Here is a 284,050-nt window from a genome sequence, read left to right as displayed (position 1 = left end):
TGTAAACATGCAGAGGTGTCCATGAATGTGGTGCAGAATGCGCAGCCTGACATTTTGCATTCTGGGGAGGCTGGTTTTGAATTGCTGACAACTGCTTTAGGACCATTCTGCTTTCCCAACATATCTTTGAACACAGAGCAATGCACTGTTGACTCTGAAATCAGTGGAGGCCTAATGCAGAATAAATGCACAAAGCACACAGAAGCCATTTAAAGAATATTAATGCATTTATACCCTTCTCTTGCAGGTAATAATTTGGTGGGGGGGGGCAGGGAGAAGGCACACACAGTTGGTACCCTGGTGCCCGGCAGGCATTTTGGACTACAGCTTCCGTCAGCCCCAGCAAGCATGGCCAATGGGAGGGGATTATGGGAGTTGTAGACCAAAACATCTGGAAGGCACCAGGAAAAGACCCTGCTCAAACTGAGCTGTCTCCCCTCCACCCTAATTTACGCCAACCACATTTTGGAAACGATCCTGAATTCTTATATGTTCATATTGTTTATTGTGTTTGGGGGATGTATATGTTTTGGGGATGTATTTTGATTTTACTTTTAAGCTGCCTTGGAAGGATTTGCATCTTTTATGGAGGTATAGAAATCATTATAACAAAGCCAAAGAATGTCCCAAGTATGACCCTCTTTTCGTCTGTCAAATGTCAGATGGTATGAAGCTATATTAGAAGAACCCGACCATGCCCTGCCACCTTTCAAAAACATATCTCAGCCCAGAACTACGCTGAATGGGAATAGTGGAAGTTAGCGTTCATCTAACACATCTCCAGGGCCCCATCTACATGAGCCATTTACTCTGGAGCTGCTGCGATTCGAGGTCCTTTGGGACATATGACAAAGTTGCCACTTTGCAGTCTAACCGGGGTTTTCACCCGGAAAATGCGGATTTCCAAAGAAGTGTTTTGCTGCGATGTTTTTGGTTTGCTGCGGGTTTCCCACACTTGCGAGCTGCCTGCCCCTTCCCCGAACCAACTTTGCATTTTGTGGTGGGCGTGTGGCTGGCGTGCCTAGCGCGTGTGTCACTCTGTGATGCCCCTTCACTCCTCCCTGTTCCTTCGCGGCTGCACGGTTACAGAGGCACGGGGAAGCATGCTCATTTCTTCAACCACATCTTTGCAAACCTTCACAGCTTCGTATCTTCGCAACGGCTGCTTTGGAGTCAGTGGCCAAGGGCCAGGGCCAGGGGGGCAGATCAGGGGAGCAGAAGGTCCAGGACCAACTTTGCTCCAGCCACCATTTTGGAATGACAGGTAGGCACGTACCTCTCATGGGACATGCCTTGGTGTGTGCGAACCATTGCGAGAGTCTCAAGCTGGAGAACTGCCAAACAGTTGGCATGGTAACAAAGGAGCAGACCACCCACATTTACCTAGCGAGGAACGGACAGACACAAAAGAACCCCTAAAATACAAAACAGCCACCAAACCCCCCACCCTCACGTGTCTACGCAGCTGTGCATTTAAATATAATGGTAAAAAAAAGAGCAGCGTGACTGCTGCAGTTTACTTTGCTTCAACAGCTATGTGTCAGGGCACAGCGGATTTTCCTGTTGGAGAAGTCTGCAGTAAATCGCGCGTGTACCGCAGCAGAAGCTAATTCAAAGCTGCAATGCTGCGCAGTTATGACCGTGTGAAGGTTGAAAGTGGTGCTGTGTAGATGGCCCCCAGGGCACCAAGATGGGGAAAGCTGTCATAGGTTTTTCCCTCTGTGGCTAATAGAAACAGGGTGGCAGGGGCTATTTGGATCAGGACTATAGTGTGCAGATAAAAAGTGATTACCTCCTCCCTCTGTGCAATGGCCCCAATCCCTACCAACCGTGGCTGCTTTTTGCAAGAGGAAAAGATGCCAAGACTTCCAACCACATCATGTACGGTTTGAGACTTAGTGTTCATGCACACGCATTTGGATGCATGCACTCTTGAGGCAACCGTTGAAATTATGTCTCAGCAGCTGCAGTGCATGAAATGGCTGCTCTGTGCACTGCTCTGTACACACTTCCTTGGGAGTAAGTCCTGTTGAACGCCATTGGATTTACTTCTGAGAAGACGTGCCTGGGGTTGCACTGTTAGTGTTGGTACGATGCATCCCTCGCTCATTCCCCACTATCTAGCTTTACCTTCTTCTTGCTGAACGTAAATGAAGTCTATCTTTTCTGCCTCGTCAGATGTTGGTGATTAGCTACATGATGCAACGCCTAACTTGGACACAACTGGGCAAATCACTTCGGTTGCTCCACTGAAGGGAAGCTATGCTTCGGAGAACACCCATCCTGGAGGCAATTGGACTCCATATGGCTTGCAAGTTGGATAAATGAAGCCGGGCCCCTCTGATTATGAAACCCCAAGCTTCTTTTTATCCAAGGAGTGCTGTTTCTCCTCTCCCTGCTCTGGAGGGCAGGAGGAGAGAACCCAGCAGCAAAAGGAACGTTGTGTTTAGCAACACAGCGGCCAAGTTATCGCCCAAGAAAAAATGGTGGCCTATTTAGCTGACATGATCTGCCTAAACTAGGGGAATTAGCCCCCCTGCTCCCCCCAGAGCTGATCAGTTTTAATAAATCCTCCCCCCTCTCCCAAAAGCAGCGGGGCTCTGGGCTTGCTTGTCATGCGGCCTTTTGCGCATGAACACTGACCTTTCCCGGTAATACCAAGCCAGAGCTAAAGTGCTTAGCCGATTACAGTTAGAGAAGAAAATCACGCAGGGATAAAAGAGATGCCCGGGGGTTGCTTGAGCAGTTCAGAGGGCTCGGGGAGCCCAATTAGCTCATTTCTCAAACGGGGCCCTGGTTTTAGCTATAATTCCTACAGATTTCCACAACAACAAGGGAATAAAGGCCGTTCTTAGCCAGAAAAGAAACACACGTTTCTCCAGCGCCCCCCACCCTCTGTCCCCGATGATTGTTCTTAGCCCTTGAACCTTGTCACTGTCCCTGTTTGCCAGGACGGCCTGTTTGGTTTTGCATGTAAATCATTATCCTGGTCTTGACCTGGCTTGGCAGTTTGGGAAGGGTCTGGGAATTCATTTTTTAAATGCTGCAAATGAGCTAGAAGTCTTTTGCATCCCCCCCCCCCGTCTTTAAAAGTTGCATCTTAGGGGGTGGGTGCAAGGTGCAAAACACCACTGAATCCGTGTGAAGTGGGATAACATACAATAATAAAAACAAAATAGATGTTCTTCTGATCCGGCCCGCTGCATATCCAGAATGTGTTTGAACTGCAGTTGTTCAGTAATAAGTACAACCAGATCCATTGTGAGAGGAAACATTCTAATGTTTAAAATAAAATCACTGAGATCCATATACTAAAACACTTTGCTCCAGATGGTGCAGGACAGGCTAGTGCAGGATAAGCGAATGCAACGTCCAACAGCGGGAGAACCTGGGAGCCTTTACGAGTGTGTAATGGGAGGAGAGGGGGGTGTCCAGCTGTGACCTTAGAGTGTGAATAGGGATGGTTCAAAGTACACCAGGACATCTCCTTTTTCATCTGCGAAATGTCAAGGGGTATGCATGGGGAAGTACAAAAACGTCAAGTGAGTTTCCTTTTATCTGTTGTCAGCCTTGCTGCTCCCCTTCAGGAGAGCGCTGCTGGATCAGGCCAGAGGTCTATGCTGTCCAGCACAGTGGCCAGTGGAAAGCCCCACAAGTAGGACTTATTTATTTATAACATTTCTAAGCTGCCTTTCAGGGCAGGAGCCCTCCCAAGGTGGCATGCGACAAGAAAATAGACTGATACAGTCATAAAACAGCGCAAGAACTCTCTCTCTCTTTCTCTCTCACTGTGACTCGTATTCAGAGGCATGTTGCCTCTGATTCTGGAGGTAGCATTATGACCAGCAGCATCTGAGAGCCTTCTCCTCCATGCATTTGCCCAATCCCCCTTTAAAGTCATCTGAGTTGGGGGCGGTCAGGGTTCTTCTTATGACCTGGACCCCCTGAGCAGCTCCTTAAGGATCTCTTGCCTCCCTAAGAATCATAGAATAGAATCATAGAATAGTAGGGTTGGAAGGGGCCTACAAGGCCGTCGAGTCCAACCCCCTGCTCAGTGCAGGAATCCAAGGAATCCTACCTTCCTTCTTTTGAACTTCCCCTTCCCAATAATGTGAGGTTTAGGCTATAGACATGGGGCGACTGGCACTTCAGATACCTTGGTGTTAACCACAGCAGTTTACTGGTAAATTAAAGCAAGAAAATCACAACTAAAGATATTTACAGAATAGAGCTGAGTGATACAAAAGGCTTTAAGAGAAAATAAAGGTTGCAAAAACGCAAGTTCCTCTACTGTAGCTGCATTTAGACTTCTCCAGGCTGCTTCTTCGTGCTCTCCCTTCCTGCTCTGGTCTCTCTGACTCTGGTCTTACTGACCTGGTCTCTCTGACTATTTCTTTTTATACCTTCCTTCTTCAAAACTGAAAGTACTGTTTCAAACCTGAAAAAATGAAACTGAACTGGGGAAATGAAACTGAAACTTAACTGGGGAAATTAAACTACTTCTCTCAGGGATACCCGCCCCCTACAAAAAAAAACCCCAGGCCTCTAGGCCTGACCTTTCCCCTGCCTTGCCTCTGTAGACCTCAAACCTTCGCAGGGGCCATCACGCCAAACTCCAATTCTTTTAATTATGCCTTTCTCTGCTGCCATTACTTGCCGTTACTTGCCGTGACTTGCCCTTCATCCAACCTGGTGTTCAAGCTAAACAGCAAAGAATATAGAACATCCAGTCCAGTGTATCTGGGGGCTTTGAATGCAGGTCCTCTTTCTACAATGGACACTTGACCTGCTCTCTAGCAAATCTCTCCATTTCTATTTTAAATGAAAAAGAGTGTCCTGCCCAGAGAGCTATTAAAAGGATGAATGGCGGGGAGGTTTTAAAGCATGTTGTAAATGAAAAAGGATACGCATGCGTGGCTTCTGTTTGCACGACACTGGTAGGGTGGCCACTTAACGGCTTGCTGAAAAGGAGGAAATACATCACCCCAAAAAGAGGCCAGTGATTTAGGTAACATTTGCATATGCTGATTGCTACGTATAGATGCCGATTTAGACATGGTTATTATCATTTAAATAGAAATATAGAAATAGATATACCCGTGGGTTTAATCAACAGATTTGTCCAGTTCAAGGCAGCGGCGACAGTCATCTCAATGAGAGGCCTGTCAAAGCTGTGCTAAAATTAGCAAAACTGGGGGGGGGGGAGACTGTTCAGTTCATGCTCTTCAAGTCATAATAGCAATGCTACTAGACTGGTGGCATGAGGGATCCAGATTCCGTTTTTTTAAAGAAGCAGAGCTCTAAAGGCAGGATTCACACCCAGGTCTTGCAGTCCCAAGCCAGCTGCAAAATCAATCATGCTGAGCTTTGCTCTTTGCATCCCTGAGGAGCATCGCAGGCACAGGGAGGTGGATCAGCCCACAAATCCCTAACAGAAACATGAGCTGACCTGGTTGGGACTTGCAGAGCTCCAGACTTTTGTTCTTAGCCTTTGGATCTATTTGTATACTTCTGTTTATGATCAAAGTCCATACTTGGTTAATGTTCCCGGTCCAGAGACATCATCCTGTTGAACTGTGGTATGCTTGGCAACTGGCATGTGACTCGCCAGAACTGACCTTTCTACAGAGGATCCATAAAACAAGTTGGAAAAGAAAAGAAAAAAGCAAACAAAAATGATGCTGAGGCAAGGAAAGGGGTTTCACCTATTTGGTCCCCCTAATTAGGACACATAACAAATGCATTTATAATTTGAGCAGTGTGGTTCGAATCTTCTGTCCAGGTTTCATCTGATTCTGCGTGGTTGCAGCACAACGTGGCTGTGCTCAGCTCTGATTGGCTGCTACCTGCGATGTCAACAAGCCAGCTTCACTCACTCGGTCCGGTGCTGTTTTTCAACTGTTTTAAAACACTGATAACCTTCTGGTGCCCTGGTAACCCTCCGGATGGATTATGCCAAATGTTACACATGGAGATGCCTTTGACAATACTCCAGAAAGGGTCTGGAAACTTCAGTGGGTACAGAATACAGCTGTAAGATTGCTAGCTAGGACTGGGCGTTAGAGCATATTATGCTAGTGGGTTGGATCCAGACTTAGTCATGCTTAGAGTAGATCCACTGAAATCAATGGGACTTACATTAGTTACAACTAACTTGTTGTATGGGTTTTAATGGGTTTACTCCAAGCATGACTAAGTTAAGTTCCAACCCAGGGCCATTTCTAGGGGGAGGCAAAATGGGTGGTTGCCTAGGGTGCCCAGATTAAGGGCGCCAAACAACCCCCGGGCAGCAGCAATAGTGGCTGGGCAAGGGAAGGGAAGGGAAGGGAAGGGAAGGGAAGGGATGCACCGGCCAGTCCAGCTGGCATAGAATCATAGAATCGTAGGGTTGGAAGGGGCCTACAAGGCCATCGAGTCCAACCCCCTGCTCAATGCAGGAACCCGAGTCAGAGCATCCCTGACAGGTGGCTGTCCACCTCCTCTTGAATGCCTCCAGCGTGGGAGAGCCCACCGCCTCCATCTGCGTGCCATTTTAAATCACAACATTTTCCCTAGCGTGAGAGGCAGCAAGCTGAACCAATCAGCTCGTGAACTTTGGGGGAAGCACATCCAAGGAGGGATCCTCTTGCTGCTCCAGGGCCCTGATTGGCTGTGTGCCCCCCAAAGCTGTGTCTGATTGGTTCAGCTCTCTGCCACTCTCGCACTTGGGAAAATCCTGCGCTTTGAAATGATGCATGGTTGCAGCCTGGCCTGGCCGACGCAACGCTTTCCTGCACTGTGTGCCAAGCCTGGCCTGGCCGTTATTGCTGCCTGCCCTGGGGTCATTTGTGGGGCCCCATCACTGCAGCCACCATCAGCTGCTTGCGCTGCTGGTGAGGGGGCAGAAAATTGGGGGTGGGGGAAGGAACACATGGTTCCCTTCTTCTAACTTTTCCCCACCATCCCTCCTTCCCAAAAAGGAAGTGTTAGGTTGTTGGGTGTGTTAGGCCTTTGCTCTGACAACCTCTGTCAATTTTTTTTAAAGAATGGGACCCATTTGTTCTCTTCCTCCTGCTGGGGGTTGGGGTGGGGGGAGCGAGCAACTGACATTATATTCTAAAATGTATTTTAATATTTTCCTAATGGGTTTTGTGTGGGTTTGTATTAAATTTCTGTTTGTTGCTTGGGCAATTACTCCGGAGTCATCCAGTCCTTCTTACTTGTGAGGAGAGATGCATAAGCTGGATTGTTTTACTGGGCGTCTTCTTGCTGTTACTTCTGAAGAGTTTTGGAGAGGGGTGGCTGTGGGGATACTCAAGGAAATCCCATCTAGTCCAGCATTCTGTTCACACAGTGGCCAACCAGCTGCCCACGGGAAACCCACAAGCAGGACGTGCGTGCAACAGCACCCTCCCGCCCATGTTCCCCAGCAACTAGAGTACATAGCCTCACTGCCTCTGGTACTGGAGGGAGCACAGAGGCATCAGGACTAGTAGCCATTGATAGCCTTCTCCTCCACAAATCTGTCTAACCCCCTTTTAAAGCCATCCAAATTGGTGGCCATCACTACACCTTGTGGTACTGAATTCCATAGTTTAGCTATGTGCTGTGTGAAGAAGCCCTTCCTTTCATCTGTCCTGAATCTCCCACCAATCAGCTTCATGGGATGACCCCGGGTTCAAGTATTATGAGAGAAGGAGAAAAATGTCTCCCTCTCCAGTTTCTCCACACCAGGTATAATTTTGTACACCTCTGTCATGTCTCCCCTGATTCGCCATTTCTCCAGGCTAAACAATCCCACTTGTTGTAACCTTACCTCAGGCGGGAGTTGCTTCAGATTCTGGACGGATACGAAGAAGGATTTCTTCTCACAGGGCATATTAAATTGTGGCGCTCGCTACCAAAGGATGTAGAGATCACTGCCAAAATTGGCTGGCTTTAGAAGGAGATTAGAAAAATACTTGGAAGAGAAGGCTATCAGTGGCTAGCCTACTGCACACTGATATCTTCGTCAGAGGCCCTGTTGCATGTCCCACTAACACGAGAGGTTACATTGGTGGGTATACAAAACGTGTGTTGGCAAGCCCTGGGCACAGAGCAGGCACAACCAGCCCCCATGGTATTTGGCAACCTTTGGTGAGTTCCCTTTAAGAGGCTCAGCCTGAAAACAGAGCAGGTCCTGGGCTTGGAGTCATGACAGGACAACCGACCGAGCGACTTTGCCAGAAGCAAAGCAATACTGAGTCATGTACGTGAGACTAAATTTAGCAAAACCGCTCAAACCAAACAGCACTTAATGATGGAGCACAGAGTGACTTTTCTCCAGGTGTGACTCAATCTTCTATAGGAAATTCCCCAGTCTTTGGGGCATCGCTGTGCCAAAGACTGATTAGATTCTGCCCTCCGCAAGCTAGGATCTTCAGACCTGTCATGGCTTGAGTGGCAAGCCATCCCAATCTTTCATTGAGTCTGAAACCACAATTGGCTCAGCCTGAGATTCTTCTCCTGTTCCTTTGACATTGTCGTGCTCGGACTCAAGACCCTTTTGTCCCTTTCAAGCCTTTGTTCACTGAGGGGCTGTTCAGACAACATGCTCACCCAAACTCCGTAGTTGAATGTGGGTTGTTGAACCGGGGGTAGTTTGTTGAACTGCGGGATACCGTGTTGCCTGAAGTAGGGATGGCGGAGAAATCCACTGCAGGCCCCAAAAAGGCTGGATTCTCAAGAATCTGACCTGTGAATTCCACAGTGGACTGGCTCCCTTCACCTCCAGGTCCGCTGGATTTCCTGCGGGACAGCTCTTCATTCTAAACGGTGCAATAGGCGAATGGTGGCCGCCATTAGCCTATTGTAGGAAAATTATGTCCGTAAAGTGCGTAGTTTATGGCATTTGCAGCCATAAAGAACGTCCTTCTATGTAAATTGTGGTGTAAACGGCTGCAATTTATGTAGAAGGGCTTTGCAGCTGCAAATGCTGTAAACGATGCAATTTACAGCCGTAATTTCACAACGATAGGTTAATGGCAGCTACCATTAGCTTATCGCGCCGTTTAGAATGGAGGAGAGCCACCCTGCGAAATCCGACAGATGCAGTAAAGCTCCAGGGAGATCTGCGGGACCCCAAGCGGCCCAGATTTCCCCACCCCGGACCAGACATCAGGGGGTTCGTACATCCCTAGTCTGAACTCAGGGCATTTTCCACCGGATGGCTTGTTAACCATGCAGTGTGACTTCTTAACCACCCCGAAAAACCCAGCAACAAACCATGGCTTCTCAAGGTGGCTTGTTCGAGAAAAATAAGCCACACTTTCTCTCTCTCTCTCTCTCTCTCTCTCTCTCCCCCCCCCCCATAGTGTTTGGGCCCCAATTTGCTTAGCCCCAACTGCCACAATGCCCAGCCCACTTCAACCTGGATGATCCATGCATGTTCACAGCCTAGTTGTCCTTGCACTGCTGCTCTCGGTTTAGCCACCAAGCAGATTCTTAAGTTAATTCCCCCACCTTTTGAACCCAGTTCTCCTGAAGAAATACTGAGAAGTTTTCTAAGCTGTCCTCGTCTCCTCCTCTCCCTCTACTTAGAAACAGCCGAGGGCTGGATTTTCCTCGATGCAGTGACTGCTCCTTGCCACCCCAAACACATCCGTGTAGACATCCTAGAGCCCCTTCCCCTGTTGGAACCTTCCGCTCTGCTTGTTCCCATTATGCAGCTGGACTTTCAGAAAGGCATTCCAGAAAAGGGAATGAAAGCTGGCATCGAAACCCCCCCGGAATGCCTCCTTTAATCAGGTTGTGGCTCAAACTAGTTGCCAAAAAATGTTAATGCCCGGGATGGGAGGGGGAAAAACAGAATAAAAACAATCCTGTCGGAATTGCAGCTAATTAGAAAAACCTGTTCCAGCCTGGGCACAGAACCCCTCCAGGTCTCTCCTGAGAACAGGCCCTGCGCTCCCAAACAGAGATGATGCCATTCCCCATCTAGGCGTCCTCTGAGAGAAGAGGTTAAGTTGGCCATCGCTTGGAGACAGCGGAGGCTGGTGGCTCCGATGTCAGTGGGGTGGGGATCCGCTCCGGGTTTCAGTCATCAGAACTCTAAAGGAGCTCTCCAAGGTGCTTGGAGATTCCCTGCACTTAAGGAGACATCTCATCAGCATTCTATAAACAGGGGCTGGGTTGCAGTCAGGATCCTAGTGGATAGGCTCCTTATGAGACTGGGTCATCCAGATTTAGGCCCCGATTGTTCCCAGTAGTGCAGTTAAGAAACTTTAGGACATAACACCTTTCTGACACTGCCTCATACTGTCGACACTGACTGGCAGCAACGGCTCTCCAGAGTTTGAGATGCCTTTTTCAGCCTCGCCTGGAGATGCTGGGGATCAAACCTGGGACCTTCGGCATGGGCTCTGCCACTGAGGCGCAGCCCCTCCCCATGGCGCCTGCGGGCACCTCCAAGGGTGCCCACGAAGATCTCCACTCCCTGCCCCTCAAAAAAAAGTGTAATAAAAACCTCGGAAAATGTTAAGGCAGTCTTCTTTCTCTCCTTTTCTAGCTTGACGGTTTCTCCCCCTCCCTTTAGTTCACTGTTTCCCCCACTTAGCCTCTTTTTGTTGTTTATTCGGTCAGTCGCTTCCGACTTTTCATGACTTCATGGACCAGCCCACGCCAGAGCTTCCTGTCGGCCGTTGCCACCCCCAGCTCCCCCAAGGTCGAGTCCATCACCTCCAGAATATCATCCATCCATCTTGCCTTGGTCGGCCCTCTTCCTTTGGCCTTCCACGTTCCCTAGCATCAGCATCTTCTCCAGGGTGTCCTGTCTTCTCATGATGTGGCCAAAGTACTTCAGTTTTGCCTTTAATATCCTCCCTCAAGCCAGCAGTCTGGCTTTATTTCCTGGAGTATGGACTGGTTTGATCTTCTTGCAGTCCAAGGCACTCTCAGAATTTTCCTCCAGCACCACAGTTCAAAAGCATCGATCTTCCTTCGCTCGGCCTTCCTTATGGTCCAGCTCTCGCAGCCATAGGTTACTACGGGGAATACCATTGCTTGGACTATGCGGACCTTTGTTGTCAGTGTGACGTCTCTGCTCTTCACTATTTTATCAAGATTTGTCATTGCTGCTCCCAAGAAGTAAACGTCTTCTGATTTCCGGGCTGCAGTCAGCGTCTGCAGTAATCTTTGCGCCTAGAAAGACAAAGTCTGTCACTGCCTCTACATTTTCTCCCTCTATTTGCCAGATAGCCTCTAGCGTTAGCCTCTAGCCTTGGCCTTTCTCTCCCCTCTGCCCCCTTGCCTTGCTATTTTCTCCTCCCTCCCAGCCTCTAGCCTCACTGTTTCTCCCTCCACAACCTCTTTCGTTCACCTTTGAAAAGCCAGGCCCGCATCACAGCCATTATGTGACTAGCCACATCCTCCGTGGGAGCCATTTTGTGGTGGTGCCCACAGCAGTTCCTCAAATTCCAAATGTGCTGCTGGGTCCAAGAAGGTGGGGATTCTTGCTCTAGAGCAGTCTCTCCCACCCTGGTGCCCTCCAGATGTGTTGGACTACAACTCCCATAATTTCTAGCCAACTATAGAACAACTCCCATCTGGAGGGCACCAGGCTGGGGAAAGCCGCTGAGAAAAAGCCCTGTCTAAATTTTGGCAATAGTGTATCTTGGCAGAAGTGACCCAGTGATACACACCTACAGGTTTCTTCAAAAATGGGGGATGTTATGAAGCACACATGAATCACAATGTACACGTGGATTACTTCGAGGAAATTTGCTGGATGGCAAAAGCTACTCATGCAAACTCTAAGACAGATTCATCCCGCTCCGTTCATAGATTACAAATAAAAACATACACAGCAAATGCACAAAATCACAAAGTGGACCGTCCATTTCCCCGATTCAGGAGGTGTTTGTTTGCACTGGAGCTTGATGCTGTCAGAGAGATGTAGCCTCAGCAACAATGCAGTTCAAACTGAGGGGCTCATGTAAGAGGCCAAGGGGAGACATGATAGAGGTGCACATAATTATGCGCGGTGTGGAGAATGTGGAGAGGGAGACATTTTTCTCCCTCTCTCCTAATACTACAACCCAATGGGGTCATCCCATGAAGCTGATTGGTGGGAGATTCAGGACAGATAAAAGGAAGCCCTTTGTCCCACAGCGTGTAGTCAAACTATGGAATTTGCTGCCACGAGGCTTGGCGATAGCCACCGATCTGGATGCTGGGAGTTGTAGTCCAATACATCTGAAAGGCACCCAGCCGGGGAAGGCTTTATTAGTCCATACCAGGGGTGGTCCATACCCGCCAGGGGGAGGAGAAATGCTCGACAGTTTGTCACAGGTAAAGCTCAGCATAGGTAGGGGTTGTAGCACAGCTTCTTTCTTTTTTCGTGAGGGATGGCGGGGGGGGGGTTGAACTGGCACCGCGAGTGGCAACAGCATCTGTTGTGTTGGTGGGCTGGCCCCCATTTTGCATCCTCCACATTGCAGGTGTGAGGGGGGTAGTGTGGTGTCCAGCATCAGGGAACAGGTGGGGTTCGTGGTGTGCTGAAATCTGTCCTCCAATTTCCTGAAAGTTTTCTTCCTCCATGAAAGCAGCTTCCATTGTTCTGCCTCAGTCTCAGGGTGTTATATAATCTATTTTTGTGATGTCTTTGAGCTTACCTGATCACTGTGAGGTGGCTGAGGGAGCAGTGCAGGTTTTTTTCTTTCTAGTATACACCTCACCATTGCCCTGCAGCCTCCCAGTCTGCCTTGTGCTTCCTGATCTGAAAAAGCCCTTTGGGAAGAATTGCCTCATGATGGGCTTTAACTGAAGTGTGGGAAGCCAAGGAGGCTGCAGGCTGCCAGAAAGATGAGCTTAAAATGAAAAACAAGACACTCACACACACTCCTTGACCACCTCCTAAGCTTATTTATTTGCTTGTTTATTTGTTTATTTAAAACCTTTGTATCCTACCCTATATCATTAAGATCTCCGTAAGGTAAGCGCAAGAAAATCCAACCCATGAGAATTTCTCCAAAATATGTTCCTAGGCTCAGACATCAGGAGGGCCACAAATTGCCCGTGCCTGCATTAGACATTACTAGTTCAGACCGCAGGACAGAGGTCTTGTCTACATATGCTGCAGAGTGAAGTGGTAGAGTCCCGAGATGGCAGCATGGACTGTACCACTTGGGACAGCAGATCAGAGGCTTATACGTGCAGCAGGAGGTGGGAGAGTCCTGGCGTGCTACTCTGGACTGTACCATTTCAGATATTAGGCTGGGAGTATTTTCTTCTTCCTCTTCTTAATGTTCCCCTACATTTGAGAGCCCTTGTTTCAGATGCATATTATGTCTCTCCCCCATCCCCTGCAAGCAAACAGGTTTGGGCAGTCAAGCTGCTACTCAAACGTCAGAGAATTATACCGTCAAGCGGCATATCAAGTTTCATTGCAGTATCATGATGCTCAAGGTAAATTTGCATTACAGTATGTGTGTGTCCAGATATTTCCTAGCTCTCTTGAAAGCCAGGGAAAGAATGGTTCAAGCTTGCTTTTGAACATGAAATGTAGAAGAATGCCCGGAATTTGACTGATTGATTGATTGATTTAGATTGAGCCAAAGAGCCCAAGGCAGCATACATGATCCTCCTCCTCTCTTCATTTTATCCCCACAACAACCTTGCAAGGTAGCTTAGGCTGAGAGTCAGTGACTGGCCCACAGTCACCCAGTCTCACAACATGAGAAAAAACGTAATACGACAACTTTAACGTATAAAAATGTGAATCAGTTTGAAACCGTTAAAAGCAATTAACAATAAAACATAGGGTCTGAGAAGATCAATATTGACTGGTTGATTTCATTTGAAACCTTGAAAGGCAGCTGAGAAATATCTTAAATTATTTATTTATTTGTTACAGTTATCCCACCTTTTCCGCCAAGGAGCCTAAGGTGGTATACGTGGTCCTCCTCGTCTGCATTTTATCCTCACAACAACCCTGTAAGGCAGGTTAAACTGAGAGTCAGGGACTAGCCCAAAGCCACCCAGTGAGCTTCATGGCCAAGTGGGGGCTAGAACCCTGGTCTGCTGGGTCCCAGTCCAACACTCTGAACACTGCACCACACTGGCTTCCATGCCACCATCCACTTTCATTCCAGCGGCCTCGTTCACATGTCACAATAACCCAGAATTTTGGAAACTTCTGGGTTATTGTGAACATGGTAGCAGGCTGGTGCACACTGCCTCAATGGTTCCGCTACAAACAGGAGTATCTAAAGCAGGGGTCCCCAACCCCGTGCCATTAAGCTCGCCACTCGCTGCCCCTTCGAAGAAAAGTGGAATAAAAACCTTGGAAAATGTTAGGCAGTCTTCTTTCTCTCCCTTTCTAGCCTCACTGTATCTATCCTCCCACCCACTTCTTTAGCTCACTGTTTCTCCCCCTCCTAACCTCTAGTTTAGCTCTTTCTCTACCCCCCCGCCTTCCTGTTTCACCCTCTCTCCCAGCCTTTAGCTTTGCTATTACTACACACACACACACACCTCTCTTTAGCCCACTTCTGCCTAGCCAGGCCCCCACCGCAGCCATTATGTGACTGGCCACATCCTCCGTGGGAGCCATTTTGTGGTGGCTCCCAGATTCCCAAATGTGCCCACAGGTCCAAAAAGGTTGAGGGCCCCTGGGCTAAAGAATCCAGAGTCACTCCTCGTTTGGCTCAGTCTTCTCCCAAAAGAGGGTCTATGACCCCCTGGCAAAGGCGAGGTACAGGCTGAAGGGGCAGGATTGCAGCTTGAGATCAACAGGCATATGGTCAAGGAACACCTAATGACTCTAAATGAGTTCAGATCTCCAGGGCCAGATGAACTGCACCCTAGAGTAATAAAGGAACTGGCAGAAGAACTCTCAGAACCGCTGTCTATTCTCTTTGAGAAATCATGGAGGACGGGGGAAGTGCCAGATGACTGGAGGAGGGCTAACGTTGTCCCTATCTTCAAAAAGGGTAAAAAGGAGGAACCTGGGAACTACAGACCAGTCAGTCTGACATCAATCCTGGGGAAAATTCTGGAGCAGATGATCAAGCAATCCATCTGGAAGCACCTTGACAACAATGCCGTGATTACTTGAAGCCAACATGGATTTGTCAAGAACAAATCCTGCCAGACGAATCTGATCTCATTTTTTGATCAAGTAACCTCCCTTGTGGACTGTGGGAATGCTGTGGACATCATACACCTCGACTTCAGCAAAGCTTTCGACAATGTGCCCCATGATATCCTGATGAGCAAACTAGCTCAAAGTGGGCTAGATGAAACAACGATCTGGTGGATCCACAGTTGGCTACAGGATCGTATTCCAAGAGTGCCAATCAATGGGATCTTCTCAAACTGGGGAGAGGTAACGATCGGGGTACCGCAGGGCTCAGTCCTGGGCCCAGTGCTCTTCAACATTTTTATGAGTGACTTGGAGGAGGAGGTGCAGGGAATGCTGATCAAATTTGTGGATGACACAAAATTGGACAGGATAGCTAATAACTTGGAAGACAGAAACAAAATTCAAAGTGATCTAATAGACTGGAGCGCTGGGCAGAAAACAACAGAATGATATTTAATAGAGATTAATGCCAAGTTCTGCACCTAGGAAAAAGAAACCAAAGGCACAGTTACAAGATGGGGGATAGGTGGCTTAACAACACTACAAGTGAGAAGGATCTTGGAATTGTTGTAGATCACAAGCTGAATATGAGCCAACAATGTGATGCGGCTGCAAAAAAGGCCAGTGCTCTTTTGGGGTGCATTAATAGAAGCATAGCTTCCAAATCCGGGGAAGTACTAGTTCCCCTCTACTCAGCACTGGTTAGGCCTCATCTGGAGTGCTGTGTCCAGTTCTGGGCACCGCACTTGAAGAAGGATGCAGACAAACAGGAGAGGGTTCAGAGGAGGGCAACGAAGATGATCAGGGGACTGGAAACAAAGCCCTGTGAGGAGAGACGGAAAGAACTGGGCATGTTTGGCCTTGAGAAGAGAAGACTGGGGGGAGATAGGATAGCGCTCTTCAAGTACTTGGAAGGTTGTCACAGGGAGGAAGGCCAAGATCTCTTCTCGATCATCCCCGAGTGCAGGACATGGAATAATGGGCTCAAGTGACAGGAAGCCAGATTCCGGCTGAACATCAGGAGAAACTTCCTGACTATTAAAGCAATACAATAATGGAACCAGTGACCTAGGGAGGTGATGGGCTCTCCACACTGGAGGCGTTCAAGAGGAGGCTGGACAGCCACCTGTCAGGGATGCTCTGACTTGGATCCTGCATTGAGCAGGAGGGTGGACTCGATGGTCTTATAGCCCCCTTCCAACCCTACTATTCTATGATTCTATGACTAGTAGTCATAGATGGTAGGAGGCTACTTCAAATAAATACTCCCTCTACCCCATGGATGAGCAAACCTTGATCATCAAGCTCAGTTGGATTCCACCACAGTAGCTTTGCCTGCAATTCTACGATTTTATGGAACTCTGACTTCTTTCTGTCCTGACAAGGTGGAGCTGGTGTGCTAGATTTCTACTTGCGGGGTTTACAAAAAAACACAACCCACCACTAACGACAGCAACAACAACATGGGGCAACTTCCAAAATGGTATCCCCTGCTTGCAGCCTAAGGTGCTGCTTGTAGGGCTGTCACACATCCCTGCTTCTTCCGCCAGCTGTATGAAGCCTTGGATCATTGCACAAGGCTGCTTTCTCCAAAATGCTGCATTGCAGCCTGGGCTGGGCCGGACCCCTCTTCTGCGACGAGACCCACGCCATCTTCTCGCCCGTTGCCATCTTTCTATGACAAACTGCTGTCCCTCCTCACTGCGCTACCATGGAGCTTTTCTCCGCACGCAGGCAAGATCTGCCAAGGTCACTGTCCTGCAGTTCTGCCCAAAAGAAAACAAAGAGAGGAAATTGGAATTAGTAGTGAGGCTCATCTGGTGCAATTAAGCACTGGCCTTAATGAGCAATTGGTGAGATACAAAGTGTATAAAGGAGGAAGGCTCTTGCCCAGTACAGCGAACATAAATGAAAGTGAGGTCATGGGGAAGGAATATACAGGGCCAGGTTGGTCATTGGACAAATAGGACATTTGTCCCAGGCACCAGCCCTGGAGCTGGTGCTTAGATGCCAAAATCCATGACTCCCTTTGTTCGGAGTGGTGCAACTGCCTGGCTGGGAGGGCCACCGTTGGGTTTTTTTCCTGACCGAGGTTCTGGGCCTTTAACATGTGCTCTGTGATGGGCCGAGATTCAACAGGGGCTGTTTTGATGCTGTGATGGGGGAAACTTCACCAGTTGGATTTGTTCCTGTTGTGAGCCAAGCTGTTCCAGACACACGAGCCGGGCCCCCTGGAAATGTCTCCATGGTGGAACAAAGGAGGCGATGCAATTTGCCTCTGGTTCCTCTGCTACTTTATGGCTCAGTGATCACCTTCAGTATCGCTGAAATGGGTTCACTGCGATCATAGATACACTAGGGGTGCAATCCCATCTGGACGCCCATCAGCCTCGTAAGCTAGCCACCCCAGTCTCCTCCCCTCCCCTCCCCGCCCCCCTTCCCCTCCTCTCCAAGCTCGTGTTTGCGAGCTTGTAGAGGCAGCTGGCATGGTTCTCTGGGATAATGTGGAATAAAAAGCAGGAAATAACACCGCAAAAGTGGTCGATTGAATGCGTAACGTGCCCCAACAGTTATCAGCGCACTTCAATATGGCTACAAAGCAGTAGTGTAGATCTCGCCTGCGGGAGCAGGAAAGGCGGCAGTGAAGACCTAAACTGAACATCAGAACACAAGAAGAACCCTGCTGGATCAGACCAAGGGCGCATCTAGTCCAGCATTCTGTTCACACAGTGGCTGACCAGCTGTCGACCGGGTACCCACAAGCAGGGCATGAGCGCAACAGCACCCTCCTGCCCATGTTCCCCAGCAACTGGTGTACAGAGGCTCGCTGCCTCTGGGTCTGGAGGGAGCACACAGCCATCAGGACTAGTAGCCATTGATAGCCTTCTCCTCCAGGAATTTGTCTACCCACCGTTTAAAGCCATCCAAATTGGTGGCCATCACTACCATGCTGTGTTAGCAAGTTCCAGAGTTTAACTCTGTGCTGTGTGAAGAAACCCTTCCTTTGATCTGTCCTGAATCTCCCGCCCATCAGCTTCATGGGATGACCCCATTGGGTTCTAGTATTATGAGAGAGGGAGAAAAATGTCTCCCTCTCCACTTTCTCCACACCAGGTATAATTTTGTAGGCCTCTGTCATGTCTCTCCTCACTCTCCTTTTTTGCAAGCTAAACAATCCCAGCTGTTGTAACCTTCCCTTACAGGGGAGATGCTCTAGCCCCTTGGTCATTCTAGTTGCCCAACTCTGCACTTTCCCCAGCTCTACAATATCCTTTTTTAGGTGCGGTGACCAGAACTGTACCCAGTATTCAAGTGTGGCTGCACCATAGATTTGTACAAGGACGGTATGATATTGGCAGTTTTATTCTCAGTTCCTTTTCTAATTATGCCTAACATGGAGTTTGCCTTTTTTTACAGCAGCCTCACGCTGGGTTGATGTCTTCATTGAGCTGCCCACCACAAACTGGGGCACATTCAGAGGGGTTTCCCCTCAGGGACCGGACTCCTAAAAACATGTCTGTCCCAGTGGATATGGGACTACTGGAGGGTATGGAGATGGTGAAAACTGAGGCAAGAGCTTCCAAAGACTGCCGCTTTTCCCGGTGTTTATTTTTCTTCCAGACCGCAGATCCCCATCAGTGGCTTTCCTCCAAATGCTTTCCATTCCTGACTTGCAATTTCCACAACCAAATAAAGCAGACTTCCCCAACCTGGGGCCCTCCTGATGTGTTGGACTGCGAGCCCCATCCTTCCCAGCCAGCATGCTGGGAGTTGCAGTCCAACACATCCAGAGAGCCCCAGGTTAAGGAAGGGTGATATAGAGAATCCCAGCATGTGTTTTTTAATTAACTCACAGAGGACTTGTACACTGCGAGGACCCAGTCTCTCTCTGTCTCTGTCTCTCTCTCATTCATGGCATCTCCTTGTGCCATCTCTGTCAAGAAGGTCTGGTGCAAGAAACGGGCAGGTGGGTTGCCAACTGACCAGAAAAACACTCACCTGGTTTGTTCCTCTGCCTTTAACAGAAGCTTGATTTGCAGAAATCAAGAAGCGACACTTTTCATGGCAGGTTGCTAAATAGGGTCACCTACTGCCTCAAACGGCTCTTAAAGAACAGCACTGGTGCCGCTCCAAAAGTTGGCAACGTTAGTCAAAGTTTAGGTTTTGGGCTTTCCTGCAGCAGTGTCCCCAAATCCAGAGTGGCACGTTTTCTCCCTATCACAGCGAATGGCAAGAAATCACGTAGGTGGGAGAAGTTAAATCAGTGTGCACAGGGAGAGATGGGGGCTAACCCTGATCCCTGCCCTGAGTGACCCCCAGCCATTGAAAACCAGGCCTGCTTTGATAGGCATAGCCAGAGTTCTGTCTCTCGGTCATGGGAAGGACGGGAAGTTGGAAAGTGACTTTTGTATAAAAATTTACACAACAAAAGTGCATAGAATAAATGGGGGGGGAGCAGGATTGCGCTTGCTGGCCCCTCTCCTGTCCTCCACAGTTGGAATCTGGAGGTCTGAACACAGCCAACATGCATGCTCTGTTCAGACTTTCAGATGAGCACATGGTGTCCGGGGACGGGCAGCAAGCATGAACCTGCTCTCTCCTTCCACATCATGTTCATCCATCACATAACTGTTGTCGTTCTTTCCAGGTGAATTTCAGCATTCATTGAGCACATGGGGTGGGGCAGGGGGGCAGAGCAGCAGCTCCACGCTTCAGGGGTCCTGGGCAAAGTCTCCTTGGTGCCCCCTTCTATTGGTGGGCCCCTGTGGGCATGCACCAGGCAGCAGCGGTGGGCAGAAGCGTTCAAGGGGTAAGCAGGGAACCTGGAGTCAGGATCAAAAAGAGCAATCCGGATTGGAGGAAAGGCCAGGAGGCAGAATCATAGGACAAGCCAGGAATAGGGATGTATGAGAGATTTGTTTCAGTTCGTATTTGATCTGGATTTACCTAGTTTACACCTTCCGGCCCAAACATGGACTCAGACACAATCTGTGATCTAAGTCCAAACTTTTGGACTTTGCAATGTGATTTGTGGACCCCCCCCCAAATGTATTCAACAGCATGCGTACATTTGAAAAATGTGTGTGAAAAATATGCATACTTCTGAACGATGCACACAAATGTGCTTTAATCAATGGGAGAAGAATGCGTATGTACACAGTGGATGTGTTCATTCAGAAAAATGTGCACAAAAATATGCACAGATTTTCCTGCAAAAAGAGGGGGGGAAACTTGCAATCTTATACAGAGTTGGAACAAGCTTTGAGAGGGAATTCGGAGAACTTCAGTGAGCTCGAATTTTGTTGATTCACACAGCCCTAGCTAGGAGGCAGGATCGAAGAGCAATCAGGATGGGAACACGGAGCAATCAAGGAGCAATTAAGATCAACAGGCAAACCAGGAGGCAGAACTGAAGAGGAAGCCAGGACTCAAGGAAATACAAGAGGCACTCCAGAACTCAAGTCGGCTTTGATGCCCAAACAAAGGGCCATTGAGACCGGAAGCTCTCTTATACTCCTTCCTCTCTAGGAGGAGCCAATCACCAGCCTCGGTGGGCAGAGCCATCCCAGAGCCAGAAGGTTCTCCACTGAGAGGGTGCAGTTCTGCAGACTTCAGCTCCGAAGCCCAGTCCTAGCTGCACCATTGATGAATGCACAGTTTGGGGGCAGGACTCGTCGGTGTGATCCAGCTCCCCTCCCTCCACACATTCACTGAACGCCGAGTGCCATCCAGTAGGGGCTTCTGTGATCAAGGCTCAGGAGAGGAGAACGCTGTCGGAGAACAGAGCGGCCCAGATTGATGTGATTTCATGGTATTGTGCTGTAAACCACTTCGATGTTCTTAGGCATATTGGAAGCTGCCTTATACTGCGTCAGTCCCTTGGTCCGTCTACTTCAGAACTGCACCAGGGATGCAGAAACGTCTGCATGCATGCAAATCATGTGCTCTACCACTGGCTTAGGACCCTTCCCGTATGGGTTTAGCAAGGAAATAAACACATACATCGTAGACCAATTGCTGTTACGAGATAGGCAGGCATTGGCCTAAAACGGAGGCAAGCAAAACGGTGATGGCTGAAGGCAAAGAAGTAAAGTCCACAGCCTCTCTCTGTTTAAGTCAGAGAACAGATTGCTGTTGTCAAATATGGGAATGAGGCAATCGGCAGAAGTTGGGTGGTCAGCTCCACAATCTTGTTTTGGGCCTGCCCATGAAGGACCGGCTCTGTGCCCGTATCAGCGTTGTGGTGGAGAGCATAAGCCGTGGGCCCGGAATCCGCATCTCTCCCATGCTGTCAACTGCATATGATGTCTTCAGGAAGCTGCTCTCTTAGACCGTCACGCGAAGGATTACAGAGGAAGAGTATGTGACATTCCCGAAGCACCTAAGCAAAGAGGCATGCAGATACTCAGCAGTTGTAACTCCTAAGTTGTAACTTAGTTGTCCCTATGTTGTCCCTAAGTTGTAACTTAGGGAGGTGGTGGGCTCTCCCACACTGGAGGCGTTCAAGACGAGGCTGGACAGCCACCTGTCAGGGATGCTCTGACTTGGATTCATGCACTGAGCAGGGGGTTGGACTAGATGGCCTTGTAGACCCCTTCCAACCCTACTATTCTATGATTCTATGTAACCGTGCAGAGTCCTTGGGGCAGAGATCTGCTTTTGTTGCTGCCACTTAACTCAGCTTAACCCAGCCTGGTGACCTCTGGATGTGTCTGACTACAACTCCCATCATTCCCAGCCATCATGGCCAATGCTAGTTGGAGTGATGGGAATTGCAGTCCAACCTATTGGGAGTGCACCAGGATGGGGAAAGACATTATAGCTTATTTCCCTGTAAAGTCCCCTATCAAGTGATGGTTTTATGTTAACAATGGCCTAACAGAGCCAGACCGAGCACTGGGCAGGATCCGGAGCCACATTAGGGCCCTGCTTGGACTGTGGCCCCAGATTGGATCCTCTCCAGGTGAGGAGGCTCCATGAAATCCGTCCAGGTCATGGTCCAGATCTGAGGGGGCAAAACAGATTCTCGTGGGCTCCCTCCTAGCAGTAGACCCCGGCAAACGCCGGGTAGGGTGGCGAACAACTAGCCACCCTTTGAATTTCCCACAAGGGAAACCCCCAATGATGCTGGTTCAGAGGCCTTGTGGGAAATTAAGGCTGCCTAGCGCCAGCAGCCTGGAACGGCTTGGAGTGCTGAGCCAGGAAAAAACAGTTAATGGGGGGTGGGCCAAGCCGAGCATCAGCAGTGGGCTCTGTCGGGGCCCTGGCAACTGCTCAAAGATGCCCTGGGCTGCTTGAAGTGCAGGGAGGAGCCCGACGCACCGCTCTGTGGACCAGGCCAAGGAGGAAGGCAAGCGTCCTGGGGGTTGCACCAGCTCCGGCCAACCCAGGGGCTGCATACTCCCTGCCTATTGCAGGGGCCGATGTTGCGCTCCCTGTCGCATAGGCTGAGCTGGCACTGTCCCCCCCCCGCCCCGCCACGCTGCCCAACTGTCGGTCTCCTGCAGTACGCCGGAATGCGCCAGTTGGCCGCCTCCCTCTCCCCGAACACTGGCTCACGGCTTGCCCAGGCTGCCGGGCCCGTGGCAGCGAGCGTGGTCAGGACTGGCCACCCTCCACAGCCTGCCCGGGCAGGCGGCCCTGTCCCGGCAATTTCAGACGAAGCCGAGCGCAGTCCCAGCGGAGGAGCTGGAGGAAGCCTCCCGGCTCTTGGCAAGCAGAGTGCATGCCTGTCAGAGGGGCCAGCGTTCGGGCATGCCACACGAGGCAGCCTACCGCTCTGGGGAAGACGCGCTGTCATCTGGGCTGGCATCAGCAATGGCGGCATCATGGCTGCTCAGCTCAGCAGCGAAGAAGCGTCTTCCATCGAGACACAAGGGGGGCTGGGGGGGGAGAGAGAGGTTGGAAACAGGTTGGAAAGAACGTTTGCAGCCTCTCGAGAAAAGAGCTGTTCTCTGTCCTGACTCACCACGCAGTCACTGGCCTACGTGACGGCTGGGATGATGCTTTGAGCTGCAGTCAGCAGGGATAAGAGGAGGCACCTCTTGGCAAGGCCATGAAAGAGAAAGGCATCCCCTGCCATATATGGCTTTCTCCTAGTTTTATGGCACAGTCCCATGCATGTCTACTCAAGGTCCACGCTCTCTTTTTAAGATTTTCCACCGCTCTCAGTTTCGGCTATTGGTGCTATTTTAATGTTTCGAAAATGGTTTAAAATCGTTCCTTTAAATAATCGAACTGTTTTAAAGTTTTTTTAATTCAAAAAAGGTTTAAAATGGTTGCACGTTTTAAGTGTAAGTCGCCTTGGGGGCTCTATTTGGACCAAAAGACGACTCATACATTTACAAACGAATAAATAAAAACGTATCACAGGTGAAAAGGGAGACCCTCATGGAATACCCCTTTCATTCTCACTGCCCGAGTCACATTATCCACGTTATGCATTGCTGTAGGAACTGTTCCATTGATTTAATGGCATATTTATTTATTCTGCAATAGCCTGTCCAGGGGCCTGGAGCCAGCATGCAGCATCTTTGAGCCTGTGGTGGGGTCCCGGGGTCCCAGAAGGATTCGCTACTACTGCAACCAGTCCTGGCCTGTGCCATTATCATCATCATCCCCCTGGCACCAGCAGTAGCACTGAGTCAGGTGGCTGGTAGGGTGGTCATGTGTCCTCTTTTACAGAGGACTGTTCTGTCTTTGAAGGTGTCCTTTATTCGAAGGATGTTCCTGTGCAATTCTGGTTTAAAGATAAAGAACAGTAAGAACCACAGCCCAATCGCCAGTGAGCGCCTGGAGAGCAGACTGAACTGGCAGGCACATGGGTCACCTGGTCACCATCTTTCACACTATGGTGAGATGTCCCTCTACTCAGCACTGGTTAGGCCTCATCTGGAGTACTGTGACCAGTTCTGGACACCACCCTTCAAGAAGGATGCAGACAAGCTGGAGAGGGTTCAGAGGAGGGCAACAGGGATGATCAGGGGACTAGAAACAAAGCCCTGTGAGGAGAGACTGAAAGAACTGGGCCTGTTTAGCCTTGAGAAGAGAAGACTGAGGGGAGATAGGATAGTGCTCTTCAAGTAAAGGTTGTCCCAGAGAGGAAGGCCAGGATCTCTTCTCCATCATCCCAGAGTGCAGGACAAGGAAGAATGGGCTCAAGTGACAGAAAGCCAGATTCCGGCTGAACATCCGGAAAAACTTCCTGACTGTTAGAGCAATACGACAATGGAACCAATTGCCTGGGGAGGTGGTGGGCTCTCCCACATTGGAGGCATTCAAGAGGAGGCTGGACAGCCACCTGTCAGGGATGCTCTGACTTGGACTCCTGCACTGAGCAGGGGGTTGGACGTGATGGTCTTGTAGGCCCCTTCCAACCCTACTATTCTATGATTCTATGAAGCTGGACAGCCACCTGTCAGGGATGCTCTGACTTGGACTCCTGCACTGAGCAGGGGGTTGGACTCGATGGCCTTGTAGGCCCCTTCCAACCCTACTATTCCATGATGCTATGATCCTGCATTTCAATTTCAGTAATAATAATGTTTTTTTCAGCGTGCATCTACGCACATCAGTTAGCATGTGCAAACGCTATGGAGATCACTGAGCCCTTTTTGGGTGCTGCGTTTCCTCTTTATCGGCGATTCATATGTAGCCACCTTGTGACGTGCTTGCACAGCCGTTTTAAGTCCCCCAAATGCAGTCACGATGGAGGCACTTTCCAGCCACCTGGTCTAGCGCTTCTGTCACCTGACAGGTGCATCACTGCTGGGTTGTTTGTTAACGCTGCTGCCGCCAGGGTGATGAATGAGCTGGCTACTCAGTAGCGGCACTGGTAGCCAGAGCTTGGAGTTCTTTGTCAGTACGGCCAGCTAGGTCGTCCTCTGTTGTTGCCACCTGGCGCAGAAGAAGACCATGGCTCTGGGGCAACCACATCACCCAGGCTGGGGACACATTTGCACAGGCCCTGCCTTTACTGAGTTAGGGTGCAATCCTATTAAAGTTTAGACAGAACAAATTCCTGTCGGTGTGGTGTAGTGGCTAGACTGTTGGACTGGGAGTTGGGAGATCCAGGTTCTAGTCTCCACTCAGCCATGAAGCTCACTGGGTGACTTTGGGCCAGTCACAGACTCTCAGCCCAACCTACCTCACAGGGTTGTTGTTGTGAGGCTAAAATGGAGAGGAGGAGGATTACGTTCCTTAAGGAGAAAAAAAAGGCGGGATATAAATGTAATAAATAAATAGTCCTACAACGGCTGAGGCATGCTGGGAGTTGTAGGACTTCTTTTCTGTCTAAGCACACATAGGGTTGCGCCCTTAAAGACTAGGAGAGGGTTTATTACAGTCAGGTGGCCGCTGATGCATTGCCAAAACAGAGGACACGCATCCCCCCAAAAAGGGGATGAAAGAGAACACTGATGTGCATAGAATCTGCATATGCTAATGTATACCTATCGATGCAAACTGAGAAAGAATTATTCCAATTCATATAGAAATACAATACAGCTCGCCATAGTGTGGAAGGCTGTGACTAGGAGCCCTGGGTCGCTTCCTGTCCAGGTGCTCGCTCGTGATGGCCAACACTGAGTCTGGTTCTTTTACCTTTAAAACAGAACTGGACCGGATTGTCTTTCAAATAGGGGATGCCTTCAAACAAAGGACCGTCCTCTGTAAAACAGGGCAGCCTAATAAACAGCTGTCCGGATGTGTCGGACTGCAAGTCCCATCACCCCCCCAGCCAGCATGGCTAACATCACCCCCCCAGCCACCCCACGTTCTCCAAGTTCTCCTATTACAAGAGAGGGAGACAAATTCTCTCTCTCCCTTTCTGCAGGCTCATGTTTTGGATCCAGTCCTACAGTAGAAGCACTCCATGCCGGTGCTTCTCTTTCCCCCATTGACCAGCTGCCTGGGTGGCACGTCCCCCCCCCCAGTCTAGGGATGGCATATTTTCGGGATGGATGGCTACGAACGAAAGACACTTTTCTGCACGTAGGAGTACCGTCCCCATCCGTGCAGTGTGTGTGTACGTGTGTGTTGGTGGAATGGTCCAGCTCCAGTTTGGAGGGGGCCCTTGACAAAGAGCCCCTCCTACACTGGGGGCCTCCCGGCTGCAGGCTCATCTGCCGGTGGTGGTGGGCCTCTGCGAGCCACCATTTGACCTTCGCCACTGAGCCCTGGAACACCTGACCTCGTAGTGCCACTCTGGGGCATTGTAGGGGATTTAAATGGTGCCTCGTAGACCCATCCAGCCAGTGCAGGCGGCCCAGGGGGAGGCATTGGCTTTGGTGGGCTTTGTAAGGTGGTAGGGCCTTCTTGGGTGCTTCCAGATGAGGCTTTTATGGTGCCCATCGGCCTGCCTCATTCATGGAATTCTGGGGCTGGGGGGGGGCGGTCTGGACACTGACATCTTCAACTCGTAACCTTCCCATGTTTTCCCACTGCTTCTTCGGTCTTTTTTCTTGCCGCCAAGAAACAAAAAAGACGGGAGGGTGCTGTCGCGCTCCTGTCCTGCTGGTGGGTTTCCCGCGGGCAGCTGGTTGGCCACTGTGTGAACAGAATGATGGACCAGATGGATGCTTGGCCCGATCCAGCAGGGCTCTTCTTATGAATAGCTGCACGAGGCCTTTTAACTAGTAGTGCTAGGAGCCCTCCTTATGGAAGCATCTGTGGTGAGAACATGGTCCGTTGGCATGGAAACCGCATCGTTTAGGATGCGCTCCCCTTCTTGGACAGAATGTAGTAGTAGTTTAGGTCTACAGCAGCCTCCCTCAACCTGGTGCCCTTCAGAAGTTTTGGACATCAACTCCCATCTGGCCAATGGTCAGGAATGCTGGGAATTATAGTCCAAAACATCTGGAGGGCACCAGCTTGGCGAAGACTGGATGAAGGCATTAGTAAACAAAAGACGGTTAAAGGCGTGTTTAGACAGAAAAAGTCCTACAATGGCTGGCGAATGCTGGGAATCGTAGGGTTTTTTTTGTTTAAACATGCATAGGATTGTACCCTAAGGGAGGGGAGACATAATAAGGTCTATACAATTTTGCATGGTGTGGAGAACGTGGTCAAAGATATGTCTGCCTCCCACTCTCATAAAACTAAAAATTGGGGGAGGGCACCCAGTGACATTGACTGGCAGTAGATTCAGCACAAGTAAGGGAAAGTCCTTCTTCACACAATGCATATGTAATTTGCAGAATTTGCTACTACAAGGAGTGGTGATGGAACCCTGGTTTAGGAGGCTTTAAGAGGGGACTAGATGTGTACATGGAGGAAATGTCTATCAATGGTGGCTAAATGGAGCCTCCTGTCTCAGGGGAAGTGTACCTCTGAATAGCAGTTGCTGGGGGTCAGATAGCAAGTGGGGCTAATACCTTCACCCCCTACTTGTGGGTTTCCCAGAACTATCTGTCCAACCACTATGGGAAACCAGATGCTGGACTAAATCGTTCCTTTGGTCTGATCCAGCAGAGCTCTTCTTATGTCATATCCAGGCTATACTACTGTGAAGTGCTCTCCATGGGGCTGCCTTTGTAGATGACTCAGAACTTCGACTGACACAGAATGTGGCTGCTCAGAGGTTTGTTGGAGTCAGATCTTATTACATCAATACTGTACCAGTTGCACCAGTTACCAGTGCATTTCTGAGCCAATTCAGAGTGCTGGTCTTCTTGGGCAAGTTATTTGATGGACTGCTACACCGTATGAATATGCCTGTGCCTCAAGATCAGCGCTGAAAGACCTCCTCACTGGTCCACCATTAAGATCAGCCAGTCTGGCAGGCAGTAGTGCCGGGGACTTTTTGGTGGTGGCCTCACACGTGTGGAATTCCCTCCCAAGGGATGTACAGTTGGTCCAGATCGATGTCTGTCTTTAAAAGGAGTTTGAAGACTTGCTTGTTTCAACTGGCATTAACTGCGTGATTTTGCTGATCTGCCTTTTATCTTGGTGCTGGTTTCAACCATGCTTTTAAAAGTGGTTTTATAGGCAATGCTGCTGGCGTGGGTTTTGAAATGTTTGCTATTTTTAGACTGTGTTTTAAACTGCGTTATACTGTAGAACTTGTGCTTTATCACTTGTGCTTTCATTGTTTGAAAGCCACCTTGAGAGGACCTTTCTTGAAAGTTGCCTGAGAAATATCATAAATCAATAAAGGTTTCTACGAAAATCATATTGCTCGACCAAACCAATGTTTCCAATTCATTTCACCCTTGCTCCAATTTGTATGAATGTATGTATTCTTTTCTTATAAACATTTATATACTGCCTTATCTGCTAAAAAACCATCAAGGCAGTATACAACAATGTAAAATAATAAAAGCTGAAAACAATGAAAACAAGAACATTAAAAATAGTAAAAACGTTAAAACAATAAAATAGTGAAAACATTAAAACAATAAAACTACATATTTTTTATGTAGGATACAGGATACTAGCACATTAGTGTTCAACTGTCGCTCTCATGTATTGTATAAAAACGTCACTTTATATCCTGGGAAATTGCCCCTATATTTGGGCTCCACCTGTCCACATGTCTTCAAGAGTCTCTTAATCAAATGCAGACTGAATACTTTACCGCTGATGGAAGAAAAATGGTGCCATGATAGTCTACCAAATACAAACAGAGAATGCCCTATGGTTGTAAGAAGAGAGAAGACCGACTCCATTTTTTCCTAGAATGCTCTCTGTACTCAGAATTAAGAACCCAATATTTGGACCCCCTTATTGATAATATTAGAGATGATACCCCTATAAAAATTGTATTCTTACTAGGAGGAACAGATTATTATGTATCATATCGAACTGCTAAGTACGCCAAGCTGGCCTTGGCAAAGAGAGAAATTTTTAATCTGCCGGGTGCTACAACACGTTCTTAGAAGTACTTAAAATAACAACTCTCAGGTTCATAGCACGATCTTATGTTGATATTATTGATCTGCTCCATTTCATTTGAATTACTGTGTTGTTATGTGTCTGATTTGTTTTTATGATTGTGCGCTACAGCCTGAGTGGCTAGAGCATAATAAAATTAGATTTGATATTTTAAAAGTCTAAATTGACAAAGATGCGTCTTCAAACACTTTTTAAAGGACATGGTGTCACCTTGGTATTCCTCTAAGGACGTATAGGTAACAGACTTTATTGCCTCCGATTTCATCTTCACAACAAGAACCCTGCAAGGTAGGTTAGGCTGAGGATTTGAACGCAGGTCCTCTCCTGGACCTAGTCCACCCATACATCTATCCACACACCACATTGGCTCTTCCAGCTCTTTGGAACATTGCAGAGACAAGTGCCAGCTTGTTGTTTCAAATGTATTGCCTCTGTCAGTGTGCAGCCAGAATAAAAACAGGACAAAACCCAAAGCCATATGCTTCTGTGAAAAGCCATTCCAAGGATGAGAGGCACGCTGTGTTCTTGAATCCACACTGAAACTAACGTGTGTCGCAAAGAATTGTGTCAGATATTGGAAAAGTGCACCCGGGCAGAAAAATTGTTGCCGTTTGCAACAACTCTCCGGGGAACTGCAGAAATAGGTCAGGCGTGTCCGTCCTGACTCAGGAGATTCTCTGGCTGCCAGGCGACAGAACCAAACTCCCGATTCCTCTTAAGTGAGATCTACACGCAGGCAAAGCTGCTGTGATGGAATCCAACTGAGCGTGATGGTCAAGGTTTGCTCATCCATGGGGTGGAGGGAGTATTTATTTGAAGTAGCCTCCTACCATCTATGACTACTAGTCATAGAATCATAGAATAGTAGGGTTGGAAGGGGCCTATAAGACCATCAAGTCCACCCCCCTGCTCAATGCAGGAGTCCAGGGCAGAGCATCCCTGACAGATGGCGGTCCAGCCTCATCTTGAATGCCTCCAGCTTGGGAGAGCCCACCACCTCCCTAGGTCATTGGTTCCATTGTCACATTGCCCTAACGGTCAGGAAGTGTTTCCTGATGTTCAGCTGGAATCTGGCTTCCTGTCACTTGAGCCCAGTATTCTGTGTCCTGCATCTGGGATGGTTGAGAAGAGATCCCGGCCTTCCTCTCTGGGACAGCCTTTCAGGTACTTGAAGAGCGCGATCCTATCTCCCCTCAGTCTTCTCTTCTCAAGGCCAAACATGCCCAGTTCTTTCAGTCTGTCTTCACAGGGCTTTGTTTCCAGTCCCCTGATCATCTTCGTTGCCCTCCTCTGAACCCTCTCCAGCTTGTCTGCATCCTTCTTAAAGGGTGGTGCCCAGAACTGGACATAGTCCATCTAGTTCAGTATGGTTTGCACTGACCGGCCGGGGCTTTCCAGGTGTTTCATGCAGGCGTTTTTCCAGCCCTACCTGGAGATGCCGGGATTGAACCTGGGACCTTTTGCATGCAACGTACATGCTCTACAATACATCGTGTAAAGTTTAATTTGGCAACAAGCCACTCTGAAGGGGGTACATGGTATAAAAGATATTTGCATTTTGACCCTTTAGTTTTTCACGGTTTTATATTGTATTTTATTCTCCTAGTTTTGTAATCCGCCCAGAGAATAACCGTTATTGGGTGGATTAAAAGTAGAATAAATAAATAATTGAGTGTAACTTTGTTTCTAGAAAATGAGCAAACCATTATTAGCTTTAAAATGACAGGAAGAGGGTGCAACAATATTTTAAGTGTCATTCTGCAACCGGGATTTCAAGGACAGGTGTTTTGTTTACAACAAAACACAAGTGTAGCCATTTGTATCTGCCAGCCACCTTTGCCAGGTAGAGGCAGACCTTATGGCAAGTGAATAGAAGGGCTCAGTTGGGGAAGGGAGGGAAGGGGAGGGGAGGAAAGGCAATTTTGGGGGTTGATGCCTGAGGTCTCTGCATGGGGACCTGGAACCTGCAGAATGATGTGAGCATTATTCCACAGGGATGGGAACCCCCATGAGCTCCTTAACTCCAATTACTTATGAATTGCATTTCGATTTTGAGCTGTGCATTTGGCCAGGAGGAGAGCTATCGCACAGGCTTGAGGGGTGCACTTTTTAAGGCATGAGGCCTGCTTACTTGTGAGTAGACATGCAGAGGCTTGGTATTTGGGGTGCTATTTGAAAGTGTTGCTGAATGATGCAGTCCTGCTGCTTACCTGTGAGGAGACATGCTGTTCATGCTTACTTGTGCGTAGACATGCAGAGGTTTCTCCTTCTTACTTGTGAGAAGACATGCAGAGGCTATGCTATTTGAAAGTGCTGCTGAGCGATTCAGTCCTGCTTACCTCTACGGAGGCTTAAAATCATAATGATCGCATTTGGCCCCACCAACAGATGGAACATGGCCTTTTCCCATTTTTCACTTTCGCTTTTGGCTTGAAAAAGATTCCCCACCCCGATTTACAAAGATGTGGCAGGGTCCGTCTTAGAAGAGGCATCCCCACCCGTGTGTGGAAAAGTGGGAATGCCTCTTCCGAGATGGTGTCGGCACGGTTTTTTAGGCGCAGATATTTTCTATTATTAATAACTATTGATTTATTTAGCATCATCTATGTGCATGGTGCTTTCCAAAGTCAAAGGGGTCAGGCCCTGAAGACCTGACAATCTGAAATCTCACACAAGGAAGACAACAGAGGAAAGAGTGAACAAAGGACGAATGTGTGTTAATTTTGGTTACACTGACTTAGTTCTCATAGGGGATAGGGACCAAGGCAAGGAAGTCTTCCTAGATCAGGTGCCCTCCAGATGTGCTTATATGCAGCTTTTTTCTCCGTTCTAGAGAAAAACTGGCAGGAAGAGCTGTGGGATGTGCCCTCAGTGATAATATGCCCCCGAAGTTGGGGGCTGACAAGCAGCCTGTGCAGGGCAGGAGGTGCGGCGGAGGCCATCTTTGCTGCCCTCCTGCCCTGCATTTTTCACTAGACAGGCTTTTTTGCCCATCTAGCGAAAGGCGTTTCGAAGGGGGAGGGAAGGAGGCTGGCAGAGGCTCAGGATAGCGCATATCCTGGCCTCTCTGGTCTCCTCTCCACCCACTGAATCACCCCCTTTTCCTCCTCTCCGAGGTCAAGTTCCCGACCATGGGAGCCAGCCGGCGTGGACGGAGGGAGAGGGTGGTCGGAGCTCCGATTCGCCACTCCGAGGTTGGAGTGCTGTCTCCGACCTCGGTGCAGGGAATGTGAACTATCCTATGGCCCCTCCAATGCTGTCCCTTCAGCTATGCTAACATATTGTAGCTCCCTTTCCTCCCTCAGGCGAGTATATTTGGTTTTTTGGCCACACCCCTTTTGCCTTCAGCCCTGCCCACCAGTGGAAGGTGGCCCCCGAGAGTTTCTCCATATTGGAATTTGGGCCCCAGGCCGAAAGAGATTGTGCATCCCTGCTTTAGGGAAAAGCTGGGTTTTGAGGAAGGAAGGAAGGAAGGAAGGGAGGGAGGTGGCATTACGCATGTGTTCTGCGAGGCAGTTCCAGGCCTAAGGGGCACCAAGGGGGAGAGAGCAGAGTTCTTTTGAGGCAGCAGAAGACTTTCAATGGCTAGGGCAGTGGAGCTGGAAGAGTGATAGTCACGGGCAAAGAGATATCAGGACATGAGAGCAGATAAAGATAAAAAAACCTCCAGCCACAATTAATAACGGGTGTTTTAGTCAAACAGCTTTTAACTGGTGAACAGAACATTGCAGGCTTAAATATTTGTCCCAGAAGACAAATAATAGATGGTCCGCAGGTATGTCTAAGACCACGATTTATCCGAGGAGGATTGGACACTGATCTGGAGAGCTGAAATTGGCAATCCCAGATGGGCAGCCGATTTACAAAGCATGTCTGGGGAAAATGGCTTTTTATTATGTCTGTTTTGAAAAGCTCTCTGTGGTTGGAGTTCTGTACCCCAAGCGAGCGCTCCGTCTGGCTTGGCGTCAAACGTCCCATCGCCAGGCATTCATTTAGTGACGGCGATGCTGACATTGAAGAACAGGGGGTTTGCCGGCCAAATGTTCAGAAGCTTTGGGATGGAAGGATGCCATGGCTAGACTAGAGAACGGGGCACCAGAGTTGGCCAAGAGTGAAGACCAGATGCCGTCGCCATCTTTGCTCTCCTTTCTCCCAAAACAAAAGCCACCCAGAGAATAATGATGTGTGCAAACTGAGAAGCAAAATGACCTCAAGTGAAAATTTGTACTGACACATTCGTCCTTTGCTTTAGAAAGGGAGCCAGCATGGAGTAGTGGCTAGAGTGTTGGACTGGGAGCTGGGAGATCCGGGTTCTAGTCCCCACTCGGCCGTGGAAGCTCACTGGGTGACTTTGGGCCAGTCATGGGCTCTCAGCCCAACCCACCTCACAGGGTTGTTGTTGTGAGGATAAAATGGAGAGGAGGAGGATAATGTAAGTCACCTTGGGTTCCTTGCAAGAAGGAAAAAGGCGGGATATAAATGCAATAAATAAAATAAATACATTAATGGCAAATTGGCGGCATCCAAATAAAGAACACTGATCAGTATTTGGCAAGGTGGCAAGGTTTTCTCTGGAGCAAGCAGCTTATGAGCAGATGTCCTAGGTGTGTTTGTTGTTTATTCGGTCAATCGCTTCCGACTCTTCGTGACTTCATGGACCAGCCCACGCCAGAGCTCCCTGTCGGCCGTCACCACCCCCAGCTCCCCCAAGGTCGAGTCCGTCACCTCCAGAATATCATCCATCCACCTTGCCCTTGGTCGGCCCCTCTTCCTTTGGCCTTCCACAAACTTCCTACACTTCCTAGGCATTCCTACACTTCCTAGGTGTAGTAGAAACTAAACAGGGAAGACCCGAGTTCAAATCCCATCTCTGCTGTCAATTCACTGCAATCCTATGCATGTTTAGACAGAAAAAAGTCCTACAACTCCCAGCATTTGCCAGCCAGCTATGCTCCGGACCTTGGAAAGCTCCTTTAGAGTTCTGACTGGTTCTGACTAAAACCCAGAGTGGATTCGCTGCCCCACTGATATCGAAGCCACCAGCCTCCAGTGTCTGGAGGTTCCTCGTCCCCCTGTTATATGGGAAGCCTGCAAGGCTTTTCCTGCCCTGTTTCTGTAGGATTTACAACTGTACCGATGACGTACAGAGATGACGAGCAATTTATGAGAGAAGAAGCAGAGACGCCCCAGCCTGGTCATAACTGTGGGTTGCAAGAGCTGAAATGAAAAAATAATGGATCGATGACCAATGCAGTTGGCAGTTAGAGCTCTTCTTGCAATTTGCATCTGCGTAGCGCATGGCCCTTAAAAGGTGTGTGTCTGGGCATTCTTATCACAATATGCTCTGCCCCACCCACCACCACCTCTGAGAGTCAGGGAGGAACTGTCTCCCTTCCTGGAGGAAGGTGGTTTGAGGCAGACCTAATGGGGCTTCCTCCCTCGTGCTGGTGCACCTCCAGCAGAGCTGGCCCGACCATTAGGCAGAGTGAAGCAGTTGCCTCAGGCGGCGGATGCTTGGAGGCGGCAGTAAGGTGTGCTGTGTGGTCTGCTCTGTGCTGCCTATGGTAGCCTGCTGTCCCCAGGTGCAGTGGTGGATACTGTCCCATCCTCAGTGTTGAAGGCAGATTCACAACACTCCTGCGAGGTAGATTAGGCTGAGAGTTAGCAACGGGCCTGGGGTCACCCAATACGCTTTGGAGCCAAGTGGGGATTTGACTCCAGGTCTCCCTGGCCAAAGGCGAACACTCTAACCACGACAGCACCCTGTGAAATGACACGACGGCTGTAAACTGGCTAGGAGCAGCACGTCTCGCTCAAATACATTCAACTCGTGTTTACGACATTGAAGCCGTTATGCTTCATGAAATCACTTGATTGAATTGATTGACACAGTTCTGCACTGGATGGCCAAACTGTCATGACCTCGACAGTCACCAGCCATGATTATTGTTGCTGTTATTCATAATATTTTACGATTTGCTACTTTTTAAATGTGAGACCATCCAAATATATAGAATCAGACATCTGCAGAAAACAGAGACGTTGAAGGCTCTGGGGCCAAATCCAGTCCTGAGGCTCAGTTACTAGCGGGAAGAGCTTTAAGCTACAATATGCTGGTATTTTTTGTTTTTTGACCCCGCCCCTTTCGACTTCAGCCCTGCCCACCAGTGGAATGCGGCCCCTGAGAGCTTCTCCAATATGGCATCCGGCCCTCGGGCTGAAAGAGCTTCAACACCACAGACCCGCAGGTGCCACAGCCAAACACCTCCCATCCCCAGCTGTTGCAAATTCTATTAAATCCTCCATGCATCCATATACTGGATCATGTAGGATAATCACACTCAACTGATTGAAGATTAATTCCAGAGGCATCTGCAGTATTTATACATTGAGTTGGACTCTCAACTGAGAGCAAAATCTTATCCAGACCATCCAGCTTTTATGTATGTATGTATGTATGTATGTGTTTACAAAATCTATATACCACTCCACATCTAAACAGATTTCGGAGCAGTGAACAATAAAACATAAAAAGATAAGATAAAAGAATAAAACTCCATGTTAATGTTTTTTTTTTAACAGAATTCCAATAAAAGCCGTGTCTGGTCAAGCGAGGAAGGCTTCTTGACATAAAGATGTCTTTTAGCAGGAGCCAAAAAACAACACCATGTTGGTGCCTGCCCAAAGGCACTCTCCAACTCTCTCCAGAGGCAGAGAGTTCCATGGGAGGGGGCCACCACACTGAAGGCTCTTCTCTGGGTGGACTCCAGTCGGGTCATAGGTCCATGCGGAACCACCAGGAGCATGCCCTCTGATGTCCTCAGTGACTGGGCAGGTCGGTAAGGGAGAAGGCGCTCTCTCGGGTATCCTGGTCCCAACATCAGAACATAAGAAGAGCCCTGCTGGATCAGACGAAGGGTCCATCTAGTCCAGCATTCTGTTCACACAGTGGCCAACCAGCTGTTGACCAGGAACCCACAAGCAGGGCATGAGCGCAACAGCACCCTCCCAAGTTGTTTAGGGCTTTGTACACGAGTAGAAAAGGAAAGGAAAGGTTCCTCCTGTGCAAGCACCAAGTCATTGCTGACTCCTAGAGGGACGCTGCTTGCGCTGGCGTTTTCATGGCAGACTGTAGCGGGGTGGTTTGCCATTGCCTTCCCCAGTGGTGACTACCTTTCTGCCAGCAAGCTGGGTACTCATTTCACCAACCTCGGAAGGACGGAGGGCTGAGTCGACCTGAGCCGGCTACCCGAGACCCGGCTTCCACTGGGATCGAACTCAGGTCATGTGGAGAGTTTCGGGTGCAACACTGCCACCTACCACGCTGCACCACACGAGGCTTGGTACATGAGTACCAAAACCTTAAATCTGGCCCGGTAGCGAATAGGCAGCCAGTGCAGGTCCCTCAGCGAAGGAGTTGCATGCTGAAAAGGGGCTCTCCCAACAATAGCCCAGCTGCTGCGCTCCAGCTTCTGGAGCAGCCTCAAGGGCTGCCCCACATGGAACGCAGTGCAGTAGACCAGTCTTGAGGTTACTAGCGCCTGTACCGCCGTGGCCAAGCTTTTAGGACAGTTTTCCCCAATGCGGTGCTCTCCAGACATGTTGGACTACAATTCCGTGCCGACTGTGAATGGTGAGAGATGCAGTCTAACCCGTCTGGACGGCACCACGTTGGGGAAGTCCGCACCACACCACACGGGGCTCCAGGCGTGTGTGTAGCGGACCATCAGTGGCAAAGACATTGGCCCAGGAACCTGGGCGGGGGAGCCTGGGATGGGAAACACACCGGCCAGCAATTCTGCGACACCCTTGTGAAATATCTGCTGAGCCGCTTCTGCAGCCATGGAATGAGGCTGACTTTCCAGTACGGTGGCAGGTGAAGTCCCCGAGTGCCTGGCCTTCTTTGGGCAAGAGCGCACAGCTGGTGTGTGTCTCGCAATCTCAGTCACCCGCCTCCTCCCCCTGCACCTTGCTTTGCCTGCCGTTCTCCACCTCGTTCACATGACAATGAGTTTGGTCAGCGGTAGCTGAGTCACTCCTTCTGAATGTACAGTCCTTGCATCAGACGGGACCGTTTACGTTGCGCAGGAGATAATGCTCAACAGCTAAGAGCAGGTCTGCGGCAGCACGGACCAACTCTGGCCTATTTTCTCTGGAAATCAGCCGCTCGAACCTCCTCCTGGGTGTGTAATGTGTAATGTCGGGGTAATGTTGATTTGTAACGTCGGCTTGCTCTGTGTGCACGCGCTGTGAGCTCACAGCAGTATGGAAAAGCACAGAGCGTGGGTGTAGCTTTGACCTTCTGAAAGATCTCAGCTTACATCTTTTTGTTTTTCTCTTTTTTTAAAGCGAGTTCTTCTATGGTGCAAAGACATGTTTGACAGTCTGTGGGCAGCAAGGCCTGCCGAAATCTCAGAATCAACCTGGCAAGCTGCATTTGTCGTCAGAGGACTTTCTCCAGGCGCCCCTATTCCAGTAATTAGGTGGCAAAGGGGGAACGTGGTATTTTCAGTTGTTGCCTCCCCGATCTGAAACATCCCCCTCCCACAGAGTGTCTCAATTGGTGTCAGCTTTGATGGGTTTTAGACCCCTTCTGTATTTGTCCATGTCTTATAAAACAAAACAGAACAGGTGATGCAAATTAGGAAGGCTTACTGAATAAATTTTGCACATGAAAGGCATTTGCATCATTTACGCAGCTTGCAGAAGCTATAATTTCTTGGCACGGGATTTGGGTGCAGAATGTTAATTTATTTTGTGCAGCCTTGCAGAAAATTAATCGGGGAATACTCACTCCATTTTTTGATCCAAGGCTCAGCCGAAAAGGGAAAGAACAAGAGCAAATGCAGCAAGCCTTGTTATCGAGCGCCGTCCTCTACAGGACTAGAACCATCATCATCCTTTGGCTTTGGAGGAAACTAGAGCTCAGCAAATCTGTACAGAGTTGAATGTTTCGGAATTGATAGGAACTCCCAGGTTTTAACTGGCTCTTGGCGTAGTCTTTGGATCAGCTAGAAGCACTAGGCAAATCCTTCAGAGCCACGTGATTGTGGGTAGCGGCCTCTGCTACAATCCTGACGGATCATCCGTCCCAGTCCACCCCACCACTTCAGGATTCTACCACATCATTGTGCCACATATGTAGACCAGGCATCTACCCTGGAACTGAGAAAGGCAGTGTGGTATAGTGATTAGAGTTCTGGATTCTACATGAGAGACCTGGGTCCAAATTCTTGCACAGCCAGAAGGTGTACTAGGTGGCCTTGGGCTGGTCAGCCAGCCATTCTCTCTCTCTCTCTCTCTCTCTCTCTCTCTGTGTCTCACCTACCACACAGGGTTGTTGTGGGAATAAAGGGGAGCGGAACTATGCAGGGGCCTCCAACCTTTTTTGGCCAGTGGGCACATGTGGAATCTTGAGAAAATGTGGTGGGCACGGTCACGAAATGGCTGCCATGTGGCCATAGGAGGTACAAAGTGGCTACCACATATAAATGGTCAGAAAGAGACAGGACCACAAATTGGTGCAGGCATAGAAATGTTTGATAAAAGAAAACAATGAAAACATGGGTATTAATAGCAAAGGAGGAAGGGTGGGATACTCAGTAAACAAACAGTGAGGGGGAAACCGCTCATCTCCACACACGTGAAGGGTATGAAAGGTACTCTGTGCTGCAAAAAGTACTCAAGTGCACCTTGAAAAATTTGGGTCATCGTGGCTGAAACATCCACTTCTTCTTGCCTGTTGGACTAGGGAAAGAGCAGCATTGAACCTCCACTTTCTTGCCAATATATAGGCAGTGACATCAACCTGAGGGGGGGAGCAAAGATGCCAGGAGATTCACTGATACAGGTGTGGGGGAATCCCAGAAGAGGGAGGGGGAGAAATTCATTTGGTTTGCATTTTAGTGTGAACTTACCTAAGTTGTTTCCCACTATTTACTAAGATGTTCCCTCTATGACCATCCTAGGCGTACATTTCTTACGATTCCCTGTCAAACAGACCCCTCTTAGGTATCTGCTTTTCCACCCCTAGCAGAAATAAGTAAAATGTACTTATAAACCAGTATAAAATGATATAAAATCACTCATAGAGTGTGGTGTAGTGGCAAGAATGTTGGACTGGAAGCTGGGAGATCCGGGTTCTAGTCCCCACTCGGCCATGGAAGCTCACTGGGTGACTTTGGGCCAGTCACAGACTCTCAGCCCAGTCCACCTCACAGTGTTGTTGTTGTGAGGATAAAATGGAGAGGAGGAGGATAATGTAAGCCGCCTTGGGTTCCTTGCAAGAGGAAAAAAGGCGGGGTATAAATGCAATAAATAAACAAACAAACAAACTTCTGAATCTCCCTGATACGGCGCAGCACTGTCCTTTAAGATTTCCTCCCTCTCACCAATTGCCGTGGATGGAAAATGTGCCGTCTTTGCAATTAGATATTGCCCACAAAGCAGATAGACTGCAGTCAGGCCTCCCCAAATCTCACTCTAAAATCTGACCCAAATATTGCTCACTTAAAACATAATAATAAGTACAACATCTTCCACCTGTTTGAGTGTACCTGTCCTTGTGGTTTAAAACTGGCCTATTCCTGTATCTTCCTTCTAACACAGCTGAAGGCATCAGATTAAACCAGGTTTTAGTAATGGCCATCCTGTCTCTAGGGCCCCATCTATATGGCACCACTTTGACCCCCCCCACCGCAACTGCACAGCAATGCAGCTTTGAGTCAGCATGCCTTGAGATGCACACGTGATGTACTGCGCACTTCCCTAACTGACGTGCCGTGCCTTCTCTTTTTTGTCATTATACTGAAATGCGCAGCTGTGCAGTCCCCTGAGTGTGGGGGCGTGACACTTCCGTGGCTGTTTTGTATTTGAGGGGCTCTGTGTCTTTCTTTTCAGGTAAAAAGTGGGTGTTTTGTGCTCCTTCATTTCCGCACCATCAGTCTGTCAGTTCCCCAGCCTGAGACTCTCGCGATGGTTCACGCTCACAAGTGTGAGTGCTACGTGCCTAGCCATCGCTCCGAAATGGTGGCCGGAGCGATGTTGCTCCTCCCCCCAGACCGCCCCCCCAGCCCTTGGGTACTGAGTCCACAACTGTTGCGAAGATACGAAGCTGCAAATATGTGCGAAAGTGTGATGAAAACACGTCTGTGTGCCTCTGCTACTGCGCAGCTGTGAAGGGATGGAGGAGTAAAGGGGCGTCACAGAGTGACGCAGGCACGACGCACGCCTACAACACGACCACTGCAAAATGAGAAGTCGGTCTGGGGAAGGGACAGATGGCTCACAAGCGCGGGGAAACTCGTAGCAAGCGAAAAACATCGCAGCAAAACGACTCCTCAGAGTTTTCCGGGCGAAAACCACGGATGGCTGCGAAGTTGCGACTGCGTCATCTATCGCGAGGAACCTCAACTCGCACCCGACCCGAAGTAAAAGCTGGGTGTAGATGGGCCCTAGGCCTGTGCAAATCTTTTAAATAACAAGGTGGAATGAACGGAGCATAAGGGCAATTCTTATACCATGACGCTGTTTTAGAGAGTTGCTCTAAAGGAGTCATGAGTCAGTCCCTGCCTCAGAAATGTATTGACTCGCTCCATCGCCCATTCTTTATAGATACTTCAGAAATGCCTAATTTTACGACCAAGGATGAAACAAGCTCCTTTCCAAGAATGAGTCTTCATCTCCCCAAAAGGGTAGGCACCATTGAGACCTTTCTTTGGTAGCACGCCCACAGACTTGCTGGGGCTGGAATCCGTGCGGGGTGACACGTCTGCCCCGGGCGACGGCCCCCACTTGCCCCCGTCTCTGCTTCCCTGGCGTTGCTGACGCAGCACCCTCCTTGCTTTGAGGCTTGTTCGATCTTGCTGTTCTTGAAAATGGGTATTTCAAGGCCATGATTGCTGCCTCTGCAAAATACCCCCCTTTCCCATGAAGCCTTCCCCTTAACACAGCGGTGGGGAACCTCAGCCAGATTCGGCCCACCGGGGGTTCCAATCCACCCCTCTGTGGCTTCCCAGATGGCTCCACCCCCTTTCCCTCAACCACTGTTTTGTGGTTTCCCGGCGTTTGTGCAGCCCCCCCCTTCTAAAAAGCTGAAATGCCTCTCCTGAGGCTTCAGTATTGGCAGCAACAGCTTTAAGCTACAATATACTGGTGTGTGTTTGTTTTTTGGCCTCACCCAGTTTGCCTTCAGCTCCCCCCACCACTGGAATGCCTCCCCCCCCCCCAGACCTTCTCAGAATTTGAATTTGGCACACAGGCTAAAAGAGGATCTCCCCCCCCTCCCCCCAGCCTTAACCCCTCAGGGCCAGAGATGACATAGGGAGATGTCATGTCTGTAACAACTCCAAAAACAAATAACCTCTAACAGCAGTGTGGTGTAGTGGTTAGAGCACACCCCCCCCAACCTGGTGCCTTCCAGATATGTTGGGCTACAACTCCCATCAACCCCACCCCCTGGGATGATGAGTGTTTTAGTCCAAACGCATTTGGAGGGTACTAGTTTGCGGGAAGGCTGGGTTAGTGTGTCAGTCTAGGACCGGGACAGGGGAGAGGGGCCAGAAAATTGGGATTGTCCCTGGGAAAGTGAGAGAGCGGGGGCTGCGTGGTCTCCACCCTAAGCCAGTTTTCCCCTAAAAGGTGCCCTTCAGATGTGTTGGACTACAAGTCCCAGTGTCCCCATGCATGGCCAACAGCTTTGTATGGAGGCCTGTACTTTTTTTCTATGCTTCAGATGTGGGCATTCCTTTTATCTGCCTCATCCACCATTGGCTAAATGTGGCTTGGCACACGGCGCGTGGAATGACTATTGGAACATACAGTCAGGGCCAGAAATACTGGAACAAGGATAACTGTTTTGGCAGTTGGCCTCTGCACACCACCACATTGAAGTTGAAAGGAAACACACCCAGATGGGAGCGAAGTCAGGACTTTCAGCTGTCATTCAAGGGGTTTGACAAAAGTGGGGCATTAACCATTCGGGAAGTACAGCCAGTGGCACACACACACACCCCCATCGTTGGTGGCTCATAAGTAATGGAATAAACCAACATCATTTCAAACTGAAGGATCGCCTTTAATACCTGGATGAAAACCCTTTGCAGTCAATGACTGCCTGAAGTCTGGAACCCATGGACATGGCCAAATGCTGAGTTTCCTCCCTCGAGATGCTTTGCCAGGCCTTCACTGCAGCTGCCTTCAGCTGCTGCTTGTTTGTGGGTCTTTCTGCCTTCAGTCTTGTCTTCAGTAAGTGAAAAGCATGCTCTATTCGGTGGAGATCAGGTGACTGACTTGGCCATTGAAGAACATCCCACTTCTTTGCCTTCAGAAACTCTTGGGCAGCTTTTGCTGTACGTTTTGGGTCATTATCCATCTGCAATATGAAGCGGCATCCTATCAGTTTGGCAGCATTCGGCTGAATCTGAGCAGAAAGTATAGCCCTATACACTTCAGAATTCATCCTGCTGCTTTTATCAGCAGTCAGGTCATCGATAAACACCAGTGACCCGGTTCCATTGGCAGCCATACATGCCCATGCCATAACACTGCCTCCACCATGATTGACAGATGATGCGGTATGCTTTGGATCATGAGCTGTTCCTTTCCTTCTCCATACTTTTCTCTTCCCATCATTCTGGCAGAAGTTAATCTTGGTTTCATCAGTCCAAAGAATCTTATTCCAAAACCGGCCAGGCTTTTTTAGGAGTTTGCTGGCAAAGGCTAATCTGACCTTTCTGTTCTTGAGCATTACCAGTGGTTTGCACCTTGTTGTGAAGCCTCTGTATTTATATTCATAAAGCTGTCTCTTGACTGTAGATGTCGACAATGACCTCCGCAAGAGCGTTCTTGACCTGGCTAGATGTTGTGAAAGGGTTCCTCCTCACCATGAGCAGAATTCTCTGGTCATCCACTTTAGTTGTCTTCCGTGGTCTTCCAGGCGTTTTGCTGTTGCTGAACTTGCCAGTTAATTCCTTCTTTTTCAGGATGTTCCAAACTGTTGTGTTGGCCACTCCCACTGTTTTTGCGATCTCTCTGATGGGTTTATTTTGTTTCCTCAGCCTAATGATGGCCTCCTTCACTTGCAACTCCTCTTTGGACCTCATGTTGGGAGTTCCAGTGAACAGCTACCAAATGCAAACGTAACACTCAGAACCACCTCCAGGCCTTTTATCTGCTTGATTGGTCATGGGGCACCCAGGAAACAGGCCACCCGTGGCCATGCAGCTGCCTGTCAGCCATTCGTTCCATTACTTATGAGCCACCAACGATGGGTGTGTGTGTATGCCACTGGCTGTCCTTCCTGAATGGCTAGTGCCCCACTTTTGTCAACCCCTTGAATTACAGCTGGAAGTCCTGACTTCGCTCCCATCTGGGTGTGTTTCCTTTCAACTTCAGTGTGGTGGTGTACAGAGGCCAACTGCCAAAACAGGTGTGCTTGTTCCAATATTTCTGGCCCTGACTATATAACTGTCTGTGATTCATTTCCTTCCATTTTCTGATGAATTTCAGAGCAACCACTGAGACTGCCAGGTGCAGTACAGGAGAATTCAAGGCAGAACTAGAAGTTATGCATATTTGTGCAGAACTTTGCTCTCCTGGTCCCTCCCTGCATCACTTCCGTTGTGCTTTCCTTAGTACGAGTGTTATTCATCTCTTGGTGTTTCGGCTGCAGGAAATCAAACCTACTACACTTTTGTTTCCAGGTAAGCACAAGGATGCACACACAATAATGGCTTGTAAAAAATACATGCTTCGACTTATTAAAGAATTTTAGGGCGCGATCCTATTCATGTTTAGGCAGAAAAAAGTCCTACAACTCCCAGCCTGTCCCAGCCAGCTGACTGGGGCATGCTAAAAGTTGTAGGACTTTTTCCTGTCTAAGCATGCATAGGATTGAGCCCGTAATCAATTCATCATTTCCAGTTTAACAGATTACATGTAACCAGTTCCTATGATTGCAAAACGCACTTGGATAATTAGATATCGGGGTCCAAACATCTCTAATCTAGTCAAAGATGTTTAGAAAAGATCATAGACTCATAGGGTTGGAAGGGGCCTACAAGCCCATTGAGTCCAACCCCCTGCTCAGTTCAGGAAGCCTGATTCCCAGGCGGTCTCCCATCCAAGTGCTAACCAGGGCTGACCCTGCTTCGCTTCCGAGATCAGATGAGATCATGTTGAGACCGTGTTTGTGTTTAAAAACAGATTGATTGAACAATGACTTCAATTTAACATTAAAAAAAAAGGAATTGCATCCAGCATGAGATTAATTGTTAATTAATTGTTAAAGTAAATGTAGATCATTGTTAAATGAGAGTTTTCACCATGTTGGGGTCATTTAGACCCCCTAACGCCTAACCCCCTAACGCATGCCATATGCCAGCAAATTTGGAAAACATCAGAATGGCCACCAGATTGGAAAAAAACAACTTATATCCCCATACCAAAAAAGGGAAACACTAAAGAATGTTCAAACTATCCAACAGTGGCACATATTTCACATGCCAGTAAGGTAATGCTCAAGATCTTGCAAGGTGGGCTCCAGCAATTCATGGAACGAGAACTGCCAGATGTACAAGCTGGGTTTAGAAAAGGTAGAGGAACTAGAGACCAAATTGCCAATATCTGCTGGATAATGGAGAAAGCCAGGGAGTTTCAGAAAAACATCTATCTCTGTTTTATTGACTATTCTAAAGCCTTTGACTGTGTGGATCATAACAAATTGTGGCAAGTTCTTGGTGGGATAGGGATACCAAGTCATCTTGTCTGCCTCCTGAGGAATCTGTATAACGACCAAGTAGCAACGGTAAGAACTGACCACAGAACAACGGACTGGTTTAAGATTGGGAAAGGAGTACAGCAGGGCTGTATACTCTCACCCTACCTATTCAACCTGTACACAGAACACATCATGCGACGTGCTGGGCTGGATGAAGCCAAGGCTGGAGTTAAAATCGCTGGAAGAAACATTAGCAATCTCAGATATGCAGATGATACCACTTTGATGGCTGAAAGCGAGGAGGAGCTGAGGAAACTCATGACGAAGGTGAAAGGAGAAAGTGCAAAAGCTGGGTTGCAGTTAAACCTCACAAAACCAAGATTATGGCAACCAGCTTGATTGATAACTGGCAAATAGAGGGAGAAAACGTGGAGGCAGTGACAGACTTTGTCTTTCTAGGTGCAAAGATTACTGCAGACGCTGACTGCAGCCCAGAAATCAGAAGACGTTTACTTCTTGGGAGGACAGCAATGACAAAACTGGATTAAATAGTGAAGAGCAGAGACATCACACTGACAACAAAGGTCCGCATAGTGAAAGCAATGGTATCCCCCGTAGTAACCAATGGCTGCGAGAGCTGGACCATAAGGAAGGCCGAGCGAAGGAAGATCGATGCTTTTGAACTGTGGTGCTGGAGGAAAATTCTGAGAGTGCCTTGGACTGCAAGAAGATCAAACCAGTCCATACTCCAGGAAATAAAGCCAGACTGCTGGCTTGAGGGAGGATATTAAAGGCAAAACTGAAGTACTTTGGCCACATCATGAGAAGACAGGACACCCTGGAGAAGATGCTGATGCTGGGGAAAGTGGAAGGCCAAAGGAAGAGGGGCCGACCAAGGCAAGATGGATGGATGACATTCTGGAGGTGACGGACTCGACCTTGGGGGAGCTGGGGGTGGCGACAGGAAGCTCTGGCGTGGGCTGGTCCATGAAGTCACATAGAGTTGGAAGCGACTGAACGAATAAACAACAACAACAACAACGCCTCGGACGTGCAACCTTGGACATCCCTTTTCCCCTTCACTTTAATGGGGACCTAAGGCCTTGCTTCAAAGGGTTGAGCCAAAGTCTCTCCCCACCCCCCATTTCACCACCCCATTCACAGTCTTTGAAGGGGTCACTGTGGTGCTTTGAAGGGGGGTACAAGCTGATGGGGAACAGGGATGAACAAATCTGTCCATTTCAGTTTCTCTCATTTTCTTAATCTTAAATTTGGTTCCTTCTGAACTTGGACAGATTTGTCTGAAGTGTGCATGAAATGCATACCCATTTTGCAGTGCGTTTCTCCTCATGCAAGTGTTTTTGTGCGCCATTTTGCCTGATAGACACCCTTTTTGCGAGTCGTTTCCCTAACACACTGCCTTTTTGAATGTTATTTTCACCAGTCTGTGCATTTTTGTGTGCAGTTTCCCCTAATAGGAACAGTTTTGTATGTTCTATATGCTGTGGTCCCCAGCTGCTCTCACTCCCCCTTCTCTTTCTCAGAAGTGCTTCTACTTGCTTCCGGGACAGGCAGAGAGCCAGGGGGCAAGGAGGCCCTGGCATCTCCTCCTCCTCCTCTTTACCACTGGGCCAGAGCGAGAGGCGGGGGAACAAGTGGGTTGCAAAGGTGAAGGGAGGAGCAAGTCCTGGGGGCTCTTGTCAGGGGGCCCCTGCTGGGGTGTGGGCCCCTGGCACATGCCCGACCAGGCCTGCCTTTTATGGCGGCCCTGCTGCCATTGGAAGGGAAGTCTTCACTGGCGCCAGTTGGAGGCTTTCCTCCTGATGCAAATAGCAAATGGGGGTGAGATTTTCTTTGTCCCCGTAGCAGGGGGGAAACAGTGAAACTCTCCATCCCCCTCTGTTGGAGTAAGTGATGTTGTTCAGGCTCCCCTCCAGCTATTTGCCTTTATTTTAAAGCGCACATTTTAATTGCGTTCCTGCAATTAACATTACATGTAGTTTGGCTCTCGGGGCCGAATCCAGTTTGCTGTAAAGAGCTGCAAAGCGGGGATAGCAGGATTTGCTATGGAAAAGAGGCTGGTAGCAGGGGGTGCTTAACCCTCTCCCACCCACCACTGTCCCCCTGCAAACCCCTTCCCCATACCACTCATTCCTGCAAAATACAGATGGAATTGCAGCCAGGGGAAAAGTGTGTGCGTATGTGGAGAGGAGGTTGCAGAAGAAATGTGGCGGGTGACAGGAGGGTAAAGCACCCCCTAACACCCACCACTTCGCTACTGCCTTTGCTCAGGGGTGTACTACTGCGGCTTCATGGCAACATAGGCCCCTAAACCCAAATCTGCCATCAGACATCCAGGTCACCCCTTATATGGAGAGCCTTGAAGCTCACTGGGTGACTTTGGGCCAGTCCCTGACTCCAGCTTAACCTACCTTGCAGGGTTGTTGTGAGGATAAAATGGAGACGAGGAGGGCCACGTACACCGCCTTGGGCTCCTTGGAGGAAAAGGCAGGCTATAAATGTTACAAATAAATGAATAATTTAAGATATTTCTCAGCTGCCTTTCAAGATTTCAGATGAAATCAATCAATATTTATCTGCTCGGAACCGAAGTCTGATTGTTGTTTTTAACTGTTCTACATTTTTATACATTAAAGGTGTCATATTGCGTTTTCTCATGCTGTGAACCATCCAGAGGGCTTCAGCTATTGAGTGCTATGGAAAGGTAATAAAGGAATGAGTACTGCATCTTCCTGGCAGACAAACAGCAATATTTTTCCCCATTGTAAAAAGTTCCACTGAGCTGTGTGGCATGAACCCCCGAGTGTTACACAGGAGGCACGTTTGACTCTTACATGCTGAAAGGTTTATTTTTAGAGAGCATGAGAGTAAAGACGACTCATCTTCAAAGGAGCATTTTGACCACTTTAAGGGGCAATCCTCTGCGTGTTTAGACAGAAAAAAGTCCTACGACTCCCAGCATTCCCCAGCCAGCATGGATGACCTGGGAATGATGGGAGTTGCAGGACTTTTTTCTGTCTAAACATGCATAGGCTTATGCCCTTAGTTCTGTTTGGAAAGAGAGACACCCAGAACACGGATCCATGCAGAGATGCAACAGGTAGGCTCCTCTATGGGCGAGTGCTGTGGTTTTGTAAATTCCTGTATAATTTCCAGCCCCGTTTCTATCTGTAGCTCCATAAGAAAAACTGCTGGATCAGGCCAAAAGGCCATCTTTCTGTGTTTATATAGGGTTGGATGCGCTCGATCTCATCCGATCTCGGAAGCTAAGCAGGGTCAGCCCAGGTTAGCACTTGGATGGGAGACCGCCTGGGAAGCAGGCTTCCTGCGCTGAGCAGGGGGTTGGACTTGATGGGCTTGTAGGCCCCTTCCCTCCCTATGAGTCTATGATACTATGATACTTTCCTCCCCAGTATCCTGTTTCCAACAATACTTGCCCAGTTGTCTCTGGGAAGGTCCCTCATCTGCCTTCAGCAATTCATTCAGAGGTAGATTGCTTCTGAACACTGAGATTCCATTGCTCACGGTTAACGGGCCTACTGTCGGGTCGGCACTACTGGGCAGTTGCCAACAACCCGAGCCCTTAGGAGGGCCCATCACTGAGCCTAATGTCAAACGGAAATGCGGGTTACAATCACCCGGGCCCAACAGCACTCTCAATGCCAAGTGGCCACGTGTTTTCCTTTACCCAGCACTAGAGCCTTGGTGGCCCAGCTGGCCTTAGGGGTAGCAAGCTGGCCAGTTGCCCAAGGTGCTGAGCTGAGGGGTCGCCAAGCTGGGCTGAAGGATGCGCCCAGCTGAGCTCAGTGGCTGTGCTTTTTTTAATGTACTGTCTGCAGTGAGTTCGGGTGGCAAAAAGCGAGCGTTTGTAACCTTTTCCCCCAAGGTTCTACAGGTTGTTTGGGTGCTAACTACAAGAACGATCTTCAATTTGCTTTAAAGTTTCTTTTTCAGTTTCCACTTTGCTGTCATTTGCCATACACAAAGTTGGTAACAATGCAAAGATGCAGAGCTCCCCAGAGGTCTGTGCATGTGTGCGCGTGTGCATGAAGCACATGTGTGTGTGTGTGTGTGTGAGTGTGTGTGTGTGTGAAGCCCCCCTGCCCCCTGCCTCAGTTCCTGTGTGTACCATTGGCTCCTTCCTGGTCTCACCACATTGCTCACCAGATTTCTTGGTATTTTGCTGCGAGTTTTAAAAAAAAGAAATGGCACATCAGAGTGTAAGTTGAAGCTGAATCTCAAGATGTAGTTGTGACTTCAGGGGCCCTACCCTATTCATGATGAAGTAAATAGTTTACATAGTTGTTTATAAAACAGATTAGATGCTAATTGAGGCTTAAACTGGCTGGAAAATGTATCCTTGTGAGGCAGGGAGGGAGGGGCCCACTTATCATAAGGGAGTCTAAACCCATCAGGGTAAGGTAAAATCTTGCTTTATGGGCATCTCTACACCAGCCTAAAATCCTGTATTTAAAACGGGGGTTTCTGCTTCCATTTTAAATGCAGGATCACCACTGACTCCCTTTACATGCACTCCCCGCCCCCCCCCCAGCTTCTCCCTGTATCTGAGTCTTCCTTTCTCTTCCACTGATCTCGCTCCTCTTCTTGCCACGTTTCCTCTTTTCACGCGGGAACTCAAGCAGAACACAACGGGGTAATTTGAGAGCTCATGATTTGCAATCTATTTAAAAACGGAAGAAAGGGCATTTAGTGCGGGGGGGGGGGGGCACGGCAGGGCCGCAGCGTCTTCTAAAGAGCCCGCAAACGTCCGTGAAGGAGCCATCTCAATCGCAGGATAAAAGCTCAGTTTGATGAAGCCCAAAAACGGAAGAAAGGGCATTTAGTGCAGGAGACGCCCTGGAGGGTCACGGTGTCATGCGAAGAGCCTGCAAACGTCCACGAAGGAGTCGTCTCGATCGCGGGAGCCCTATGTCTGGGCATCAACAGAGATAAGATTGGTCGGGCAGGCCAAGCAGCCCCGGTTGCACAGTTTGTTGCAAGGAGAGAAGGAACAGGGGAGGGGTTCTGTGGCAGAGCAGGAGTCCTGTTAAGAACATAAGAGCAGCCCTGCTGGATCAAACCAAGGGTCCATCCAATCCAGCATTCTATTCCCACGGTGGCCAGCCAGCTGCTGGCCAGGAACCCACAAGCAGGGCATGAGCACAACAGCACCCTCCTGCCCATGCTCCCCAGCAACTGGTGTACAGAGGCTCACTGACAGTGGTCCTGGAGGTAGCACAGAGCCATCAGGACTAGTAGCCGTCGATGGCCTTCTCCTCCAGGAATTTGTCCAGCCCCCGTTTAAAGCCTGTTCTGGTCACAGGAAGAGCTCCAGGTTCACCAGGGAAAGAGCTCAAGGAGGCAACGGGCGCCAGGGACGTCTTCCAGGCAAGGTGCCTCTGGAGAGTACTTTTCTGAGGCTGCTACTGCGGGGAAAGGATGGTGTGAGGCCAGGGCTGGAGGGAGGAATCCTTCCTGAGTGAGTGGAGAAGGCCAGCGGCAGGACGCAACCGGAAGACCTGGGAGACTGAGCCCCAGGAAGCAGAAAGGTCTGCCAGAAGGGGTTTGGAATTCGGAGGAGATAACGCAGAAGCACAACCCTATTCCCTTGTCCCCATGCAAGAAAAAATGGAGCACGTCTATCATTCTGCTTGATCCCAGGGCAAGGAGGAGCTGCAGACGAGAATTCTCAGATGCAGCCCGTGCATGCAAAAATTCTTGCATGCAGCCCCCAGCTTTGCACAGATATGCATGGGTCCTTGCAGGGGGCAGCAGCAGGGCCCCCAGCTTCACACCTGCACCAGGCCCCATAAACCCTCGGGGTGGACCTGCAAAGCTGACCATGGCGGGGGGGGGGGCAGGCGGACCAAAGGCACTCCTGGCCCAGAGCGCTATTTCTCCTTGGTGGCTGTGGCGACTGCCTGCCATTGTAATCCCCGCACAGTGCCTCTGGCTCCGGGACCTCCATGCAGCATCAGTGATGTGAATTTGGGGGCCCAGAGGCACTGTGGGGGAATTAAAATGGTGGGGGCCTGTATCAGCACTTGCCGGCTAGGCTGGCCTTTCAGAAGGAGAGGGTCCCACCTAGGGGGATAGTCAAGGAAGGCCCTGCCAATCTTTTCTGCCTGCTCAGAGAGCCATCCCGCTTGTTAAGAAATCCCAGAAGATGCAGGTCCCAGAACCCAATCCCAGCTGGATGTGAGAGACGTCCTCCTGGCTTTCGAGACTGGCCAGACCTTGCACCAACTGGCTTCTTCTTTTTTTGCAGAAAGAGGAGAGGGAGTTTTCTAGCCAATCCTGACAGCGTGCCTGAATTTATTCTGTGACTCAGCCAACAGTTGAAAGCATGGGAACTCGGCCAGGGGAAATAATAAAATAAAAAGAATTCCAGAGCTACCTGTCAGGGTGGAAACTGAGCCGATGGAACCCCAGAGCAGTTCTGATTCAAAGGAGGATCAGCAATCCGTGGGAGAGGAGCCAGCTCATCCCTCACAGGCACAGCAGCTGGCAGAGATTCCTCCTGCCGGCACTCCTGAGATAGTGACCCAGGCAGTGAGAAAGTGCGGGAGGGGGGCTTGCTAGATGCTCGACGCAGACGCAGGGAGCGATGAGCGATGGAGGGCGCAGAAAGGAGGCGTAGTGCCCGTTTGGCGCGCAAGCAACAGCCGTCTCCCATGGACCCAAGGGAAAGAGGGAGGATCTCTCCCTAGCCCATAAGTTCAGGGTCTTCAAGTGATTCTCCTTCAAACGGGGACCAACTGCCTACCCAGAGAATAGGCCACTCTGCTGTTCATTGCTTAGTCGCTGGTGATTAGCATCTGAAAGAGTCATTTGAGTTGTAAGGATTAAAGCCTTGAAAAGAATCCTTTCATCTGTGTCTTGAGTTGGCTATTGGAGTCTACTGAAAGAGGCCGCTAGGGCGCTCCTGACAGCACCGTCTGATGCTATTGTACACTTTCTTGGGAGCAAGTCCCATTAAACTCACTGGGGCTACTTCTGAATAAACACGTGTAGAGTGGTGCCCTGGACGTCTAACACAGTGTTACCTTCAGCTGCCTGGGCCGTTTAGGGAGGGGTGGCTGTTTCAGACTTCATGTGATTATTCATCAGGATAATTTGTATCTCCAGCTATTATTAGGCACACCTAAAGTAAACACAGCCAAATGCTGTGGGGCAGAACCTTAGATCACTGCATCTGCTTTGCATGCAAAAGGTCCCGGGTTCAATCCTTGACACCCCCAGGCAGGGCTGGGAGACAGCCCTGTCTCAACCCTGGAGATTTGCCATTCAGTGGTGATCTGGGGTCCCCAACTTGGTGCCCACAGAAACCTTCCTGCCCCTCGTGATGCTTTTAAAATGTTTATTACAGGGAGGCTGTGGCACGCTGCAAAGCAACACGCTGGCCTCAAGCACCACCTCTATTTCCATAAACGCCTCTGGGGCCCACATGAGTGTAGGAAGCGGCCTTCTACCGAGTCAGATCCTGGGTCCATCCAGCCGAATACTACCAACACTGACTGGCAGCAACAGCTCTCCAGGGTTTCAAACAGGGATTTTCCCAGCCCTGCCTGCAGACACTGCCTGGGATTGAATCTGGGACCTTCTGTGTGTGAAGCAGGGACTCAGCCCGGAGGCATCCTTAGAAAATAGAGATGGTGGGCGGCTAGAGCCCAGCGCTTCCTTTTGGAGTGTGCCCGGCTGACCAGAAAAAAGAAAAAGGTAACGGGAAGCACCTTGGATGGCTAGAGGTGTGGCTGCATCTTGGGGGACGAGAGGGGGTGGCAGGGAGTAGGTTTTGCTTTTGGCGGTGGGGGTCAGCTATTTTATTAGCTTGCTGTGGTGTGGTGTGTGTTTTCCCTGGCTTGCGTGCGCACGTGTACTCTGAGCATCCTGATGGCTTTAGGCTACCTCCAGTATCAGAGGCAGTATGCCTATGTACACCAGTTGCTGGGGAACATGGGCAGGAGGATGCTGTTGCACTTGTGTCCTGCTTATGGGTTTCCCGTGGACAGCTGGTTGGCCATTGTGTGGACAGAAAACCTGGACTGGTTGGACCCTTGGTCTGATCTAGCGGGGCTCTTTTGATGTTTTTATTAATCACAAAATTCATAGAATCATAGAATCACAGAATAATAGGGTTGGAAGGAGCCTATAAGACCATCGAGTCCAACCTCCTGCTCAGTGCAGGAATCCAAGTCATAGCATCCCTGACAGATGTCTGTCCAGCCTCCTCTTGAATGCCTCCAGTGTGGGAGAGCCCATCACCTCCCTAGGTCATGGGTTCCCTTGTCGTATTGCTCTAACAGTCAGGAAGTTTTTCCGGATGTTCAGCCGGAATCTGGCTTCCTGTCACTTGAGCGCATTATTCCAGGTCCTGCATTCTGGGATGATGGAGAAGAGATCCTGTCCTTCCTCTCTGTGACACCCTTTCAAGTACATGTCAACCTTTCAATCATACTGCTAGTGTGTCACCATTAGTATAGCTCAAAAGGCCTCCCCCCTACCAACTTCACCGCACAACTTTAGCACAAGCCTGATCAAAAAAGCTGGTGTTAGCATGAGATGACATGGGTGAGGGTAGGCGGTAAGAAGAGGAACCCAGAAAGGTACAAGGGCAAGATGTTGGCTGACTCAGTCGAAAAAAAGATACAAAAGGGACGAACTGGCGGATTTGTGGGGCACTTCTACACCAGCCTTAAATCCTGCTTTTAAAACAGGGCTGTCCGCTTCTGTTTTAAATGCGGGATCACCACTGACTCCCTTTACATGCGCTTCCTTCCCCCCACCTTCCCCCCATATCTGAGTCTTCCATTCTCTTCCATTGATCTCGCTCCTCTTCTTGCCACGTTTCCTCTTTTCACGAGGGAACTCAAGCGGAACACAACGGGGTAATTTGAGAGCTCAGGATTTGCGATCTATTTAAAAACGGAACGAAGGGCATTTAGTGCGGGAGGGGGCCACAGCGTCATGTAAAGAGCCCACAAACTTCCATGAAGGAGCCATCTCCGTGTGATGAAGCCTGTGGTCTAGGTAATTATCATCAAAACTTTGGAACCCCCAAATGATGTAGGTGGGAGCCATGGGGGGGGGGAGTCAGAGGCACATGAGCCAATCAGATTTTAGGGTACACCTTTATCAAAGTCTGATACCTTGAATGGGGTATTTCAGGGAACATAAGATTTCAAAAGGATTCCTCCTACAATTCCTGACTTATTTGTTATTAAATATACATCCTGCCGTTTTTCCTCTTGCGATGAGCCAAGGTAGCTTGCACGGTCCTCCTTCTCTCAATTTTATCCTCACAACAACCCTGTGAGGTAGATTAGGCTGAGAGTCAGTGTCTGGGTCAAGGTCACCCAGAGAGCTTCATGGCTGAGCGGGGACTAGAACCGGGTCTTTGAGTCCCAGTCCAACACTCTAATCACTACACCACACTGGCTCCCCTCTTGCAGGACCTCTTAGGAGGTCCTGCAAGACGCAAGATCTGTGTAAAGAGAAATCTTATTTTGTATTCTTTGTTTGACTGGTATATCTATATTTCTGTCCATATCTTTAATAAAACTTAGTTGCATCTATACAGTGACTGTGCAGTTCAGTTCAAGAAAGTGGGCGGAAACCCAAGAACCACGGTTTCCCCTGTGTGGTGAGACTTGTAGGAGCTCATCGAAAAACACAGAATTACAGTGTCTTCAAAAATCTCCTACAGTTGGTGGTGCAGTTGGTTCAGATGAGCGGTTTTGTGTTCTGGAGCTCAGTTCACACCTCGGCCTTGTAATTAGGTTCCAGGACACGTTACTTTTCTTTTAGCCTTGTAATTTGCCTTCTGGGAAATGGGTGTTTGGCAACTGGCCACACCCACCATAGCAGCCATTTTGTGAAAGCACAAGCATGAGTGGGTTCTAGTAAAAAACGAGTAGATCCTGCAAGCCTGAAGTCCACTGGCTGCTAGTGTAGACAGTGCCTTACACACTGCTCTTCAGCACTGTTTGCAGGGTGACTAACAGAATCATAATAAAACAACCAATTAAAATACAAGCATAAAATATGAAAACTCAGATGCAAGAATAAAATTGAGTCATACAGTCTTATAGGAAGGAGTAGGGAGTAAGGAAGGCACAAAGAGGCAAAGGAAAGATCAGGGCCTGTTCCAGTTGGACTACCCCCCTGCCCATCCCAGATGACCAGCTCCGTTGAAAGTCTACTTAAGGTTTTCCTCTTCCCTCGCCATCCCTTTTTCCTTGTGTGTCATGCCTCTTCAGATTGTAAGCCTACAGGCAGAGACTGCCTTCTGTTGCTGGTGGATTGTAAGCCATCGCGGGAGGCTTTTTTGGCTTAAGAGTGGAATAAAAATACTTCAGATAAATAAAGGGGAAATTAATCTATATGTACGTAGGACTGTGCTGTAAATTCATGAATCCATCAGCACAGTCAGATGCTATATCAAAATGGGATCCTATTCTGTATTGTATAACTGATCTCCAAATTGCATATGCTCTTAGGTCATTCATAGCTGGGTGTTTTGGGGTTTTGTTTTGTTTTTTGGTTGGGATGCAGCCAATTTAGCTAGTTTTTATAAACCTCACATCTTACTTAGCCATTCTGTTTTGTTAGGTTTCTCGTTACGGCTTTTCAATGCCTCACAAATATTATTCTAGCTGCCATCAGCATATATAAAAGGGGATGATGAATATTTTGGGTGGGGGTTCCCCACCTTATTTATTCTAGTTTTAGCAAGAGCATTAATATCCCCAAGAACCAGCATAAGATAACAAACGAACTGAAAACACAAGACAAAACACAGTCAAACGATAAATCCTTTTAACACTCTAACAGCTTACTCCCTCCATTCCTTCTCCTATGTGAGCCTGCCCGTATATTAAGATCTGCCTGGGCGATACATCTCTGGATCCGGCTGCTGTTGGAGATAAGGCAGCTGGATGGTAGTGATAGGGCCTTCTCTGTGGTGGCTCTTGAATTCCCTCCCTAGGGAATTCATGTGCCTGGCATGAGCTGATTATTCTTTTGGCACCAGGTCAAACCTTTATAATTTTCCCAGGACCTGTGGATTTTTAAACTGCTTTTATTGGTTGCTGCCATCTTTTTATCATTATTAATTTGGTCAGGTGATTTTGAAACCAAACACAAAAGCAAAATAACTAAATAAACAGAAACAATAGTATTTAAAAAATGAACACTCCCCCACCCCCTTTAGCAAAACTTCAGCAGATCTCACGTCAGGTTAGGGCTCAGCTGCAGTTTGGTGGGGGGAAAGAAATCTCATTTTAGGGTTCTCTGACTTCCCAATATTTGGATGCTCTCTGAAATAGCCCCAAATTAATTTACTGAAGGTATTTATAGTGTGCCCTTCGTCAAGGTTTACAGGACAGCTAGCAGAATCGTAACACAAGCTTTCCCTGAAGTGTGACCCAGCCAGCTGTAGTCTATAGTGCACAGCAAAGTGTGCAGTTCTATTGGTGATTGGTAATTTTTATTATTGTGTTGTTTTATTATGTTTTATTGTTGTTTTGATGCTGTGAGCCTGTATGTTCACTGCTTTGAAACTTTGTGGAAAGTGGTATATAAATCTGATTAATAAGTACGTAAATAACAAGTAAACACAATAGCCACTTAATGCAGTAAAAAAGAGAAAAACGCAGAAACTACAATAAAATGTGTGTGTATGTGATATAATTGGGCCTGGAGGCATCTTTTCCAACTTAGCCCATATATTCCATGGGATATATGTTCAGATACACACTATATAGGGTGGGAATCAGGACCATTGCACTAGTCTGGCGGAAAGACCCCTTGCTTTCCCGCTCCCTCTTCCCTCCCTACCCCATTTTCCTTTCGCTTTGTGTCTTTAGATGGCAAGCTTGCAGGCAGGCGGGCGGGCGGGCAGGGACTCTCTTGTTTTCACGGATTGCCTGTAAGCCGCTCAGGCAGCTGGGGGGGGGGGGTTGGCAGGGGAGCGGGATAAAAAAAAAAGCTTTGAAGAAATGCAAAATGAAAAAACGTGTGTGTGCTCTGAGTTACATAACCTACATACAGAAAGGAAAATTATAATGTATATAATGCGCACGCATGTGTGAATACACTACACACATACTATAGGCCTGCAAGCAGGGGTTGTTTGGTTTGGAGTGATTCAATGGAAGCCTTTCTTGGCCGAGGAGCCGGCTGAAAACAAACGAACAAAATGTGCGTGTGGGCAAAGTTATATAACCTACATATAGTGATGGAAATTATAACATAGATAACATCTGTGTGTGAGTGTGTGTATATATAATACATGCACATATATTCAGCATCATATATATACATCACACACACATATATAACACACACACACACATATATATAACTTGCACATAGTGATGGAAATTATGACATAGATAACATCTGTGTGTGTGTGTGTATAAAATATACACACGTATATTCAACATCATATATATACATACAGACAGACATAAAGCATCGCATGTATATCTATATATCACTTGCATATAGAGATAGACATTATAACATAGATAACATATCTGTGTGTGTGTGTGTGAGTGTGTGTATATATAATATACACACATATATTCAACATCATATATATACATTATATCTATCTATCTATCTATCTATCAGTCACACACACACACACACACACACATATCTATATAACTTGCACATAGTGTTGGAAATTATGACATAGATAACATCTGTGTGTGTGTGTGTATAAAATATACACACGTATATTCAACATCATATATATACATACAGACAGACATAAAACATTGCATGTATATCTATATATAACTTGCATATAGAGACAGACATTATAACATAGATAACATCTCTGTGTGTGTGTGTGTGAGTGTGTGTATATATAATATGCACACATATATTCAACATCATATATATACATTATATCTATCTATCTATCAGTCACACACACACATATATCTATATAACTTGCACATAGTGATGGAAATTATGACATAGATAACATCTGTGTGTGTGTGTGTGTGTGTGTAAAATATACACACATATATTCAACATCATATATATACATACAGACATAAAACATCGCATGTATATCTATATATCACTTGCATATGGAGATAGACATTATAACATAGATAACATCTCTGTGTGTGTGTGTGTGTGAGTGTGTGTATATATAATATGCACACATATATTCAACATCATATATATACATTATATCTATCTATCAGTCACACACACATATCTATATAACTTGCACATAGCGATGGAAATTATGACATAGATAACATCTGTGTGTGTGTGTGTATAAAATATACACACGTATATTCAACATCATATATATACATACAGACAGACATAAAACATCGCATGTATATCTATATATCACTTGCATATGGAGATAGACATTATAACATAGATAACATCTCTGTGTGTGTGTGAGTGTGTGTATATATAATATGCACACATATATTCAACATCATATATATACATTATATCTATCTATCTATCAGTCACACACACATATCTATATAACTTGCACATAGCGATGGAAATTATGACATAGATAACATCTGTGTGTGTGTGTGTATAAAATATACACACGTATATTCAACATCATATATATACATACAGACAGACATAAAACATCGCATGTATATCTATATATCACTTGCATATGGAGATAGACGTTATAACATAGATAACATCTCTGTGTGTGTGTGAGTGTGTGTATATATAATATGCACACATATATTCAACATCATATATATACATTATATCTATCTATCTATCAGTCACACACACATATCTATATAACTTGCACATAGCGATGGAAATTATGACATAGATAACATCTGTGTGTGTGTGTGTATAAAATATACACACGTATATTCAACATCATATATATACATACAGACAGACATAAAACATCGCATGTATATCTATATATCACTTGCATATGGAGATAGACATTATAACATAGATAACATCTCTGTGTGTGTGTGAGTGTGTGTATATATAATATGCACACATATATTCAACATCATATATATACATTATATCTATCTATCTATCAGTCACACACACATATCTATATAACTTGCACATAGCGATGGAAATTATGACATAGATAACATCTGTGTGTGTGTGTGTATAAAATATACACACGTATATTCAACATCATATATATACATACAGACAGACATAAAACATCGCATGTATATCTATATATCACTTGCATATGGAGATAGACGTTATAACATAGATAACATCTCTGTGTGTGTGTGAGTGTGTGTATATATAATATGCACACATATATTCAACATCATATATATACATTATATCTATCTATCTATCAGTCACACACACATATCTATATAACTTGCACATAGCGATGGAAATTATGACATAGATAACATCTGTGTGTGTGTGTGTATAAAATATACACACGTATATTCAACATCATATATATACATACAGACAGACATAAAACATCGCATGTATATCTATATATCACTTGCATATGGAGATAGACATTATAACAGATAACATCTCTGTGTGTGTGTGAGTGTGTGTATATATAATATGCACACATATATTCAACATCATATATATACATTATATCTATCTATCTATCAGTCACACACACATATCTATATAACTTGCACATAGCGATGGAAATTATGACATAGATAACATCTGTGTGTGTGTGTGTATAAAATATACACACGTATATTCAACATCATATATATACATACAGACAGACATAAAACATCGCATGTATATCTATATATCACTTGCATATGGAGATAGACGTTATAACATAGATAACATCTCTGTGTGTGTGTGAGTGTGTGTATATATAATATGCACACATATATTCAACATCATATATATACATTATATCTATCTATCTATCAGTCACACACACATATCTATATAACTTGCACATAGCGATGGAAATTATGACATAGATAACATCTGTGTGTGTGTGTGTATAAAATATACACACGTATATTCAACATCATATATATACATACAGACAGACATAAAACATCGCATGTATATCTATATATCACTTGCATATGGAGATAGACATTATAACATAGATAACATCTCTGTGTGTGTGTGAGTGTGTGTATATATAATATGCACACATATATTCAACATCATATATATACATTATATCTATCTATCTATCAGTCACACACACATATCTATATAACTTGCACATAGCGATGGAAATTATGACATAGATAACATCTGTGTGTGTGTGTGTGTGTATATAATATACACACATATAGCCAACATCATATATATGCATACACACATAAAACATCACTTGCATGTAGAGACGGACATTATGACGCAGATAACATCTCTGGGTGTGAGACCCCCCCCCCCCACACACACACGCGCGCGCGCGCCAGGCATCACATGCGCGCCCGGCGTGCCGCGCGCAGAGCCGGGAACGCCGCGGCGCGGCGCGGCGCGTCTCCCCCGCAGCATCGCCCGACGCTGGGCGCGCGCAGGAGGCCGGGCGGGCGGGCGGGGGGCGCGGCGCGCGCCCGGGCTCCGGCGGCAGCGCACCGCCGACACACCCCCGGCCGGGCGAGCCAATGGGCGGCCGCGCGGCGCGACACACCCGCCGGGGCGCCCCCGGCCGCCCGGCCCCGCGCGCCCGGCCGACCAGCGCCACTCGGCGCGGACGCTGAGCGCGCGGCGGGCCGGCCAGCAGCGGCAGCGCGGGCGCGGCGGAGCGGGGCCGGCGCAGGGTCGCGGCGGCGGCGGGACGCGGCGGCGCCATGGAGGCCGGCGGCAAGGTGAGCGCGCGGCGGCCGTCGCCTCGCCGCCTCCGCGCGGGTCTGCCCGGCGGGCGGGACGGGGCCGCCGGCTGCGGTCGGACCGAGGCGCCCCGCCGGCCGCCCGGGCCGTGTGGCGGCGGGCGGGCGGGCGGGCTGTCCGTGCCCCGTCTCCCGCGCGCCCTCGAGCCGGGCGGAGCGCTGCATGCGCCCCGGCTCCCCTCGTGGGCGCGCGGCGCCGCTTGGAACGTGGGGAGCTTCCAGGCGGCGGCGGCGGCGGCTCCCTCGGTGGCTCAGCCGGGAAGGCCTCCCCCGTCTGCCTCCCCGGGGCCATTTGGGGCACGAGATAGGCGCCCCCCCGCCCCCGCCTCTTTCTTACTCCTTCTGATCGTCTGCGTGGACCCCGCCCGTGTCACTTTCAAATTGGCTAAACGAGCGTTGCGTGTGGGGCAACCCGTAATACTCTCAGGGAAGGCAAGTACGTCTGGGGAGCACTTAAGCCTCCCCCGATTCTCCCCCCCCGCTCCCCAAAAATACCCACCTATCCACCCTAATCTTGAACGATCCCCTTTGCTCGCCTTTGCTCGGATGGCCTTCTCTCCGTCCCACCAGCCAGGACAGCTAGGCTGGTGGGGACGAGGGAGGGGGCCTTCTCTGTGGCGGCCCCCACTCTGTGGAGCTCCCTCCCTAGCGAGCTCCGCCATGCCCGCTCTTTAATGAGCTTCCGCCGCGCATGAAAAACGTGGTTGTTCAGGCAGGCATTTGGGGTGGGCGAGGGCAATTTTAGAAATGTGATGTTTTTAATGTTGAATTTTATTGGATAAACCGTTTTTATCGTTGTACATCGCCCAGAGTGGCTGGGTGACTGGCCAGATGGGCGATTAATGGGATCAATAAATAAATAAGCAAGCAAGCAAGCGGCTCGGGGAAAATCAATAGATGTCGTTTTCACTTCGAAGGCTATCAGGAGCAGATCGATCCCATTGATCTCTGCGGGATCGCTGTCGTAATTGCGCGCTCCCAGTCGATCCCCGCCGGGACGGGGTGGCGCGGGGGGGCAGCCTGGGGGAATTCGGGGGCCGCCACCGAATGCTCCGCGAGGAGAATCGACGGGATCCCTTTCGCTCGCCTTAAGCGAGGAAGCAGCTCTTACTCTGGGGGGCGTGATCGATTCTTGATGGACTGCCGAAGCTCATGTCCCTCGTCGAGCCTACGCACGATGGGCAGCCAAGGCAAAGAGAGAGAATCCGGTTCAGGCGAACGAGGAGGCAGGTTATGAATTAGGCGGGGGAGTCGGTTTCGGTCCAGAAGCCTCCTGTTGGAACTGGGGGCGCAGATCAGGATGGGAGCGATAAAGAAGTCCGGCAACGTGGCGTTTGAAGGGGAGGCAGATACAGGGGGAAACAACGGAGAGCCCCGCGGCACCCGCAAGATGCTGAGTTTCCGTGCCTGCCTTTCCATGCCTGCACCGCCGTCCCGCCCCAGCCATCGGACTGACTAGAACCAGAGATTCAGATCCGGGTTTGCAGCAGGGCAGCATGGAAATTTGTTAGCCTCCGGTTGGTGGCGGACGTGCGTGCGTCTGTGTGAGTGTTGGGAGCTCCTTTCCCTTAAGGGGCTTCTGGCTCCCCGGGGAAATAATTGGCTCCAGCTTTTGCTCCTTTCGGGGTCTGCATTTTCCTTGGCCAGCAGCACGATGCTGTGCACGCTACTCAGAAGTAAGCCCCGTTATGTTAAATCGGGCTTCCTCCCGGGAAGGCGCGCAGACGCTCGCAGACTAAATGGGATTTCGTTATTCGGAGTCACATCGTTGAACAAGCTCATCGGAATAAGGATAGCCCATCCTTATTCTTTTTGTCTTAAGACACCCCCCCCCCCGCCGCTAAAAAGAGCCCGCAGAAGCTGCGTTTAAAATGCCAGGACTTCTAAAAGCAGTCCTGATCCGGCATTCCTGCCCGAAACATGTTATCTGCTGTGTGGCCATTATTAGGCATTGTGTGTGTGTGTGTGTGTGTGTGTGTGAGCAAGGAAGACAAGATATTTCTGTTCGTGCGTGCTCCTAAAAGAGTGTGCCCATTGGCCACTGGAAATTTTGATAAACCAACTTACTCTGTCTCTGAACTAATCTGAGAGCCTTGAATGTTATGACTCACTGGACCTATGTTAGAAAGTTTGCAGCCCCTTAGCTGGGAGAAGAACAGCTTTTATTATTGCTTCGATTCAGAAATTTGGAGTCTTTGGCACGGTGTCTGTTTCCATTTGTTTTTAAGTGACACTTTTATTTATTTGGAACAAGTGCATCCCGTTCTCCCCCCAAGGCCATCGGGGTGTGTGTGTGCGCGTGTGTTATGTGTGGGTCGTGCCATTTGACTGACGCAACAACCCTGCAAGATGGCTAGGCAGAGCAAAAATAGCTGGCCCAAAGTTACCTGGAGAATGTGAGGTAGTGGTTAGAGTGCCGGATTAGGACTGGAGAAGACAGGGTTCAAATCCCCAATCGGCGATGAAGGTCATAGGGCCAATCACAGTGCCTCAGTTTAACCTACCTCAAAGTGGTGTTGTGAACTTAAAGTAGGGAAGGACACATTCACTGCCTTGAACTCCTCGATGGAAAGGTGGGATCTAAATATAGTAAATTTGAACCTAGGAGGCTGAGAATGATGGGAGTTGTAGTCTAACACATCTGGATCTAACGCATATTGACCTGGACTTAGAGCTGGTTTAACAGAGACTTTGTAGAATGGAGATGAATTCACGACAGGCTTGCCAAGCGAGAGAGCTGAGATTTCAGCTGATTTCATCCCCTTTCAAATGGTATTCTTACAGCTGCACCAGTTGTGTGGGGTTTGCCACAGGCCACATCTAGAATTAGTGTCCCTGAGTGGCTGCAGACAAACTGTGATGACTTTGTCCAGGATGATCCAACTGGGCACGTCGTGTCTGAACTGACCAGCACAGCCTGAATCCTGGGTGTGTTTGACATGACTGTGAATGCCGCTGGCTTCAGAGGGACTGACTCCCATGTGAACAGGTGTGGGATGGCACTTTCGGGCCCAGCTGCCACGTGATGGCGATTTGTGGAAAACGGGTTCTGCCCAATCATAGATACAGTGAGCTGGATGTGCATGTGTGAGGAGTAATTTTTGGAGTCCAGGAATTGTAATTTCTCCCCTGCTGAACCTGGGGAGAATTTGCTCCAGGCTCATATACCAGAAATGAGTGGGCGGTTTTTTTGCCGGGGGGGGGGGGGAGGAGAATTTGGCACCTGTCACCCATTTTATCATAAAATTGAGCCCTGAGCCCTTGCTGTATATGGGATTAAATACACAAATATTGCCTCTGTTGTGTGTACTTTCAGCCCTATGCACGTTTACTCAGACATAAGTCGCACTCCCAGGTAAATTGTGCTGATGATTGCAGCGATGTAAACGTGATCCTACACAATCACCACCAATCGTTTTGTGGTTTCCTGGCTTTTCTGCAGTTTCCCCCTCATTCTAAAAGGTTGAAATGCCTCTCCAAAGGCTTAGTGTTGTCCCCTCCCCTTTTCCCTTTGGCTCTGCCCACCCCTGGAATGCGGCCCCCGAGAATTTCTCCAATGTGGCCCTCGGCTGAAAGGAGTTCTGCACTTCGGGTGTGTAGGGTTTTGCGTGCACAGCACACTCCGACAACCAGCGGAGGCTGGCGGCTCCGATGTCAGTGGGGTGATGAATCCGCTCCGGGTTTCAGTCAGAACAGTCAGAACTCTAAAGGAGCTCTCCAAGGTGCTTCACATAGATTCAGTGGTGCTCAGCACCTTGGATAACTCCCTTAGACTTCTGACTGAAACCCGGAGTGGATTTCGCGCCCCACTGACATTGGAGCCACCAGTCTCCACTGCCTATAACAGTGACTTGGAAGGATGTCCCAGTGTGTTACTCCTCAGTAAGTGTATCTCGGATTACAGGCTTGGGTTGCAACCTTAGGCTTGTTTACGTGGGAAGGAGCCCTACTGAACTCAGTGTGTTTGGGTGCAATGCTATGTGCATTTACGTCGGTGGGTGTTACTTCTGAGTAGATACTATAGGATTGCACTCTTCTGAGTAAATATGCATAGGACTGGGTTGTTGGTTACTTTGGCTTGGAGCCATACTTGGAGTTGACCCCTGAAATCAATGGGACTAAAGCCAATGGGCCTGGTGTAAGAATGGCTGAGTCTGGATCCAACGGTCTGAATTTCCTGAGACGAAGGTCGCTTTTACACTGGCTTATGGACCATAGCATCAGCGGCCCGGGGGTTTGGTAGGATTCACGTTTGGTTTGGGCAACAGTTAGGTCATTTCCCCCTGGGTTCTGCCGCCTCCACTTCTCCTTTTATCACAGGGATATAAATTCTGGCCACCTGTGAAAGAGGAAATGTATGGCATTATGCTTTATTTTTTATATATATAGAATTTGTGATTTGCAGAGTGCTTCTGTAATTATTTCCATCGCACCGTCTGCCAGGTCTCTGCCCCAAGGGGCATGCCATTTGAAATGCTGACATTGGGTAGGGGCAGCAACCTGGGGAAGACAGATGAGGGAGTGGTGAGAGGGAGAGGAGAGGGCTGATCTGCGCAGAAGTTTTCCCAGATAAATGTTTTGGATCTTTTTTTCTTTTTAAAACTGTAAAATATTTATTTCTAATATATTAGAAATTAGAAATGATATAATCATTCAGATTATTAAATTTAATTAGAAATAATTGAATTAATAATAATTCAATGATTTCTTTCACTTAAAATTATTTTCACTGCTCATGATGAGCTTCCTTAAACATTATTTTCACATTTTAATGTTTTTTCTATCTTATTACACTATATATATATATATATATATATGTATATACACACATATATGCTCAATTACAAGTATACTACTATATGCTAAACATAAAGTATCTATAAAAATAGATATGAGAAATATGTTTAAGGTGCAATCCTATCATGTTTCAACAGAAAAAAGCCCTACAACTCCCTGCAGATGTAGGACTTTTTTTTGTCTAAACATGCATAGGATTGCACCCTTAAACCCTAGATACGTTAAATTAACAACTAGAGATTACTATTTCATTTCAAACAGGTAAACTTTGTTCTTTCCCATAATGCCTGGAGGGTTAACTTACAAACCTATAGATAAGTGTTTACTACATGAAATATCGTATAAATATCCCTGCCATAAGTATACTGTAAATTCTAGACATATTTCTACAATAATATTGCATCCATATGATTCATATTTTTGTGTTTTGTATAGGGGTTTCTGTCCCGTTGTAACTTCATTGGTTTGAGTTATAAGGCTCCAGCAGAGTAGATGGAAATTCGGTGGTGGTGGTGGGGTGATATTTATGATAAAAATGCTAACAAATTCTCCTCTCGAAACCCAATTTGTAAAAACAAAAAGAGAAAACATGTATGAAATGAAATAAATAAAAACATGTACCTGACTTTCAGGTTTGATAGCTGAGTTAACTCCAGATTTTGGATAGTATTCAGCTTTTGGGATGCCTGTGTACGTCTCAATAAATGCCTGGATTTAGTGCGTGTTTTTTGATGTTTCTCCAAAAGTAGTTCTTGAAACTCAAATGTCAAAATTATCTGTTTTTCAGTATCTCATATATCTAGGAAAATACAGTTCTGTAACCTTTATAGACATCCTTCCCCATGACAAAATAGGAAGATGTTTAATAATAGGTTTTTTTAACGAATTGCTAGGCATTTCAAAATTGTCTGAGATATTTCAGCTTACAGAGGGGAACAACTACTGTACGAAATAACTTCTAAGCTAGTGATTGGTATATTATTTCAGATGTTAACTCATGTGTAGCATTCTGCATCCTGTTACATGTTTACTTACTGGATTTCTCAAGAGCTACTTGCTTATGGGGCAAGGACTCCTCCAGGAGACCAGATTGTAGACTGGAACCGAGTTGCATCTCCTGTTCCTTTTTTGTCCACCGCTTGCCACTGTCCTGCCGATGACCGACATAAAGAACAGAAAAGGGGCAGAAATTCTTCAGCCTGGCTACTGAAGCAAGGGGGGTTTAAACTGCAGGTAAATGGAGAGGAACTCTTCTCAACAACCCTGTGAGGCAGACTTGGTTGAGAGATGGCGACTGGATCTAGGTCACCGAATGGGGATTCAAACTCAGATGTGCGAGGCTGAAGGCGAAAAGCCAGGGGCAAAAATAGCAGCCTATTTTAGCTTACTGCCAGTAACTCAGCCTTAGGAGAGGTGTTTCAGCCTTTAAGAATGGTGGAGAAAAACATGCTAAGGCTGGGATACCACCAAGTGATAAGGGAAAAGGGGGTAGAACCAGGGGAACGGGTTGTAGCCCTCTGGGGAACCCCAGAGGGCCAGAGTACGACTTCAGGCAGGCCAGATATGGCCCACTGGGCTGAGATTTGATACCCCTGATGTAGACAGTAGTTGACCAAAGGGCCAAATTGGTCACCAGGGTTGGGGTGATGGGTCAAGTTTCCCCAACTTCCTCTGGTTGACTTGTTTAGTTGGCTATCCTCTCCCCCCCCACCACCTTGAAGGAAGAACTGGAGAAAATACCTGGGATGGTCACCTGGGAACCATCCTGTTCTTTCGTGGTCATTTATCCACATCCGTCTGTCCTCCTGACGCTGACCAAGATGGGGCCATGGACGAATTGGAAGATGTGAAAGCCCAGAGGTGTGGGCAGCCATGAACTGGTGGGCCAGTTTTCGGCAACCAGGTGATCAAAGAGAGGGAGCATCTTCTGTGCAAAGAAAGGCAACCGAGTCTGGGGCTACTTAGCTTAGAAAAAAGACGGCTAAGGGGGGAATATGATAGAGGAGATTTATGAAATTATGCATAAATAGACCCTCCAAGTACAAAGGCAGTGTACATTTGAATACTGGTTGCAGATGGCCAAGGGAGGGTTTTGTAAAAGAGCAGAGGTGGGCAACCACCTTTGTGCCCCACTTGTCAGCTTCCTGGAAGCATTTGGCTGACCACTGTTGGAAACAGGATGCTTGAGGAGATGGGCCCAGAGTCTGGTCCAGCAGGGCCCATGTTCTTAAGCAGAGAGAGTGACTGAGGCAAGACATCATGGTTGAGTGAAGAACTGAACCCGTGCCTCCTCAATCTGATGCTCTAACCCAGCCTTCCCCAACTTGGTACTTTCCAGATGTGTTGGGCCATCACCACCAGTCAGCATGGCTATTAGCCTTGGGAATTGTAGTCCAACACATCTGAAAAGCACCAGGTTGGAGAGAGCTGCTCTGACCACTATACCATACTGGCTCTCAGTGTGTTGTAAGGACTCCCTCCCTTTATAATTGTAGGAAATGCTCAGAAGGGAGCTTTTCCCCCCAGCGGTTTTGGTTTGGAAACTGCTGGACCACTCTGGCCCTTGCACATTGGCAACTTCTGTCGGGACCTCTACCAGGGATGGGTTTGTCAGTGGAAATAAATTCGGTTGCCTGTGGCGACACATCCAGGCATTTATCCAGGTCTCTGATTCCTTTGTTTTTAAGAGGGAGCGCCCAGCCCCGGTTGTGCTTTGATTCTGGCCTCCAAGACCGCAAACGCTTTGCTTTGCTTTGTCTCCAGTGAAGGCAAGACAGGAGACGGCCCGGCCCACATCAGAGGGCATTTGAGGTCGTACGCGTGTGTGGGCCGCATCTTCTGGGTCAGGACCCTTTTGCCTGCTTTCAGTTGTGCAAGAGCGTCCTTAAATCTCTTCCTCTCCTTTCTCCATGTTTTAATTATGCGCGGAGATGGCCGCACATGATTTTGGCTTGACTTGGCGACACCCTGATTGCACACCCAGTGAGACAGTCTCGACATTTGCCGGCCGGAGCGGAGGCGGGGTGGCGGTTGAGAGCCGGGCCGGAGTGTTGCCAGAGCTGGCTGCATTCAGCTGCTCAGAAGGTGAGGATTGGGCACAGGAATGTGGGACGTGACATTCGGGAGCACACCGCTGCGCTCACGCTATGGGGCGAGGAAGGAAAGACCTCTCCGTAGGAACGGTGCTCCTTCGCGCTCGGTGCGCTCAGTTTCCTTCTCCGTCCCGGAAAGCAAAAGTTTAGGAAACTGATAGGATTAAAACAACAATTTTTGAAAAAGGCAAGCTGTGTTTTGTTTTGTTTTTTGCTCCTTCATCAAAGTGGCCCAACACACAATGGAGCAGACTTTGATCTCCTTGACAAAGACCACTCAGGAACAGCCCGGGTCAGTGGGAGTGGTCCCGAATCATTGTTGGGAAGGATGCTAATGATAAATATTGATGAAATTATTTGTTATCGTGATCTGTCCTTGCCGTTCTAGGATTCTCCTTGGCTCCACAGATCCTGTGCCTGTTTGAAAACAATAGCACTCAAGAGACGGGTAGATTTTCTGGGGTTTTTCCACCCAATGGTGCGTCTTTCAGTTTACGAAAGCTGCTGCTGCAGGCAACGCTAAGTCCGTGTAGAAGGGGAACAGCGAGCCATTATTTACAAGCCTGTTCTTCGCAGAGTATAAATGTGGAAAAAAAGTTTTGATGAAATGCAGCGATGGGGTGGAGATCAGGGGTGCCTTTTAGAGAGGGCGAGGGCCTGTTTCCCATTTATACCCCATTAGTTTCAGAATAGATGTGTTTGTTCTGCAGGAGAAACTACATTTCTAGTCAACACTTCTGAGTAGATATGGCTAGGACTGTGCTGAGTGTGGTTATTGCTGTGCACAGTTAAATTGCCCTTGGAATGCTATTCATGCGGAAGGCACAGGTCCTCGTCGGACCAGTGGCTACAACACTGCTGTAGTTATATCAAGCAGAGAAAACTCCACCAAGGCAAATATTCGTAAAATACTATTTAAAAAAAAGAAGAAGCAATTTAATCTGGAATAATCCCAAAGCAGACCATTGAATCTGTTGGACAGGTTCTCTCTTGATACTGAAATCCTTTTCCTTCCTCTGAAACTGAAATCTGAAATGGTGGTGCTGATGGAGATGAGGGTTGCCAACCTTTTTTTTACTGGCCCCTGTTCCTGTGCCTTTAACAGCAACCTGATTTGTTTTGGGAAGCTTTGTTGCTTTCCGGTAAACAGAGTACTGTAACAACTTGAACTACAGACATTAGAAAGTGGTAATACTTTGTGCTATGAAAAACTTCCCTGCTCTTAAAGGCACAGGAGCAGGTCAGATTGACTCTTTTTCTGGTTAGTTGGCAACTCTGATAGTTGATAGGTATTTGCTGTATAAAACTTGATAGGTATTTGCTGTATAACCCCAGGCAAGGAAGAATGGGCGTTCACATTCCCTTCCCCTTTTATACCAGTTTTATACCAGTTGTTCTTGGTACAGGATAGATTTTATTTATCAGCCTTCCTGAGCCTGGTGCCCTCCAGATGCTTTGGACTACAACTCCTATCAGCCCCAGCCAGTAAGAACCGTGGTTCGGGATGCTGGGAGTTGTAGTCCAAAACATCTAGAAGGTGCTAGGTTGCGGAAAGCGGTATTACATTGTTGTCCCTTCTTTCGCTGAAGAGCTCATAACAGCATAAATGCTTCCTTTACCCATTTTCAACTCACAACCACCCCACGAGGTAGGTTAGGCGGAGAGATAGTGACTAGCTCAGTCCACTTCCTGCCTGAGTGGCATTTGAACTTGGGTCTCACCAATATTATAGCAGCCTTCCAGATTTGTACGTCCGAAGTTATTAGCCTGTGACCATTGCAAGATTGGATGGTAACCTATTCATGTAATAAAAATGTATTTTAAAAATAACATGTTTTTAAAGTTTACTTAGTAGTCCTCAATAATGTTTCCCACTAGAAAAACATTTCCTTTACATCACACAGCTGAACAGGTAGTGTGTCGTAAGCTCGTAATATCTAAGTCTGAGGAAGACTCCTTTGATTCAAAGATTTCCTTCAACATGATTTGCATTTTAAACACTGACCTTCACAACAGATAAAGACTTTTCCCAAAGCAAAATCTTCCATATCTTATTTATTTATTACATTTCTATAATGCCAAATAGCAGAAGCTCTGGGAGGTTCACAGCTCTTCTCGCCCTCCCCTCCCCAAGCCTGAGTCTTACTGTCGCTTCTTGAAATCCTTGGTCTGCTCCCAAGAAAGCCAACGTAAAATTAAAAACAAGTTAAAACAGCCTGAAAATAAAAATATAGCAACGGTAGCACCCAAGTCTAAAATGCACAAAAACATTGCTTTTTCAAACTGGAAGGCCTGGGAAAATAAAGTTTTTATTTTCATGTTATTTTTAAAGTTGTTAGTCCTCAGCATTGACTACATTTCCCCACGTTTCACTAGTCCAAGAGTTTGTATGTGTGTGTGTATCTTCTAGTTTTGTGGGATTTTAAGATTTATAAAAATGCAATAAATCTTATAGATGTACCGTAAAGTTAACCCATAGAAAAAGCCTGACATAAATAAAGGAGAGGAAGAAAGGGGCGGGGGGGGGGGGAGAAAAGCCTAAGAAGAAACCAACCCCTCCACCCCCCGCATGATGGATGTATCATCATGGATATTATGGATGAATCCTGCACAGCACATACACTTTGTACAGAGAAAGGGAAAAGGGGCCAGAGGACATGGGGGTGGGGGCTTCAGGAGGGAGGGGCGCGCATCCCCTGACATCATCTGGTCCCACCCTGACACCCTGTTTCCCCACCCCTGACAAAAAGGATTAATCATATCCTGGTACACAGTCCATGTTTGATGTATTCCATACAGTTGAGTCACTTAGTGTTGTTGTTGTTGTTGTTCAGTCGTTCAGTCGTGTCCGACTCTTCGTGACCCCATGGACCATAGCAGGCCAGGCCTTCCTGTCCTGCGCTCTCTCCCGGAGCGTGCTCAAGTTCATATTCATTGCATCCGTGATGCTATCTAGCCATCTCATCCTCTGCCGTCCCCTTCTCCGTTTGCCTTCAGTCTTTCCCAGCATCAGGGTCTTTTCCAGGGAGTTTTCTCTTCGCATTAGGTGGCCAAAAGATTTGAGCTTCAGCTTCAGTATCTGTCCTTCCAATGAGCAGTCAGGCTTGATTTCCTTTAGGATGGACTGATTTGACCTCCTTGCAGTCCAGGGGACTCGCAAGAGTCTTCTCCAGCACCACAGTTCGAAAGCAGGTTTCATTAAAAATGAAATGGAATGGTAGAGACCAAAAGCTTCACAAATATCAGCTCTTAAATGATGCATTACAGTGCACTCCTGTGCAGGTCTACCCAGAAGTAAATCCTACTGAGTTTATTGGGGCTCACTCCTCTATAGGCAGTATTTGGTCATGGTGAACAGATTGTTCCCGAAGTTGCTGCCACTGATTCATTTGTGGTTTGAACAACACAGTTGAGGGTATGGCAGCTGAGCATCATTTTGGTACCATCTAGCTTGCCATGGTGTGTGCTGTGGGCTGGGCCCTGAGGAAGCATTCTGTGTGACTTGAAAGCTTGCTTTCTTGCTTCAGTGTGGTTTGCGTTTTAATTATTTTATCAATCCATGGTATTGTTTGACTTGTTCTACATGTCTTGCTCTGCCGGACTTCTCCCAGATGCTGACCATCTGTCTGGAAAACGACTTATGATTTCACCTTCCCCACCTCTCTTTAATCATTTTTTAATGCCCTGAATTGGGGGCGGGGGAGTGTAATCTTGTAAGAGGAAGTCTTCAGGGCAGAGTTGCAGGGAGGCATTCTTTTTTGATGGGAGCGCAGTTTGTTCCAAAAGAGATTGGCCCCCAGCTGCAGCTTGACGCATTCACATGTAAGCATCCGTGTGGCTCTGTGCAAGCCCCTCCCCCCTGCATGTGCACGCGCGTGTGTCTGCCTGCCTGCCTGTCTGCAGGCATGGAGAAGAACTGAATGTAGGCGAAAGGTGAACGTGATGCGCATGCGTCGGATCTCCGTCCTGATTGGCTGCAGGGGGAACGAGCCCCCAGTAGCCTGAGATATAAGGTCAAGGGCTTGCAGGCGTGTGAGTGTGCGTGTGTGCGGGTGGAGTCCGGTTAGTGCAAAGAGAAGGAGGCAGATCATAAGCTCTCTTCAGTGCAGGGGTCATCTGCAGGCAGGAATGAGCTGGGACATGTAACACAGACCTTGCGCATGAGGCATGGCGCATTCAAGGGGAGGAGGGAGTTAATTTCCAGGAGGGTGTGTGAAGCAAAATTGATTTCCTTCTAATCCTCTTTCTTAGCCTTTCTCCCTCCCTTACTGCCAGAACAAAGAAAAGAGTGTTTTCCTCCAGTTCAGTAGGCTTGCTGGTTAACAACTTTAAAAGCAAGGGACCCCCCCCCCCGCCCCAATCTGAGGCTGAAATAACGCCCATTACATTTCTAGGAGAGCAGTATCGGAGGGAGTGGAGTGGCTGGAATGTCACTTCAGCTGTGCACCCGCTAGGCATCCTTAAAAAACATTTTTTCTCAACCCCCCGCCCCGTCAGTTTGTACGATGGTGGAGGCAATACTGCCCTATCTTCAAGGGGTGTTTGTAAGGGTTGCTGAGATAATGTATGTGGATGTTTGGGAGGGGGGAAATGCAATATAAGTGCTCCATTATAATTTTATTTATTTATTTATTACATTTATATCCTGCCTTTTTTCCTCCTTAAGGAACCCAAGGCGGCATACATTATCCTCCTCCTCTCCATTTCATCCTCACAACAACAACCCTGTGAGGTGGGTTGGGCTGAGAGTCTGTGGCTGGCCCAAAGTCACCCGGTGAGCTTCCACGGCCGAGTGGGGACTAGAACCCACATCTCCCGGTTCCCAGTGTCACCGATCTTCTAAGGAAAATGATGCCGAAATAATACCTGTGTTGCGGTTTTGCTCAGCGAGATTATTGCATTTGGGAGATTTCTAAAAGATTTAAAGCAGCCTTACCTAACCCAGGACCCTCCAGATGTGTTGGACTACAGTTTCCAGCACCCCCTAATGCTGGCTGGCTGTGATGGGACTTGTAGTCCAACACATCTGGAAGGCTCCTGGGTTGGGAAAGGCACCTGGGTTGATGTAAAAATCGTGTGTGTGCGTGCATTGCAAAATGGAAAATGCCACTTTATTCTGCACTAGTCCAGCCTTATATGGAGTACTGTGCCCAGTTCCAGGATGTCGACAAATTGGAAGGAGTTCAGAGCAGAGCAACAAAGATGATGAGGGGTTTGGAAAAGAAGTCCTATGAATTGAGATTGAAAGAACTGGGTATTTTTAGCTTGGAGAAAAGAAGAACTAGGGATGGAAGGGGACATGGGAGCACTTCAAATACCTGAAAATCTGCCAAACAGAAGAGGGCAAAGATGTGTTCTCTGCTGTTCAGAAGGCTGGATTAGATCAAATGGGCATAAATTATAGGAAGGTAGATTTTGGTTGAACATTAGGAGAAACTTCTGGATAGTAAAAGGAGTTTGACAATGGAACCAATAACCATTGACCTAGGGAGGTGGAGAGCTGTCCCTGGCTGGAGATCTTCAAGCAGAGCCCAGACAAGCAAGGAGGGGGCTGGACTAGATGGCCTCTAAGCGCACTTCCACTCTGATTCTATGAAGGAAGAAATAGTATAGAAATGTCAGGGACTAGTAAATATTTTGTTCCTTGGGTTTCGGCAAGGGTTGGATTTCTTTGAGGCAGAGACTGCCAAACTCCCTGCCTTTTCCCACCAACGGGTAGGAAGTTGATGGACTTTTCCGCCGAGGAGACGCTGCCTGTCTGCCATGGAATCTGTGCGAAGTCCAGCAGGGGGAGGGGGATAAAGAGTTCTTCTCCTTCTCTCCTAAAAGAATGCAGGGTGGGTCAGACGACAAAATGGAAGGGAGTCAGATTTGGGTCAGAAAAAAGAAAATACTTTTTGACATGATGCAAGTTCATGGACTTAGACAAGCCCAACCTGGCACCCTCCAGAGGAGCTGGCTGGGGGGTGCTGGGAGTTGTAGTCCAACATAAAACTTCCATGTTCAGAGGCAGTGTATCTCTGAACACCAAATGCTGGTTGACGAGCCACAGAGGAGGACTGTTTCCTTTGTGCCTTGCTTATGTGCCTCCCAGAAGCATCTTGCTGCTCCCTGATGGAAACAGGGGACTGGGGTCAATGGACCCGTCTTCTGCTCTAACCAGGCTCCTCTTCTATGTCCTTGATAAGGTAGCTCTGCATTCCCTATATTGCAAACGGGGGCTGAGCGATCGTGTCTGGCCGAAAGCGGCTGAGTCTGCTCCTGGCGGAGGTGAGATCTGAACCCGGGGCCAGCCGCACATCCCCTCCACTGTGCTAGTGCTTCCTTAGCGTTGTCCGATCCGGCCTCGTGAGCTTTGTCAGGCGGGGCTGGCTCCGTGTCGGCTTACGTCTTTTGCAAAGCCCCGGGCACGTACATCGCCATTACGCAACCATAACCCGGACAGATGGATTGCCTGCCACGTCCTGTGCTACATCTTGGCGGAGTCTCTTGCGGATGCCGGTTTTGTTACTTTGCAAGCCCTTCTCTTCCCTCCCTCCCTCCCTCCCTCGCTCCCTCCACCCATCAGATCTGTAACCCAGCCACAATGTTGGCATTGTGTGCGGTCAGACACTGTGAAGTCCACAAACCCATTGCGAATCTCAAACGTCACGTAACGGTGGTAATTTTCCCTGCTTGCAGCGGAGGTGGCAGAATGTCTGTCCTGCAGAACCAGGGGGAAGAATATCCTTTTGGCTCGTCCTGATAGATGGAGGGCTCCGAGGCCCTATATGCCCTGCTGGTAACAGCCAGGCAGGGCAGGAGGAACGACGAAGGCAGCGTTGCCTCCTGTTCCTTCCTCCTCCTCAAAGGAAACTCAGCCTGATGGGAGAATGATTTTGACCATCAACCCTCAGCTTCATAAACGGAAGTTTGGTGCTTTCAGAACACAGGAAGTGGACAGGGTGACGGTGCCTGCAGCATGGATGATGAAACATGACTAGGAGAGCAAACCCATGAGAGGAAAAAATGTGCAGTTGGGTGTTGTTTTTCCCCATGAGAGGAAAAAATGTGCAGCTGGGTGTTATTTTTTCCCATGAGAGGAAAAAATGTGCAGTTGGGTGTTGTTTTTCCCCATGAGAGGAAAAAATGTGCAGTTGGGTGTTATTTTTTCCCATGAGAGGAAAAAATGTGCAGTTGGGTGTTTGTCTCTGGACCAGTTCCCTGAATTCTTTTTGGGTTAAAGCCAGAACGATGGCCTGTCAGCCAGATTTTGGGGTGAGGTGGGGTATTTTTTTACCGTTGTATCACCGAAAAGAAAATAACACTCTTCATGTGCCAATTGCCTCACGTTCCTGGTTGTATTCATCCTCACTCACAGCCTGCGGAGGTAGGCCACTGCATCCATTTTATAAGTTAGGAAGCCCAGGGCTGACTTAGCCAGAGGTCTCCAAATGGCCTGAAAAGTGATTTGAACATAAGCCTTAAGGCATCTGGGATGCTGGGAAGAAACGGGAGATGGCTGCCACTTCCACAACTGCTTTTGGGCTTCTCTCAGGCATCTGGCTGTCCCTGGTTGGAAACCGAATGCTGGGCTAGAGGGACGAGCATTTCCAGAACTTCTGAGAGCCAAGGCGCATGCAAAAAGGGTTTGCTTGAGTGTAGGAGAGTGAGGATTATGTACCTCAGAGCCTGTTACTAGTGTTTCTGCAGGAGACCCTGTTCTGAGCGTGCCTCCTAATTGGAAGGTGGCATGCCCAGAGCAGTGCAGAGATGCAATGGCCAACCTCCCCTGAGTGTATTTGTGGGGCATCTCTGCTGCAGCGCAATTCTCCGCCCCTCTTCTCTCAGCAAAAGTTGATTGGAAGCAAGCAAAGGCAGAGCAGAGAGTCGTGCGAAGGTCCAACGGGCACCTCCCTCTGCTGCTGGGTTCCTACGGGAACATTTGGCCCAATCCAGCGCAACGGTTCTCACACCCCTTGCTCGGGTGGGAGCATCCTGGCCTCGATCTTTGCCTCGGTGGCGCAATTTTTACGATGTTTTGACGCAACGCCCGCGTTTTTCGTGAGGCGGCTGGGCATGCTGAAGTGACCCCTGTGTTGCAATGCAGATCCACACCTTAATGAAAGATACATCAGGAAAACAAAGAGAGAAATGTTCCCTCTTTGTGGACTTCTCTGGAAACAGGAAGTGGCAGAACGGCTGCAAGGAGCGGCTCTCTGTTTCGGAGATGCCAGATAACCACGGGCCAAACGACACCTGACGTTACACGCTGTCAGGATTCCCTTAGTCCCCGTTTCACTTCACGCCCAAACATACACAGATGAGAGGCTTCAGTCTCCAGCTTTTAATCTGTGACCTCACAGGGTCATACAGATGCAAATTCTCAGGGAAACTCTCCGTCTACCAGGAATGCCTTCAGGGGATCCCAATGGGATTTATGAGAGTTGCCCGCCGTTTGAAGGGGGAGGCGGTCTGGCTAGCCTCTCTTAAGGGCGGGGGGTCCCTCTCTTCTCAATGAGGCCTCCAAGCGCAGCTTCTCACACAAGGCCCATTGGGTAGACCGTCTAAGTTCCGCCCCGGCTTCCCCTCTCTTTGCTCTGCGCCTGCGCCTGGCATCTATTAGGTTCTCCTCCTGTTCGCTGCCTCTCACGGGGTGGGGGGTGAGGAGGGACCCTCAAGCTCAGCCGCCTGGACGTCTGTATCCTGAGAAGCAGGCCTGCTCATATCTGGACTAGCCTGGGAAAACACCTCCCCCATGTCAGGCGGTTCTCCTTCAGACTCTGAACTGCTATCCCACTCCCTGCGCTCAGAAACACCCCTGACAAACGTGAGGTTTAACGCCACGTCTTTCTCTTCAAAAGTACAAATTGCAGTGGCTGGGGAGTGAGATCAGGACCCCAGCAGGCAGTCCTGACAGAAATACGCAGTTGTTGGTAGTGTGGCTCCAGGTTTTGGAAGGCCCTTAAGGCAAGAGGCCCTTGCTCAGTGCCGTAGTGGCCAACTCCTCCTTGCTTCTGTTGCCGTTGCCCATGCAGTTCCCGCTGCAAGCAAAGGGTGTGGCTCTGTGTCCTTGCTCTGGTTGGGTGAACAGACAGTGACAGCAAGGAGGAGCAGCAGCAGCAGGGCCAGGAAATGCCCATGGGACCCTTGCATTGGCATGGGCCTTGGCAAGTGCCCAACTATGCCTACCTCTGACACCAGCCCTGTGTACTGGAAAGGCAGCTCCAACTGGTGTTGATTGGAATTTGGAGCCTCCTTTCACATGCAGACAGCAGGTAGCTGTGAGATTACAACAGGGAGGGAAAGTTAGACTCCCCCTCCCTGCCTTCTGTGGTCCTGATTCAGACCAGCCCCATCCATGTGTTTTTAACATCACCCCTGGGCCACCCCTGCATGCATGTGCACCTGTCTGTCATGCTTAACACACAAAATGTGTTCCGATTACCCGAGTTCTGAAAGGATTTTTTGTTTCAGAGAGGGAAATCTTATTTGTTTGTTACACTTTTATCCCCCCACCTTTCCTCCCAAGGAGCTCAAGGCAGCATATGCAGGTCTCCCGCCAACATTTTCCCCCTCACAACAACCCTTTTAGGTAGGTTGGAAAGCCAAGAGAGTGGGAGCCATTCATAACGAATACTCCCCACGCTCTTCCGTAGCTCTCGAGGGAGTGCGATCCACAGTTTGGGAGCGATGCAAGAGAAAGCTCTTCCATGCGTGCCCGACAAACGGGCCTCTGCGGGTCACGGTGCCCACAAAAGGGCCTCTCCTGCAGATCTTACACTTGGGCAGATTCAGAACGAGACAAGCAGTCCCTTAGATAGTCAGTCCCTAAGCCATTTAGGGCTTCAGAGGTTAAACCCCACACCTTGGCTTGAGCCCAGAAAAGAATTGGCAACCGATGCAGGCCTTTCAAGACCGTCGTAATATGGTCCCTATACCCAAATAGCCAAACTTGGCCCTACGCTTGATTTTTCTTCTTTCCTGATGGAGGCTGAGGCCATTTTGAGCAGGGACAGCCAGGACAGCCTGTCATTTTCATAATGCAGCCCTGGTGCAGTTTACTAAAGGGGCTCTTCCCAGCGTTCGGGCCTCAGGCCTCTGCTTTTCATAGTTTAGTGCTGGTTTCGTTCATGATGCTGGCCCTCAAGGAAAAAAAACGTTATTAAAATGAGTTATGGAGATGCTTTAATTTGTAGAACAAAAACAAATTGGTCTGCTGAGCCTCCCAGCAGTTTTCAAGTGGTTCATGGGGGGTGGCGGAAGGTTAAGATCCGCTGGTGTAAGCTATATAGGAATGAAGTACTATGCAGTGGAAATTTGCACAAGAGTAGGGGTTCTGTTTTTGAAAAGGGAGGAATGGCAGCTGTAAAACCCTATAACCTTTTGGTGCGTTTCTTGATGTGCCCATATCCAGCTTCTGCAGGGCACAAGTATGGACGGACAGTCTGGATACTTAATAGTAATAATACATAACATTTATATAGCATTTCACATACCTGATCCAGTTGTTATCCTTACAACAACACTGTAAGGTAAGTCAGTATTATTAACCCCATACTGCCGTTCAGGAGGACTGAGGCAGTGAACTCACGGCCGAGGCAAGATTTGAACCAGGGACTTCCTGTTTTGTAGCTCAGCCTCTTAAGGTAGAATCCTGGGAGTTTTATTACTTTTTTCTGTCTAAACATGCATAGGATTGTAGGACCCTTTTCTGTCTAAACATGCATAGGATTGTAGGACCCTTTTCTGTCTAAACATGCATAGGATTGTAGGACCCTTTTCTGTCTAAACATGCATAGGATTGTAGGACCTTTTTCTGTCTAAACATGCATAGGATTGTAGGACCTTTTTCTGTCTAAACATGAATGGGATTGTGGGACCTTTTTCTGTCTAAACATGTATAGGATTGCACCCTTATCTGCTATGTTATACCAGCTCTCACACATTCAAATTTCCACATTCTCTTGTTCTGGCAGAGACCTTCAAATCATGTGTAGCGTTTTTAAAAAAGTAAAAACTCTTTCAATCGAAATATGTAAGACAATGTCGGTGGTCCTGTTGTGCTAGATTTTCTGTGAACCCCTGCCAGAGTCGTAGGGCTGCAGGTCTGTCTTTGAGATTAGGAAAAGCAAGTCCACAAGATATCTTTTCTTCTTGCTCAGATGGCAGCTAGACTAGGAAACGGTAACATCAGCCTTGATTTTTTTTCCTGTTCCAACAATCCCCTTTGCTGCAGGACTTGTCCCAGGGGGGTTTGTTTGTTTCTTGGGCTGTTGAATTCGGATCTTGCTGTTAATTTGCAGGCGTAGCCTCCTAGCTGCTGTCTTATTATACGTGTTCAATTTTCTTACGTGTTCAATTTTCTTACGTTAGGAAAAGTGAGAAAATGACACCATTTCACCCTGAGGTTTTCAAATCATGTTCAGGGAGAACCCTTGGAAGACCATCGGTGGTTCCTTGGGATGGTCGTCATGGGGGACAAGTTTTCCTGAACGACTGCAAGCTCAGACTGGCCAATCTTCCCCTGCAATGCACAGCGTCGGGGAATATCGGTTGTTGTGCTCTGGTGCAGTCAAAGTGGGGCAACATTGAGGCCTGGCCCATGTGAATGGAAAGTGTGCCCTAGGCCAGCAGTCTCCAACCCGCGGATCACGACCTACAGCTGGATTGTGGCCTGACCTACGGTGGGTCACACCAGCGGCACTACCGCCCTAGGCATTAAAAGAGTTAAGAAGTGGTCCCTATACTGCTGCCCTCCCCAAACTGGTGCCCTCCAGAGGTATTGGACTACAACCACCATCATAGGAAAGATGGGAGCTGTAATCCAGCACCTCTGGAAGGCACTAGATTGGGGAAAGCTGCCATCAAGCACATTTAGGCCAAATGTAGGCCCCAAGACTGAAAAAAGTTGTAAACGTTTGCCCTGGGCACCCTCTGCCACGTTCCAGGGGTTTTTCAGCAGATAAGCTGATGTTGAAAGGGTTTCTGGAATGCAGGAAATGTGAAAAACTGACTGCCCAGAACCAGTTTACCCAGTAAAATGGTCCCATATGCGTGAATGCCTGCGTGCAACTGGATTTCAGTCTTTGCTTCTTTGGGACAAAACTGGTAACGGGGAGGTGGGGACCTTCGTATAGGCCATGAATTAAGCCCCCAAAGTTGAACATGGGAACTATCGGAATTTGGGGAGGGGCTGCAGCTCAGTTGTAGACCCCCGCTTTGCACACTGAAAGCCCCAAGTTCAATCCTCGGTTTCTCCAGGTTGGGGGGGGACAGACCCCTGCCTTGAGCCCTGGAGAGCTGCTGCCTGCCAGTGTTGACAATAATGAGCTAAATGGACCAAGGCAGCTTCAAAATGAGGCAGCTTCCTGTGTTCAGTACTAAGGTACCCTGTATATCAGGAGTACGCTGAGCATCACAGCACTTGTGTATTCCTTAGGAACACCCATATCTTTCATTATTATGAGGTGGAATAAAATAACCAGAATAAATGGTTTGGAGCAGGGGTTTGGACTCGATGGCCTTGTAGGCCCCTTCCAACCCTACTATTCTGTGAGTCTATGAATGCTCTTTAAATGAAACCGTGTATGCGTGGGAGAGAGATTTTAAGCAGGTGTCTGAATGTTGGGCGTCTCTGCTCCCCTCTCCTCCCTCCAAAATCCCATAATGGCAACACTGGCATGACTGTTATTTTGGCTTACAAATATTCTGTAGACCTCAGTGTTATCATGCAGAAATAGAGGAAATATGTTTCTAAGGGGAAATGCAATCCATGTTATTGAGGGCTAGTAACTTGAAAAAAATGTTATTTTAAAAATACCTTTAAAAATTATATAAATATGACAGTATACAACTGGACGGCTGCTATAATGTAGTTAAAGTAATAGAGTGTTGGACTGGGACTGGGCATACCTACGTTCAAATAATCCTAACTCAGCCAGGAAGTTGACGGGGTGATGTTGGGCCAGTCACTACCTCTGAGGCTAACCTACCTCACAGGGCTGTTGTGAGATTAAAATTGGGGGGGGGGGTTCAGATACACCACCCTGAGCTGTTTAGAGGATGGGTGGGATATACGTTTGCTTTCCAAAAGAGAAAAGAATTCATAAGAGGGCATCTTCTCTCTGCTCACAAGTATTCCTATTTTTTTTGGTATCAGGCCTTTCTAGGGAAAATCCCCCGTATTTCCCTGGACCATCAGATCTCGAGCTACAGACTTGGTGTGCGTGCGTGCGTGCATGTGAGAGAGAGAATGAGAATTGCTGGATACATCACCTCGCGGCAACAACAGTTAAGAGCTTAAATCTGATTCACATGTCCTGATGTTCCTGGAATCTCTCTCCCCTTAAATCAAGAGATACTATCTGGGATTCGCTGACCCGGGGCTGCGGCTTCCTACTCCTGAAGCAAAGCACGAGTGTGACACAGTTGGGAGAAAGGGGCTTTGAGTGTCATGAGAACGTTCCAAAGCAGCTTAGGTTGGCCTGCAAAAATCGGATCCCCATTTCGCTTGCCCGAGGTGGAGCTGCCAGGAGACCTTTTTTCCGTGAACGATCAGGCAGGCATCCAAACTCAGCGGCCCTCCTTGACCTGCGGCCCAAACAAGTCCCCGATTGTCACTTCTGTACTTCGGCTTAGGCAGAAAAGGGGTTTTAAAAGGGCTCTGCCAAAAAGCTGAGGATGTTGAACTTCAGCTTGCTCGGTAAATTGGTGACCATTTTGGCTTTGTTAGCCATGAATAACAATAGGGGCTTGTTTTCTTCCTATCTCCTTTGGAACTGATGTCCCAGGCAAACAGTTTTTAATGAATTCATTTGAAAAGAAAATCTGCCCCCCCTTCTCCGTCCTGTAGAACTCACACAGGGCCGCTAATGATAAAGTAGTAAAATCACAGCAAAGCCAATAAAAAAAATGTTTTTATTAACAATAAAAAAAGATACAATTTTGAATACAAAATCAGCCAACAAAAAGTAGCAGAGAGCTGGAAAAATAGCCAGCAGCAGTAATGATATGGATTTCGCGGTTTTTCTAGGCTCCAGAAAACCCTTTGGAAAGAGAATTGGCTTAAGGTCAGTATGATGTAGGTCAGCAGTGAGGAGGCAAGGCAAACCTCCCTAGAGATGCCACCACCGAGAAGGCCTTGTCTTGGGTAACCACCCACTGCACCTCAGATGGAGGGGTAACCTGTAGGGTTATGTCTCACCAAAAAAGAGGACACAGATTTACATTAAAAACATCAGATGATGATTTGCTGCATGTCCTGGAGAAGTTGATCTTGGTCATTTATTACACGTGACTGGCTAGAATGGCAAGAACCATGCACCTTCCAATTTTCAAATTTCAGTGCCTTTTGCTATAGCCAAACAGCAAAGCCCGAAGCCACCCAATCAGACTGCGGCAGAGTCGTTGATGGAGGTGGGACTTCTGAATCCAGATCGCCATGATCCAGATCCGCATGTCCATCTGCAGGAACCACACAGGCATAATAGTTGGCTGTGATGCCAACTGGGAGGTCCACGCCTGCAATTAAAGCAAGAGAAAACCCTGGTGTGCTTCCCAGTTTGCAATTGTTAGTTCACTCCACAGTGGTAGAGCACGTGCTTTGCCCTTTATGCAGAACCATGAGAACTGGAATCTTACTTTCTTTTTAAGGGAAGGCTCCTAGCGCAGGGGCAAGGCCTGTGATTTGCCCACAGAAGCCCCAGATTCAATCCCTGACATCTCCAGGTAGGGCCAGGATAGAGTCTAGTCTGAAATCCTGGAGGATACAGATGCTTGGGAGGATGATACAGAAGCATGGCTTCCTGGACCGGTTTGCGGGCGCACTGCGGTTAACTCAACATTGCTCAAAGGGGTTGTCTGAAGTGCATCTACACTGCAGCGTAGCAGCGTAACAGCGTAGCAGCGTAAGAATGCGTAACTTTGCCACGGTGTGCATGTGTCCTCTGTTCAGATGTTCCCAGCTGATTTGAACTCTGGTCTGTTTTCTCCTGTCTTCCTCCTCCTCCCCTCCCCTCCCCCCCGCCCACTCCTGCCTTTGCAGAAGATGACAGCTCCGCTGATGCTGGCGGTCGGAGGAGCAGTCTTGGGATCCTTGCAGTTTGGCTACAACACTGGAGTCATCAATGCCCCGCAGAAGGTGAGTGCGAAAGCGAAAGAAGGCCCATTTGTCCAGTGCATGAAAGCTACCCAAGCAAGGTCACACGTCTTTCTGACACCTGGCCTGTGTGGCCCCGGTGCCAGTCGTGTGGGGGGCCCTGAAGACAGTTCTTTTACACACCCTATCCCCTCCTGCTCATCTCACAAGCTGATCGGCATTGCACAGAAGGTGCACACTCAAGTAGGGGGACCGCCCCTCACCCTGGAGGCATCTAGACCTTCTGATGAGTTTTGGAGCCCCCAGGTCTCTTTGTCCTTGATTAGATGGCAACCTGGAAAAACCCGCAAGGAACATTTCTGCTCCGGAGTGAGTAACCCTTCTGGACCAGACCAAAGGCATTCAACTGGTTGTGCATAGATTGGGGGCAGGGCTGCCCCTATGATCCCATGCCCCGCCCCGCCCCGCCATGCATGTTCGTTCTCTTGGATATGTTATCTGAATAGATGTCGTGTCTTCCCACCCTGCTATCTTCATCCACCACGCATTGTATATCCTTGCCCATAGCCACTTGGTTGGTCACCTGTGGTGAGTAAGGATTGCCTCCAAGCGACCCAACTTTTCAGAAGTTGGTGTTTTTTTTAGTTTGAGGCCAGATGGGCTTCCATGCCTAGTCAGTTTTGCAGGATTTGACTGTGCAAAGTTGGTATACGAACACATTCTTTTAAAAGCACAAAAGCAGTGTTCTTTAAATGTTGCGGCCAGGATGGGAATGAGTGCTCCCTTCCCCCACTCTTCTCCTCCTCTCTCCACCGAAATAGCACATCTGGTTAGCCAGCTTACTGCCGGCTGTAATGGGATTTGTTAAGCTGGTTCCCAGGAGAATTAGTTTTCTCTGTGCTGAGAACTCTGGGGCAGTGGCTGCATCAATGCCAGTCCTGTTTGGGTAATACTCGAACCCCCAGAGATGGATTTTGGAGCGGAAGTTAAGCGTGTGGTTTAACTTGAGTGATTGCGAGCCTTGGACTGGATCATCCCCCATTTCAGGATATTGTAGGGTTGGAAAAGGGGCCCAAAGGGGCAACGAAAACGATCGGGGAGTTGCGCACCTTCCCTGCAAGCAAGGGCTAAAAAGCATTTTCGTTTAAAACTAAGGGGGGACATCATAGAGCAGCCGCCCCCAGTCTGGCATCCTCCAGATGTTTTGGATTACAGCCTACATTCCTGATGATTGGCCATGCTGGCTGGGGCTCATGGAAGTTGAAGTCCAAAGCATCTGTAAGGTACCAGTTTGGGGAAAGGCTGTGATGGATAATTATGAAATGATGCATGGGTGGAGAAGGTTGTTAGTTAGAGAGATGATTTTTCTCCTCCTGCCATAACGCTGCATGCAGCTCAGGAGTCAACCAGTGAAACAGATTGGCAGGAGATTCAGGATGGATAAAAGAAAGTCCTTCTTGACACAAAACGGAATTAATGCATGGAGCTTGCTGCCTTAAGGTATGAAAATGTGGCTTGGAAGCTGGGTTGCGTTAGCCATGATATCTAAATACAGCCTTCAGGAGTCTGTATACTTCCGAATAACAGATCTTTGCGGGGTGGGGGGAGGACAAATAATAGGACAGCTGCTGCCCTCAGGCCCTCCTTGGTGGACTTTCTGGAAGCATTCAGTTAGCACATGTTGGAAACAAGCTACTGAACTAGATGGGCTGTTGATCTTATTGCAAGCCATTTCTAATAGGCAAAATAATTCCTCCTCCTCCTGCCAATCATTCCCAAACAATACAGTCCTAAACAAAAGGACTCTAGAGCTCACTTGCCCACCCCAGTTAATAATGATTGTACTTTGCAGATGGCCTGGAGCTGCAAAGGTTAGGAAGACTGAAATTTGCTTTTTGCCAGCAATAATCAGCCAGCGTTTAGTTGCAAGCCTCTAGTAAATATGGATCTGCCCTACCTATTGCTCAGAAATGCCCTTAAAAGCCTCCTTTAAGCACTCTAATCTGTGCGCTTGGTGCTTAAGATATTAATTTGAGCTGAAAAGATATTCCTCCCCCCCACTGCTAATTAAGAGGATGCAATAATCTCTCACTGTAACATCTTAAATAGCTTTCTGAGTTGGAAAACATCATGCTATGGACTTGGCTTTCTTTGGAAGTGAGGCCCATGTTGCCTTCTGGCATGTAAAGGCACCTCCTTTGCAGGCCAAAAGTCCGGCATCTCCAGGTAGGGCTGGGAAAGAACCCGGCTGTGCTCCTGCCACTCAGTCGGGACAATACTGAGTTAGATACTCAGTATCCCCAAAGCTAAAACCTCTTGCCCACAGCTCCTTTTGCCATTGACAGGTATGTCCTCATAAAGATGCACCCTGTGGGAAGTTACCTCTTGGTGAATGGTCATTGGTATTCACCCAGACTTAGGAATTATTTTCAAATACCAAAGCTAAATCTCTTGTTCCTTGTCTTTATGTTGCCCCCAAGCCACACACATGCCAGGCTACAACTTCCCAGGGAGTCGTAGCATAAAGTCCTCTTCTGCAAGTTTGCCAAGGAAGGCAACCTTTGCAAGAGATCAGCTGCAAGTTGGTGGGGACTGAGGCTGCAGTCCTATACCCATCGACCTGGGACCCGGTTTGCATGTAATGTCGATAAATCTTGGGTTAATTACGTGCGAAGTGAATGGGATTCATTGCTGAGTAGACAGGTATAGAACTGTGCTCTGCACTAGGCTAGATGGAGCAAAGGTCTTCTAGGATTTGGGAGCGCATTGGGCATGGCTTCCTCAGGCTCCCTAACCTGGAAGAAGCAGAACATGCATATTGAGAATTCTTTTTGGCTGCATCTGATCTTCTTTGACACTATGCAAAGTGGAAATAGAAGCACTGTTAGGGTGGTAGGCCCTTGGCTGGACTTGGGACCCTGGCAAATGCCCCAGCATTCCATCTTCTGGAGCCAGGGGCCCTGGAGCATTTGCCAGGGCCCCCCAATTTCTGTGAACCGCCTAGAGAGCTTGGGTTGTTGGGCGGTATAGAAATGAAACAAACAACTAAATAAAAGACCAGATGTTTTGGAAACGCTGTTTTAACCAGTACGAATTTCCCTGGGGTGGGGCATATCAATAAAACAAATCAAGCGTTCAGTACTGGGATGTTCTGAGGACATTTTTTGGGGGGAACGTGTGGGGGTAGGACTGGTGATGTATGTGCGTATAAGCTCTACATGCAGGGTTTCTGCAGAATGGTCAGCCCCACAGCATATGGCTCCATTGGGCCTAATTGTATCCATCACCTGGGTTTGTTTGTTTACTTGTAGGATTTTTACTCCACTTTTCACTCACGCACACCCCCAAAAAAGTGTGGCTTCCAAAGATCAGAATTAAGTCAGTCCCTGTCCTCAGGCTTAACATCTAAAGACATGACACATGAGGGATGGGGATGGGGATGGGGAAGGAAGGAAGAGGAGAAAAACAAATCTTTCTAAAGATCAGCTGGGATGGCAAACATTTCATGGAGAGGAAGGGCTAAACGTTGCTGATCTCTCAGCCAGGCCAATGGGCTGGCTCGGCTTTGCTTCTCTCCCTCACCTCAGCCTGATGTCAGGGATGGCGTCAAGGATCGGCATGGTCCGGCACATGCCAAGGGCTCACACCCCAGCAGGGGCCCCCTGACAAGAGCCCCCTGGAGTCGCTCCTCCTATTCACCCTGGCGCCCTGCTTGTTCTCCTGCCTCTCGCTCTGGCCCAGACAACGGTGGTGGTGGTGAGAAGGAGCAGGAGACGCCACGGCCCCTTGTTCACTGGCTCTCTGGCTGCAAAGCAAGCAAGTGGTAACAATCAGGGGCGGTGTGAAGGGTAGGCATGGCCAGGCGCGTGCCAAGGGCCCACGCCCCAGCAGGGGCCCCCTGACAAGAGCCCGCTGGAGCCGCTCCTCCTCTTCACCACTGCAACCTGCTTGTTCACCTGCCTCTCGCTCTGGCCCAGACAACAGTGGTGTTGGTGGTGGTGAGGAGGAGGAGGAGGAGATGCCACAGCCTCCTTGCTCACTGGCTCTCTGCCTGTCAACCAACCGCGCAGAAGCCGTGATGAGCAAGAGGATAAGGAGCGAGAGCAGCCGGACACAATGGCGGCGAGAAGGGAGACTCGCTGAGGGAGGGGCCCACTGAAGGTGTCTTGCCCAAGGGTCCTCCAAGACCTGGAGTTAGCACTACCTGATGGAGCGGCAGATGGCAGGGTTGTGTGTGGTTCTGTTATACCAGCAACAATGCTGGCTGAGGATGATGGGAGTTGTAGACCCACACGTATCGAAGGCACCCGGTTGGGGAAGGGTGCATGACCGTGTGCTTGATGGGCCCCCGCCTCTTTAAAAGAAAACACCATCAAACATGACAGAGTTGTACAAAACCGTCGGAGTTGGACGTCCCCTGGGCAAGGCTGAAGCGAAAGAATCTATTGCTTATTCTGAACATGCAGCGTGAGCTGCAGGTCACAGCTCGTGAATTATTCCTGCTTTAATATATTAACACAAAAGTATTTTAAAAAGTACTGAAAAGCACACAGGAAACCACCCAGTCGAAACAAAAACCGCCAGGCGCCCGTTCCCTCCAGAACGGACAGGCTGGCCTGCAACAATAGCACTTGCCCTCTTCTCTGAAGAAATCAAGAATGCAGCTGCAGCCGCCTGCGGGAAGACCGGCTGGGCGCTTCACGCCCACGTGGCTTTTTCTTCCATTTCTGCAAGGCTGCCGTGACTCAGCAAGAAAGCGCGCCTCCAGGAAGTGGCTGGCCTTTATCAGGAACAGGTGACGGGGAAAGATCTCCATCGCCACTTCCTCCTAGGTCAACGTAGCCTGGTTGGCCTGGCGCCAGTCTGGTGACTGCCACCACCTAGCGGAGGAAGCATGCCACCTGCTTGAAGAACCAAGCGGTCTCTTGCCCAGTGACACATCCGGTTGGGCCAGTTAGGAGCATTCTACCCGTAAGGCGACCCTGGGCTCATCCTGCTCAGGATTGTCTAAACTGACCGGCAGCCACTCCCTGGGGTTTCAGACTGGGGATCTTTTTCCCTGCCTTACCTGGAGATGGTGAGGATGGGATCCGGGACCTTTTGCATACAAACCAAGCGCTCTGCCTCTGAGCCATGGCCCTTCTCCTTTAAAAAATAAAGTAAGATTCTAGTCCTCTTGATTGTGAATAAAGGGCTGGTTTAAATAGGAACGTAGGAACCGTCCGTCTACTGAGTCAGTCCATGTAGCTTGGTCCATGTAGCTTGATTTTGTCTTCACTGACTGGCTCACAGAGCCAGGGTCTTACAGAGGGGGTCTTTCTCAGCCCTTCCTGGAGATTCTGGGATTGAACCCGGGACCTTCTGCATGCAAAGCCGGTGCATTCCCACTGAGCTACGGCCCCTCCCATCAGTTTTGGTTGTTGTGCCAAATGGAACAGCGGCTAGGTTGCAGTCAGTGAGTGCTAGGCTGGGGACGGGGACGTCAGAGCCCAGGGACTGTGGTCAAACTGGAAAGGATTTGGGTGGAACGAGTAATGGCCCTGGTCGGCGCATCTAACTTTTAATGGTTGGGCCATATTGTGAATCCTGCAAGGGCTGCAGACTGAGGTGAGACACAGGCAAAGGGCGGAGATTTTGCTTGCTTGCAAATGGAAAGTAGCAGCTGAGATCTGTGCGTGGGGGACTGGTCCCAGAGTATGGTCCAAAGTATGGAACCTCTTATGAACACCTCCCCCTCCCCCAACATAACACTTCTCTGTCCCCCCTAAAGCCCTGAATAAATTCCCCTAAAGTTGATGAGTTGCTGTGATGTGATTGATTGGTGATTTGCGTTTTAACCTTTCAGCAGCTGGAGAGCGGGCCAGACGTCCCTTAAGTAGATAAGAGTGGATACCTTATGACGGTCCCCATAGCTGCCCAGGGGATGCTGGGAGTTTTAGTCCCACACCTCTGGAGGGCACCAGGTGGGGGACAGGGGCCTTATGGACTCATTGATTCCTGCATTGAGCAGGGGGTTGGACTTGATGGCCTTGTAGGCCCCTTCCAACCCTCCTATTCTATGATTCTATGATTTCAATGGGTTCCTTCCTGCTGTCGCTCTGCAGGTGATAGAAGACTTTTACAATGAAACATGGTACAACCGCTATGAAGAGTACATCAGCCCCGGCACGCTCACCATGCTGTGGTCCTTTTCCGTGTCCATCTTCTCAGTCGGTGGGATGATCGGATCGTTCTCGGTCGGGCTGTTCGTCAACCGGTTTGGACGGTGAATACAGAACTTTTTGTGCGGCTCCGTTGCATGTCTCCCATCTGTGCCTGGAATATGCCCTCAATTCTACATGTTCTCCTCCCACTACCCAACAAAAACACAAAATCAGACAAATATATATATATTTAAACAGACAGACAGACAGGCAGACAGATTTATCGTCCGTCCGTCATCCATCCATCCATCATCTATTTATTTCTTTAGCCGGCCCAGCACCATCCAGAGGCGTGCTCAGGCAAACGCCAGGGGCTGTGCTGCTGGTAACAGTGATCCAGAAGCTAACTGCTGCCTGACAACCCCGCTCAGCCCCCCTTTCTGCCGCCATCTTTATTTTCCCCAAAGGCAATATATCGGACATTCCAGTTCTGCCACATTGTTGGTAAAAAAAAAGAAAGAAAGAAACATGGCGACTGCCACAAAAAAATAAGTAAATGGGCAGCTGTGCTGCTTTTTTTTTTTTTTTAGCAGCAGCCATGTTTCGGGTTACCCACAATGCACTGCAACTGGAATGTCAGGTACATTGCATTTGAGGAAAATAAAAATGGGGGCTGCGATCATAGCTGCTCCTGGGGGCTGCACCTGGAATAAATATGTCAGGAGTTATTGATAAAATCGGGGGAAGTTAAGAATGGTTGTGGACCAGCTGGGACACTGCTGCTGAAATCCCAAGTTCTCATCATGAGGGGGGCTGCTCCTCCTCTGCAGGTGCTGTGCAGGACTCAGCCACCACTATCCCGCTGTCCAATCAGCAGCATCTGATTGGAGAGGTCCAAACGTGGAGAGTCACACGTTTATAATTTTGTCCTCCCCGACCTCTTCCAGGGGTTAGATCTGCTGTACTGTGTTAGGCTGCAGGCATAGGACTTCTGAGAAGTTAAAGTAGTCCCTGGCCTGCTGCCCTCACTAAGCCTCTGAGTAAGCTAGGATCCAGCTTCTCAGCCACCGTCTCAAAAACATTCCTAATGATGCTTCTATACCGGCAAAACAAATATCACAGTATTTGATAACTGGTTGGAGTTCTACCACTCTGCTTTAAGGGAAAGGAACCATTCCTTTCCTGCTAATCCTGACCCACACGTGAAGCACCCCTGCTGAGCTCTGGCCCTTTTCTTGCCAGGCGGAACTCCATGCTGCTGTCCAACATCCTCGTCTTCCTCGCCTCCGTGCTCATGGGTTTCTCGAAGATGGCCGGCTCCTTTGAGATGCTGATCCTGGGCCGCTTTGTCATTGGGGTGTATTCTGGCCTCACCACGGGGTTCGTGCCCATGTATGTGGGCGAAGTGTCCCCCACGGCCCTTCGGGGGGCTCTGGGGACACTTCATCAGCTTGGCGTTGTCGTGGGCATCCTCATAGCGCAGGTGAGTTGGGTCTCAGTGGCTCCCTCTGCTGGGGCTAGGAAACAATGTACCTGTAACAGGGGTGGGGAACCTTTTGGTTCTGAGCAGCCATGTCGGGGGCCACGTGCCAGCAGGGGGCGGGGCCGTGCCCCAAAATGGGTGGGGCCACCCCACTGCTGGCCTGAGGCTCCAGTGTTATTGCCCAAGTCACACACATACTCACTCCCCTCTCCCATCGCAAGGAGGCTTTTTAAATGACTCCAGTGGCACCAAAGGGTTTTTTTCACGTCTCATTGCAGCCTTCCCCAACTCGGTGTCTTCCGGATGTGTTAGACACAACTCCCACAGGTCTGGGAGTTGTAGCTCGAGACATCTGGAGGGCATGAGTTTTAGGAAGCCTGCTACATTGCATCGTGGGAGGGAGGAGGGGAAGTCGATGATCTCCTATCGCTGATGGGAGATAAGGAAGCAGGGATGCTTGCAGGCCGGATTTGGTCCACGGGCCGGAGGTTCCCCAACCCTGCCGGAACAGGTGTTCCCATGTTGGCGTGTGCCGATGTGGCAGTTTCCGAACTTCTGCCCTCGTTATGGAAGCCTAGATTGTTTTGAGGTTGATAGTTCCCATGCGCAAAAACGTAGGGAGACCTTCAGCCCAGGTGGCTGCCTTCCACCTGACTGAACCAAGTGATGCCTTCCAGTTTAATTCAGAACAGGAACCGGCTTGAGCGCTGGGATGTTTTGGAAATGCTGCCTGAACCAGTGCGCTGCACGAATGGCCCCAGGGTGGCTGTGATGCCTTGGGACTCCCCTGCTTAACCCCGCTTGCCGTCCCTTCTTCGCAGGTGTTCGGCATGGATTTGATCATGGGCAGCGAGAGCCTGTGGCCGCTGCTGCTGGGCTTCATCTTCATCCCCGCCTTGGTGCAGTGTGTCCTCCTGCCCTGTGCTCCGGAGAGTCCCCGCTTCCTCCTCATCAACCGCAACGAGGAGAACAAAGCCAAGAGCGGTAAGTTGCAGCCTGGGCGTCTCCATTGCTCACACAGCGTGCCGGCGTCTCTGCGATAGAGGAGCGGCTCTGTGATGAAGGAGCTGCTTTGCACGCAGGAGGTCTCTGGGCTCAATGCCCAGCAGCTCCAGGTCTGGGGATCTTGAGTAGTAGGGTGGGGAAAGACCCTGCCGTCGGGAACGAGCGTCAGAGCTGAGCTGGATGGGCCGGCGGTCTGACTCGGCAGGCTTTGTTTGTTCAGACTCAGACTGCAATCCTTAATTCGGGGATTGGCACGTTCCTTCGGCCCCTCCCTTCGCGATCAACACACTCGAGGAAACAAGGCTTCAGGCTAACACAGCTTGATTAGTCAACTTACAAATGCAGATTCTAGGAAAGACTCAGACTGCATAGAACCAGCTAGTCCACACATCTACGATTATCAATAGAGGAGACGAAATGGAAGTTAGAGATGTTGCCAGCAGTCTGGGCAAGAACTTCTTGGATGGCTCCCTCCTACGTTGGCTTCCATGAGTGGCCAACCTGGCAGAGCGTCTGAGCCCTGCCCCTCACTTTTCCCGCTTCGCTCTGCAGTGGACCCTTGTGTCCCCCAGGTCATGCCCCTCGCCCTCCTCCTCCAAAACTTCAGTTCTCCTGGTGGAGGAAGGGGGGAGCCATTCAGGCTGGGCCATCTGCGTATCAAGGTCTTGGGAAGAAAGTCTCGCCGTGTCTGGGCTCACTAGGGAGGGCGCCCCCCTCTGCTCTTGCTGTTCCCATTCTGAGTCTGAATCTGAGCTGCCACACGTCTCTACACGCTCAGATTCATTCCTGACACAAATCTAGCGCACCTGGGATCCCAGTCTGGCCCTTTGGGGTTCCCCACGCCCCCTTTCCCCCAACCACTGGTCCTGGTGATTTCCTGGCATTTGTGCAGGTTTTCCACCCCCCTTTCAAAAAGGTTGAAATGCCTCTCCTAAAGCTTCGTTACTGGCAGGAAAAGCTTTAAGCTAAAACATACTGGTAGTTTTGATATTTTGGTGAGGACCCTTTGCCCCCCCGGAATGCAGCCCCCAAAAGCATCTCCGAAACGGAATTTGGCCCTCAGGCTGAACGAGTTTCCACACCCCTGTTAGAATTTGTGGCCACTAGTAGCTCAGCTGCAGATCTGAATTTCTATATGCAGCTTATCCCAGTGTGTGGTCTGCAGGTCACTGGCTCCATCATCCGAGGCACCACTTTGTACTCCCCCCACCCCCCAGCCTTATACTTTAGGCAGGCTTTATCTGTTTATCTGTTTGTCTTTTTCTAAAAGTGAACATTTAAAAAACGTTTCAGTTCCTGTTGCCTGACCGGCCCCTCCCCAATGCCTGTTTTCTCTCCAGTTCTAAAGAAGCTCCGGGGGATGACTGATGTCAGCAGTGACCTCCAGGAGATGAAGGAGGAGAGCCGGCAAATGATGCGGGAGAAGAAAGTGACCATCCTGGAGCTTTTCCGCTCATCCATGTACCGCCAGCCCCTCCTTGTTGCCGTGATCTTGCAGCTTTCCCAGCAGCTCTCCGGGATCAACGCGGTAAGCAGCTTGCATGGCTGTCTTGTTGTCATACCATTTCCCTAGTTCTGAAGAAGGGGGATGGCCCTGGGAACTGGGCCTGGCAGGACCGATGCCACTACCTGGCACACTCAGGCAGTTATCAGGGCCCACTGCCAACCATGACACCTGCCGGACTCCGGCTCGAGCTTGTGGTTGCCATCTTATTCTTCCCAAAATGCAATGCCCCGGAAGTTTCCTTGCCCTGTGGCCCAGCTCCCCTGTTCATGTTTTCCTTAATTTCTCTAGGTTTTCTACTATTCAACGAGCATCTTTGAAAAATCTGGGGTGCAGAAGCCGGTCTATGCTACCATTGGGGCCGGGGTTGTAAACACGGCCTTCACGGTTGTCTCGGTGAGTGTCTGTCTTGCTTTCTTGGGGTGGCAAAGGCCATGTCTTACGCCTTTAATACTGGTGCTCATTCTTACACCGAGATTCTGATGATAATGTGTGTGGCAGGTTACACCAAGCCAAACAAAATGAGCAGAGGGTCAGCGGAATGTCAGTAATGGCACGTTAGAAGCTCAGGTTTTGCTTCCCTGGGGATGTGAGGTTTATCCTGCCTTCCCAAACTTGGTGCTTTCCAGATTAGGTGGACTGAGACTCCCATCTGGAGGGTACTGGGAGGGTACTGGATTGTGGAGGTGTGCCTTAAACCCAACTCTGAGAAGCCAGCCCAGATAGGTACCTCCGCTGCTTCTGAAAGATGCTAAGGCTTGCGTGGAATTCTAGGCCCGAGAAAAAACAGGCATGCAGGTAGGAGCTACACATGCAGCAGAATGAGGTGGCCGAGTCCTGACTGAAAAATGAGCATTACAGCTTGGCACTTATGCCCGAGAAAAACCCCCTGTTCTCAGAGAAGCCTGCCTGCTGAATCTCTGCATGAGCGTTTGTTCTAGATGTGCCTTCTCTTGAGTAATTCCACTGCATCAGGAGTGATTAGGATGACCTGCCCGCAGCCATGCCCAAGGAGATCACTCTTCTGTGGATGGATAGCGTGGGCTCACACGAGCCTTTTCATTCAACTTAGTTCTCAGGGCGAACCCCCATGTTAGGCTCTTTTGCTTCCTTTCATTCTGCTGAGTTCATTACTTTGTCTTCTCCCTCTGACAGCTATTTGTGGTGGAGCGGGCTGGACGAAGGACTCTCCACCTTGTTGGCCTGGCTGGGATGGCGGGCTGCGCAGTTCTCATGACCATCGCCTTGGTGCTTCTGGTGAGTAACCGCTGGTCAGGAAACGCCTCAGGGAATGGCTAGAGGAGGATTGAGGAGGACGCCTTGATCTCTTGTTGGCGGGTAGAGGATTCCGGGCAATTTCCTAGGCTGGCTCCTAGGAAAGGCCTTTCCTTTCAGTAAACCTGCCATATTACAGTAGTTGGCTGAAGTAAGAGGGCCACCTACTGAAAGTCAACTGTGCTTCAGGTGGGACAGCCTTGGCTCCAGAAGGCAGTGGAAACAGCTGCTAGAACGTACTGGAATGTCAGAGGCACCACAGTTAGAAACCATTTTAATAAACAAAGGCGCATAAGAGCAAAGGGCTGGATGTGCCTGATCTCATCTGATCTCGTAAGCAAAGCAGGGTCAGCCCTGGTTAGTACTTGGATGGGAGACTGCCTGGGAATCAGGCTTTCTGCATTGAGCAGGGGGTTGGACTCAGTGGTCTTGTAGGCCCCTTCCCACCCTATGATTCTATGACATCAAGCAAAGGGCTGGATGCGCCTGATCTCGTCTGATTGCGGAAGCTAAGCAGGGTCAGCCCTGGTTAATACTTGGATGGAATCAGGCCTCCTGGGAATCAGGCTTCCTGCATTGAGCAAGGGGTTGGACTTGAGGGTCTTGTAGTCCCCTTCCCACCCTATGATTCTATGATTCTATCCTATGCATGTTTAGACAGAAAAAAAGGCCTACAACTCCCAGCATGCCCCAGCCAGCCATGCTGGGAGTTGTAGGGTTTGTCAGTCTAAACATGCATAGGATTGTGCCTTATATGAAGAAACTTTATCCAATCTCAGACTACTCTAGAGGCAGGTAACAGCATTTTGAAAACCAATAGGTGTATTAAAATAACAATACTTTTAAAACCATCATTCCTTCTAATAGTGAATTCAGATAGTGAGTGCCAACAGGATTGTAGTCCCAACTCCTTATATGTGGGTATAGCAGGCAGAGGGTCGGATTGGGTTCATGGACCCCTGGGTTCCAATCCCCACAAAGCTGGCTGGATGACATTAGGTCAGTTATTCTCTCTCGGGCTAACCGGCCTCATAGGTTGTGTGGATGTTGGTAGCCATGAGAATGGATGCTTGTGTATTCTGTGTGTCTCTTTCTCTTACTGTAATATTGCTCTTGCCCGTTTTCTTTCGATGCTAGGAACAATTGCCCTGGATGTCTTACATCAGCATCATTGCCATCCTTGGCTTTGTGGCATTCTTTGAGATCGGCCCGGGCCCCATTCCGTGGTTCATCGTGGCGGAGCTGTTCAGCCAAGGCCCTCGTCCCGCTGCCATCGCCATTGCTGGGCTCATGAACTGGACTTCCAACTTCATTGTGGGGATGGGCTTCCAATACGTGGAGGTACGTTTTTCCTAGGGCCCCGAGTGAAGTCTCACTTGTGCTAGACCAACTTCCTGTTTGTTTATGGCCAGGTTGAGGAAGGTTTTTCAGCCCGGGGGCCAAATTGCAAAAGGGGAAAGTGTCCCATTCCCTTTCCCCAAAGGGAAAATGGTTTGGGCCATAGGTCGTTATTGCCATTTTAAGCCTACGTGGAAGTAAGCAGGACTGAATCACTCAGCAGCACTTTCGAATAGCACCCCAAATACCAAGCCCCGGCATGTCTACTCAGAAGTAAGCAGGCCAGGCTGCTTGTGAAATGCCTCAGTTCTGTGCAGCAGCTCTCCTGCTTGAAAAACACACAGCTAAAAATCTTTGCAACGGCTCAGTTCTTTGTGGAGCATTTAAAGGTTAATTGACCATAAGAAGAGCCCTGCTAGATCAGACCACGGGTCCATCTAGTCCAGCATTTTGATCACACAGTGGCCAACCAGCTGCACACAGGAAACCCACAGGCAGAACCTGGTGCAACAGCACCCTCCCACCCATATTCCCTAGCAACTGGTGTACATAGGCATACTGTCTCTCCTACTAGAGGTAGCACATAGCCATCAGGACCAGTAGCCATTGATAGCCTTCTCCTCCATGAGTTTGCCTATCCCCTTTTTAAAGCCATCCAAATGCGTGGCCATCACTGCGTCTTGTGGGAGCGAATTCCTTAGTTTAACTGTGTGCTGTGTGAAGATGTCCTTCCTTTGATCTGTCCTGAATCTCCCACCAATCAGCTTCATGGGATGTGACCCCACTGGGGTTCTAGTATGATGAGAGAGGGAATGTTTCCCTATCCACATACCCCACACCAGGCACAATTTTGTACACCTCTATTAAATTGCCTTTAAATACCTTTTGATTTCCAATCCACGATAGAAGATAACAGCAGAGTAAAGTTGTGGTGCATGTGGCATCCCTAGGGGTCCAGTTCTGGACTTTATATATAATTCCCAGTGGTCTATTTCTGTCACATCACACGATAGGGTGACTAAGAAATTAGTGTCATTGCCTGCCGGGGATTCCCTCCCAATTTCACTCCGCGTCCCCCACATTACATCTCCGTCCTGCTCCAGCACTCTTCTTGCTGCTGCTTCCTTTCCCCACTTTCTCAGAGGAATAGAGCAGTAGAATTGGACCTGGATGGATAGAGCAACCACTTTTGTTCATTCTCAGAACAGCCACTCTGGTCACCCAGCCCCGTCTCTACTGCTCCATTTCCTCTTGCCGGCCTCTCTGACGGTCAGAGTTTGGTTGACTGTTCAACCCACTTGAATCAGCCTCGGCAGTGCTGGGGGTTGTCAGGACCAGGGTTACGCACGGTTGCAGAATGCCAGCTGAATTGGCGCGCCCACCCTGAGCTGAGTTGTGCGGTGTGGCGACGTCCCTTCCTCTTACTTTGCAGGAACTTTGTGGCGCCTACGTCTTCATCATCTTCACGGTGCTGCTGATCCTCTTCTTCATCTTCACCTACTTCAAAGTGCCCGAGACCAAGGGCCGAACCTTTGACGAGATTGCCTCCGGCTTCCGCCAGGGGGCTGCCGCGCAGGGCGAAAACAAGACACCGGATGAATTCCACAGCTTGGGCGCCGACTCCCAAGTCTAAGCCACGAAGACTGGCTGGCTGGCTTCTCCTTTGCTTCACTCCTTTCCTGCCTGTTCTCAATGCTTGTAACAGAAGCCAGGTCCAAGGGGAAGTAGGTCTTTGGCCCCCATTTCCGGGCCTGCCGCCCGGTTTCCGGGTGATGAACTGACACCCATCTGCTAGGAAGGGTTAGCTGGTTTCATGTCCAGGATTTCAATGCTGACAAGATTCAGAAGTGATGGCTAACGTTTGGGCCGAGCCTCCTCCTTTGAGGTGGAAGCGTTTCTTTCCCTTCTGACCTTCCTGTCTTTTTTTTTTTTAAGAAAAAAATAAGCAGGAAGCCCCCTCCCCAAGTTTGCAACACTGGAAGCAAATCCTTTAAAACATGGGATCAAAAAGAAAACTGTTTCGAATTTGTTTTTAGAGATTACACTTACACTTTTAAAAAGGCCAGTGTTTATAAAAGTTGTGGGGGAATATAGCCGGAGCATGGCAAAAGCTTCCATGCTGAGTTGGACCAGTATCCCCAAATGAAGCAGTGGGGGGCTTTTTTTAAGGTTCCGCTGGCTCTACACTAGTCCTTTGCTTAAGACGTCCACCATCAATCTCATGAAACTGTTCCACAAAAGTGAGGCTTAAACCTACTTTGGGCAAAACAGCTGCTTCTCCCCCACTCATATTATTTTCTAGAGAGGCCAGTGGAGGTCACCGTGCTTGGCCAGAGTGGAGGATGGATGTTTTTGCTCTTGAAAACCTGGTAGCCAGGTCTAAACCCCGCCCCACCTGCTGGATCCTTCAGCACCAAAATCTAATCTGTCACCCTTTGTCTCTTCATCAGTCACCCTTTCTTGGCATGAGGGGATCTCTGAAATTGGGAAAGATTGCCAGGTGCAGGAGGGGAGGAAGCTGATGAGAGAACTGAGCCAGTTTGGGAAGGAAAAACATCCCATTTATTTTGTTTTTACTCTCTACTGCAGAGTTTTGCACCCTCTACAGAGTAGAAGTCCCAAAGTAATCTTGTAGCTGTTTGTTCCCTCCCTCAAAATGTAGGTCGCAAGATATTTGTGTGCGAAGGGGAGCTAGACACCTGGGGTGATTCTTCTTGAAAGAGGTTCTCTTAATTGGCGATATCAGAGAATTGAACTGGAGACTTCTTGTGTGTTCTACCACTAAGCTACAGTCTCTCTGGCTGTCAGATTTGGAACTGACATCCTTCTTACAGGGAGAATCATCTCGCCCATCTGATGCTTACTCCAAATTGCTTAAGGCAGGAGGAGACAACCTGCAGTCCTCACCTCATTTCAAAAGCCTTCTGGAAGAGAGCAGTTCAGACCTCTGCCAAGACCTGTCTCTCCCCTGGCAGCCTGCTGGGTGGGGAGAAAGGGGGGTGTCAGAAAGACTGAGAGAGAAAAGGGTATAGAGAGAAAAGCAGATGTCAGAAAGAGAGAAAGGGGGTGTCAGAAAGACTGAGAGAGAAAAGGGTATCGGAGAGAGAGAAAAGGGGATGGTCCACATGACTCTCGACAAAAAAAGGGTTCCCTCCCCTGGCTTAAGGAATCCTCCATCACAGGAAGTCAACCTTCTACTTCCAGAAGAGCACGTATCATCCCAGGTTTCCCGTTTAGTTCCAGTGTGAACCGTTCCAGTGTGAACCGTTTAGTTCCACTCTTCCCAACAGCTTCTCCAAGTCCCTGAGAGGAGTCCTGATGGATCAGGACAAAAGTCCATCAACATCCTGTTTCTGAGAGCAGTCAAGCAGCTGCCTCTCAGAAGCCTACAACGAGGGGATGGAGGCAACGGTGTCCCCCTTTGCGGCTTGCCCCGCCCTTTCCCCACGACTAGATTCCAAAGCAGACTTCCTCTGAGGAGGTTCCATTTAGGTATCGGGGAAGTTGCCATGGACAGATCTCTTCGTCCTCCATGAATTTGCCCAATTCCTCTGAAGCAACTGTTAAACCAGTGGCTGTCGTCACACCTTGGGGTAGCAAATTCCTGACATTAATTACATCAGCCTTTTCCAGCCTGGTTCCTTCCAGATGGATTGGGTTACAACTCCCACAATCCCCCAGCCAGCTCTCGCTGGGGGATTGTGGGAGTTGTAACCCAACCCATCTGCAAGGCCCCCGTTTGGAGAAGACTGAATTACGTGTTCTGTGAATGCCTCCAGGAAGAGCCCAAATGAAAAACATGTCCCAAACCTCACATATCAATGGGTTTTCCCGAAATTTTCCCCTCGCCAAAGTTCCCCATAAAGACACAGGTCTGTTGTGCCTGTTCCAAGGGGGCTTCTAGCAATTTCCTTCCCTTGCCCTCAACACCCTGGACTCAATGAACCAAAAAAAAAAAATCAGTGAAGATGGCTGCATACATTTCCTGCTTACTGTGTATAGACTGGAAAATATTTATATTATATATATATTGTATTTTTTTTTTGTTCGGCCATGTTGATAGCACACTAAGTTATAGTGTGGTTTCAGATGAATTCACAACTTACTGTAAATAGTCTCGAGTTCTATTCATACTGTATGATAGATCTAGTTTCTATAGCAACTGTAATACAAGACTTGTATATGACTGACCTTTTTTTGTATAGATAAACTCACCTGCACTGTAGTTGCATCTGTTGCACTGACATTTTAGATTTTCTTTGGTATATTCAACCAATCCAACCCCAGACCTTAAAGGGCCCCGGCTCCCCGAGCAAGTGTTTTGTAGAAGTGCTTGGCAGGTTTGCAGAAAAAAGAGAGAAAAGGGTAAAAAGAAAAAGCACACACAGCTCTTTAATAGTATATTTTTATTTATTTCTGTGTTTTTAAAGTGAAGAGACAACCACACTTGAAAAAAAGAATATGTTTTTAGGAAGTAAATAAAAACCTTGGTAACTCTGCTTCTGCTGTGTATGGCATAATGTCCGTCTGAGCTCCGTTCTGAAGTGCCAACAGGAGGGGGTGGGGGTGGGAAAACAAAAGGAATGGAATGCACAGAAGAGAGAAACCTGTATGGCCAGAATAAATGAAACAAGTGTTTGAGACCCCTGGACCATTTCCCATGGTTTCATTTTGGACTTTGCGGGAAATTCTCCAGCTGGGAGGGAAAACTGGGGAAGGTCTTGGGATCCTCCATTCTTTTAAATGGAGGGCAATTTTAGGGCTGAAGACCAGTGTCTTCCACACCAAATCCCTCCGCTGATGATGCCCTTGGGGGATTCTCAGTTAATGATTTTAAATCTGGCTCATACCTCCCAACAGCACTGAGCCAGAGGGTTCTGGAAGCCATAAAGCCCTCCCCCACTGTGCGCCCCACAGCCAGTGGCACGCAGAGGCCCACTGAACCATATGGCCAATGCCCAGTGACAGACCAGCCCTCTGACTCCTGGCACAGCAGCTGCTTCCCCTCCTCCCACGTCTCGGATTTTGCGGTTCCAGGCGGGGGAGGTGGAAGCCCAAACTAAGGATTTGCCAAGGGGGCATGTGTATCCCTGGAACAGATGGGCCAGCGAGAGAACTAAAGAGGGGTCGGCTGCTTTGAGCAAGAAGTCAGTGGAGTCAGACAACTGGTCCATCCAGTAGGCAGGACTGAGCCTGGGACCATCTGCAGGCAGAGCAGGGCCCAACAGAAGTTCAGGAAGCTGCCTTGTACCTTGTATCAACTCAGACCATCGCTCAGTATTGCTTCTATGGATTGGCAGCCGCTCCCTGGAGTTTCAGACAGCAGCCTTTCCTATCCCTACCTGGGGATCACACCCAAGACTCTTCATGCACAGGTGCTCTATGACTCGTGTACGGTCCTTTCTCCGGACAGGATTACATGGGAAACTGCTTTATACAGGGCGAGCTCATTGGTCCAGTTAGGGCTAAGTGGCAGCCGCTCTCCAGGGTTCCAGATGGGCTTCTTTCCTAGCTCTACCTGGAGATGATGGCATTTGCAACTGGGATCTTCTGCTTACAAAGCATATGCTGCACCACTGAGCCTTCCCAGGTATATGTTTGTGCAACTGCATGTTCTGTCTCTCTCACACGCAACATCAAGAAGGTGTTTTTACAGCTGTACACTTCTGTATTGAGTTCTTTGGGCAGTGAACTTCCTTGGGTCCAAGAGACCCAAGATACATTTACATTTATCAAGGATCTCTATTATTATTATTATTATTATTATTATTATTATTATTATTATTATTATTATTATTATCAATTTATAGCCTGCCTATATACGAATACTTTAGGCAAAGTACAAAGTTAAAAACACTTTAACAAAAAAATCCAACAATAAAAACAACAGCTTAAAAACAGTATACAAGAGTCAGCAAAAGGAACAAGAGTTCGAAAAGGGAAGGCCTGCCAGAGTAAGAGAGTCTTTCATTCCCACTTAACCTTCAACGAGGTCAGTGGGCACATTTCAACCGATAGGTCATTCCACAACTGAGGGGCGGCAAAAGAAAAGGTCCTCTTGTTTTAGGCAGCCACAGCAGAGGACCTTTGGTGGCGGACTGGGACATACAGGAGAAGGCGCTCCCTAAGGTACCTTGGACCTAGACCATGTAAGGCCTTAAAGATCAGAACCAGCACTCTTTGATTCCAACTTCAGTGCCTCACATGGTGGGGGTTGGTTTCCTCTTGAACATGTAGCTTGGCTCACTTGCCTGAACAATCTGCAGCTGCTGGCTCTATAACCGTCTGTCGTGGCCTACCTGCTCTCTGCACGCAGCCATGGTCTGGATTGTGTCAGCTGACTGGTGTGTATGTGTGCTGGTAAGTAACTGGCTCCAGCAAGTGAAGAAGAAATTGGACTGGTCAGCCACCCAGACCCTTCCAAATTTATGATTCTAGAGACGTATAAGAAGTGCAAATTTAATCAAAACTAGAAATAGACATGCAAAATGATCAATGGAATGGCTACCTGATTGCAGCTCCTAACTCCCTTGTTATTTCCCTAAAGCCATTTGAAAAGCAGCACCTGAGCATGGCTCTATTTTGCATAGATCGGTTTGGATTTGATCAGTTTAATCAAGCGATGAAGCGATTCATCCGGCACGTGTTTAGGCAGCTGCTTTGTTACTTGCAGAACTTTCATCGCAAGTTCGTGAGCCTGAAATGATGCACAACAGGAAGAGAAGGAAGGAGGGACAAAGTGCAGTGTTAATTACTCGGGTCCTTCCCAGAAGGTGAAACCCTCCCAAACAGATTGAATTACAAATGCTTGATTCACTTTAGTCCAGTTCTAGAACCAGTAACATAATACTCCTCACACGCGTGTGGTGTGGGATGCAGCCCAACTGATCCATCGATTGCTTCTTAAAAATAATACAAGTGGGACCCACAACAAGTCCTTGCACTGTGGAGCACTCTCGTGTTCAGGATTCCGGCCAGCCAAGCCCTCACTTGGGACACTCCATTACATCCCCCCCCCCCCCAACACACAATTCCTACATGGAGAATGAAACAAATCAAAATGTTCAGAACGTTCCCCAAACACCCCCTAATGCAGGGAGTTTCTTTTGCATGGGGTGGATCTGTCCAGGTGTACAAAACATTGGTATAATTGAACAAATGTTATTTTTTTAAAAACCTTGAGTCCGTACAATCCACAAGGGATCTTTCTAGGATGCCTGAAAGAGTGACAAACGTAATCACTGCTGCACCGTTGTCTACAGCCCCCAACTGACATGGTTCTCTGACTCTCTCCATGGATAAATGCAGGGCGCTGCAAGGGCTGGACTAGCAGGCACAGGTCCGGGGCCCTGTACCCCCCCGCCCGGAAGGGCAGTGGTGGTGAGCGGAGACAAATGGGGACAACTTTTTCTTTTTTTTATTTTAACAGTGGCCATGATGTGAACAGAGGCTCCAGTTGCACCCACCATCTTGATTGGCCTGGATCACCTCAGGGATCCACTTAGAGATCAGAATGCCTCCGCCAAAGAAGATGGCGGATGCAATTGAAACTTTGATCCATGGTGAAAAGTGTTGTTTCTGTTTTTTAAAGGGCAGGAAAAAGATGTCACCACATGTTGCTGCCCCCTGGTAAAGGGAGAGGGAAGAATGCGTAGGGAGAGAGGAAAATAAGCCAGGTCAGGTGCTGTGGAGACAACAGGAGACCGTTCCGGGGCAGGCCAGAAGCCTCTGTCCTAATGCTCAGTCTCCGGCATCTCCAGATAGGGCTGAGAAAGCCTCCTGCCGGAAATCCTGATGAACTACTGCCAGTCAGTGTAGACAGACAGACCAATGGGTGAACTCTGTATGTGGTGGCTTCTAATCTAGAATTTGCATCTGGGAGCGGCAGGTGAAATGAAGGCCAGGATTTGCACCACACTTTTTCTCTGCGGCTATCAGGGAGGGCATCTATGATCATGTGCAGAGCGCTTTTCATTTGTCGGGTGCTTGGTTCAGGAGCCCAGTGCTGCCCATTTTCCAGAGTCTCAGGCAGACGGAGCTCCTTCCCAGTCCTGCGACTGGAGGTCTTTTAACTGGAGGTGCTACAGGCCAAACCCTGGCCCTTCTGCATGCAAAGCTGGGGGCATAACCACTGACCCCCCCCCAGCCCTCTTAGTCGTCATGCTGGGCTTTCAAGCACCTGGGTCTTGCGGCTGTTTCACACCTTGCCAAAGGCTGACACGGAAGGAACTGACACGAAACCCCGTATGCAACATGAAGCTCCGCATGCAGGAAGGCTCCGTGCAGCAGGCACTCACTGCACGCCATGTGCTGGTCATTGGCAGCTCATCTCAGCATCCCAGCTAGGTGTCTGAGGGTAGAATAATCCTATTCTAAGATCTGTATGAGGGGCACCAAACCTCTTTCAGCCTAAGGGCCAAATCCCATTTTGGAGACGCTCTCGGGGGCCACATGCCAGTGGTGGGAGGGGCCAAAGCCAAGGGTTGGGGCAAGAAACAGCAGCACATTTTAACTTCGAACTCCTATTGCCACTAAGGGCCAAACAACACGTTATGTTCACTGCGTAGCATGTAGCTGAGCCTTGCATTTTGTTTTACCGTAGCACAGGGGAGCGAGAAACCTCTTTCAGCTCAAGGGCCAAATCCCATTTTGGAGAAGCCAAAGGAAAAAGGGCTGGGGCCAAAAATACACCCCCCCCCCCCAACTGTAGCTTAAAGCCCTGGCTGCCAGGAACTCAGCCTCAGGAGAGGCATTTCAAGCTTTTAGAACAGGAGGAAAACAGCACCAATGCTGGGAAACCACCAAGTGATTTGAAGTTGGGGGGGGGGAGGGGGCATGGCCATTTGGGCCACTTCAGATGGCTGGATTGGGACCCCAGGCCTGAGATTCTCCACCACTGCCTTAGCGTAACTGTGTGAGGTCCCAATTCATAGCAGGACCAGCATTATCTGGGAATAAATCTCCCCGCCCAGCCTGTTTTCCTCCAGAAATCTCACTCTGGGGGCAGGGCAGGGGGTGTTAAAAAAGAAGTTTCCACTAGAGTCAATGGAGGCTTCCCCCCTCCCTTTTTAACCCCCCCCCACGGTGGGGGTGGATTTCAGGAAAAGAAGGGTGGGGGAGAAAGGTTAAATAATTTCCCACCCAGAGTGCAGAGGTCCTGATCCAAACTGGGACAGCACGCAGTTCTACCAAGGTTAAAGGAAACATGAGCCTCATGAACATGCCATGCAATTTGCGTAATGTGTAGTTTGGCTCTAGGTCAGACTTTGGAGAGGCATTTCAACCCTTTAGAATGATGGGGGGAAACGCAAAGTCCGGGAAATCCCCAAATTATGGGGCCAAGGGGAAGGGTGTGGTTGGGCCTGCAGGCTGGAGGTTCAGTACCAGCGAGACAATCTTGAGGGAACTCAGCCTTCCTCACCCTGGCGCCCTCCAGATGCGTTGGACTACAACTCCCATGACTCACAGCCAGCATGGCCATTGGCTGAGGCGGATGGAACCTGTAGTCCAAGATATCTGGAGGGCGCCCAGGTGAGGAAGGCTCAGCCAAATATTCTGACTGGGTATAAGGCAGCTTCCTGTTCCTGTTCCATCAGCCCAAATTACTGCCTTCAGCCAACTGCTTGTCAACTTGCCTTGGACACATCGTGGATCAAGTAATGAAACATGGCCAGAGCATGGACCACCTTGGCTACCTTGGCCAGCTGTGGCCGTGGGGAGTGCTCTCGGATATCTAAGATGGCGTTCAACATCTGCGTTGCTTCAGCTCGTTGCTTTTCATCTGCCGTGAGGTAAGAAATCTTGATGAAGACAGCCTCTCTGAGCCAAAAATGTGTTCCCCCCACTCCCCTCGGCATGGATTCACTAAACTTTAGGTAAGAGCCTCACCGAACAACCTTGCAGGGTTGTTTGAAAGAGGAAAAACAAGAGAGAATATTATAAACCAGACATGTGTCCCAAGCAAATACATCTTAATTGATTTGTTGTGTGAATTTAAAGCAATTGACTAAACCTGCATCTGCTTGCCTAGGAATAAAACAACGGCTCTGAAGAGAAACACATCCTTTGTTTTTTAGATGATGCATGCATGTGTCACAGCAGGCCAAAGTACCTGCCCGGACCATAAGATCATCTTCACAGGCCCTGCTCAGGTGCCCCCGCCCAATGAAGGGACTGCTCAGTACAAGGCGTTTTCAGTGGTGGCATCCTCTGAAAAGACCTTATAATTATTAGCCACTAATACTCTCCCCACAAAGGCTCACCTGGCACCTTTGTTGCGGTCTTTGCAGCATCAGGTGAAGACTTTTTAATTCTCCAAGGGCGCAATCCTATGTATGTTTAGACAGAAGGAAGTCCTACAACTCCCAGAACAGCTGGCTGGGGAATGCTGGGAGTTGTAGGACTTTCTTCTGTCTAAACATGCATAGGATTGCGCCCCAAGACATTTTAGCTCTTCAGTTTTTATTGTTTTAAATTTCTTAAAGTACAATCCTATGCAAAAAAGGGCCTACAACTTCCACCATCTCCCAGCCAGCATGGCTGTCTGGTGCATGCTGGGAGTTTTAGGACTTTCCTTCTGTCTTAACGTGCATAGGATTGCACCCCTATTGTATTTTAGAGCTTTATGCTGCTGCTGGTTTTTACTTTGGTTTTATACTGTAGTTTAAAGTTTTACATGTGTTATACTGTCTTTTGTCACGCTGTATTTTATGGTTTTAACGGTTGTGAACCACCCAGAGACCTTTGGCTATTAGGCAGTATAGAAATGTAATAAATAAATAATAAAATACATAAAGAGGCATTCCCACTTCTCTCTTGTGCACAGGAGGGAATGTCTCTTCAAAGATGGCTACACTAATTATAACCCACTTTGAATCCTTGGAATAGGGAGGAGGGAAAGACATCTCAATGAACACGGTTACCAAGCATCTCTTCAGTGGACTCTTTTTCTTCAGACAACATATCCAGTTCAGCTGGACTCATAAGCGTTTGAAACTGGATGTCAATCAAGCGGCTGAAGTGATGGAGCCAAATCTCGACAACCTGGTGAGAAAAAGAGGAAAAGGCTTGTTAAAAATAAAGAACGTTGTTGTCCATGGCTCAGTTCACGTCTGGGTTAGACTACTGCAGCCTTCCCCAACCTGGTCCCCTCCAGATGTGCTGGACTACAATTCCCAGCAACCCCCAGCTGCACTACTGCAATGTGTTGTACGTGGGCCTGCTATACTGGTGACCAGGACTGCTTGCAGAGCACACATCACAACAGTTCTTAAACACCTTATTTTGTTCATTTAAGTTCATTTCTCACCTGCATTTCTTCCATCATGGAATTCAAAGCAGCGGACTCAGAGCGGTTTCCAGGCAACCTCTCATCCAGACATTGGCCATACCCAGACTCACTTAACTTCCGCAAGGCAGCTGTGTCATTTGCTGTCAGATGATGCTTCGCTGGTTTCACTTGTGAGCATGATTCGAGGTGCTGGAGTTCGCATTTAAAGCTCAGGTCCTTGAAGAATAACCTGCTACCACATACACCTGCCAGCACATTAAAATCTCCCTTCTTCAGGAGCTGCCGCCTTCGGAGGTTATGTGGGTGGGAACGAGAGAATGACCCGTTTCAGTTGTGGCACCTAGCCCATGGCTCACCTGGTGCCCTACTCTAATGCCTTTTTGATGCCAAGCAAAGACCTTTTTATTTAACCAGAATTTTAAAACATTTCAGGGTGCAATCCTATGCATGTTTAGATTTTTAAAAAGTCCTACAATTCTCAGAATGCCCCAGCCAGCCATGCTAGCAGGGGGATGCTGGGAGCTGTAGGACCTTTTTCTGCCTAAACATGTGTGCGTAGGACTGCGCCCTTGAAAATGTTTAGCCATTTCTCTCCAGTTATTTCTGCTGGAAGGTGATGGTATCTACTGCTCTGCAGCTATTTTTGTTTGATCACGCTCTGATTATATTTTTACATTTTGCTGTTGCCTTTGTTAAGCCACCTGGGGAATGGAAACATTGAAGGGTGCTGCATCAATAATCTGAGTAAAATACAACAGGATACTAAATACTTTCAAGCCTAAGCCTCCATTCGGCCATTCAAGGTTAAAGTCAGCTTGGAAGAATTCCTCAGTTCTTATTTTGGGTTTGTTCATAGACAGGGCTGCGTATACACTACTGTCAGATTTGGATCATCCTTTCCCTTTGCAATCAACACCACAATAGACAAAGCTTCAGGCCAATATGACTTTATTTTGCTAGAGCCTAGTCTCTCTAGAAAAGCAGATCCAAGGAAAGGTCTCAGGTTGCCCCCAGGCTCTAAACAACTAATCAACAATCTCTAAGCAGAGGAGATGAACCAGAGGGAGAGTATGAACCTCCTGGCCAAGCTAGGTTCGCAGTGATGCCCCTCCCTTAAGATGGCTCCCTCCTACATTGGCGTCCAAGAGTGGTTCAGCCCTGAGCCCTGCCCTTAACTTTTCCTGCTTTGCTTTACATCGTGTCCTAGCGTCTCTAGCATTGAGCAGGGGGTTGGACCTGATCGTCTTATAGGCCCCTTCCAACCCTACTATTCTATGATTCTGTTCTATGATTCTCATGTCATACACCTCTTCCCCCCCCGCCCCTGGAAACTGCGTTTTCGTGGAGGGAGGGTGCAGAAATTCAGTCTGGGTCATCTGTTGGTCAAGGTCTTGCGAGGATTCTCTTCCAGGGTTTTGGCTCACTGGGGGGTGGGGGGTGCTCCTCCAGCCTCTAATCTAGCTGCTGCTCCAACTCTGATTTGGAATCGGAGCTGTCAAGACATCACAAGGTGCTTAGACTCATCCCTGACAACTACCTTCTCACTACACAGCAATTAGAACTGAGTGCAAAATTCAACATCCTAAGAGCATTCGCTTAAAAAAAGTTCCTAGTCCTCATGATTGTGAAGGCAATCTCAGAAAAGACAATGTAAGCAATGCCTAGAGAAATATCTAATCAGGATTTCGGGAGGCAGGATTTTGTGCTTTTCATAGCTTCTTGTACCTCCTTGCAGCTAGCAGAATTAGAAACGTAAATATAAGGAAATACATGTACAATCTGCTAAGCATAAAGGCTTAGTAAAGCCTTTATATAAAGTTTATGTAAAACTACATAAAGTTAGTAAACTTTTTAATGTAAACTTTATGTAAATTATTTTTAGTAAAGCCTTGAACAGTAAAGTTCAGCTTTACTGGTGCAGAATTTGGATGAGGTGGGGGGCACAGTATACACAGCTATATTTAAAGATCAGTCTTGATCAGCAACTAGACTTGCTGGGGTGGGATGGAGACATTTTAAGAAGTCAGGAGGGTGGCAAGATAATGTTGGCTGGCTAGCTAGCTGCAGGGGGGGAGTCATTCCTAAATCAAAAGCCCACAAGTAAAAAATATGGGCAAGAGCAACATGATGCCCCCCCATCTCCTCCCATCACCACTGAACACTTATATCAGTGTTAAAATGTTATAGAACATTTTCATTATTTACTGGATTTTGCTCAATGCCTTCTTTTCCCATTTTTAACTATCCATCATATTTCTTTCTAAATACTTTGGACTTAATGCACATCCTTTTACTTGGCAGGAATGAGGCTTAAAAACTGATTTTCCTTGCAATGTAGGCTGTCTAGAATTACGAGAACATAGCCGTTCTTAACATGCCACATAAAATCACAAAGAAACTTGAGATGACTTGTTCATTTATTATTTCATTGTATTTATTTAAAATAAATTTAAATTTATTTTAATGTATTTTAATTTCTACACCACCCTTCATTAACAGATTATAGGGTGGTGTACAAAATTCATCAAAACAAGAGAGATAAAATACAAGGATAAGACCAGAAAAAATGACTAAGCTAGGTATTAAAATTCAGCAAAGGCCTGGGTAAACAGATGAGTTTTTAACAGGTACCGAAACACCATCAGGGATGGCATCTGTTGAACTGCAGAGGGCAGAGAATTCAGAAGGTGGGGTGCCACAACGGAAAAGGCCCTCTGTCTGGTTGCCATCATATGTACATATGCAGGCAATGGAACAACGAGGAGGCCCTAATCTGTAGATCTCAGTGAATGGGCAGGCTGATACGGGAGAACGCACTCGCTCAGGGAGCCTGGCCCCAAGTTGTTTAAGGCACTATACGTCAGCAACACCACCTTGAACCTGGCCCAGTAACACTGGCAGCTAGTGCAGTTCTCTGAACAAAGGCGTAACATCCTCATGGAAGTCTGTCCCACTCAGCAACCGAGCTGTCGAAGTTTCTGCTAGCTGCAGCTTCCAGACCGGTATCAAGACCGGTATCATCTTGCACAGTTACAAGATGGGGGATACGTGGCTCAACAACACTACAAGCGAGAAAGATCTTGGAATTGTTGTCGATCACAAGCTGAATATGAGCCAACAATGTGATGTGGCTGCAAAAAAGGCAAATGCTCTTTTGGGCTGCATTAATAGAAGCATAGCTTCCAAATCCCGGGAAGTACTAGTTCCCCTCTACTCAGCACTGGTTAGGCCTCATCTGGAGTACTGTGTCCACTTCTGGGCACCACACTTTAAGAAGGATGCAGACAAGCTGGAGAGGATTCAGAGGAGGGCAACAAAGATGATCAGGGGACTGGAAACAAAGCCCTATGAAGAGAGACTGAAAGAACTGGGCCTGTTTAGCCTTGAGAAGAGAAGACTGAGGGGAGACAGGATAGCACTCTTCAAGTACTTGAAAGGTTGTCACAGAGAAGGAGGCCAGGATCTCTTCTTCATCATCCCAGAGTGCTGGACACGGAATAATGGGTTCCAGTTACAGGAAGCCAGATTCCGGCTGAACATCAGGTAAAACATCCTGACTGTTAGAGCAGTGCGACAGTGGAACCAATTCCCTAGGGAGGTGGTGGGCTCTCCCACACTGGAGGCGTTCAAGACGAGGCTGGACAGCCACCTGTCAGGGATGCTCTGACTTGGATTCCTGCATTGAGCAGGGGGTTGGACTCGATGGCCTTGTAGGCCCCTTCCAACCCTACTATTCTATGATTCTATAAGAGAAGCCCCACACAGAGTGCATTGCTGTAATCCAGTCCTGAGGTTACCAATGCATGGATCGTTGTGGCCAGACTATACCTATCTAGGAATGGTCGAAGCTGGCATACCAGCCAAAGCTGGTCAAAGGCACTCCTGGTCACTAGACTGCCAGCGACATGGATGTTTTGAGGCCTACCCCCAAGCTACGAACCTGATGCTTTGGGGGAGTACAACTTTGCTCAGAACAGGAAACCTGCTTCGGTCCCAGACATGGGAACTGCCCAGCCACTGTGTCATTTGCTTATTATATTGATATAATAATTGCAAGGGGAAGACCAACCTGGTCCTATACATCAGCCAGAGAGGGAGGAGCTGCAGGGAGCTCGCTCCTCCCCTCCCTGCTAGAAAGAGCACGCAGCTCCAACTGGCAGCTCCTTGGGACTGCAGACTCTGGCCTCATCCATCGGCTAGAGAACCAAGGGCCACGGGGGGCTGCACCTCCTGCCTCCCAGGATGAACATCAGTGCAGGGGGGAGACCAACCTGGTCCTATACATCAGTCATTGGTGTATTTGCTTTCCTTCCCCTCCTTCCTCCCAATCCCTTTTCCTTTTGCGTCATGTCTTTCAGATTGTGAGCTCGAGGGCAGGGACTGTCTTAATACTGATCTCTGTATGCCACTCTGGGAGCCTTTTTCAGCTGAAGAGTGGGGTAAAAACACCCCTAAATAAATAAATATACCGCCTTTCTGCTAAGGCTCAAGGTGGTTTCTAGTTTAAAATAATGGCTGACAATAGACTCTCTACAAGAGAGAAAATAAGCAAGATCAGGTACCAAGGCCACTGCAGGAGACAGTTCCAAGATGGGCTAGGAACCTAAAGGCAGCTGGCCAGGCCGATAGAGGGGGCACTCTTGTCTCGTCTCCCCTGCTGATGCAGCCAGGTGGAATGACTGCTGATGGAGGCAGTTCTGGGAGGGGCAGTGAACCAAATGGCAGCTGGCGCCAGTCAAGCCAAGGGAGGGGGCCTGCCTGTTTCCATTTTCCCTCTGACGCAGCCAGATGGAACGGGTGCAGATGGAGACAGAACAGGGTGCAGAGGAGCCCTATGGCTGCTTCTCCCAGCCTACCTAATGGAAGAGGCCTCCCTGTTCCTACAGGTGGAACTTGAGGTAACAAGTAACGCAGGGCTGCCATGAAAGACAGCAACCTGGCTGCAAGTTCCCCTCCTCTCCCCTATGACGTGCGCTTATGGAAATGTTGTGATGTGGCATTCTGCTGTGAATATCTCCACCCAGCCCGCCACATCACTGATGATGCGAGGGTGAGGAAACACATGTGACAGCATCGCGTCACTCCATCTTGGGCCGATACAGAGGAGATGGAAGTGGATATGAGGTTGCCCTGTTCACTGTCGCATCTAGTTCTGGCCTAGTCAACGTGGGACTACTGACCTCGGTGTACAGGGAATCGGCAATGTCCGCGGCGTTCTGACGGAAGAAAACATTGGCCATGTGGAAATAGCCTCCCGAGGCGGCAACGTCATTTGTCCCAAAGGCACAAGAGGCAAAGTATACCTGTAATAATGTAAAATAAATCTAATTCATATGGACAGTACAACCACCATGCCAAATGGCAATTTGAAATATGGAACTGGGAAAGCTGATACGGTTTATTGGGCCAAATCCTCTTGGTACAGGGGTGGGCAAGGTGTTGAGTTACTCTATTTAAAATGCAGGGCTGTATAAAGATGAAGGTTTCTGTCATAAACGCATGGGAGAGCATATGGTTTGCAAGTAGAAGGGCCTCGATTCAATCCTCGGCATCTCCAAGTTCCCTGGTAGCTGGGCTGGAAAAGGGCTCTCTCTGCCGGAGACCTTGGAAAGCCACTGCCAGTTGGGGTAGACAATGCTGGGCTAGATAAACCAGTGTTCTGATTCCAGACAAGACAACTCCATATGCCAGGGGGGAGGACAAAAGTAGAACATGATAGAGGTTTACACACCACATCTGTGATGTGGATAAAGTGGAGTAAGAAAAGTTCTCCTCTCCCTCTCATAACACTAGAACTTGGGGTCCATCAGGGAAATTGATTGGCAGTTGTTTTAGGATGGGCAAAAGGAAGTTCTTCTTCCAACGGTTAACTTCTGGAACTCCTTGCCACATGATGTGACCATCAACACTAGCTTAGATGGCTTTAAAAGGGGATTGCACACATTCATGGAGGCCAAGGTCTATCAGTGGGCATCCCCAATGATACCTCAGTGAAACTTCCATCTTCAGAGGCAGTCTACCTCTGAATACCAGATGCTGGGGGCAAGGCAAACAGCAGAGGAAGGCTATTACCTTCATGCTGCTTGTGGGTTTTCTGGAAGCATTTGGCCAGTCACTGTTGGAAACAGGATACTGGGTCAGATGGACCTCTGGTCTGGTCCAGCAGGGCTCTTACATTCATATATGTCCACCAAGGGCCATATCTGCAGAATGGCTGACCAGGCAACTTTAGCAAGCTGACAATCGCAGCTGAAGTCAGCTGTTGCTGCTCCGTTCTCAACACTGGCACCTGCCAGTTGTTGTGAGAAATCAGGGAAGCCATCTCAAGCAGGAGGGACGTGGAACTGCCCTGCGATGGCCAGTTTGGTCTGCCTTACAGTTTAACTGAACCTTACGTCATTAGCCAGATGGTACAAAGAGTCCTCAAAGTTCCCTTTGGCAGCATGAAGGAGACCCAGGTTGCGATACAGGTTAGACTGAACGATGCTGCTGCAGTGAGAATTCTTGAGGACAATCCAGTGAGCTTGTGAGAGGTATTCCTCTGCTTGGGAGAGATGCCCGAGTCCTGGTGGGAAGGAAAGCCAATGAAGAATTCCTGGGCTCTTGGTGTAATTAATGGGTCAGCATCATCCTAGCAAACAGTGACAGAATTCCAAACCCACAAATCTGTAAATTCTTTTTTTTCATTTGAACAATCCAGTGCTCTCCAGTTCTATGAGGATGGCCTTTTAGAGATGATGGAAGTCAAAAAGGTCATAGACTAGTAGGGTTGGAAGGGGCCTACAAGACCATCGAGTCCAACCCCTTGCTCTAGGCAGGAATCCAAGTCAGAGCATCCCTGACAAATGGCTGTCCAGCCTCAATGCCTCCAGTGTGGGAGAGCCCACCACCTCCCTAGGTAATTGGTTCCATTGTCGTATTGCTCTAGCAGTCAGGAAGTTTTTCCTGATGTTCAGCTGGAATCTGGGTTCCTGTAACGTGAGCCCACTACTCCACGTCCTGCATTATGGGATGATCGAGAAGAGATCCTGGCCTCTCTGTGACAACCTTTCAGGTACTTGTCAACACGATCGCTTCTCTCCCTTACAAGGGTCCTGTGAAACCCAAATGGCAGTAAAGGCAGTCATGAGGTGATGAACCAGGTTTGGAGGGGAGTGGGGGTGGGTGGACAGATCACGTGGGAGTAGGGAATATAAGTGTAAGTTGGAGGGAACATGGACTGGCAATTGGGGTGGTGATGGAAATTTGGTTGGTTGACAGACGAGAGAGGATGGAGGACAAAAGAAATCAGCTGTGTAGGAATGGGTTCAGCGGTCCCCAACCCTTTTTGGTCGGTGGGCACATTTGGAATTGTGAGTCAGTTTCATGGGCACTCTCACAAAATGGCTGCCACAGGGAGAGTTGCCCATTCACAAAATTCACATGATGGGCATGGCTGGCCAGAAAACACTAATTTCCCAGAAGGCAAACAGGTGAGACTAAAAAGAAAAGTAACTTGCCGAAGAACCTAAGTACAAGTCAGAGGCGGGCTCTGAGCACCCAAACACAAAACCCGCTCTTTTGAGCCCAAATAAAGATGGCTCGGGGCAGGGGGAGCACTTTGCTTTGTAGCAGGCCAGCTCCTGTGTTAAAAATGTATTTAAAAAATTAAGAAATGAAATAAAAATCAGCAGGAGCAGGGAGCCTGGTGGATGCCAAGCCATGTCCACGGGCACTACGTTGGAGATCCCGTGTTTAGGAGATAACGCGTTCTAATTGCATTCATCCCAGACATCCGTTTACTGTGAATCTGTTTTCAATGTTCCTCAAATAAACTCTCTCTGTGTTGTTAACCCTGGGTAACTGTTGGCAAAACCTTAACGGGTTTGAACTCCTACTCCAATACTGATGCCTACACAGTGCTGTTAGCACAGCAGGACTGTGGCAACAGCTTGAGGGCCTCCTCCTCCTGTAGCTTCAGGTATGCTCATATCCACATCATGAACGTGTCTTCTTTCTCTGCTGCCTGAGGCTTGGCAGGCAGGCAGGCGAGTGTGCCACCTTGGCTGCAGTGTCACGTCCCTGCAGAAGTCTGCTGGGTCCCTTCACTGCTTATTTCTCATTGTAGGGAAAGATGTAGCTTTCCAGGGGGCTTTGGGGGACTGTCCAGTTTCATGAATTTCTGTCTCTGCTGCTGAGGGCTTGTTATTTGGATGTGTTGTATTTAGTTATTTTTGTAATGCTGTTTTATTTTAATGCTATAAAGTTGTTCAAAGTGATCGCTGTTACCTGGTTTAGATTCCTTTCTAAAAACGGGCTGGAATATATATTTTGAACATTAAAAAGAAAAGGAAGCAACTAAAGAGGAAAGAGAAAATGCTAAAATAAAATCACAGAGCCTCCTCGATGCACATAAAGGCTGGGTTCACACAACACGCTAACCCATGATGGCTTATTTTCCGGAACAGCCCATGATGGCTTAGCATGTTGTCTGTGGGATGTTTTTCCCACCCATGGTGGGTTTCCCCCCCAAATAAGCCAGCCTGAGAACCCATGGTCTCCAGTGGAGGTTATTTTACCTATGGTGGGTTAGAGTGTTTTCTGTCATGCCAGCATGGGTTATGGAGATCACCTACAGAGCTGGTCGGCAAGAGCAGCCAAAAATGCTGCCACCGCTCTGCTCCTCTCAAGCTATCTCTATTCCTGCTGCAAAGGAAGCTGGGATACCTGCCCGGATGGGCAGGAGGACTACAGGAGGAGGAGGGGCGAAGCGGGGTGGGAGGGGGGAAATAAACTACTCTGTGTAGCTCGTTTGCCTGATTGTCTGACAGGAGCACAGTAAGTTGTTTGCATAGCCACCTACCCAGTGTAGCTAGCCACCCACCATGGGTTAGCGTGACATGTGAACTGGCCCAAAGTCTCGATGCTGATTTTTCTGGCTTTCTGTTCGATGAAGATGTTGAAATATTGGAGTCCTACAAATTAATTTTTTAAACCAGGTTATCACTGATAGCTGCCTGGCTCACATTCTTCCTGGGTGCTTTCCTGGGATCCACAGCACTGGATTACTTAACAGCCCAAGCCTGTGTGTGTTTACATCGAAGCACGCACGTCCCACTCAGTGGAACTTAGTTCCTAGTAAGAGGGCCTAGGAAAACAGCCTTAGATTGTGATCTTATGAACACTCATTAAGGGGTAAGCCTCACTAAACACAATGCGACTTACTTTTGAGGAAACCTGTCTAAGATAGCACTATGTGCAGCTAGACTGCTAAACTCCCACTGGCTTCAATGGGGGGGTATGCAGCGTCTACATCGATGGCAACGATGCAGCCATCGTTGTGATTTTTCAGCAACAGGCCAGGGGGCAAAGACTCCTGTGTCAACTACTTCTCAGAATGTTAAACAACAAGTGGGAACTGTAAGAAAAGGCTGCACTAAATCCTCAGCTCGCGTTCAGGGTTCTAGCCAGCCAGCAGAACCCTCCTCCAGGATACGATAAGCTAAGCTGAAATGTACTCAAGCACGGCATTCTAGCCCCACCCGTGCTCTGCTTTTCTGTTTCAACTGATGCTCATTATTCTATGGATACTGGGCATGCTCAGTTCTCATCAGGGTGCTTTTTGATAGTGGCGGTGGGGGATTTTGCTCCTTAGCTCTTAAATACTTTTTGTACTTTTGCAAACTTTGGACATGCTGATATTTATTGTATTTATTTATTTCATTTCTATACTGCCCAATAGCTGAAGCTCTCTGGGCAGATCACAAAAATTAAAACTACAGAGTGCAGCATAAAAACAATATAAAAGCTAAAAACCATAATATAGCGTACAAACAGAATAAAACCTTGCAGCAATGCAAAGATTTGAAATACAGATTTAAAACACCAGAGCTAAAAAATTAGGATGCAAAAATGCTAAAATACTGGGAGAATAAAACGGTCTTGACCTGGCACCGGAAGGAGAACATAGGCACCAGGTGAACCTCTCTAGGGAGCTCAGTCTACAGCTGGGGGGCCACAGCAGAAAAGGCCCTCTTCCTGGTAGCCACCCGTCTCATTTCCTTTGGCGGGGGCTCCCAGAGAAGGACCCCTGAGGATGATCTTAGGGTCTGGTCAGGCATATATGGGAGGAGGCGATCCTTCAGATAACCTGGCCCCAAGCCTTTTAGGGCTCTGAATGGTAATACCAGCTCTTTGAATAGGGCCTGGAAATGGACTGGCAGCCAGCGCAGCTCCCTCTTGTTTCTCAGTGGCCCTATTTTGGCTACAATCTTGTTGGCATTCACCACCTGAGTTCGCTATTAGAGGGAGTGATGGGCAAGCAAGTCCAAGTTAACTCTTTGGCTGTGGTCAAAGAACAAATTCATCGACACCAACCAATACATCGCAGTACTTTGTCCCTACACAGAAAGCGACACAGAGCTATTTCAGCACAACTCCAGCCAAACTCACCCAAGCTTGACTCAGCTAAAATGAGGTATGCTGGCACCAGTTCCACAGAATTTGAGCCGTGTACATTAATGTTGAATTTCAGAGAATGCAGCGCTGCTGGAATGGCGTCTTCGTGTTTGCCTTCGAACAGAAAATTCTGGGCCGCAGTTTGAGTCACTTCTGCCAGGAATTTCTGTGAGGAAACAAGGATGGATTATCAGCTACTGTCAAGGCCCCAACAATTATTTTGGTACATTTTGATGACTAGATTTGATATTTGGTGTTGTTATAACTCCTTCCCAATGTGTTGGGCTATCCCTGCACTGCCTGGGGATGATGGGAGTGGTTGTCCAACACACTGGGAGGGCAACACGTTGAGCAAGGTTGCTACAGCATAAAACATTCCATTAATGTTAAAAACCCTGCCCACAAATTTGACATTTAAATAAACACACCCATGAGGGAAGGGAAGGAAGAACCAAGTATAACAGAAGAAGAGGGACACTTAAACCTGGTTTGGACGTACATATCTTAACTTATTAAGCCGAGTCATGCCTGAGCCCTTGTGCTCTGCTGTCACGTCGCACCTTCTCTCCTTCTTTCTAGTCGTGTTGCAACAAGTCAGGAAGTCTTCTATTAACCATAGTTTACCATTGCCTCCAAACTGGGAAATTATGGTCATCGGGTAGCCAGGATTGTAAACCATGGTCTGAAGCTGGTTTATGATCTTGGCTTCTTCTGAACCCTGTAACCATAATTTCCTGGTTCAGGCATAATGGGAAACTAGGGTTAGTTGAAGACTTCTGGGATTAATCAAGGGGCACTGAGAAGAAGGAGGCAAGAGGAAGCACGCGTAGGCAAAGGCTCATTGATATCTCATGTTATTAAGCTCAGAACTGGGTCTGTTAAAATTTCAGCATATTAGAGAAGGCTTGGGAACAAAGATATATGTCTTGTGGTGCTTCTCAAACAGTTGGAGGGACTGAATCATATTACTATCTGGAGGCAATGTCCTGGTTCGAACCATCACTGCAGCCCACCCTGGGTTACTTAAGCCCTGGTAGGTTGTGGTGTGTGCATGAGGCCACTTTCAATACTCAACCGCTGGTGGGGGATTACAGTGGTTTGTTGTATCGTCTGAACCCGGGGGGCGGGGGTTGTTTGAGGGTTAAATAACCCTCAAATAACCCATGGTTTGTTGTAGGGTTATTTGGGGGTTGTTTAAATAAGCCATAGTGGGCTGCAGTGATCATGCAAACCAGCCCAATGAGTTGCAAAAATGAGTTGGAAAGACGATGTCTGTATTCAAGGCATGGCTCATGGCTACTTATTCCTCTCTTTTGGCTTCAGGCTGCATTCCCAGCTCAGAAACCGCACTCGTATACAATGTTGTGTGCCGAAATATTACAGATTGTGCCACAAGCAATCCAGCAACTTGCAGGCTAGAGAATAAAATATATCTGGTGCATAATACAATGCAAATGACATTAATGCAAATTAGTGTATGTAATTTATTTGGAACACAAAATTTGGGTTATTCTGGCCAGGCCCAGAATGTGGAAAACTCTGCTTTGTTGCACCAAATCAGAATGCTGAACATATACAGGCTTCTGAGTTACACAGACCTTTTTGGTCTGTGCTAGTCAAAAGTAGGCATAAGGACATAAGAAAAGCTCTACTGGAACAGACCAACGGTCTATCTAGTCCAGCATCTTGTTGTCCACAATGGCCAGCCAGATGTTCCCAGGAAGCACACAAGCAGGACATGAAGGCCTCTTCTGCTGAGGCCCCCCAGCATTTGATCTTCTCAGATATAGTGCTTCTGAACACAGATGCTCCATTTATCAAACAGTGGCATATAAACACCGAAAGACCAATCTTCCTCTATGTATTTGTTTAATGTCCTTTGATAATTTATGCAGCAATAAGAATGGACTCAATGAAGTGTTCAACCCCAATCAGTATTTCCTTCCTTTCTCTATCAGTTTCTGTGGATCATGATAGCAAATCAAACTGCTTCTAATTATTATCAAAACATCTAGCCTCCATCACCAGTCCCTCTGCTTTAAACACACCAACCTATCAGAGTTAAGTCACAAATGACACCCCATCCACACACACCACCAGCTTGCCTCTCTGGTTATCTTTTGCTTCTGCGCATGCTTTCTTTCTTTCTCTGAATTGTAAAACGGTAATGCTGTACGCAATGGAATGAGTAGTTGGCATATTCTCTCGTGGACGCTGACCCAGTCAGCATTCTGATGCTCTACATCACTAAGAGAAGACAAGAAATATGGTGATTAGCACACTGTGGTTAGTGGTTAATTATTGCCTGTTCCCTGAACCGATCTATTTATTTAACATGTATAATTTCAATTTATATCCCATTCAATTTATAAGTGAACAATAAAAATGCAATAAGCAATAAAATGTACACAATGATATATAAACAGCAGGGCAGATAAAATCAATTAAAGATCAAAACAATGAAAAATCAGACAGCAGCCAATTAAAATATATTTTGAGCAGTTGAACAGAGTAATTTGACAGATCAAAAATTTTAGCCTGAGTTCAGCGGAACAATAAAGACCGAGCAAGGCAAACCTAAGAAGACAATACCAGGACAGCTACTAAGAAGGCCCTCTCACGTACCCGCCAAATGTGCTTCAAATCTTTGCGGGATGGAGTGAAGGGCCTCTCCAAACGATCTGTAGAGACATGGCCTTATCAGTGGTAGCCCCATATTTATGGAACTCTCTCCCGAGGGATACATTTTTGGCCACATCAGTTCTGGCTTTTCAACAGGTTTTGAAAACCCATTTATTCCAAGCTGCTTTTAGTTAAGACGCTGTATGGATTGTTTTAATTGCTTTCTAATGCTGCTGTTTTTATATCTCCAATTTAAGGTGTTTAGATTAATTTTATTAATCACTCATCCCAATTAGCACAGCCTAGCCCTGGCCTTGCGCATGGGGAGCTGCCTCGAGATAGCACATTTCCAGGTGGTTACATCATCACGTGCTAACTGGGCCTAGCCCATTGGCTGAGGCAGCCACAGGGGGGAATGGCAATCTTCCTGTTGTTTTTGCCAGGGACTAGTAAGGGAAAAAGAGAAAAGCCATTACTCAGCTGTGGTTGCTTCCGATGAATGTAGGAAGCTGCCTTTTACCGAGTCGGACCATTGGCCCATCTACTGACTGGGAGCTGCTCTCCAGGGTTTCAGGTAAGGGTCTTTCCCAGCCTTAAGTGAGGATGGTGGGGATTGAACGTGGGACTTTCTGCAGGTAAACCATGTGCTCTACCACTGTGTTTCACAAAAACATAAGAAGAGCCATGCCGGATCAGACCAAGGGTCCATCTAGTCCAGTCCCTTCCTATATGGCCCTTTAGTTTGCAGTGGCCTGACCTCTACAGATGAACCAAAAGAACATACTTTAATAAGAACAATTGTCATACAACAGGTTATCCAGCAGCTGAGCACTATGCAAAATGGTAGCGGCTCTCCAAGGTTATAGTCTTTCCCAGCCCTACCTGGAGATACCACGGACCTTCTGCATGTAAATATGGTATGTGCCCTTCTTCAAATAGGATTATACAGGAAGCAACTTTATACCAGGTCTGAATATTTGTCCATGTGGCCCAGAATTATTGATGTTGGGACTGTTCACACAACATGCTAACACACGCTCAGTGTGGGTTGTTTTGAACCATGGGTTGTTTGTTGAATCGTGGGTTAGCGTGTGGTCCGAATGCAGCACATGGGTTATCCTGTTGTCTGAACGCAGACAGGATGGCTTGTTAACCATGCAGTGCGGCTTGTTAACCATCCTGAACAACCCCCAACAAACCATGGGTTCTCAAGGTGGCTTGTTTGAGAAAAATAAGCCATGCTGCATGGTTAACAAGCCACCCTGATTGCATTCAGACAACACAATAACCCACAGTTCAACAAACAACACATGGTTCAAAACAACCCACACTCAATCACTGAGTGTGGGTTAGGATGTTGTGTGAACAGCCCCTCTGACTGGTAGTGGCCATCCAGAATTTCAGACAGATTAGGGACTTTCCCATCACGTGCCACCTGATCCAAAGACATTTCAGGGACTGAACCTGGGGCCTTGTGCATGCAAAGCAGGTGCTCTACCACTAATCTGTGGCCCTCCAACTTGCTTGGGGCAAGTTCAAATAGTTCCCAGGTACAGCTAGACACATGACTGGTTAAAAGATGGCATATGGTGTTCTCGCCTCCCGGAGAACCGACCCCTACCCCGTCCCCCACCGCCTCATAGGCACTGCGGATCGGTCCCGCGCTCGTAACAGCAGTGTGGAGCAGCGAAAATGGGGCATTCCTGGGGGTGGGGAAGTTGGGAATCTGGTATGACACATCCTATGTGTCGTCCAGCAGCTGCTTCCCACACCCCAAGGTCCCGTGGCTATGAAGCCGAAATCGGCTATCTAGCTGCAAAAGCAGGGCTGGGGGAGCAAGGAGATCCGCTCCTCACCATTCTTCCCACCCTGCACTGGATAGGTGGTTGCCCCTGGGGGTTGGAGGTGACTGTCGATCTTGATAGGATTGCTCCCTAAAGGTATTACACTATATGGATTCTGGGGTTTTGTTTATGGCCTTCCTTTTTTTTAGAGATAACTAAGGGGCAGCTGCCTTTACTTTTTAAAGCATAAACCTTATTGGACAAACAAAAATTCATCAACAGATCTGATACTTATGCCAATTGCAAAATTAAGTGTTACTGTAGAAAGCTGGTGTTAGCTTAAGAGCGCAATCCTATGCATGCTTAGACAGAAGAAAGTCCTACAACTCCCAGCATTTCCCAGCCAGCTATGCTGGGGAATTGTTGGAGTTGTGGAGCTTTCTTCTCTCTAAACATGCATAGGATTGCACCCTAAATTATTTTATCACGAGCCATTATAGATTTCAACCAGTGGAGGCTGGTGGCTCCGAAGTCAGTGGGGCGGTGAATCTAGGCGGGTTCGCCTGGCGCCTATGTCGTACTCCTTCCGGCGCCAGGTGAAGGCCTTTTCATTCCCCCAGCATTTTAGCTCCCTGGTCTTTTAGCTTTGGTGTTTTAAATCTGTATTTTAAATCACTGCCTTGCCGCTAGGCTAGGTCGCACTGCTATATTGTGGCTCTCAGCTTCCCTGTTTTATATCGTTTCACGCTGCGCTTGGGGGTTTCGATTTTTGCGGACCGCCCAGAGGGCCTCGGCTGTGGGGCGGCGTAGACATGAAACGAATACGTAGCTAAAGACCTGCTCTGGTTCCAGCCAGGACTCTGACGGAGCTCTCCGCGGCGCTGGACCTATCCGGGTGCCAGCACCCCGGGGAGCTCCTCCGGAGCCCCGGCTGGGGCCAGGGCGGGTTCACAGCCCCGCAGACCCCTCCGCTGCCATCCACACGGCGAGGCGAGGCCTGCCAGGATCTCCAGGGTCCTGAAAATATTTAGGAACGGCCGAGCGGTGAAGCCCGTATCTTCGGTTTCAGCCAGCGGGACCCCCCCGCCGGGTCTTTAAAATGGCTGTGCTGCTCCTAGCAGTTCTGTTCGCTCTGCCGCAACTGAAGCGCTGCCTGGACGTCCGCTCGCCTAGCATCTCCCATTTCCAAGCTGTGGACACGGTGGCCGGATCCAGGCGATCCTCCAAGTCATGGCGCCGTGGCGTCGCAGGGCCGGGGGGGCTACGAGGCCGTCGCCTGGGATCCGCTTCAGGCGAGCAGCAGGCCACGCTGTGCCGCTGCCTCGGAATGCGGCCAGCTGCTGCTTACGCCGCGGGGCAGCCTGGCCCCGAGCGCCCGGAGGCAGGCCGGCCCCGCGGAGCGCCGGCAGGGCGGAGGCCCGGCCCCTTCGCCGGACGGGCGGCGGCCTGCTCACCAGTAGTAGGTGACCCCGCAGCCGCCGCAGCGCACCGCGGCCGGCCCGAGGCACAGCTCGCAGCGCAGCTTCTGCCCGCGGGGCAGCGCCAGGGGCACCAGCCGCTCCGTCCGCATGGCCGCCGCGGTTGCCAGGCGGTCGCCAGGGCCGCGGCAGGGGGGGCTTCCGGCGTGCTGGCGCGCGCGGGGACCACAGAGTCCCGGAAAGGGGTTCCGTTCGCTCACGCCTCTGAGGCGAACAGCTTCCGCGGGGAGGCGGGGGACCACAGAGACGCGTGTGCGGGCTGAACTTCCGGTTAATTCCCCTCCGCCCGGAAAGGCGCCATTTTGGCTGCCCGTATCGGGCGGCGCCGCTCTACCCCGCGGCTTCTCCATGGTGCGTCGGAAGTTCGGCGAGCGGGTTGAACCGAGGCGGCTCACTCCGCGGGCAGCCTCGCCGGGGTCCCGTGGGACTGACGCCCTAGAAGGCGAGTGCGGCTGATGGGAGTTGTAGTCCAGCACGGCTGGAGGGCGGCCGGCCGGTCGGGGGAGGCTGGAGCACTAGGACGCACCCACGCGCCCTCTCCCCACAGGGCGGACAACGCCTTCAGGCGGGACTTCCGGCGCGGCTTGCGCGCCTGGGAGAGGCTGGGAGGGCGGAGGCCGCAGCGATAGGCGGTTGCTAGGCAGCGCGGCGCCGGGTCGGAGGCGGGACTTCCGGCGCGGCGCGCGGGCGGAAGCGGAAGCCGCGGCGCTGCCGCCGGCGGGGACGATGGCCGAGGAGGCGCCGCCGGAGTCCCCGGCCGAGGCCGAGGCGGCGCGGCGCGTGGGCGCGTGGGCGGCGGCGCAGCGGGCGCGGGGGCGGCGCGTGGCGCTGGTGACGTCGGGCGGGACGCAGGTGCCGCTGGAGGCGCGGGCCGTGCGCTTCCTGGAGAACTTCAGCAGCGGGCGGCGCGGGGCGGCCTCGGCCGAGCGGCTGGTGCGCGCCGGCTACGGCGTCTGCTTCCTGCACCGCGCGCGCTCCGCCTTCCCCTGGGCGCGCGCCCTGCCCCCGCACGGCCCCGCGCTGCTGGACCTCCTGCGCGTGCACGACGACGGGCGCGGCGTGCGCGTGGCCGCCGGCGCGCTCCCGGCCCTCGTGCCCGCGCTGGCGGCCTACCGGCGCGCCAAGGACGAAGGCGCGCTCCTGGCCCTCGAGTTCACCGGCCTCGCGGAGTACCTGGCGCTGCTGCGCGCCGCCGCCCGCGCCCTCGCGCCGCTCGGTAAGGCCCCCCGGGGCGGCCGCGGCCCTCCCCTGGCCGCCGCGCCTCGCCTCGCCTCGCCTGGCCTGCTCGGGAGCCCCGCCGGCCGAGCCCAGGGCTGCTTCCTCTGCAGGCAGTGAGCGGTGCGGCCTTAAACCGAGTCGGGCTGTTCCCCTGTGGGGATCGCATGCCCTCCAGAAGTGTTGGAGTACAGCTCCCATCATCCCCCAGCCAGCCCCGTTGGGAGCGGCCATGCGCCGCTGGCTGTGATTTTTAGCGAGGAAGTACTTCTTTGGGATATGTTGGAGCAGGAGCGCCCTAGGAATGAGGCGGGCAGGTGGTACGCTGTGGTAATGTTCACCTGGATAATCAGGGGCGTATGTTTCACGTTAAAGAAGAGCCTGTGCTTCTCGCTTTAGCTCCTTTTAGCAGTGTAGGAGGTGAAGCGTGTTAAGAGAAAATTACACCAATTTGCGTGTCTACAGCCCAAAGCGTTTGGAAGGTGGCCGAAACCAAAACAAACTTGAAGGGGGCTGGAGGCAGTGAAGAAGCCTAATCTGGATTTCCAGAGGGAGGGAGTTGTTGTGAAGGTCTGGATGTTAATATTCCACCCGCCTATGGCACACACGTATCCCTCACTTTTTCACCCTCCACCAGGTTCCAGTGCCATGTTCTACTTGGCGGCGGCTGTGTCAGATTTCTACATCCCTGCTTCAGAGATGCCCGAACATAAGATCCAGTCTGCTGATGGACCCCTACAGGTGAGGCTGGAGGACTTGTAGTCCATTGGAAGGCCTGTAGCAGAGCGCTAAAATCCTGGATTGTAGTTCAAGCTTTAATGAGCTTCTGTCGTGCATTAAAAACGTGGTTGTTCAGGCAGGCATTTGGGGTGGGTTAGGGTATTTTAGAAAATGTTTTTATTGTAGAATTTTGTTGTTTAAAACTGTTTTATTGTACGTTGTACATCGCCCAGAGTGGCTGGGTGACCAGCCAGATGGGCGATTAATAAATTTAATAATAAAATAAAATAATAAAGCTTGTTTCTCTCCTGCTTTTGGTGTGGCCTTTACAAGAGTTCCCATCAGTTTCCCTACGTTGCCCTGTGACTGGCCCCATTCCAGATCATACTTGGAATCTGGAGCTGAAATGAGAAACGGGCTTAGGCCCTAATGACAGAGGAAATGCTGCATTCTCTGAAGCTGGGGACCATGTTAGGGAGGAAGAATGTCTCAGTTGGCAGAGCTGTGCACAAGCTGTGGGAATTTAATAGTCTGGGCAGGAGGAGAGAAGGAGATGTATCCAGGAAGAGGCAGAAGCAGCTGTCCCTATGCTGCATGCCTCCTGCTCTTCTTTGCCCTGAGGCAGAGGCTCTGTGTACAGTGGAAGAACTCCAGTGTGGTCCAGAGGGCTGAGAAGGACTCCCAACATCTGTAAAGCTAGGACTCCTTAAAGACTTACTGGATCTGCTAACATGTATCTATCTAAGCCCCTTATGTTGCCTCTCAGTTTCTGAAGAGATACACAATTCTTAATATTTTTAAGTGGGAGGTGATGGTTTTTTCAAAAGCTGCCTACAGCGTCCATGTTTGGGGATTTCAGTGTAGATCCAAATTCTAAAAATATTGTTGAAATAAATGTTCGTGCTGTATTTTTGATATGTTCAGTGTGTGAAAGGGCTGACTCCCAATTGCAGGCACATATGTAGCCACTTTCTTGTTCACCTCTGGTGAGTTAAGATAGGTTTCCAGGCAGCTAGGCAAGGGGAAAAAAAATTGAACCCAGAAACTGCCACAGAGGTGTGTATGGGCAGACATTGTTTGTGGGCTGCTGTTTATTAATAAAGTGCCCTCAGGCTGCATGGTGTTTTATAAAAGGATAAGGCCTTCCCCCAAACAGCTTACCATCTTAAATTGGACATAAGGGAACCAAGGCAAAGGACAGGGAAATGGAGGCAGGGATAAATGTGTGGGGCGGGGAGAGAGATGCATTTATTTTGGTTGTACTTGGGCTTGGTTATTGTGTTGGACTAAGGAGTTGTACCCGATAGTTAGGTTTGAGGAAAGATTTGGAGGAACTACAGTAGGGGGACCTCTGTGTCATCCTGTTGCTTTCTCAAGGTTCAGTCTTGAAAATGTTTGTGCCTTCTGCTGAACTTGGTTTTCTTCCCTTGATGCAGATCACAATGAAGATGGTGCCGAAAATGCTCTCCCCTCTGGTTAAGGAATGGGCTCCCGAAGCGTTTGTAATCTCATTCAAGTTGGAAACGAATCCTTCCATCCTGATTGACAAAGCACGGCAGGCCTTAGAGAAATATCGCCACCAGGTGGTGATTGCCAATGTGCTTGACTCTCGAAGAACCTCTGTGATTGTGGTAACCAGGGATTTGGAGACCCAGTTGGCACTTTCCGACGATGAGGTAGCTGGAGGAATGGAAATCGAGGAGAAGATCGTGAGCCATCTCGAGTCACAGCATAGGGCTTTTATGGAGAAATGACTCTTGATGAGTAAAAATGACTTCATTGAATCCTTAAATCAGAATAGACTTTAAAAAACAGTTAGGAGGTGGTGGTGATGGTGGTGTTGGAACTGGAAGACTTCTCTGTTACTGGGAAACAGAGGACTTAACTACATATTTGTATAGGGTCAAAAGGGTGAAACTTTGACATAATTTGATTTTTTTTGCACACGTTCACACAAGTTTGCTGCTCGTTGGAGAACATAAATGTGTATATAATAGGACCATTTCAGAGTTCTGGCTCATTTCACCATATGCGATCCCAGTTTGTTGTTTTGGTGAGCTGGCAAGTCACCATCTTGATCAACGTCCTTCCCTCAGACTTTGTGCCTTCTTGGTTAAAGTTTCACCAGTTCACTACTGCATGAGAGAGCTAAAACGAAATAACGAGTCAAATTCCTAAGAACATTCTTCGAAATAAAGGCCTAGTGAAATGAAACCCTAGTACGTAATGGCTGCTTTTGCACAAAACAATAAGCCAGCATTTGGGAGAATCCTGGTTTATTATTAGCCGGCAAATACGTTGGTGCACACTACCTGATTGCTCCCATTTGACTCTTTCTGCCAGAGGGAGTAGCTTCAGAACCAGGAATTCACCAGCAAGGAAAAGCTTAGTGTTGCATCCAGACTGGGACTTCTGGCTTATTACTTCTGTAACAAACCAGAGTTTGAGGCCAGGATCTGCAGTTGCCTTATGATTCCTGGCTTGAGGAAGCCAGCAGCTGTGTTGCAATGTAACGCTAAGCTTTATTTTGGTTGTGAATTGGTTACTGAAGCTGTTCCTGCTGGTGGGAGGAGGCAAATGGGAGCGATTGGGCACATTTGCTTGTGAACTATAAGCCATGATTCTTTGGAATTCTGGCATATTGTTTATGTGAACACAGCCAGAATCATATCTATCAAAGGGAATGCTTTTAGATGGTGATTTTATTGTTTACAAGGTTAGACACAGCTGCTGTTTTACCATAATGGTTTGCTGGCATCTCGTGTTAGTTGTATCATGCTACTATTATGAAGATTTCCAGTAATTCAGAGCCTTCTGGATCTATGTTAAATATTGCAGGTCAGAGAAAGTATTTCTGATTCTCCTTGTCAAAAATTCACCTTTGTACCATCTGCCATCAAGCTCAATCCAGTTTTTACTTCCCATGCAGCCAAGGTGGTAGAAAAAAAGAAAAAGTAAGTTTACTGCCATCAAATGTACATGACATTTGGCAAGGCAGTGTAACATGTAAAAGAAACACCATGTCCTGAGGAGGCAACAATCTGAATTTCATCAGTGGTGAAGGGAGAGGACAGTTTAGAGGGACAGGAAAGAAGAATCGCAAATGATGAATGTGAGCAAACACACTGAAGACTTTACCTGGGGCTCAGAACAGATTTGAAAAAGGTGAATGAGGGGATTTGTGGAGGTAGCACCATTTAGGTGTTCTCGCTGGGAGTTCTAAGCATGAAGGGGCAGCAAAGGATGGAGGTTGCAAGAGAATGGATGCCTGAAAGTGGAGTTGAACGAGCGAAGGACATGGGGAAATGTTTCTTCAGATAACACAATTAACTTTCGGAACTCACTGCCCCATGATGCAGTGGTGGCCCTGGGTTCGGTGGGCTTTACGATGAGACAGTTTTATGGAAAACGGATCTATTCATGGATGTTGGCTGTGACAGCTAAATGGAACTTCTAGGTTCAGAGGCAGTTCCTTCTGGGGAGCAAGCATGCCCTGCTGTGGGCTTTCCACCAGCTTGGCCATTGTTGGAAACTCTTGGCTGGGTACAGCAGGGCTGTTCTTGATAATTTTATGTCGGCGAAATAAATGGCTGTGTAGCTTCTCATAAGGAGTGTAGGCGACAAGAGTCTCTGGCCAGGGTTGTACAATCATGGGGGTAAAAGAAGCTTGTCCCACGCGTGCTGTGCACATGGACACAATTTGTTTAATTTCCCACAGTGTAGTGGGGGTTACTGTGTCATCTGAACTCGGTGCGCAGCAAGGTGGGGGTGGCCTTGTATCCACCCCACAACCCCTACTGCACATTGTGGCTTGTAGGGTGGATACGAAGTCACCCCCGCTGTGCTGCACACTGGGTTCAGATGGCATGGCAAACATCACGGGTAATTATGCAGATCGGGGGGGGGGGGCATGGTGGCTTCTTTGACCTCTATGATCATCTGAGCCCAGCCTACATCTATGGGGCCTGGATGTGTGGAATGGAAGCATCAAGAAGCAGGTAAAAAAACAAGGCCACGTGTATTTCGATAAACTGGGTGAGCTGGGAGTAGGAAAACCTGTTACCCCTGGACCATCTGCCTTGCAAACTGCATTATAAATGAACACCGAAGCTTTTCCAATAGTGATTTGCAGATAGCCATGAAGAGGAGTCTCAAACTAGAGGATGGCCTGAAGGTGCCCAGGGTAGCAGCTTGCTAGGCAGCACTATGCATATTTCTCTGAGTGCCTGCCTCAGGACTGTAGGCAGGAAAACATCTGCAGCATTTTTGGACTGTCTCTGCATCATGGACAAGTTGTCTGGATTGCTTTGGCCTGTCATTCTGTCAGTCTCCAAGCCCACTGATGGGATGCATATGGTTCTCCATTTTGTTTTTGTTCACCCAATCCTGTTCTGGCAACAGGGAGATGTTCCCAGTAAAATGTAATCAACAGACTCAGAGTTCCTTATGTCTCAGTGCTATTAGAAATTCCTCAGAGTGGCAGGAACAGAACTCTGGTCCACTCATCTAATGGGTGGAATGTACTACTCGTTGCAGGTATAGTATCACATCAGGGAGCGTTCAGAAATGTGATTTCCCCACCTGCAGTGGTACAGTCTTCTATCACCTCAGGACTTTTACCACCCCATTTTGCTGCATGTGTAAAGCAGGCCTCAGCTGCCAAATCTGTTCGTGTCTAGTCAGAAGTGAATCCTGTTAAATTCAATGATGCTCCCAGGGAAGTGTGGATGAGATTGTATCCATCTCCCAGTCCTCTCCTTTTTATCCATGTATTGAACACATAGATCTCCAAAATGGCTTTACCACTTTAGAAGTGCTACATTTTAAGTGCATTTGGACTGAATGGGTGGGCTGATTAAAATAAGTTCTAGAAAACCTTGGAGTCCTGTTGGATTTATACACATCGGCCCAGTTTCTGTGCCATGGTAAACAAGTTTTCTTTTTTTCGTACCCTCGGTTACTGTGAATGAGCCAGTGTGCTAATTCACGTGGCTGGGCTCCTGCCAGTGGGAGTGGCTAAACAAGCCAGGGCTGGGGTGCTTGCAGAAGCATGTAGCTTGTTCATGATAAGCCAGCATTCGGACATAGGTTCCTATGATCTCCCAAAGTATGTGTCCAACTCCCACCGTCATCACTAATAGAGTGGATTAGGATTGTATCACACTACAGTACTTCAGACCATGTGTGCACTCAAACTGGGAAGTAAGTCCATGGCCTGCTATTATGCCTACGATTTCAGTTGGGCAGTGCTAAGGGAGGGGAGTGGGTATTGAGATCCTCATGTGCGTGTGTGCATGAAAACACTTCAGTATAACTTCGTAGCACCAGCACAAAGGCCAGCCACGAATATAATTTATATTTGGAGTTCAGTTTTTTTAATGCAGGCAAATGGACCGCTAATGCTACAAAACTGGCTGGGTGGCAAAATGGGTTTTGAGGTTTCAAGCTCCTCCCTTCCCCCAATCTGGACAGTTTGCCCCAAGGGAGATGCATATGAAGACTAGGAGCTCTAAGTATACAACATAGATCTCTGCAGGCAGGTTTAATCCCTGGCACCTCTTTGCTTCCCCTTCATGGATCACTGCCTTGTTGTGGCGAAGGGGCTTGCGTAACTCAGTGATGCCATAAGCTATGCTGTGTAGGGCCACCCAAGACGGACAGGTCATGGTGGAGAGTTCTGACAAAATGTGGTCCACTGGAGGTCATGGTGGAGAGTTCTGACAAAATGTGGTCCACTGGAGGTCATGGTGGAGAGTTCGGACAAAATGTGGTCCACTGGAGAAGGAAATGGCAACCCACTCCAGTATTCTTGCCAAGAAAACCCCAGGGAGCGTATCACAAGGCTAAAAGATATGACGCCGGAAGATGAGCCCCTCGGGTTGGAAGGTGTCCAGTACTGGTGGGCAAGAATCTCTCAGAAGAAATGGAGTAGCACTCATAGTCAACAAAAGGGTGGGAAAAGCAGTACTGGGGTTCAATCTCAAAAACGATAGAATGATCTCAGTACGAATCCAAGGCAAACCGTTCAACATCACAGTAATTCAAGTCTATGCCCCAACCACTGAGGCCAAAGAAGCTGAGGTTGATCGGTTCTATGAAGACCTACAACGCCTTCTAGAACTAACACCAAAACAAGATGTCCTCTTCATCATAGGGGATTGGAATGCTAAAGTAGGAAGTCCAGAAATCACCGGGATAACAGGCAAGCATGGCCTTGGTGTACAAAATGAAGCAGGACAAAGGCTAATAGAGTTTTGCCAAGAGAACACGCTGATCATAGCAAACACTCTTTTCCAACTGCACAAGAGGCAACTCTACACATGGACATCACCAGATGGTCAATATCAAAATCAGATTGATTGCGTACTTTGCAGCCAAAGATGGAGAAGCTCTATACAGTCAGTAAAAACAAGACCTGGAGCTGACTGGCTCAGATCATGAGCTTCTTCTTGCAAAATTTCAGCTTAAATTGAAGAACGTAGGGAAAACCACTAAAGCATTCAGGTATGACCTCAATCATATCCCTTATGAATATACAGTGGAGGTGAGAAATAGATTTCAGGGATTAGACCTGATAGACAGAGTGCCTGAGGAACTATGGACGGAAGTCCGTAACATTGTTCAGGAGGCAGCAACTCAATCCATCCCAAAGAAAAAGAAATGCAAGAAAGCCAAGTGGCTGTCTGATGAGGCTTTACAAGTAGCTGAGGAAAGAAAGGAAGCAAAAAGCAAGGGAGAAAGGGGAAGATATGTCCAACTGAATGCAGAGTTCCAGAGAAAAGCAAGGAGAGACAAGAAGGCCTTCTTAAATGAACAATGCAAAGAAATCGAGGAAAAGAATAGAATGGGAAAGACTAGAGATCTCTTCAAGAAAATCGGAGATATCAAGGGAACGTTTTGTGCAAGACGGACATGATAAAAGACAAAGAAGGCAGGGACCTGACAGAAGCAGATGAGATGAAGAAGAGGTGGAAAGAATACACAGAAGAAATATACAGGAAAGATCTGAATGTCCCTGATAGCCATGATAGTGCGGTCACTGAACTTGAGCCGGACATCCTCGAGAGTGAAGTCAAGTGGGCCTTAACAACAAAGCTAGCGGAGATGACAGTCTTCCAGCTGAGCTATTTAAAATCCTAAAAGATGATGCTGTTAAAGTTCTGCCATCAATATGCCAACAAATTTGGAACACTCAGCAGTGGCCACAAGACTGGAAAAGGTCAGTTTACATTCCAATTCCAAAGAAGGGCAATGCCAAAGAGTGTTCAAACTACCGTACAATTGCGCTCATTTCACATGCCAGTAGGGTTATGCTCAAAATCCTACAAGCTAGGCTTCAGCAGTATGTGAACCGAGAACTACCGGAAGTACAAGCTGGGTTTCGAAGACGCAGAGGAACTAGAGATCAAATCACCAACATTTGCTGGATCATGGAGAAAGCAAGAGAATTCCAGAAAAATGTCTATTTCTGCTTCATTGACTACGCTAAAGCCTTGGATTGTGTGGATCACCACAAACTCTGGCAAATTCTGAAAGAGATGGGAGTACCAGACCACCTTACCTGTCTCCTGAGAAACCTGTACGAAGGTCAAAAGCAACAGTAAGAACTGGACATGGAACAACCGATTGGTTCAAATTTGGGAAAGGAGTACGACAAGGCTGCATATTGTCGCCCTGCTTATTTAACTTATATGCAGAGTACATCATGAGAAACGCTGGGTTGTATGAATCACAGGTTGAAATTAAGATTGACGGGAGAATCAACAACCTCAGATACGCAGACGATACCACCCTAATGGCAGAAAGTGAAGAGGATCTAAAGAGCCTCTTGTTGAGGGTGAAAGTGGAGAGTGCAAAAGCTGGTTTGAAACGCAACATTCAAAAAACTAAGATCATGGCATCTGGCCCCATCACTTCCTGGCATAGAGAAGGGGAAGAAATGGAAGCAGTGACAGATTTTACTTTCTTGGGCTCCAAGATTACCGCAGACAGTGACTGTAGCCATGAAATTAAAAAACGCTTGCTCCTTGGGAGGAAAGCTATGGCAAACCTAGACAGCATAGTAAGAAGAAGCAGAGACATCACCTTGCCGACAAAGATTTGTATAATCAAAGCTATGGTTTTCCCAGTAGCAACGTATGGCTGTGAGAGCTGGACTATAAGGAAGGCTGAGCGCCGAAGAATGGATGCTTTCGAACTGTGGTGCTGGAGAAGACTCTTGCGAGTCCCCTGGACTGCAAGGAGGTCAAATCAGTCCGTCCTAAAGGAAATCAACCCTGAGTGCTCATTGGAAGGACAGATGCTGAAGCTGAAGCTCAAATATTTTGGCCACCTAATGCAAAGAGAAAACTCCCTGGAAAAGACCCTGATGCTGGGAAAGATGGAAGGCAAAAGGAGCAGGGGATGGCAGAGGATGAGATGGCTAGATAGCATCACCAATGCAATGAATATGGACTTGAGCACACTCTGGCAGGGAGTGCAGGACAGGAAGGCCTGGCGTGCTATGGTCCATGGGGTCACGAAGAGTCGGACACAACTGAATGACTGAACAACAACAACAACCTCTTTGCTTATTTATTTTAAGCTGAGTCCTGTGCATATTTACACACAGTTAAGTTCTACTAAATTCAGTGACACTTAACAGTCACTGAAGTGATCCTGTGCAGTTAGAAATCCCTAAAGCCATTGATTTTGGCTGCAGTCTTATATGTTCCGTAAGAGCAGAATCATAGAATAGTAGGGTTGGAGGGGGCCTATAAGACCATTGAGTCCAACCCCCTGCTCAATGCAGGGGTCCAAGTCAGAGCATCCCTGACAGATGGCTGTCCAGCCTCCTCTTGAACGCCTCCAGTGTGGGAGAGCCCCCCACCTCCCTAGGGAATCTATTCCATTGTCGTATTGCTCTGAGAGTCAGGAAGTTTTTCCAGATGTTCAGCCAGAATCTGGCTTCCTGCCACTTGAGCTCATTATTCCATGTCCTGCACTCTGGGATGATGGAGAAGAGATCCTGGCCTTCCTCTCTGGGACTTGCTCCCGTACGTGTACATCGGGTTGGGCTTTTACTCTTTACAATCCTATTTACATGCTGCAATTCCGTGTTCTCGTGCGTAGGAGTAAATCCCAGCACCTCTTTGGAGCTCTTCACATAAACATGCTCAAGTGTTGGTTCTGTGTTCCCAGAGGGAGAAGGTTAATAGCTCCTCTGAGACTTGAGAGGACAGGGCACAGGTTTGTTTTTTTTAGGGAGCAATCCTATGCACGTTTAGACAGACAAAAGCCCTACAACTCCCAGCATGCCCCAGCCACAGCACGGCTGGCTAGGGCATGCTGGGAGTTGTAGGACTTTTTTTCTTTTCTTTTCTTCCTGTCTAGAGACGTGTAGGATTGCCCCGTCAGTAAATAAGATCTAGAAATGACTATATAATTCTATACGGCTTCAATGCTATGCACGCTTTACTCATGGGTAGTCCCAGCTAGTTCTGGCCTTTCCCCCCTTCTCGGTAGGCAAGAGCCAAGAGCGTGCCGCGCAGCTGCGATTCCCTGCCAGCTTACTCGGGAGTAAGCCTCAGCGCATACAGTGGGGCTCAACCCCTGAGTAAGCGCACGCTGCAGCCTCGCGCACGTTGACTCGGGAGCGGGCGCCCCTGCTTTCCGCGGGGCTTGCTTCCCAGCAAGTGCGCGCTACCCGCCTGCGTGCGCTTACTCGGGAGTAAGCCCGGTTGGACGCAGAGGGCGGCGGCGGGGGGGGGGCCGCTACGGGACAGGGGCGCGGAGGGGGGGAGGGCGCCGCCGCGTTGCCGCGGCCACGTCGGGGGGCCCTGCCGCGGCCGAGGCCGGGCCTAGCGGGCAGGCCGCGTTGCCATGGTTTCCGCGGCCTTGCCCCGGGCTCGCGTCATCCGCGCCCCGCCTTGCGCCGCCGAGCCGCATGGAGGGCGCGCGGCCGGTGAGTGCGTGGCGCGGGGAGGGCCCAGGAACGGGAGAGGGGCGCGGTGGGACACGGCGCGGCCCGCTGCCTCTTCGGCGGCCGCCCCGCGGCGACCGCGCTCGCCGGGCGGGCTGGCGCTGCCCGTGGAGGCCCGCCGAGCCGCCCTGGCTCGTGGCCGCGGGCCTGTCTCGGGCTCATGACTCCGTCCTTTGGCGGCAGTGGCCCGCGGCGCGGGGGCTGGGACGCGGCTGCTGGCTCCCGCCTTCGCGGTCTCCACCGGCAGCGCCTCGGGCTGCGCCTCTTAAGACCGTCGGAGCAGCCGCGCAGGACCAGGCCCGGGGCCGGCCCGACTGCGCGCAGCGGGGAGCCCGTGCGCAGGACGTGGGTGCGGTGGCGCCCTCCGCCCATGTTCCCCAGCAGCTGGTGGCCGCAGGCTCGCTGCCTCTGGTACCGGGGGGGGGGGGCGCACAGCCCTCCAGCCGAGTGGCCATCGGCAGCCTTTTTCGCCCGGGATTTGGCTAGCCCCTTTTTGAAGCTGGCCAAATTGGTGGCCATCGCTACGTGTCGCGGCAGCCGGCTCCGCAGTTTGGCTGCCCCGTGTCGCGGCAGCCGGCTCCGCAGTTCGGCTGCCCCGTGTCGCGGCAGCCGGCTCCGCAGTGTGGCTGCCGCGTGTCGCGGCAGCCGGCTCCGCAGTTCGGCTGCCCCGTGTCGCGGCAGCCGGCTCCGCAGTGTGGCTGCCGCGTGTCGCGGCAGCCGGCTCCGCAGTTTGGCTGCCGCGTGTCGCGGCAGCCGGCTCTGCAGTTTGGCTGCCGCGTGTCACGGCAGCCGGCTCCGCAGTTGACTGCCGCGTGTAGCGGCAGCCGGCTCCGCAGTTTGGCTGCCGCGTGTCGCGGCAGCCGGCTCCGCAGTTGACTGCCGCGTGTAGCGGCAGCCGGCTCCGCAGTTTGGCTGCCGCGTGTCGCGGCAGCCGGCTCCGCAGTTGACTGCCGCGTGTAGCGGCAGCCGGCTCCGCAGTTGACTGCCGCGTGTAGCGGCAGCCGGCTCCGCAGTTGACTGCCGCGTGTAGCGGCAGCCGGCTCCGCAGTTTGACTGCCGCGTGTAGCGGCAGCCGGCTCCGCAGTTTGGCTGCCGCGTGTCGCAGCAGCCGGCTCCGCAGTTTGGCTGCCGCGTGTCGCGGCAGCCGGCTCCGCAGTTTGGCTGCCGCGTGTCGCAGCAGCCGGCTCCGCAGTTGACTGCCGCGTGTAGCGGCAGCCGGCTCCGCAGTTTGGCTGCCGCGTGTCGCGGCAGCTGGCTCCGCAGTTGACTGCCGCGTGTAGCGGCAGCCGGCTCCGCAGTTTGGCTGCCGCGTGTCGCGGCAGCCGGCTCCGCAGTTGACTGCCGCGTGTAGCGGCAGCCGGCTCCGCAGTTTGACTGCCGCGTGTAGCGGCAGCCGGCTCCGCAGTTTGGCTGCCGCGTGTCGCAGCAGCCGGCTCCGCAGTTTGGCTGCCGCGTGTCGCGGCAGCCGGCTCCGCAGTTTGGCTGCCGCGTGTCGCAGCAGCCGGCTCCGCAGTTGACTGCCGCGTGTAGCGGCAGCCGGCTCCGCAGTTTGGCTGCCGCGTGTCGCGGCAGCGGGCTCCGCAGTTGACTGCCGCGTGTAGCGGCAGCCGGCTCTGCAGTTTGACTGCCGCGTGTAGCGGCAACCGGCTCCGTAGTTTGACTGCCACATGTCGCGGTAGCCGGCTCCGCAGTTTGACTGCCACGTGTCGCGGCAGCCGGCTCCGCAGTTTGACTGCCACGTGTCGCGGTAGCCGGCTCCGCAGTTTAACTATCCTCACAGTTGCTGGTGGGGAAGTGGGTTTCCCCAGCAATTATATTCCACGTGTTGATCAATATCAATAAGCCTTGAGCACGCTCCGGGAGAGAGCGCAGGACAGGAAGGCCTGGCGTGTTCTGGTCCATGGGGTCACGAAGAGTCGGACACGACTTAATGACTGAACAACAAAAAGCAGTTTTCATTTCCAACAGGGATCAACAGGACGATCAACGTGGAACATAAGAAAATGAGAAGAGCCCTGCTGGATCAGACCAAGGGTCCGTCTAGTTCAGCATTCTGTTTATACAGAGGCCAGCCAGCTGCCCACGGGAAACCCACAAGCAGGACAGGAGCGCAACAGCACCCTCCTGCCCTTGTTCCCCAGCAGTTGGTGTACCTCGGATCCTGGAGGTAGCATAGAGCCATCAAGACTTCTTCATCTTTTTGAACCTAATGATCCTTGGATTCCTGCATAAAGACCACCTCAAGCAATTGTATACAGTTGCAAATTCACGTATAGTGTGTCATTGGAAGTCTCCAAAGCAACCAACTAGAGGGCAGTGGGTTGATAAAATTTGGGAGACTGTGACTATGTATAAACTTAGCAAGTGCAGCACGCAAGGAATCCTAATGTTAAGTTATTATGGCACCATGGTTTCCGTTTATTTACTACGCTGAAGCTCTTCAGACTTGATCAGATTCCTACCAAGTACAGTTGCCTATATTTTTCCTGACTAATATGCACAAAATAACACACACCTGCACACGCTCCGTTTATATGCTATATAAATTGTATTTTTACTCTTTCATTAAGTATTGAGCGCCTACGTAGACTGTTTTGCTGTAGGTGTTCCATAAGCATATCTGGTATAGACTAAGAATTATAACTGGTGAATTCCTTTGTGTCTTTTGTGATCTTAATTTATTATTAGGTATCTTTTTATTGTTGTTGCCTTTGTTTTGTTAACTTTTTATCTAAATAAAATAAAAATTTCATGACAAAGAAAAGCCCTGCTGGATCAGATCAAATGCCCCATCTGGTTAACCGTAGTTTCCCAGAGCATCTGGCCAGATGAGTCCAGGAAATCCATCAGCCTCTGTGACATTATCTAACCTTCTGTAACAGGAGTGGGGAACCTGTGTTTGTCCAGGTGTTGGACTCCAGCTCCCATCTGCCCCAGCCAGCATGGTTGGTGGGAGTTGTAGTCCAACAACATCTGGATGGTGACAGGTTCCCCACCCTTGTTTTATAAGAACATAAGGAGAGGCCTGTGAGATCAGCACAGGGTCCTGTTTCCAAAGACAGCTGAGGAAGGGAGATCACTGCGGCCACCAAGAAAGTTCCTGCCCTAGAATGGCCTTGAAGCCAAGTCTTCCTGGTGTAAATGCAGCTGGAAAAAGTGCAGAAAAAGGCAACTAAAGTGATCAGGAGGCTGGAGCATCTCCACTATGAGGGAAGGTTACAATATCTGGGACTGTTTAGCTTGGAGAAAAGGCGAGTAAGGGCAGAGATGGAAGAGGTGTACAAAATTATGCATGGTGTGGAGAATGTGGATAGGGAGACTTCTTTCTCCCTTCTCTCATAATACTAGAACCCCAGTGGGGTCATTCGATGAAGCTGATTGGTGGGAGATTCAGGGCAGATAAAAGGAAGGACTTCTTTGCACAGTGCATAGTTAAACTATGGAATCATTTCCACAAGATGTAGTGATGGCCACCCATTTGGATGGCTGTAAAAGGGGGTTAGAAAATTCATGGAAGAGAAGGCTATCAACAGCTACTAGTCCTGAAGGCTCTATGCTACCTTCAGTGTCAGAGGCAGTATGCCTCTGTACACAAGTTGCTGGGGAACATGGGCGAGAGGGTGCTGTTGCACTCATGTCCTGCTTGTGGGTTCATGGTAGACAGCTCATTGGCCACTGTGTGAACAGAATGCTGGACTAGATGGGCCCTTGGCCTGACCCAGCATGACTCTTCGTATGACTGTCTTGTTTTTGTCTATCTGAAAGCCATTCTGGAAGCCTTTTCAGCTCCCAGATAAAATGCTTTAAGTAAGTAAATAAATATTAGATATGGTAGATAAATGGAGGCTTTGCATACAGATGCACTGTGCCTGGGGCTTCTGGTTGACCACATTTGGAGATGGGATATGGGAATAGAATCAGGTGTGGGCAGACTTCAGGCTTGCAGGACCTACTCTGCTTTTATTCTTAGAAGCCTGAGGTCCACCAGCCGGAGCCAGGTGCAAAATATGTAATGTGAGTATGCGTGGCAGGGGGAATGCAAAACGGTGTCTCAGATGATGGAGCCAATGACCTACAGTATCCCATGAGCCGCACACTGGGATAAGCCGCATATGGAAATTCAGATCTATAGCTGAGTTACTAGTGGCCACGGATTCTAACATGGGTGCAGCCCGAGGGCCAAATTCCATTTTGGAGAAGCTCTTGGGGCCCACAATCCAGTGGTGGGGGAGGCAAAAGTGGGGAGGCCAAAGGCAAAGGGAGCATGGCCAAAATGCACAACATACCCAGATGTTGTCACATAAAGTGCTTACTGCTAGTAACAGACTTAGCATTTCAACCTTTTAGAATAGGGAAGAAAATGCTGAGAAACCAGCCAATATTGGTTCAGGGAAAGGGTTTCTGGGGAATCCCAGAAAGCCAGATTGAGGCCCTTGGAGGGCTGGATTTGGCCTTCGGGCCTGAGGTTCTGCACTGATGTTCTGTATAGTCTGGGGGTGGGGAAGGCTTCGTTGTTAACTGGGAGCCATAAGCCCTTACTGATCTACCGCCAGTCATCCAGCGATCTACTGATAGACTCATGTCTGCCTTCTGCCCACCCTCGACTAGATGGATCTTGTTTTGTTCTTACATACATTGCAGATGAGATGTTTAAAGAACCCCCCTTTTCTTCTTTCTCTCTCCAGGAGCAAGTGCATGTAGAAGACATAAGGCAGCAGCTCAAGGAAGAAGGGGTGGACACGACAGCTCCCGCGGATGACCAGCTCTGTTATGTGTGGAGCTTGTTCCTGCGTGGTCAGGAGGAGTTACGATCTGCCGCCAGCGAGCTAGAGAAACTCAGGCAACAGCAAGCAGAAGAAATGAGAGAGGTCAGGAGGGAAACTTACCCTGGAGTCATCCCGTAGGCTTCTACAGGGTTTTTCCAGAGCAGCTGCTTTCAGTATCACTGCCCTTGTAGTTATTCTAAATCGGGTGTGGGCACTTTGTTCAGGACAGAAGTCCTCGGGGGTGAAAATACTCTCTTGAAATAGAGGACAGCTACACCTTAGATCAGGAGTGGGCAGTGTGGTACTCATGGGCACCAGTGTGCCTCTGGACACCTTCCTTGGCGTGTGCCAAGTTGCCCTACCCTTCCCACTTAAAAACAAAACAAAACTTTCATATCAGCAGCTGGGATTGCTGTGAAGTAGGGTTTTATTGGTGCTGAAAACTGTGGGTTCAAAGGGGTTGTTTAGTGTGTTGGGGCTCAGACCCCCACCTCTGCCTTATACTCATTCTTCTGGTTGTCATTTGGTTACTTGTTTGCCACACCTCCCATAGCAGCCATTTTGTAGTGGTGCCCAGGACAGTTCCTTAAATTGCCAAATATGCCTACCCCTGTCTTAGATGCATGTGTTGAATATTAAGTTGTACGCTATTTTTATGAATGTGGTGGGTGCCAGACCACAGTTAGTGGGTGTGCGAGGCTTATTTGACAGTGTTTTTAATCGGACATGGCTGCCCTCAAGGGTGCTTGAATTACGTGTGTCTGTATTGGGGAAGGGGGGAATGATCCCATCTCCTTTTGCTTTTGTGACAGCTCTCTTAGGTACTGTTGTAGGACTTTTTTCTGTCTAAACATGCACCCTTAGAAGGCTTTGGGGCAGCCATGATTTGACTAACATTCCAGGGGAGTCATGGGATAGCTATTTTGCCTCCCATAATTTAGCACTGACAGCTGTTGAGAACGTGCGACCCATGGATGTTGACTTTTTCCTTGTTGGCTTGTTTGCTGTCCTTTTGGTGTTTTCCTCATCACATGTTCACATTTCTCTTTGCAATCATGAGGCCAGCTTAGGTGGTGTGAAATCCTCATCCTCTGATTGAGGGATCCCACTGTTGAATGGCTGAATGTGCTATTCTCCAAGTCATACAACCCACAAAGGCAGCCGTGTTGGCCATAAGCAAAACCCATATAGTGTAATACTTTTGTTAGGCCAAGTCAAAGATGACAAAAAATATGCAAGTTTTTGAGATCTCTTCATCAGGCAAGCTGTTTCAAAAAGCAGGTTGGTGTGGGGGAGGAATAGGAGGGGTGGGGGGAAGAGCTGTTGGGATGTTGTAGTCATGATGTCTGCATAGCGCACACACACCCCGCCACTAATCTGCTTGCACAATTTTTGTGATCTTCAAGTTGGCCTAATAAAGGCATTACACTATATGGATTTTGGAATTTTGCTCACCACTATCATCTTTTTAGGGCAGCCTTCCCCAACCTGGTGCTCTCCATTGGCTGTGCTGGCCGAGGATGATGGGACTTGTAGTCCAAGACAAGTGGCAGACACCAGGTTGGAGAAGACTGTTTTAGGGCCTCCTTAAAAGAGATTTATAAACATGGCTTTATCTTTTTGTTTCATTTTATATCCTGTTTATCTTGGAGTAGGGGAACCCATTTTTTCCATGACTCCTGTTCCGCCTTTGGTTTTTGTGTTGGAATTTGGCTCTGGTTATCACAGGTACTTGGTATGTTGTCAGTAGAAAAAAAGTACAGCCCACGGGGAGCTTTCCAGTGCAAGGCCCCTTGAAAGGAATGGGATTCACGCAGGAGCAATGTGGCTGGTTGTAGGAATAATTCTGGTTGGGTTGTTCCCTTGTAGCCCCCAAAGTGAGGAACAAAAACAGTAGGGACAACAGGGGTGAAGGTCTTCTCGCATCTGATGCAAATGATTGATTTCCTTTCTCGACTGAGGATTGATTTCCTTTCTCAACGGTTGTTGTCTTGAAAAGGTGAAAGCTGCACCTTTGACATGTGGCTTGGGTACTCAAAGTTTCATTTTCGCGGTGAAAAGCAGATGCTGGCATCAAGTCTGGAAAGACTTCCCCCCAACCCCGCTGTGAGCAGGAACAGGCCCCACTAAGTCCCGTCCTGCTTCAACCAAAGGATGTGTGAGTAGTGTGTCCGGGTACATTTTGTTTGTCATTTGGCTTTTTGGTAATGGAAGGGACAAGACCAAAATAGACTTCTTGGACTTTAAGGATATAAGAGCAGTCCTGCTGGATGAGACAAAAAGGTCCATCCGGCCCAGTATCCTGTTTCCCAGATGCCTCCTTTGCCTCCCCAGTCCTGCAGACAAGAGGCAATTTTCCATGCTCCCTGTAGAGCCTGGAATGGGAGATGACTTTTAGGAATAGTTCCATAGCCTTTTGCTTTGGAACTGTCCCTCGTACAGTGTGGGAAGCTGGTGGGGTGGACTGCTGCGGTCATCTTGCACGCCTAGACTGTTGCAGTTGAAAAACCTGGAAAAAAGGCTTCTGAGCCCCCAAACTAGCGAAGCGTCCGGAGGAGATCCAGTAATAACTTGGCTGGTCCACTGAGTACACTTGGACTCTTCTAGCATAACGGACTAGCACCAGGACTAGCATACTGATGGCATTAGAGCAGGCTTCCCCAACCTGGTCACGCTTGCTGGAGGATGATGGAAGTTGTAGTCCAACACATCTGGAGGGCGCCTGGTTGGGGAAGCCTGCACTAGAGTGTGCATGTGTATGTATATGGATGTGTGTGCACGCGCATGTGTGAGATTGAATGCAAGGAGTGTGTGGCTTTGGCCACTTCGGGGAATGAGGCTCAGCTCAGTGAAGCACATGGCGCTGCCTTTTGTCATTAAGAACATAAGAAGAGCCCTGCTGGATCAGACCAAGGGTCCATCTAATCCAGCATTCTGCTCACACAGTGGCCAACCAGCTGCCCACGGGAAACCCACAAGCAGGACCTGAGTGCAACAGCACCCTCCTGCCCATGTCCCCCAGCAAGTGGTGTACAGAGGCATACTGCCCCTGATACTGGAGGTAGCATAGAGCCATCATGACTAGTAGCCAATGGGTAGCCATCACTACATCTTGTGGAAGTGAATTCTATAGTTTCACTATGCGCTGTGTGAAGAAGCCCTTCCTTTTATCCATCCTGAATCTCCCACCAATCAGCTTCATGGGATGACCCCACTGGGTTCTAGTATTATGAGAGAGGGAGGAAAGTGTCTCCTTATCCACATTCTCCACACCAGGCATTATTCTGTACACATTATGATATTTCCTCTTACTTGCCTTTTTTCTAAGCTTAGACAGTCCCAGATGTCCTGCTAGGGGAGATGCTCTAGCCCCTTGATCATTTTAGTTGCCCTTTTCTGCACCGTTCCAACTCTACAATACCCTTTCTTAGGTGCAGTGACTAGAACTGTACACAGTATTCCAAGTGTGGTTGTACCATAGAGTGGTATGATACTGGCAGTTTTATTTCCAATTCCTTTCTTAATTATGCTCAACATGGAATTTGCTGTTTTCACAGCAGCCGCACATGGGGTCAACATTTTCGTCGAGCTGCCCACCAGAGCCCCAAGATCTCTTTGTTGGTCAGTCACCATTGGTCCCTGTAAACCAGCATAGTCAATTCCAGCCTTCCCCAAGCTGGTGCCCGCCAGATGTGTTGGACTGCAACTCCCATCAACCCCTAAGAGGGGTTGATGAGAGTTGCCGTTCAACACATCTGGAGGGCACCAGCTTGCAAAGCCTGGTCTATTTTGACTGGCATTGTGTCCACATGTTCACAGGCAGAGAGCAATGGTGTTTCCCTGCCCTGCTCTCTGCAATACTTTTACCAGGAGATGGCAGAGATTGCGCCTTGGACAGGAGAACTAAACTTCCAGCTAAACATTAGCTGTTGCTGAGTGTGGGAGTTGCTGCTGCCTGCCATGTGCCCCCCCGCCACCCCGGCTGGAGGAGTCAGGAGTACGTGTTGATGGCAGGCAACAGCAGCACCTCATGCTCTCATCACTGCCTGAAAAAAGAGGAGGAAGTGGTAGAGAGGAGGTGAAGGGAGGGATGCTGGTGGCAGGAGCCACCCCAGCTCCATGTGCACAAGGTCACGAGTGAGCAGAAGGTAGATTTCCAGGTGTTTTGGACTTCAACTCCAAGAAGCCCCTGCCAGCATGGCTATTGGTCAGGGATGCTGGGAGTTGAAGTCCAAAATATCTGGCGATCTACCTTCTGCCCAACCATACACAAGGCAGTCCAGGGCCTGCTGGAGGAGGGTCCCATGATATGTTTCCTGCTCAGAAAAACTTGGAGGCAGCCCCAGATTTCCCTGCGGTTGGAACATGGCACAATCGGCGAAGGGCTGTAAGTCAGTGGTGGAGCACTGGCTTTGCGTGTCCAAAGTCCCAGATCCTTCTGTATCCAGCGTGTCCAGGTGGGGCTAGGAAAAACCCGTGTCCTAAAACCGCCGGTCAGCGGAGGCAAGACTGAGCTAGATGGACCAGCGAGCTGACCCATAACTCCCGTGGATCCAGGCATTAGATCCCTGGTTCCCAAACAGTTCTGGAGTTCCTTGGTTTTTCTCAGATGGTTATTAAGCCTTCATCAGCGCGAAGGTCAGTCATGGCGGGCCCGCTTCTCTAAAAGACAGCTGGGCCACTGTCTTCCTCCTGAGTGTGCAACCCCAGGGGTGCATTACGTGTCTTCCAGGACACACCTTCAGTTCACATAGGGCAGCCTTCCCCAACCTGGACTGCAACTCCTATCGTCCCCAGCCAGGGAATGATGGGAGTTGTGGCCCAACACATCTTGGGGTGGCACCAGGTTGGGGAAGGCTGGCATGGGGTGATGGTGAGTTGCAAGAAGCAACAAACTGAGCCTCAAATCTGTGTGAATTGAAGTCCAGATCTGAATTCTCTGCAAGGCGCAGGGGTTCTCCGAGTCAGCTGTGCAAACAGATTTTCTGCTATAAGGTAGTTTGAAGAACAGCTGCTTTAGACAGTTCTTTCTCAACTGCTTTTCAGGACATAAAAGCCCTCACAAGACAGTGTACAGTTCTAAAGCAAGCATAACCATATATAAAATATAAATCTTACAAATATTGGTACCCCTTAAAATGAACAATCCAAATTAATTCTCAGCACTGCAGTTCATTAAACACAGATTGAAATTATAAAAGTCTTTAAAAGCTTGGGGTGGGGTGTTAAGGGACTATGTGAAACAACCCCCAAAGCTTAAAGATTCTGCATGGAAAAGTGAAGAATGTTATCCATTTGTAGCTCACCTAAAATTCAGCTCTTCCAGATTCCTGGGGAGTCTCTTCTGTATTAATCAGTATTTGTTTCTGGTGTAATAGGAAAGAAACACAAATCTGTTCTGACTTGGGGAGTGTGCATATGGCTGGTTATAGAGGTTTCTCAGCCTGCGAAGATTCCCCAGGAGGATGAACCCTTGAGCACACCGGGGCAATTGTTTAGGGTGTTCCTTTGTTTTAGACAGGAAGGATAGTCCTTGCAGCAAGAGCAATGGTGCCATCTGCCGGCAGTCAAGCAGAGCGAGAAGGCCTTTTAGAAAACTGACTATGCTTTTCTTGATTTTACTGCTGTCCCCCTATCTCTGATTTTATCCAGTGCTGTGCAATATGGCGGATGATAATATGGACGTACCTTACAGGGTTGCTGTTAGGCAGCCTCCTGCAACCTGGTGCCCTCCAGATGTGTTCGACAGCAACTCCCAGCCATGCTGGCTGGGGATGATGGGAGCTGCAGTCCAACACATTTGGATGGCGCCGGATTGGGGAAGGCTGCTGAAAGGATTATTTCAATTTATTTCTCATTCATTACATTTCCATACTGCCCAATAGCCAAAGCTCTCTGTGGGGTTTACAAAGATGAAAAACCTTAAATGTACAGTATATGCAAAATGTAAAAATGGTTTAGCTACAAGCATAGAAGCAGAGCAGACACACACACACACACAAACAATATCCCATGATCTGGTTGAAAACCTATCATATGCTGCCATATTCCTGGTTGTAGAGGAAGGTCTTAGGTGCTGAAAAGATAACAATGTTAGCGCCGGACAGGCGGGGGGGAGGGGGGGGCTCTCCCTTGTTGCCACCCTCTGAGCCTCCCTCGGAGGAGGCATCTGGAGGAGGACCTTAGACGATAAGCATAGTGAACTGATAGGTTCATAACAGGAGAGGCACTCCTTCAGGTATTGCGGTCCCAACCCATGCAAGGCTTTATAGGTCAAGACCAGCACCTTGAAACAGGCTTGGACAGCCAGCCAGTGCAAGCGGGCCAGAATCGGAGTTACATATCCGGACCTTCCTATCCCTGTTATCAGTCTGGCTGCCACACGTTGCACAAGCTGCAGCGTCTGAGCTGTCTTCAAGGGCAGCCCCCTGTATTTCCTGCTGTGAGCTGCCTTGTGGGGGCTGGTCCTGCAGGGCAGAGCAGGAGTGAATAAATAAAAGGGCCTTGGTTCGCAGAAGACCGTGGGGAGCTTCTTCTCATCAAAGGAGACATTACTGGGTTGGAGGACAAGCAGCCTGACCTGCTATAAGGCCGCTTCCTATGTCATCCTGTTCGGAGAAGGGGCCATTGCTCAGCATTGGAGCCCCTGCTTTGCATACAGAAGGTCCCTATTTCAGCCCCCAACATCTCCAGCTTGAGCTGTGAAAGACCCCCATCTGAGACTGTGGAGAGCTGCCGTCAGTCAGTACCCAGCAGCCTCCCCCAACCTGACGCCCTCCAGGTGTGTTGAGCTGCAATTCCCATCATCCCCACAGTTGGCTGGAGAAGATGGGTATTGTAGTCCAGCACGTCTGGAAGGCACCAGGTTGGGGGAGGCTAGTGTAGCCCACTCTGCACTCGATGGGCCGGCGGCCTGACTTGGCATAAGGTAGCTTCCTGTGTTCATTAGGAGCTGAGTGGCAGGGCGTGGGCGTTCAGTGATGAAGGCTCCATTTCCAGCATCTTTGGATAAAAGGATCAGATAGCAAGTTCTGGAAAAGAACCTTCTCTGCCCAAGACCCCTGGAGAGCCCCCGTCTGTCAGAGTAGACCGTGCTGGAGAGGGTGGACATATAGTCTGCCAGACCAAACAAGAAATGTATCCCAACCCCAAACCAAGAAGCAATTCTTGGGATAGCAATTGGGATAGCCCAGTAACAATTGGGATAGCCTGGCCTGGTATCTAAGGCACCTTCTTGTGTCCCGAAGGGCTGGGCATGGCGAGCTTAGACTGTCCTTCTCCTTTCAGGTGGAAAACTACGTGGGCCACGTCCGTACCTTGACGGAGGCACGGGATGCTCTGGCGACCGAATGTGAGAGAGAAAATGAGCAACTCAGGATGGAGTTCATACAACTGCAGCTGGAGCATGGTATTCTCTCTCTCTCCCTCCCCCCCCCCCGAGCATGTTGGAATTGGGGACCTCAAGGTGTGAGGCTGAGGCTGGCCTCCCAAAGGAGGGGGAGACAGTTGCTAGAGGAAGCGCTCCCTTCTCTCCCCTGCTGCCTTTGGCCTTTCTGCCAGTCCATTGTGCAGAGGTCTTGATTTGATCGTAAAACGGAATGCTGACCTTCCTTCTCTTACATCGTCACAGCTCGCCCCCACCGCCCGCCCCAGTATCCCTGAATGAGAAGCCACGTGTTGGTTATTTGACTCTGCTGGGACCCCAGAGGAATACCTCCCTCCCCTGGGACCTTCAAACTGCCACCCAGGTTTGCGTGGCATGCTCGCGAGGGTGAGCCCAGCGCCAACCAGAGTTAGCTGGGCTGTCTTCCTGGCGTTATCTTTAGCCATTCTTGAAACGTCGTTCCACCGCTTGCCCAACAGACTCTGGCAGTTGCTAGCGTGCAGCAAGTTTAAGTGTGTCCAATTCAGCATAATGAGCCAAACTGAAAACTGCAGAAAACCCAGAGAGCAGTAAGACTAGCAGCAGCTGCAGCAATGTCAGCTCAGTCAAGCCTAATGCCTTCTTCAACGGGAGGGTTTTAACAGCCTTCCTGAATGAGCTCAGGGCACTGGCCAAGTAAGCCTCTCTGGGTAAAGTGTTCCATAAAAAGGGAGCCACAGCAGGAAAGGCCCTGCTCTTTGCCACCATAATCAGTACCTGGAGCAATGCTTCCTCTGAAGATTTCAGAGCCCAGGGGTGGGGGTGTGGATGCGTTAGGAGGTGGTGCTGTGTTACTTAGAGGTTGGTCATGGTGGCAAATGCCTCCTTTGAGAACATTGCAGGGGTTCCTTTAGGAAACAAGGTATTTGTGTGTGTATATGTGCTAGATTAGCATCTCAGTATTTGCATCTTGCTGCTGTTCACAATTTATATAGCACTTTAAATGGCACTGTGTATAGTCTTTTCATCGTTGGGCCCCAGATGTTGGGGTGTGAGAGGGAATAATTCAGTCGAGGCTGAGCGCTCTGCTGGAACCTGGAGAGAGATCGATGGCCACACACGGCCGACCGGGCTGCTTTGGTTGTGGGTGGAGTTCCAGAAGGGGAATTTTTGGAGAGGCCGCCGTGTGCCCAATGTCTGCAAGCTCTGCCGAGATGATTAATTTATTCATTTATGATAGTTCTATACCACCCCATAGTTGAAGCTCTCTGGACGGCTCACAAAACCGACTATGTCAGTTCCCCAGCTGATTGCTGCCAATACGAAGAGCAGACGTGGATCCAGCAGGATCGGCGTAGATGGAACAGTCCAAAAGTGGGACTGTGGGGGAAAAAACTGTGTTGCTTGTACCTCTTAGCCAGTGGTGTGGAACCTTATTTTTTTCCCTTGAGGGCCACATTCCATCCAGGGAAAAATGTCGGGGGCTGCATAACAGCAGAGAGTTAAACCAGAACCACCACCTCTTCCTTCCTTCCTTCCTTCCTTCCTTCCTTCCTTCCTTCCTTCCTTCCTTCCTTCCTTCACATGGACCACACACACACACACACAGACTTCATATTCCCATCCATCCATTCCATTCTCTCTCTTCCCCCTGCTCTCCTTCTTCTGTTCCCCCCACTCCCGTTTCTTTCTCACTCTCTTTCTGTCTTTCCTCTCTTTCTTTCCCTGGTGCCACCCCCCCCCCCCCAGCAATCAGGCTTTAATTGGTCTCCCACTCCATGCCTCTGTGGCAGGGCTCTTTGGAAAGTGGAAGCTGTTTCTTGCGGTGATTGTCTGCTTGTGTCCAGGTGCTTGTTTTACCCCCTGCCTATTCTTGTGATGCATGTTCCACCTGAATCCTAATCCATGGGCCCAAACTTCCAAAGGTGGATTTGGAGTGCAGAGTTGGGATTGTGGCAACAGGCCCGTTTCCTAGAAACATCAGAACAGCACTGCTAGATCTCTGCTCCTTTTCAGCTCCTGTTATTCAGAGGAAGATTGTCTCCGAACGTGGAGGCAAGCTATTCTTACAAACAGATTTCCCCCCGGTGAATTTGTCTACCCCTTTTTAAAAGCCATTGATGTAGATGGCCTGAAGCTGCAACAGTCAACTTTGTTGGGTGAGCTTGATTTTTAGAATTAAGAGAGAGGGATACTTTTTCCACCCTCTTTGTGCCATTTATAATTGTATAAGCCTCTGTCATAGTCCCCACGCTACATCTGAGACAAGAAAGGAAGAGCAGCTTCACTGTGTGAACTGGCCTTCTGGGGGAAATTCTTCTTTGCTATCAACAGGATTCAAGTGCGGTTGCTTAAACATGAGGCTGTTTAGTTATCCTTAAATATCTTCTTTATTCTTGATGATACAGCAAAACCAGAATTTTGCTCTTGCTGTTGTCCTCTGGTCGTTGCCCTCATTGGTTTTCGTTTGCTCTCTGCCTGACCTTGAGGAAGAACCTGCTGGCTCTTGTCTAATTGTGCTTCATGTTTTGTGGTTGGATCGATACGTTGTGTGCTGCAGGATCCACAGCTTTTGCGAGAGAGAGAGAGAGAGAGAGAGAGAGAGAGAGAGAGAGAGGGCGGGGGGAGGGAGGGTCATTTGACTGCAAAATGACATGGCCCTATAATCAGTGGCATAAACCAACAGAGCAAAACTGTGCAGGGACTTAGCGTTGGTGGAGAAAATGCTTTTGTTGATGGGTTGGAGTTCTGAAATGTTTTTATTTTGCCCATTCATTTGTTATATTTGTGCCTGGCTTTGCAGCCAAGGTAGGCTCCCAGAATGACTTCAGACAATTAAAATCCTTCACCACGATTCAGTTGCCAGTGCAGCAGATAGAACAGAACTAAGAAAGCGGCAAATAATAAAAATGGTGACGCTTTCTCAAGGCATCCCCAAATGGTTGGAAACAGAGGGGACCAACATATTCCAAAACCGTAACTTGGGTTCCTTCTAGCTCTCGGCAGATTCTGCCCGTATCCAGCCTTGATCTGGATGTCAGATTCTCAACCCTCTCCTCTGAATAGTGCAATGCTGGGTGGTGGGTTGGGGGCTGCACACGCACACACTTACATGTACATGTGTGCACTCACACATATATGCACATATACATACATACATATATATGCACACACCCCGCTGCTATTAGCAGCGAAGAAACAGTGATCGCTGTTGGTATCACTGGGACAGGAGCGAAGTTATATCCTGATCCAGATCACCGTTTCCCTGCTGCTAATAGTATCACAGCTGCATCGGGGCCACTGGGGGTGTCTGTTAAAGCATTGCCCCACCCCGCCCCAGCAATCCTGATCAAGATCGGGCTGGTAGTGCCAGAGCCATTGTCGTTTCCCCACCACCCAGCTGATGGCTGTTCAGCTGGGGTGCAGGGAAAAGTGGATGAGGCTGCCTGGTGCTCTGGCGACCTGCATGCGGCCCGCAGGTCACCCACTTCTGCGGTATAGACTTGCCAGGAAACCGAAATCATCTAATGAGAACCATGAGGGCATAAAGCCCTTGTTCCACCACACTGTCTCTTCGATAGTAACCATACTCCCCCTCCTGCAAATGTGCTGGCAGACACAAGTCCAGCACCATTGGATGTTTGTGTCTGATGAGTCAAGACAAGTTGGAGTTTCCATCGCCCAGGCCAAGATGGAATCAGCCAGCTTCTGGCTCTGTTCTTCTTGGAGACAGCAGCTGGGAAGCCCCAAGGGTAATTGCCATGTTCCAATTCAAGTAAGGCAAATGTACACCCAGGGATGCTTTTTAATGCACTAGAACACTTTTAAAAGGCAAGAATATTTGTGAGTAAGAGTAATACTTCTTAAACGGAGGTCAGGAATTAACCCCCCACAACCCACCCACTCTGTAACAATGTATACTTTCTTTCCTTGAATTGATATTCTACTGTTCTGCTCTATTCCAGTTGCCCCTAACAGCAGTTGTGAATAATATACGTAGCTTTGCATCCCTTAAAAGGTTCAGAAAAAAGTAAACCACATAAGTGGACCAAAGAGAAGATGGCGGGGAACAAAATGTGAAGCTGTTGTTAGCAAAACCGGCAACGCACACAGAGACACGGAGAACTGTTAGTGTCTCTGAACGTGGGGTGTCAGGGGGAAATCCTCAGCTGTTCCAGGAGCAAATGTGTTAGTTGGGTCTTTGTATTCCCTGTTATTTCATTTATGTATTTAAAATATTTATTGGCCGCCTTTCAGAGCAGGAGCCCTCCCAAGGCAGCACACAACAATAACATTCACATGGTCAAAATTGATATGGTAATAAAAACTGTAAGAGCAGCAGCAGCAAATATCCTAAAAAACAACAAACACCAGCATAAAAACAAAACCTGCCACATACAACTGCAGCTTCAACCCAGTCCGATAAAACGTAATCAGAGGAAGGCCAGAGTAAAGTAGTAGGTTTTCAGGGCCTTCCCAAAAGCCTGTAATGATGGGGCCTGGTGGAGCCCTGACTGCAACTTATTCCAGAGGTGTGGGGCCACTGCGGGAAAGGCCCCCTCTCATGTAGTCTCTGCTGAAGATGGCCCAATACAATTTGGGGCTTGAGGGATTAAACTCAAATGGTGGTAAAATCTAATAACCAGCTAAATTGTTGACAGTTTGCTGCCCTTTCTTGGTGTTCCCAAGTCAGGCAGCCGAGAAGGGTTGCCTCCCGCTGCCTAATGGAAAGACCTGGGCCTTTTTGAGACACGTGGGGGCTGGGGCATGCATGCTCCCCTGTTGCTGCTGGAATGACTGTCCTAGGCCCACCCTAATGGGGTCCTCAGCAAGTGCTTTCTGCTAGAGAGGCTGAGCGGGGCTGGGGGCCCTACCATCCACATAGTGTGATGTTAGCACAGCCCTTTCTGCTTCCCGCTCACTCTGCTGTCTGTCCCTGAGCGTTGTATGCCCCCTTTCTGAAACTGCCATTTAAAATCAAGGGGGAAAGTACAGAGTGGAAACCCCCGGGTCTTTTCGATCCCCGGAGCAGATGGGATGGGCAGCAGGCTTCCGAGCAGAAACATGCCATTGATTTGGCCTTGGACTGAAAGGCCTGGATTTTGTTCCGATGAATTTCCGATGATTTGCAAGAGTTTCCAATGAAAACTCTTGCAAATCAGACATATTTGTGAGATGATTTACCATCAACTGCCCTGTGGGAAGAATTCTAGGAGAAAGAGAGTGAGGGAGAGAGGAAGATGAAAAAAATCTCAGGGCTTGCTCCATCTGGACTTCCTTCCACCCTGGGCTACCTACCATCAACTTCTCTGTTGGAAGGATATCAGCAGAGAGAGGCAGGTGGATGAGGATAGCACCAGACACCTGCTCCTGTTCCAGCTGGATTCTCCCTGCCCCCAGGGCCATCTTCCGCTAACTGCCATATGGGAAGGATCCTGATGTTTTCTTCCCTATTTATTTTTATTTGATAATATTATTTGTTGTCGTTTAATTATTTTTATGTTACTTGTAAGATGCCTTGGTGGGACCGTAGCTCAGTGGCAGAGCCCCTGCTTTGCATGCAGGAGGTCCTAGGTTTTGTTCCCGGCACCTCCAAGTAGAGCTGGGAAAACTTCTTCCTCAAAATGTGGAGAGCCATTGCTGCCAGTCAGTGTCGACAGTGCTGGGCTAGATGGCCCTAGGGTCTGGCTCAGCATGTCAGCTTCCTATGTTCCTATTATTTGTATCCTGAAAAGTGGCATATAAACAATTATAATCAATAAATAGATGATAGAAGTCCCAACAACTTGGAATAAAGGTGTATATTTTTTTCTTTAAGCAGCTGCTTAGCTCTACTAAAATGAAGGATAGGCAAGCTCTTGGCATTAATTTCACAGGGCTGTATCCACGGTTAGTCCTTAGAGCAGGCTGATCGAAATGAATGGAGCTTGTTCGACTAACATTGGATGCAACCCATCAGCTGTTCTGGTGGGAGAACAGGCGTTTGAAACAGGGCGACAACCCTACAATGGCTGGCCACACTGGCTGGGGATGATAGGAGTTGTAGTGCAATCTGGACGGCATCAGGTTGTGGGAGATGGTGGAAGTGGAATGAGTGAACGCAACAAAAGGAGTGATCCCTCCTTCCAATTGCCTTCAACTCTGTGTGCGTGTGTGTGGGGAATCGCTCTCTCCCGCCAGGGATGCTGGGGTCTTTTCTCCTTCAAGCCTTGTGGGGAATCTCAGCAATTCTGTTTCTCCAAGAAAGCTTGTTGTGCTGTAATCTATATCTATCTATATATGTCTGTGCATATGCATATGTATATATACGGGTGTGTGCGTGCACGCACGTGCATTTTGTTTTTTGTTTTCCCCCCAGAATCCCAGCAGAAGGAAGTGGAAGAAATGCTGGAGCAGGAAGGCTTGCTTGATATCGCCCACAGCAGCCCCAGTGAACAGGTTGCTTATCTACTGGTTGAACGGAGCACTCTGCTGGAGAAAATAGAGGCACTGGCGCAAAAGCCTGAAGCCCCCAGCTGTTCAGAAAACCTTTGCGCTGCTCAGCTTCAGGTACATCATAATTTCTTTCTTTATTCAGAATACATTTATATCGCACTTCGCAGCCTCCAAATGGTTTCCAAGTGACTGACAAAAGATTCACAATACGATCCCATTCAAGTGTAGCGTCATGAATGGAACAGGATTATTCAGGCAGCAATTCGTGTCATAGGTGAAGTCCAAATCAGCCCCCGTCAGTAGCCATGGATGTAGACAAAATACACTCGAGTGGTGGGTGAGGAACAGACTTTACTGGAGATATAACAAACTTGCATCTCAAGGTAAGTCAGCTGATTTCAGCCCCATGGTCAGTATCACTTGCAGGAGGAAGTATCACTTGCAGGAGGAAGAAGAATAGGAAGGTAGAGGGAGGAGACAAGGAAAAGGCAGAACTACCTCTCAGAGATCCCCTCCCACCTATCTCAGGTACGTATTAACCCTTCAGGGTCAGGTTAAGTGGCTCATGGCCCTAGTCCCTCCAGCAACAGGAACACAGGAAGCTTGCCCCATCTGACTCAGTGTTGTCCGCACTGATTGGCAGCAGCTGTCCAGGGTTTCGGGCAGGATTTTTTCGCTGCTCTACCCGGGGACACCACGGATTGAACCTGAGACCTTCTGCATGCAAAGTATGTGCTGTGGGCATTTCACTAAGGGCTCTTCCTTGGTGTCACCCTTTGAGAACCAACTACTAGGCAGTGGAACTCACTGAGAACCTCCAGTGGAAGGGAACAGGCCAGAAGTGATTTTGCATTAAGGGTTCCAAGTACTTACATTTAATAGTAATATTGTTTGCTAGTTTATTCCTAAAGCACTAGTGTTGTACTGAATTTATTAGCCACCTTTCATCAAAAATTCTCCAAGACTGCTTAGAATGATAAAAAACAGTTCCAAATTAAAACAGCATCTAGCATCAGTAAAACCCAACAGCACAAGCATGAGAAAGCACAAGTCGTTTTCATAAAAGAGAAGTCAGAGTATTGCATAGGCTCTTCCAGAAAGGGCCCACCTTGGGCTATTATCTACAGCCATCAAGGGAAGTGCGAGGTGGACATCCTTAGGAAGGGAGTCAGCTTTGGCCCCACCACAGAGAAGGCCCTATCCTGTACCGTCATCCACAGAGCCTCCAAAGATGACCTGGTTATAGTGTTCTTTCCATTCCTGACTTTGCCTAACTGAGGAGACTGTTGAATTGCTGGAAGATTTTGTTGCTCCTGTTTTGGTAAAAAAAGTGGGAAAGCTGTCTGGTTGACCTTACTTACATATTAGTGATTTAGAAGAGTCCATGTTTCCTCAGAATCTGCGTGAGAGATCAGATGTCAGCTAATAATAGCTCTTTTAAAATCTTACTTTGTAAGGTTACTTTTTTTTAAGCTCCCCCCCTCCACTCCCCATCTCTAGCCATGGTGAAGGCAGTTTTTTGTTTAAAAAAATATTCCAATGGAAAAGTGAGATTTTCATAAACCACTTTCTCAACGTCTGAAGTCCCTGTTCTTCTTGTCCATCCACTGATAGACTTAGCAAGCAGAGCTCCACATGGATCAAAACGTTTGCTTATGTTGGATAAACCTGGGACTGTTGCTTGAGGGTACCTGCTACAGGTCTGGACTTGGACAGTGCCTGGATGGGAAACCTCTACTTTCCCAAAGTTAGCAATGAGTTTGGGGAAAACCCTCCAACACGTACAAAAATGTGTATATTTGAAACAGTGTGTACAGAGGAAGTGCATATATGGAACAATGCGCAAAAAGACGTACGTATATGTATTTTGAAAAATGCGCCCCATTTTGTGGACAATGTGGAAATGGAATGAACTTAGCAGTGAAAAAATGAGAATTTGAGAGATTTACCCATCCGTACCTACAGCCTTTCCTCCCTACTGTGGCCTCTGACTTGCAGCAGCTCCCCAAGGTCTTAGGCAGTGGGAGAGAGAGAGTTAGGTCTTTCCCAGCATCTGTTACCTGTTCTTTTTAACTGGATATGCTGCAGATTGACTCTGGGATCATTTATGCCAGCGGTCTTCACTATTTTTCAAGCAGGAGCTACTTTGGCTCCAGGAACCATCACTGAGGCCACTTAGGGGGCTTTTCTGGGCTCGGGGTGGTGGCTCTCCCCTCCTCCCCAGTCAGGCAGCGACACTGTGCATCAGACTTGGATGGTGGCTTTTTGGGGCCACTCTGCCCAATCCCCCTCTGCGTCCTCCAACCGCGGCTGCGTTGGTGAGTCACCAGGCAGGCAATTTCCAACAGGCTCCCTTGGTCCTTGGATTGGGATGGGTCTTTTTCTCATCACTTGCAGCTCTACCCAGTGCTGCAGAATCTCCCAGCACAGAGGCCCACATTGCTTCTCTCTCGCCCCCACGCTCAATTTCCCCTCCACCACCAGTGCACACAGTGCTAGCCAGTTGCATTGCTCTTGGCCTCTGCCCCCCTGCCCAGTTGCTGATTGCTCCTGTGTTCTCCTCTTCCCCACCCGTTACCTTCAGCCACCTTACAACTGGCGAGTGGCAGGTCTCCTGACTGCCCTTCCTTGAAGCCTGCTCCGGTAGCCCAGATCACAGTAGCTGGGCCAAATGCTAAAGCAAGGCAAAGCTACACAGCCCCTGCTGAGAGCAAGCAGCTACCGCAAAAAGATCAGGAGTGTGAGAGAGAAGAGATGGAGGGCCGCACTTGAGGTGACTGGGGGTTGTGGTCCTTGGGGCTTGCTGCGAAGAATACCGGTCTATCCCTAAAGCACGTGCTCTACCACTGACCTATGGCCCCTTTCCCAAAGACCTGCAGGTCTTGCATGTCATACATGGGATCAGCTGGCATCCTCGTACGTCACGTGAGTTGTCCACCGTTATTTCAAAGTGCCGTTATGTGCATTCCAAGATGAAACCAGCAGCAAGAGGTTAAAAACAACACAGCACATAAAAACAAAGTAAAACCATTCTTAATCATTCTTCTCTCTCTTTCTTTGCAAGGATGAATTGGATCAAATCCACCAGACGCTAGAAGATGAGCTTCAAGAGCAACGGGAATCCATGCAGCGCACCAAAGAGACAATGAATAAAGTAAAAAGAAAAAAAGAACAAGAAATCGGTCCACTCTTTTTACCTTTTATGTAGCGTGGCTTCATATCAGGAAGGGTTGTGTCTTGGGTAAAACTGGGGTAATGTGGTGGCAATAGCGTACAAAGTGGGCTGCAGTTTTAATTTGCATTTTAGAAAGGTTTTAAGTAATATCTGATGTGATGAGCTATTAAAGATACTGCCTCTCAGAGATAGTGGAGGGCGCAATCCTATTGGGATAGGCAGCCGCCTCCGAACTCAAAGGCAACCGCCTATCCAATGCAGGGCAGGAGTAGCGTGGAGGGGATCTTCCCCTCCGCGCTTCAGCTTCGCTGCCTTAGCGGCTAGACAGCCAATTCCGGCTGTCTAGCTGCAGGAAGTCGGAGCGGGATGCCAGATGATGCCAGACGATGCATAGGAAGTGTCAGAATGGCACTTCCACCCGCCCCGCCCCGCCCCGCCCCGCCCCCAGGAATGCCCCGTTTTCACTGTTCCATGCTCCTCTTACGGGCGCGGAGCGCGGGGCCAGTCGAGAGGGGGTGGAGGTCGGTTCTCATGTCTGTTGTATGGCTTCACCCGCAGGACTCCTTGTCTTCTCCTTCTATCACCCCTTTCTTCGGTCATTGGTCCGTTTTTATATTTTACCCTTTGCTGCTGGGGCTCATTAGCTGCACGTGGCAGCCGGCTCCCATCTCCTTTGGGAATTCCTCAATTACTTTCAGGTGCAGTAGTGAGGCTAACAAAACTTCCACCAATGCACAGCCTCTCACACCTGAGAAAAGAATATCTGTAACCAGCTAGTGCTGGTTATAGTCGGAGGTTGGTCTCAGAAAACCTATTTATTTATTTAACGTATCTCTTAAGACCAGGGCCTTGCCAAGGCAGCTTATAATATTGAAAAGTACAATTCAGTATCAAATAAATTATAAAAGCACTTCCAATGTAAACAATTTTACAGTAGGCCAATTAAAATAAAATAAAATACAATCTCGAATATCTAACAGCATCGAATACCATAAAATATTTTCAGTTAAAAGCCAGGGAGAATGAATGAGTTTTTAACCTCCTGTTAAAAGCAGCCACAGATGAGGCCAGTTGTATGTTTCTCAGGAGGGAATTCCATTGGTAGGGGCCACCACTGGAAAGGCCGTATTTCTAGTGCCCGCCAACCTTACTGATCTTAGTGGTGGGCCAGTGAGTAGGGCCTATATGAAGCTGATTTCTATACATGGGCAGGTTGATACAGGTGTAGGCAGTCCTTCAGATAACTTGGACCCAACCAATTAAGGTTTAAAGGTCAAAACCAGCACTTTGAATTGGACCTGGAAACACACTGGCAACCAGTGCAGCTGGTACAGAATTGATGTAATGTGATCTGACTGTCTAGCCCCAACAAGGATGTGAATGTCCATATTCTGTACCAGTTGAAACTTCCAAGTTATCATCAAAGGCAGCACACTGTAGTAGTCTCTTCTGGATGTAACTGAGGGCGCAATCCTACGGAGATAGTCGGCAGCCTCCGAAGTCAGACGCTGCCAAGTATCCAACGCAGGGTGGCCAGAGCATGGGGGCGATCCTTGCCTCTGTGCTTTGGCCACCCTGCATTTTTGGCTAGACAGGTGATTTTGCCTGTGTAGCTGCAGCTTCAGCGACGGGGAGTGAAGGAGGCCGGGACACAGACAGGGAGCTGCATAACGCGGCTTCTGTGGTCTCCTTCCCTCCCTGCCCCCCAGGACCACCCCTGTCTCCATGTTCTGTTTCTGACTGGAAATGTAGCCGTTGCAGAGAGAACTGCTCCAGCTATGAGGGGGTGGGGGAGGGATGGGGAGCACAGTTTCTACGCTCTGAAGTCAGAGCCCTCGTTCTGACTTCGGATCCCAGCAACCAAAATATCCTATGGCCCTCTAGACAGTGTCCAGTGGCCATATGATTGTGCCCTAAGGCATGCTTAGGCTTTTCCTAGACAGAATCACAACTCAGGCGCTGACTGAAGAACCGACTTGGGAAGTGGAATGGAATCTCCCGTGCTAGATAAAGATCCATGTGAACATCCAAAGCTGCCTTCTACCATTGCTCTGTCTAGCTCAGTAGTGTCTATTTCAAATGGTAATAGATCTCCAAGGCCTAGGAGAGAGAGAGAGAGGCCTTTTTCAGCCCTGTTACTTCATTTCCTTCAACAGGAAGTACCGGAGATCAAACCTGGTACCCTGTGCATGCAAGGCATGCGCTCTACCACTGAGCTGTGGCTGGTATCAGACCGTTGGTTCATCTCACCCAACACTATCTGCTCTGACTGGCTGGCGTGGTTCTCCAGGGCCTCTTTCCCAGCTCTGCTTCCTAAGACTTTGATTAACTGGAGCTGCTCTACCACTGAGCGACAGTGGGTCAAGAGACCTTGTTTTCTCTACTAGGGTCTTTGAGTCATTGCCAGGAGAGGGCAACCAGGGCTGGCCACGATATTTTGGTGGCCGAGGCAGAACATCCAAATGATACATGCATACATACATATATTTTGCCTCATTAAATGATATGAAGCACAATCTAGCAGGAATTTCCTGGTAAAGTTGTCCATAGCTCTGATCTATTTGTCTTTCACTCTGCTGCCCTTAAATACCCAAACTCTGTGTATTTAATTACATGAACCAAAGGCACCTATGAGCCCAAACTACGCACCCGTGGAGGAGTCTAACCTCTGCATCTCTGCATGATTTAGTGCTCTGGCCTTGCCTCCCTCCAATCAGACTCCACCGGAGGTAGGTAATTATACCAGGTCTCTGCATGAGATGGAAGTGTCAAAGTCACCCCCAACGCAAAGACAGAGCAGAATTCTCAGCAATGAGGAGAGGCTGCTTGTTCCATCTCTGTATGAGTCACTGCTCTGGGTTTGTGTCCTTCCAATCAGGTTCTCACAATCCATAATGAAACCCTACTTTTGACGGTTCCGTAGTTGTGACAAGAAAAGCAAGTTGGATTAAAAATAAGTTTTTTTCAGGCAGGGCCTGGTTAAGAAAGCGTATTTTTCAAGGCCCTAAGTCCAGTCTGCTTGTGTGCATCTGAGTCAGACAGAAGTCCCCAGAAACCCCAGTGTGCTCAAGTTGCCAAGCACTGATGCAGAAGAGCGGACATGTCCCTTCCACGATGAGTTGTGGTTTGTCTTCTAGTCTCACGCTGAAGAGCTGGCGAGAGAAAGCACCTTGCGCAAATGCGCCGAGCGCGACTTGTATGAAGCTGCGCATAGGCTGCAGATGGCTCATGGCGAGATCCGGAGGCTGGCAGAGGAGTTGGATGTGCAGAAGAGAGAGCAGAGCAAGTTGGGTGAGTTCCAGTCAAATGTATTGGTATATCTAGGCTAGATTTTCTTCTTCTTCTTCAGAGCATGACGAACTACCTTGATTTTATTCAAGCATCTGCCAATGTATCATGCTGGCTGGAGACAATGGGAGTTGTAGTCCAACACATCTGGAGGTTGGGAAGGCTGTTCTAAACCATCTTAATTCTAAACTGATAAAAAAAATATCTAAGACAAATACGATAATCCAAACTTAAGTTGTACTTAGGGTAGACTCATTGAAATCAATGGGACTTAAATTGGTCATGACTAACTTAAGTCCCGACAGGAAGGCCTGGCGTGCTCTGGTCCATGGGGTCACGAAGAGTCGGACACGACTTATCGACTGAACAACAACAAACTTAAGTCCCATTGATTTCAGTGGCTCTGCTCTAAGAATGGCTAAGTCTGGATCCAACCCAAAGTGAGAGAACAGATCAGCTGGATCTCATTTTGTTTAAAAAGTGGCATCCACAAAAGCAAGGAGACCTTAACTTCCAGCCAAAAAAGCCAGCAGCAATAGAGCCCAGTGGACTTCCCTTGTGGCGGCTGCTCCAGTTTCTGGGTGACACCACTGAAAAGGCCCCGTCTCTTGTGCTCACCTGCCATGCTTTTAACAGCAGAGGGGATACAAATCAGGGTTTTGGGACTGCTTGGTGTCTAAGCAGCTTCATGTAAGAGAGAAGGTGATTCTCAAGATGCTTTCACCTTGCACCATTTAGAGTTCTAAGAGTCAAACCCAGCGCCTTGAACTGTGGCCAGAAACAAATGAAAATCCAGTGTAGATGGTATACAGTTGGAGGAATATGATCTGATCTGCAGGCTGTGGTTAAAGTCTTGGCAGTCACATTTTGGGCAAACCAAAGTTCCATTTTGGAAGAATTTGTATCCTGAAAAGCAGGATATCAATAATGATTAATATATATTAATTTTCAAGATCTTAGAGAGGCTCCAGTGAGGTAGTGCTGAGTGATCAAAGGGATAGTAGCAGCCCTCTTGCACAGAACACGTATGTAAATCACTGTGGATCAGGAGACTGTAAAGCCCAAACCCTGGAACACCGTCTGAAGACCACGATTTATTAATAGATTCATTTATTATAATGATTGATATGCTGCCTTTCAGGATAGAAATCCTTCCAAGGCGGCTTACAGGTAACATAAAAATAATCACAATGAACAATATTAACAAATAAAACCAACAAATAAACATCTGCAGGAACTTTCCCACAGGGCAGTTGGTCGAAGATGGCCCTGGAGGCAGGGAGAGACCAGCTAGAACAGGGGCTGATGTCTGGTGTTGTCTTCATCTACCTCCCCATCCCTCCCCAGGAATTCTTCCCACATGGTTGGTGTTGGTAGATGGCCCTGTGTGTGTGTGCATGTGTGTGTGTGTGTAGAGTCCAGCCAGGGCAGGCCCTGAGGCCTTCCTTGCCTGTCTCTCACCCTCTCTTTTCTGGAATCCTTCTCACAGGGAAGTTGGTGGTAGATGACCCCATGGGGGAAGAGAAAGCAGATTTTAAAGATTAACTTTAAAAATTCACTATTAACTGAATGGAATTTGTTGCTGCAGAGATGCACTGGGTGCTACTAACTTAGCAGGCTTTGAAAGAGGATTCGATCCTCCGTGGGGGATAAGGCTGTCAAGAGTTTGAAGTCATGATATGGCTAGATGCAGCCTCCAGGACTGGAGGCAGCATTCCTCAGAACACCAGTCACTTCGGAACAACAGCGGCAGAGGCCTGTTGCACTCATGTCCTGCTTGTGGGCGTCTCATGGGCATGTAGTTGGCCACTGTGGAAAACAGGTTGCTGGGCTGGAACAGGCATCGGTCTGATCCAGCAGGACTCCTCTTACATTCTTGTTTCTAGGAGTTTCCTTCTGGAGACCATCCAAACCCCTTTTCGTTAAGGCTTGCAAAGCCACCGTAAAGCATCCAGTCCCTGCAAGTTCCAGAGTGATTGCTCTGCCTGGCACAATCCGACCCCCTGTCCTGCTTTGGTCGATCAGTTTTTTTTTTAAGGCAGCTTCTGCACCAGAGGGCACGTTCTCAGCAACGTGTCTCAGCCTCCTGACAACACTGCGCCTCCAGATCACAGGCAAAGCTGCCGCTGGATGCCTTTTCTGGGTGACTCTTGAGCACACTGAGCCAGTGAGAAAATTGCTATGATTTGCAAATCTTCTTAAGCACCTGTTTGTGTATCGGTAACTTTTATTATTTTAACAAGTGTTTCTGTGGTGTTTCATGTTTTAAGCTCCATTCTGTATTAATGTGAAAACTTTAGTTTGGTTAGGCGTTCTTGGTTAATCTGGGCTCCTGGGTGACTTAATAAGATTTGAGTGTGTTTAAAAATGTGTGAAATCTGTTGTAATAGATTCCTTAAAAAAAAAATTGGGATCCCAAATTTATTTTAGAAACCAAGACATCACTTCCATGGTACCTTTTCATAGATTGCCGTAACTTGTTGTAGATCAATAATGATTGCTAAGGTTTTCTTTTAACCCTCTTATGCTTGGAAAAAGTAGTTTATTAATTTGAGATTAGAGTCAAAGTAAGTAATCTTGTTTTTTTAAAAAAAGATGTAGTTGTCAATTATTCCAATTTACTATCAGAAGCATGACAGTGTATTAGGGATCATTGTTTACAAGTTGGATCTGTAACAAAATGTTGTAATCCTCTTCCAGGATTCTCCATTTCATTTCCCCTGTTGTGGTTTTCTCCCCCCCACCGCCCCACTCACAAACGAAATATGCCACAAACATTCTGTGGCCACTAAATGTGCTCAGTCCTTATTGGGCCGGTTTTGACTTTTCCCCCCCCATAGGTCCCCCCCCCCCCCCGCAAATATTTTCTTTAAACGTTCTGCAAACCTTGGGTTTGCCCTGAGCATATTGAAACCATCCTTTGGTTTCTTAGTGGTCCTATTTTGACAACAACCCTGTCGGCACTCACCAGCTGCATTCACTGTTAGAAGGAATGATAACACAGGGGTACATCTATGCAAGGATGGAATCTGATAAATGAGATAATGTGTTGTTGGGTGAGATGTTTCACCATGCAGAGGTTATTTAGAACTTCCAGTACCTTCCACGTGCAGTGCTGTTGTTTTTCTCATTCACTTTTATTGAGGTCTTGTTGACCCCTACGGCATTTAGAGAAATCTGCAAACATGCACATACACATAAAGATTTTGTGCGTCAGTGTGTTCTGAGGTATTTCGGTCAAACACCTGATGTAGAGAATGCATACAGCATGCAGCGTCATAGGTAAGGGCAAAATGTTTGCATACTTTTACACCTGTTTGAGTTAGTGGCAACCACCTTTGCACAGGAGGGTAAAATAATGTGCTCTAGCTGAACCTAGTGCCTTTTGTGCACAGTTGCTGAATGTTGTGTGTGCGCGTGTGTGTGCAACGTAAATTAAGGGACTCTTTGGTTTGTTAAAGGAGACATCGGTTGCCTGTATAAACCAGCCCTCCCAAACCTGGCGTCCTCCAGTTGAGTTGGACTACAGCTCCCATGACACCCAGCCAACATGGCCGTACTGGCTGAGGATGATGGGAGTTGTAGTCCAACACAACTGGAGGGTGCAGGTTGGGAAACGCTGCGTCAACTGTGATCCCTCTGATCAGGGATTGCTTGGACAGTTATTGTAGCACCCTATTGGTGCTTAATACTTTAATGTTTAGGAATAGGAATAGCAGTCATCGACAACCTTCCCCCGCCCCAATAAAATCAATTGTTTTGCTGTCTTAATTTTGTTCCAATCAGCTCCACCAGCAGCAGGGACCTTGAAAGAGGAGATGGAAAAGGTGAAAGAAAGTGGTAAGTTGTACATGGACCAATCACTAGTTGAGTGCATTTTCAGCAATAAGGACATCCCAGCTGAATCAGTCCACAGGTTATCTAGATGTTTCTGGGAGACAATAGGGCAGGACGGCAACATGCCCTATTGTCTCTTCTCCCCACCTCTGCCCGCATTTTGGGTTTAGAGGCACCAATGGACCTGCAACAAAATGTCGCAGCTTGTCCTCAGCTCCTGTTCAGGGTTCCTACCAGAGAGACTCCTCCATGTAGTGAGTATGTTGGTGAGCAATAAGGTGGACTTCGTAGCATTCCTACATGCTGTTGGTAGCTACCTAGGGACCTGTGTAGTTTGGCCTAGCTGACGGCTTTATAGTTAATTAGGAAGGCCACTTACACAGGCTCGTAATTTACAGCTCCACCTTGAAGCTGTTTTGGCCAGCTGTGTTAGCTCATCCTGAGACTAGACCAGTTTCACTTCCTGTGGGAAAGAAAGCCCCCCTTCTCTGGGATGGGCAGAGGTAGCCTGTCAGCTCCTGAATTAAGCTGGGAGAGATTTATACGATCCATCCGACTGGCTTTGCTCTTTGGTCTCTTTCCAAGGGGGAAAACACACACTACCAGCCTAGAGAAACTTGTGGCCCTAGGAATGACTTCTCATCTATCTTGGGGACCCAGATAGACACTCAGCTGTGATAGCTTCACTGGCTGATGAGAGGTGTGAGCTTTCTTTGCATATTTCTTTCTGCATATATTTTCTATCAGTAAACTTTTGCACAAGAGGCTTTGTTTCATCTTGATAATCCAAAATAATCTAATTTGACTGGGACCTGACAGAATCAGGACCCCAGATCAATACATCCAGGATATCATAAGCTGTAAGGACCTCAGTCACGGCTCTCCACTCCCTACCTGTACCCCTAGTTTTCCAGGTTTCTTTTCCAATTGATGCTCAGTAGGAAAAAGGAAAGGTTCCTCCTGTGCAAGCACCGGGTCATTACTGACCCCTAGAGGGACGCCGCTTACGCCGGCATTTTCATGGCAGACTATAGCAGGGTGGTCTGTGGCTATTAAGCATGCTTTGGGGTTGTTGTTGTTTTGCCCTGTTAGGGTGTTTTTTTTAAAGATTTTTTTTGTATTTGTGCAAACTTTGGGGTGCCCCTGTGAATGCAGATACCTTCCTCTTGTTTCTCAAGCCCCTGATGTAGTTAATTTTTTTTAAAAATGCTATCACAGGGAAGCTGGGTGTATCAGTCTGGAGGCCTGATCCACTCAGGGCCCAGTCAAAACAGATTCTGGAGTTACCAAGATGAATCAAGACCACTTGTGTTAAAGAATGATATACAGTTTTTTGAATACACAGTTGTAAAATGGATGCAGATATAAACAATAAATGCAACAGAAAGCTTACACATGCCCCTCCATTAGTAGATGAACCATCCTCTCAATGGATGGTTCATTGGTTCCCTGGATGCAAGGGGGTGTCATCCCAAAGGCCTACAGTCTCTGGGCAGGTGGGCACTCTTCCTCCTCCAAAAGGAGAGCAAAGAGCAAACCAGCCTCCTGGATTTTATCGGTGTCTCTCCTAAGTTCCAGAAACTGTCAGGAGAAACACAGGAGAAACAGGCTAGGAAACACATCACTCCCCTCAAGAGAAGGGGGGCCTCTCCTACAGTTTCTTGCAGGAGAGTAGAAGCAATATCCTTATCTCAGAGAATGAGATCATGCCGCTGTGAGACCTCACTCTCTGCCTCCCTTCTCTATGCTGTGTGCAAAGAAATCTACTTCTAGCATAGCCACTGTAAAATGCCCAATTACAGGGCTATACAGGTCTCTGTACATAGAAAAATGCCACATAGGATGCTGTGAAGTTCACACTTGACTCCTCGCCATTTTTCCAACACCAAATCCAACATACCAGCTTGGGACCATGGTGTGGGGGCCGGGGTTTTTAAGACTTTGCCCCCAGCCTTGATCAGAATCCTCCCCCCGCCCCCCGCTAATTGCAATGATATGCAAGTTCCCCTTGGTGCTAATGGGAGCTTTCCTCTCACTGCAAAGAACAGGCATAGAATCATAGAATCATAGAATAGTAGGGTTGGAAGGGGCCTACAAGGCCATCGAGTCCAACCCCCTGCTCAATGCAGGAATCCAAGTCAGAGCATCCCTGACAAATGGCTGTCCAGCCTCGTCTTGAAGGCCTCCAGTGTGGGAGAGCCCACCACCTCCCCAGGTAATTGGTTCCATTGCCGTATTGCTCTGACACTCAGGAAGTTTTTCCTGATGTTCAGTCGGAATCTGGCTTCCTGTAACTTGAGCCCATTATTCCGTGTCCTGCACTCTGGGATGATCAAGAAGAGATCCTGGCCTTCTTCTCTGTGACAACCTTTCAAGTACTTGAAGAGCGCTATCATATCTCCCCTCAGTCTTCTCTTCTCAAGGCTAAACATGCCCAGTTCTTTCAGTCTCTCTTCATAGGGATTTGTTTCCAGTCCCCTGATCATCTTTGTTGCCCTCCTTTGAACCCTCTCCAGCTTGTCTGCATCCTTCTTAAAGTGTGGTGCCCAGAACTGGACACAGTACTCCAGATGAGGCCTAACCAGTGCTGAGTAGAGGGGAACTAGTACTTCCCGGGATTTGGAAGCGATGCTTCTATGAATGCAGCCCAAAATAGCATTTGCCTTTTTTGCAGCCACATCACATTGTTGGCTCATATTCAGCTTGTGATCGACGACATGTGTGTATTTTATTTATTTATTTATTGCATTTATATCCCGCCTTTTTTCCTCTTGCAAGGAACCCAAGGTGGCTTACATTCTCCTCCTCCTCCTCTCCTTTTTATCCTCACAACAACAACCGTGTGAGGTGGGTTGGGCTGAGAGTCTGTGACTGGCCCAAAGTCACCCAGTGAGCTTCCATGGCTGAGTGGGGAGTAGAACCCGGATCTCCCAGCTCCCAGTCAAGCGCTCTAGCCACTACACCATGCTGGCTGGTGTATATGTGTGTGTGTGTGTGTGTGTGTGTGTGTTGTGGATTTCTGATTGGGACCATGGCAGGGAAAAGGGTCAAAGCCCACCCCCACCATATCACAGTCCCAATTTTTTTTTAAAAAATAAGTCAACCACACAAGCACAGACTTCGTGACGAATGTCATGTCTAGCTTCACCCTCAGCAGCCCCATTTTGGGTCCGTATCTGTCGATGGAGAGAAGGCTGAAGCATATTGTACTATCTGGCCAGGTTGCAGCATAGCTTCACCTTCCCAGGCAACCCATTGGTCTCCCCAGGTTATAAATACTTCCAGGTCTTTGGCTGGGCAGTATCCAGATGATGGCCTTGTATGTAAATGTCCCCAGCTACACTTCCCAGTCTCTTTCTGGCCAGGCTGTCACTGCAAGGAGGGACCTGTGATTGAATGCTCCTTTATCCTCCAAATATGCCCTGTACATAGAAAACTAGCATATTTGGGCGAGGACTAGGCTAAAACCTTCCTCCTCGATACCTAGCTTTCTAGATCGAGGGGAAGTTTTGTACAGAAAGAGCATTGGGTCATGCGAGCCCCTCCTGTAGTCTGAAGTGGTACCGCCTAAGTTGACCACCTCAGTGAGAACTCAGGCCTCTGCCTCTCTGCCTTTCCAGCCTTCCTTGGGCATTCTGCTAGACCTGCTTTGCGTCTCCCCTCCCTTGCTTGGAGTTCTCATTCTTGGTCATGGGAGACTGTGATGGAATGTCAGGAATGGGTTTTTAAATGGAGTAGGGGTGGGTAACCCCACATTCCCTCATGGGTAATATGTTGGGGGGTCACATGCCGCTGGTAGGCTGGGCTGGAGCTGGCAGTGGACAGAGCTAGAGCTGAAAGTGGCTAGGTCACCCTTTTCTCTCTCTGCGACCCCTTTTTCTTCTCTCTGCCTAACAGGCTGCCAAGGAAGGGCCAAATCAGTCTTGCCAGAACTTTGAACTGACCGCATGCAGCGAGCTGTTGAAATAGGGCCAAAGGCCACATAAAATTAAGCTGAGGGGTGCATGTGACCCTACGACTGCAGGTTGCCCAGCTTGTTCTCTTCCTGCATGCCTCCCCCCAAAAAGCACTGTTTTTTCTTATTAGCTCTTAAATGATTCACTCTCCACCTTCATCCACCACCCTGCCTGAGGCAGGCATTCTCGCGTGGGCTCACTATTTTCTACTCACTCATTCCCAGGCTTGCATAGGGTGGGGCACACAAGCACAGAAATTCATTAAGCTGTGCCCCTCAAACAGTAATAACAGTAGTACATTCCAGAACGTGCACCTGCTATAATTGTTGGGGAACCCCGTAAGCCAGGGAGAGAATTCAACGGGCTGTTCCTGAGACTCAAACCAGCAACTCTCCACGTGCCCCCTGGTCATAGTTTTGTGGTTGCCTTTAGAAATGTCTGAGCTACAGAAGGCCAAAGAGCACAATATCCGACTGGACAAAGAGATCCTGGCATTACGCAGCAGAGTCCGGTTTCTTGACTCGGAGAGAAAAATATTCTTGGAATGGGTAAGTCTGGGTGACTAACGCTCAGGGCGCCAGCACTTTGAATTGGGCTGAGAATTCTGTTGGCAGCCAACGAAGCTCTTTTAAAATTGGAGGGAGATGTTCTGAAGGAGCTGTCCTGGGTGAAATCCGAGCAGCTGCATTGTACATGAAGCCTAGCTTCTGAGCAGTCTTCAAAGGCAGCCCCACGTAGAACACATTGCAGTAATCCAAGTGTGCACGTCCCGCATCCTGAGGACTGCATATGGCCCTTGGTCATTCCTGGTGTGGCCTGCCAAGCGGGTGGGACCCTACTGCTTTTCCCCACAGTCCAGGTGACCAGCCGGGGAAAACACTGTTCTGGTGCTTCTATCGACAGTGTGTCCACTGGCGATCGTTGAGAGATGGGAAAGGATTTCACCTCCACCCCGCACAGCGATCCCTAGATCTCAGCGGGCAGGGAGGGGAGGCTTAAACCTTCCCATCACTGCACGCTGAGGTATGTGTGTGTGTGGTGGGGGAGAAGAGTGTGTGAGTGCACACACGAATGTGTGTGGCTCCTGGTCCCCCAGCCACCAGATGTGGCCCTCAGGGCTGAAAAGGTTGTGCACCCCTGCAGTAATCCAATCGGGAGATTACCAGAGCACAGATTGCTGTGGCCTGACTACCCACTACACCACACGGTTTCTCACCTTAGCTCTGGTTTAGTGTTACAATAGCTTTGGCCATGGTTAACCCCAGGAAGGGAAAGGAGAGGGAGAATTTGCATGTGAAAAGAGGAGAGAGGAGAACATCTGAGTCTGAGAGTTGGTCCCAGTCTCCTAACCACGGTTAGGTGACCAGGAGGGGCGTTTTAACTGCCCTGGGCCGCAGAAGTAGTCGTGTTTTCAGATTACACCGAAGCATTCCAGGAGATGGTGAAGAGGTCCAAGGGATCTTTCTAAAGAAGGGGAATGACGGTGGGCGAGTTCTGCTGTACGTTATTTTGACACAGCGCCCTTTTGGAAAGCTTGGCTCTCATCTGAAAGCAAGATGGTCTTTTCCCAGCCCCCGGCTGGATGAAACCATTGAACGCTTTAATTTATTTCCTTTGGGGCATTTAAGGTTGAAAAGCTTGACGAGGAGATTCCCAAGTATCAGAAGTCTGAGGAGGAACGGAGGCATTTAGTAGCTGAGATGGGTCAAGCTGAAGAGCTTGAAGGCTGCTTGGGGCAGGTATTTCCCTTTTTCAAAATGTCCTTATTTTACCCCAAGTGGGGTAAGTGCAGGATACTCCACTTACTACCAAAAAATGGATTCCCCCTTTTATCTCCACAACAACCGTGTGAGGTGGGTTAGTCTGAGAGAGAGTCACTGGCTCATGGATAGCCAGTAAGCCTTTTGGCTGAGTGGAGGATTCGAACCTGGGTCTTTCCAATCTATGTCTCCACTACATCACGTTGGCACTCTCTTTTTCTCCCCATCAGGGTCAAGAGGTAAGGGCAGGGTATGATTTGGAGGTGGGGATGCCCAGTGTATCCCCCGCCCATCGCTTCTCTCCTGCTCTGTGTTCCTGTTGCTGCTTTAGTCCCAGACTTAGCAACATGCCTAGGAACCCCACCACTCTTTCGATTTTTGGTGGAGTTTGTCCTGTTACTAGGATGCTTTTCCTTGTGGATGGTGCAAGCAGTTATTGATGACAGTTTGCTGCCATCTTCCTCATGGCCTTTCCCTGAGATTATTCCCAGGGGGCATCCTGCGGAAGGCACCCCACGATCTGACAGGGCAAGTGCAGAGGGCTTCATCCAATATTCCATGGGCGGACTTCCCCCTCCCCTCTTCCCCCGTGCAAAACCCCACGTGTGCCCCCCAAACTGCTCCTGTGGGTCCCCCAACCCTTCAGAGTGTGTGTGTGGGGGGCTGCAGCGGGGGGAGGAATCCATCCTGCCAGTGGTGTCTGTTTGGCTAGTGAACAGACGCCCCCAGAGAGCCAAGCAAGATTACCCACTGCTCGTTTGTATGGAAGCAGTTAACCATAATTATATTGTTAATTGTCAGTTAACGATGGACTAGTTTCTCATCTGTAGTTTTGATATTTTTTGAGCTGGCTTTGGTGCCCTTCCAACAACTTCTTACTGTTCTTCCAACACCAGGCAGTCAACGGAAAGTTTAGGATAGTTTTAGATATGAATAGGGTGTATGTGGAAATGGAGGGCAGGATGCCAGCCACCTCTGTTTCTAGACCGAAGATTTAGCCATGCTGGCTGAGAATGTTGGGAGTTGTAGTCGAACAGTCTGGAAGACACCAGTTGGGGAAGGCAGGTGTAGACAGTACTGGGCCAGATGGGTTGACTCTGCATAAGGCATCTGCTGATGTTCCCAAGTGTGCTTTAGTTCCAGGATAAAAAGGAAACAGCAAAGGCTGAAGAGGCGAGCGTTTTGGATGAAGCTAACTCAGATTATGAAGATAACCAGACCCTTCATAAAAGGTGAATCACATACACATTATAAACTGAACGAATGTAATAAAAAGCAGGTATTTCCTACCCACTCACCTGTTCCTTAAATCTTGCAAATGCACCTTCTTCTTTGATGCTGTCATCTCATTCCCCACGACCCTTGCATCTGCAAACTTAATTTTCTGGGGTTGGTTACCACCATTCCACTTCAGTCCTATGTGTAGTTCATTCATTTATTTATGTGTTTATTCCATTTTTTTTTAATCCTAGCCTTTTGCTCCATCCCAGGGAGGGCCAATGCAAGCAGAGCAAAGAGGGCTGTACCATACGTGGTCAACCAAATCGGTTGGCAGACTGGAGTACCGTTCTTCCGAGGAAAGGCTAAAGCATTTGGGGCTTTTTAGTTTAGAAGAAGGTCAGCTAACGGGAGACATGAGAGAGGGCTTTTCTCCTTTTTAAAAACAAAACCTATCTGTGGCGAGGAGAAAGTGGAAAGAAAAGTTAGAGGCCACCCAATCAAACCTGTTGGCAAGAGATTCAGGTTTTTCTTCCTGTTCAAGAAAAACACGTCACAAATCGATGGAACTCTCTGCCACAAGGTGTGGTGATAGCTGCTGGCAGAGGTGGCTTTAAAAGGGGGGTTTGGTAAATGTGTGCTCTTGGCTGTGCTAGCAAAGTGGAGCCTCCGAAATATGCCTCTGAAAACCAGGTGCTGGGAACACACCGTCGGGGAGAGCGAGGTTGCCTTCATGCAGTGGTGTAGGGGAGCCAGGGCTCGCAGGGTCGAAGTGCTGGGACACTTTGTTCAGCAGGGATGATGGTGACTTGGTTTGCACGTAATGAGAAGCCTCCATGGGTGAATTTCCCACGGGGTTCTTTGTCACGGTGGCAGCATCATTATGTGCGAACCCGGCGAGGGTGGGTTGAACATCCATATCTTATAGAATCATAGGGTGGGAAGGGGCCTATAAGACCATCGAGGCCAACCCCTTTCTCAGTGCAGGAAGCCTGATTCCCAGGCGGTCTCCCATCCAAGTACTAACCTGGGCTGACCCTGCTTAGCTTCTGAGATCAGACGAGATCGGGCACATCCTTCTGTCCTGTCCTGTCGGGGTGGTTGACAAGCCACCCAGAACTGATGGGTTGTGGGTAGGGATGTTGGAGAAGTTCACGACAGACTAAAATGAGCTCAGATTTCTAAGAATCTGACCTGTGGAAGCCGCTGTGGAGCGACCCCCTCAGGCTGCGTGGAGTCCATGGACTTTCGGATGATTTTTTTTTACTGTCCCGAAATTTACGTGTATAAATTCGTAGGAAAATATGTAAGTTTCTGCTGAGGAAACATTGAATGGAACGGGGGACAATACACTAAATGTTACATACTAAGGTAAATTATGTAAATGCTTACGTAATTATTTGCGTCTTTTTCTGCATGACGAAAAACATACTTGCATCTGTCTGTGGACGGACGACGGAACAAAAGGTGCCTGACAATCCGCAAAACACAGACGGGGCAGATTTTACACAGTCCGTACATCCCTAGTTGTGGGTGGCTTATCAACCATCCAAACAACCCACCCTTGCTGGGTTTGCATGTAAGATCGAGCTACGGTACGCCCCCACCACACCCCAGATATTCAAAAAGGTGGCCAGTGCTGCAACAAGACGCCCCACAGGGAAAATCACCCACAGTGGCTTCTCTTTACATGTGAACAGGACCGGAGTCATCTGTCCCAGGCTTCCCTGTTCCTTCTGAGCTAGGCTGCAGTCCTCACAATCACTAGGGGAAAATAGATTTTCCCGCCACGAGTATATTGTTGTGAGCTGTCCTGTTCTAAAGCATAGTATTTGGGGGTGGCTTGGTCTTGAATGGGCAATGAAGACCCAGTGGCTTCACAAAAGACCTGCTCCTGGCAGAGACTGAAAAATTGCTAGAAGGGGCTTGTGGATCTGGATCAGTCCAGCAGCCTGCATTTCTGGACTCTCCTTGGGGGCGTGGCTGTGGGGACTGTCATGATGAGCTGTGTTGATCTGGGGCCCTGATTCTGTCAGGTCCCAGCCATCAATCGGATTCTTTTGGTTACCAAGTTGAAATTAGCCACTTGTGCAAAAGATGACAGTTTATTGATAGAAAATGGATGCAGAATATATACAAGCAAAGAACGTTCATATCTCCTTTCAGGTGACAAAGTAGATCTTTGCCACACCTTGAATGTCTGTCTGAGTCCCCAAGATAGACGAAGGCCATTCCTCAGGATCACAAGTTTCTCTAGGCCAGCAGCGTGCATGTCCCTCCTTGGAGCGAGACCAAAGGGCAGGCCAGCAAGCTGGATCTTACAAGCTTCATTGCTAGATGCCTCCTTCTAGCCCATGAGCAATGCCTCTCCCCCCCCCCCCCCCGGAACCAACAGGCCTACATACACACATTTAAGAGAAAGGGGCAGGCTTCTCTCCTGCCCAAAAGGTCCCAGCCTGGGGAACTACTTGGCTTTCTTGAGCCTCTATCATTCCAGCTCTTCGGAGGGAGGGTCTCCCAGCTTCTCTGTGAGAATCAAGGCAAGACAGCTTATCTCTTCCTTCAGGGTGACATAATTGAACTGGCATAAGCAGCTTCAAGGCAGGCTGTGAATTACCAGTCTGCGTTAAAGGCCTGCTCTCCTAACCATAAAGCTGCTGGTTAAGTTAAACTACACAGGTAGGTCTCTGTGCATTGAGGAACTCTGTGGAGTCCACATTTTCTGCTCACTAACCGACTCACTACATGAGCGCCAGCACTTCAGAATTGTACCACCACTCCACTGGCTTCACACCTTGCTTGTGGGCTTCCTGGGGGCATCTGGTTGGCCACTGTAGGGAGCAAGAGGCTGAACTACATGGGCCCATGGTCTGATCCAGCAGGGTCCATTTCATCCTCCAAGCAACTCTGCTGGAAGAGAAGGGTGAGAGAGGCTGCGACTGACCATAATCACCCGGTAAGCTTCATGGCTGAGCGGGGGATTTGAACTCGCCATGTACATGGTGGTTCTCTAGCCACGTACACTGCAATGGGTTCCTAGTGTAGAGCCTGTGTTATTGTGCCAACCATGTCAGGAACCGTCCACCAATCTGTTGTGCTGTGACGCAGATGCCGCCAAGTCATCGAAGGTGTCGAGCGCCAAAGCACCCAGCTCCTGCACAAGCTGCGCAAGCTGGAGCGACAGCATGAGGACTTGGTGGAGCGGAATGAAGAGCTGGAGTCGCTCCTGGGCGAGACGCAGAACCAGACCAAAGACGAGCGGGAGCAGTTCGAGTGCGAGGTTGACGGGCTGCAGAAGACGGTAATATGGATCGCCGGATCCTGCCGTCTTTTCACCCCTTCCTTTCTGTGTGTTGCGTAACCACTGTTTAGCTCTTCTAGATCTTGGGGCTGCTAAGGCCAATTTGCATGATTGCAAGCTGGGGCTGCTTTGCTCTGTGCGGCCGTATTCAGACCAGCTGAAGTTTCCGAACCATCTTTAAAGGCAGTCTCACACAGAGCACATTATAGTAGTCCAGCCTGCATATCACCAGGGCATGAATATACCTTCAGGAAGCCAGGTGTGAAGGAAACAGCTCCCCCACACCCCACTGCTGTTTGTTTAAATCAGCCTTCCCCAACTTGGTGCCCTCCAGGTGTGTGGGACTACAGCCCCCATCAGCCCAAGCCAGCATAGCCAGGGATCAGGATCGCAGTTCAAAAAGTCTGAGGGGCGCCAAGTTAGTGAAGGGTGGTGTCAAGTATGTGTCAGCTGCCTATTAGGGTATAGCCCTGCTCCCCGCTGGTCTTTCTGCCTGCCTGTTACTTTTCCTCTGCAGCCTCTCCCAAGCGGAGCCATTCCCTCTCCCCCTCTGGGACTCGTGAGGTGGTGGTGGTGGGGAGAGGTTGTGGAGGAAAAGCAGCGCACGAGGAAAGTGCCAGTCACCTCTTCCCCACCTGCTCCAGTTCTCCCCTGCAACTACTTCCCCTCGTGCAATCTAAGCATGTCTTCGTCTCTTAAAGAAGATTTGTATCCTAGCTTTCCTGACTTCCTCAAGGTGGCTTGCAATATCAGTTAAGAAAACATTGAATACAAACTGAGAAAATCTGCATGAAAACTGTGAACATGAACATTTATTTATGAAAGTGACTGGTGGGAGATTCAGGACGGATTAAAGGAAGGACAGATGGCTGGACAGCCATCTGTCAGGCAGGGATGCTCTGACTTGGATTCCTGCATTGAGCAGGGGGTTGGACTCGATGGTCTTGTAGGCCCCTTCCAACCTTACTATTCTATGATTCTATATCTTCTTCACACAGCACATGGTTAAACTATGGAATTTGCTGCCACAGGATGTAGTGATGGCCACCACTTTGGATGGCTTTAAAAGGGGGTTGGACAAATTCCTGGAGGAAAAGGCTATTGATGGCTACTAGTCCTGATGGCTCTGTGCTACCTCCAGGCTCAGAGGCAGTATGCCGATGTATACCAGTTGCTGGGGAAGTTGGGTAGGAGGTTGCTCTTGCTTGTGGGTTTCCCATGGGCAGCTGTTTGGCCACTTTGTGAACGGAATGCTGGCCCAGAGAGGCCTTTGGTCTGATCCAGCATGGCTCTTCGTATGTTTGTATTTATTATGGCACCCTCGGGATGTGTTGGACTGCAACTCCCATCATGGCAATGCTGGCTGGGAATGATGGGAGAGGCAATTCAATGCATCTGGAAGACACCAGATTGGGGAAATCTGCTCTAACCATTATACCATACTGTCTTTCAAACCTGAATCAAATCTGTTCCCAGTCATGTGGTATAACAACATTTTTTAGTTATTATGGCATGCAGATCCCACCTTTCCTCCAAGGATAGCTGGGCAGCTTGCATGGCTCCCCATACCCCATTTTTATCTGCACGACAACCCTGTGGGGTAGGTTAAGCTGAAAGACTGATCCAGGGTTATGCAGTGAGCCTCATGGCTGTGACAGGATTTGAATCTGGGTCTTCCTGGTCTTAGGCCAACATTCTAACCACTGTACCACCTAAACCAAAGTACACCTCCCCCTCACAACCGACACTCCCTGAAACAGGCCTCTCCAGAACACATGGTATTTACAGAGATATCTGCAAGCCCTGAGGGAAGACCACGTCCTCGCCTTTTGGGGTGGCTGTTCCACAAGGCCGGGGCTACCACTGTGGAAATCCTGATGCTGACCATTGATAACGTTAACCTTCTGAAAAGCGGAAAGTGCTCACTGAAGATCTTTTGGAAGCTCACGCTTGCTGAGGTAGCGGGTAGTTCGGGCCTAAGTCTCCGAACTACTGAAGAGTCCAGCTGGCGTGAGGAAAGCTGCACTTGACTTTCCAATGCAGCTGTTAAAGGAACGAGAACTCTGTCCCAACTCAGAACGAGTACCCTAAAGTTCGATGCATGGAAGCTCTGCTTTGAGAGATGAAAAGGTTTGGTATGTGGTACGATCCTTGGGACCCGGTGCCAGAACGAACTCTCAGGCAGGGAAGGAAATCCTGTTCTTTGGGTGTAGAATCCTGGAGGCCAAGCGGATGGGCTCCAACGGTCAAGAACTGTTGGAATCCTGTTGAGCCAAGGGCCCGTGACTCCGTAAGAGGAGCTCCAGGAACACCTTGCGGATGGAGAGTCTGCAAGAAATGGGACTCGCCTCAGAGTAACTAAGCGGAAGGTGAACGATGAGAGGACGTGGCCTGCAGGTATTGTGTCCGATGCGGTGGCCAAGCCTCAGTCTTCCGCATAAAGCAGTACCACGAGAAGCTGTGGCCTGCAGGTGTTTTCCTGGCCCACCGGGCCTTGGTTTGCCTTGTCAGGGTGTACAAGAGGACACGCCAATTCCCTCGAATCACTATCGCCCTAAATGTGCGGGTAGGTGGATGAATGACAAGAGCTGCACTATTATTTGGACATTTTCAGAATGGTTATTGCTGTTGCACTGTGGCTTTCCATGGCCGTTTTCACGTTTTGATGTTTAGTGTTCTGTTGTAAAGGTTTTTCGTGTGAAATGATAGATGTTGTTGCAAGCTGCCTTGAACTCCTCGGAGATAAGGCGGGGTATAAATCTTTTGAAACAGCCTTCCCGGATGTGTCGGAGCACAGCTCAAGCTGTCCCTAGCTAGCAGGGCCATAATCACTGCTGGATGGGGACAATGGGAGTTGTAGTCCACTACATCTGGAGGTCACTAGGTTGGGGAAGGCTGTTTTCAAATAATAAAATGTAGAAAAGGGGGACAGGCAGGAATAAGCCGGGGCGAGGGATAGAGGAAGGAGAACAGCTGGGCCACCACTGCAGGAAAAACACCAGTTGCCAGCTGAAGGTGGGGCACCTGGAATTGGGCCTCTAAAGATAGGAAGTGGCTTCCTCCAAGTGTCACAACAGACAACATGGGAAGTGCCTGATCGCTTTTAATGTGCCTGTGTTTTCCTTCGAAAATAGCAGCCATTGGTGAGGGAGCAGGATTGGGGCCACAGTGAGAGAGGAGGGAGAGTTAACCCTTCCCTCCATCCTATTGTCACCCGTCACCCGCCCCCGCCCCCCCCCAACTGCTGTTCATTCCAATTGGTGCCAAAGGCAGATTTCCTCCCTGGGCAAGTAGCAACGTACGAGGGTGGGCAGTTTGTGATAGGACTGGGGGGCCGGGGGTTAACCGCATGCCATCGACCATGCTGGCTGGGAATGGTGGGAGTTGCAGTCCAACCCATCTGGAGGACAGCAACTTGGGGAAAGGCGGATTTAACATATTGCCTGTTTGGGCCCTGAGTCAGACCTTTGGTCTGTCTTGCCTGGTGCCGTGGCCTCCAGTTGCCCATGGAGATACAGGCATCCCCCAGCCCTGCCGCCTGCGATCCTTTTAAGTGGAGCTGCCAGCAGCTGAAAGCAGTAGCAGCAGAGACCATATGCAGTGCACGCACAGCGATGCTTCGTTACAGCAAAGGCGAGGTTCAGACTCCTGCGTTCTCGGCTGCCATTCTCCACCAGCTCTTGTGTGATCTCTGTCCTACATCAGAGGAGAGGAGGGGAGAGAGCACAGGGGACCGAAGGAAAGGGTTGAGCGGGAGAGGGCCTTCTTCCTGGATCACTTCCAGCGTCTCCATTTAACAAGGAAACCGATGCCGCCCTAGAAAACGCTCCTTTCTTTTGTTTGGTCCAGATCTCGTGTTTAGAGGCAGAGTTAAGCCAAGCGCGGAAGCAGAAATCGGACATGGCCGATGGCGAAGCGACAAAAGAAGTGGCAGATTTCCGAGAGGCAAGCGACAATGGATAGTGGGTGTTTGGGGGGTGGCCCCTCTAGGTTGGGGAGGAGGTGGGAGGGGATGAATGCTGAGGCCCACCGAGGGACACATAGTCCCCACCGGCCTTTTCACCAGGCTGACTGTTGCGTTGGACCGGTCACAGGTGTTGCAAACTCACCAGGAGAAAGTTGGAGTGCTGGAAAGTAAACTACTGGAAGAGACGGAGTGGAGGAAGCAGCTAGCGTGTGATCTCGAAATGACGCAGAAAGTGCTGGAAGAAGAAAAGAAGGTGCAGTGTCCCCCTAATAACTGAAAATAAATAAATAGCACATCTGGTCGGTGACAGTGGCATACAGTATTAACCCGTATATTACTGAAGTGTCTTTTGAATAAGGGCAGTGAATTCTTGACAGTGCAGTTCTCTGCATGTCTGTTCAGAATTAAACCCCCTTGAGTTCAGTGGGACTTATTCATTCATTTGTTACATTTCTGTACCACTCAATAGCCAAAGCTCTCTGGGGGGTTCACAGCATGATGAAAAATAATATAAAGCCTCTAACTTTCAAAAATTTAAATCAGTTGGAGGACAGGTGAAAAACAATTAGCAATAAAACTACCAAGACCTGATAGAAAACTTAAATGCCCATCATATTATTATTTATTACATTTATATCTCGCCTTTTTTCCTCCTTGAGGAACCCAAGGCGGCATACATAGTCCTCCTCCATTTTATCCTCACAACAACCCTGTGAGGTGGGTTGGGCTGAGAGTCAGTGACTGGCCCAAAGTCACCCAGTGAGTTTCCATGGGGACTAGAACCCGGATCTCCCAGCTCCCAGTCCAGCACTCTAGCCACTACACCACGCTGGCTCTCATATGCTGCCAGATGCCTGGGAGTAGAGTCTTAACCTGGCGCCAAAAAGATGACAGTGTTGGCCCCAGGTGGACTTCACAGGGGAGAGCATATTCTCAAGGAAAATGTGAATAGAATTGCAGCTTTCCAGCTAAAGAGCTCTTCTTTGATCTGTATCTCATTAACCACCCTGGCTGTTTAAGCAGGAGTTGCACAATTCTAAGTCGGAGCTTCTGCAGCTTTATAGTGAACTCCAGGTGCTTCGGGGAGCAGCGGAGGAGAGAGATTTTCTGCATGTGACGCATGAGAAACTGCAGCAAGAGAATTTGATGCTTGAAACAAAGGTGAGTCTTGCAGTCAGCTCGGTAGTCTGAAGTTCAGGATGGGTGTGCTTTGAACAGCCCACAAATAAGCTCGCTCCTCTTAATTCAGACAGTTGGTCCATCTCGTTCAGTTCTGTCCACCCTGACTGTCAGTGGCTCTCCAAGGACTTGACAGCAGACAGCTTGAGGTCCTTTTAAGGCCAGAGACTGGAGATGCCAGAGATGGAACTTTGCTTCGCATGTGGAAGGTCCCAGGTTCGATCCCTGGCATCTCCTGGTAGGGCTGGGAAAGCTCCTTCCTCAAACTCAGGAAAGCCACTGCTGCCAGTCAGTGTTGACCATACTGGGCTAGATGGACCCAGGGTCTGACTCAGGATAAGGCAGTGTGAAGGAGTGGCTCGGGGGATCCAGGGCATAAGGAGAACCCTGAGGGGCAGCTTCCTATGTTCCTTTGACTCTGCCACCAGCTAAACTTGTAGATTTCACAAGGCAGTACGATGAGCTTCACCATACAATGGGGTGTGTAATATTGTTTTTACCATTTATCTATAATAACAAAAGAGGATGTGCGTCTGTCTGTCCATCCATCAGCGCCGTAGCATCAAGAGCGTGAAACTGAGACACCTGAAACTTGGCATGCGTATTAAGGGGACCCTGGGGTGTGTGTGTGTGTCTCAGGGTTATTTTCTTTTAAGATGCATTCATTGAGTTAAAGTGATTTAAATATGTTCATGGGGTTGAAGGCTGCAGTAACATCTTCAGGTACTAGAGCAGCAACGGCTCTAACCACACATAGGTTTGCAGTCCTGGCAGCTGGGGGGGCGGGGATGGTTCGTAGGCCGAGGGACAATATTATACACCCATGGTTCACTATCTCCCAGCCTAACTGACCTCAAAAAGGCTGTTGTGTCAGTGAAAAGGGACGGGCACAGGTGCCACTCTGGGCTCCTTTGAGAATGGGCAGGATATCAATGTAATCAATACTCTTTTAATCTCCATACAGTGCTTAGAACAGTTTTTTATAAGTGCTAAATCGTGGTTAAGATGCTGAACTGCAGACCGGAAGGTCGGCAGGACAGCAGTTCGAGACCCGAGTGCCGCGTGACGGAGTGAGCTCCTGTCTTCAGTCCCAGCTCCTGCCAACCTAGCAGTTCGAAAGCAAGAAATTGCAAGTAGATAAATAGGTACCGCCTCGGCGGGAAAGGTAACAGCGCTCCGTGCACCTCGGTGTTCAGTCATGCCGGCCACATGGCCACGGAAGCGTCTTCGGACAGCGCTGGCTCTTTGGCTTAGAAACAGGGATGAGCACCGCACCCTAGAGTCGGACACGACTGGCTGGGGACACCTTTTTTTAAAAAATCGTAATAATTTCACGAGTGAATATTGAGTGAGCTCAATAGGTAAGTCGGTATAGGATTGCACCCTTTGGGTCTATAGCTGAATTCACTGACCGGGATCCAAGAAACTATTCTAGGTCCCCCTGAGGGCATGTGATGAATTGCCCACTGGGCCTCCTGCCAGCCTTGAACTAGGAAGGCCACCCCCTCCCCAACTTCCCATGCCATATCACGGCCTGCTTTTGAAATTCTCCTCCACTTTAAGAGCAGTTTGCTGTGTGGCATAGGACAGGGAGCTGCTATTTCAGACACACGAGCTCACCCCCGTAGGCCCACAGGACTGGCTGCTAGATTCTTTGGGTCCCAGCCAACCAGCTTAATTCATGTTGCCAGAAGCCTCAGAGATTTACATTCCTAACCTTGCAGGTATCAGAGCTCTCGCAAGAATGTGAACAGTTGAACCAGCTCATTACAGAAGAGAAAAAACACGGGGAAAGGTTTTTGACAAGCCGAAGGGCATGCACCGAGCTTATGGCTAAAGAGCAGGTTTTCGAAGATCAGATCCACAACCAGGAAGAAGAAAGGGAGCAACTGTGGTAAACTGAACACATCCGTATTTGCACATTATGTGTAACTTCTCAGATGTGTGTGTGTGTGAGAGACCGGGGGCGTGGGGGGCGGCAATTAAACAGAAAGAAAATGTTTCCAAATTGGAACATCGCCATGTTAGGACTGTGTGGGTACACAATGCACGGTCTCAAAGGGCAAAGGCTTTGACCCACAAGTCCCTCAATCAGCCCTCCCCAACCTGGCCCCCTCCAGATGTGTTGGACTACAACTCCCAGCATTCCCCAGCCAGCCTCAACACACCTGGAGGGGGCCAGATTGGGGAACGCTCTCCTAGACTCCCCGTGAGACACTCCTCACAGGCTAATAGGGACATTTAACTCCGGATTTCTCCAAAGTAGCTCACGAGGATGGTGTTACTTCAGTTCACTTGTCTTGGCTGTAGCCCAACAGGTAAGGTAAGCCGGGGGAGGTTGGGCTGGAATCTCTTAGACAGAAGTGCCCACTGGAAGGTGAGGCATGGAGTCCCTCTTTGAGAGCTATGGTGCCTGTAGTGATTTGGGGACAAATAATCTCTCCTGTCTGTTCCCTCCGTGGCTTGAATCCTGGGTTGTGGGTTGGTGGTGGTGGGGCATTTCCTGGGGCTGCCCCACTCTGGTGTTGCCCTGCCCGCTGACAACATTTCTGGCCATGCCTTGTGGGAGAGCATGCTTGCGGTTCGAGCACGGCTCTGGGAATATCCCATTATTATATTTTTTTGCCCATTTTGACCCAGTCCCAGGGAATTATGTAATGTAAAGTAATTGGTTACATTGTACTAGTGTGGAGAGCTAGTGTTGGACTGGGAGCTGGGAGATCCGGGGAGATCCGGGTTCTAGTCTCCACTCAGCCATGGAAGCTCACTGGGTGCCTTTGGGCCAGTCACAGACTCTCAGCCCAACCCACCTCACAGAGTTGTTGTTGTGAGGATAAAATGGAGAGGAGGAGGATCATGTAAGCCGCCTTGGGTTCCTTGCAAGAGGGAAAAACGTGGGATATAAATGCAATAAATAAATAAATAGAGTCTTAATTTAAAATAAATTAAACAGGGGATGAAGGGCAGGGGAGGACGCCGTTCCATTGTCAGTGTTGGAAGATTCAGTTGTCAGTCTGGTTCGCTTCTGGACATGCACGGGGGGGCTCTTGTCTAGGGCTGGCCCTGCCCCAGCTGCTGTTAGTCCCATGGGGGGACGGGGATGGATAGTGTTGTGCTAGTGTATTTGCCCCGGTGAGGCTTATTAGAGCCAGTGTGGTGTAGTGGCTAGAGTGCTGGACTGGGAGTCGGTAGATCCGGGTTCTAGTCCCCACTTGGCCATGGAAGCTCACTGGGTGCCTTTGGGCCAGTCACAGACTCTCAGCCCAACCCACCTCACAGAGTTGTTGTTGTGGGGATAAAATGGAGGAGGAGGAGAATGTAAGCCACCTTGGGTTCCTTGCAAGAGGAAAAAAGGCGGGATATAAATGCAATAAATAAATACTAAATACTAAATGCTGTCTTTGTCTGTCTGTCTCATCCCCCCCTCCTCCCGTTTAATTTCTAGTGTTAAATTGTTAGAGAGCAATAAGAAAATGGAGGAACTAGAGAAGCAGGTCAAAGGCAGCCATGAAGAAAAACAACTCCTGTGGGAAGAAAATGCTCAGTTAAGGAAAGACATCCTTGCTCTCCGGCACCAGCTTAGCACCAACAGTGCAGCGATCGTAAGGCTGAAGCACGAGGGCGGTTTTGGGGAGGTTCAGCCCCACAAGCCACAGAGTCCCATGGGGAGCACAGACGGAGATGTGAAGCAGGTAAAACGGCTTCCCGGATGAGAGGTCCCCCTGGAAAAAGCGGCTGCGCACTGGCCCAGGCAGACATGTGGTGGGGAGGGCCTCAGTAGGCAGGGAATCACTGTAGAAGAGCCAAGACATAAACACAAATAGCCTACTACGCTTAGAGCAATTTCATTGCTTTAAGGCAGCCTTCCCCAGCCTGGTGCCGTCCAGAGGTGTTGGACTACAATTCCCAGCATGCTGGCTGAGGGATACTGGGAGTTGCAGTCTAACACATCTGGTGAGCGCCAGGTTGGGGAAGGCTGTTTTAGAGACCAGCAAAATGCAATTCAGTTTTGTCTTGTTTGTACAGAAGGGTCTGCTGCCCGTTATCCCGGTGCCTTCGCTCTCATGGGCCAGAACACTGGGAGGCAGGAGGAAGTGTATTTCATAGTGAGCCATTGGGCAGGATCCTGCCTGTACCCTTCTTTTATAGCTCCACAAGGAAAAGGCCTAGCAACTGTGTTTTGTTTTGTTTTTAAAATGAAAATGCAGTGGGGGGCCTGGTACATCTTTCAGAGGCCCCGCTGTGGTTACGACCTTGGCCACAAAGAGATTTCCATCTCAGTTTTGACAGGAGGTGTGGAGCCTCTTTCAGCCTAAGGGCCAACTTCCGTTTCGGAGGCCACGTTTTAGTGGTGGGTGGAGTGAAAGGTGAACTGGGCAGGGCCAAAAATGCCACCGCATCTTAGCTTAAATCTCTTTCCACCGTAACTAAGCCTTAGGAGAGACATTTCAACTTTTTAGAATGGGGGAAGAAACTACACAGAAGGCAGGAAACCACCAAACAAATGGTGGATGGGGGAAAGGGTGTATGCCCATACTAGGAACCCCAGAGGGCTGGATTGGGACCCCAAGAGGGCAGGATTTGGCCCAGAGCCTGAGGTTCAGCACCCCTGATTTAGACTGGGGGAGAGGCAAAGCTAACAGGGATGGCCAAATGTAGTTCTCTGTGGCTGCACGTCATGTCAGATGGGTTTCAGCTGAAGGCTTCATGAAAAAGGTGGGGTTTGAGGAGAAATTCAAGGGGATACTGGTGACACAGAGGAGGAGAGAGTTGCAGGTACGGGGCACAGTGAGAGGGCAGTGTTGTTTAGAGAGCAGGAAAGTTGAGCCAAATGAAAGGCAAGACACAGCCTTGGAGTGGACGGGCTAATTCAGCATAAGTGACCTCAAGACGGTGGGCTAAACCGGCGTGGGCCTTTGCAACAGTCTGTATACCCATACTGGTCAACGTAACGCGTTATATCCATTTGAAATGATGAAGCTCTGGGATTCGAGCCAAAGTGATGAAAAATAGTCGCAGGGATCAGTATAGTCGCAGGGATCAGTGTTTCAATAATCGATCAGCTGCTTTTCCATCCAGGCCATGTTCTGTTTTTGCTTAGAAATATGCAGCAACAAAAGGAGCTCAGGGAAGATGATAACGCCTTATTTTCCTCTTCTTTGTTCTGAAAAACATTGCATGGCAGTGGGGACGTTTTGATGGCCTGAGGGGCTGCAGCTTTTCTTGATGTAGACTCATACAATGAATGTGTATATGTTGTATTAAAGTGAGCTACCTAATATGTCACAATCGAGCGTGATCAAAGGAAGGCAACCTAGGAAGGTTCCCAGGTTCAGTCCCCAGCATTGCCAGGTAATGGGAAAGACCTTTCTCTGCTTGAGACCCTGGAGCAGGGGTGTAGAAGCTCAGACCTGAGGGTCAAATCCAGCCCTCCGGTGATCCCCAGATAGCCACGGCCCTTTCCCTCGACCGTTGATTGCTTTGTGGTTTCCCGGCATTTGTACAGTTTTCCCCCCATTCTAAAAGGTCGAAATGCCTCTCCGAAGGCTCAGGGACTGGCAGGAAGAGGTTTAAACTAAGATATGCTGGTGTTTTTGGTAATGTGTCCTGCCCTTTTGCCTTTAGCCCGACCCACCTCTGGAACGCAGCCCCCAGGAGCTTCTCGCAGGTTCTTGGGGCGGGGGGGACGGGACGGGACTGGCAGGCGGGAAAGAAAGCCAGGTAGTCTGCTGGCAAAGTGGGGTAGTGTAGTGGCCACCCAGACTGGCAAAGTGCAGCAGATGTGGGAGCTTTATTTTATTTTTATTTATTTCTATACCGCCTGATAGCCGAAGCTCTCTGGGCAGTTCACGGATATTATATTCGGCACTGGCATGGCACTGGCATCACCGGATTCCCAGGTGGTGTCTGGCCTGTGCGGGGAGTGACCCAGGTTGTGTTGCTGGCGCTTTCCCCCTCCAACCAGCGGGGAGCAGGGAACTAGCACCAGCCCCGGTTTGAGCCCTGTGGCTCCTGACAGCCGTTTCACGCCCAGGGGCTCTTTCCTTCTGCAGCAGCTTTGGCTGCTTTCCTCACGGCTTCCGTTCCGTCTCCTGCATGCAGTGCCCACCTGGAGAGAGACCCGTGCAGCAGCAAGAGGAGTTGCAGCAGCTCCGGCAGGACGTTCAGCGGGTTCAGAATTTATGCAGCTCCGCCGAGAAGGAGCTGAGGTACGAAAGGGAGAAGAACTTGGAGCTGAAGAAGCACAACATCCTGCTCCAGCAAGAAAACATCAAGGTGGGTGTTCTGCTCCTCACGGCTGCAAGAAATCCAAGCGGCCGTTCTGGCCTAAGCAGGAGAGAGATGGGGACGTTCACTCTTTAAAAATTAAAATAAAAACACCTACTGGAAAGATTTATATCCCGCTTTGTCAGGCAAACCTCTCAGAGTGGCAAACACATAATTCCGTTGTGTACCACGCTGGGAGCTTAAGGGCAGCCAACAACCAATCTGCTCAGTTCATTTAATGAATGGATGGAAGAGAATTCATGAAAGCAGAGCAGCAATAGAGGTCTGGGTAAAAAATAACACTTAAAAAGCACAGCCGCTAAGAATGGCCTGGGCGAATGAAGAGATCTGCAACTGGGGCGCCACCACTGAAAAGGCCTCGTTGTAGGTCCCCGCCTGGCGGACTTCTGGAAGTGGACAGACCCAAAGAAAAGCCTCCAAAAAAGGTTGTATTAGCTGAGCAGGCTCATCTGGGAGGAGACATTTCTTAAAGTGGTCTGGTCCCAAGCTGTTTATAGCTTACAGCAGCAATTGCCAACGTGGTGGCTGTGGACACCAGTGGACCCCTGGAGACCTTTCTTGGTGGCCACCAAGGTGAACTACCCTTCCCGCTTTTTAATTTTTTTAATTAAATTTTCTTACTGGCAGCTGGGGTGACTTCAAAATGTGTAGATGGATGGGAGTGTGGTGTGTGTGTATGGGGGAGGGAGAGAGAGAGAGAGAGAGAGAGGCCCTGTCTGTGGATGGTGATCCAAAGTGAGAGAGAAAAAGGGATGAGCTAGCAGGCAGATGGGGTGGTGGGAGAGAAACAGGGCTTGTCCTCCGTGAAATAGGTTTCTGTTGGTGCTGAAAACTGGGTTCAAAAAAATAGTTTAGTGTCTTGGAGCTCAGACCGCACCTTGTACTCAATCCTTAGGGCAGGTTACTTGCCCTTTCTGACTAGCCACACCTCCCACGACAGCCATTTTGTGGTGGTGCCTGGGACAGTTTCTCCATTTGCCAAATGTGTTTCCAGGCCCCAAAATGTGGCCTACCCCTAGGTTACAGTGCTGAGTATCAAGGCCCAGCGGTGTCTGTTTAAGAGGCCAGCGGCAAGTAGCAGGCACAGGTCAAAAGGAGCCATGAAAGGGGGAAGAGGTCCAATCCCAAAGGCAGGCGACATAGTGCGATGGAGGCAGTGAGGTCGTAGAGCTAATCCATCTTTCAAGTTGCTCAGCCTGGGGTGGCAAGCCCGAGGCAACAACAGTTCAAGAAAGACAGCAGAGCTCCTGTTTGCTTCTCAGGTTGTTTGCTTCACCTCGGCTAATACGGTGCTCCTAAGGCAGCTGGAATGGAACGGTAGTTTCCTCTGTCTAGAAGCGGCACCTGGTCTTGGTTTCCCAGCATTGTGTTTAACCAGGAATAGGGAAGAACTTGTCATTGTCGACCTAGGCAGGAAAGCCCACAGAAACGAGAGGCTGGAGGCAGCCTTGTGCTTGCTAAAAATGTAACCTGACTTTTCCTTTAGATCAAAGCTGAACTGAGGCAAGCGCAGCTGAAGCTTTCTGACTCCTCCAAAGCGTGTTCCTCTCTCACCTCACAATGGGAGCTCAGTCACCAGAAGGTCAAGGAACTGGAGCTGCAGCTGCTCAAACAGTCCCAGGCAACGAAACAGCAAAGTAGCTTGCAAGAGAAACTCGCCCAGGAGAAAGCCAGAGGGACCGAAGCCGAGAAAACGGTCAGTGGCCAAGCTGTGCTTGCGACCGCAAGCCATCCTGCAATTGCAGGAGCAGTATGCTGTTTTAGAGAGCAGCTGGATTATGGGGTATTTCTAGGAGCAGATCGGTTGTGGATGAAACTCTGGTGTTCACAGAGAACGGTTTGATGACAATATTACTTGGTTACAGACGAGCCTCTTTTTTCTGTTTTGACCAGTCTTTTAAAAATAAGTCATGGGTCGCTTCTACACTATCCATTTAGTCTACAACTATCATTTTTTTCTCATTTTCTGCAGCAAATCTAGACCTGCCACTGTACAGTGTTTTCTTTTGTCTTTTTTAATAGCTATTTTGCAGCGATTAAACAAAATAAAACAAAGCAAACACCAACAACCTGCAGTTGCACTGCTAGCCTGGCCAGCTATTGATGCTTTTCAGGGCTACTGTGCCTTTAATCTGAAGTTTCCACCTTGCAGGTTCTGTCCCTTTATTGCTTCCTGTTCAGGCAGCTATGGCATCAGTGACAAATTGCTGCGTAATTAGTCAGTTTCTGTTACTGTGGAGGGATGGGCTTTAATTACTGATTTTCTCTCGTTTTTTCTTTTTCTTTTTAGAATGATTTTTATAGTACTACTCCTCTATTAAGGAAAGAAAAATAGTGAGAGGAAGCCTGTAATTAAATCCTCCCCCACCTGCATGCCACCCACCCCCAGAATCAGGAACTGACTAAGGTGCACTGGATATCACATGTTCCAAACAGGAAGAAATTAGAAGCAGCAGCGGAGGCTGGTAGCTCCAATTTCAGTGGGGTTCTTGAATCCATTCCAAGTTTCAGTCAAAACCAGCCAAAACTCTGAAGGAGCTAGCCAAGGTGCTGAACCCATTTTGGGGATATGATTCAGCACCTTGGATAGCTTCCTTAGCGTTCTGTCTGGTTCTGACTGAAACCCAGAAGGGATTCACAGCCCCACTGAAATCGGAGCTGTCGGCCTCCACTGAGCGGAAGCCACAAGAAGGGAGCTGTTATTTTAAAAGTTGCAGGGGACTTTTGCTGAGCAGCACTTACTTCTGAGTAAACTTGTTTTTACAGGAACTTCATAGACATTTCTTGGCCACTGGGTTGGGCATTGCCAGATAATAAAGCACTATTTTACGTGTCGCATAGAACTGCTGTCACCCTTCTGTTTCCAGCTGATTTCAGAAAAGCCATGCCTCAGCAGCGCCAAAGGGCCTGAGTGCGGAAGCAGCCTTGGAGAGCTACAAGGACCTTTCTGCCCCTTTTGGAACGTCTTCTCTTTGCAGTTCCCCCTTTTTTAAGTGTTACCTCTCTGGTCCAGTCGAAGCCTTTCACCTGTTATTTCATTCTTCTTCCTCCTCCTCCCAGATTGTAGAGCTGCAGCAGAAGCTGAAGGAATCTCACCACCGCGTGCGGCTCTCTGAGACCCACGTCGTGGGGAGAAAGCAACTGGAGGAGGAAGTGAAGGAGGCCAGAGAAAATGAAATGAAAGCCCAGCGGCAGTTTCAAGAGGAACAGCGGAAAAGGTAGCACAAATCCCTGTGCCCGTGCCTTAGTTTCCCTTCCACAAAGCTGAATAATGATGTGCGTAGCCCTATTTGGTGTCAGTCCTTGCCGCTGACAAACAGCAGCAATAACTCACTGCCTGATAAGCTGGTTCGTAAACCTGTCCAAGGCTAGGAAAGGAGGAGGCTAGAGCGGGGGGCTTTACAAGTTCGACAAATCCAAGATGGCGTGGCAGGGAAAGGTCCTTTTTCCAGTCCAAGGTCTCAACACAGGGATTCAGGAGCAAGGCTGAGGTTCAGGTTCAGGGTCGAGGCGGGCCGACAAGATTCGGCACGTGGAAACGATGTTGTTCTCCAGCAGCTTTGTCCCTGCCTGCTTCCGCTTTTAATGGCAGCGTCCTGGAGCAGCTGCTGGCCATCAGTCCTGTGGCATCTGGGAGCCTCTTTGCCTTAAATGGACAGAGGCTCACCTTCGTTGCTCTTTGACATGGGTTCTAGTCCCCACTCAGCCATGGAAGCTCACTGGGTGACTTTGGGCCAGTCACATACTCTCAGCCCAACCTACCTCACAGGGTTGTTGTTGTGAGGAGAAAATGGAGAGGAGGAGGATAATGTAAGCTGCCTTGGATTCCTTGCAAGAGGAAAAAAGGCAGGATATAAATGCAATAAATAAATAAACAAACAAACAAACAAACTTTGCCCTCCGAATCCTCTGGAGAGGCTGCAGCCGGGCATGGCTCCTCCACTGGGGGTGAGGGGGCCCAGGCTACTTCTGCGCTGGTCCCTTCCCCCCGGTCTGGAGCCTGCGCTTCCCCTTCGTCCTTGGAGGAGCCCGAGGGAGGCATGACGTTTGGGGTTCACCTTCATGCAGTGCCAGTTGTGTGAGTGGGGAGAGTGGGGCCGCGCTCGCTGGCCCCACACACTGCCATGTTGCTGTCAGCTTGGCCCTGGCACCTTCCCTGTGTTGGAGAGGAAAGGCCTGAAGCAGGAGCCCTGGTCTATACGTGCGGGCTGCCCACGTGATTTTGAACCCCAGGCTGTGGAAGGCGGGGGCGGGGGGGCGAACCAGCAAGGCTGTGACAGAAGGGGCAAGGCCAGCGTGACTGGAATCGCACGGGATTGTGTGTAGCCCTCCAGGTCAGGGGTGCAGAACCTCTTTCAGCCCGAACCTGTTTCTCCAAGTCAGTGTCAGAGGTGTTTCTGAGTGCAGCGAGTGGGATAGCAGTTCAGATTCTGGAGAACCATCAGACAAAGGGAGGTGTTTTCCCAGGCTAGTCCAGATATGAGCAGGCCTGCTTCTCAGGTTACAGACGTCCAGATGGCTGAGCTTGAGGGTCCCTCCTCACCCCCCACCCCGTGAGAGGCAGCAGACAGGAGGAGGACCTAATAGATGCCAGGCGCAGGTGCAGAGCAAAGAGAGGGAAGGCCGGGGCATAACTGAGACGGTCTACCTGATGGGCCTTGCATGAGAAGCTGCGCTTGGAGGCCTCACAAGAAGAGAGGGACCCCCTGCCCTTAAGAGAAGCTAGCCAGACCGCCTCCCCCTTCAAACGGCGGGCAACTCTCATAAATCCCATTGGGATCCCCTGGCGGCATTCCTGGTAGACGGAGAGTTTCCCTGAGAATTTGTATTTGTATGACCCTGTGAAGTCATGGATGAAAAGCTGGAGACTGAAGCCTCTAGTCTGTGTATGTTTGGGCATTGAAGTGAAGTCGGGGCTAAGGGAATCATGCCAGTCAGGGGCGCAGAGCTGCTTTCAGCCCGAGGGCTGAATTCCACTGCAGAGAAGCTCCCGGGGCCTGCATCCCAGTGGTGGGCGGAGCCAAAATTGTTTTGCCAAAATGCAAAACAATGCCAGCATATTCGAGCTTCAAGCTCTTAGTGGCAGTAGCTAATCCTTAGGAGAGGCGTTTCAACCTTTTAGAACAGGGGGGACACTGCACCGAAGCTGGGAAACCAGGAATTGAATGGTGGTTGGGGGGGAAGGAGGGTGAGGGAAAGGGGTGTGGCCTGAGGAAGCCCAGAGGGCTGGATTGGGACCCCGGTGCAGGCATTCCACACCCCTGCTCCAAGTGAAAGTTATCGGGAGAAAAGAGCAGGGTTCTGCCTGCTACCCCCCCCCCCCCCCGCACACACACTGCCCTCAGCCATCCAAACGTTGGGTGAATATCTGTAAAGGGGAAGCCTACTAAAATGTGTAGGCCAGGGGCCTGTGGGCACATCTGGCAATTTGAGAAACTGGCCTGGGCACCACCGCAGAATGCGTACGCTGCAAATGAAAGCATCGCCTGCAGTCACCTGCCATCATCATTTCCTAAGAAGGTGTCTGAGCCCCTCGTGTGGCCTAGGGGCATTCATGGGAAGTGAAGACGGGAGCAGCTGGAGACTATCGCTTTGCTTTGAAGTAGGGCCACTGGAGAAATTCGAGGCGGATTGAAATGAGCTTGGATTCCTAAGAATCCGACCTGGGGAACCTACTGTGGAGCGCCCCCCTCAGGCCATGCGGAGTCCGTGGACTTCCGAATGATTTTTTTACTTTCCTGAAATTTACGCATATAAATCTGTAGAAAAATACGTGCGTTTCTGCTGAGGAAACGTCCCCCATTCCAGTCAACAATAAACTAAATGTTACGTACTGAGGTAAATTACATAAATACTTATGTAAATATTCACGCAATTATTTGCGTATTTTTCACATAAAAAAAATATTCGCATCTGTCTGTGGGCGGACAACAGAACGAGAGGCACCTGACAATCCACGAAACACAGACCGAGTGGATTTTATACAGTCCATACATCCCTACTTTGAAGCCATCCCAACTCCCTCTAAGAAATGCTGCTGTTGTTTAAGTGGGAGGGCATCTTCACAGGTGCCGAAAAAGGTGTCTGAGGGTGCATGGTCGCCCATGGGTGCCACGCTGCCTACCCCTGGCATAGACTCTCGCTGTGATTTGCAACCCTGGTAGTGGGCTTGGCTGGGATGGAGTGATGGCTCTCTCCTTCCCCGCAATTATGACTGCGTGGAGGATGAGACCTGAACAAGGCTTCCTGTGTGTGTGTGTGTGTGTGTGTGTACAATATATATTCTTGAGCAGCTCCCAGAACAATTGGCAAGCATCCTCTTCCAGCTGTGGTATGTTGCGTTGTCGAATCAGCCGTTAATATTGCCTCCTGGAATGCTGCCCTCCCTGTTGCCCCAGCGTTCATGGTTGGGATCTCCTTTGTGGGCAATGGTGATGCTTATGGCATACCCCTGGACCTGACTCTTGAAGTGCCCGCTCCACGAGGGACTCCTTCTGCATCCTTACTTCCTCTCTTGGGGCGATGGTGCTTCCAATATATTGGCAGAGGGAAGGAGGGGTCATGAGCCTTCCCTCTCTAATTGACATTGCCATGGTGGGTGTATCCCCCATACAGCCAAGGTTTAGCCCACAGAAAATGGGGGCAGGGACAAAGGCAGACTTTTGTGGGAGTTCACACACACACACACACCGCCCATCTTGCTTATCTTTTTCATCTGTCGTTTGCCCCTGTTCACAGTTCATCCTTTCCCCAATCTTCAGCTTTTTAAAAACAAAACAAATCAAGGGCTTCTTCCTGAGGTGATTCCAGCCTGAGTCACATAGGGAGTGTGATGGTATCGCAACATCACCCAGCATATTGGAACTGACTACATGATTATGTCACAAAGCCAAATTGGAATGAAGGCAGTGCTTCCTGGCCTCACTCTGAATGGCTAAACTTCTGTGTCCTCTTTTGCAAGCCAAATAATGGTAGAAATGGGAGGACATTTTTGTTTGTTTGTTTTCCAAACCATCCCCCATTGCAGTTCAACCCTTATCCAAAATGGGAGCTTAAGTATTCAAGCCACATTTTAGAACATTTCTACATGAGGCATTTACTGTATGTTCATGACTGGTCACTCACGGGAGTTTGTGGGTCCTTAACTTGACACCGTCAACCTCCAGAGTGTCTTCCGCGCTTTTTGAGCTTTATCCCGCTTTTTAAAAGATGGGAGGTAAGCCGATAACAAACATTAATGTGAGATATCGGCAATGTGTAATGACGGCGTTGTGCTATAATAGAGCCACTAGATGGTGCTGTATCTTGAAACTTATAGAACATTGCTGAGAAAGGACGTTTTCAATTCAAATCACATGTCCCTCATGTTAAAGGAGCCTAGTGTAATCCCACAAAGAAACCAGAAGCAGAAAGCCCCTGTAAGGATGTGGGATTTGAGCCTCATGTAATGAACCTCGTAGTCTCTCCTGCAGCATGTTAGCCACCATCTCCCCAGATTTTTCTCCTTACTGGTGTGATGTTGCCTGCCAGGAAGCTCCTCGATCAGCAGATGGAAGAATTTCAGCAGCAGCTCAGACACTCTCGCGAGAAAGAGACGCAGCTGGCCAGGACGTTTGCTGAGCTGCAGGTCCAGTGTCAGCAGCAGGAGGCCCAGTTGCGGGTCTTGGAGGAAGAGAAGAAAACACTCTCTAATGAGGTAAGCAAGGAAACCCTGTAGTATACGTCACTGCTCCCATTTTAGAAATGGAGAAGTAAGGTGGAGAGAACAAGTGAGTAAGGGCACAATCCTATGCTTGTTTAAACAGAAAAAGTCCTACAATTCCTGGCTGGGGAGTGCTGGGAGCTGTAAGACTTTTTTCTGTCTAAACATGCATAGGATTGTGCCATAAGGCAAGGTACTGGACACCCTGTGTGCACTTAAAAAATAAATTAAAGATGCAATCCAATGATGTTTAGATAGGGGGGAAAAGCTCACAACTCCCAGCTGGCTGGGGCATGCTGGGAGTTGTACGCCTTTTTTCCTGTCTAAACATGCATAGCATTGCACCTTAGAAAAATAAGCATTTTGCACCAAGAAAACCTGGATTCTGCAATCGGTATAAAGTGTGGAGATTTCTGCATTTTCTCTTTATTTTGCCAAATGTCTTCTGCTTTGGACTGCTAGGAAAAATTGTACTCGATGTGATTTGTAAATGACATAAATAAATACTGATGCCACTTTATTCTTTCTCATGTAAAAACAAAACAAAACACAGGTATCCTGCTCATAAACCCAGCTAATTTCTGAAAAACAGCTCACTGTTATAAAACGCAACAAACCCATCAATGCAGTGGATTGTTTATTTATTGTTAATTACTAATGAATGGTGGATACATTGTCGAGGAATTAGTAAATACAATTGAAAATGAAAAAGAAACATCCAAGCAACTCTGGAAAGTGATCACGAAGGCTTTTAAAGGGCCTCAGTTACCCTCTGGACCAAGCTGCTGGGCTGGTTGACGTCCAGGGAGCAAAGCCTCACCCCAAAGCCCCTCCCATGACATCACCTGCCACCGCCCCATTCTAAAGACAACCCCTTTTTTCCTCTGGCATGGAACTCTATGCCTCTCTCTGCATGGAGAAAGGGACTTGCAGGGGCTGCTCCTTCCCACACCGCTCCCTCCCCAATCGGGATGCGAGCGGTGCAGGAAGCGACTCAGCGGAGACTTTCAGGGGCCGGCTCCTGCAACTCCTAGCCCAGTCAAGCTCCTTCTTCATGCGCAGCTCCCAGGGCGTGGAATCAAAGATAACAAAGTTACTCCCCTTTGCGCCACTTGCCCTCAGGGGAGGGGCTTAGGAGGGCAGGAGGCGAGGCCAATTAAGGGAGCTCAGCCTTCTGCAGTCCAGATTGGGCCTCTTCAGGTAGGCCACAGAGTAGGCTGGCGGGACAGAGGTTGCCCTTCCCTGCTCTAAAGGTTCATGTTTTAACCCAGCCTTTTAACCCCAACTTGGTGCCCTCCAGGAGGATGCTGGCGGTTGTAGTCCAACACATCTGGAGGGCACCAGGTTGGGGAAGGCTGTTTTAACCAGGCTTCCAAAACAGTGGTGCTTGCCTGGAGCTGAGTGATGTATTTTTGGTACCAGGCAAAGACCACTTTATTTGCCTGTCTTTTTAGACTTTTCAACCTGTTCTTTGTAGTCTCCAGTCTTGAATAGGTTGCTGGGGAGACCTGGTTCCTTGTAGCCACCCGCCTGACTCCCAAAGTTAGGTGTACCCTAAGCCAGGGGTGGGCAGAAGGCACATCCCCAGATGTTTTGGACTTCAGCTCCCAATAGGCCCTGCCAGCATACCTGACAGTCAGGAATGCTGGGAGTTGAAGTCCAAAACATCTGGGGATCTGCCTCCTGCTCAGCCCTGCCCTAAGCAATGCCTCTTGGATGAGCCCTGGGGGGCAGACAGTCCTTAGGATTACTTTGGCTCCCAGCTATACAAGGCCACAACCAGCCTGGAACTAACTGGAAACCAGCATCATTCTTTCAGAATGGCCGTTGTGTGTACTCTGACCAGTGATAGCTGGCTGCCTGGCCGCCTGTATTCCAGGCAGCTCCCCTGTGACCGAGCTCGGTCAAAAACTGACTGAGAAACCCAAATCTCCTTTTTCAGCATCTTCGCTGCCAAAAGTATAGTCAGAAACTCTCAGAGCAGCTGTTGGCGTTGCAACAGGAGAAGGAAACCCTCCATGAGGAGTACGGGCACATCCTGAAGCAGGTGGACATTTCTATCAGGTGACTGGCAGCACTAATGTTGTGATGAAGGGCAGGAGAGGCGATCCTTCCTCAGAAGCCAGTGGCATGCATGAAGCGGTTCGTTATCCATTGCACGTTTGACTGCTAGATAGGCAGGCAGGTAGATAGAATCAATGCGGCTTCCCTTGGCGTCTTTTGGAATGGCTCAGGCCAGAAATCTAAAATAATGAAATTGCCCGTGAGCTCCTTAGCTTTAGAAAATAGATGTGTGGGGAAGGGTGGGCAGCATGACATCTCTGGACTCTGGGCGGGGAATGATGCAGCAAATGCTCCAGCTGTTGTGCAAGCCCAGCTTCTTCCTGGCTTTGCAACTGAAATGACAGGAGTGCATATCGTGAACTGAGAGCTCCTATTTATAAGAACATAAGAAGAGCCCTGCTGGATCAGACCAAGGGTCCATCTAGTCCAGCATTCTGTTCACACAGTGGCCAACTAGCTGCCCACGGGAAACCCACAAGCAGGACATGACTGCAACAGCACCCTCCCACCCATGTTCCCCAGCAACTAGAGTACATAGGCTCACTGCCTCTGGTACTGGAGGTAGCACATAGCCATCAGGACTAGTAGCCATTGATAGCCTTCTCCTCCAGGAATTTGTCCAACCCCCTTTTAAAGCCATCCAAATTGGTGGCCATCCCTACATCCTGTGGTAGTGAATTCCATAGTTTATGTGCTGTGTGAAGTCCTTCCTTTTATCTGTCCTGAATCTTCCACCCATCAGCTTCATGGGATGGCCCTGGGTTCTAGTATTTTGAGAGAGAGAGAAAAATGTCTCCCTATCTACATTCTCCACACGGTGTGTAATTCTGTAGACCTATATCTTGTCTTCCCTTGCCCTCCTTTTTTGCCAAGCTAAGCAATCCCAGCTGTTGCAACTTTCTCTCATAGGGGAGATGCTCCAGCCCTGTGATCATTTTAGTTGCCCTTTGCTGCACTTTTTCCAGCTCTACAATATCGTTTTTTTAGGCGATGTGTTTTCTAATGATGTGTTTGTTTTCCCACCTTTGCTTCACATTGCAATCTGCCTAAACAGAGGGCAGAAAAGCACGGGGCGTTGTAATGATCTAGCACAGGTAACTCCTGCTGGAGGTTCAGAAGGCGATATGCAAGAGCTCAGTGAATGTGTCCTGCTCATTGTAATGTCTAGTTTAACCACTAGTTCAGCCTTCCCCAGCGTCATGCCCCCCCCTGATGTGTTGGTCTGCAACCCCCATCATTCCCAGTCAGCATGGCCACCTGGAGGGCACCAGGCTGCGGAAGGCTGCAACATAACAACGTTAGGACTTCCAGAATGAGAAAAATCCAAAGATAAGTAACGTTTTAAACTATCACACAGCCAGCATCAAACGATTATTTCAAACCACAGAAAAAAACAGTGAATCAGCAGCATGCTCAGTAAAATCACATCGACTAAAAGACAGTTGGAACAGACAGGTCTTCAAAACTGTTTTGAACACCAAGAGTGAAGAGCCAGTTTTTGAGCATCCCTTTTAAGGAAGAACTTGTTAACAACAGATGAAAGAAAGTAAGAATTCGGTGGGGCAGTTTGTAGCAATGTGGGCCTTCTCGAGAGCCAGCGTGACGTAGTGGCGAGAGTGTTGGACTGGGGCTCGAGAGATCTGGGTTCTAGTCCCCACTGGGCCATGAAGCTCATTGGTGACTTTGGGCCACTCACTGGCTCTCATCCAAAGCTACCTCACAGGGTTGTTGTGAGGATCAAATGGAGAGGAGGAGGACCACGTGGGACACCTCGGGTTCCTTGCACGAGGAAAAAAGGCGGGATATAAATGTAATAAATAAATAAATGCAATAAATAAATAAATGCAACAAGCTCTTGGATCCATTCCAACCTTAAAACTATATGCTTTTGGAAGAAAGGATGCTAAACGCTTTTTCTGTCTCTAAGAAACAATTCAAGTGGGGGGAGGGAAGCAACAATTCAAGATTTGTTTGTCTTTTAAGTTCATAATTTGCAAAAATTAGTCCACAAAGCAATCTCTAGCTGGGATGAAAAATACAGCCTGTTACAAACCACCTTGTTTGTAAGGTGTTGTTGTGAGGATAAAACGGAGAGGAGGAGGATAATGTAAGCCGCCTTGGGTTCCTTGCAAGAGGAAGGATATAAAAGGCAGGATATAAATGCAATAAATAAACAAATACATAAATAATTTATCTTTTTCAGCTGCAAGTGAAATTTGACATGTTTTTAGACATCATCGTGGTTTAGCTTGATACTTTCTTCTTGTTGCTGTTTTAAAGAAAGCGTGGTGGGGGTGGCCCCTTTGGATGGCCCAGAGTGGCTATTGCTTCTGAAGCAATAGCCACTGTGGGGTTGTGGGCTGCAGCTTAGCAGCCGTATCCAGCACGTGCTTGGCAGGTGGACTTGGCTGCCTACCTCCAGTGGTTGGGCTGTTTCTGAAGATCTTGTCGGCTGACTGTCTTCTCAGAAAGCACAACGACCGGCAGCTCCGGCATAAGGCCAAGCTCCGGCGGGCGAAGGAGGCGTTCGTCTGTGAAGTGAAGCAGCGCGACATGCGCATCAGACACCTTGAGAATGAGATCAAGTTGTCAAAGAGCCAGGCAGAAAAGGTGAGAGCCTGGCTGCGAGGTGCTGGGAGATGAAGTCCAACATATCCAGAGGGAACCAGGTTGGGGAAGGTGGAATTGTTTTTAACTGAATGTTTACCAAGAATCATATTTCCAGCAAAATATCTAATGCATATTTTATAACTCCAAACTCAGTCATATTAAATTATTAAATATATATGTATATTGGGGTTGTTTCCAGACTTAGCCATGCTTAGAGAGAGTCCTCTGAAATCAATAGGGCTTAAAATTAGTCATGGCTAATTCGTCCCATTGATTTCAGTGGTTCTACTCTAAGCATGACTAATTCTGGATCGATTTCATTTAGCTTGGTCAGCCAAATACTAGACAAAAAAATCTTACATTACAATATAATAATCAATACATTGTCTTGAACTGCAAAATAATGGATGCTTCAAAAATTAAGTGGGCAGTATCCTATACTGCCGCTGCGTTCCTGCTGTTTCTTTTGCACTAGCGGGAGTGCGCCAGCTTTTGCGGTTCTAAAAATAACGCCAGAAATGAGCAGAAATGCTCATTTCCGGATTGGGACAGAGTTTCTGTTCGTTTACGGGGTTATTTTTGGAATGGCAAAAGCCCCATTGTGCCAGCGGTGACTCCTGCTGGCACACAGGTAGTGAGACAGTTTTCTGTATCTGGTCCTGAAATACTTTTTTTTTTTTTGCCATTTCAACCTGTGTCATTATATACTAACAGTGGACTCATCCTCTGAGTGTGGATCCCTTTGTAGCCTAAGCAGCGCCGTCCATACCCAAGAAGGAGGTGTCAGCAGGTTTGGGGGAACCCCAGGATGTGAAGAAGTACAAAAAATCTTTAGGGAAAGCATCCCTAATTGGAGGGCGGGAGAGAAGCCCCCAAACAGCCCAGTGAGAACTGAGCATGTTCCGTGGCCACAAAATGCTGCCTAAGGGTGCCATCTTATGCATGTTTAGACAGAAGAAAGTTCTAACTGTTGGTGGGGAATGACCTAGAGTATCATAAGAAGAGTTGTGCTGGATCAAACCATAGGCCTACCAAGGCAGCCTTCTGTTCACACGGTGGCCAACCAGATACCCTAATGGGAAGCCCACAAGCAGGACATGAGTGCAATGGCATCCGCTTGCCCATGTTCCCCAGCAACTGGTGCAGATAGGGCCATCAGGACTAGTAGCCATCGATAGCCTTCTCCTTCAGAAATTTGGCTAACTGCCTTTGAAAGCCATCCAGATTGCTGGCCATCACTACATCCTGTGGTAGAGAGTTCCACAGTTTAACTCTGCGCTGTGTGAAGAAGCCCTTCCTTTTATCTGTCCTGGATCTCCCACCCATCAGCTTCATGGGATGACCCCACTGGGTTAGGAACATAGGAAGCTGCCTTAGAATGAGTTGGACCATTGGTCCATCTAGCCCAGTATTGTCGGCACTGGCTGGCATTGGCTCTCGAGGGTTTCGGGCAGGATTCTTCCCTTGCCCGACCTGGAGAAGCCAGGGATTGAACCTGGGGCCTTCTTCATGCCAAGCATGTGCTCTATCACACTGAGCTATATGAGTGAGGGAGAAAAATGTCTCCCTCTCCACCTTCTCCACACCAGGCACACTTTTGTGCACCTCTATTGCGTCTCCCCTTGCTGGCCTTTTTTCCATCAGGACGATATACAGCCGTTGTGAGACTCATCCTCCATGAAAGCTGTAAGAAACCGTTCAGAATTGTCTTTCAAGGATCTATCCTGAACAGAATCAGAAAGCAGGCTGGCAGTTCTGCCGGAGACTCCGCTGTGCTTTCCAGAATGAGAGTTTCTGGGGAGGGAGTAGGGCAAGAGAAGAGGAAGGAGCAGCACAGGCAGATGGAACATAGGTGTGTCCTCTTCTGGGTGAGACCATCGCTCCATCGAGGCCAGCACTGCCTACGCAGCAGCTCTCCAAGGTCTCAAGCAGGGAGAGGTCTAATCCTGCCACCTGAGATTCTTTTCATTAGAGATGCCGGGACCTTCTGCTTGTAGAGCAGGTGCTCCATCCCTCAGCTGGGGGTCCTGACCACTACACTAGCGTGGCATAGTGGCTAGAGTGTTGGACTGGGAGCCGGGAGATCCGGCCAGGGAAGTTCACTGGGTGTCTTTTGGCCGGTCACAGGCTCTCAGCCCAACCTACTTCACAGGGTTGTTGTGAGGATAAAATGGAGAGGAGGATCATGTAAGCTGCCTTGGGTTCCTTGCAAGAGGAAAAAAGGTGGGATAGAAATGCAATGAATGAATGAATGAATGAATGAATAAATAAATAGCCCTCTTCAGCTATTTGCCATCTAGCACAGGGTTGTCTCCTTCATGTAGCAGCAGCTCCTCAAGGATTTGGACGGGGACTTTCCCAGCACCTGCTACCCAGGATTCTTGTAACTCAGGGGTGGCCCTCTGGATATTTTGGCCTACAACTCCCACCAGCCCTAGCCAGCACAGCCCATGGTGAGAGAGGATGGGAATTGTAGTAGGCCAAAACTCTGGAGGGCCACAAGTTGCCCACCCTGCCTTAACTGGAGATGCCGGGGACTGAACCTGGGATCTCCTGCATGCAAAGCAGGTACTCCACCACTGAGCTGCTTAGAAGGGATGATCCCAGAAGGCTTCTGTGACAGGGTCTTGCTTGCTGCTAAGTGAGCCTTGTATGTGTGGTCCGTATCTAGGCAGTTTTTCATTTAGTCTGCCCTTTTTTTTGCTGTGCCTCCCAACAATGGTTTGATGGGGATACGATCCTGAGGGGATTTGGAGGGGCAGGGGAGAGGAGGAGAATGTAGAATGATGGAAGCCAGTTCCAGTGGTAGACCTTTTCTGCCTGGCTCCCCTCCACACAGGACCATGAGCTGATCAGACGGGTGACCAGCGAGAACGAAGGCTTGCTCCAAGAGAAAAGGAAGCTTCTGCAGCACCTTCACGAAGTGGAAGAAGCCGAGCGGAGCAACAAACAGGTCCTCTCCACAACCCAGAGCAGGTAATAGCAGCTTCACCCCCACCTTTATAATGGATCACAAACCCACAGTTCTGTCGTGTTCAACGAGGAGTCTGTGGGGTTCAGGCTTCCCCCACAAAAGCAAGCCCAACCACATTGGTCCTCTTTTATTCATTTGTAAAACGTGTATATCTGAAGGCACCCAAGGTGGTGTGCAACTTTTATACTTATTTTTCCTTTATTTCCTTTAATTTTATCTTTCGCCTTCCCTATCCTGACATCCAGATGTGTGAGGACTACAACTCCCATCATTCATTCATTTATATCCCGCCCTTTTTCCTCTTGCAAGGAACCCAAGGCGGCTTACATTATCCTCCTCCTCTCCATTTTATCCTCACAACAACAACCCTGTGAGGTAGGTTGGGCTGAGAGTCTGTGACTGGCCCAAAGTCACCCAGTGAGCTTCCATGGCCGAGTGGGGACTAGAACCCGGATCTCCCGGCTCCCAGCCCAACACTCTAGCCACTACGCCATACTGGCTGGGGGATTAAGGGAGTTGTAGTCCTAACACGTCTGGAGGGCACCAGATTGGGGAAGGTTGCTTTATGTAGAGCCATCCTTATCTCTGGTATAAGACCCAGAATGGGCTATGTCTCCACTTCTAGATTAGAGTACCTGGGCCACCCCTGGTGGTAGATTTATGTTAAGGAACAGTAACAGCAGCCCTTGATCTCCTTCAGCGGCAAAGCACCTGGTGTGGGTGCAGACGGTCCCAGGTTTAATCCCCGGCGTCTCCTGATAGGCCTGGGAAAGATTTGTGTCTGAGGGCATCTCTGCACCAGCCTAAAATCCTGCATTTAAAACAGGGCTTTCTGCTTCCGTTTGAAATGCAGGATCACAACTGAGTCCCTTTACATGTGCTTCCTTTCCCTGCCCCTGCTTCTCCCTGTATCTGAGTCTTCCATTGATCTCGCTCCTCTTCTTGTCACTTTTCCTCTTTTCACGGAGGAAACTGAAGCAGAACACAACGGGGTAATTTGATAGCTCATTATCTCCAATCTATTTAAAAACGGAGCAAAGGGCATTTAGTGCAGGAGACGCCCCGGAGGGTCACGGCGTCATGTGAAGAGCCCGCAGACTTCCATGAAGGAGCAGTCTCAATCGCGGCGTAAAAGCTCAGTGTGAAGGAGCCCTGAATCCCTGGAGAGCCGCTGCTGCCAGTCGGTGTGGGCAATACTGGGCTAGATGGTCCAAAGGTCTGACTCAGCACAAGGCAGCTTTGTGTGTGGAGGCTGGACGGGTGTTTGATGGGCGAGGACTGTCGCTCAGTGGTAGAGCACCTGCTTTGGATGCAGATGGTCCCAGACTCCGTTCTTGGCCTTTCCAGGTAGGGCTGTGAAACCCCCACTTTGAAGCCCTGGAGAGCTTCTGCCAGTCAGCATGAGCAATACTGGACTCCATGTGTTGGCACTGATGCTTCTTTCTCTCTGTGGAATTTTCCAGAGTGCAGTTTCTGGACGAAGAAAACAAGCAGCTCCAGGAACGGACCCTCCAGCTGACCACTCAGGTTGGCATCCTGGAGCGTGCACTGAGGAGCATTCACGGCCACAGCTTGGAAGTAAGAAAATCCTGCTTTAGTCTCGTCCGTGGCAATCTTTTCCATGGCCCCCAACCTGCCATGCCTTGGCACACACACGCTCTCCTGTTATACAAGCTGAGCCAAGACCTCCCGTTCAGTGGATGTCTTTATGGCCCATCTTGGGGCAAGTGCCAGTCTGTCAAGCCTTTGTTCCTTCCCTCTGCCTTCTCCGAGTGTATTTGCACTCACATCTCAGCCATAATTTCCCTGCCAGTGTTTTGTTTGCCAACAAATGTTTGAAAAACCCTTCAAAGAACCCCAGGAATTTGGTTCAAGTATTGCTGTTTGGGCAATTTCAAGTCCCACTCTGAAAACTCTGGCAGTAGGGCTACAACATTAAGGGTGCAATCCTATGCATGTTTAGACAGGAAAAAGTCCTACAGCTCCAAGCATTCCCCAGTAATGCTAGCTGGGGAATGCTTTGAGTTGTAGGACTTTTTCTGTCTAAACATGAATAGGATTGCATCCTTTATCCATTAGGTTAATAGGTCACCTAGAAGGTGTCCCTGTGTTTTAAATGCAAGTAATTATAAAACCTGTGGATCTCCATCTAGCAAGTGAGAGAAGGGGGAGTGCTCTTCCTAAGGTGATTCCTGTTGCAACACAAACTTGCATCATCTAAAAACAATGAAGATATAATCAGTTGGATCCAGTTTGTTACGTCCCATTGGAACCCATGTGAAAAGTTGTGTGTCCCATTGGAACCCATGTGAAAAGAGTATGTGTGTGTCTTTTTAAAAACTGTTGAATTTTTCTTATATGCAAATTTATGGAGCTATAGTTGAAAGCCCCATTTAGTTCAGTAGGATTTACTCCCAAGTAAGTGTGTAGAGGATTGCAGTTTAATGTTCACCCTGGTCCAAGACATATCTATTGCTTTCATGCTTATATTGGCGAGCATTGGTTAATAGATTAACTTTGTATCCTGCTCGGTCCCATGGCCATAGAACAGCTTACTGCATTTTTTCTAAACATTTATTAATTTTTATTTAAATGTATACCCATACCTGTCTAGGCAAAATGCCCACTCGAGGGAGCTTACAATATCCTTGATCGAACAGTAACAAAACTATACAAATATAGTCAGATGGTCAATTGTTTTGACCCCTTGGTCTCACAATCGAAGGAAATCAAATGGTTTGGGAGATAAAAGAGGCCAAAGGAAATGAGAATGTCTTTGTAACGCTCATATCACACCGTACCCAATCACTCCAAAAAGCTGTCTGAAGGGCAGGCAGCCACTTGCTAAATGCCTGCTTATTCAAGAGGTGCTACATGATGGGTGGAGTTGGGATGGGGAGCAGAGCTTAGTCCTAGGTCTGGTGGTGATGGTTTCTCTGGAGCTCTGCCCAGGAGGTAGATGGAGCTTTGTTCTGACACCATGGAATGCACCTCCTCGCTGTAAGCAGCGGCACTGGTGACAGTTTGGAAAAGGTGCTACAGATTTGGATCGGCTGGGTGGGGGAGCATTACGTATATATGTGATAAGGGTTTTTTTTTTTGCACCAAACATTATCCTGTAATATCACCACATCCTGTCATCTCTCGCAGAAGTGGTCTGCGCATGAATTGGCAGCATTTCTGCAGTTCTATGATCACAAAGCCCATGATGCAGTGTCGCCGTGAGCAAAATCTACAATAGGTTTGTGCAGCTTCTAAACTCCAAACCCCAGAATGGCATTGTGTTTGTGAGTGAAACTGCGAAGCGCACAAATGTTTGGGAATCTGAATTAGAACATACCATGTGCAGGGGCACATGCACAGATTTGGGTTGAATGCTGACAAAATACTGAAGGCATAGAAGCACAGACAGGACAGCCATGCTTCCAGCCAAAGAACCCTGGGAAGTGTAGCATTGTGAGGGTCCTGAGCATTCTTTGTTCCTTCGCAGGACTTCTAGCAGCCTGGGTTCCATGCCAAAGTGCCACAACAAATGAATTGTTGGGGGTTGGACTCAATGGTCTTGTAGGCCCCTTCCAATCCTACTCTTCTATGAAACAGGCATGAAAGTGGTTCGAATTTCTCCATGATTTGATCTATCCCATCTGCATCTCCCATCTTTGTGGGAGATTATTATTATTATTGTCAATAATTATTATTATTATAATTATTATTATTGTCAATATGTATACGTTGCTTCTCATTTGAACCAAATCCCAAAGCAGTTGCAAAAGAATAAAAACAGATAATGAAAGAAACAAACCAGTCCACACATACAAACACAAGAGTCCCATTTTCTTTCCGTCTTTGGTACTCCTCCTGATTTTAGAAAGCCAGCACTTTTACAGGCAACATCCTGCTCCGTTTAAAACGTCTCACTCTGTGCATGTTAACCTTCTGCAGGAACTGAAGAGCCTCGGCTTCTCTGAATGCCAGCGGCAAAGCAAGATGTTGCCTCTTCCCAACGTAAGGTACTGTGCCAGGGTGCTGTATGTGTGGGCTGGGCTGCAAGGCAGCAATCGCCTGTACGCAGAACGAAAGCACTCGCTTCTCTGCGCTAGACGAGGAAGAAGGGTCAGGGGCTTAGAATGACTTCAGTGTAGGACTGAGCGAATGGATGGAGAAACTCAGCCCAGTGTCGGCTCCAGGTCCCTTGGGCAAGACACCTTTGACGGGTCCCCTCCCTCCGTGAGTCTACCTTCTCACCACCATTGTCAACAGCTGCTCTTGGTCCTCATTCTCATCATTGCTGCCACTTGCTTGCTTGACAGGCAGACAGCCAGAGAGCAAGGAGGCCGTGACATCTCCTCCACCTCACCACCACCACCACCACCGTTGCCTGGGCCAGAGCGAAAGGCAGGGGAAGAAGCAGTTGCAATGGGGGAGAGGAGGAGCATGTCCAGCGGGCTCTTGTCAGAGGGCCCCTGCTGGGGTGTGGGCCCTCGGCAGGTGCCCAACCATGCCTACTCTTGATGTTTGCCCATAGTCCTGACTGCCAGTTACCAGTGAGCCACAGTGGGAAAGGACTCTTGCCTTCATGTCCCGCCATGTGGTCTTCCCGAAGCCGTCTCTCTGGCCGCTGTGGGAAGCAGGAAGCTGGGCTTTTGGCTTGATCCAGCAAGCTTGCTCTTGTTTCTTCATACATGCATTCCTGATGGACAGCCCAGGCAATGGCTGTTAATCATGAAAGCAAGAACAGAACCTTCATGTTCCGAGGTAGTCTACCTCTGAATAACAGATGCTGAGGACAGGCAACATGGGAGGTGTTTGGGCTGCATACTCAGCTTGTGGGCTTCCCAGCAGCATCAGGATCACCCCTGTTGGAAAAAAGGTGCTGGGCAAAATGGGCCTTTGGTCTCATCCAACAGGGCTGCTCTAACGTTTGCACGTGAAGGTCTAGCTCCAAAGTCCATCTGCACGAGTACAACCGTAGTGCACTTAGTTGCCAAGAGGATGCGCTTTGAGCTGCTGCGTCCTGAGTTCAAATCCAGCCTTGGACACGAGATTACTAGGTGGCCTTGGGCAGACTGCTGTCGCTCTGTCTCAGCTTTACATCTACAGTGTGGGAATATTGACACTAACCTAACTTAGAGCCGGGGTGAGAAGAAAGTGGATCTCCAGACGTTTTGGACTTCAGCTCCCAGAACGTAAGAAGCTGCCTTATACTGAGTCAGACTATTTGTCCATCAAGCCCAGTATTGTCGACACTGACTGGCAGCAGCGGCTCTCCAGGGTTTCAGGCTGGATTCTTTCCTAGAGCTACCTGGAGAAGCCAGGGATCAAACCTGGGACCTTTTGCATGCAAAGCATGTGCTCTCTCACACTGAGCTATGGCCCCCCACATGGCTTCCCTGTCGGCATGACCAAGGCCAGGGATACTGGGAGTTGATGTCCAAAACATCTGGAGATCTACTTTCTGCCCACCCCTGCCTTACAAGACTGTTGCAAGGTTCACCGTGACCCAATGTAGTACTTTTGCTGTCCTAGCACAATCTACCACACAAGGTTGTTGTGAGGGTACAATGAAAAGGCTCCAGTGGTGTTGCCCTCAGCTCCTTGGAGCAAAATCCTGGATAGAAATGTAGTTTTTTTTAAAAAATGCACGTGAAACACTTTTGAGAACACTCCAGTGCTGTTAAACACAGTTTTCATCATTTCATTCTTTTCTATGGCTCACCCCAGGAAGTACATTGTATCGGGGTGCAGAACCTCAGGTCCAGGACCAATTCCGGCCCTTTTGCCTGAGCGCTGATCTTCCAGTAGTTTTCCAGCTTTTGTGCCACTCCCCCCCTTCTAAACAGTTGAAATGCCTCTTTGGAGGCTGAGTTATTGGCAGTAAAGAGCTTTAGACTAAAATATGCTGGTATTTTGACTCCGCCCCTTTTGCCTTTGGTCCTGCCCACCACTGGAATGCGGCCCCCAGGAGCTTCTCCGAAATGGCATTTGGCCCTGGGGCTGAAAGAGGTTTCCCACCTCTGCTGTGGGCAATGCTGAGCGAGATGGGAGCTTACCAGTGCTTTATTTCAGCATGCAGAAGCCTGTTCTGAAGTCATTCTTTCTGTTCCAGATATGTGGGGCTAGCTGTGGGTTAAGAAATACACTCTGGTCATGCTCAGGCACACTGCCTTTTCTATAGCTGCCTCCAGTGTTTCTGTGCTGAGAACTGGCTCTGGGCTTAAATTTAAACCTCTGCCGCTCTCTTTAGCAGGCTGCTCTCCTGTGGGGTGCGGAGGAATGGGGACGTGTGAGATGAGGTGGTGAGCTGGAGAGACCCACCCACGGCCAATGATTTCTCTTTCAGCTTCTCGGCGACGAGGCTTTCGGACTCTTGTGGCCTTCTGAAAGCCATCCAGGATGGCAAGGCTGAGGACTCTGCCGAAAGGTCTCTCCTCTCCCCGTTGCCTTTCCAGCCATCGGAGACTGGCTACTTAAATGTGGCTTCCCCGGGGGATACTGCAGGCTTCCACAAGGAGGAACCGAGTCAGCCCTTCTGCTGTGATCATGTCTAACGGGGCAATGAAAGGATTTTGAAGAACGACACAGAGGCCCTAGGATGTGGCTTCCTTTTGCAGCAAGGTGGAGTTGTGACTATTTGTCAGACGGCTTTATGAGACTTCTAGTCATATACAAACAGCCACGCCCTTGAAATACCTTACTGTTCTTTTTTAAATTTTGACTTGTACAGTTGTAGTCATGAGTCTTTATCTTGTGCTGGATTTTAAAAAATATATTCCCCAAAGTTCTCTGCTATTGCTACTGACTTTCTAGACCAAGAGGGGCTCAAAAGCTCCAGTCTCTGCTTGCGCTTCTCTTGCTCTGGCTCTAAAACCTTGGCTCAAATTTGATATGTTGCCATCTTCTACGCCGGGGGGGCCAAACCTCTTTCAGCCCAATGGACAGATTCCATTTCAGAGATGCTCTCAGGGCTGGGGCCAAAAAACCAGCATAGTTTAGCTTCAAGCCTTTACTGCCAGTAACTAAGCCTCAGGAGAGACATTGCAACCTTTTAGAATGGGGAAGAACCCACGTAAAAGCTGGGAAACTGCCAAATAACCAGTGGTTAAGAGAAAGGGTCTGGGGTCAGGAGAAGGGCAATGCCCATCTGGGAAACCTTGGAGGGCTGGGTTTGGCCCCTGCGCCTGAGGTTCTGCAGCCTTGTTGTATGATCTCAACACAAAATGAATGAGGGATCACATCATACCCCCAAATCTCAAGACATTTATCTTGGATTCACTGGGGCAGAGTCCTATGCCTTCTCATAACATGGAGAGTGGGTTCATACAGAGCCTGTTCATGTGCAACAGCAATAAATGGGTTAATTCACCCACAATTTGCTGTGCTGCGTGCTGCCACTGTTTTGAATATGGAACCTCTGATCGGACGGATCGTAGGTTGCTTTGTGACGTGCAAACCTGGGCACTATAGGTTATTTATGGGTTACACAAACCAAAGTTGACCTAACAACTAATCGCAGGTTAACTTTGGGTTGCTTAACCCATGAATAACACATAACGTGTGGGTTTGCACATCACGATGCAACCTACGATTGGGCTGGTTGGAGGTTGCATATTCAAAATACTGGCAGCACACGCACAAATTGTGGGTTAATTAATTAATCACTGATTGATTAACCCACGATTTGCTGTCATTACGTACAAACTGGGTCACAACATCCGTTTTATATCAGACTGAAATGCTAGAGCACATGCCAGTGGTCCCAGGTTCAATTCCAGGTGTCTCCAGTTAAAAAGATCAGGGAGCAGGTGACGGGACACTTCTTTGCCTGAGACCCTGGAGACCACCACCAGTCAGAGTAGCCAATACTGGGCTAGATGGACAGGTAGTCTGGCCTGGTATAAGGCAGCTTCCTGCATTCCTAAATGTGCTGTCTGTGAATTTGATCCCTCATGGTATAGCAGCAAAAGGAAAAATAATATGGACTGTGCCTGTCAGAAATGAGGGAGCTGGGAAAGAGAGAGGAAAGAAGGGAAGGGAAAGCAGGAAAAGGCGTTGAACAGCAGCAACTGCAGCTAGCAATACTTTCAGCTTGGCTCCAGATGTGGATAAAGACCAGGGTGACACCAAAGGGTTTATGGAAAATCTGAGTTTTGAGAAGGGCTATGAAGGGAAAGAGGCAACAGGTGATCTGGGAGGGGGTTTTAGGTAGCGAGGGACAGCAAGGGAGAATGGGTGGAACAGAGGCACGCTGCATATCATAGATTTCAAGGAATATGTTTTTGAACTTTTATTTGACCTAATGAATCAGCCCAGCCTGCTTAGGTCCACTGGGAGGGCACTTTTGATCCTTGCAGATCCAATCTGTAAGGCAAGTTGTCCACCTGTTGTCTTGTCTGTGGGTGCGGCTAGCCCCTCCATGCTTGGCATCATAAGTGCCCTGCATCACATCCAGTACACCTGTGCATATTCTGTAGATGCCCACGAAGAGAAGCTTCACACATCGGTCATTCCGTAACGATTTCTTCATCATGGATGGCTGGCTGCCTGCTCGGAAGGCTTCAAAGGGCAATTAGATACATTCATCGAGGATAAGGCTATTAAAGGCTACTAGCCCTGGTGGCTATATATTACCTGCATATCGGAGGCCGGAGGCCTCAGTACCAGTTGCTGGGGAACACAAGCAGGAGGGTGCTATTGCACTCATGTCCTGCTTGTGGTTCCCCACAGGCATGGAAACAGAATGCTGGATTAAATAGGTCTTTGGTCTGATCCAGCAGGGCTGTTCTTAGTACGACCTGGTATTGTTGACCAGCATTCTACACCGTAGATCAGGGGTGGACAGCCTCAGGCCCAGGGACCAATTGCAGCCCTCTGAGAGTCCCAATCCAGCCCTCTGGATTTCCCCAGATGGCCATGATCCCTTTTTCCTGGCTGCTGGTCATTTGGTGGTTTTCCAGTTTTTGCACATTTTTCCCCCATTGTAAAAGGTTGGAATGTCTCTCCTAAGGCTTAGTGACTGGCACTAAGAGCTTGAAGCAAAAATATCTGAGCACCCCAAGAGCATCTCCTAAACTGAATTTGGCCCTCAGGCTGAAAGAGGGTCCCACCCCTGCCGTAAATCATAGTAAGCATGGTGATCGAGTTGTAAAATGTGGCAATTCATCAATGAACGACCAGTTTACTAAAGCTGGTCCATAATGCCTGCTGAACTCACTTCCCAAATTGTTGGTTTTAGTCCATTGTTGAGCAAGGTAGAGATGTAGCTCTCAGTGTCTTCGTGTTTCTGTATCGTTGGTATTAACACACGCTGCTGGGCAATACTCCCAATATTTATTGGAGGAAGACAGATATGCACATTTTTTTCTTAAGTAAATCTTCAGGTTCCATGTTTCAGCTCAGTAAACATTTCATGCTGATTTATCTATCAGTTGTACCCATGCTGCCGTAAATTCTTAAACCTTTGACCACTGAAAGACCAGGATTGAAAATTAAACAATATATAATGAACCCAGAGGGGGGAAATGTATACTGACCTTTTCTTGTGTGAGGCCACATACTTCTGGAGAGAGCGAAACAAGATCCCAACCAAAGAAGCATTGGAGGTTTTCCTAGAATGCATGTAACTCATTTTCACCTTTAGCATGACAGATTTGTACACCTTGGTGAGGAGAATATAAGAGCCATGCTGGATCAGACCAAAGGTCCATCTAGTCCAGCATTCTGTTCATGTGGTTGCCCATAGAAAACCCACAAGCAGGCTGAGAATTCCGTTCAAACGCCTAAGCCCTTTTTCACACTCAACTACTATTTTGAAGTGTTCATTTTAGTTACATTGTGAAAAACAGTTCAGATGGGGGGTTCCTGTGGTTTTTATATCTAGTTTTTGGAGTACATGATGCTTCACAAGCAAAAAAGAAAAGACAGGACCTGATCTTCAAAGTACATACAACCTAATTTAGACAGTGGAGAAGACAACAGAGAGGGGAAAAGAAAATATGTGTGTTTTTTTCCAATGTTTTGCTGTTTTATAACTTGATCCTATGCATAGTTTAGTGCATGGGACTGCAGTCTTAACATTGCTGATGCCACATTAATCTCTTAGTCTTTAAGGTGCCACGAGACTTGTTATGACTTTGTTCTATTGGGCTAACACAGCGGCTCCTCTGGAATTTGCCAGCCTCAATGGCAAAATAAAGTGCCGCATAAGCACGAAGGAAGAGAATGCAAGAGCCAAGGCAATAACATTAATGCCAAAGCTGTGTCAAGTGCGACACGCGCAATTGCATCCACGCCCCCTGCATTTTGCCCTGTTCCTGACATGCATGCTTTGGAGTCCGAATCATCACCAACAGACCACAGCTGCATCCTCTCAGGCAGTCATCGGAACAAAATAATGTGGAGGCGGAGGAGTGTATAAGACGTCTTTCCAAACAATGCCCAGCAGCCTTCAGTGGGGCATTCTGCACACGCTCAAAGGCACTCCTTTCCAAAAGCTGCCTCCCAGAGGATGGCACTTTGCATGCGCTCAGAGGCTCTGTAGCTTCGGGTTCTTTTGTAGTCATAACGGAATGAAAGGCTGCTGTGCACGTGCGTATTTGGGTTGACACACACCTACACGGAGCAACAAGAAACGTCCACAAAGGTACAGTAACACTTCAGGTTCTCAAGCGAACGTGCAAGGCCAGGAACGGGGCAAGGCACCATAGAGATGAGAGGCTAGAGCGACGCCACATTCAAAACTTCCGTTGAAATAAAATGTTTTATTATAGGCAGCGCGATTAATAGGTTTTTGTTTCCTTGCCTTAAAAAAAAAAAAAAGGAAAAAAAAAGCCCACCTGTAGAGCGCCCTTTCCCATCTTTGCGGCGCCGGAAGTGACGCGATTTCCCGCAGCCCTGGCTCCGAGGCCGGCCGCTGGGGCTGAATTTCCGCTTCCGGGTGAGAGGTGGTCGCCATGGCGGTGCTGGCTTCCAACCCTAACAACCCCGTGGTGTTCTTCGATGTCACGATAGGAGGCCAGGTAGGCCGCGGGGCCGGGCGGGGGCGCGTGGGAGGAGAAGGAGGGGGGGGAGCCCCGCTCTTGGCTCTGACGCTCTGTCCACGCTCAGGAGGTCGGCCGCATGAAGGTGGAGCTCTTCGCCGACGTGGTGCCCAAGACGGCGGAGAACTTCAGGTACGCCTCGCGAGGCCTCAGCGGGGGCTGCGTGTGGGAGGGCCATAGAGGCGTGTGGCTGGAGCGGCTCTTCCGCCCCCGACTCCCGCGCTTCTCGCGGGGGCTTCCGCCCGCCCCGAATGGGCAAGGCGAAGGGTGCCGCTCACCACCGAGGTGGCGTGGCCTAGAGCGACGCCCCTTTGCCCATAGACGTATGGTAAACTGTAGACTGAACCGCGTGGCTGGCTTCCGACCTCAGAGGAGCGCTTCCGTGTGCTGCCTCTTTTGCAGAGAAACCCGAGGTCTGAATGTGGCCGTGGTATTTATTTATTATTATTGCATTTATACCCCGCCTTTTTTCCTCTTGCAAGGAGCCCAAGGCGGCTTACATTGCCCTCCTCCTCCTCTCCATTTTATCCTCACAACAACAACCCTGTGAGGTGGGTTGGGCTGAGAGTCTGCGACTGGCCCGGAGTCACCCAGGGAGCTTCCATGGCCGAGTGGGGACTAGAACCCGGGTCTCCCGGCTCCCAGTCCAGCACTCTCGCCATAAGGCTCCCCCCAGGGAAAGGGAGCCGGCGGAGAGAGGGGCCCCTGGGAATTTATATCCCCACACTTATTTCGTGTGGGGATATAAATCCATTTTATATTTTTTATTTCAATTTATGTTATGAACATTTTGATTATATTTAATTTTATATACATTTATTTTAATTTATTTTGTAGTGGCCAGGAGTTGGCAATATGTATATTATACACACCCACAGACACACACACACACACATATGTAAATATAATACCCATTTCCCACTCCAAATAAGATCTGGGTAAGAAAGAGCAAGAACTCCTCTCTTTGCTGATTCCTGTTTGTCTGCCGGCAAAGGTGACTTGTCACATCTGTGTTAATATATTGCATTTCTTCATGCGATTTCTATGCTCAGCTTCCGCCCCCTGAGGACATTTAATGGAGGCTTTTCAACGGAAACCAGGAAATGGCAGGTCTACTAGTCCCCCTCTACTCAGCACTGGTTGGGCCTCATCTGGAGTGCTGTGTCCAGTTCTGGGCACTGCACTTGAAGAAGGATGCAGACAAGCTGGAGAGGGTTCAGAGGAGGGCAACAAAGATGATCAGGGGACTGGAAACAAAGCCTGTGAGGAGAGACGGAAAGAACTGGGCATGTTTAGGCTTGAGAAGAGAAGACTGAGGGGAGAGAGGATAGCGCTCTTCAAGTCCTTGCAAGGTTGTCACAGAGAGGAAGGCCAGGATTTCTTCTCCATCATCCCAGAGTGCAGGGCACAGAATAACGGGCTCAAGTGACAGGAAGCCAGATTCCGGCTGAACATCAGGAAAAACTTCCTGACTGCTAGAGCAAGACGACAATGGAACCAGTTGCCTGGGGAGGCGGTGGGCTCTCCCACACTGGAGGCATTCAGGATGAGGCTGGGCAGCCATCTGTCAGGGATGCTCTGACTTGGATTCCTGCATTGAGCAGGGGGTTGGACTCAGTGGCCTTGTAGGCCCCTTCCAACCCTACTATTCTATGATTCTATAAAGTCATTTATTCATACATACTATTTTTTTTGTTGTTTTTTGCACCTTCAGCGCTCTCACATTCCTAGGGTATCTAACAGAAATGTCATAGAACTGTATTCGGTATAATAATTAACATAGCAAATGCATACAGGAAGCCATGTGATGGTTCAGCCTAGAGATTTTACATGTTTGTGAGTGGTTCTGGATGAGGCTTTTATGCCCTGGCTCATTCACAGAATTTTACAGATCTTTCTTCCATTTGTAACCCTCCTGTGTTTTCCCATCACATCTTCTGTCTTTCTTTCTTAGCGGAAAACATCCATTAAGGGCGCAATCCTATGCATGTTTAGACAGAAAAGCTTCCTACAATTCCCAGCATGGCTGGCTGGGGCATGCTGGGAGTTGTAGGTTGTTTTTCTGTCCAAACATGCATAGGATTGCGTCCTAAGGAAGAAAAGATGGAATAGCTGCACAGTGTCCTTTGGTTAGTAATGCTAGGGGCCCTCTGTCAGGAAGCACCCATGACTCTGTACGTGCTCACATGCACACACACACACACACACACTGGCAGAGAATGCTGGCTTTTAATTTGATACTAGAAGTAAAGCCTTGTAAGGCCCCAGGCCTGTAAGCAAGTTAACAGTAGTTTAGAGAGGCTTAGAGATCCATAGTGCTCTCTGCTTTGGTTCATTATTAAGTGCAATTTCCCTGCAAGTGGGCTCCTTGACTTGTAAGATGAGTCAAAGGCCGATATGGCCGCCTCAGCACATTCCATGCTAACGAGCTCTGGTACCGTTTATCTTATCAGAGTCTCGGATGTGTCTGGGAAGTGGAGCTCTGTTTGTCTTAAAACTACAGGTGTCTGTGCTGGGAATATTCTGATAGTCTTGCTTCTGCCAAATATGTTGCTAAGCACTGTTAGGCTATGCTGGGAAAGTTGCAGATGAACTCTAATTAATGCTTGCTGCTGCCATGCTGCCTCACTGTTGACATGTATGGTATAAAACCCATCTTGCCCCGTGGCTCTGTGTTCAGAGAAGCTGTCTGATCCAACCATGGGGTATGCCTGTGTGCTGTAAATACTCAATGAAGTCTCCTTGTAAGCAAACCTGGATCTGGCTTATCGCTTTCTCGGCACCTCCAAACCTTAGCAGCCCACGGCTGGGGCATACAGGCCTCTGTGTCATGGCTGATCTTTTTCTATCTCTGTGCCATAGAGATAAAGGAAAAATAGGGGCGCATACTGTTGCAATCATTGGTCCTTTTCAACATGGTATTTATCATCGTATAGAAAAACAATTTAACAATTTATTGTCCATCCTTCTTTCTGAATGGGAAAGCCACCATCTTTACTGTTGTTCCAATATTCAGCAGAACTTATCATAGAAATCATAGAATCATAGGGTTGGAAGGGGCCTACAAGCCCATCGAGTCCAACCCCCTGCTCAATGCAGGAAGCCCGATTCCCAGGCGGTCTCCCATCCAAATACTAACCAGGGCTGACCCTGCTTAGCTTCTGAGATCAGACGAGATCAGGCGCATCCAGCCTTTTGAATCAGCCATTCTTGTGAGCAGATTTAATTTATAGCTGTTTTCTTTCTTTTCAGGCAGTTTTGTACAGGTGAATTCAGGTATGTTGGTTCTGTTTATCTCTGAAAAACAATAAGTATTCGAGCAAGCTGGAAAACCAGCGGCACAGGCTGAGTTCCACAGGAGTGATACGTATGCATGGGATGCTGTGCGTTCCTTTGTTGATTACGCTGCAGCAATTCTCACTGTCAAGGTGACAAGCCGTTTTTTAAATGAAATGTTGGCTTGCCTCTTTGGTGACGTGAAAACACCAAAGAATGGCCTGGCTTTGCAGATGACTCTTTCCTGCATGTGTTCATAATTTCTTTGGATTATTATTATTTTTTTAATCTTCAGTCACTGAGAGTGCAAATGGAAAGTCTCAGAAGAGAAACTCACACTGAATTTATTTTTATTTTATAGTGGCCAGGGGTTGGCAACTTGTTTGGTCTGTTCAAACCTTGAGAGTTAGAAACTTATTTAAAAGTATAAAACCTCTGGTTCTACTGAGGTCATGGTTTGCACAAATGCTGTGTTTTGATTTCTGCCCCAGCTTCCCCACCCAACTTACGCCCACAGGAGGCTATTTCTTCCATCTGCGTCACACGTGGGGTTTTTTAACTTTAGCCTAATAAGCAGTAAATATAACTAAAAGGCCAGAGTATCTATGGGCAGTATTCTGGGATGTGGAGACTGGGGCACAAAAGGGCACGTCTGATGTGTAATTTTATTCAGGCTTGGAAGATCCCAAGGAAGCAAGAAGACCATGGAGAATGGGGGCTTGCCCCGTGCCCGCCCCATGGCATGATTGGTGGTCGACTCAGTGGCACTCAGGTTGGGGAGAACGGCTAAGCTGCTTAGCTTCAGCCAAGGCAGTCTCAAACTGGCCTAAAGGAGTGGGCAGTGGTGGGGAGGATGCTGCATCCGTCCTGGTCACTTCCCACCCCTCCTCAAGGAGGCCGGTCTCTGCCTTGGTCACAGGAAGCTCATCCATATGCAGGCAGTGAGCTGGAAACTTCAGTTGAGCTTCTGCTTTGCCTTACATCTGCCTTCCCCAACCTGGTGCCCTCCAGTTGTGTGAGACTGCCACTCCCATCATCCCCAGCCAGCGTGCTCTTTGGCTTTATCCCAATAAGTCATATCTTCCTGCATCCCCTCACTAATGGTACACAGCTGTATCCACGCCGAAGATCCTTTAGGTCCCCAGTTCAAGGACCACTACAGGGCACAAATGGTTTGAGGACTGTGAGGATGGCAGTTCCTGTCCTCTGAGATCATGCTCGTTCTCTCTGTCTCCTAGGAAAGATGGTGTTCCTATCGGTTACAAAGGCAGCACTTTTCACAGGTACGTTGCTCATTGGACTCTTGGAGCAAAGCTCTTGGTGACTAGTAACTTCATAACTTTTCATGTTAGGCTGCCCTTGGAGCTAGTGGCAGATGGGATGCTCGCTGGCAGGCAAAGCAATGTTTAGACCAGCGTCTGGGAAGCTGTGGCCCTCCAGATTATGTTGGACTACAACACCCATCAGCCTTGGCCATTGGCCAAGCTGGCTGAGGTTGATGTGAGTTGGTCTTCAGCACCGTTTGAAGGGCCACAGGTTTCCCCACCCCGGTCCAGACTCTGATGTATGAAACCACACTTTTGGCAGGTGAACTTTCATAGTTAGGTTGGGCGGACCCTAGTTCACAAGAGAAAAGTCCGTCTATCCCTGTGTCCTGCTGTGGCTGTATCAGGCTCAGTGTTAGTTTAACCTAAGGGGCAATCCGGAAGCAAGTCAGTAAGCAGGCAATGGTCAAAGGCACAGTTTTACCAGTCAAGAAGGAGGGTTCCAAACGAGAGGTCTGAAGAGCGGCCAGGGTACAAACACAGATAAGCAGTCAGATACAGTACACAGTCCAAGAAGCAGAGTCAAGCAGGAGTCCAAGGTCAGTAGCACAAAGGTTCAATCACAGACCAAGTTCAGAAGTATACAGTGCTGGAGCTGGTAGAAGATGTTGTTTCCAGCAATGGCAGGACTGATACTGAAGGCTTGTGTTGCCAGAGCTTCCTGAGCCCCACCTAGGGCTTAGCTGTGGTTTGTTTCAGGCCTTGCTCCTGAGGAGTCTATTCCTTTTGAGGAATCCTTCCTTCTGTTCGAGCACTTCTCCCTAAGGGAGCCCTACTGGCCTGCCTCTTGAGGCAACAACACTTTCTGGGGCTAGGTGGTCACACAACCTCTGCCTCAGAGGCAGAAGTCCCCCCCCCCCCTTTGGGATCAGAACCATGGTCATCTCCCGTGAAGGCCCAGGCTCCTCCAGGTTTCCTGCCATGGGTCGCTCGCTCCTTGGGATTGGCCATCTTTGGGATCTCTAGCTTAAAAGGTAGAGCCATGGGGGCTTTGTATGTGCTTACCCTCATTCTCCCCACCCCGCTCTGGCAGGTATCCAGAGCTCCCTGTCTGCTCCATGCAGCCACCCTGACTAGTAGCCATCGATAGCTCCATCCTCCTTGACTTTATCCAGTGAATTTAAAGCCCTCTAAGCCAGGGATGGGCAGAAGGTCGACCTCCAGGTGTTTTGGACTTCATCTCCCAATTCCTGACCACTGGCTATGCTAGCAGGGGCTTCTGGGAGTCGAACTCCAAAACATCTGGAACACCTTCTGTCCACCCCTGCTCTAAGGCAGTGGCCATCAATGCCATCTCTGTGGCAAGGAATTCAATGCCACCTCTGTGGCAAGGCAGCCAGGAAGGCTTTCTCAGGGTTCTTCTTGAATAACTCTCTATTTACATTGGAAAACGAGACTTAGGGCGCAATGCTAACTAGCTAGGTAGCCGCCTATCCAAAGCACAGCAGGAGAGGCACGGGGGGATCGTTCCCTCTGTGCCTCTCCTGCCTTGCTATTTTTTGCTAGGCAGCTGTTTTCAGCTGTCTAGCGGCGGGGGGGCCGACCGGGAGTGGAAGCTGCCGTACGACACATAGGATGTGTCATACAGGCAGTTCCGCTCTCCCTGCTCTGGAACGCCCCCCAGCTCCAGCCCTTTTCAGTCGCTCCGTACTCCTCTTGCGAGCGCAGAGGATGGGGCTTCTCCGCGCTGCCTCCGAGGCAGTGCGGACAAGAGGGGCAGTCGGTTTTCTGGGAACCGACCTTGGAGCGTGGACTCTGAGGTTGGTTCCCGGAAATGAGCCTATCCTATGGGCCACTAGACAGCGTCTAGCGGCCATAGGATTGCTCTCTTAGGCACAATCCTATGCATGTGTAGACAGAAAAAATGTCCTACAACTCCCAGCATTCCTCAGCTAGCCATGCTGCCTGGGGAATGCTGGGAGTTGTAGGACTTTTTTTTGTCTAAACATGCATAAGATTGGGCCTTTAGGCGGCTCTGGGAGCGACGCCATGAATAGCTTCTACAGTCATTCAGTGATGGAAATACCGCTGTAAGCCCTCTGAAGTGCTAAGGTCTGTGATGCCAGCAATTAAGGGCAGCCAGCCGGCAGGGGTCGTCTTGCCATTGGGCGACTGCAGGGCCACTGAACGATAGGCAATCAACTGGCACGTCTGCCAAACCAGTGTTAAAGAGTAACTGTTTTATACGTCTGGTCCACAATCTCTTTATTTCCTTTTAGGGTTATAAAAGATTTCATGATCCAAGGAGGCGATTTTGTAAATGTAGGTATTCCATTTTTCTTGCTTTTCTTTTTGTCATTCTGCTTTGCTCTGCGTTTAGGTGAGGAAAAATGTGGCGTTCCCTCCTAGAATCTATATTTGTAATTCTCTCCGCCAAATGGTTTTGTTTGCATTCGGCTAAATTTTCGCTAGTGGGTGCAACCTCATCTCCCCAGGACAGTAGACCCCTAATGGAGACTACAGAAAGTTTTGTGTAGTCCCCTTAAGTGTCACAAAACAAATAATTAATAGTTTGGCCAGACATATTTAGCTCGATGCCTGAATATGCAAGCCTCGGGGTCGCACAGGTTACTTCAGTTAAGGGAAAAAACTATGTCTTTGATTTAAAATAAATGATCAGCCCATGCCTACTTCTGGAAAAGCTGCATTGAACAAAGAAAACAAAAACTCCCTCAGTTATTACAACTCCCATTAAGTTGTCTTTCCCCCTAAAGACATAGTTTATTCTAGTTTTTGCTATTAATTGGGGGAGGGGCTCTGCAGGGTATTGGAACCCCCCCCCAAATTTATTCCCTCCCCCCCCGGTTTTCTGGCTTTTCAGCAGTTATTGCCCACAGACTCTTCACAGCCCATAAGGGCTAGAAACTGCTTTTTAGAGAGGGAAGGAGAGATGGATTTCTTGGAAGCTAAATTCTGCATTCTATACCGTATGAATGAAGACATACAGCTCTTCTAATGCTCCGATCAGGGGATGAAGAATTAGGGCTTTCAACATTATCTGGAATAAAGACCTAAAGTAAAGATATCTGATGTGAGGTATTGCTGTTTCACATAGGTCTTCTTGTTGTGTGAGCCGCTGCACTATTGGGCTGGAGGGAGGACGTGTGCAACGTCTTTGTGAGGGCAAACCTGTGGCATACTGAAAAAAATGAAATGGCTTTGTAGGCCATAAAATTCTGTGGTGTTTCAGTTTTGGGAAATGGCTCAGATTGAAGCGTGTTGCACGAGGCTGTGTAAGCAAAAAAAAAAGCGCACCAGGCGAGATGATGCAACTCATGGGGTGATAAAGCCGTTCCATATTGTGTCAGCCTGCTGATTGTCCCAGAAGCACTTGAGAAAATATTGTTTGTTTGACAGCTGAGATTAAAGTTAACTAACTTTGCTGGCACTTGGCGCTTGCACTGGGCTCCCAGATCACCTCTGTGCAAGTCTCAGAGCCTGCCTTTGAGCCCTGCAGTCATTTAGGTTTCCCCTCTGTGTACAACTGGGCAAAGTCACTTGCTTTGGGCAATGGTCTTCTGACTTTTGGGGAATGCCTTGCACGTCACTTCCCCTGCGAAGCTTCTGGGGAAACCCCAAGGTTCCCTGGAAAACATTTTGAAAGCCCCTGTACTGAGAGGATGTGGGCTTCGTGAATTGCTTTTAAAGAGAAATTGTACAACGCTTCACCCTTGCAGGAAGCCACGTGCATGAACACGCACACTCACACACACACACAGATTGAGACTGCGAGTGCAGAATAAACTTGCTTCCCCCATAGCCTTAACCACCAGTTTTGTGCTTTCCCTGGCAAGGTGGTGGTGCATGCTCTCATAAGCTCCTGGGAAGGAAAAACCCACCTATGTTTTATTTCTTCATGCAGCACATTAAATTCTGTGCTCCTTTCTTAGAAGGAGGCATTATTTTTATTTTCTTTTTAATTATCAATATATATTACATTGTGTATGTAATATATGATTTCACATATACATATATAATTTCCTGGATAAGATATCTATCTATCTATCTATCTATCTATCTATCTATCACCAGTTACCTAGGGAGGTGGTGGGCTCTCCCATACCGGAGGCATTCAAGACGAGGCTGGACAGCCATTTGTCAGGGATGCTCTGACTTGGACTCTGGCATTGAGCAGGGGGTTGGACTTGATGGTCTTATAGGCTCCTTCCAACCCTACTATTCTATGATTCTATCTATCAGCCATCTATGTCTGTCTGTCTATCATCTATCTATCTTATCCAGGAAGCTTGTCAGTTGTTAGTCATCTTCTCATTCAGGAATTGCAGGGTTTCCTGGGACAGAATTTGAAAAAGGACCACTAAGGATATGTTGTTTGAACCAGGCTCTTCCCCTTCTTGGCACCCTTCCACACACACCTCCTATTTGATTGGCAGGATATTTACCAGGCTCTGCTTTCTCAAACCATGGCCCCTTTACTAGATTTCCCACACATAGAACAGCAGCTCCAGCTCTCCGGGGTATGCATCAGTTTAGGGAGTGCCTTGTAGCAAGAAGAGGGATGCTTCTGTTAACTAGAGCCCCTTGTCTCTTCCTCCCTTCAAGCACTAAGGGCACAATCCTGTGCATGTTTTTTAAAATTTATTTGCAACACAATAACAACAAACAAACAAGACCCCCCCAACAGGGAGAAAAATCATATCATGAAACATATTAATGTACAGTAACTTGAGCACGCTCCGGGAGAGAGCGCAGGACAGGAAGGCCTGGCGTGCTCTGGTCCATGGGGTCACGAAGAGTCGGACACGACTGAACGACTGAACAACAATCTTTATAGGGAAATGAAAGGAAAAGAAGGAGAGGGGAGTAAACACAAGGAGGAGGAGTAAAAGGCTTAACATTCCTTTTCAAATATGTATGTTCATATAAGCAGTCCATAGATCTCAATAAGCATCCATACGACTTTGGCGGTTGTCGGAGCCAAGCATAGCAAGAGCAGTAAGATCTTCAGTCCATGGAGTAATAGGTGGCGGGTGTTTTTCCTTCCAACCTTGGAGTATGAGTCTCTTTGCAACTGTAAAGGCTCTCTGTATCCCCTTCTGCTGTCCCTCTGTTAATCCCCGTGCTGGCTGGGGAATGCTGGGAGCTGTTGGACCTTTTTCTGTCTCAACATGCATAGGATTGTGCCCTGAGCTGCTCAGGCAAGGGAGTTAATCTCAAGGGTTACTTGGATGCAGTGACTGATTGATTGATTGATTACGTCTCTATTCCGCCCAATAGCCAAAGCTCTCTAGGTGCTTCACCAGCTGTATAAGCTTTTTTTGCACATTCGGCTGGTGCTGGAAATCAGGATGGTGCCACTTTGCACTGCGGGCAGGTGTCCATGCGGATCCTGTTTTTTGGGTTTTTTTACTTAATTTTTATTCTACTTTTTATCTTTATAAATGAAATAAAGAATACCAACAACATAATCACCACCTAGAGTTTCCAACGTTACAGTATTCTTGGGGACACTGCAACAACCAGAAAAGCAAAAAAAGAAAATATAAAAGGAAAAGAGAAGGCAAAAGATGAAAGAACAGGAAAACAAAGGGAACAAGAAAAATTATTAAGAGAAAAGAAGAAAAGGAGAAGATTACATATTACAGATAAACTTCAAGTATCACTCTATTTAAAAGATTATACCATTGCCAGTATTACAATTCAGTACAGCCTAGGTAATCCATCTTATTTCAGTAACATATCCTCAGATTTATAACAAAGAAACATGCTATGAATTTTCCCCTAGCCATAAAATGCTTTTCAGCTAATATATGATGATAAAGCTAAAATCAACCAACCAGAAATATTACTAATCATAGTCTCAAAATAATAATAATAATAATAATAATAATATAATTTAAAAAAGAAAATTATTAAGGATAAAAGAAAAAACAAAATCAACAACAATCACTAGTATATTTTATACTTTCTATATTTTAGATAGTATTATTTCTAAATATATATATGAGTGTGTACATTTCTATATACAATAAAAACAACGAAGGCACCTTCAAGGCTAACACGCTGACTGTGTTCAGAGAACACACTGTGGCTAGTCGTGAGTTACTTAAACCATGAGGAGCTGCGGGCACCATGCTGCGTATCCAACCCCTGCATGTGAACCTGGCAAGTGTGGGTTATGCGAGGGCTAAACAACCCTCGCATAATCCTAAAACAAACCATGGATCCCTAAAACAAACCCTAAAACTAACCATGGATAACCCTAAAACAAACCATGGATAACCCTAAAACAAACCCTGAAACAAACCATGGATCCCTAAAACAAACCCTAAAACAAACCATGGATAACCCTAAAACAAAAACCATAGATAAACCATGGATAAACAACCCTAAAACAATCCATGGATCCCCTTCCTGGTGTTCTTTTTTCCCTTTCTTACAGTTAATGATGACTGTATAGTGATACATTTCACAATATGAATTTTTCCCTTGGGGGGGGTGCTATTTTGGTGGGTTTGTTTGTTGTTTAACCCTCGAAAAACCCATGCTTGCCAGGTTCACATGGCATGACAGTGTTGGTTAAATAACCCACGGTGGGCTGTCGTGCCGTGCAAACGGCCCCATTTATTCTGGCCATAAAGACTCTTTTGTTACTCGAAATACCCCACGGTGGGCTGTCGTGTCGTGCAAACAGCCCCATTTACTCTGCCACGAGACTCTTTGTTACTTTTGCTGCAACAAACTCGCACAAGGGCTCCTTCTCTGGATTTTTCTGGATGCCCCCTTAAATGAAAGTCTCACTGTATGTAGCAGGGTTGGTGCTACAGCAGCTGTCCTTAGCCTGATGCCTGCTAGATATATTGGATTTCATCTGGAGAGCAGCAGGTTGCAGAAGGCTGCACTACACCAAGTCTTTATTTTTGATGAGAACATAAGAAGAGCCCTGTTGGATCCAGACAAGGGTCCATCCAGGTGCCCCTCCTGTTCCAAGCAGTGCCCAGCCAGATGCCTCCAGGAAGCCCCTAAGCAGGGCCTGCAGGCAGCAGCTCTCCCATGGTGCCTCCTCTGCAAATGGGCATTCCAAGCTCCTGAACCTGGAGGCTACATTTAGCTATTGTGGCTTTACTAGATCTGCCTTCCATAAATTTGTCTGGTCCCTTTTTAAAGCCACCTAAACCAGTGGCCCTCACCACAATTTGGAGCAACGAACTCCCTCCATGAAAGTATGTGTCGTTGTTTGTCTACCCGTTTCATCAATTTCCTTGGATGTCTCTGGGTCCTAGTTTCATGAGAGGAGGAGGAGAACAGCTCCCCTCTCTCCACTTTCTCCACAACATGCATAATCTTATACGCCTCTGTTCTGTTCTTCCCACGGTTGTCTTTTCCCTCGCCTGAGCTAAACGGAGATGGGTGAACTGGTCTATTTCTAGTCTATGCCAGTTACATGTACGTTCACCCACATACCCATTTGGTTCCGATTCCACGTTAATCTTCTTCTTTTCTTTTTTTTTAAGTCCCCATGAAAATTCACATTGGAACACACATTTTAAAAGTATTTTGATGTGTTATTTTTTTGAACAGAGAACTGCCACTATGTCGGGAAAGTGCAAAAGCCAGGGGACAACTAGGTTCCAGTCCGCACATCTGTCTAGAAAGTATGGGTTAGGTCAGTTCGTCTTGGAATTCACAGAGATCTGCCCTGAAAGGCGGCCAAGAAATATTTCAAATAAATAAAAATAAATAAAATAAAGATCGAATTCCTCCAGCGCCCATGAAGCTAAATTGCCCGAAATGCCAGCCTTTCCTCTTTGGGAAGATAGTCCATCCCTTTGATCATTTGCTGGTTTATGTCATATAGTTCTGCCTTCCTGGCTGACCTACAGGAAGCCTGATCTTCTAGATGTGTTGGACTACAGCTCCCATCCTTCCCATCAGCTTGGGGAAGGCAGATGTAGATAGTTGATGTCGATAGGATGTAGATAGTCTCTCACACTGGAGAGCCAGTGTGGTGTAGTGGCAAGAGTGTTGGACTAGGAGCTGGGAGATCCGGGTTCTAGTCCCCACTCGGCCATGGAAGCTCACTGGGTGACTTTGGGTCAGTCACACACTCTCAGCCCAACCCACCTCACAGGGTTGTTGTTGTGAGGATAAAATGGAGAGGAGGAGGATAATGTAAGCCGCCTTGGGTTCCTTGCAAAAGGAAAAAAGGCGGGATATAAATGCAATAGATAGATAGATTAGATAGATAGATAGATAGATAGATAGATAGATAGATAGTTCTTTATGTGAGGGAGCTCTTGAAAACTATGACTGGTGCAGTCCAGAATTCTGCCACCTTGTTCTGCATAATGTGTTGGATGGTTCTATCTATGTGATTGACGCACACGCACTCTGGCCTCCTCCCTCAGAGGAGGGGAAGAATGGGAGGCACACGTGAGATGAGGAACATAGATCGGGGCACCTCTCCAGGTTGCCTCAAATCACCTATCAAAACTGGGTCTTGTGTATGTGTCTCTCTCATTAGTAAGGGGGAGAACACACCGCCATTCCGAAGAAGCAACTTTACAGCAAAATCCTGTGCAAGTCCTGCTGTGTTCAGTGAGGCTTATTCCCAGGTAAGTGTGCATAGACTTGCCTCCCTGTGGCGGGAACGTCTGCCTGGTGGAACTAAGTGCCTGCCGCCTTTCCTTCAACAGGGAGACGGCACTGGAGTGGCGAGCATATACCGGGGGCCCTTTGCAGACGAAAACTTCAAACTGAAGCACTCGGCTCCTGGCTTGCTGTCCATGGTAAGCGAACGGGTGGAAAGGATCGGGGCTGAGCTGCCTGGTTACTTTACCTCCATGTTAGCAGTTCTCTGCATCTTTTAGAACAGTGAGATGTCGCTGTATACATACTGCCCCGCTGGCTGGGGCATGCTGGTAGTGGTAGGCATTTTTCCTGTCCAAACATGCATAGGATAGTGCCCTAAATCTTTATTTTCATAGAATCATAGAATAGCAGGGTTGGAAGGGGCCTACAAGGCCATCGAGTCCAACCCCCTGCTCAATGCAGGAATGTAAGTCATTTTTTTTTTTTAATGCCGTAAGTTTAATTTTCAGTACACAACATTAATAAATGCATCACATAGAGAGGGATGTTACTTCCTGAGCTTTCCAATGCTTTAAAAAACTGTTAACTAAGGAGTACAGTGCAACTGTAACAGCTCAAAGTACACTAAAAACAGAAGTATAATAAATAACCTTCACCAATGGTACAATATATAAAAGACTTAAGTGTAGTGGCCATTCTTCATATTCATCATCCGTATGCAGTAATAATTTCTAAAATTGTATAAATACACATGTTGTATTTAAAGGTAAAAGGTGAACCTATTCTAGCAGGCAGAGTTAGGATAACCTCAATTCAAATCCTTCTAGCTGATTGGATTTGTCCTATATCCTGCTCCTTCAATATCAATACTGATCTTCAAAAATTGCCAAATTTTAATACTCATCTCGATTAAAAAGGGACTGAATTTTTGGAGTACAGTTTTCCATACAAGTGGCTTCAATGTTGGTCCAAGGAGACCCTGTGTTCAACCTCACCTACTTGGGAATGACAGTTTCTGGGTGACCTTGGGCTGCTCACACACGCTCGCAGGGTGGCTTATGAGAGTCCCCCCTCCCCAGCTTCTTGGACAACAGAGACCCTTCCGACGTGGGAATGCAGGCTTCCACATAGAATCCGAGTGTGGACACAGCCTCGGTTAACAGAAGGCCGCGTTCATCTCCACCTCCTCTTGCTAGGTTGGGGGAGGGCATACTGTGCGAAGCGAACCACTGGAAACTGAGCAGAGCAGCTTAGGGGTGAGGGGAAGCCCTGGAGCATGCCAGTGGCGGAGTTAAGCCGTAATCCTTGGCATTAGTGTGGTGAGATAATTTGTTGGCCGGGCTTCCTCCTTGGCCAGGCTCGGAAGCAATGGTTCCGAACTGAAGCTTTGGAGGGGGAAAGGCCTTGATGATGTTTGGAATCAGGGTGCAGAAGGGCTGGTCTTGCCTGTATTTGGGGGAAACGGACCTCCCCTGGAGAAGCTGTGGCGAACTCCCTTGGGAGCCATCGATTTACTGTGTGTGAAATCTCCACTTGTAGTGGGATCTGAGCTGGTGAATCCCCACTGCACACCCTGCCTGAAACTGCTGCCCTTTTCTCAGGGGGCTGACAGTCCACAAATCCTCCTGTAGACCTTTTCTGCCACCCCCAAGGTGGATCTGCAGGCCCTGGCTGACACATGCAACACAAGGATGTAGAGTGGATGTTGTCAGAAATGAATCTGAGCGTGTGGCGATGTCTAGCAGCTCAGATTCAGACTCAGAATGGGAACAGCAAGAACAGAGGGAGCACCTTCCCTAGCGAGTCCAGATACGGCGAGACTTTCTTCCCAAGACCTTGACACACAGGTGGCCCAGCCCGAATGGCTCCCCCCTTCCTCCACTATGAGAACTCACGTTTTGGAGGGAGAGGGGGAGGAGGGCGAGGGGCGTGACTAGAGGGACACTAGGGTCCCTCGCAGAGCGAAGGGGCAAAAGTTAGGGGCAGGGCTCAGACGCTCCACCGGGTTGGCCAACGTGGGAGGGAGTCACCCCGAGGGAGGGGCATCCCTGCGAAGCACTTCTGGCCAAGAAGTTCTTGCCCAGACTGCTGGCAACTTCTGTAACTTCCAGTTTGCCTCCTCTGTTGATATTCCTAGATGTGTGGATTAGCTGGTTCTCTGCAGTCGGAGAGTTTCTTAGAATCTGCATTTGTAAAGAAGCGAGTCCTTGACTACTAAAGTGGTGTTGGCCTGAAGCCTAGTTTCCTGGAGTGTGTTGATTGCAAAGGGGGAGGACGAAGGAATACCACAGATGTTTCCATTTCAGAAGGCATTTTACGAACACTCCCTTCACCCCCCCCCCCCACATAAAGATCACCTTGCAAGAAAGAAACTCTTGTGGGCTCAGCTAAGGCCTTAATCCAGGGATGGGGAAGCTGTGACCTGTGGAGGTTCCCCATCCCGCCCCCAGAGCTTTGGATTTGTCCAGGGGGCGGGGCTTTGCCCCACCCCAGAAGGAACCCTGTTATCTCCGACCTTTGGGTTATCACCGATGTTGGAGATAACTGTGGGGATTCCCCTGCATGCCATTTCCCCTCCCAAAGGGATGCAGGTGATGTGTACATCTGGTGACTCGACTGGTGCTGGGAGGAGCTAGTTTTTGGCTGTTTTTACTTGAACGGAGGTCTTGACTTGGGGGAGCATTACCCCCCCCCCCCAACAGTGCTAAGGTAGTATATAGTCCAACTCCACTAGGATTCTGGAGACCTGTGCTGTTGAGCATGCTGGCAGGGTTCTGAAGGGCTACCTGGAACTGTGAGGTTGGGGAGGACCCAGTTTGAAATGCTGCCCAGGTGGAATAGCTCCCTACAAAGTGCCAATTAGCTGACCATACTGTGGTTTTCTGTTTTGCTGGGAGTTCTTAACATAAGAATGCCCTCAAAGATGGGGTCTCAGCCCCCTGTATTCTGCCACCTCTTCCTTTTGCATGCACAGGCCAAGGCCTCTCAGTTCATAGAATCATAGAATAGCAGGGTTGGAAGGGGCCTACAAGGCCATTGAGTCCAACCCCCTGCTCATTGCAGGAATCCAACTCGGAGCATCCCTGACAGATGGCTGTCCAACCTCGTCTTGAATGCCTCCAGTGTGGGAGAGCCCACCACCTCCCTAGGTTCCAGTTAGCAGAGTTTGGGGGGCTTGAGAGGAGCTGAAGTGACTGTCCATTTTGCCTCGCTCTGAAGGGCGTTGCTGGGTGGGTGGGGAGTCCTGTTTGTGAGCTCCGCCGCGCCTGCTTGAAGGCACCAAGGCCACCTTCATAGCCCAAGGCGGCCCGCTTGGAGCGGGGCTGCCGAGACGAGGCCCCAGGGTCTTCTCACAGCCCTTGGGGCTCCAGGTGCCCCCCGCACCACGACTAGACCGTTTTCAGGGCAAGGAAGCGAGGCCTTCAGGTGCAAGGCAAAGGGGCCGGTCTGCCCAGGGCTGCCCCTGTGTTGCCTCCACGTCAGCTTCTCTCCTGACCCGCTTGAAGTGGGGACGAGGAGTGGGCAGAGAGTGGGATTAGCGACCTGTGGCCTGCAGCAGTAGCCTCTGCTCAGTGGGACATGTATGAGGGAGATAGGTAAGCTGGCAGGATGGGCGAGGGCAGCGCCATTGTTACAGGAGAGTTTTGGAGGGCAACTGGAGGCATGTGGCATGGAGGCACATGACATTAAATGTGTGTGTTTGTGTGTGTGTGTGTGTGTGTGTATATAGAGAGAGAGGTTTAACAGCACAACAGCAAAGCCACAAGGAGACTCTGGATGCAGTCAGTTCTAAGAGAAAAGTTATTTATTTATTTATTACATTTATATCCTGCCTTTTTCCTCTTTAAGGAACCCAAAGCGGCGTACATAATCCCCCTCCTCTCCATTTTATCCTCACAACAACCCTGTGAGGTAGGTTGGGCTAAGAGGCTGTGACTGGTCCAAAGTCACCCAGTGAGCTTCCATGGCTGAGTGGGGACTAGAACCCGGATCTCCCGACTCCCAGTCCAATGCTCTCACCACTGAATCTTAAAAAGAAAGAAAGAAAGATGTTTTGAGCTAAATGTTTCGGCTTTCAAGCTACTGACGAGGGCGGAAGCTGAAACATTTAGCTCAAAATATATTGCATCTGTTTTGGATGGTTTCCACCCTTAAAGGCTGCCTAGAAATAATTTTAAATAAAAATCAAAGTAAAAAATAAACTAGAACTGTAAACTACAACGGGTGTTCATCATTTCCCTCCCTCACTGCCATGGTCTTGGCAAACTCCACCCCGCCTCTGCAGTTGTGTTTCACCCCAGGAGGGAAGCTGGTAGTGCGGAGAAGGGCAACTAAAATGATCATGGGGCTGGAGCATCTCTCCTATGAGGGAAGGTGACAACAGCTGGGATTGTTTTGCTTGGAAAAAAGGAGGGTCAGGGGAGATATGATAGAGGTCTACAAAATTATGCACGGTGTGGAGAAAGTGGACAGGGAGACATTTTTCTCCCTCGCTCAAAATACTAGAACCCAACGGGGTCATCCCATGAAGCTGATGGGTGGGAGATTCAGGACAGATCAAAGGAAGGGCTTCTTCACACAGCGCAGAGTTAAACTATGGCATTTGCTACCACAGGGTGTAGTGATGGCCACCCATTTGGATGGCTTTCAAAGGGCAAATTCCTGGAGGAGAAGGCTATCAATGGCTACTAGTCCTGATGGCCATGTGCTACCTCCAGTACCAGAGGCAGTGAGCCTATGTACACCAATGGCTTGGCCACATGCAAGGCCAAGCCATGTGTTTAATGTCACGTGCAGTTCAGCTCTAAGGTGAGGAGTTGGGAGCTGCAGTTTTGCTCAGACTTGGAGGGGATCGACGCTGTGGCAGGCGAGCTGTGGCAAGGTGGCGAATCCAGATGCAGCGGTGACTGGTGTTTTCGAGGAAGTCACTGGCCAAAGTAGCCCCATCAAATCCAGTAAAAACTGTGGTTGTGACTGTCTGAGCATCTTGCAGGGTGGCAAATTGGACCCCCCCCCCAATTATTTTGAGTTTGATGCCCTTGAAATGAAATACTTTTCATTTCTTTCTCCAAATCAGAGCTGTTCTGCCAGTAAACATAGCATGCACTGGTGTGGGTTTGGACAGGACAAAGGGTTTCATTTGTCCTCTTGTGTGCCCTTGTCCGTGTGTGACTCTCGCGCCAAGAGGTACTTTCCCTTCCTTGATTTTGTGTGTGACTTTTTTGCCAGGCAAATAGCGGCCCGAGCACCAACGGATGCCAATTTTTCATCACATGCTCCAAGTGTGACTGGCTGGATGGAAAACATGTTGTGTTTGGTGAGTACTTGCAACCTGGGTGAGGGCCAAGATCCAAAGAGCTACTTCAGGCATCACCTTGGGCTGATGAGGAGTTTTGGATTCTTCTGTGCCCCGCTTCCTTCGGAACAACAGCCTCCACCCTGCAATACCCACCATATCGCAGTCTGTTTTTGAAAGATTCCTCAGTTTCAAAATTGTGTGGGCAGGGGGTGCTTTTGTTTGAGAAATTCGGCATCAATGCCTCTCCATGCCACCCCCCCCCCCTCACTTTTGCATGATTCTTAAGGTCCTTTGCCTTCGGGATTGCAGTGGTGTGGTGGTTTTACCCTCCCCAGCCCATATTAATTTTTATGTTTACATAATTTCCATCATTTGGTCATACGTTGACATAACCCAGTAAAACAGGGTACGTAGTCCAAGTTTCAACTGATCATGTTAGATTACAAAAATCTAATAAAGATTGCCCAGGGTTTTTTTTTAGCAAGCATTCTAAAATATACAACTTTTTTGTATATTTCTCTTAACACCCGTCATTAAAGTTGATACCAAAACCTGTTTTTGTATGTTACCTTAACCACATATTGACACCGGGAATCTTTTGTTGTCACTGATGTTTATGTATTTATTATTTATTAATAATACTTGTATACTGCTTGATATAACAAAATCCCTAAGTAGTTTACATTCCAAAGTATTGAAAATCACTTTTAAAAAACTCAAGTAACTGCTACAGCAAAAAAAGATAAATAGGTCAACAGAAACAATAAAAACAATTAAAAAACAGGAATAGAAAACAATGAAATAGAGTGGTATCACTGTAATCAATATTAAGCTGCAAAAAGCTTGCGGAAACAGGTACGTTTTCAGGAGGCATTTAAAACTCACCACTTTGGGCCGGTTCGCACGACATGGTGGGCTATTGTAGGTTATTTAACCCACAGTGACTCACGGAGTGCGCCAAATGTGTGTAGCCGCCATTTTGAATATGCAACCTGCAATTGGGGCTTGTGCCATGTCGTGCGAACCTGGCCGCTGTGGATTATTTGAGGGTCAAACAACCTTTGCATAACTCTACTACTAATCAAGGGTCATTCAAGGGTAGTTTAACCCTTAAATAACCCATGGTGGCCAGATTTGCACAACATGACGCAACCCCAACTTGGTGGTTCCGTATTCAAAATGGCAGCCACACATATCACACAGCTTATTGTGGGTTATTTAGGGTGCAATCCTGGATAGGCGGTTGCCTTCAAACTCAGAGGCAATCGCCTATCCAATGCAGGGCAGGAGAAGTGCGGAGGGATCATCCCCTCCATGCTTCAGCTACCCTGCATTTGTGGCTAGACAGCCAATTTCGGCTGTCTAGCTGCAAGAAGGCAGAGCGGGGGAAGATACATAGATACACCAGTATTTCCGCTTTCCCTGCCCTGGAACGCCCCCAGGAATGCCCCGTTTTCACCGCTCCGCACTCCTCTTCCGGGTGCGGTACACGGGCCTGTTCTGCACTGCCTGCAAGGCAGTGCAGGAGCAGGGGAAGGTCGGTTCTCCAGGAACCGACCTCAGAGTGCAGACTCCGAGGTCGGTTCCTGGAAACCAGCGTATCCTATGGCCATCTAGCCACTGACTAGCAGCCATAGGATTGCTCCCTTAACCCATGATAGCCTGCCGTGTCATGTGAAGCGGATCATTTTCTGCCTTCCAAACCACACAGGGGAGGGATATCTTGCCTATACATTTCTAGCAGCTGTTGCCTTCTAAGTGGCAGCGTTATAAGTATGCCCACTAAAGTTACTAGCCTCCATTTCCCTGTAGGCTGTGGAGGGAGGGGTATCCTGCTTGGATTTCTTTTTTGCCGACAGCGAGTATGCAAGTTGTTATATACATCAATACAGGCTCTATTACATATCATAACAAAAATGTCTGACCAATAGCCTAGAACCTTTCTTTCTTTCTTTCTTTCTTTCTTTCTTTCTTTCTTTCTTTCTTTCTTTCTTTTCTCTCTCTTTCTTTCTCCTTCCTTCCTTCCTTCCTTTAATTTCTAATCCACGAAATATCCCACATTCTCTCTCAATGCTTTAGCTGCCTTTTTGACTACCCAGGTGGCCTAACCCCAGTCTCCCTGCCATTCCAATCTCCGTAACCCTTGTTCCTAGCCAAAATAAAAAGGGGGTGGGCAGGACATACCTGTTGGTACACATTCTCCCTTCCCTCTTGTATTGTGTCTTTTTCTTTTTAACCTGGCAGGTAAAATAATTGATGGGCTCCTCGTCATGAGAAAAATTGAAGTAAGTATTTTTGCTGGAGGTGTTCCTATTGTGTTCATTTGTGGGTTCATTCACATGTGTGCAACCTGATAACCTGACACAGAATTTGGCAGCATGGGAACCTTGGCTTTCTAAAGCAACGTTCTAGCCCTCATTGTGGTAGAATAAAGCACAGAAACATGACGATGTTGACTGTTCAGGGTTTGAGCGGTTGGGGTAAGGCTCTTTCTCATTGATTTGGCTGTCTTTCTGACTATCCAAGCCTTTTGATGAGTCTGTTGTGTAGAGCAGCCTTCTCATCCCAGTGCCTTCCAGCTGTGTTGGACTAAAACTCCCAGCATGCCCAGCCAGCATGGCCATTGGCCACACATTGCACAATGTTGCCACACATTGTACAACTTTGTTAGGTACATATTTGTATCTGGTAGCAGAAAAAAAAAGTTTATACCGTAGAGACCAACTGATGGCACTTGTGAGAAATACCTTGAAAATGCCTAAAAAGTGATACAAGGGGCCAAAAAAAAGCATATAATGAATGATTGTATCAACATTTCCAGACCCACAAGGGCAAAATTGTTTTAGGCCATCTAATCTTAATTATCTAAGGGCACAATCCTATGCATGTTCGGACAGAAAAACGTCCTACAACTCCCAACACTGGGAGTTGTAGGATTTTTTTCCATCTAAACATGCATAGGATTGTGCCCTTAATATCTAATCTTAATACCCCTTCTTGGTCACCCCATTCCTTGATGAAAGAAAATTCCACAGTATGTGACAACTTGAACCCGGGAATAGAATGAACTGTGCAAAATCAGTAAGGTCTGCAGAAGTGGGACATAATCTGACCTGTTATAAACCTGATTCCTATTTGTCTGCCAAGCCCAGAATTCTCTGTTTTTACTGGCAGCGGCTCTATGGGCTCTCCCATCACCTGAGACTGACCCTTTTCACTGGAGTTGCTGGGGATTGAACTGGGGACTTTCTGCATGCAAAGCATGTGATCTACCACTGAGCAATGGTCTCTCCCCTTGCCACATCTCTCTCTAGCAGAGTGGTCCAAGTTGAACCTTTGGCAGCCTTCCACAGCAAGGAAATCTTCTTTCTTCTCCAGGGTCTGGACCACAATCTGGAGAACAGAGACTCATATAGCATTCTGTAAGGTGGTCAGGCTTTCATAAAATTGGAGGCACCTGCCTATGAGAGCATCAGTGTCACAGAGCATGTGTGAGCAAGCGTGGCCAGGGCATTACATGCAAAGCCCAAAGAGTTAAAGGCAGACTTTACAGGCCACCGTTCCCAGTTTTCAGGTGAGGGGTGGGAAAGGCTGGGCGAGGACACCGGCTCTTCCAGGGACTGATGCTAACCCTAGTCTCTTGGTTACGGTGCTTTTTCCAGAACGTGCCCACCGGTCCAAATAACAAACCCAAGCTGCCAGTAGTGATTGCCCAGTGCGGCGAGATGTAGGGAGAACCTCAGGTATGTACCTACCTTCAACTATGTGGCTGAGGCAGCCGCTGCCTGGCACAGTGATTCTGCTGTTTGGGGAGAGAAGTATGCAAAAGGCAGGGGTAGGTTTGGGTAACGTGGGGAGAGAAAAGAGTAGGTAGAGTGGCTCTTTTGCAAGACACGGTGCTGTGTTTCTTTGCAAGTGTAGAATGCTTCCTAGAAATCATAAGATTTCATCTTGTATAGAATGTAACCCTTACGCATATTTCTCGCCCATATGGCTCAGAAATCATGTTTTATGTGTGTATGGCAGCTTTCCCCAACCTGGTGCCCTTCAGATGGGTTCATTCCCAGCCAGCATGGCTAACGGAGTCACTACATACAGGGTTTCCAGTGGTTGAGCTTGATGGTTCACTCTCCCTTGCAGCTCCTTGGGGCCCCCTATGCCTAGTTGAACAAAGTGCATAAAAGAAATAATAAATGCAGAAAACACTATCCAAAATCATGCTCACTTGTTTACAGGATTCAGCTTCTGTTGTTGCAGTTTGGGTCAGCACAAAATTCTTCCTCTTTAAGGCAAGCACACACGTGGCCCTGAGTGGCAAGCACTAACTGCCAGGATAGAGAATCCAGCCACAATGCATCTGTATTTGTGGGGTGGAATATATTATGTTTCTGGTACAGCTGTGATGCTATGACTAATTCTTGCCTCTTCCCAATTCCAGGTTAATCTCACCTCATCTTGGATCACCACCATTTCCCAATTGCTCCATACTTGCCTCCTCTGGTGCCTCATCCCTCCCAAATTCCAACTTTTTTTTTCTCCTTGTAAATAAAGGGCTTTGTTTAAGTGTCTGTTTTTCCATCAGACTATCCACAGAATCACCAAATGGGAAGGGAATGGAAGGATTCTCTGAGCCACTTGTGACATCAGCAAAGTTCCTCCATAAAATCAATTGGGACCTATGGGGTGCTCCTGTTGAGGCTTCCAGCAATGCCCGCTTAAGATATTCCCGTCAATTCTCCCTTCATCTTGGTTTTCTGTCCTCGCCCCCAACAGACCACTGAGCATGCTGTCTTGGGTTTATTCCTCCTTAGGGCTCCTTGCTAAAAAAATGTTTTTGTTCTTCTGCAAATCGTAGGGTTTGCCTGAACCAGTTGCTATTCATAGAATCATTGAATAGTAGGGTTGGAAGGGGCCTACAAGACCATCGAGTCCAACCCCCTGCTCAATGCAGGAATCCAAGTCAGAGCATCCCTGACAGGTGGCTGTCCAGCCTCATCTTGAATGCCTCCAGTGTGGGAGAGCCCACCGCCTCCCTAGGTAATTGTCATATTGCTATAACAGGAAGTTTTTCCTGATGTTCAGTTCAGTTGGAGAACCATGCACTATTTTATAACAATACTTTATCTTGAGATGTGATGGCCCCTGTTTCCTACTAAACAGAAGAAAGAAAGAAGACCATCTGAGAGGCTAGCAAGAAACCCTGTGTGACTTCATAAGCTATTTTAGTGCAAGTGTTGGGCACTTTGGTGTTTGGTCAATGTGTCCCCAAAAGAACAGAGCAAAAATGAAAGCAGTCCTTCAGCACAGTATGATTTTTCCTCCTTTGTGTGTAGCAACGATCATTTTATTTATTAAATAACTCCCTGCCCTGCCTTTCTATCGAATAGCCTGAAGTGACTAGCAAACAAAAAAAAATAAAACTGATGTCATCGGTACATCTTAATAAGCCACAAACATAAAAAGCACAGAAGTCAGCAAAACAGTTTAAACAACGACTGAACAACAACAACAGTGGCAGATATGATGTGTGCAACAGGCAGCTCAACTGCCACATTTCCAGATGCCATCTGGACTTTTTGTCCTGGTCTTCTGTCTTTATGCTGATTTTCCAGCAGAAGCTAAGGGGGATGGTGGGGGGAGAAGAGAAACAATAGCAGGACTGGCCTAAGAAATGAAAAGTATGCCTTCACAGAAACTAGGTAGGATGTGAAGATGCTCCCCTCTTCAGTGATCCATGCCATGTAGGTCACAGTGCAGCTGTGTCTACAAAAATGACTTCCATGCCACGCTTTCTGCTAGCCTGTGGGCCCACCCACGTGAACAAAACCAGGAAAGGGCAGGGAGGATAGTCAACCTCTCTAGCAGGTTACAGGAACATCCTTACCTGGATTTTTTTTTTTTTTTTACTGACACAGGCATGTGGCTATGTACGAGCCTACCCAGTGTGCAGGTATATTGTAGAAGGTGCCTGCAGATTAGGTGGTTCAAGCATGCCTAAGGAAGCCAACCTATGTTGCATCACAACCAGCAGAGGAAGCCAGTCTACCTGCCTCTCTGACCCTGGGCAAAATAGCTTCCTGACTCCCCATATATGCTTCGCAGGGTCTGTATGGGGAATAGATGCACCCCTAGAGTTTTCCGACGTTTCATTGTAACAGTGCATCGCCACACTGTCTGACATTCTCAAGTTATCCCTATAGGAAGGGAATGAGACACCCAAGGTAGAGCGAAGGGGAATGGAGAAGTGCTTAGGGGAGAAGCTAGCTCCTTCCATATCCTTCCCAGGATATGTTGGGTTTGAGCTAGGAGACAACAGGCCTCCCTTTTAACCATTGGTTCCATGCGAGAGGAAAGTGCGTCCTCATTTTAGTGTTTCGGGATCAGGGTCTCGTGGAGGATTTGTGTTTTCCTGAGGGCATTCAATTTTATTTATTTATTTCATTTCTATACCACCCAATAGCCAAAGCTCTCTGGGTGGTTCACAAAAATTAAAACCAAACGGCACGCAATAAAACAATTTAAAATACATAGAACATTAAAACCACAATATGACAATACAACCACAAGGTTCAAGAGCCCTGGTTGATCAGACCAAGGTTCCATCTTTTTATTATTTATTTCATTTCTATACCGCCCAATTGCCAATGCTCTCTGGGCGGTTCACAAAAATTAAAACCACAAAGTGCAGCATAAAGCAATACGAAATATGAAAGCTTAAAACTGCAATATAACAATACAACCAGAATAAAACCTAGCAGCAATGCAGGGATTAAAATACAGATTTAAAACACCAGAGCTAAAAGATTCGGAAGCTTAAATGCTGGGAGAATAAAAAGATCTTCAGCTGGAGCCGGAAGGAGTACGATGTAGGTGCCAGGGGAACCTCTCTAGGGAGCTTACTCCACAGCAAAAAAAGGCCCTCTTCCTGGTAGCCACTGGCCTCACTTCCTTTGACAGGAAGTGCCAAAGGAAGTCCAGCATTTTAATTTTTTTTTAGGGAAGCCTACGAAGGGGCTTGAAGGCAAGAGCACTGCGTGCCCACCCATGCCCTCCATGTTGTTGCCTGTCTCCGACAACTGCTATTGAGCGGCATACTGCCTCTGAACATGGAGGTTCCACTAATTATCACAGCCCTCTGAATTTGTCTTTATAGAGGACTCGGTTCCTCCCCTTCCTTGTCCTTTGGCTGAGGACAAGAATTAGCTGTGCTGGGCCAAGTATACAAAACCTAGCCACTGTGGTTCAAGAGACAGAGATGGATTTAAATCAGGAGTAAGGAACATGCAGCCCCAACGTCATCTGGAGGGCCCAAACTCCCATAATTCCTGACCATTGGCCATGCTGACGCAGGCTGATGGGAGTCCAACTCCCCGCTCCTGATTTAAATCAAGACTCTAAAGCTGTTTCAGTAATGTACTTTATGGTGACTTTGCCCAAGTCCACACACCCTGGTTAGTGACTCACCTACCACTGCTTTGTCTTCAAACAGGAAAAAGTGCCTTAGTTCACGGAATTGTTACAAGGGCAAATGAAAACATTTGCAAGTATTGTAGGAAGCCCAATGAGGTGTTGTCTTGCTCTTACAGACGCTTAGGTTCAAATCCCCTGCTCCACCACAAGACATACTGGGTGATCTGGAACCAGCGACTCTCAGAATAACATACTTCACAAAGTTATTGTGAGGATAAGATGGAGGAGCACCTCCATCCATGAGCTTCTTGTAGGAACAGTGAAATAAATAAAATAGGAATTACTAATAATAGCAAGGATACTGATCAGAGCATGAGTAGACCAGTAGTGCTTTAAATTACTTTGTTGGCTATCTTTAATATGTTTGACAGAAAGATGGGATATAAATATTAGAAATAGGTATGGCAGATTAAATCTCAACATTATATGTAGGTTTAAATCAACAATATTGTTTGTGATGGCAAATAGCACATTGGCAAGAGGTGGGAGGCTTACATTTAGAGCAGGAACGTCAGCTGCTGTAACTTTAGGTTGCAGTCCTAGGCACATTTAGTGGGTGTAGCTGCCAATGAACACAGTTGGACTTGCAGAGGAATGTGTTGCACATAATGAACGTATTCAAAATTCTGATTTCTAAAAGGATATCCTTATGCCGATGGCCTTGGTGTAGAGCTGAACTAATGGACCCAGCTGCTGTTTTAACCTGGCTGTAGCCTGCGAAACAGAAGATCGCCAGTTCTACAGCTCTTGTTGTAGGGGGAGAGCAGGGGAGTTCATTTCCAGCATCATCCTATGTATGTCTATTCCAGAGTCGATCCCAATGAGCTCAGTGAGCCTTACCCCAGATAATTTTATATAGGCTCACAGCTTGGTGATTTTAGACTTTGGACTGAATGACCTTATTCTTGTTCAGTCGTGTCTGACTCTTCATGACCCCATGGACCATAGCACACCAGGCCTTCCTGTCCCGCACTCTCTCCCGGAGTGTGCTCAAGTCCATATTCATTGCATCGGTGATGCTATCTAGCCATCTCATTTCACCCCCAGACACATCCACAGCTGAGTGTCCTTTCGGCTTTGGCCCAGCCGCTTCACTCTTTCTGGCGCTACTTGGAAATACCCTCTGCTCTTCCCCAGTAGTATATTGGACACCTTCCGACCTGAGGGGCTCGTCTTCCGGCGTCATCTCTTTTCGCCTTGTGATACGTTCCGTGGGGTTTTCTTGGCAAGGATACTGGAGTGGGTTGCCATTTCCTTCTCCAGCGGACCACATTTCGTCAGAACTCTCCGCCGTGACCCGCCCGTCTTGGGTGGCCCTGCACGGCACAGCTTATGGCTTCACTGAGCTACGCAAGCCCCTCCGCCACAGCGAGGCAGCGATCCATGAAGGGGAAGGATCTCACGGGGAGCCCTTTTAGACGGCCATGCGTATTATTTCAGTCGTGAAGCACGCCACTGACGTTTCCCTCCCGGCCACCCCACGCTTCACAACCGCTTCCTCGTCCCTTCTACGTTAAAACGTTTGCCAGTCCTCAGTAGAAACACACACACACGCGCGCACACGCACACCCCCTAGGCATGTGCAGCTCTGCCTTTTAAGTTCGCCTGAATCATAGCGCCGTCGCGCCTCCGGGAGCACGACGGAGCGTTGCCTCTGATGCGCTGACGCCCTCGGCACCCGCCGCTCTCCGGGCGGCCCTGGGGCGGAGGGGGGCTTTGGCCCCTAGCTGCGCCGCTGCTCGCAGCCTCAGGGGGGCAGAATCCAGGGCAGCAGGATCGCCCTGGCCCCGGCCCTCCCCCGGGGCAGAGGACCACCGCACACGCGTGCAGGCTTTCCCAGGGCGAAAGCCCCCGGGTTCCAGGCGCGTCTCCTCAGGACGCGGGAGCAGGCGCCGGGGCTTCCTCCTGCGTAAGCCCGCGCAGGGCTGCGCGAGAGCGAGCGAGCGGGCGGAGCAGCAGCAGTTAAGCGGCCGGGGCCGCCGTCCAGCAGACACACGTGCCCGGGGGCGAGCCCCGCGGGGCCGGCCTCCCCCGTGCCGGGCAGGGCATTCCTCGCGCACGCGGCAGCGCGGCGGAGGGTCCCGGGCCACGCGGCCCCCTCGCGGGGCTGGAGAGAGAGGGGGGCGTTTCCGGACGGCGCCTCCCCGCGCAGGGGCGGGGCCCGAGAGGGCTCCGGGCCAATCAGGAGCCGGCGGCCCGCGCGAAGCCGGCGCGCGCGGCGCCGCAGCTCCCGAGCCCCCCCCCCCCGACGGGGGCGGGGGGGGAAAAGGGGCCGCGCGCCAGCCAATGGCCGCGCGAGGCCCTTGACGGACGGCCCCCGCGGGCCACGGAGGCGCCGCCGAGCGCCCGGGCCCGCCGCCGGGGCCCAATGGGCGCGCGCGGCGCCTGACGGGCAGCCGCGCCGGGCCAATGGCCGCGGCGCGGTGGGCGGCGCCTGCGGGGTGGCTAGCGCGCGCGCGCCGCCATTGTGGCCAGTTCGATCGGTATCGGGAGCGGAGAGCGGAGCCCAGCGAGCCCGGAGCAAGGGAGCAGCCCCCCCGCCCACGGCCGGCCCCCGAGTCACCATCAACACCGCGCGGGAGGCGGCGCTGCGGCTGCGAGAGCCAGTCACCACCACCGTCCGCCGACAGCCAGCGACGCCATGAGCAGCGAGGCCGAGACCCAGGCGCCCCCCTCCGCCGCCCCTCTACCCGCGGCGGTGGCGGCGGCGGCCCCGGCGGCCGCGGCCCCCCTGGCGGCGGCCGCGGCCCCGTCCCCCGCCGCCCCCGACGCCAAGCCCAGCAACGGCGGCGGCGGCGGCAACGGCACCAACGGCGGCCTGGGCTCGGCGGCGCCCCCCGCCGGCGGGGACAAGAAGGTCATCGGTGAGGGGGCCGAGCGCGTGTGCGTGAGGCGCGGAGCGCGGCGGCGGGCGGGCGGGGCGCGCGCGCGGGGGGCGGGGCCCGCGGGGCGCGCGCGCGCCCTTGCCGTCCCCCTTGCCCCGCCCTTCGCTGGGGCGGCTTCTCCCCCGCCCGCTGATTGGTCGGCGCGCGCCTATGCGGATCCCCCTCCCTGCTCTTCTCCCCGTGATTGGCTGGAGGTGGGCTGATGACGCCCCTCCCTCCCGTCCTTTCTCGCTGTAGCCGCCTCGTCCCCCCCTCCCCCTCGGGCTCCCGCGCGTGTCCCGGCCGTTGAGCCGCCTCGCCTCGCGCTCCCCTTCTCCCTCGGCCCCCCCCCCCTCCGCCTCGCCTCGCGCTGTCGCGTTAGCGCGCCTGCGCAAAAAGGGAGCGGGAGGGAAAGGTTGGGCGGGGGAGCGCGCGCGCCAGGGGGCGGGGCCGAGGAGGCGGCTCAAGGCGCCGGCCACGCGCCGAGCCTTTGTGCGTGCGCACTCGCGGCTGGGCCGGGCGGCCTCCCGGTCGTTATTAATGGCCCCCGCTGGGGTGGGGCGGCGCTGCGACTGCGAGGTCGGGCCAGGCCAGGCGCGGCCCTCGGGCCGCCTCGTCCGTGCCCGCGATGGGGCCGTGGAAGCGAAGCCCGCCCCGCGGGCGCAGGCTGCCGGGGAAACCCGCGCAGGCTTTCGGGCCCGCCAGAACTCTTCGTCGGAGGTGGCCCGGGAGTAGGCCGCGGCCGAGGCGTGCAGGGGCCTCGGCAGCCGCCTCATCCCGGGACAGAGCCTTGGCCCGCGCAGCTCGGCGTCGCGCTGGCTGGCTGGCGGGCGGCAACGGCTGCCCAGGGCTCCCGGCAGGGCGCTCCCCCCCCGCTGTTCAGAATTCGGCGGGGTGGCCTCCATAGAGTGGGCGTGCATGGGGTCATGCTGGACGCAATGTTTCGTGTGCTTGTCCAGCTCACGCGTAGCGCTTTCGTGGCACTTCTTGGGGGGGGGGGCTTTTCGCATGTTACGGATTGGCCCCTTTTAAGCTGTGCCGTTTGAAATAGCTGTTAGGGTGGCAGCCATGAGCAGCTTGCCCTGGAAACTGTCAGCTGCTGGCTTCTGCTACAGGAGCAGGGCCGGGCCGTGTTTTGTTGAGTTGTTTTGCTGATCCGTTGGACACGTGCGCAGGACTTCATTTCCCATTCTTTGCTCCCTTAGTTTTTTTGCCTACCTGCTTGGGAGTGTGTTGTGTTGAATGGGGAAGGTTTTAGTTCTGAGTAAGCATGTATAGGGTCAGACTGCATATTTTTGCAAAGGGTGTGTGTGTGTATATATATATATGCACATACACACACACACACAATTAAAAAATAGGCTTATAATGCAACTTGATTCTGTGCAGTTTTACTCAGAAGTCAGTCCCACTGTCTAGTAGGGCCTACTGCCACCGAAGGGTGTATACAGTTGCAGTGGTTCATATACTTTGAATGTTTCAAGTGTACACAATACTTAAACATGCACAGTCATTTTTGCAGCAAGCCAGTAAACTGGTTAACCCCCCCCCCCATTTTTGATGGGAGGGCTGAGCCTGAGAGTAGGTTGCCTAAGGCCACCTCATTTAACTCATAGCTGAGGCATCTGAGTTCATGCTGCACCAGCTGTGTCAACTGAGAATATGAAAGTACATATTTGGTCTGTGATGGTAAGAGCCATCCTGTTACATTCAGGTGCTAAGCATCTGGACCAGGCTTTTTGCATGCAAAAAAATGGGTTCTTCATGATGAAGGATGGGAGTAGGGTACTTGTCATGTCTTAACTTGCATTGCCCTTTCTCTCCTGTAGCAACGAAGGTTTTGGGGACAGTGAAATGGTTCAATGTAAGGAATGGCTATGGCTTCATCAACAGGTGAGAAGGGGCTGTGTGTGTGTAAACTGATTTGGGCAAGTGAAATATTTAACAACTGTCCTCTGGCAAAGGTATCTTTTTCATTGTCTAGATGCTCACAAAGGACTTTACACTGCCTATCCATGTAGCTTAAACTTTTCTGTATATTTTGATTGATTTAAGGTCTGTTTGTGCAAGTATCAATATTTATTTACATATATACTGTACCTTGGCATATCTTTGTAAGTGCTATCCTTCTAGTCCAGGTGCCAAGAGCTGGGCACCACAGTTCAAATATGATCTAATATAGAATATGAGAGAGAAGTCCAGACAGCAGTACTTCTGAAAGAGCTTTAGGGCTAAGCTGAACATGACTCAATATAAGTGTTGTGACAGAAGGCCAGACATAGGAAATGATTGTACGCCTTGGCTAAGGGCTAGTAAAGTACTTGGTATTTTAGTTCACTTGTAGCTACCACAGTCCCAAGAAGGAAATTGGAAAGTAGAGCAGAAGGGCTGATCCAAGGGTCTAGAAAAGAGACCGAAAATTCAGCTGACAAGATCTGTCTCCAGTGATAATAGCTTCCTTTGTTCAAGCTTTTACACGTTAGGTTTAAGGGTTCAGAACCCACTGGTTTTAAAGGGTAGTTTAATTTTTAAAATGTGTCAATCAGCTGTCCTTGGTACTTTTGTAGATGAAATTATAATGATAAGAAGCAGCTTAAACTAAAACCAAAGGAGCCTCAAGTAGAAAGAGAAAAGTGGCTCAGATGGTATAGCTGTCTAGTGGTTTGTATTTCAAAAGAGATGCCAAATGTACTATATTTATTAGATTACAGGTCATTAGACCTAACCCAGAGAAATGCCCGAGGCGCTTGATTTTCTCTAACCTCTCAAACACATGACAAATGAGAAATAGGTAGCTACTCAAAAAGCAAAAACTAGAGCTGAAATTATTCTTCCACCTCTCATGCATACACACTCTGTAGCAGCCTTCCCCAACCTGGTGCCCTCCAGATGTTTGGGCTTCAAGTCCAAGTAGCCCCAGACAGCATGGCCAAAGATCAGGAATTCTGGGATGTGTGGCCCAGAACATCTGGACAGCACCAGGATGGGTAAGGCTGCTTTGGCAGATTGTCCATACTGAGACATTGCAGTGCCATACATGCATGATCTGTTACGTGGGTGATGCTGAGTTCTGTAAAGGTCACAGGCTAATGTGATTTTAGCATGGCAGGAATTAGGTTTATTCTGTTTTCCTCCCTTGCATTTTCTTGTCTATTAAGTGCAAACTCAGTAGGACCTTGAATAGGAGTTGCTGCTTTCTCCCTTTTGTGAGTGCTCCCCCCCCCTTTTGTTCCTGCATCTGGCAACACTTCCTTGTAGTTTTAATATCAGTCAAGCATGCTGAGTGGCGATAGAAAAACCACTTGCTGCTGTTTGAAGCTGTGGCTTTTCCAGCATGTCTTGGTCTTGATGTAGGTGGGTCTTACTGATCTCACAGGGTCAAGCAGTTCAGGAGGGGCTTGCTGGGTATGACTGAAATGAGCTTGGCTAGAAATGTGAGACAGGCCTGGGCTTGACTTGGAGTGCCAGGAGGTGACTTGTGCAGTGTGGTGAAAAGAGACCCACATGGATCTGCTGTGAAATATTTCAGAAAACAGCAGTTGAGATGAGCCAATTCCTTGAATTCATGTTAGCATGTTAGTGGCTTTCCTAGATCAGGGGTACAGATCCTCAGGCCTGGATGCCTGATTTGCCCCTTCAGGGGTCCCCCAAAGGCCATGCTGTCTTGCCCTGGCCCCACCCCATGTCCCCAACCACTAATTGTGTGGTGGTTTCCTGGCTTCTGTGCAGTTCTTTCCCCATTGTAAAAGGTTGAAATACCTCTCCTAAAGCAGAGTTACTGGCAGTAAGCTAAAATATGCTGGTAGTTTTGGCCCTAACCTTTTTGCCTCTGGCCCCACCCACCAATAGAATGTGGCCCCTGAGAGTTTCTCCAGAATGAAATTAGGCGCTTGGGCTGAAAGAGGTTCTGCAGCCCTGCCTTAGATGGTTGGGATACCTTATCAAGTGCCATCCTTTGTGCAAAGTCGCTGTTCTTCATCTTTCCATGCAGCAGATTTTCAAAACCTTTGTCCCACCTGTCGCCTCACCCACCTGTAAACTCTGGCCAGCACATTTTGCTGTTGAAGTACACAAGGTGGTATGAGCCACTGGAAGTCTGTGGGAAATGGTTATCTCCAGTGACCCACCTGCTTTCAGCTGCAAAATGTCAAGCTGTATAATGAATGCAGTATGGGAAGGGTTGGTGACTAAACTTGGTGCTTTGAGAGACAGAAGCCCCACAGTTTATATTTTGTTTTGCTTTAATCCCTATTTATACATGGGTAAACGTATTTGGTAGGAAGTAGAATTTGCTTTCAGAAATGTCAAATAATATAATGGGGCATATATTGGAGTATTCCTCAGTCAGTGTTTGTGTTCCCATGAGAGTTTTTGTTTATCAAATATTAATGAAAATGTTTCTGCAGAAAAAGCTGTCGTGTGTCCAAAAAGGCATTTTGGCTAACTTTTATCTTAAGCCTGCTTGATAATTGTAGCCAGAATTGCAAGGGTTTGCAAAAAGAAATATGAAACTTCCAAGTTAATACACTCCCTGTATTTTTAGCGCAAGAAAGTCATGGGCGTCGACTGGGGGAGTGATATATGTTGTTCTTTGGCAGTACCCCAATGCTGGCCTCTGTCCAGAACTTTCTACCACTCCTTGCTGGAGAATGCTGGTTCTTTGTGTCATGTCTTCTGAATCAAAAACTCCTTATTTTGCAGGAATGACACCAAGGAAGATGTGTTTGTCCACCAGGTGAGACTGCTTGTTTATACTACTAGATATACTTGATTCTGATGAACTGATATGCTTGTGCCTTGGCTGAAAGATATGGAAGGGTATCCATTCCTCTCCTGTAGGGAAAAGTCAGTGTTGCCTCAGAACAAAAGGGATGTTCCGTTTTCTCAATGAGGTGTGACATTTTATGGTAGACACCCAATTTTGTAAGGTAGCCAAAACATGATTCTGAGAGCCTACAAATGCCCAACACGGTTGGTGGTGCCTTCCTGCTATCTCACACCCCTTCTTAATCATGGTTCGCTTCACCTTGGTTCACTTTACCTACTTGTCTGCAGAAGCTAAGCGGATAGTACAGACCTGCTGCCCGCCTAAGTATTTGTTGGTCCCTGAGTTGATCTTTGTCTCTTAGCTGCCTTGTGTACACTTCATTTTGCTTTTTTGCCCCAGAACTAGCATGCTGGGTCACATAGTGGCTTATGCCTCCTTTTTCCTCTTATCTCATTGGGTTCACAGGCAAAATTTAAAAGCTGCCCTTGCACTCACATGCTGTATTGGGTGAGGGTGCTTCACATTAATTGGGTAGAAGCCATGAAGCTGTTGATGTGAGAAATGTATTGGAAATTAATAAAATGGCTAAGCAAAACATACTAATTTTCAGTTCAGTTCTATTTATCAAGAGAGTTCAGGATTTGTAATTTGGTTTTAGGAGGCATGTATCATTCTTGCCTCTTGGGCACATGAAAACTGTAAAATGTTTTCATCTGTTTCTCAGTACTGGTCAAATTTCCCGTACCAGAGTTGACCGATGGCTTTCTTGCTGAGAGGCTCAGGTGGATGCATACCCCTCTGTGGTTTAGTTCTGCTGTTTCTAAATAACTAGGGCATTAGGGTTGTGAGTACTGTTAAATTTGAAAACAGGGTTAGTGTGCTTGCTCATTCAGAGGCAGGGTACCAGGAAAATGCTGTCAACTTTGCTCCCAAGTGCAGCTGTTACTGTTGACACCAAAAAGTGTTTAGTAAGCAAACTATGAAGGTCAGTTTAATTGAATGTGGTCACATGAGTGGCATACAAGCGTCTGGCACTCAAAAGAGATAGGATTTTGAGATACTAACTTATGGCACCCATGTGAGCCTCTAAACTGATTTCCCTGCGTTACATGCACTTCTGGGAGTTACATGCGTTTTGCTTCCCTTGTTAACATATTTGGAATAGAGAATTAGGGCCGGGAAGGGGGCCCAGTAAGCCATATTGTTCATCCATCACATGCTTCCTGTACATCCCTGGCAAGACAGATGTCTGAGTCTGTATGCCATAGAGCAGTAGAAGTACCTACCAGGGCTGCCTGGGACAGCTTGCTGGAGGGAAACTGCTATATATTTTATGTCCTCCTTGTTTACATTCCAGCTCACAGGATAGATTCGTCTCCACCCCACCCTCTTCTCAAACATTGTTTTTCACAGGTACATTCTTAATGTAGAAAACTCCCATACTTGTTAAACCACAGCAACTTGTGCTCAAGTCTAAATCTGAAATATTTTCTCATCAGACTGCTATAAAGAAGAATAACCCCAGGAAGTACCTTCGCAGTGTAGGGGATGGAGAGACTGTGGAGTTCGATGTGGTTGAAGGAGAAAAGGTAAGTTGGTAAGCCTGGACTAACTTGGGTGCTTGTTTGCTCTTTGGTGCTCAGCTTCTGGTTAGGCGGGCCAGATAATGGATGCATCACAGGCCACTGGCTTCTTGTTGTCCGGGGCACAGAATGGATGTTTCTGCGTACTTGTGCCGGCATAGCTGACTCTTGTTCACACTGTCTTGTGATGGTTATTCTTAGGGAGCGGAGGCAGCCAACGTTACAGGTCCTGGTGGCGTTCCAGTGCAAGGCAGTAAATATGCAGCAGACCGTAACCAGTACAGACGATATCCACGGCGTAGAGGTCCTCCGCGCAACTACCAGCAAAATTACCAAAACAGTGAGAGTGGGGAAAAGAACGAGGGATCAGAGAGCTTGCCAGAAGGCCAGTCCCAGCAACGCCGCCCCTACCGCAGGAGGCGGTACCCACCTTACTACATGCGTCGGCCCTATGGCCGGCGGCCACAGTATTCCAACGCTCCTGTGCAAGGAGAGATAGTGGAGGTAACGTTCATCAGTGGAGCCGGCTTGCTTCAGCAGGAGGAGTTGTAGCTCCTGTTATGTGCCTCTGAGTTTAACGTTTTTGCTTCTTGGGTATGTAGAAATGTAACCCAGGGGTTGTGTGAAAATGGCTTTTCTTAGCAGACAGCTTGACATGTGCATGCTGCTATCACATGCCATATGCAGAACCCGGTTAGTGCAGAGCCAGCCTAAATAATGGGGGTTGTTTCCAGACATGCACATCCCCATATGGACCTCTTAGTCTTCCTTTTGTAGTCCGATACCTTTTGCATGCTGGCCTGTCTGAAATTCCCAGGCATTCCCTATGTTTCTGTGTTACACTTGCAAAACCTGCGGAGAACACAGTAACAACGTGGTTGCTTTTTCCTACTGGTGGTAACTCGCAGGTGCTTGTTTTCCTCTCAGTTTAAGTCAAATAATGCAGCTCTGTTTCTATTAAACTGACTTAACCCTTGGTTTAATTATGTGGTTCAGGCTGAAAGGGAGCTTCATATAAAATGAATCACTGTGCTGCAAGTTCTCCTCAGTTTGCCTAGGGCAGGTTTTTTTGTTAGATACACTGCTCATTACCACTTCCCTCCTCCAGGGTGCTGACGGCCAGGGTGCAGGAGAACAAGGCAGACCTGTCAGACAGAACATGTATCGGGGTTACAGACCACGCTATCGCAAGTGAGCATCTTCAGCGATGAAATGTTTGAAATGCTTTTCCCATCAGAAGCTGAAGTGAGATGCTTAATGCCTTGCTGGATGTTTCAGGGGCCCTCCTCGTCAACGACAGCCCAGGGAGGAAGGCAATGAAGAAGACAAAGAGAACCAGGGTGATGAGGCCCAGGGTCAGCAGCCACCTCAACGTCGGTACCGTCGTAACTTCAATTACCGACGCAGACGTCCAGAAAACCCTAAACCACAAGATGGCAAAGAGACAAAGGCAGCCGAACCATCAGCTGAGAACACGTCCGCTCCCGAGGCCGAGCAGGGCGGGGCTGAGTAAATGCCGGCTTACCATCTCTACCATCATCCGGGTGAGTGTGCCAGGCCTTGTGCCAGGGGCTCTGCTATGCCCAGGCGAGGGGAAGTAATTCAACAACCAGTGAAATAGCCCATAGGCATATTTAATTTACCTTTAGCTATGGACTTGAAATATGCCAGATGAGCTGTTGTTGGTTATAAAAATAGAAGTTCTATAAGAAAAAAAATCAAAACCCTTTTATTGTAGGTGGCCAAATATCACAAAGTCATGAGCAAGCTTTTGAATTCATCAGTGTGGGTGGTAAACAAAACAAAGCAGGAGGGTTGGGAATAATGTATTAACCCTCCATTTTATAACTGTTTTGAGATGCCATGTAGTTGGGGTCCTGCAGACATTATTGGATTAGCTTGAGGTGGTAGGATGCATCTAGGGCTAAATAAAGTCCTGTCACATTTGTGTGATTCAGATGGTTATCGTCAAGAAGACAAACCTCTGAGTTGATCCTTCTTAAATCATACCTAATGGGGAGGGGGTTAATTTCATTTCTCTGAAGGGTAGAGGACGGTAAACATGCTTGTGCCTAGATTAAAGTCACAAGTGTGTTTAGGGTTGGGCATTTGGCTTCCCTGTTTGTTTAGTGTGTGTGTGTGTGTGTGTGTATGTGTATATATATACGTACGTGTGTGTGTGTGTGTGTGTGTGTATATATATATATATCCTTTCGATAGTCAACCAAGGCAGTTTACAAGAATTCAAAAGACAAGAATAAAAAACAAATACAAACATAATAAAGTGTTAAAAACAATCTTAAACCATAACAATTTTAAAAAGCCAAATTAAAAACATGCATCTTGACCCCCTTCCTGAATGCAGAGGGAAGGGACCAGTCATAACCCTGGATGGAGCATGCTCCAGAGTTTGGGAGCCCCACAGGAAAAAGCCCTTTCCCACATACCCAACAAGTGGGCCTCCGCAAGCGAGGGCATCATCAAAAGGACCTCTCCTGCTGATCTTAGTAACTGAGTGGGTTCGTACCAAAATAGATGGTCCCTCACAAAGCCAGGCCCTGAGCCGTTTAGGGCTTTAAAGGTTGAAAGCAAAACCTTGAATTGAGGACAGGAAACAGTTGGCAACCAGTGCAGACCTTTCAGTATTTGGAGTAATGAGTTCCCAATATTGGATGCTTCCGGGTGCTCTTCAAGGATACGCCTACGTAGTGTGTATTGCAATAGTCCAGCCATGATGCAACCATGTCATGGGTAACTTGCCAGATCAGACTGACTTAGGAACAACTGCAGTAATTGCCTTTTCAGCAGTTGTCACATCTAGAGGCAAAAGGTTCCTCTCTTTGGAAAGGATGAGGGAACCATAAAAACACATGTGCTGGAAAGGACTTCATACCATGGAGACAGCGTTTATTTAATCAGAAGGTGCAAAAGGGGAGGCCTATAGTGTACTCTACACAAGGGGAAGCAGTTGGCAGGTGTCTGAGTAATCTCCTAGAGGGCAAAGTATGCATACTTTCAGAAGCTTGTCTGAAAGGCTTCCACAGAGCTTGTTTCAAGTCAGTATGTCTTGAATTTAAGTTTAGAGTAGTGCTGTGCAGTCTGCTTAAACACAGTGTGGCTTCACAAGAAGTAGTGACAGATGTGTTAGTTAAGATTCCTAAACCCTGGCCCCCAGAGAGCTGCCAAAACACGTGGTCTGACTGAGAGTTTGTGGCAGGTGTAGTTCTCTCAAGTAGCTATAGAGGCAATTCACCCGAGTCCAGAGTGTACTGCCTCAGCCTGCAGGTGGAGAGTCGCCTGATAGGCTCCACTGCTGTGTGCGGGAGTTTCCTGCCAGGATGAAGGCTAGGCTAGAACTGTCCTCACAGACATCTGCTTTTGTATACGCAATGAACGTTTTTGTATTGGAGGAGCATCCCACCTGGTGAAGGCTTTTGCATTATGCCCAGGCACTTTGTGCTGTTTAAACCTAGGCCAAAGTCTGGTTTAGGTTGCATATCTGAGATGTTGCTATGTGGTGGCGTCATGGCTGGGAAACCCAAATTTGTGTACATCCTGCCATTTATTATTACGGGGTGTTGGTAAGGTAATACTCCTTGGTCTTTGTCTTTTCAGTTTAGTCATCAAAGAAGAGAGAATATGAAGTAAAGAGAATATGAAATTCCAGCAATAAGAAATGAACAGAAGAATTGGAACTGAAGACCTTAAGTGCTTGCTTTTTGCTGTTGACCAGATAACTCGAACTCTCTGCATTATCTATGCAGCATGGGATTTTTATTATTTTTACCTAAAGCAGTCTGCTCCTTTTGGGAGTGACAAACATGTTTTTTAAAGGCCTGTTTTTTCTCAATACACCTTTAAAGGTTTTTAAATTGTTTCATATCTGGTCAAGTTGGGATTTTTAAGAACCTCATTTTTAATTTGTATGAAATATACACCTGATTTTTTCAAGTCAAACTGCAAGCATCTCTTAATAAAGGTCTTAAGAATTGCCTGGCGTAGCGTGCTTATGATCCTGATTATTTTGACTGGAAGCAAATATACACACACACACACACACACACACACACACACACACACCCCTGCCTCTCATCTTGAAAGCTCAGAGGAGAGAACATTTTCTCCAAACTCCAGAACTTAATGTGTTGTGGATTTAATGTGCTCATACTGCTGAATTAACCTTCTGAGATAAGGCTAATTAAATATTAAGACCAAAAGGCTCTGGAAAATGGTGGGTGGCCAGATGATTCTTGAAGGAACTGCAGGTTACAAACATCGAGACTTGGCAGCTTAGTTGAGGTCTGTTCAGGATAATTTATTAACGCAACAGTGTTTTTAGTGATGATTTGAGAAACAGCCACATCACGGATCAGATCAACCACTTCAGGTAAAGAGAGCCAAATATCAAAGGAACTGGGAATCTCTGAGTCTGTCAGAAATACCAAAGCAGCTCATAATGCCTTGTAAGAGTCACAGGATACCACTGTGTTATAGCAAGGTGCTTTGAGGCCACATTGCACACCAATTAAGTTGCTCAACCACCAGCTTCAGAGGCAGCTTTTTTGTATCCAGGTGTTCCTTGTTAAGATAGGAGATGCCCTTAATCCTCAGGGACACCAAGATCCCCTTGCAGAATGGCATCCAATGGGTGCACAGGGGTGAGCAGCGTGTTCCAGATCTCTCTTCTGCATGGTCTGTTCAGTTTATGTGTAATAGCACTCAACAAATTTAGAAATAACCAGAAAGGTAAGTGAGTGAGAACTTCATAGGTGTGGGTGTGTCTGCTTTGTGCATTTTCATTTCTGCAGCCACTGATTGCAAATACCCTTGGCCCTTGTGATCACCTAAATGTTTGGTTCTGGTACTTCGGAATTGCCTTTTTCAGGTAACAATACTGTTTTATCCTGGCAAATAGTTTTTTTGAGTTTAGGAGTAAGTCTCGCTTGCCCTGAAGAGCAAACTGTTGGATTCTCACTCTAGATGCATATTTAGACGTTCAGGAGGGAGGCTGCTTTGACTCGTATCTTAATCTAAGCATATAGGGACACCCCCCCAAATTCATGAGTGGGGAAGAAATCCCTACTTTCTGGTGGCTGCTGATTGGGAGATGGGAGAGTAAATGAGCACAGGAGGAAAGGGTTTGTGAAGCCAGCAGATGAGATCAACTGCTCTAAGGTTTGGTCTGGCAACAGTGAATGCTCTTGATGGAACTGAATTGCTCAGGTATGGCTTAACCTCTGGGAAGACAAACTTACTGTTGCCTCTTTCCCTGCCCTTGCCCTGCTCCCTTTTTGGTGGTGCTGCTGCTCCAGTTTGAGCTGCCTATGTCTCCTGGTAACTGCATATGTATGCAGTTAATACAGTAAACTTGAATTGGGTAGATGGGCTAGTTTGACTGTATCGTCCCTTACATAGGGGTTTAGGCTTAGGCTGTGTTCTCGTTTGAGCCCTGCCAAAACACTTCTTTACAGAACATTTGTCTGCTAGGTGTACAAGTGAATGGGTGGGAGGATTCCTGGGATGGCACTTTGAAAGGACCTAGCCCAACAGCAGGGAAGCAAAGAAGCTTGCACACAGTGAGTAATGCACCTCGAAATTTAGAAATTGAAACCTTTTTAAAGATTGATTGCAGTGCAGGAGAGTGTGTGTGTAATTTCGGGGGGGTCGCAGCATTGGGGAAGATCAGCCCTCCCCTTACCACAAGCACCAACTTCCCCAGTGCCACCTCAGTTTGCAATTCAGCTTTTAAAACATCTAAATGCAGCAGTGGTGTGGCGGGAGCAGGAGGGAACCCTGTCTTTATTTTCAAACTGGTAATATAAAACAGGCAAAGAAACTAAAATGACAACATCAAGGGCTCATCCCGGAGTCATCAATTCAAAATTCATTTTCCGCCTTCTAGGACAGCCTGACTTCATACAAGTGGGAGGCAGGCTCTGGTGCTTGAAGAAACAAAATTTACTGTGCTCTACGCATTTCGGAATATCTCAGGAGCTGTTTTAAGCCGTTCGGTCCCTTGTTCTCAAATGAACAGTAATTCTTTCCTCTGGATGCTTGCATAAGCTACCCCTAAAGCCTATTGCTCTTTCCTCCTCACTTCTTCATAGAAGTGTGAAAGTGTCCTTCCAAAACTTGAGCTGGGTGGTAGGTAGGACTGTGGTGAGGATGTCTTGTAGGGTTTGTAGGACACAAATGGGATCCCCTCCTCCCTCCCAATCCCTTTTCCTTTTGTGTCGTGTCTTTTAGATTGTAAGCCTGAGGGCAGGGACTGTCTTTAAATATTGGCCTTTGTAAGCCACTCTGGGAGCCTTTTTCGGCTGAAGAGTGGGGTAAAAATGTTCAAAATAAAATCCTAATGAGCTAGTTTTCTCATGAGGAAAAGCTAGAACATCTAACATTTGTGATCAGCTTGGCTCTGTTCAGTTGTGAATTGTGTTTACAAGATGTAAGGAGGAACCAAATTGGTGGAGCAATCCAAAACAATATCCAAACACCAAAAAATAGACCTGTTGAGCTACCGCATGATGATAGATGAAAATACGAAATGCTTCGTTTAACAACCATGAATGGTTCTGATCTGAATTTTCATTTTTTATAATCTAAACTGGAGACACTGTTCCCAGCTGAGAGCTTTTTGATCATGCATGAAGTGTAGGACAAGAATCCCGAAATTCATCCAAGCCAACGATGTCATGTTTAGATGACTCGGAAAGTTTTGGACAAAGATGGATATGTCTTTTCTCATGGCATGGGCCCAGTGGTTCATAGAATAGTATAGTAGGGTTGGAAGGGGCCTACAAGGCCATCGAGTCCAACCCCCTGCCCAATGCAGGAATATAGAATCAGAGAATAGTAGGGCTGGAAGGGGAATAGTAGGGTTGGAAGGGGCGTAGCCAATTACTACCGTTCAGGTGAAGATCGATGTCTACAGAGTCTGCTAGGAATAGGTTTAGATGGGTTTGGGAGAGATTGAAAGAAGTCACTACTCAGACATGGGGACTGGCTGGAACCAGATGTTACAGAGCTGTGTGGCAGTTCTTGGAAGCAATAGGCTTGTTTGGTGCAAAATGTATGAAGCAACAAATCCATACCATATGTCCCTTTCCACTCCACTCGCCATTTGCAAAGGTATGAAAATCTGCAGGATTAAGTCATGTATGTTGTATTGCTAGATTATACCAGGGAAACGAGATGGTGGAAACACGTCTTCCCTGTCACGTCTTAAGTGATGCTCTCCTAACAAATGGCAGTGTAGAGCACTAATCCAGCATGGCTGTTCTTAGGTTCATAAGTTCTTATGTGACGACAACATGGAGAGGAGGAAGGTTATGTAAGCTTTCCTTGGAGGACAAAAGGCGGGATGTAAATAAAGATGCAACTACTCATGACAGATGTTACTTAAATTCAAGCCTCAACAGAATGCTGGCCTGAACATAGGAAGCTGGCTTGCACTAATAAAGTCCATTTATTAATTGGTCCATTTAGCTCAGTATTGTTTACACTGACCAGCGGTTGATCTCCCTGGCTTCAGACAGGAGTATTTCCCAGTCCTACCTGGAGATGCCAGACTGAACCTTGGACCTTAAGTAGGCAAAACATGTTCTACTGCTGAGCAGTCCGTCTGCCAAGTGGGCTCTCCCATGCTGGAGGCATCCGAGATGAGGCTGGACAGCCATCTGTCAAAGATGCTCTGACCTGGATTCCTGCATTGAGCAGGGGGTTGGACTCCATGGCCTTGTAGGCCCCTTCCAACCCTACTATTCTATGGTAAGTCTAACTTTCTGTGCTAAAAATCAAGAGTCCTGAACTAATACGGTGTGACATGGGGTTGCCCTTCTGCATCCTAGTTTCTCTTACCTGTTGAAAGTGTTCTGGTCAGGCTGTTCGCCTCGGGAGGCAAACACGTTCTCCACGTCTTACACAAGCCAGAACCCTCTCGCAATCAAATAACCTGTTTGCTGGAATTGGGCAAAGTATCTCTCCTTTAACGCCTGGCTCTCCTCTGCCTAGCAAGAAGAGAATGAGTGGTGTTCTCTGTAGCTGATTAGTACTGGATAGGTGAGTCAAGTGGGGGTGACTCCCTTGCCTGCCCCTGCCCCTGCCCCTGCCCCACAGCTAAACTGAATAAAACGGCATAGAGTTCTTTGACCTTTCAGCCCTGGGGTTCCTTGTCATTTGCTGTTCCTCTGAATCCGGGCACTTCTTCCCAAGATCTTCCCAAGGGTGAGGTGTGTGCTGTGAGTAACTCTTCGAGTGCAGCGCAGGTTAGCTTATGATACGGTTTTATTTTGTTCCTTTAAATATCCTTGGGCTCCTTTTTGTCACCTTTGATATTCCCTGTCATAAATACTTTCCCTTAATTCGGAGGGGTAGAGTGTGGGTTTCTGACCGCAGATCTAAGAGAGGTTTTCTCTGCTCATGTAATCCTAACCATGAGGTATCACTACCCAGGTATTTGGACTCGGGCGTACAGCGGGGGAGGAAAGGGGGGTAGCCATTCATATTGTTCAGCTTTAACCTGTGGACAGTTGGTCCTGGAAGGAGGATTGCTGCCATTACAAATGGTAAATTGTGCAAGTTAGATCTACTGGATTAATTTGTCTTTTTTTAAGTGTGGAGGGGTTACATTAACTTGGGATCCCGCACGTGCACAATTTCATTTTGGTCAGAGTTTGTGTGTTTTAAAGTTCCACAACCATGATGCCACCTGGCACTGCCAGGAGATGGAGCGTGTCCTCCAATGTTGATCTTGGCATTTGTGCACGATTATTTGGGCTAACTTGAAAGAGTTTGGTAATGTCAGCTTGTCAGAAGTGTTACTGAGAGTATTCCCCATTGCAGCAGCTTCACCAGCTTCCAGGCCCTATTTATTTATTGTATTTATATTCCACCTTTCCTCCACTTGCAAGGAATTCAGGGTGGTTCTCCGCTCCATTTTATCTTCACAACATCTTCACTACCTGCGAGGTTTTGTTGTTTATTCAGTCAGTCGCTTCCCACTCTTCGTGACTTCATGGACCAGCCCACGCCAGAGCTTCCTGTCGGCCGTCGCCACCCCCAGCTCCCCCAAGGTCGAGTCCGTCACCTCCAGAATATCATCCATCCACCTTGCCCTTGGTCGGCCCCTCTTCCTTTGGCCTTCCACTTTCCCCAGCATCAGCATCTTCTCCAGGGTGTCCTGTCTTCGCATGATGTGGCCAAAGTACTTCAGTTTTGCCTTTAAGATCCTTCCCTCAAGTGAGCAGTCTGGCTTTACTTCCTGGAGTATGGTAACCCAACTTCACTCAGGGAGCTTCATGGCCAAGTGGGGACTAGAACCTGGGTCTCCCGAGTCCCAGCCCAACACTAATCACTATGCTACACTGGCTCTCTTCAAAGTGGGAGTTTATTGAAGCCCTCATGTGTGGAAACGGGATGTCAAAAGAATGGCTTTCACTCCTAGGAGCTTTCTTGCCCATTAAAATCTGCTGAAGAGGTTCTGTGTCCCTGCAACAAGATTAGTGCGTGGTCAATATGGCCTTGCTGCTGTAGCATAACCTTGAATCTGCCTACCGCAGCATCACTTCAGCATCCAAGTTGCATTTGGCAAGGATGTGTGAGAGGGTCTTCTCGGCTGGGCTAGGCTATTGAACCTTCTAGGGGGGTCCTCTTTGCCCCCACTTTGGTCTTTCACCATCCAATGAAGGCCATTTTATTTTGACAGCCTTTTGGCCTCTTGGGTTTGGGAGGGGTGGCAGTGAACCTTTCTGCTGTCCTAATAATAACAGTAATTTTTAAAGAAGTTGAGTAATTGGTTTATCTTTGATGGAAGCCTTCTTGGGGGAATGGTGGGGATACAAAGTAGGCTACAACCTTAAACTGTGTTAACAGAAGAATTGTGTCCAGATCATGAGAAGTCATAGATCCATTCTGTTCCGCGCTGCTCAGACCACATCTGGAGTCCTGTGTCCAGTTCTGATTGCCACATTTTAAGAAGGACATTGGCAAACTGGAGCAGAGGAGAGTGACCAGGATGGTGAAAGGTTTGGAAACCAAGTCTTGGGAGGAAGGGTTAAAAGAGCAGGGTATTTTTGGCCTGGAGAAGACTGAGGGGAGACATGATAATGGTCTTTTTCTGCTGGGCTGTTGCACAGAAAATGGAGCTTGTTCTCTGTTGCTCCAGAGGCCAGAACTAGAAAATGCAGAGAAGCAGGTTTTGGGAGAAGCTCTTCCTAATGGTAAAGGTTGTTCAGCAGTAGAATAGACTGTCTTTGGAGGTGGTGGGCTGTCCTTCGCTGGAGGCAGTTAAGCAAAGGCTGTCAGAAATACGGTAGTGATTATCATCATCATGGCGATCACTCGTGACCGAGTAAGATTGTCTTCCAAGGGTAGAGTCTTAGCAGTGGGTCTGCAGATGGCTGTGAAGGCCAGTTCTGGCTCCACACAGAATCCCACAGTGAGGACATAGGTTTCCAGGTGGAAGCTGATCGCGATGAGGGTTTGCTTAATGTGCCTTCCGTTGAGCCCGTTTCTCCCTTTTGCCCTGTACTCGTGTTTTTCAAAGTCCATAGCGCCTTTAATATTTAAATCTCTTTTGCTGTCCACCAATATTCCGTTTTCCATTCATAAGTTGGGAATAAAGTGGCTGCTTTGGGAGACGATCAGGCATTCGAACAACATGGCCAGTCCAGCGAAGTTGATGTTGGAGAATCATTGTTAAAACGCTGGTGGTCTTTGCTTCTTCCAGTACGCTGACATTAGTCCGTCTGTCTTCCCAAGTAATTTGCAGAAGTTTTCGGAGGCAGCGTTGATGGAGCCTTTCGAGAAGTTGGAAGTGGCGTTTATAGATGTTCCATGTTTCACAGGCGTACAGCAAGGTCGGTAGTACACTGGCTTTGTAAACAAGCATTTTAGTTTCCCTGCGAATGTCCCGATCCTTGAACATTCTATGCTTCATTCGGGAGAATGCTACACTCGCAGAGCTCAAGTGATGCTGAATTTCAGCGTCAATGTCGGCTTTTGTGGAGAGATGGCTGCCAAGATAAGGAAAGTGATCAACATTTTCCAGCATCACACCATTAAGCTGGATTGATGGCGCTATAGATGGATTGGTTTGTGCTTGCTGGTAAAGCACTTTGTTTTTTTGATGTTAAGCGAGAGGCCAAGCTTTTCATATGCTTCTACGAAGATGTTTAGGATAGTTTGGAGATCTTCCTCTGAATGTGCGCAGATTACATCATCATCAGCGTATTGAAGTTCTATGACAGAGGTTGTAATTACCTTACTTTTTGCTTTCAGCCTACTGATGTTAAAAAGTTTTCCACTTTCAAAAAAGTTTTCCATCTGTTCGAAATACGATTTCTACACCAGTGAGACGTTTCCCTTCAACAAGGTGTAGAATCATAGCAATAAAGATAACGAATAAGGTTGGAGCAATGACACATCCCTGTTTAACGCCTGATCCCACTTTTAATGGATCCCTTTGAGAGCCGTTGTTATCCAAGATGGTTGCCGTCATGGAGGAGCCGTGAGATGTCCACAAATTTATTAGGACATCCAGTTTTCAGAAGGATGGTCCAGAGAACAGTTCAATTTACAGTGTCGAAGGCCTTAGTCAGTTATCCTGTACTGAGCAAGGGGCTAAACAGATGACCTGTAAGGACCTTTCTAACTCTACGAATTCTGTATGAAGCCCGTGTTCTTTCAGTCAATGCCATGTAATCCCCTTCAAATGGCCACTCTGCGCCCCCAAGCGGTTGAGCGATCGATGTTTCAAGTAAATAAAAGTTGGGAGGAGCAGGCCGTGCTTGAGCTGTCGTGATCCACGCTGGGCTTTGAAGCTCAAAACCGGCCCTTTGAATCCAAAAGGTACTCCAGTATTCCTCCCAGGCATCCATCATTTGCTCTGCTCCTCTATCCGAGCAAGCTGTTTTAGTGAACAAACGGAACAGGACTCAACAATGTGAGACAGAGCCATGTATGACCAATGCTGCCATTTTCGGCTGTACCTGTTTCGCTGTAGTCAGCACTGAGTGGCGAGCTGGGTGCATTTCCAGGAGACCATGCTGACACGCTGGAAAGACGTCCTTGTTTGCAGATCACGCAAGGACAGGATGAGGGCCCCCCGTCTGTTTACTCTGTATCGGGAATGAGCCAAAGTTAGATTGGGATCTACTGTAGATCTAGGTGATCTACACAGACTCCGAACTATCCAGTGGAAGCTGGTGGCTCCGATGTCAGTGGGGCAGTGAATCCGTGCTGAGTTTCAGTCAGAACCAGTCAGAATTCTAAACCAACTATCCAAGGTGGTGTGCATGGAGAGCTGCTCTGGAGTTCTGACTGAAACCTCGACTGCAACTGTTGTAACCATTGCAACGATGAAAGAGTTCCCCCCACGAACTCAGCTGCTGAAAAAGAACACTTATGGGCAGGATGAAGAATGTATTTTTGTGTGAAAGTATGGCCACCTAATGCAAAGAGAAAACTCTCTGGAAAAGACCCTGATGCTGGGAAAGACTGAAGGCAAAAGGAGAAGGGGACGGCAGAGGATGAGATGGCTAGATAGCATCACCGATGCAATGAATATGGACTTCAGCACGCTCCGGGAGAGAGCGCAGGACAGGAAGGCCTGGCGTGCTATGGTCCATGGGGTCACGAAGAGTCGGACACGACTGAACGACTGAACAACAACAAATGGGTGAGCTTGCTTCTGGTATTGATCACAAATTCCTGGGCTGAGCATAGCACCCTGTTCCTTTATTCTTAGTGCTATGTCCGCTTGCCTGAACCGCTATTTTGTACCGAGCTCCGTTAGTTGGATCTTGGGTTCTAGTACCGCCCCCCCCCAGCAGATCCTGCAAACCTGCGGTCTGCCCACCTTTCGCCTGGATGACTCCTCACCCCACAAAGCGTGGGGAGGGAAGTAACGTGTCTGAAGACTTGAATGCTTAGGGTTACAAACGTTTTGCTCATAGACATGTGTGTGCTGGAGAACAGCACAAATACCCACGGGCTCATCTTGTAAACAGGCACCCTGTGTCCATTTTCAAGGAATGACCGCACATGAATCAGTAGTAGGATATATTAAGTTGGTGTCCTCACCTTACAACACCCTTTGTCAGCTGACTTCCTCGATGGCATTCGAAGGCTGCAGTTATGAGCATGCTTTCTGGGAAGTGAGCCTCACTGAAATCAATCTGTCCTACTGACGGGTAAACAGGGCGAGGATTGAGCTGTAACATTAGACAATATATTCAGACTTGTTTTGTTTGTTAATCATGACAGAACTATAATTCTGGGGTTAACTCGTAGAAATGGGTTAACGACGTAAATCACGAATATTTTTCTTTCAGAATATTTCAAATGTCAACTTCCCTACTGGCAAATAGGGATTAAAATATACATTCCAACATTACTACAAAGCGATTCCAATTTTGTAGAAATGTTGTTTTGTGCAGTGGTTAGAGCACTGGACTGGGAATTGGGAGATCCGGTTTCTAGTCCTCACTCTGCCATGAAGCTCACTGGGTGACTCTGGGTCAGTCCCTGACTCTCAGCCGAAGCCACCTCACAAGGTTGTTGTGTGAGGATAAAATGGACAGCAGGAGGACTGTGTATGTTGCCGTGTGTTCTTTATGAGAGGAAAAAAGGCAGGATATACATGTCATAAATTAATGAGCTTTCAGCATAATTCCTTATTTCATTCCTACCCTCACAAAAGCTAACCGAATGTACATTTGACCACATACAACATAGTCCAAGGGTTGTTGTGTGTGTTTTTTAGATAGTCTTCTGTATGCGGGCATCTACTTTGTGTATTTATTTATTTAAAGTATATTTATCTCACTCCTCAGCTAAAAAGCCTTCTGGAGCAGCTTACGGAACAATCAGTAAAACAAGACAGTCCCTGCCTGCGGACTTACAATTTTAAAAAGACGTGACACACAAGAAAAATGGGAAGGAGAGGGAAGAGGAAAATAATTAAGGGTGCAATCCTATGCATGTTTAGACAGAAAAAACCCCTACAACTCCCAGCATTCCCCAGCCAGGGGAATGCTGGGAGTTGTAGGGGGGTTTTCTGTCTAAACATGCATAGGATTGCACCCCAAGTCTTTCAGCAGGTCTGGTGGCCCTGTGGCCCCTCTCATATCTCTGTGTTACATCCTGCTGGCTGTGATGTTTATGTGCATCAAAGGAACTCTATTCCAGAGTGGTGAGGTCACAAATTTGGGACTCAGTTGCTAAACCCTGACAGCTGCTGACTTCCACAGAGTCCTCTGTTTTACAAGCTCTTTAGTTAAAAAGAGGTTAATGGGTTTGCCACTGGCTGTTATGTAGTGAAGTACATTTACACTGCAATCAGAGACAGAGTTGCCTGGAAATAACCTCCTTGAAATGTACTTCCATGTTAAAGATGGACTATTGCGGTTCTATGTGGCCACTTACGATAAGAAGTGGGGGATAAATGTATTAAGATCATTAGGTATCAGTTATAGGTCAATAGTTCTAAAAGGCTGTATACAAGAGAGAAAGAGTTATATTCAATGTTAGTTTAACTCAAGTGCCATTTATTTCAATGGGTCTACTCTAAGTAGGATTAATATTGGCTACCAGCCCCAGGTTGTGCCTTTGAGCATGGATTTCGGTTAGGGAATTAATGTTTCGCAGGAGCATGGATTTTGGTTAGGGAATTAATGTTTCGCAGGAGCATGGCTTGGGCTAGGGAATTAATGTTTCGCAGGAGCATGGATTTGGGCTAGGGAATTAATGTTTCGCAGGAGCATGGATTTTGGTTAGGGAATTAATGTTTTGCAGGAGCATGGCTTGGGCTAGGGAATTAATGTTTCGCAGGAGCATGGATTTGGGCTAGGGAATTAATGTTTCGCAGGAGCATGGCTTGGGCTAGGGAATTAATGTTTCTCAGGAGCATGGATTTGGGCTAGGGAATTAATGTTTCGCAGGAGCATGGATTGGGTTAGGGAATTAATGTTTTACTTGATGCTCCAAACTTGCTTTCACCATCCCCCTTCAAATGCCATGGACAGTAGATTTCTACAGCATGGAGGAGATGCAAGTACTGAGAATATGCATAATTCCCCCCGCCCCCCCACCCCCGGTGTAACTATGCTAGATATTGCAGCAAAAACAATTGTCCTGTGGCTATTTAAAGATTAACAATTTGATTGTGGCATGAGCTGCTGTATACAAGGACCTACATCACTGAATATATTCAGTGTGTGTGTATGCATGCGTGCGTGCACGCACAAGGCTAATGACTGGGGGAGGGTTGTTCTTCGAGATGAGATTTGGAAAACGAACCAACACCTACTGTAACCACAGACACAGAAAATGGGTTGGATGTTGACTTACACTGGATCAACTGTGCTGTCGGAAGTGGAGTTTCCTTGCCCCGCCTTCCCGCGGCAGCCACTCTAGCCCCCTGAAGGTGCTACACAGAGTCAGGAGACCCTGCTGAATGGGGCGATGTGGCGGGGAGGGGGGATCCCCCAAATTGGGTGGCGGAAGCTTCCACGCGCTGAGCTCTTCCTGTCGTGGAAGACAGGTCCTGGATCCAGCCCAAGGTGGGTGTGCAAACAAGAATGCAGCTATCATTACACAGGTTGAGGCAGCCGCCTTATCTTCTACGGGGCAGAGGATGCGAGGGCTGATGCTACTAAGCCCCCTTGCAAACTGTTCCTCTTGAACTTGCACCCCTGTTTGCCTGCTATGGCTTGTTGCAGCAGGTTTGCCTGTTGCTGCCTAGCGGCCAATTCAGAAGCGTAGGGTCCCTTCGTGACAGTCACAGCCAGGCCCCCTTCTATGATTATACAACCTTGTAAGATATACAGTCTTCAGCTGCGATCCACAAACAGTGCAGCTGAGAGGAAGGCAGGGGTATTTCAACTGGACATCTGAGAAAAAATCCTGGGGTTATAACCTTTTTCACTCACTCACTCACTCACTCACTCACTCACTCACTCACTCACCCACTCACCCACCCACCCACCCACTCAAACACAAACATTTTAGGTTTTCAAAACATGATACTCTATGGAAACTTCACCCTCTCAACCCAGCCCTCATGGGCAGCCCCCTTCTCATTTAAACAGCCCCCTTGCACACTCCCTTAGCACCCCAACATTACCCACTAGCCTTCCCTAAGCTCCTTCCTTATATCTCCCCCTCCAACAGAAACGGCCACACTCCCAGCTGGATTGAACTACACACACACACTGGTGCAGAGGTATATTTGGAAATGCAGGCGCTCATTGCGACAGTCTCCAAGGGCAGTCCAAACATTTCAGGCCGCTGTGTCGATCCATATCAACAAACCAGTTCTAGGAGTTTTCGTCTCCACCAGGAGCACGTCTTTGGTAAAGCGAAGAGGTCTCAATTGCCCGTTCCAGACAAAGTCATCCCAAAGACTTTGCATTCCAACATGGAACAATATATTGTTGCTTGGAAAATGCATTCCCCCCACAGCGACAGTGAGGATCGCAGCTAAGCTCAGAGGGAACAGGGAATCCTGAGGGGGGTGGCAGATGACATCAGAGTCCCTGCTGATGAAAAAGGGCCAGGGCTGCATCCCTGCAAGCCCTGCCTCCATGACACCACTGGTCTCATCTGGGCGCCTTCACCCAATGGGGCAGAGACAGCTCCAGCCTCCGGGTCATGCGCCAGGTGGTTTAAGCCCCATTGATTTCAGTGGGCCTTCTCTAAGTATGCATAAGGCTGGAGCCAAGGCACTATCTTTCCACTTATTTGCTATTGCATTCTTCCTGCTGCTGCTGCTGTTGAAGTATTAATAATTTCCTGCTCCTTAACTGGTTCTACATAAGTTCTGCTGTGGCCGGGGGATATAGGTAAGATGTTTTAGACTAGCTCTTTTCCCAGCCTGGTGCCCTCTGCATGTGTTGCACTACAACTCCTAGCATCCCCCAGCCAGCAGATTTTAAAAACAACATTCTAGCCTGAGCCCCTTGGAAGCAGCGGGGAGATGCAGCATAGGTTACGTTTGTATTTCGGTACATCATGTTCTTTCCATCCATGCTGTGTCATCCTCAAAGTGGCCACTGGGTGGCAGCAGATCTAAGAGGCAAAGCCTGCGCAAGGGCAGCCAGCAAGCCGCAGGGCATCAGAGGTGCTTCCGCAGTAAATGGCGGTTACCTGATGCGGCCTGCGAACCTCAATGGTCCATGAAGATAGGTGGCTCTATGAATGGAACAAGCGCCCCCAGATACCTCACAGGTTGCTCTGCTGTTTTGCAAAACACAATATAGTGCAGAATATAGTGGAACTATAGCATTGCGCAACTCGTAAACTGTGGTTCTCTAAATGAATACCACAGTGTTATTAGCCTTTTTTGCAGCGGCACCACATCACTTGGTGCTCAACTACACTCTGGCGATCCTTTTCACATGTTCTGTTACCAAGACAGGTATCCCCCATTCTAGACCTATCGCTTGCTCTGTGCCAGGGGTAGGCAAACTGGTGCCTTCTGGATATGTTGGACTACCATTATTTCAAGACAGCATGGCAAATAGACAGGGATTTTGTGAGCTGTAGTTGCTCCCTTTGCCCTATGCCTTTTGCGACAGACTTCTGCTATTTCCTCCTTCAGCATGGCTGTCCTATGGACTTAACCATCTTTGTTTCACCTGAGCTGTATAGGTGTGGTGATGTCTCACAAGACAGGAAGTGTAGGCTAATAATCACCACCACCTCCACAACAACGTTGCTATACCACCCTATAGCCAAATCTCTCGGGGCACTTTACAAGATTAAAAACCATTAAAAATACATTGTACAAAGTGTAAAACCATTTACATAAAAACTCACAAACAGACAGCACACAGAGACAACATATCTAAAAACAATTTTAAACCATCAACCATAAGCAAAATCCAGGATCTGATACTCACTAATCGAGTCAGTATTAGGCACACAGTAAATAGAAGAAGGCTCAACATGTGAAGTCAGGTTATAATTGACTGTTCTTTTTTAGAAAAGCAGAGCTGATACAAAATAGACCATTCAATATTTTAAGACAGACAAGAAATCCTCATTTTTAAAAAATCCAGTAGTTAGAGCTCAGCTACATCATCTAATGCCTTACAATAAATGTCTTATTCTCAGCCTGGAAGTTGAGTTTCCCTCTGGTGCAAGCAGAGGTGTGTGGAAAGTCCTTTTCCTAAAATCTAAGCAGGTTATATACCTTTCTGAATTTAATTATCTCCCTGGAATGCTGGGGAACAACATTTGTTCTAGATGCTGAGCAAAAATTATCACATTCTGGTAGTGTATTTAGGGCGCAATCCCATGCACGTTTAGACAGAAAAAAGCCCTACAACTCCTAGCTGGCTGGGGAATGCTGGGAGTTGTGGGACTTTTTTCTGTCTAAATGTGCATGGGATTGTGCCCTTAGTCATTCCTGGAGTGTTTCAAGGTCACATTTGAACTGAGAGCAGGGCTGAGCTGCAGTGTTAAGAGCATAAGAAGAGCCCTGATGCTGGATCAGGCCAAGGGTCCGTCTAGTCCAGCACTCTGTTCACACAGTGGCCGACCAGCTGCCAAACAGGGAAACCCACAAGCAGGACAGGAGCGCAACAGCACCCTCCTGCCCATGTTCCCCAGCGACAGGTGCACATAAGCTTACTGCCTCTGATACTGGAGGTAGCACAAAGCCATCAGGACTAGTAGCCATTGACAGCCTTTTCCTCCAGGAATTTGTCCAAACCCTGTTTAAAGCCATCCAAATTGTTGGCCATCACTACATCCCCTGGAAGCGAGTTCCATAGTTTGACCATGTGCTGTGTGAAGAAGTCCTTTTCTCTGTCCTGAATCTTCATGGGATGACCCCACTGGGTCCTGCTGTTATGGGAGAGGGAGAAAAATGTCTCCTTCTCCACATTCTCTACACCAGGCATACTTTGGTACACCACTATCATGTCTCCCCTGATCCTCCTAAACAATCCCAGCTGTTGTCACCTTCTCTCATAGGGGAGATGCTCCGGCCCCTTGGTCATTTTAGTTGCCCTACTCTGCATTTTTTTCCAGCTCTACAATGTCCTTTTTTAGCGACTTGAAGCCAATAATGCTGCAAGTCCTTCCTTAGTTTAAAGTGGAGAAAAGTATTTAAGATAATTAGGGAGCAATCCTATGCGTGCTTAGATAGAAAAACATCTATAACTCCCAGCATTCTCCTGCCAGCTGACTGAGGCTTGCTGGGAGTTGTAGGCCTGTTTTTCTGTCTGAACGTGCATAGGATTGCACCCTTACTCATTATTTCCCTATATGAAACAACATTTAATCCCTAACTCGTTTCTATTATTCATTTGTAAAGCCCTCCTGTTACAAATCTCGTTTTAGAACAACGCAATCCTATTTTTTCTCCCTTCGGTACAGCATTTTGGCTGAAAGCCCGGACTTAAGATAAGAGTAGCACGTAACTGTCGTTGAGTTCATGTTTTGCTAGGCTCTTGTAAAATCATTTATTTGCTTCCCACCTGAGGCTCCATCTGCGCCTCACAAAGTTCTGTGAATCTGGCTTTCGGGTCGTCCGACCGCCAGCAGTCTTCTTGCCTCCATCGTCGGGGTGAATTTTAGGACATGCCTCACTTTCTTTTAGCCCCTTTGGCCTAGGGCACTTTCCCGCCAAGGAGCAACTGCTGTTCTCCCCTCAGATGGTGACATGGTGCTGAGAGAAGGGCCCAGAGGGGGCCTAATCCTGCTACCATCCAAAGAAAGAGGAGGGAACTGGTGGTGAGCCAGACGTTGACCATGTGCCCTTCTGCACCCTTGGAGTCTCATTAGCCGCCTGTGGGTGCTGCTGACCCCTAAAACTGGCCCTGAGTAAAATTTGCACTTGGGGGCAGTCCTGCAGTCTCTACTAAGCCTGCCCCCTGGAGACCCCAGTGCAGGGCTGGCTCCAGGTTTGGGGGGCACTTCGGCAAGATGCCCTCAGTGCCCCCTGCTGCATTGCCTTCTCTAGAGGTCTTTGGCAGATGCCCTACAATGCCGACTCTTTCCCGGTGCCTGGAAAGGGAAGCTGGCATTGGCCCTATTCAACTCTTTGCCAAACTGTAGCCAACCGATTTCCCCCATGAACCCCAAATTGTTCTGCAGGGTTCTTCGAGGTTCAGTTTGCTCCCCCTTGCTTTCTAACAACCCTACACGCACTCGCCTGGGGAGCTGGTCCAGCAAATCAATCTCGCTTAAACATTGACGGAAATCTTTGCCGGCCGAAAGACCTCTCTCGAGATAAGTGCAGCAGCGATTAGGGGCCTCCTTCTTGATCTTGGGTGTCCTGCAGCAAAGTGAAAATGTCACGCTGCACGTGTGGGAAAACAGCGGGCAAAACAAGTCACTGAAGCTGTGGAAGGCAGCCCGCGGGGTGGCGGGGGGTGCACCCTGAGCAGCACTTGGGCGGCGATCCTCCCTGAGCAACCGCAGCTCTTTTAATGCAAAAGAACAGCAACATGACATCCTGCAAGGACAAATACTGAGAGTTACACACAGGGGAAAACATAAACCAGACGATGAGGGGAAACTGGCCAGCCCAGCCCACAACTGTCCCGCGAGACAGCGGCTACATGTCACCAAAACCAAAACTAATTAATGCATCCAAGGCCCCCAAACACTCCTCCGCTGAGGAGGCAGCCTGCTCTGTCCTTGCGCTCTACGGGGGGTGCATAATTCTGCTATGTTTCCGCATGGAGTGTGATGGAGCCAGGATTACCCTTCCTCGGAGACAGCCTGTTGTGTCTCTGGATGATGCACTGCTCTGGGCTCCTCTTCTGGCCGTGCTGGCATGATGGTTTTGTTGTTTGTTCTAGCAAGGTGAATTGCTGTTAGGACTTGGATATTATCGTACTGAAGACTGAAGGTAATTGAGGCCACCCATTACTACAACCCTTTCTCCTTTCGATAAGTCTCTGGTTTCATTCTCCATTTCAAAACGACCCTGAACATTTTGGCCAGTGGTGGGGGTGATAGCATGTCCTCAGTATTCAGTTACTTTCGGAGCCTGCTACTGTCATCCAGGGCAATTCTATGGAGGGGTTTGCTGCTTTTGAGGTTTCTAGTTTGTTTGACATTATGCTCTCTTTGATGTATGCTCTCTTTGTGACACCACTTCCAGAATGCCCTTCCCTGCCCTTTCTATAGATTTGCATCCAGAGATGACCCTGCCTGCCTGCCTGCCTGCCTGCCTGCCTGCCTGCCTATCTATCTATCTATCTATCTATCTATCTATCTATCTATCTATCTATCTATCTATCATCAATAATATCTACCGGTTCTCTCCATTCCACCATGTTTCTGTTATGCTCACTATATCTATGTTTTCCTTTAAAACCAAGCATTCGAACTCCCCCATAAGAGATACAGAATTTCGAGCATTAGCGCAGAGATGTCAGTGGGTGGTGAATCTACTCCTTTAGAGTTCTGACGAAACCTAGAGTGGATTCAGCACCCCACTGACCTTGGAGCCACCAGCGTCCACTGGAGATACCTATCCATGGTGTCCCTCTTCAGATGTCTCTGGCATGTTTCCCCTTTGGCCCATTGGCCTCTTCAAGTGGCCATCATGTTCTACGGCATGCTCATGGTGTATTTTTACTTTGTCCTCATTCCGGCAGTGGAATACATTTTCATCTTCATTTACTATTTATTTACTGCGTTTATATCCCACCTTTTTTCCTCTTTGAGGAACCCAAGGCGGCTTACATTCTCCTCCTCCTCTCCGTTTTATCCTCACAACAACAACCCTGTGAGGTAGGTTGGGCTGAGAGTCCGTGACTGGCCCGAAGTCACCCAGTGAGCTTCCATGGCCGAGTGGGGACTAGAACCCGGGTCTCCCGGCTCCCAGTCCAACACTCTCGCCACTGCACCACACTGGCTCTCCTTCATCCCCTGTTTAATGTATTTTATGAATTTCTATCCTCTCTTTCTGCCACAGATAAATAAATACATGAATATGGGCACTCAAGGTGGCTAACGATAAAATCCAGATTAAAAACAAAATCTTAATTAAAACATAGCATAAAAACAAGTAAGTAAAAACACGCCAGTAAAAGAAATATAGAGCACCCACCATGCCTTGGCTCTTCTTAGCTTTCCCCCAATAGTCAGGTTAAAAGTTGCTCTACAGCTTTCTGTTCTGTTCTGGTTCAAATGGAAACGATTCATACCTTTAAACAAGAACAAAAGAAACGATGCATACATTTTATGATGATGAAGATGCTTTCTCCCCTGGAAGTGGGATGCCGCTGTCACGTTCCCGAGGGCCTCCCCCCGCAATCTCTCTGCCTCCCTCAGCTTCTCCGAGTGCTCCAAAGATCAGTCTCGTTCCCCGAGAGCCAGGAGCTCCTTGAACCAAACACTTCAGATATCAGAGAAATCCATTTGAGGGGTGGATTCCACGAGTTTTCCTAGGCTCAGGCCCTGGCCTTCATTTCAGTTCGCACTGCGGTGCCCGACTCGATCTTCAGCGAGTCGGGAGAATTTGCGGATTTCTCTGCTTTTTTTTTGTACATGCAGAAGGTTACAGCCAATTTGCGTAGATTACAGCCAACGTGTGCAAATTGCACACGTTATGGCCGAATGTGTGCAATTTGCGCAAATTATACACGTTATGGCCAAATTTGCACAATTTGCGCAAATTACAGGCAATTTGCACAAATTTGGCGGTAATTTGCACAAATTGCGGAACCTCCCCCTCACTCCACTGCAAAGGGGGAAAAAGCACAAAAAAGTTCCCAGAGTTTGGGGAACAGCCTGCAGCTTGGCTCGTGGGTGCAAATCAATTTGTACATGCCATGGAACTCCATCAAGCCCCCAAATAACCAGTTTTCCCAGCAACAGACATCCCGAGCACAGACCCATGACTTCTGCCCAGCAGACAGGTAATCCTACATGTGACACTGTGTGCAATACACTGCATAGCCCCCACAGCCCTGCTGGATTTCCACCTTCATAGCTGGTTTTTTTTTTACTGGATTCATTTACCTGGAAAGCTAAGTTATGTACCATCAGGAGTGGGGGGAAAGGGTTGACTACCCTGGGTTTGCTGAACTTGTACAGGTGCTTAACTCACCTAGCTACTTAGCTTCTTATTACCATGACACTTTGTCACTGGGGCTGAGGTGCTTTGTCAGCCTTGCGCTCATACAGCCAGTCTCCCTTGCAAGCCTGTCTGACTTTTATAGCACTTGAAATTAGCCCATTCAACTAGGAGGGCTTTGTTTTTTAAAAAATGAGTTATTGGACCATGGATAACTGTCGCCAGGAGCAGATGCAGCTGGTGATCCATGCCACAGAGGCCACTTGGGCTTCTCTCAACAAAGCTGGATCCAGCAGAACCCACAAGCTATGAATCTGCTCCTTCAGGTGTTAGGAGTGAAGCTATTGTTAACGTGTTTCTATGTCATGTCATGGTAATAAGAAGCTAAGTAGCCAGGTGAGTTAAGTACCTGTACAAGTTCAGCAATGGAGCAAAGAACACAAGGCAGTCAACCCCTGCCCCCTGCCCCAACCCTTTCTATTTCTTGCCACTTTAAACCACTTTGGGTTCACCATTTACAGAAAAAATATATTTTTTACCTACCTCTTAATAGAGAAGAGGCATATAAATAAGGCATTCTCAGAATAGGAAATAGCATCGAAATGAAGAGCGTATTTCACCTCTGAAGAGTAATCCTTGTTTCTCTCTCTCTCTCTCTCTCTCTCTCTCTCTCTCTCTGCAAAAGTAGCCCTTTTTTTAAATGTAAGACTCAAGGGTGCCTTGAGTTTTAATTCAGACAACAGTGCTGGTGACTGGAAGTTCACCTGAGCTAGATGGCCCTGTGGTCTGACATGACAGATGGCAGCCTCCGATGTAGTGGGTTCGCTCCATAATTTGAGCACTGAGCTGCAGCAGCGATCCTCCGGTCTGGTGCCCTCCGGACTTTTTGGACCTCAGCTCCCACGAGCCTCACCCATCATGGCCAATCAGCGGGGATGATGGGAGCTGTCATCCAAAATATTGAGAGGAATTTTTTGGTATTGCTGGCTTGTGCCAGAAAGGCAGGTTGGCAGACTGAAAACACAAGGCAGAACAGAATGAGTGCACATCAGTCCCACTTGCACACGAGCCCCCTCACCCCAAGGAGTCCCCACCCTTCTCTGGCCAAAAAAAGGCAAAATGGTTTACTACAATATTCTCGCATAAAAATGCAGGTGAAGCACAGGGTTTCAAAAGGAGTTTGTAGAGTCCGCTTTGTGTTCTGTCACACCGGCAGGAGAGAGAGAGAGCAAACATGTGTTCGCAGCAATGGAGGAAGGCTGGGGGCGGGGGGATGGAGCAGGAAACCACACTGTAGGCTACAGAGATCCTAAGGCTAGCTGTGGTCTAAATAAATTCCCGGGCATCAACTAGCTAACTACAACACTCCCCCCTTTCTGTAACTCGCAGACAAGGTTGCAGTATTCCCCCAAACTATCTGGCAGGCCCCTGGTTTGGGAAGGCAGGGCTTTGGGTTTGGATATATACTGGGTGGGGGGCAGGGGAGAATTCCGAATGTGGGGTGCCACAAAAGAAAAGGCCCTCCCTCTGGTTGCTGTCAGTTGTACATATGCAGGCAACGGAACACCCAAGAGGCCCTGCTCTGTAGATTTCAGTGAACAAGCAAGTTGATATGGGAGAAGGCGCTCGCTCAGGGAGCCTGGACCCAAGTTGTTTAGGGCCATGTACAGCAATAACATCACCTTGAACTTGGCCCAGTCACATATTGCCAGCCGGTGCAGTTCTCTGAGCAAAGGTGTGACATGCTCACAGTGGCCTGCCCTGCTCAGCAACCTGGCTGCCAAATGCTTCATGAGCTGCGGTTTCTGGGCCAGCCTCAAGGGAAGCCCCACACAGAGCGCACTGCTGTAGTCCAGTCTTGAGATTCTCAGGGCATGGATCGTTGTGGCCAGTCTATCCCCATCCAGGAATGGCCGTAGCTGGCGTACCGGCCGTAGCTGGTCAAAGGCTCTCCCACTGCCTGAGTCCTCCAGGTGGCTTTAGGAGCACGCCCAAGCTACGGCCCCGATCCTTCAGGCGGATAAGGTGAGCTGCCTGCTCAGTACTGAACCTCTCCCTCTTTCATAACGCGAGAGCTGATGAAAATGCCTGCCAGTATATTCAAGCAGAGATAAAAGTACTTCTCCGTACAATGCATAATTGACTTCTGGATTTCACTGCCACCAGCTGGGAAATCAAGGCTGGTAGGTCGATCCGTGAGTATCAGCCACAGTGCCATTAGGGCTCTTTTTTGCATCATGGCCGGGGATGCTGGGAGCCGTAGGGCTTCTTTTCTGTCCAAATATGCATAGGCTTGCGCCACAAGTCCAGGGTCTAAAACTCCCTGCACCACTGGCCTAAAAGAAAACTCCATGTGCGGTATGCCTCTGATCATGTTGTGGACAAATGATTAAAGAAGGGCTGTCGAAAGCTGGAGTAGGTGTACCCTTGGCCTGTCCATCATGTTTTAGCAATGAAAGAAATCTCATGTTCTTAGCTATGAAACTCCAAGGGAAGGATATAATCATACAGTTTAATCCTGTCTCACTGGATTCATGAGAGAATAAAATAGATAAGAGCTGTACAGCACTAGTAGAAAATCTAATAAATATGCTGATGATCACCAATACAGCAGTTACGTGCTTTGATCGGTGACAGAATCGAGGGCAGAATGAGTTCGTATTATGGCCAAGCGTTGGGAACGCATGTGGTTGTGGAGCTAATGATTAACGCTCTTCTTGTCACTGTTTTCCTGATGTTGAAGTGGCTTAGTGCCAACTTACTGATAACTGTAAAGCCCTGTAATAAAAAAAGGGAGCCATGGAAGCTGCAGCTGCTACTGTTGGGCCAGATGCGATTGTGGCGAGAGCTCTCTCTCCCCGTGGAAGCGTGCTGGGAAGGGGAGGCATTTCTCCTGGGACCGCCACAGAAAGAATTGGACAAGCGTGAGCCCGTCAAAGCAGCAGCTGCAGGGGTGGAAGAAACAGAGGCCCCCAGCGAACCGATGGAAAATGCGGCCAACGTCGGGTGCAGGGCTCCCATTTCGGGGCTAGCATGTTCAACAACTCCCGTGGAACGACAGTGTCCGGTTGTCCCAAATGAATCCGCCACGGACACGAAGTCTCCGACCTCCTCCACGCCACCCTTGTCAGCACTGGTCTCCCTCGACGGCTCCGCAGCGCCAGGGGCCTTGCAGGGTCCCTCCGAAGTCTCCACCACAGACACGGACTGTCTCATCTGCGTCAACCACTACAGTCTGAGCAGGCTGCCCAAGGTTCTTGCTTGCCAGCACGTCTTCTGCGCCGTCTGCTTGAAACTCCTTGTGTACAACGACGGCAACACATGGAGGATCAGTTGCCCCGTCTGCCGAAAAGCCACCTCCGTCTTCGGAGGCCTCATCTGCAGCCTCCGCACTAAGGAGGAGGCGTTCCAGGGACCCTCGGCACACCTTGGCCCAAATGGAGAGGCATCTTTCTCTCCGGATGCTCAGAGCGCGAAGCGACTGGCTCATGGCATTTTCTACATCAGCCAAGACGACGACAGCAGCAGCAGCAACAGGGTGGCGGCCAAGAGACTGCTTTTCCTGCTGTTGCTCTTAGTGTTCCTCGTCATCCTCGCGCTTCCCTTCCTGTACAGCGGACTGTTGAACTGGGCCCTGTATACTGCCGTCGGCTGGGGACTGGCCATGGCTGGGGTGCTTGCCTGGAACCCCCAGTGGCGATGTGGCTGCTCAGACATTTCCATCTCATCCTGGCCAAAAAGAGCAAGCCACATCGCACCAGTCATCTAAAAGCTTCCTTACGCAGGGAATCTTTAGGCCTCTGCCAGGTTTCATCTTGCCAGGACTCTGAGCACTGAACAGCTTTTTATTCCCGCCACTCTTGCTTTTGACTGTCACAGAGATAAAAGCTGCATCTCCCCTTCCATTTCTGCAATGCTGCTTGTGAAGGTGCCAGAAGCAGAGAACTCTCCTTCCCCGCTGCTGTCGTTACTCTCGGGGATGCGCCAGCAAAAGCATCGTGCATCTGTTTTTATATTATGTTTGACTGTGATCTTGAATTTTATGGTTTTAAGTTTTGTTTTGCGAACCACCCGGAGAGCTTTGGCTCTTGGGCCGTATAGAAATGTCAGAACTAACTAACTAAATAAAATCTAAACAGCCCCTGATGACGGTGCTGTTGCTGTTACTTACCACTGCGTTGGTTGAGATTCTTGCTTGGTGATAAAAGGTGCTGCTCAAGCATTGTGCAGAGCATCACCTCTGGCAGGCAGCACCACCGAGTGGGGTACTCTAGGCCAGTAGTAGGCAGACATCAAGCTTGCGCGATCTATCCCCCCGCCCCCAAGAACCCAGATGTCCATCAGCTGGAGCCAAGAACAAAAGAGCAGCTTAGAAAGTAGGGTGGTCAAATACTGACAATTAAGGAAAAGGGCATCTCAGCCTAGTACTGGAACTGAGCTCACAGTCCGTTCACACAAAAAGCAGTGCCTGGTTGCTTTCTTTGTTTCAGCAGCCTACTTTTGTTGTTGTTGTTGTTGTTGCTGCAGGGGGCAGGGGGATGGAATTGCCTTTGCTTAAAAAAAAAAAAAGAGGGGGATCAGAAATCCTTGTTATCTACTGCAAATCACCCAAATCTACTCGCAGATCCCAAACTATCTTCTTCATTGTTATGTACCTCCTCAGGTAGGTGAGACGAAGGAGCCACAGGTCAGTGGTAGACCACATGTTTTGCATGCAGAAGGTTGCAGGTTCAGTCTCTGGCACCTGCAGCTAGAATAATCTTACACAGCATGGCTGAGAAAGACCTCTGGCTGAGACCATGGAGAGCCGATGCCAGGCAGAACTGGAAGTCAGCGAGATCACCCATCTTCAGCAGAGGAGTCAAGATCCACTACTGTGTCGCAGCCTGGCCTTTAAAAAAAATTAATTTTTTAATTGTAAATTTAATTTTTTATTTTTTTTAATTTTACAGTTAAAAAGAAACTAACCATCCCAAAAAAGAAAGAAAAAATGTGGCCACATAAATTTGAATATATCAGTTTCAGTGCATGCATATGAAATGTGTATGTGGATGGATAGATAGATAGATGAAAATACAGCTAAGAATTATACATACACTTCAGCAAAAGCAGAACAAATGCCCATATAAGTATCCATTCGCAAGTGGCATCTATTATACCACCCGTTCAAATGCTGAAAGCGTTCTTAGGTCCTCAGTTGATTGCATTATAGGGTTATAATGACTGAGCATTTATTCTTCCAATGTAGTAATGTTAGTCTTTTAGCTGTCAAAAGGGCGCAGAGAATCCATTTGCACTGACCATGCGTTAAGTCCCAGGAACTAGGTAGATAATTTAAGAGGGCAGGTACATCAGTAAATACAAAAGAGTGTTCCAATACAAGGTTTATCCGTATAATGACCTCCTCTTCAAAGGAGGCGACTGTTGGGCATTGCCAAAACACATGATTAATAGAAGCATTACCTGGATTACCACTCCAGCAATTGCCCGACTTAGGCAAGCCTTTATTCGAGAGACGTTGTGGCATCCAATAGACAAGCCAGACCTGAGGCGGGTCGCAACAGTAGCTCTAGTGCTATGCCAACATATGGTAAAAAAGACGAAAATTAAAAGCAGATCCGAAAACAGGTGTGTCACATGCCTTAAAAGATTGAAGACCACTGAGCTGCATGGACTGCCTTAGTATGGCAGCTTTGTATTTCCTTGGGAAGAGGGAAGGCAAAGGAAGAAAGAGCTGGAATATGTGGGAAGTACTAGAGAACATCCCCAAAAGTACGCCTGCTCCAGCCTGGCCTGCTCAATGAAAGGGCCATTAGCTAATGCACAAGAACAAAGGCTCCCCCAACTTGGGGCCCTCCAGATGTGTCGGACTACATCTCCCATGGTTATGGATGATGTAGTCCGACCCATCTGGAGGGCCCCAGGTCGGGGAAGGCTGAAATGGGGTGTTGTTTTTCCATGTCATTGTGCGCTGCTTTCCCCTTAGTATTGGTAGCAACCATACTGAGGACAGGATTGCATCCTCTCTGCCTAGAATTTATGGAACCCTGTCTCTATACAGGACCCTTGGGCACAGATATTAGCTTTTAAATTTTGCGTTTGGATGCGCCTCGCTCCTTCCAAGTCTAGAAAAGAATCAGGGTGGTGGTGGTTTGAAGTGGTAGGGGAAGAAAAGCATGGTAGCAGTGAAAAACGGTTTGGGGGCCAAAAAGAACTCTAGAGGAAGGGGGGAAATGAAGACACAAAGGCCCAACCCGTTGAACAGACCTAATGGGCCTGAAGAATGCTCACAAGGTGCCCTGGAGGAACAGGACTTGACCAGCTATCAATGCCTAGGATGCGACCCCCTACAGTTTCCAGGGAGAAAGTCCCATTGAATTCAAAGGGAGTTACTTCTCAGTAGGCACACATAGGATTGCACTGTTGTGGTGGTTGTGTTTGCCCCATTTATTTTATTTATTACATTTATATCCCACCTTTTTCCTCCTCAAGGAACCCAAGGCGGCATACACAGTCCTCCTCTGCCTCCATTTTATCCTCACAACAACAACCCTGCGAGGTAGGTTGGGCTGAGAGTCTGTGACTGGCCCAAAGTCACCCAGTGAGCTTCCATGGCCGAGTGGGGACTAGAACCTGGATCTCCCGGCTCCCAGTCCAACACTCTCGCCGATGCACCCCTGTTGCTTCTCATAGTCTTAAGAGAAGACTATGACAAGAGAAGGTGAAAGAAACAGGACGCTGGACTAGGAAGGCTTTTGGTCTGACCCAGCAAGGCTCTTCTTTAGGAAGGAAGGAAAGAAGGAGAGAGGGAGGGGCTACTTCATGGATCACTTGCACGCATATGAGCCTGCTTAGGCCTTGAAATCTGCCACAGGGGCCCTGCTCACCGACCCACCAGTAGATGCAATCAGGTTGGCAGGAACATGAGGTAGGGCCTTTTCTGTGGTGGCTCCCGTTATGGAACTCCCTCCCTAGAGAGATATGTTTGGCCCCTCATTTTAGGTTGGCCCTAAAGACATTGTTTCACTCTCAAGGGAGGGGGTGTGGCTCTGTGGTACAGCCCCTGCTTTGCATGCAGAAAGTCCCAGGTTCAATCCCGGGCATCTCCAGATAGGGATGGAATAATTCTTGATTGAAACTGCTGGACAGCCATTGCTGCCAGTCATTGTCAACAATGCTGGGCTAGATGGACCAAGTGGAAGGTAGCTTCCTCTGTTCCAAAGGAAGGAAGGAGCCAGCCTGCCTTAAAGTTTAGGCCATGCTTAATGAAGATGATACAGAATTGTAGGCCAGATTAACTCTCATGGCTTCCTCCATGGAACCTTGGGAACTTTTGCATTTGGAGAAGACAGGGCGCTGTTTTTGGATCAGGGGTGCTTCAAAATTTCTCCCTATTTGAACTGATCCCCAATTTTAGAACTCTAAATTATTTGGTAATAGGAACTTTTGGTAATATTTGGTAATAGGTAATAAAATTGGTAATTTAGTAAATAGGTAATTTTGGTAAATAGGTAATACATTTATTAATTTATTTGGCAATAGGAACTTTTATTTGGTAATAGAAACTTAGGAACTTTTGCGTTTGGAGAAGACAGGGCGTTCTTTGTTACAAGGGTCCCCCTTGCAAACCATTTCCAGGGTTCAGTTCACAAAACACATGGTATTTGTCCATTTCCTTTGGTCTCAAGACCCATCCAGCTAAGTAGACACCTTACAAAACTGTTCTTGTTGCTGTGGACATCTCTACCTGATGGAGAAAGTACAGTGGCGGAGGAAACCTGGGCAGCTTGAGGTGATGAATGTTTACTAAGCAGTTAGCCCCACTGAGGTTAATAGGCCTTCTTCCTACGTAAGACAGCCCGTAATCGCAGCCTTTTGGCTCCTCTCCTTGTTCCATTTTCCATTCCAGCTGGTCGTTATAACAACGTTGCCACTAAGAACCAGTGTCTGAGTTTGCTTTCTGGCCCTCCTCCCTCCCTTCCAACCCAATTTCCTTTTGTGTCGTGTCTTTTAGACTGCAACCACGAAGGCAAGGGCTGGTTCATTATTTATCTTTGTAATGCCACTCCTTTTTAATGCTTCTGATAAATAAATAAATAAATAAATAAAGGTTTAATCTGTGGATTTTAAATAATGACAGCTTCAGCTGATACAGTGGACATGAGCCAAATTTAATCTGTGGGGTTGTAGTAGGAATGGAAAAACCACACACATTAAAGATGCCCACCCCCTCTGCTGACAGCTTTTATTTACTACTTGGTAAGTTCTCTCATGCTTCCTTCAGTCTCTCACTGAGAGTCTGATATGGAGGGGTTGGTAACATACAGATTTATTTAAAAGTCATTGATTAATCTAGTAGAAGCCAAATTAATATCAATGAAATTTTTACTTTTGCAAACCACAGGATGGCCCAATATGAAACGAGTACTGGTTTCAACCTTTAAAGCCCTGAATGGCGTGGGACCAGGTTGCCTGAAAGACCACCTTCTCTCATGTGCCTTCCTGAACCGTAAGATCTTCTTCAGAGGCCCTGCTCCAAGCGCACCCACGAAATGAGGTGAGGCAGTTGACTGCTAAGGAGAGGGCCTTTTTGGTAGCAGCACCTGGTTATGGAGTAGCCTTCCCAGAAAGGCTCGTCTGGTGCAACCTTCATTGTCTTTTTGGTGCCTGGTGAAGAAGACTTTCCTCTTCACCCAGGGTTTGTAAATAATTTCTGACTTTTAGCCTGGGCTAAAACCCACATTTTAATTGCATTTTAGTTTTATACTGTATTTGAATGGTGTATTTGTTTGTGAGACACCAAGAGAACTTTTGTTTTTGCTGTTGTTCAGTCGTTCAGTTGTGTCTGACTCTTCATGACCCCACGGACCAGAGCACGCCAGGCCTTCCTGTCCTCCGCTCTCTCCCGGAGCGTGCTCAAGTTCATATTCATTGCATCGGTGATGCTATCTAGCCATCTCATCCTCTGCCGTCCCCTTCTCCTTTTGCCTTCAGTCGCAGCTATATAAACACAGTAACAAATACATACATAAATAAAATTCACTCCTATATTTCTCCTGAGTTGTGTGTGTGTGTTTTGTTTTTGTTTTCCTTTTCAGGATACTTTGAATTTGCCTTTCCCCCAGTTAGGGGGTAGTTTTATAGAACCATAAAAAGAACAGCTGCACCAATTGAATTCCCAAAGTGTTTCAACATGGGTCTTTCTCAAGGGAGAAAAGCTCTTAAGAGACTTTTCTGGAGGATTCCCTCTCTCTTACTTCTTCTAAGATCAAGTGTACATAATACATATGGAAAAGTAAGGGAGAGGGAATCCTCTAGAAAAGTTTCTAAGAGCTTTTCTCCCTTGATAAAGACCCGTGTCGAAATGTGTTGAGAATTCAATTGGTGTAGCTGTTCCCTTTTTTATTTTGTTTTTCCAGCTTTACAGCTGTTTTTTCTGATCCCCATTGGTACTGTAGTTTTATAGATCCTACACACACACCTGTGCTAAAACTGTCTCTCAAATGGAGGATAAATCCCTATATTTAACCTGCCATTATAAACCCAGCAGAATCAAGACAATCTCCACCTTTTTAACACGTCTTCAGCCTCTGCTATTCCATACACTCTTAACATTTCCGAACCGCAGTTCTCATCCAACGGATGACTCCCTGAGCACACACCTTACCCCATTACTACATGTTGTATTGATTTACTCTATAGTAACCACTGGTTTAATCAAAGCCAAGAGGGTGACTAACAAAAGGAACTTTGAAAATAACCAGAACTGTCCTGCAATAGGTTATCAATAGCTCAAAATATATCTCAGCATTTGAGGTTGGAACTCTCTCTCTAAGGGCTGACCTTTCTCTCTCCTTCCACCCTTTGATGGCTGGCTAGGGAATGCTGGGAGTTGTAGGCCTTTTTTCTGTCTAAACATGCTTAGGATTACACCTTCACAGTTCGAGCTGAGCCCTGATTAATGACAAACATTCTAGCAACTCACACTTACAAGGAATCCCCAAACTGCAAAAACTGGGACAGTTTATTATTTTATTTATGCTTATGCCATCTTTCAGTTAAGACATTTCCAAGCCAGCTTACAGCAAACTAAAAACATCAGTTTACTTACAGTGTCATAACATGATAATAACAGTACACTCAAAATGTGCTCAAATATTTTGAAACATAACATAGCCATCAAAACATTCGAAGCACAAAAGAATCAGAAACAAACAAAGCAAAAACTAAGATTTTAAACCAACACAATCAGTTAACAATAAAAGATAATATTCAGATGACATGCTGAAAGGTCTGGGCAAATAAACAGGTCTTTGTGTGGCTCTGGAAATGTATCAAGAGTTCTGTGTGTGTGTCACACACAATAACAAGCTTCTCATTGGTCATTGTGTGCCTGACTTCAGAGTGAGAAAACTTGGAGAACAGTCTTCAAAAATGATCTTCGCAGGAGAAGGCCATCTTTTAGATACCAGGTTCCCAAATTGTTTAGGGTGTTAAACGTTAGCACCAGAATTTTCAATTGTGCTTGGAAACAGACCAGCAACCAACACAGTTGTTTAAACACTGTCAAGTTGTGATCCATTTGTCCAGCCCCAATTAGCAGCCTAGTAGGTTTTCTATTAATTAATTACATTTCTATATTGCCTGATAGCTGAAGCTCTCTGGGCAGTTCACCATAATTAAAATCATAAAATACAACACAATCAAATATAGTAGAAAAGTTTAAAACTACAGTAGAAAAGTTTAAAACTACGGTATAAAATAAAAACCAAAAATAAAACTTAGCTGCAGTGCGAAGATTTAAAATACAGTAACAGATTCAAAACAACAGAAACTGAAAGATTAAAATGCCTGGGAAAATAAGGTCTTCTCCTAGCACCAAAAAGAGCACAACGCAGGCGTCACGTGAGCCTCTCTGGGAAGCTCATTCCACAGCAGGGGTGCCACAACAGAAAAAAAAAGCCCTCTCCTTGGTAGCCATCCACCTCATTTCATTTGGCAGGGGCTTCTGGAGAAGGACTACTGAAGAGAAACTTAAGAGTTCAGACAGGTATATATGATTCTTCAAGTAACCTGACCCCAAGCCATTTAGGGCTTTCAGTGTTAACACCAGCACATTGAACTGGGCCTGGAAATGGACTGGCAGCCAGGAGAGATGGAAAAGTGCTGGCATAATATGATCACATTGTTTAATGAGGACCGGCCAACCTCGCTGCCCTGCTTTGGACCAGCTGCAGTCTCTGGGCTGTTACAAAAGCAGCCGTACGTATAATGCATTGCAATAATCCAGACAAGAGGTTATCAGAGCATGGATAACTGTAGCTAGGCTATCTCTGTCCAGATAAGGACGTAGTTGGTATATCAGCCTAAACTGATAAAAGGTGCTCAATGCTACTGAGTCCACCTGTGTCTCTAGTGACAATGCTGGACCCAAGAGCACCCACAGGCTACGAACTTGATCCTTTAGGGTGACTGCATCCCCTGCCAGAACAAAGTGAACGCCACTCACCCAGGCAGATGAACCACTCACTAACGGCACCTCCGTCTTGTCCGCTACTGTGCCCAGGCACTGATTCAGAACAGCTACTGCCTCACGTGGATTTGATGAAAAGGAGAGACAGAGCTGGGTGTCATCTGCATATGGGTGACACCGCGGCCCACACCTCCAACTAACCTCCCCCAGCAGTTTCATGTACATGCTGAACAGCGTTGGGGGTAGAACTGAGCCCTGTGGTACCTCATAGCGTAGCTGCCAAGGCACAGAGCAAGAATCCCCCAGCACCACCTTCTGGAACAGGCCCTCCAAGTAGGATCGGAACCACTGCAACACAGTGCCTCCAACTCCCAACCCAGACAACCTATCCAGAAGGATATATGGTTGATGGTATCAGAAGCCACCGAGAGGTCCAAGAGAATCAACAGGGTCTCACTCCCCTTGTTCCTCTCTCTAATTTGAACTAACTGGAGCTCCTGAGAAGTCTTCCAAGGTAGTCTGCATGGATAATGCATTGCAGTATTCTAGGCTGGAGGTGTTCAGGTCCTCGATGACCATTTGACCGTATGCCACTCACTGGCGTGAACAGGCACCATGAATCTTGAAGTGGGTGGGATAAAACAGCGGTGTTGCAGCACATAAAGCAGGGGTGCAAAACCTCAGGCTTGGGGGGCCAAATCTGGCCTTCCAGCTCTCCCAGAAGGCCACCGCCTCTTTCCCCCAAACACAGATCATTTGCTGGTTTTCCAGGTTTTGTGAACCCCCCCCCCCCGTTGAAATGGCTCTCCTTAGCTAGGGGAGGTAAGAGCTTTAAGCTCAAATATACTGGTATTTTATCTCCACCCCCTTTTGCCTTCAGCTCCACCCACCACTGGAATGCAGCCCATGAAAGTTTCTCTGAAATGGAATTCGACTCTGGGGCTGAAAGACCCTTGTCATAAAGAAACCAAGACTTGTTGTAGAACACTTTCAGTTCTGCCCCTTTAATTCATGTGACTTCCATGACCTTTACAGGCGTACCAAGCTAGACCTTACTTGGAAAGAACCAGGTGAAGTGATCCTGACACCTGGCAAATTCTGTTAACGTCAGCAGGGACCTAATAAAAAAAGAAGCAGCAATAAATACAGTACAGAGGTTGGGGTGATAAATAAATTGAACGCAGGTTGTTGCTTGGGTAACAGCATAATACTCCTACTGGTGCTAGGTGAGTTGGGCTTTTTACAAGGGTTGGGGTGAAAGAGGGCAGGCAGATGGCAATAATGTTGATTGAAACAGTTGCAAGGGTCTCAAGGTTGATCCCAACTGTGTAACCTGCACGATAATATGTGGGTAGCCAGAGTTCAAACTATGTGCAAGTTCATAACACAACAGCTTTATCACACAACGTGTGAGTCTAGCGCACAATAGTTTTATCACATTATGTCTACGTGCACGTTTAGCACACTATGGTGCAACAGCTGAAAGAGCTTGGTATGTTTAGCCTGGAGAAGATTAAAAGGGCACAGGCTAGTGGTCTTCAGTGTGAGGGGCTGTCACACAGACGATAGAGAAGAATCTTCCTTTGTTCCAGAGGGCAAAATCAATGGATGGAAATTGCAGGGAAGCAGATTTCAGCTAAACATCAGGAGAAAAATCCTAATGGTATGAGCTGTCTGACAGTGAA

At 48.5% G+C, this 284,050-nt stretch overlaps 8 protein-coding genes and 1 long non-coding RNA gene across 20 annotated transcripts; 8 read left to right on the top strand and 1 right to left on the bottom strand.

Moving 5' to 3' along the window:
* Positions 1–12,129: 12,129 nt before the first annotated feature.
* Positions 12,130–28,283, top strand: LOC146335455 (uncharacterized). The gene is made up of 3 exons (XR_014786087.1): positions 12,130–12,306; positions 13,327–13,422; positions 27,595–28,283. It is a non-coding gene; the product is annotated as an uncharacterized LOC146335455 (long non-coding RNA).
* A 31,893-nt stretch (positions 28,284–60,176) lies between these two features.
* On the top strand, positions 60,177–100,786 carry LOC146335454 (solute carrier family 2, facilitated glucose transporter member 1). 3 transcript variants are annotated; one of them, XM_084821802.1, is made up of 11 exons: positions 60,177–60,550; positions 81,602–81,732; positions 83,486–83,581; positions 89,644–89,804; positions 90,925–91,165; positions 91,987–92,149; positions 93,511–93,698; positions 93,966–94,070; positions 94,830–94,931; positions 96,087–96,290; positions 97,720–100,786. In XM_084821802.1, the coding sequence occupies exons 3-11, from the start codon at positions 83,489–83,491 to the stop codon at positions 97,918–97,920; spliced, it is 1,458 nt and encodes a 485-aa protein (XP_084677928.1). In that variant the 5' UTR covers positions 60,177–60,550; positions 81,602–81,732; positions 83,486–83,488; the 3' UTR covers positions 97,921–100,786. The 3 variants fall into 3 exon arrangements, with proteins under 3 accessions (XP_084677928.1, XP_084677930.1, XP_084677929.1); XM_084821804.1 differs by lacking the exon at positions 81,602–81,732 and having other exon boundaries at positions 60,445–60,550; XM_084821803.1 differs by lacking the exon at positions 81,602–81,732 and having other exon boundaries at positions 60,445–61,003.
* ZMYND12 (zinc finger MYND-type containing 12) lies at positions 100,714–124,028 on the bottom strand. 2 transcript variants are annotated; one of them, XR_014786014.1, is made up of 9 exons: positions 123,875–124,028; positions 120,120–120,261; positions 118,009–118,180; positions 113,973–114,142; positions 112,758–112,880; positions 107,210–107,330; positions 105,923–106,068; positions 104,467–104,637; positions 102,129–102,984 (listed from the first exon to the last, which is right to left on the bottom strand). XR_014786014.1 is itself a non-coding variant. In XM_084821805.1 (8 exons), exons 1-8 carry the CDS (start codon positions 123,988–123,990, stop codon positions 102,865–102,867), a joined length of 1,110 nt encoding a protein of 369 aa, XP_084677931.1. In that variant the 5' UTR covers positions 123,991–124,028; the 3' UTR covers positions 100,714–102,864. The 2 variants fall into 2 exon arrangements, 1 of the variants encoding a protein (XP_084677931.1); XM_084821805.1 differs by lacking the exon at positions 104,467–104,637 and having other exon boundaries at positions 100,714–102,984.
* A 562-nt stretch (positions 124,029–124,590) lies between these two features.
* PPCS (phosphopantothenoylcysteine synthetase) lies at positions 124,591–128,841 on the top strand. The gene is made up of 3 exons (XM_084821807.1): positions 124,591–125,114; positions 125,751–125,854; positions 127,270–128,841. The coding sequence occupies exons 1-3, from the start codon at positions 124,625–124,627 to the stop codon at positions 127,585–127,587; spliced, it is 912 nt and encodes a 303-aa protein (XP_084677933.1). The 5' UTR covers positions 124,591–124,624; the 3' UTR covers positions 127,588–128,841.
* A 6,897-nt stretch (positions 128,842–135,738) lies between these two features.
* On the top strand, positions 135,739–138,550 carry LOC146335451 (uncharacterized). Its single transcript, XM_084821954.1, has 2 exons — positions 135,739–136,416; positions 136,452–138,550. The coding sequence occupies exons 1-2, from the start codon at positions 135,955–135,957 to the stop codon at positions 136,668–136,670; spliced, it is 681 nt and encodes a 226-aa protein (XP_084678080.1). The 5' UTR covers positions 135,739–135,954; the 3' UTR covers positions 136,671–138,550.
* Positions 135,739–211,192, top strand: CCDC30 (coiled-coil domain containing 30). Of its 9 annotated transcripts, XM_084821950.1 has the most exons (27): positions 135,739–135,776; positions 137,763–138,259; positions 140,480–140,662; positions 147,848–147,968; positions 154,282–154,472; positions 157,423–157,512; positions 160,671–160,824; positions 164,608–164,661; positions 169,047–169,162; positions 170,243–170,353; positions 171,512–171,606; positions 174,701–174,893; positions 178,743–178,838; positions 178,988–179,113; positions 179,884–180,021; positions 181,764–181,933; positions 183,485–183,731; positions 186,142–186,315; positions 187,814–188,023; positions 189,388–189,545; positions 193,858–194,023; positions 195,972–196,093; positions 198,562–198,703; positions 201,543–201,679; positions 203,141–203,255; positions 205,620–205,687; positions 208,018–211,192. In XM_084821950.1, exons 3-27 carry the CDS (start codon positions 140,654–140,656, stop codon positions 208,223–208,225), a joined length of 3,411 nt encoding a protein of 1,136 aa, XP_084678076.1. In that variant the 5' UTR covers positions 135,739–135,776; positions 137,763–138,259; positions 140,480–140,653; the 3' UTR covers positions 208,226–211,192. The 9 variants fall into 9 exon arrangements, 8 of the variants coding, with proteins under 8 accessions (XP_084678076.1, XP_084678072.1, XP_084678075.1 ...); XM_084821946.1 differs by lacking the exon at positions 137,763–138,259; XM_084821949.1 differs by lacking the exons at positions 137,763–138,259; positions 170,243–170,353.
* A 1,410-nt stretch (positions 211,193–212,602) lies between these two features.
* Positions 212,603–236,539, top strand: PPIH (peptidylprolyl isomerase H). The gene is made up of 10 exons (XM_084821955.1): positions 212,603–212,692; positions 212,781–212,845; positions 215,966–215,989; positions 217,228–217,272; positions 219,534–219,576; positions 225,972–226,064; positions 231,097–231,184; positions 233,411–233,451; positions 234,829–234,909; positions 235,605–236,539. The coding sequence occupies exons 1-9, from the start codon at positions 212,627–212,629 to the stop codon at positions 234,895–234,897; spliced, it is 534 nt and encodes a 177-aa protein (XP_084678081.1). The 5' UTR covers positions 212,603–212,626; the 3' UTR covers positions 234,898–234,909; positions 235,605–236,539.
* A 4,570-nt stretch (positions 236,540–241,109) lies between these two features.
* YBX1 (Y-box binding protein 1) lies at positions 241,110–251,842 on the top strand. Its single transcript, XM_084821953.1, has 8 exons — positions 241,110–241,500; positions 243,330–243,393; positions 246,202–246,235; positions 247,768–247,857; positions 248,053–248,355; positions 248,960–249,042; positions 249,130–249,395; positions 251,467–251,842. The coding sequence occupies exons 1-7, from the start codon at positions 241,278–241,280 to the stop codon at positions 249,362–249,364; spliced, it is 1,032 nt and encodes a 343-aa protein (XP_084678079.1). The 5' UTR covers positions 241,110–241,277; the 3' UTR covers positions 249,365–249,395; positions 251,467–251,842.
* Positions 251,843–273,678: 21,836 nt separating this feature from the next.
* Positions 273,679–275,058, top strand: LOC146335447 (E3 ubiquitin-protein ligase RNF186-like). Its single transcript, XM_084822333.1, has one exon. It carries the CDS (start codon positions 273,723–273,725, stop codon positions 274,659–274,661), a length of 939 nt encoding a protein of 312 aa, XP_084678459.1. The 5' UTR covers positions 273,679–273,722; the 3' UTR covers positions 274,662–275,058.
* The last annotated feature ends 8,992 nt before the right edge of the window (positions 275,059–284,050 follow it).

The sequence above is a fragment of the Heloderma suspectum genome, chromosome 15 (assembly GCF_057233095.1).
Source record: "Heloderma suspectum isolate Gila_16-S chromosome 15, 16-S_ref, whole genome shotgun sequence".
Taxonomy (NCBI): domain Eukaryota; kingdom Metazoa; phylum Chordata; class Lepidosauria; order Squamata; family Helodermatidae; genus Heloderma; species Heloderma suspectum.
Note: the sequence above shows the minus strand (reverse complement) of the source record. Positions and strands in the feature narration are given on the sequence as shown.

Bases quoted from the DNA above. Each gene is read 5' to 3' on its own strand.
- LOC146335451 (XM_084821954.1), top strand. From the start codon at position 135,955: ATGACTCCGTCCTTTGGCGGCAGTGGCCCGCGGCGCGGGGGCTGGGAC. The intron at 136,417-136,451 runs GTGGCTGCCGCG...CCGGCTCCGCAG, and splicing joins GCGGCAGCCGGCTCCGCAGT to TTCGGCTGCCCCGTGTCGCG.
- YBX1 (XM_084821953.1), top strand. From the start codon at position 241,278: ATGAGCAGCGAGGCCGAGACCCAGGCGCCCCCCTCCGCCGCCCCTCTA. The intron at 247,858-248,052 runs GTAAGTTGGTAA...GGTTATTCTTAG, and splicing joins ATGTGGTTGAAGGAGAAAAG to GGAGCGGAGGCAGCCAACGT. The intron at 248,356-248,959 runs GTAACGTTCATC...TCCCTCCTCCAG, and splicing joins TGCAAGGAGAGATAGTGGAG to GGTGCTGACGGCCAGGGTGC.
- PPIH (XM_084821955.1), top strand. From the start codon at position 212,627: ATGGCGGTGCTGGCTTCCAACCCTAACAACCCCGTGGTGTTCTTCGAT. The intron at 212,846-215,965 runs GTACGCCTCGCG...CTTTCTTTTCAG, and splicing joins AAGACGGCGGAGAACTTCAG to GCAGTTTTGTACAGGTGAAT. The intron at 233,452-234,828 runs GTAAGTATTTTT...TGCTTTTTCCAG, and splicing joins TCGTCATGAGAAAAATTGAA to AACGTGCCCACCGGTCCAAA.
- ZMYND12 (XM_084821805.1), bottom strand. From the start codon at position 123,990: ATGCGGACGGAGCGGCTGGTGCCCCTGGCGCTGCCCCGCGGGCAGAAG. The intron at 118,181-120,119 runs GCAAGCTGGTGG...GTTTCCTCACAG, and splicing joins AGCAAAAGATAACCAGAGAG to AAATTCCTGGCAGAAGTGAC. The intron at 112,881-113,972 runs GTAAGGTTCAGT...ACATTATTACAG, and splicing joins TGTACCATCTGGCTAATGAC to GTATACTTTGCCTCTTGTGC.
- PPCS (XM_084821807.1), top strand. From the start codon at position 124,625: ATGGCCGAGGAGGCGCCGCCGGAGTCCCCGGCCGAGGCCGAGGCGGCG. The intron at 125,115-125,750 runs GTAAGGCCCCCC...ACCCTCCACCAG, and splicing joins CCGCGCCCTCGCGCCGCTCG to GTTCCAGTGCCATGTTCTAC. The intron at 125,855-127,269 runs GTGAGGCTGGAG...CCCTTGATGCAG, and splicing joins CTGCTGATGGACCCCTACAG to ATCACAATGAAGATGGTGCC.
- LOC146335447 (XM_084822333.1), top strand. From the start codon at position 273,723: ATGCGATTGTGGCGAGAGCTCTCTCTCCCCGTGGAAGCGTGCTGGGAA.
- LOC146335454 (XM_084821803.1), top strand. From the start codon at position 60,533: ATGGAGGCCGGCGGCAAGGTGAGCGCGCGGCGGCCGTCGCCTCGCCGC. The intron at 83,582-89,643 runs GTGAGTGCGAAA...GTCGCTCTGCAG, and splicing joins TCATCAATGCCCCGCAGAAG to GTGATAGAAGACTTTTACAA. The intron at 96,291-97,719 runs GTACGTTTTTCC...CTTACTTTGCAG, and splicing joins TGGGCTTCCAATACGTGGAG to GAACTTTGTGGCGCCTACGT.
- CCDC30 (XM_084821944.1), top strand. From the start codon at position 153,840: ATGAATGGAGCTTGTTCGACTAACATTGGATGCAACCCATCAGCTGTT. The intron at 169,163-170,242 runs GTAAGTCTGGGT...GGGGCATTTAAG, and splicing joins GAAAAATATTCTTGGAATGG to GTTGAAAAGCTTGACGAGGA. The intron at 174,894-178,742 runs GTAATATGGATC...TGTTTGGTCCAG, and splicing joins TTGACGGGCTGCAGAAGACG to ATCTCGTGTTTAGAGGCAGA.